This window comes from Coregonus clupeaformis, unplaced genomic scaffold (assembly GCF_020615455.1).
Source record: "Coregonus clupeaformis isolate EN_2021a unplaced genomic scaffold, ASM2061545v1 scaf0080, whole genome shotgun sequence".
Taxonomy (NCBI): Eukaryota; Metazoa; Chordata; class Actinopteri; order Salmoniformes; family Salmonidae; genus Coregonus; species Coregonus clupeaformis.
The window spans coordinates 641,303-872,512 of NW_025533535.1; the positions used below are offsets into that span (position 1 = coordinate 641,303).

General features: G+C 44.0%; 2 protein-coding genes and 1 pseudogene across 6 annotated transcripts; all 3 read right to left on the reverse strand.

Moving 5' to 3' along the window:
• Positions 1-1,273: 1,273 nt before the first annotated feature.
• baiap2b (BAR/IMD domain containing adaptor protein 2b) lies at positions 1,274-157,239 on the reverse strand. Of its 5 annotated transcripts, XM_041889042.1 has the most exons (16): positions 156,895-157,239; positions 100,027-100,102; positions 95,668-95,754; positions 67,003-67,014; positions 66,218-66,279; positions 64,787-64,858; positions 61,540-61,677; positions 45,497-45,649; positions 38,636-38,872; positions 30,503-30,773; positions 23,727-23,931; positions 22,781-22,852; positions 20,540-20,711; positions 16,348-16,385; positions 3,054-3,106; positions 1,845-1,933 (listed from the first exon to the last, which is right to left on the reverse strand). In XM_041889042.1, exons 1-15 carry the CDS (start codon positions 156,967-156,969, stop codon positions 3,070-3,072), a joined length of 1,707 nt encoding a protein of 568 aa, XP_041744976.1. In that variant the 5' UTR covers positions 156,970-157,239; the 3' UTR covers positions 1,845-1,933; positions 3,054-3,069. The 5 variants fall into 5 exon arrangements, with proteins under 5 accessions (XP_041744967.1, XP_045069081.1, XP_045069083.1 ...); XM_041889033.1 differs by lacking the exon at positions 3,054-3,106 and having other exon boundaries at positions 1,274-1,933; XM_045213147.1 differs by lacking the exons at positions 1,845-1,933; positions 3,054-3,106 and adding an exon at positions 14,989-15,206.
• A 7,301-nt stretch (positions 157,240-164,540) lies between these two features.
• Positions 164,541-185,917, reverse strand: chmp6b (charged multivesicular body protein 6b). Its single transcript, XM_041900130.1, has 8 exons — positions 185,602-185,917; positions 181,521-181,630; positions 167,698-167,785; positions 167,383-167,469; positions 166,733-166,798; positions 166,556-166,636; positions 166,202-166,280; positions 164,541-166,011 (listed from the first exon to the last, which is right to left on the reverse strand). The coding sequence occupies exons 1-8, from the start codon at positions 185,662-185,664 to the stop codon at positions 165,962-165,964; spliced, it is 624 nt and encodes a 207-aa protein (XP_041756064.1). The 5' UTR covers positions 185,665-185,917; the 3' UTR covers positions 164,541-165,961.
• A 26,566-nt stretch (positions 185,918-212,483) lies between these two features.
• On the reverse strand, positions 212,484-213,112 carry LOC121568281 (annotated as a pseudogene).
• Positions 213,113-231,210: the final 18,098 nt, after the last annotated feature.

The window sequence follows — 231,210 nt, forward strand, 5'->3', positions numbered from 1 at the left end:
ATCTCAGCTTGTTACCTGTATAAAAGACACCTGTCCATAGAAGCAATCAATCAATCAGATTCCAAACTCTCCACCATGGCCAAGACCAAAGAGCTCTCCAAAGATCTCAGGGACAAGATTGTAGACCTACACAAGGCTGGAATGGGCTACAAGACTATCGCCAAGCAGCTTGGTGAGAAGGTGACAACAGTTGGTGCGATTATTCGCAAATGGAAGAAACACAAAAGAACTGTCAATCTCCCTCGGCCTGGGGCTCCATGCAAGATCTCACCTCGTGGAGTTGCAATGATCATGAGAATGGTGAGGAATCAGCCCAGAACTACACGGGAGGATCTTGTCAATGATCTCAAGGCAGCTGGGACCATAATCACCAAGAAAACAATTGGTAACACACTACGCCGTGAAGGACTGAAATCCTGCAGCGCCCGCAAGGTCCCCCTGCTCAAGAAAGCACATATACATGCCCGTCTGAAGTTTGCCAATGAACATCTGAATGATTCAGAGGAGAGAGTTGTGGTCAGATGAGACTTTGGCATCAACTCAATTCGCCCTGTTTGGAGGAGGAGGATTGCTGCCTATGACCCCAAGAACACCATCCCCACCGTCAAACATGGAGGTGGAAACATTATACTTTGGGTGTTTTTCTGCTAAGGGGACAGGACAACTTCACCGCATCAAAGGGACGATGGACGGGGCCATGTACCGTCAAATCTTGGGTGAGAACCTCCTTCCCTCAGCCAGGGCATTGAAAATGGGTCGTGGATGGGTATTCCAGCATGACAATGACCCAAAACACACGGCCAAGGCAACAAAGGAGTGGCTCAAGAAGAAGCACATTAAGGTCCTGGAGTGGCCTAGCCAGTCTCCAGACCTTAATCCCATAGTAAATCTGTGGAGGGAGCTGAAGGTTCGAGTTGCCAAACGTCAGGCTCGAAACCTTAATGACTTGGAGAAGATCTGCAAAGACGAGTGGGACAAAATCCCTCCTGAGATGTGTGCAAACCTGGTGGCCAACTACAAGAAACGTCTGACCTCTGTGATTGCCAACAAGGGTTTTGCCACCAAGTACTAAGTCATGTTTTGCAGAGGGGTCAAATACTTATTTCCCTCATTAAAATGCAAATCAATTTATAACATTTTTGACATGCATTTTTCTGGATTTTTTTGTTGTTATTCTGTCTCTCACTGTTCAAATAAACCTACCATTAAAATTATAGACTGATAATTTCTTTGTCAGTGGGCAAACATACAAAATCAGCAGGGGATCAAATACTTTTTTCCCTCACTGTATAGGCCCTTTAACATATACTATATTACATAGTTTACTTTGTGACAAATGTATTGCTCACACAAACAAATTCAAAGATATTCCCCCAAATCTTACAAATCCCAAATAGCAAGAAGTAAAATACGACTAGATCATAGAACTAGACACCCACATTAAGATAGATCAAACAATTACATTTTCTTAAACATATGCATACATCATTAACAAATAACAGATTCAGTTATAATTTACTGCATACAGTTTATTACTGTTTTCAAATGCTTTAATTGTATTGAAGATACAGTCCAAGGCTAGGTGTGCTTGAATGCTAAGGATAGTACAGTCTGAGCCAGATTATGTTCAGTCATTGTATTGCAGTCCTCATAAATCCTGCTAAAATTTAAAGTGCAGCGCATGGTCTACAGTACTTGTGAAAGATCAGTCCTGTGTGTGCTTGGATTTGTCCAACATAATCAGGGTTCTTCTCTTCCAATTGTCTGGCTAAATGTATCCGTGCTTCACAGCAACCAATCAGAGGCAAGGATAACAGGAAGTAGAACATGGCGCTAATAGAGGATTGGAGGAGGAGACTGGTCATCGACAGAGATGAGAGGCCTGGGTTGGTCCTCAGTGGCCTGGGCTGGTTCCTCCTGAGGCGGGGGGAGACTGTAGGGCCAAGTGGGAGGGAGGACGGATAGGTGGAAGGAAGGGAGGAAAACAGGAGGAAGGGATAGGGACAGAAGGGATGAAGAACAGGAAGAGAGGTGGAGGGAGCCAACTGATTCATCAGTCATTAACACCAAGGATTATGGAGTACAGAGTAGAGAATCTGCACTTTTACTGCAGCAAGAGAGTGAGTTTGGAGCTGCCTCTGAATGAAGATTGAATAAGGGTGAAATAAGCCTTTGACATGTGCGCAAGGCAAGCATCATGCAACAAAACCATCAACAGAGAATGAAGATTTAGGGCTCTATTACATAGCAATGTAAAGGTCATTTTCGATTGAGCTGACATATGCAGTGTTTACCATGAATGCAGTCTCCGCTAACGTAGGAACATTGCCTGAACTTCCGCGATACATATTGAATAGAGCCCTAAATTAATCTGTTCAGAATGTTCAGAAGCAAAAAAAGATCTCTGGTTGGAATGCACAACCAATGCCCATCCCCTGTTTTTTTAATTTATTTATTTATTTTACCTTTATTTAACTAGGCAAGTCAGTTAAGAACAAATTCTTATTTACAATGACGGCCTACACCGGCCAAACCCGGACGACGCTGGGCCAATTGTGCGCCGCCCTATGGGACTCCCAATCACGGCCGGTTGTGATACAGCCTGGAATCGAACCAGGGGGTCTGTAGTGACGCCCCAAGCACTGAGATGCAGTGCCTTAGACCACCCGCCACTCGCCACTTGGCGAGACACAGAATGAAAGCACATCAAAGATGACGAATATCCACTGTTTACCGCCAAGTGACGTCACTCCTATGTGAGTTGCGCTGTCTGACGTAAGACAATAAATGAATGTCAACTGTTCAAGCGATAGTGGAGACTTCCAAAATGACACCCCATTCTCTAAATAGTGTGCTGGCTCTGCCAAACAATTATACACTATATAGGGAATAGGGTGCAATTTCAGACAAAGCCATAAAATGGGAGAATGGGCTAGGACCCTCCTCATGAAACAAGACAGCCGATGACAGTGAAGTGCACTTAGATAGTGGAAGTGAAAGGAAGCTGGTGAATGGGTGATATTTTGGCTGAATAGTAACATATTGTAACTTACGAGAGGTCCGTTTGACTCAAAAGCGGGCAAACCGTTCACTCAAAAGCCTCATACTGAAAAGGTAAACAGTCCTATGGTGTGAACATTCATACTCATTTCAAATAATGGGTAAAAAATCATATTACTTATTTTCACTGTCTTGTCTAACTTAGTAAACTAACCATAGCCACAGTGTTCAAATAATAATGACAGATTTATAACAGATTTACGTTTGATTGAACTTATACTTTACATAACCAATTAATCAGTTAAAGACAGTAAAACATTTTCAAAACACTGTTTTCCCATAAGTACACAAAAAAAATTGTAACTTACTGGCAGCCAGTTACCTGTAAGTTACTGTAAAAAAAAAGGTACAATATGTTATCGTAAACTCCAAATGAACTTTGGTTTAACAGTACATTACTGTAAAGAGATGCAGCTACTGTAAAGAACTGTTAAACCAAAGTTTATTTGGAATTTATGTTAACATACTGTACCTTTTCTTTACAGTAACTTACAGGTAACTGGCTGCCAGCAAGTTGCTGTAAAAACAACAGGACTTTTTTACGGTGTATGTTTAGTTTGACAGATTTGGACAAAACCGCAACCAATGTTAATAACACTAAAGTTAATCATCTTAGGCCATTATGTCATTCCCCAAAGCGTGTCACTCCCCCAAATGCAATTTGTTCAGTACAACAAAGCAAAAGAACCAACATAAAAAAGTCACACGCAAAAAGAGAGGAGAGAGGCAAGCAAGCAGGCACAAACAGGCATATGACACGTACACAAACATTACACCCGTCAAACTTACACAGATAGAGTACTGTAAAGACAGACAACAGTTAAATGGCACGATACTCAGTGCAGGTCAGGAGGACTCACAGGTCTGGTTTACATGCAGTAGGGAAGAGTACCTGTTTATTTGTGAGCAGCAAGAGGAGCTGGCCGGCTGGGGTATGGCTGGGGTATGGTGGTGGATCGGAGGGGAGGGGGGGGGATAGTCCCGGTAACACTTTGTTTGGATAGTCCCCATACAGATTTTCATAGATGTTCAAACTGTTCAACAAACTATCCACTAACCCTAGTTCCACCCAGAACCCTGGCTGCATCCACAACCCTAACCCTAACAAGATGCTATAAAACAACAGAGATGCAATTGACAGTTTGTTGACAGTTTGAGCATCTATAGACCATCTATAGGGGACTATCTAAATAAAACGGGACCTACTGTACTGTACTAGAAAGGGCAGTGGCCAGACCACTATCCAGACAGTAACATCGAGATGGAAGGAAGATGACACCAAATGTGTAAAGTAAAGTGGGGTGAAGCACTGCATGCATGAGGTAGTGGGAGAGGAAGCTAAGGTGACAACTACTTCTACTAGATTTGAACACAAACTAATTTGCAAAATAGTAATATTATTGTGGTAACACTTTACTTGACACACAGCGTCATAACACGACATAACCATGTCATAATTAGGTGATAATGCCTGAGAAGCCGGTGTTTGGAGGATATATTGGCACGGGTGTTGTTAGGCCGAGATGAAGTCGCTTATTTTGTATATAGATAATTTCAGGGATCTATTATTTTAGCTCATTAAATTTATTCATACTACTTCATCCTTCCACAAGATATAGTCCCGACACAAATCTAGGGTTGCTACCCAAGCCGGCTGGTCATTTGTTCTATCGGTTCGGTTGCTAGAGACGCGACCCAGTCATTCAGTATTTCTGTTCTGTATCTATGGAATCTACCCAGTCGTTCGTTCTAAATGTTCCATTGCCATACTGGCTGGCAACGTTCTTATCCCTTGCTTGCTAGCTAGCCAACTACGGCTAACTTATGTGGTGTCTAAGGAATGTATGACTTTGCTAACGTTTGCAAATGGTATTTTAGAGGATGTTGATTCAGCTTAGGGAAGCATCTGGGGAACAGTTCTATAGGGGCACTCTAAAACAGAGGAAGTCTGTTGTGTGGAGTCATGGGATTGGTCTGTAGGGGAAACCACCCATATCATGGTAAAGATTATAAATACTTGGTGGAGACAAAGGAGGACAGAACAACATATTATTTTGAGTCCGTTGTTCTGGGTGGAACTAGGGTGTGGTCCTCTGTAGCTCAGCTGGTAGAGCACGGCGCTTGTAACGCCAAGGTAGTGGGTTCGATCCCCGGGACCACCCATACACAAAAATGTATGCACGCATGACTGTAAGTCGCTTTGGATAAAAGCGTCTGCTAAATGGCATATTATTTATTATTATTTCTCCAGATGCCTGCAGATGTCTGTAAACTTACGCTGAAATCCTTTGAAATAATAAACCTTTATAATCAAAGTACAGTGTAAGCGGACTCCTTGTTCTCACAGCATAATTAGCATCATTATTTAGATACCACACTTACAGTCACGTCAAAAAGTGCAGTCAGAATAACAGCAAAGTAGCCACATTTGCATTTGTTTAAGCTGTTCTCTAGTGACATTTATTTGGATACATCCATAACAATGAGCTAAGGAGGCGCGATTTCACCTGGCATAGAAAATGTGCTCACTCGTCAGGACACTGTTGTTCAGAGGGTTGTTCAGAGGAGCTGCCAACAACACAGCTAACACAATCACTTCAAACTGAAGCTGGAAAGATTCGTTTCATTTTACCTTTTTTCAATTGACATTTCTTTGTATATATCAATAAAAATGATGCCAGCTGATTCATGATTTCGACTGGCTGAGAAACGCTGCCTGCATGTCTGTCTCGTCTAGACTCCCGACACGTTCATTACTACGGGACAGCAGGAGATCGAATTTCAATATTGAAAGACAGACAGCAAGGTTTATACAAATCTCTGATGTTGAAAACGAAATGTTAGTCTAAAAGAAATGTGAGATAATGGCTAGATGCTTTTTATAGTGGAGATCAAGTTTAGAAAGTGCCTGGCTGGGCTGATGAGACAGTTGATTTCTCGAAGGTGAACCTTCGCCCCAGTCTGAGGTCCTGAGCGTGTAGATTGTATTGTGTGTAGATTGATGAGAAGAAAAAAAATGTAATCAATTTTAGAATAAGGCTGTAACATAACAAAATGTGGAAAAAGTCAAGGGGTCTGAATACTTTCCGAATGCACTGTATATTTAGACCGGTTGTGACATATATTGCGTTATTTTATGGCTGGTTATGACACCTACATAAGAGTGTCAAGACCAACAAAACCTACCACACAAGGCAAGACATTCCATTACACCATAGCCTACTTGTCAACAGTATGTTTATGTTATTTTAACATTTTCTGAAATTGACCATATTAAATGATCATTGTAATTGCGCACACATTGATGTCAGACATGCACCTACCCCAAAGCTATGTTTCTGATGACTGGGATGAATGCAGGAGCAGATTTCAGGAGCAGGACAAGACACCCTCTTTGTGACTGATGACAGATATAAGGGCATGTATATGATAGGCCTATCTGGCTTATATGATTATGATGGTCATAATGCTTCTTGACAGTGTCATAATGTGCATTTTCGTCTCCAAGTAAAGTGACACAGGATGGTCATAATGCATTATGACAGTGATGAAAAAAAAACATGACTAAAGATTTCATTACAACAACAACAAACTTTTAAATGAAAGGAAACTTCTTGGCAGGGAAACCGGTGTTTGGAGGATATATTGGCACGGGTGTTGTAAGGCCCGAGACGAAGTCCTATACAAATCTCCACTGTTGCAAATTAAATGTTAGTCTAAAAGAAATGTGGGATAATGTCTAGATGCTTTTAATAGTGGAGATCAAGTTTATAAATTGCTTGGCTGGGCTGATGTGGTCGAATACAAACAGTGTAGTTATTCCCTCCGTAAGGCAATCAAACAGGCAAAATGTCAGTACAGAGACAAAGTGGAGTCGCAATTCAACGGCTCAGATACGAGACATATGTGGCAGGGTCTACAGACAATCACCGATTACAAAGGGAAAACCAGCCACGTCGCGGACTCCGACGTTTTGCTCCCAGACAAGCTAAACACCTTCTTCGTTCACTTTGAGGATAACACAGTGCCACCGACGTGGCTCGCTCCCAAGGACTGTGGGCTCGCGTGTTAACCCTCGCAAGGCTGCCGGCCCAGACGACATCCCTAGCCGCGTCCTCAGAGCATGCGCAGACCAGCTGGCTGGAGTGTTTACGGACATATTCAATCTCTCCCTATCCCAGTCTCCTGTCCCCACTTGCTTCAAAATGTCCACCATTGTTCCTGTACCCAAGAAAGCAAAGGTAACTGAACTAAATTACTATCGCCCAGTAGCCCTCACTTCTGTCATCATGAAGTGCTTTGAGAGGCTTGTTAAGGATCATATCACCACTACCTTACAGTGAGGGAAAAAAGTATTTGATCCCTTGCTGATTTTGTACGTTTGCCCACTGACAAAGAAATGATCAGTCTATAATTTTAATGGTATGTTTATTTGAACAGTGAGAGACAGAATAACAACAAAAAAATCCAGAAAAACGCATTTCAAAAATGTTATAAATTGATTTTCATTTTAATGAGGGAAATAAGTATTTGACCCCCTCTCAATCAGAAAGATTTCTGGCTCCCAGGTGTCTTTTATACAGGTAACGAGCTGAGATTAGGAGCACACTCTTAAAGGGAGTGTTCCTAATCTCAGCTTGTTACCTGTATAAAAGACACCTGTCCACAGAAGCAATCAATCAATCAGATTCCAAACTCTCCACCATGGCCAAGACCAAATAGCTCTCTAAGGATGTCAGGGACAAGATTGTAGACCTACACAAGGCTGGAATGGGCTACAAGACCATCGCCAAGCAGCTTGGTGAGAAGGTGACAACAGTTGGTGCAATTATTCGCAAATGGAAGAAACACAAAATAACTGTCAATCTCCCTCGGCCTGAAGCTCCATGCAAGATCTCACCTCGTGGAGTTGAAATGATCATGAGAACGGTGAGGAATCAGCCCAGAACTACACGGTAGGATCTTGTCAATGACCGCAAGGCAGCTGGGACCATAGTCACCAAGAAAACAATTGGTAACACACTACGCCGTGAAGGACTGAAATCCTGCAGCGCCCGCAAGGTCCCCCTGCTCAAGAAAGCACATATACAGGGCCGTCTGAAGTTTGCCAATGAACATCTGAATGATTCAGAGGAGAACTGGGTGAAAGTGTTGTGGTCAGATGAGACCAAAATCGAGCTCTTTGGCATCAACTCAACTCGCCGTGTTTGGAGGAGGAGGAATGCTGCCTATGACCCCAAGAACACCATCAAACATGGAGGTGGAAACATTGGGGGTGTTTTTCTGCTAAGGGGACAGGACAACTTCACAGCATCAAAGGGACGATAGACAGGGCCATGTACCGTTAAATCTTGGGTGAGAACCTCCTTCCCTCAGCCAGTGCATTGAAAATGGGTCGTGGATGGGTATTCCAGCATGACAATGACCCAAAACACACATCCAAGGCAACAAAGGAGTGGCTCGAGAAGAAGCACATTAAGGTCCTAGAGTGGCCTAGCCAGTCTCCAGACCTTATTCCCATAGAAAATCTGTGGAGGGAGCTGAAGTTTCGAGTTGCCAAACGTCAGCCTCGAAACCTTAATGACTTGGAGAAGATATGCAAAGAGGAGTGGAACAAAATCCCTCCTGAGATGTGTGCAAACCTGGTGGCCAACTACAAGAAACGTCTGGCCTCTGTGATTGCCAACAAGGGTTTTGCCACTAAGTACTAAGTCATGTTTTGCAGAGGGGTCAAATACTTATTTCCGTCATTGAAATGCAAATCAATTTATAACATTTTTGACATGCGTTTTTCTGGATTTTTTTGTTGTTATTCTGTCTCTCACTGTTCAAATAAACCTACCATTAAAATTATAGACTGATCATGTCTTTGTCAGTGGGCAAACGTACAAAATCAGCAAGGGATCAAATACTTTTTTCCCTCACTGTACCTGACACCCTAGACCTACTTCAATTTGCTTACCGCCCCAATAGATCCACAGATGATGCAATCACCATCGCACTGCACACTGTCCTATCCCATCTGGACAAGAGGAATACCTACGTCAGAATACTGTTCATTGACTATAACTCAGCCTTCAACACCATAGTACCCTCCAAGCTCATCATTAAGCTTGGGCCGTGGGTCTGAACCCCGCCTTGTGCAACTGGGTCCTGGACTTCCTGACAGGCCGCCCCCAGGTGGTGAAGGTAGGAAACAACACCTCCACTTTGCTGATCCTCAACACTGGGGCCCCACAAGGGTGCGTGCTCAGCCCCCTCCTGTACTCCCTGTTCACCCTGTTGGTGGAGTGGTGCCCGGAAAATAACCTCTCCCTCAACGTCAACAAAACGAAGGAGCTGATCGTGGACTTTAGGAAACAGCAGAGGGAGCACCCCCCTATCCACATCGACGGGACCGCAGTGGAGAAGGTGGAAAGCTTCAAGTTTCTCGGCGTACACATCACTGACAATCTGAAATGGTCCACCCACACAGACAGTGGGGTGAAGAAGGCGCAACAGCGCCTCTTCAACCTCAGGAGGCTGAAGAAATTTGGCTTGGCCCCTAAGACCCTCAGAAACTTTTACAGACGCACAATTGAGAGTATTCTGTTGGGCTGTATCACCGCCTGTTACGGCAACTGCACTGCCTGCAACCGCAGGGCTCTCCAGAGGGTGGTGCGATCTTCCCAATGCATCACCGGGGGCACACTGCCTGCCCTCCAGGACACCTACAGCACCCGATTTCACAGGAAGGCCAAAAAGATCATCAAGTACATCAACCACCTGAGCCATGGCATGTTCACCCCGCTATCATCCAGAAGGCGAGGTCAGTACAGGTGCATCAAAGCTGGGACCGAGAAACTGAAAAACAACTTCTATCTCAAGGCCATCAGACTGTTAAATAACCATCACTAGCCGGCTACCACCCAGTTACTCAACCCTGCACCTAAGAGGCTGCTGCCCTATATACATAGACATGGAATCACTGGCCACTTTAATAATGGAACACTAGTCACTTTAATAATGTTTACACACTGCTTTACTCATCTCATATGTATATACTGTATTCTATTCTACTGTATTTTAGTCAATGCCACTCCGACATTGCTCGTCCTAATATTCATATCTTTCTTAATTCCATTATTTTACTTTTAGATTTGTGTATTGTTATATATCACTGCACTGTTGGAACTAGGAACACAAGCATTTCGCTACACCCGCAATAACATCTGCTAAAAATGTGTATGTGACCAATAACATTTGATTTGATGAGACAGTGGATTGCGCAGTCAGATGGAACAGATTAAATCGACATTTTAAAGTCATAGATTTAGCCGGTGGCAACTTGTGGAATAGACACCGGCTGGAATGCGGTTTTACACTCACTTACAGTTAGTGAGTGCATACATTTTCATACTGGCCCCCCGTGGGAAACGAACCCACAACCCTGGCGTTGCAAGCGCCATGCTCTACCAACTGAGCTACAGGGGACTAATAATGTGTTATGATGCTTGGTGTGAAGTAAAATGTTACCATTATTGTTATGTATTTGGATTAATAATGAATTATTCCCCAATTAAAATTTGTATTCCCCAAGCATTTTAAATACTTGTTCTACTGCAACAGATTACAGTTGTTATAGATTATTCAACCAATGAGAAGCAACTATTGTTGGCCTTTAGCTGTATATCATGTTAGACAAATAAACAAACTTCCTAATTAAGCATAATGGTCTTTAAAATAGAGAAACCTTTATGTTAAAAGTCCCTCCAGATTCCAAAGGCCTTGGATATAGATGTGCATAAATAAGGGTACAGAAATACAACAGAGCGCTCAACTGAAGTAATATTTATTAAGCATATTTGAATAATAGAAAATCCCCATACATTTGGGGTAATTTTTCAACATGACACTATTTTGGAGTCCCCCAAAGCATGCAATAATAGCAATAATACTCTGTACATTATTCAGATTCATTTTTACAACAAAAAATGCATTGTTCAAAAAACTAAATCACAAATAATAGAAGAATACTATATTTTATTATTATTTTTGCCACTGAGAGTGGGTGTGCCATCTCTTCAGATGTGGCAGTCTGATCACTCATACCTTGGCCTTATTCTAGTGGAGAAAGAAGAAACATTGGCAGCTTCCGGTTGTAGTAACTCGTTTGAGAGCGCTTTTGTCTCTACATTTATCAAAACACAGATAGACAGAGAAGGGGGTTGGCAAAGCTAGGGGAAGACAGGAGTTAGGTCAGACACAAACAGAGAGGGGGACTGGGAGCAAGAGAGACACAGCAAGGCACATGTAAAGAAGGAGACATTTTGTTTGCAGCGGGGAAGGAGTTAGTACAGTTTGGCCGTAAATGTCACTTTTTCTCCCTTTAGCCAATTGTAATAATTGGGTCAATCTAATAGAATTTCAAGGGGAATTCAAAGATTCAAAGATAGTGTTGTGATAGGAAATAGCCTAATACTTAGCGGCAATCATTTCTGATTTGGACAGGACAGGGGTTAGTATCGACAGGTACATACAGACAAGCAGACAGACTAGCGTCGTTCTTTATTCAGCACATAGAAATAACAACAGACAGACATATTTTATCCTGCCTCAGATACAGCATCATGCTTTTTCATTTCCTTTCTTTATACAAGTCTTTTATTACAAAGACTAAAGTACAAGAAGGCTGAACGAAGTAACAATAATGAATCAACCCCCTGTCCCTTTTAAAGGTTGCTCATTTCATGTGTAGTGCAAATATGTGTCAAAATAGCAAGAGACACAGTACATGCAAGCTTATTTATTACGAAGCTCTAAATGGCTATTGATCCAATTCAATTATTGCCATAATTTGCGGTTGTGCGGTTGGCAAATGATGACTCTTTTAAAGGCATCTGACCCATTCATTGTCTCCAAGGACTGTGCAGACCAGAATTACCTGTTTGTTCTGTGACATATGGTAATTGCACAGTGGGACACGATTAGATTGAAAGGTTTACAGCTAGTAAACATTTAATGATGTTGCTCCCAAATCATCATCCTTTTGTATGCACAGCAGGAGACACTGTCTAGTCAATTATTAGAGTTATTTGTAAACAGTTGGCAGCCAGGCAGCACTGATTGGAGGGGATGAGAGAGAATGAGAAGAGAGGGTGTTGCTTTGGCAACATGGTTTACCCACCATGGGCCCTATTCAGACTTGAGATAAGTTGACTTAACATGGACCTAAGTCAAACAATGTTGAATTAACTCCATGTTTTCTTGACTTAAGTCCTACTTGGCAAAGGTCTGAATCGGGCCCCATGAAATGTAGCACCTTTGTCGTGGGATGGCAGAGGTGTAGAACAGGTATCAGTTGTCTTTTCTTTCATGCATGAACGCCTGAACGATAACCAGAGCCTTGCATCTCTTTCTTTCAGAGATGAGTTTTTTTTTTTTTTTTACCCATTCAGCCTTGATAAAGTACAGTATGTTGATATTCAGACAAAATAACAATACTCAGAGGTGTAGCATCTGGATATCAGCGCAAGGTGTCTTTCACACGGCCTGCTAGTTAAGACCTCAGACATCATAAAACATATTACTTTGTGGCTAATAATAGTAATAATAGCATTATTATACAAATAATTGGGTCTTTAAGGTGCGTTTTGATCAACTGATATAATCAATAGGCATAATAATCATCCATTTTATTTAATGGTACATTTATGTACAGTACATATTCATTGCCATCTATTTCATTGGTCGCCTGCTCTCATTATATGTTCAAATTAAAAATGAAAATTTGCATTTGAGTTATTTCACTAAATGTGATACATAACCTCTCATTTAAAGAGGGATATTAGAAGATACCTGAAGGACCTCACAGTCTGTAAAGTAAAGTCACTGTCTGAAGCATAAGAAGACACAGTATACTGTAGATTAACTTTAACTTTTTGATCATTGTACGTTGTATCTTTACATTATTAAAACAATCTCCTTTGGATTACCATTTAGATTTACACTGATAGTATAAATCCTTCATCTTTCAACCTTCATTCTGCTGGAGAACATGAATATTCTATTTAAAAACATTTGTATAATTCTATTGTATATTTGCAGAGGAAGAAATCCCTATTCAATATAAAAGACATGTACATGCATGAAAGACAAGCAAAAGATTTGACTCATTTTCCTCCTCAGACAAAGTCCATCATTCCAATGATTTTAACAAGGATGGATCAGGATGGTGTCCTTTAGCGAGGGGTTAGTTGGTTCTGCTTTGTGGTTCTGGTTCCACCAGTGCTTGGCCTGGGAACTGCAGCGTAGCGTGGAAGTGCAGGGTGTGAGGAGGGAGAGGATAGGGGGAGAGACAAGTCTTTCCCTTGGTGGGATGGAAGGGGGAGGATGGTGGAGGGGAGGGGAGGGGGGGGTGGAATAGGGAAATGGACTGGTAAGCTCAGGTGGAGAGGGGAGTGCTGTGGTGGGTTAGAGAGAGGACGAGAGAAGAGGGGTGAGGGTTAGAGAGAGGGCAAGAGATGAAGGGTGTGGGTTAGAGAGAGGGCAAGAGAGGAGGGGTGAGGGTTAGAGAGAGGGCGAGAGAGGAGGGGTGAGGGTTAGAGAGGGAGGAGGGGTGAGGGTTAGAGAGAGGGCGAGAGAGGAGGGGTGAGGTTAGAGAGAGGGCAAGAGATGAAGGGTGTGGGTTAGAGAGAGGGCAAGAAAGGAGGGGTGAGGGTTAGAGAGAGGGTGAGGGTTAGAGAGAGGGGAGGGGAGGAGGGGTGAGGGTTAGAGAGAGGGCGAGAGAGGAGGGGTGAGGTTAGAGAGAGGGCAAGAGAGGAGGAGTGAGTTAGAGAGAGGGTGGGAGAGGAGGGGTGAGGGTTAGAGAAAGGGCAGGAGAGGAGGGGTGAGGGTTAGAGAGAGGGCGGGAGAGGAGGGGTGAGGGTTAGAGAGAGGGGGGGGAATAGGGAAATGGACTGGTAAGCTCAGGTGGAGAGGGGAGTGCTGTGGTGGGTTAGAGAGAGGACGAGAGAAGAGGGGTGAGGGTTAGAGAGAGGGCAAGAGATGAAGGGTGTGGGTTAGAGAGAGGGCAAGAGAGGAGGGGTGAGGGTTAGAGAGAGGGCGAGAGAGGAGGGGTGAGGGTTAGAGAGAGGGGAGGGGAGGAGGGGTGAGGGTTAGAGAGAGGGCGAGAGAGGGGTGAGGTTAGAGAGAGGGCAAGAGAGGAGGGGTGAGGGTTAGAGAGAGGGAAAGAGAGGAGGGGTGAGGTTAGAGAGAGGGCAAGAGAGGAGGGGTGAGGTTAGAGAGAGGGCAAGAGAGGAGGGGTGAGGGTTAGAGAGAGGGCAAGAGAGGAGGGGTGAGGTTAGAGAGGGGGAATAGGGAAATGGACTGGTAAGCTCAGGTGGAGAGGGGAGTGCTGTGGTGGGTTAGAGAGAGGACGAGAGAAGAGGGGTGAGGGTTAGAGAGAGGGCAAGAGATGAAGGGTGTGGGTTAGAGAGAGGGCAAGAGAGGAGGGGTGAGGGTTAGAGAGAGGGCGAGAGAGGAGGGGTGAGGGTTAGAGAGAGGGAGGGGAGGAGGGGTGAGGGTTAGAGAGAGGGCGAGAGAGGAGGGGTGAGGTTAGAGAGAGGGCAAGAGAGGAGGGGTGAGGGTTAGAGAGAGGGAAAGAGAGGAGGGGGTGAGGTTAGAGAGAGGGCAAGAGAGGAGGGGTGAGGGTTAGAGAGAGGGCAAGAGAGGAGGGGTGAGGTTAGAGAGTGGGCAAGAGAGGAGGGGTGAGGGTTAGAGTGAGGGCAAGAGAGGAGGAGTGAGTTAGAGAGAGGGTGGGAGAGGAGGGGTGAGGGTTAGAGAAAGGGCAGGAGAGGAGGAGTGAGGGTTAGAGAGAGGGCGGGAGAGGAGGAGTGAGGGTTAGAGAAATGGCAGGAGAGGAGGAGTGAGGGTTAGAGAGAGGGCGGGAGTGGAGGGGTGAGGGTTAGAGAAAGGGCAGGAGAGGAGGGGTGAGGGTTAGAGAGAGGGCGGGAGAGAAAGGGTGAGAGTGACTGGCAAGGAGGGCTGATGATGAGGGATTGCAGAGGTGCCTGGCAGGCAGTCAGTCCTATTGCAGCAGCAGCAAGCTGAGTCTGTGTCTGTCTGTCTGTCTGTCTGTCCCTTCTCACACTGTTGAAATCAATTTCGGAACTGTTCCCCCTTCGGAACTGTGGAACAAAGAGAAGGAGAAGCTTCCAGGTAGGTGTGGTATATAGGCACTCAAAGAAACAACAGTGGAGCAACACAACCAAATACAGTTGGCCAATCTACAGGCATATACTGTAGTTTGGCCAACTTTGGAGCTGGGTGCCATGTTGCTGCTCTGTCTGAACATTCCCTTCATCCATTCACGATGATTATTTGAATATCAGAGTATTTCATACAGTAAACATAACATTTCCCCCAGAGGTATAGGGAGGAGACAGTAAAACGTCTTCAATCTCATTTCTCTGACATGAACTGACAGCCTTTCACAGTCAATGTTTACTGCAGACCTGAGTTCAAACAGTATAGAAAACACATACTACATGGACCCAGGTCTAGTATACTGTAGTTTACACATGGACACGGAGCACAGCGTGGGGAGCAGAGGGGATAGTAGTAATACTATGGAAGCGCTAGCTAGCTGCATGACGCGTGGAAGGTCAAAATGGGAGCATGTAAGCTTGAGGCTTTTCCCTGACTTCAAATTTAAAAACATAAAAACGAAATGTAAAAAGAACCAAAATGAAACTTAACGATAAAAGCTAAAGCAAAACATATGTTTCAAAGTAAAAGGAAAAAACATTGAGGGAAAATACTTATTTGACCCATTAGGATAAATGGGATAAGGATAAGTGATTCCCATTGGTCCAACATGGGTTGAGGTGGAACACCATTGGGATTTTGGGTTCCAGGTCTAGAATCTCACCTGTTACTGTGATTGGCTGGCCCAACTGTCGGTAGCAAACCAACCTAAACCAACCTTTCTATCCCACATGATATTATCACAAAACCATGATAATATTGTAGCTAAGTCTCACTCAAATTAGTCGGGGAAAAAACAGAAACACAAATAGGAAACCATTCAAATTATGTGGAAAATAACACAACAAAAACCTGATGTGTCCTTCTTTGTAGTTTGACAGTTGATGTTGTAAAGTTGGAGTTCCTATCAGTGGAATGACCTGCCTACTTGTTCTGGCTACTCTTTGATACTGTATATGTAATGCATTCCCAGTCTTTCTAGTGCAATCCTGTCCAAACCTTATCAATTCAGTATCACAATCAAAGGTATTTTTTATCTATATAGAGAAAAGTGAGCTTTACCTTGTTGAAAAACGTTGCTCATAGTCTTCAAGTCCTTGCTGTTGAGAAAAAGACAAACCACTTTTCAGCCATCAAGTCATTGGCACTTTTGTGTCACACTGGAAAATTGAAAAAATTATAACAGTATTGCTTTATTGGCAATCCAAAACAGTAGCAATTGATTTGCTGGCTATATTGTACCGCCATGTTAGACAAGGTAGACAGACAGGTAGGCTACTGCAGTAGTTTATGGTCCAATGTATCTCAGTCGGTAGCATGTGGTGCTTACAATGCCAAGAATCGTGGGTTTGATTCCTGCTAGGGCCACTATTTAGAAACATTTATGCACACAGGACTGTAAGTTGCTTTGGATAAAAGCATCTGCTAAATGGCTTATATAAATGGCCCCGTGTAGCTCAGTTGGTAGAGCATGGCGCTTGCAACGCCAGGGTTGTGGGTTCGATTCCCACGGGGGACCAGTATGAAAAAAAAAAAAAGTATGTTATCGCTAACTGTAAGTCGCTCTGGATAAGAGCGTCTGCTAAATATGTAAAATGTAAATATTATCAGTAATTGAAGTGTTGACAGTTGCCATACTAATATGAGCCAGTAGGGGGCACCAGCAGAACACCACTGCCTGTAGTCAGAGTGATACGGCAATAGAACTGTAGAACTAACAGAACTGTCTGTTGTAACTATCTCTATTCTCTCAGAACACCACTAGAGACATATCCCTGAAATGATCTGAGGCGGCAGGTGGTTAAGAGCGTTGTGCAAGTAATCGAAAGGTTGCTGGTTCTAATCCCCGAGCCGACTAGGTGAAAAATCTGTCGATGTGCCCTTGAGCAAGGCACTTAACCCTAATTGCTCCTGTAAGTTGCTCTGGATAAGAGCGTCTGCTAAATGACCAAAAAAAAAAAAGAAAAATAAGTTGTTACGTGACTATCTGAGCAATTAGAGACTATTATCATGCCCACGTACAGCCCCTCTCCGCCTCCTCCTACCCAAAAGCCCTGTAAAGGGTTGAGTTTTGGTGTTAGATAATGTGACACAGCCCCCGCTCACTCTAGCCTCAACGACAGTGTGTGTGTCTCCCGTCAGCTGCGCTAGTCCCTCTTCATGTTATCAGCGGGCTCCTATCACAACTACTTTCGGCAGTACCAGAGGCAACCGAACGGCAAGCAGCCTTCTCCAATCTGGGCTCTGTCATCTCTGTGAGGCCAGTCACACACACGCACACACAAAGACACTCAGATTCAGAAAAACATGCTCGCACACACACCCTCAGACAAACACACACACACACAAACACATTGTGTGAGGCAGAGGGGAACTGATCCACTGTTTATGTAAGTTAATGGGCCAGAACGTTGTGGGAAAGCTGTGTTGAGTGAGACTGGGGACCTGGTGTACTGGTAGAACACACAGCCTGTCATATTGATGGTTGACTCCTCCTATAAATACTGAACAAAAATATAAACGCAACATGTCAAGTGCTCGTCTTATGTTTCATGAGCTGAAATAAAAGATCCCAGGAATGTTCCAAAAGCACAAAAAGCTTATTTTATTAGTTTACATCCCTGTTAGTGAGCATTTCTCCTTTGCCAAGATAATCCATCCACCTGACAGGTGTGGTATATCAAGAAGCTGATTAAACAGCATGATCATTACACAGGTGCACCTTGTGCTGGGGACAATAAAAGGCCACTCTAAAATGTGCAGTTTTGTCACACAACACAATGCCACAGATGTCTCAAGTTTTGATGGAGTGTGCAATTGGCATGCTGACTGCAGGAATTGTCACCAGAGCTGTTGCCAGTGAATTGAATGTTCATTTCTCTACCATAAGCCGCCTCCAACGTTGTTTTAGAGAATTTGGCAGTATGTCCAACTGGCCTCACAACCGCAGACCACGTGTAACCACACCAGCCTAGGACCTCCACATCCGGCTTCTTCACCTGCGGGATCATCTGAGACCAGCCACCCGGACAGGTGACAAAACTGAGGAGTATTTCTGTCTTTAATAAAGCCCTTTTGTGGCTTTATTAAACTTATTCTGATTGGCTGGACCTGGCTCCCCAGTGTTGGGCCTATGCCCTCACAAGGCCCACCCATGGCTGTGACCCTGCCCAGTCATGTGAAATCCATAGATTAGGGCCTAATAAATGTATTTCAATTGACTGATTTTCTCATATGAACTGTAACTAAATAAAATTGTTGAAATTGTTGCATGTTGCGTTTATATTTTTGTTCAGTATATTTGGGCTAACTAAGTGAGCTGGAGTGGTATATGTACAGTCGTGGTCAAAAGTTTTGAGAATGACACAAATACACATTTTCACAAGGTCTGCTGCCTCAGTTTTGATGATGGCAATTTGCATATAATCCAGAATGTCATGAAGAGTGATCAGATTAATTGCAATTCATTGCAAAGTCCCTCTTTGCCATGAAAATGAACTTAATCCCCCCAAAAACATTTCCACTGAATTTCAGCCCTGCCACAAAAGGACCAGCTGCCATCATGTCAGTGATTCTCTCATTAACACAGGTGAGAGTGTTGACGAGGACAAGGCTGGAGATCACTCTGTCATGCTGATTGAGTTAGAATAACAGACTGGAAGTTTTAAAAGGAGGGTGGTGCTTGAAATCTTTGTTCTTCCTCTGTTAACCATGGTTCCTGCAAGGAAACACATGCCATCATCATTGCTTTGCACAAAAAGGGCTTCACAGGCAAGGGTATTGCTGCTAGTAAGATTGCACCTAAATCAACCATTTATCGGATCATCAAGAACTTCAAGGAGAGAGGTTCAATTGTTGTGAAGAAGGCATCAGGGCGCCCAAGAAAGTCCAGCAAGCGCCAGGACCGTCTCCTAAAGTTGATTCAGCTGTGGGATCGGGGCACCACCAGTGCAGAGCTTGCTCAGGAATGGCAGCAGGCAGGTGCGAGTGCATCTGCACGCACAGTAAGGCGAAGACTTTTGGAGGATGGCCTGGTGTCAAGGAGGGCAGCAAAGAAGCCAGGAAAAACATCAGGACAGACTGATATTCTGCAAAAGGTACAGGGATTGGACTGCTGAGGACTGGGGTAAAGTCATTTTCTCTGATGAATCCCCTTTCTGATTGTTTGGGGCATCCGGAAAACACCTTGTCCACCTTGAAGACAAGGTGAGCGCTACCATCAGTTCTGTGTCATGCCAACAGTAAAGCATCCTGAGACCATTCATGTGTGGGGTTGCTTCTCAGCCAAGGGAGTGGGCTCACTCAGAATTTTGCCTAAGAACACAGCCATGAATAAAGAATGGTACCAACACATCCTCCGCGAGCAACTTCTCCCAACCATCCAAGAAAGTTTGATGACGACCAATAATGGAGCACCTTGCCATAAGGCAAAAGTGATAACTAAGTGGCTCGGGGAACAAAACATCAACATTTTGGGTCCATGGCCAGGGAACTCCCCAGACCTTAATCCCATTGAGAACTTGTGGTCGATCCTCAAGAGGCGGGTGGACAAACAAAACCCCACAAATTCTGACAAACTCCAAGCATTGATTATGCAAGAATGGGCTGCCATCAGTCAGAATGTGGCCCATAAGTTAATTGACAGCATGCCAGGGTGGATTGCAGAGGTCTTGAAAAAGAAGGGTCAACACTGCAAATATTGACTCTTTGCATAAACTTAATGTAATTGTCAATAAAAGCCTTTGACACTTATGGAATGCTTGTAATTATACTTCAGTATACCATAGTAACATCTGACAAAAATATCTCATAACACTGAAGCAGCGAACTTTGTGAAGACCAATACTTGTGTCATTTTCAAAACTTTTGACCACGACTGTACAGTATTGAATGTACTGTATATATAATACTAATATATAATAATATATGCCATTTGGAAGACGCTTTCCTTCAAAGCGACTTACAGTCATGCATGCATTCAGAAGACCACCCGTATGTACATGCAGCATGGGCACGGGATATTTATGTCATCATTTTATGTGCATTTCACAGCATGGGGACAGGGTATTTATGTCATCATTTTATGTGCAGTTAGTCAAGTAATTAAAATAAGAAATACCTGCACATTTGAGATGCTTTCACAGTTTCAATGTTTGTGCATATAAACCTTCTGTGTGTATGTGTGTGTGTGTCTGTGTGCGTGTCTGTGTGCGTCTGTGTGTGTGTGTGTGTGTGTGTTGTTCTTGTTGTTTACCTGTGAGAAGCCTGGCCCTGCCACGCTGTATGGGCGTTGTTGTCTGCTGTGTGCCATGGCAGCGCTCTGTGCCAGCAGGCGAGATGACATACCGTAGTCAGGGGTAGGGACACCGGCCATGTCCTCTCTCTCCAACAGGTTGCCCGTGCTACTGCTCTTACCATGGTGGAGACTGGAAACAGACATAGAAGTAGAGTCATTCTATCATTATATTTCTATGATCAAACATAGCCTGTGCTGCTGCTCTTACCATGGTGGAGACTGGAAACAGACAAAGAAGTAGAGTCATTCTATCATTATATTTCTATGATCAAACATAGCCTGTGTTGCTGCTCTTACCATTGGGGAGACTGGAAACAGATACAGTGGGGAAATAAAGTATTTAGTCAGCCACCAATTGTGCAAGTTCTCCCACTTAAAAAGATGAGAGAGGCCTGTAATATTCATCATAGGTACACATCAACTATGACAGACAAAATGAGAAGAAAAAAATCCAGAAAATCACATTGTAGGATTTTTAATGAATTTATTTGCAAATTATGGTGGAAAATAAGTATTTGGTCAATAACAAAAGTTTCTCAATACTTTGTTATATACCCTTTGTTGGCAATGACACAGGTCAAACGTTTTCTGTAAGTCTTCACAAGGTTTTCACACACTGTTGCTGGTATTTTGGCCCATTCCTCCATGCAGATCTCCTCTAGAGCAGTGATGTTTTGGGGCTGTCGCTGGGCAACACGGACTTTCAACTCCCTCCAAAGATTTTCTATGGGGTTGAGATCTGGAGACTGGCTAGGCCACTCCAGGACCTTGAAATGCTTCTTACGAAGCCACTCCTTCGTTGCCCGGGCGGTGTGTTTGGGATCATTGTCATGCTGAAAGAACCAGCCACGTTTCATCTTCAATGCCCTTGCTGATGGAAGGAGGTTTTCACTCAAAATCTCACGATACATGGCCCCATTCATTCTTTCCTTTACACGGATCAGTCGTCCTGGTCCCTTTGCAGAAAAACAGCCCCAAAGCATGATGTTTCCACCCCCATGCTTCACAGTAGGTATGGTGTTCTTTGGATGCAACTCAGCATTCTTTGTCCTCCAAACACGACGAGTTGAGTTTTTACCAAAAAGTTCTATTTTGGTTTCATCTGACCATATGACATTCTCCCCAATCCTCTTCTGGATCATCCAAATGCACTCTAGCAAACTTCAGACGGGCCTGGACATGTACTGGCTTAAGCAGGGGGACACATATGGCACTGTAGGATTTGAGTCCCTGGCGGCGTAGTGTGTTACTGATGGTAGGCTTTGTTACTTTGGTCCCAGCTCTCTGCAGGTCATTCACTAGGTCCCCCCGTGTGGTTCTGGGATTTTTGCTCACCGTTCTTGTAATCATTTTGACCCCACGGGGGTAAGATCTTGCGTGGAGCCCCAGATCGAGGGAGATTATCAGTGGTCTTGTATGTCTTCCATTTCCAAATAATTGCTCCCACAGTTGATTTCTTCAAACCAAGCTGCTTACCTATTGCAGATTCAGTCTTCCCAGCCTGGTGCAGGTCTACAATTTTGTTTCTGGTGTCCTTTGACAGCTCTTTGGTCTTGGCCATAGTGGAGTTTGGAGTGTGACTGTTTGAGGTTGTGGACAGGTGTCTTTTATACTGATAACAAGTTCAAACAGGTGCCATTAATACAGGTAACGAGTGGAGGACAGAGGAGCCTCTTAAAGAAGAAGTTACAGGTCTGTGAGAGCCAGAAATCTTGCTTGTTTGTAGGTGACCAAATACTTATTTTCCACCATAATTTGCAAATAAATTCATTAAAAATCCTACAATGTGATTTTCTGGAAAAAATATGCTCAATTTGTCTGTCATAGTTGACGTGTACCTATGATGAAAATTACAGGCCTCTCTCATCTTTTTAAGTGGGAGAACTTGCACAATTGGTGGCTGACTAAATACTTTTTTCCCCACTGTATACAGTCAGTTAGTTACACACAGACTGAAATGAGAGAGAGAGAGATCAATAGAACTGATAATAGCTGATTACTGGAACCAGACGTAGTTAGTGCTTTAAAAAAGGCATAGCCAGAACTGAAAATAACTGATCTCACACTTTGAAAAACGAACAGATCAGTTTCAGAGAGGAGTGATTCTATTTTCTATTGATTAACACATAAAGATGACCATTAAAGGTCTGTTTCCTTGCAAATACCCCACACAATACTGCAAAAAAACAGAAAACGTACTTGTTGACTCGTAGTTTGTCGCTTTCAGTCTCGGGGATGACACGTGTGTAGGAGAATGGGAACCAGCCCCGCCTGATGAGGAGACAAGGATTCTCAGATGAATCAGCAACAGTAATTCAATATTGAAAGCAGCATTTGACAACAATACCAAGAGTTTTGAAACTTACTGTATGAGTTCATAGCTCATGTAAAGATTCACCCTACTAACTATAATAAATACCATTTAGCAGACGCTTTATCCAAACCAACTTACAGTCATACGTGCATACATTTTACACATATGGGTGGTCCCAGGAATTGAACCCCACTATTCTGGCGTTGCCAGTGCCATGCTCTACCGACTAAGCTACAGAGGACCACCAACTAAATGTTACTCAGGGTGCCATAGACACAACGTTCCAAGAACGTTCAGGGGACCTATAGGAACAGACAATGTTTAAGAGATACATTTTGGTACAGATATCAGGACCAACTAAAGGCTCTAGAATGAGGATGACATATTGCACAATGACCACAATAACAATACCTCTCCTGTTTTATAAATTAATCAAAGCTATTATGTTTGTACCACATATCCAAATGCATCCCTGGCACTGGGCTGAAGGACAGAGGCAGACATTCATTCTCCTATGATTTCTCCTACGATTCTACTGATGTCGGAAGCCCCAACTCTGTGCCCCAGGAGAAGGTATAGAACACACACGTACACGCACACACACACACACGCACACACACACCTCTGAACCTGCAGCCACTCTCAATCCAAGTGGTACCCTGTTGGTTACAACTTCATCAGCTAGACTCTCAGTAGTGTGTGTTCTCTTCTCTACATGGAGGAGAGGCTGTACATCTCTCTATCTTCAGCTTCAGACTGAGCTACATAGGACCACCAACTAAATGTTACTCATGGTGCCGAAAGTGAATCAGATGGAGTTAGGATACTTACATCTTGTTCCTCTCATTCTCTCCGTAGTGCCATCCGTCGCGAGCCTCAGGCACCAGCAGGGTGATGACGTCTCCCTCAGAGAAGCTGAGCAGGGTGCTGTTGTCCCCCGCCGCATGGGAGAAAATGGCCTGGACACGGGTACGACCATTCCTCTCCAGCCCTGCAGCCATAGAGCTAGACCGGGGCAGGGTTCGGGTCTCTGGACCTGGGGGAGGGAGGGAGAGAGGAACAGAGACTTTCACACCAAATCTAGGGTTGTGTTCATTGGGAACCAAAACGGAAGAAAACAGACTGAAACAGGGAGTTACTAGCTGGACTTCTTAAAACGTTTCGCTACAGTGTACTGTACCCTATTACTGGACATGACCTTGAACTTTAATGGGAGCAAAGACTGACAATCCCATGACTAGATGTACAGGTGTAGGATCTTAATTTGACCAAAGGATTTGAACATTTAGTCCATAATATTGCTTGATTGATGGTTTGGCTATCTGGCCAAAATTAGGCTACATGAAATGTGCAATACTGTTAATATAACCATGTGTTAGTATGGGTTTTCAGGGAATTTATATAAATCATGAATCTGCGGTGCAGGAAAATTCTCAGCAACAAAAGAGTGATCAAATTAAGATCCTACATCTGGAAAGGACTAAGGACCAAATCTAAGGGCTCAATTGAATCCGTATCGCGGAAGTTCTGCGCTATAGCACGATTGAAATTGAAAGGTTATTTCCGATTGAGCCAACATACATTTCAATCGCTCTATAGTGCAGAACTTCTGCGATACGGGTTGAATCAAGCCATAGGTCTTTAAGCAATAAACGTAGCCAAAACAGGCCACACAGGGCCTACTGTATAATATACACCTACAGTATATTACATTATTATATTATAGTACCTGCACTGAGTATAACATGCAGGATTAATGTGATATTATAACCCAACTCTCCTAAGTGACTTTAAATGCTTTGATTATTCTTAAAGCCTCTACCTTGCCTCTGCCCTTCACCTAATTTTTATATTTGACCTAATTCACATGTGATTTGTGCCATGTTGCCTGAAAAAATAATTGGGCAATGTTTATATGGTCCCCTTTCAAACAGCCAAATGTTTACCAAATTGTTGTTGGCATTTGAGCAAGAGATGTTAAACTTTGACCCTGTTGTTGTAATCGTTGTCATGGTAACCTGAGTGACAGAAAGCTAGTGTCAACAAATTCCTCTGACCAAAATACAGATTTCATTTCTTCACATTCACAACAGTAAGTTTTTTTTTTTTTTTTTGAGGGGGGATGGGATCAGCTTAATATTGCAGATAGATTGTATCTTCTATCAATGTAATTGTCTGCATCACTTCCAATCCCCCATGTTTTTTATATATATACTCCCCTTTATTACTTTTCAACCCCGCCATCCTTTCCCTACTTGGAGTAAATTAGTGAACAACAATGCCCAGGCCTCTACTTCCGGTCTATACTTACTATCTACACCTTATGGACAGAGTTAATTTTACAATAATTCTATTGCCATGTATATATATATATATATATATATATATATATATATATATATATATATATATACACAGTGGGGAGAACAAGTATTTGATACATTTGAGGTTTTCCTACTTACAAAGCATGGGGTCTGAATTTTATCATAGGCACTTCAACTGTGAGAGACGGAATCTAAAACAAAAATCCAGAAAATCACATTGTATGATTTTTAAGTAATTAATTTGCATTTTATTGCATGACATAAGTATTTGATCACCTACCAACCAGTAAGAATTCCGGCTCTCACAGACCTGTTAGTTTTTCTTTAAGAAGCCCTCCTGTTCTCCACTCATTACCTGTATTAACTGCACCTGTTTGAACTCGTTACCTGTATAAAAGATACCTGTCCACACACTCAATCAAACAGACTCCAACCTCTCCACAATGGCCAAGACCAGAGAGCTGTGTAGGGACATCAGGGATAAAATTATAGACCTGCACAAGGCTGGGATCGGCTACAGGACAATAGGCAAGCAGCTTGGTGAGAAGGCAACAACTGTTGGCGCAATTATTAGAAAATGGAAGAAGTTCAAGATGACGGTCAATCACCCTCGGTCTGGGGCTCCATGCAAGATCTCACCTCGTGGGGCATCAATGTTCATGAGGAAGGTGAGGGATCAGCCCAGAGCTACACGGCAGGACCTGGTCAATGACCTGAAGAGAGCTGGGACCACAGTCTCAAAGAAAACCATTAGTAACACACTACGCCGTCATGGATTAAAATCCTGCAGCGCACGCAAGGTCCCCCCTGCTCAAGCCAGCGCATGTCCAGGCCCGTCTGAAGTTTGCCAATGACCATCTGGATGATCCAGAGGAGGAATGGGAGAAGGTCATGTGGTCTGATGAGACAGAAATAGAGCTTTTGGTCTAAACTCCACTCGCCGTGTTTGGAGGAAGAAGAAGGATGAGTACAACCCCAAGAACACCATCCCAACCGTGAAGCATGGAGGTGGAAACATCATTCTTTGGGATGCTTTTCTGCAAAGGGGACAGGACGACTGCACCGTATTGAGGGGAGGATGGATGGGGCCATGTATCACGAGATCTTGGCCAACAACCTCCTTCCCTCAGTAAGAGCATTGAAGATGGGTCGTGGCTGGGTCTTCCAGCATGACAATGACCCGAAACACACAGCCAGGGCAACTAAGGAGTGGCTCCGTAAGAAGCATCTCAAGGTCCTGGAGTGGCCTAGCCAGTCTCCAGACCTGAACCCAATAGAAAATCTTTGGAGGGAGCTGAAAGTCCGTATTGCCCAGCGACAGCCCCGAAACCTGAAGGGTCTGTATGGAGGAGTGGGTCAAAATCCCTGCTGCAGTGTGTGCAAACCTGGTCAAGACCTACAGGAAACGTATGATCTCTGTAATTGCAAACAAAGGTTTCTGTACCAAATATTAAGTTCTGCTTTTCTGATGTATCAAATACTTATGTCGTGCAATAAAATGCAAATGAATTACTTAAAATCATACAATGTGATTTTCTGGATTTTTGTTTTAGATTCCGTCTCTCACAGTTGAAGTGTACCTATGATAAAAATTACAGACCTCTACATGTTTTGTAAGTAGGAAAACCTGCAAAATCGGCAGTGTATCAAATACTTGTTCTCCCCACTGTATATATATATATAATAATTTTTTTGCTCCTGAACTTCTTCTACTCTCAACCTCTCCGATCATTTTCATGATGTCCATCCAGTTTGCTTCTATATGCCATATCTTTCTAACTGTGCTCTTTCCCAAAAGCTCCCAACATACAACCTATATACTTATTATGGACACAGTATGCTTACATTATTAGCTATCTTTGTTATTATTTTTTGTTATTTGTTATTAGTCCCATCCTTCAACTCTATTCAATACCTCCCATCTATCTCTTAACACCATCCATATAGGATTTCTATTTGCCATATATATTTCAACCGTACTGTGATGTTTTACAAAAGTTCTGAACCTTTCTATTCTCATTGCTTCTACAGATTGTGAATTAAAAATAAACATTTTTGCTAAAAGTATTATCATATTATTGATTGATTGACTATGACTTTTCAGATCACCCAGTAATGCTATCTACAAGGTTAGCTCCAGGTAAATATTGCAATCCTTTAGCCATTCCTGGACCTGTGTCCAAAAACAAGCTACAAATGGACAGAACCAAAACAAATGATCTAATGATTCTGTCTCTTCACAGCAAAATCTGCAGAGCTGGGAAGATTGTATCCCCCATATAAATAACATTCTATTGGTAGCAAGAATTTTATATAATAATTTAAATTGAAAGATTCTAATTTTTGAATCTGGTGTCGTTTTGCGTGTCAGTTCATAAACACTATGCCATGGGATCGGTACGTCAAATATCTCTTCCCAACTATTTTGCAATCTATATGGGACGGCTGTCAATCCTTTGGTCCTTAAGTGAAACTGATATACTTTTTTATTTATCACAGTTTTCCTTAACCAATTATGTTCTTTAATGCAAGGCCGACAGACAAGTTCCTTACTTTCTCCCCCTTCCACTTTCCTCTTCCACTTTTGCGGTAAGGCTGCAATTATTTGGTTGTAATTTTGGGTAGAGCAGACATTTCCATATGTTTTTGTTAGCTGCATGTGCGACATAACTCAACCAGTCCTACCGATGATATCATTTACGAAGATTATACCTTTTTTAAACATTCTGTCAAAAAATAAAGTTTTTTTGTCAATTAGTATATTTGAATTTAACCACAATATTTGTTGCATTATTTGTTCTGTCGTTTCTGGAGGATTAAATTGAAATTGCAACCAACTTTCTATGGCCTGTTTTAGAAATAGTGACATTTGGGAGATTATTTCCTTTTCAAATAACTGCAAATGAGTTGTTGTAATCTGAATAAAGGGAAAAAGGCCTTTCTTGAACATTGGGTGAGACAATCTTACTAATTTGCTTGAGAACCAGTTCGGATTTAAGTATAACTTTTGTATGACTGAAGCTTTTAGTGATAGGTCTAATGCTTTAATATTTAATAATTTCTGTCCTCCGAATTCATATTCATTATATAAATATGCCCTTTTAATTTTGTCTGGCTTGCCGTTCCAAATAAAATTGAATATTTTTTTCTCATATAATTTAAAAAACTGTTCGCTAGGCGTAGGCAAGACCATAAGCAAATAGGTAAACTGGGATAATACTAAAGAGTTAATCAGGGTGATTCTTCCACAAATTGACAGGTATTTTCCTTTCCATGGTAGTAAGATCTTATCTATTTTTGCTAACTTTCTATTCAAATTTATTGAAGTGAGATCATTTATTTCCTTTGGGATATGTACAGTGGGGAAAAAAGTATTTAGTCAGCCACCAATTGTGCATGTTCTCCCACTTAAAAAGATGAGAGAGGCCTGTAATTTTCATCATAGGTACACGTCAACTATGACAGACAAATTGAGATGTTTTTTTCCAGAAAATCACATTGTAGGATTTTTAATGAATTTATTTGCAAATTATGGTGGAAAATAAGTATTTGGTCACCTACAAACAAGCAAGATTTCTGGCTCTCACAGACCTGTAACTTCTTCTTTAAGAGGCTCCTCTGTCCTCCACTCGTTACCTGTATTAATGGCACCTGTTTGAACTTGTTATCAGTATAAAAGACACCTGTCCACAACCTCAAACAGTCACACTCCAAACTCCACAATGGCCAAGACCAAAGAGCTGTCAAAGGACACCAGAAACAAAATTGTAGACCTGCACCAGGCTGGGAAGACTGAATCTGCAATAGGTAAGCAGCTTGTTTTGAAGAAATCAACTGTGGGAGCAATTATTTGGAAATGGAAGACATACAAGACCACTGATAATCTCCCTCGATCTGGGGCTCCACGCAAGATCTCACCCTGTGGGGTCAAAATGATCACAAGAACGGTGAGCAAAAATCCCAGAACCACACAGGGGGACCTAGTGAATGACCTGCAGAGAGCTGGGACCAAAGTAACAAAGCCTACCATCAGTAACACACTACGCCGCCAGGGACTCAAATCCTGCAGTGCCAGACGTGTCCCCCTGCTTAAGCCAGTACATGTCCAGGCCCGTCTGAAGTTTGCTAGAGTGCATTTGGATGATCCAGAAGAGGATTGGTAGAATGTCATATGGTCAGATGAAACCAAAATATAACTTTTTGGTAAAAACTCAACTCGTCGTGTTTGGAGGACAAAGAATGCTGAGTTGCATCCAAAGAACACCATACCTACTGTGAAGCATGGGGGTGGAAACATCATGCTTTGGGGCTGTTTTTCTGCAAAGGGACCAGGACGACTGATCCGTGTAAAGGAAAGAATGAATGGGGCCATGTATCGTGAGATTTTGAGTGAAAACCTCCTTCCATCAGCAAGGGCATTGAAGATGAAACGTGGCTGGGTCTTTCAGCATGACAATGATCGCAAACACACCGCCCGGGCAACGAAGGAGTGGCTTCGTAAGAAGCATTTCAAGGTCCTGGAGTGGCCTAGCCAGTCTCCAGATCTCAACCCCATAGAAAATCTTTGGAGGGAGTTGGAAGTCCGTGTTGCCCAGCGACAGCCCCAAAACATCACTGCTCTAGAGGAGATCTGCATGGAGGAATGGGCCAAAATACCAGCAACAGTGTGTGAAAACCTTGTGAAGACTTACAGAAAACGTTTGACCTGTGTCATTGCCAACAAAGGGTATATAACAAAGTATTGAGAAACTTTTGTTATTGACCAAATACTTATTTTCCACCATAATTTGCAAATAAATTCATTAAAAATCCTACAATGTGATTTTCTGGAATTTTTTTCCTCATTTTGTCTGTCATAGTTGACGTGTACCTATGATGAAAATTACAGGCCTCTCTCATCTTTTTAAGTGGGAGAACTTGCACAATTGGTGGCTGACTAAATACTTTTTTCCCCCACTGTATCTCATTCTTGAAGGTCACAAACAAGCAGTTCTCTCTCCAAGGTCTCTATGACTGAGGTTAAATTCATAAAGGACACTAGTGATGTATTCTGTAATATTCTAATATGACTGCCTATATGGCGGAATGCCATTAAGCCCCCACAATGAATTGGTCTTTATAGTACTATACTGTAATATTGAATTGCAGTAGCTAACTGTAAGATTTTAGCAAGAAAAAAAATATCAATTTGTTATAGTGTAGCTACTGTATATGTGATTCTGGTGCCCAACTTTGAGGGCCTCTCAAGATGTTTATGGCCCCCACTATCCTGGTCCTCCTTACCTATGGTGGTGTTGCTCTTGGCGGGGGCGTTCTTGCGTACGGGTAGGGTGTTGGAGTAGACCTCGCTGCCCTGTCTGTGGGGCTGGGAGTGGTGCTGGGGCTGGGTGGAGGCCTTAGCCGCCTGTAGGGCCTGGGCTTGAGCTTGGGCCATCTTCCCCTCCATCCAGTGTTGGTAGTCCTCCCCTCCTCCCCCTCCTGCTCCTCCGTGCGCCCCTGCCGTTCCGTTCATAATGGGCATCCCTCCGTCCACTCCTCCTGGTCCCATTAGACGCTGAAGGGAAGGAGGGAGGGAGGGAGGAAGGAAGGAAAGCGTGTGTTGATGTGTTAAGCAAAGATGGTGGATAAATTAAGATCAACTACTTAAGCTATTTACCATATCATATTTTTTCAAGTTCCTGTCTGTGTAAGTGGCCGTTCGCTCTTTCGCTTGAGCATGCTTTCCCGTGTGAGCTCAAGGTTCCTCCATAATCTCTGGTATGCTCACGGTTCCTCCATAATCTCTGGCATGCTCACGTAAGAGAGGGAACAGCTGGTTTTGGTCTACTTATTGTCCCCTCCCCGCTCGCCCCACCTCCCCCGACCAGAACATTTTTGCCTTTTAATGTGACTCTACTATAGTTCACATACTCATTATGCACCATTCTTACATCCCAGAAAAGTATAAGTCTGCGTTCGTAACCAAGTGGGAGGTGGGAATTTACCAATTGTGAAGTCGTAAATACCAGTTGGATGCATTCATGTGCTTTGAACCAGTTGAGAAACACCGATTGGCTAATGGGCAATAAGTTTGCAAAGAAATTATAGTGTTCACAAACCATATTAATAGATTGCTTTTTTATAAATAATGTTTTGTTGTTGTATTTAACTGCCGAAAATGCTGTTATTGAGGTAATTTCCTTAGTAGGTGACTGACGTCAGAGTTCAGCATGTGGGAGAAGTCAGAGCTCAGGATGATAGACTAGTAATTACCAGTTGGAAGGCCGTTCAAGTGGATTTTTCCCAGTCCTTATAGTTTATAGAGACATACCCCAAGAGACTTGCAGCTGTAATTGCTGCAAAAGGTGGCTCTACAAAGTATTGACTTTGGGGGGGTGAATAGTTATGCACGCTCAAATTTTCTGTTTTTTTTGTCTTATTTCTTGTTTGTTTCACCCCAAAAAATATTTTGCATCTTCAAAGTGTTAGGCATGTTGTGTAAATCAAATTATCCATTTTAATTCCAGGTTGTAAGGCAACAAAATAGGAAAAATGTCAAGAGGGGTGAATACTTTCACAAGCCACTGTATGTTTTCTAAAATTCTGAGCATATTTATCAGGAAAAATATTATGGGTGATGTTTTGGTCGGTCAAAAGGCTATTGTACATGGGAATCAGCATGACTGTGCGGGACCTTTAAAGCGTGAGGCTCAACTTCGGCTGTTTTGTTCCTGTGGCTACCACGTTGTAAAGGCGTGAAGCAAACCAGTGCAGATACTGTGTGTGACCGTGTGAGAGTGAAGTCGTGCATCTCGCTCATCACAATATCTGCAGTGCTGCTCGTGGCAACGTAATTTCACTGACTCTACCTTTAACTTAGAGATCAATCCACTTTAATGGAACAAAGTAAGTAGCTCCACTACACAGCCACAAATAATCCCAACCGCCAGTCTTTCTTTTAATGTGACTGGACCCAAAGTTGTTTGTTGTTGAAAGATACATGTTAATACACATCATCACAAAACAGAATGATAAAAGACAGTCAGAGAGATGCAGAGATGCTGGGTAATCTCTGTGTGAATATACTATCCAGTGTTTCTTCTTTGAGAAATGTTAGACAGTAAGAATCATCTGCTCTTTCTCCCTCTAGATTCTAGGGCCCCTAATGAGACCATCATAGGCCATGCTGCTAACTCTTTCATGTGAATCCTAGAGGCTTACTCCTACACACACTATATATACAAAAGTATGTGGACACCCCTTACAAATGAGTGGATTCGGCTATTTCAGCCGCACCCGTTGCTGACTGGTGTATAACATCGAACACACAACCATGCAATCTTCATAGACAAACATTGGCAGTAGAATGGCCTTACTGAAGAGCTCAGTGACCTTCAACGTAGCACCGTCATAGGATGCCACCTTTCCAACAAGTCAGTTTGTCAAATATCTGCCCTGCTAGAGCTGCCCCGTTCAACTGTAAGCTGTTATTGTGAAGTGGAAACATCTAGGAGCAACAACGGCTCAGCCGTGAAGTGTTAGGCCACACAAGCTCACAGAACGGGACATCCGAGTGCTGAAGCGCATAAAAATTGTCTGTCCTCGGTTGCAACACTTACTACCGAGTTCCAAACTGCCTCTGGAAGCAACGTCAGCACAATAACTATTCGTCGGGAGTTTCATGGAATGGGTTTCCATGGCCGAGCAGCCACACACAAGCCTAAGATCACCATGCGCAATGCCAAGCGATGGCTGGAGTGGTGTAAAGCTCGCCGCCATTGGACTCTGGAGCAGTGGAAACGCGTTCTCTGGAGTGATGAATCATGCTTCACCATCTGGCAATCAGACTGACGAATCTGGGTTTGGCGGATGCCAGGAGAACGCTACCCACGCCAATGCATAGTGGCAACTGTAAAGTTTGGTGGATGAGTAATAGTCTGGGGCTGTTTTTCATGGTTCATGGTTTTCCTTAGTTCCAGTGAAGGGAAATCTTAACGCTAGAGCATACAATGACATTCTAGATGATTCTGTGCTTCCAACTTTGTGGCAACAGTTTGGGGAAGGCCCTTCAGCATGACAATGCCCCGTGCATATAGCGAGGTCCATAATTAAATGGTTTGTCGAGATTGGTGTGGAAGAACTTGACTGGCCTGCACAGAGCCCTGACCTCAACACCATCGAACACCTTTGGGATGAATTGGAACGCCGACTGCGAGCCAGGCCTAATCGCCCAACATCAGTGCCCGACCTCAATAATGCTCTTGTGGCTGAATGGAAGCAAGTCCCCGCAGCAATGTTCCAACATCTAGTGGAAAGCCTTCCCAGAAGAGTGGAGGCTGTTATAGCAGCAAAGGGGGGGACCAACTCCATATTAATGCCCATGATTTTGGAATGAGATGTTCGACGAGCAGGTGTCCACATACTTTTGGTCATGCAGTGTATTACTGTACTACACACACACCAATAATAATAATAATAATAATAATAATAACAACACAGAAGAGTGTAGAGGAGGCAGGGTGTGAAAGAACCAATGCCCAACAGCCCCAAGGAACCTGTTTCTGTTCCTTCCTACTGGCGACATTTTAATTAGCATGCGGCACTAACGACTTTATTTGCATCAGCAAATGTTTGTGTGTGTGTGTGTCTGAGGGGTTCTGTGTTCTGAAGGAGAGGCTCTGAGAGATTCCGTAATGGAATCCCAACATCCTGGGGCATTGCTAGGCAATGTGGTCCTCTGTAGCTCAGCTGGTAGAGCACAGCGCTTGTAACGCCAAGGTAGTGGGTTCGATCCCCGGGACCACCCATACACAAAAATGTATGCACGCATGACTGTAAGTGGCTTTGGATAAAAGCGTCTGCTAAATGGCATATTATATTATATTATTAACAGACTCAACAAGCTCTCACTGTCTCACTGCAGAATTAGACGTTCATCCACGTTCTCCAAACGTCACATTTAGAAGTGTTTTTGTTGTTCCTGCTGTTCTGTATCTTTCCATTTCTCCAAACATCAAATTTTTAAGTTAAGGGCTAAGTTTAGTCACTCATTCCAAAGGGTTGAGGTAAGGGTTAAGGTTTGGGATAGGGTTAAAACATTACGTTTAGGCACTAATTTCAAAGGGTTGAGGTAAGGGTTAAGGTTTGGGATAGGGTTAAAACATTACATTTAGGCACTCATTCCAAAGGGTTGAGGTAAGGGTTAAGGTTTGGGATAGGGTTAAAACATTACGTTTAGGCACTCATTCCAAAGGGTTGAGGTAAGGGTTAAGGTTTGGGATAGGGTTAAAATAAAAAATTAAAAACCAGTGTCCACGACTGGGATCAAACAAGCAACATTCTGATCCAAAGTCATTGGACTACGTCCATCCACAACACCCTAGCCTATTTGATGGTAATAGCGCTCACTGTTGCCCCTAGTCAAATCAAATCAAATTGTATTTGTCACATGCGCCGAATACAACAGGTGTAGACCTTACAGTGAAATGCTTACATACAAGCCCTTAACCAACAATGCAGTTTTAAGAAAGAATACCAAAAAAAATCACAAAAATATATAATATAAAATAATTCAAAATAAAAGTACAAAATAATTAAAGAGCACCAGTAAAAATAACAATAGCGAGGCTATATACAGGGGGTACCGGTACCGAGTCAATGTGCGGGTGCACCGGTTAGTCGAGGTGATTGGGGTAATATGTAGGTAGAGTTATTAAAGTGACTATGCATAGATAATAAAAAAAAGAGTAGCAGCAGCGTAAAAGAGGGGTGGGGGGGCAATGTAAATAGTCGGGGTAGCCATTTGATTAGATGTTCAGGAGTCTTATGGCTTGGGGGTAGAAGCTGTTTAGAAGCCTCTTGGACCTAGACTTGGCGCTCCGGTACCGCTTGCCGTGCGGTAGCAGAGAGAACAGTCTATGACTAGGGTGGCTGGAGTCTTTGACAATTTATAGGGCCCTCCTCTGACACCGCCTGGTATAGAGGACCTGGATGGCAGGAAGCTTGGCCCCAGTGATGTACTGGGCCGTACGCACTACCCTCTGTAGTGCCTTGTGGTCGGAGGCCGAGCAGTTGCCATACCAGGCAGTGATGCAACCAGTCAGGATGCTCTCAATGGTGTAGCTGTAGAACCTTTTGAGGATCTGAGGACCCATGCCAAATCTTTTCAGTCTCCTTAGGGGGAATAGGTTTTGTCGTGCCCTCTTCACGACTGTCTTGGTGTGCTTGGACCATGTTACTTTGTTGGTGATGTGGACACCAAGGTACTTGAAGCTCTCAACCTGCTCCACTACAGCCCTGTCGATGAGAATGGGGGCGTGCTCGGTCCTCTTCTTTTTACTGTAGTCTACAATCATCTCCTTTGTCTTGATCACGTTGAAGGAGAGGTTGTTGTCCTGGCACCACATGGCCAGGTCTCTGACCTCCTCCCTATAGGCTGTCTTGTCGTTGTCGGTGATCAGGCCTACCACTGTTGTGTCATCGGCAAACTTAATGATGGTGTTGGAGTCGTGCCTGGCCATGCAGTCATGAGTGAATAGGGAGTACAGGAGGGGACTGAGCACGCACCCCTGAGGGGCATCCGTGTTGAGGATCAGCGTGGCGGATGTGTTGTTACCTACCCTTACCACCTGGGGGCGGCCCGTCAGGAAGTCCAGGATCCAGTTGCAGAGGGAGGTGTTTAGTCCCAGGGTCCTTAGCTTAGTGATGAGCTTTGAGGGCACTATGGTGTTGAACGCTGAGCTGTAGTCAATGAATAACATTCTCACATAGGTGTTCCTTTTGTCCAGGTGTGAAAGGGCAATGTGGAGCGCAATAGAGATTGCATCATCTGTGGATCTGTTGGGGCGAAATGCAAATTGGAGTGGGTCTAGGGTTTCTGGGATAATGGTGTTGATGTGAGCCATGACCAGCCTTTCAAAGCACTTCATGGCTACAGACGTGAGTGCTACGGGTCGGTAGTCATTTAGGCAGGGTACCTTAGTGTTCTTGGGCACAGGGACTATGGTGGTCTGCTTGAAATATGTTGGTATTACAGACTCAGACAGGGAGAGGTTGAAAATGTCAGTGAAGACACTTGCCAGTTGGTCAGCACATGCTCGGAGTACACGTCCTGGTTTTCCGTCTGGCCCTGCAGCCTTGTGAATGTTGACCTGATTAAAGGTCTTACTCACATCGGCTATGGAGAGCGTGATCACACAGTCATCCGGAACAGTTGATGCTCTCATGCATGTTTCAGTGTTACTTGCCTCGAAGCGAGCATAGAAGTAATTTAGCTCGTCTGGTAGGCTCGTGTCACTGGCCAGCTCGCGGCTGTGCTTTCCTTTGTAGTCTGTAATAGTTTGCAAGCCCTGCCACATCCAACGAGCGTCGGAGCCGGTGTAGTACGATTCGATCTTAGTCCTGTATTGACGCTTTGCCTTTTTGATGGTTCGTCAGAGGTTATAGCAGGATTTATTTTAAGCTTCCGAGTTAGAGTCCCGCTCCTTGAAAGCGGCAGCTCTACCCTTTAGCTCAGTGCGGATGTTGCCTGTAATCCATGGCTTCTGGTTGGGGTATGTATGTACAGTCACTGTGGGGACGACGTCATTGATGCACTTATTGGTGAAGCCAGAGACTAATGTGGTGTACTCCTCAATGCCATCGGAAGAATCTCGGAACATATTCCAATCTGTGCTAGCAAAACAGTCCTGTAGCTTAGCATCTGCTTCATCTGACCAATTTTTTATTGACCGAGTCACTGGTGCTTCCTGCTTTAGTTTTTGCTTGTAAGCAGGTATCAGGAGGATAGAATTATGGTCAGATTTTCCAAATGGAGGGCGAGGGAGAGCTTTGTACACATCTCTGTGTGTGGAGTAAAGGTGGTCTAGAGTTTTTTTCCCTCTGGCTGCACATTTAACATGCTGGTAGAAATTAGGTCAAACGGATTTAAGTTTCCCTGTATTAAAGTCCCCGGCCACTAGGAGCGCCGCCTCTGGATGAGCATTTTCCTGTTTGCTTATGGCCGTATACTGTTCATTGAGTGCGGTCTTAGTGCCAGCATCGGTTTGTGGTGGTAAATAGACAGCTATGAAGAATATAGATGAAAACTCTCTTGGTAGATAGTGTGGTCTACAGCTTATCATGAGATACTCTACCTCAGGTGAGCAAAAACTCTTCCTTAGATATCGTGCACCAGCTGTTGTTTACAAATATACATAGACCGCCACCCCTTGTCTTACCAGAGGCTGCTGTTCTATCCTGCCGATACAGTGTATAACCCGCCAGCTGTATGTTATTCATGTCATCGTTCAGCCACGACTCGGTGAAACATAAGATATTACAGTTTTTAATGTCCTGTTAGTAGGATATTCGTGCCTGTAGTTTGTCCATATTATTATCAAGTGATTGTAAATTGGCCAATAGTATCGATGGCAAAGGCAGATTAGCCACTCGTCGCCGGCTCCTTACCAAGCACCCCGATCTCCTTACGCAATATCTCCTTTTCTTTCTACTGCGAATGACGGGGATGAGGGCCCTGTCGGGTGTCTGGAACAAATCCCTCTCGTCCGACTCATAAAATAAAACTTATTCGTCCAGTTCAAGGTGAGTAATCGCTGTTCTGATGTCCAGAAGCTCTTTTCGGTCATAAGAGACGGTAGCAGCAACATTATGTACAAAATAACTTACAAACAATGCGAAAAAACACACAAAATAGCACGGTTGGTTAGGAGTCCATAAAACGGCAGCCATCCCCTCCGGCGCCATCAGTTTTGAAGGCATCCTCAGGACATGGATAGAAGTCCAATTTCGACGTCAATCTTGAACAACCTGGCTGACGACAAGCTGGTGGTGTTAATTTAATTAAGGTTAGTTGATTGGAGCCGCAGCCCACAAACCTGCTGTGTGCTTCAAGACTCAAGAATACCCACTCAAACACTGATGCAACACACTGATACAGAGGTTTGTACACAAGCACTCAAGCACGCAGGCACTCACACACAGCTCTTCAAAGCTTCATAATCAAAAACACAATTAGTGATGATAAGCAACAATAGATTCACTGAATGTTTCTCCACACCAATAGGGCTGAAAAACCATAGCAGCTCTATAGATGTAGGATCTTAATTTCAGCCAGTTTGCTACAGCAGGAAAATGATCCTGCAGCAACAGGAAATGTGAATTATTATGTGAAGTATAATTCATGTACATTTTTTTGTAGGGGTTGCTACAATTTCTATGAGTGCAAATCAAATCAAATTACAAACTTTAGAAGCCTTTTTAAACCTTGAATACACTACAAGTTAGCATTTCCTGCTGTGCAGGAAAATTCTCAGCAACAAAAGAGTGATCAAATTAAGATCCTACATCTGTAGCTCACCATTGGGTCATACTCTAGTAATAGATGTGTAATACCATAGCACATAATAGCACAGTAACATCATAGTAACAGTGACCCACCTGTTGGGCCATGAGTGCAGCCAGCTCTGGGGGTACAGGCAGAGGCTTGGCCCCGGGGATAGGGTCAGAGATGAGCAGGTTGCCCTTGGAGCTGTGGTGGGTGTGGGAGCTGGACCCCAGGGTACCCCCTGCAGAGGTCATCTGCTGGGCCAGGAGCAAGGCACGGTCAGGCAGCTTGGTAGGGTCAGCACACGCCTGCTGCCATGCTGGGATCTTCTGGGCTAGAAGGTCCTTACCCTGGAGAAGAGAGGTAAATAAAGAAAGGTGAGACATTGTGTAGGGGTGAGATAGGTGAATATCGAGATGTTCTGGTGAGAGAAGAGGATTGATTAACAAGGTGTTCCTTTGAACCCGCTCAAAAGGTAAGTGATGTGAGGTATGTGTATATCTAAGGAGATTTTTCAGAAGACTATAGGGTTATAAAGTTCAGGAGAAACTGTTTAACAAATATTTTTTTCACTGCTTGAGAACATAACTACATTATCACATCCCAGAGAGAGGGAGGGAGAGAGAGAGAGAGAGAGAGAGAGAGAGAGAGAGAGAGAGAGAGAGAGCGAGAGAGAGAGAGAGTGCTTCACCTCACACCCTTTTTTTAACACCCTCTGTCATATCTGCCATATCACCAAACCAAGACTTCCTTCTCTCTCAGCTCTGACAGCTCTTCTACAGTATCTGTTGACCGGGGAGCTGAAGCAGCCTCATTACCAGTCTAGCAGCCGTTTCATCGCAAAGCTGTCCACCAGCAGCCTCCCAGGATTATAACACTCAAGGCAGGGGGGCGGCCGCCTGCGACACCATCTGTAGCCTCCAGGCCTTTCCTCCAGCTCTCTCCCCAGCTCTGGGTTTCCTGCTTTAGCTTACTGCTGATCAGTTTTACCCCCACCTCCATTCATTAAAGCTTTCTGAGTGTAACACAGGCTATAATATTCAGCAGGGTTGCCAGGTTTCTCCATAAACTTCACTCTTAGAAAAAATGGTTAATAAAAAGGGTTCTCCTATGAGGACAGCAGAAGAACACATTTAGGTTCTAAATAGCACCTTGAGTGTGCCCATTCATACCAAATACCAATGAAGTTTGTTTGACTGTCAGACAGTATTTATCGAAGTGACATATCCCTCAATCTTTGTTACTATTTGTCTCTGTCCATAGCATACATACAGTTGATGTCGGAAGTTCACATACACCTTACCCAAATACATTTAAACTCAGTTTTTCACAATTCCTGACATTTAATCCTAGTAAAAATTCCCTGTCTTAGGTCTGTTAGGATCACCACTTTATTTTAAGAATGTGAAATGTCAGAATAATAGTAGAGAGAATGATTTATTTCAGCTTTTATTTCTTTCATCACATTCCCAGTGGGTCAGAAGTTTACATACACTCAATTAGTATTTGGTAGCATTGCCTTTAAATTATTTAACTTGGGTCAAACGTTTTGGGTAGCCTTCCACAAGCTTCCCACAATAAGTTGTGTGAATTTTGGCCCATTCCTCCTGACAGAGCTGATGTAACTGAGTCAGGTTTTTTAATTTTTAATTTTTAATTTTACCTTTATTTAACTAGGCAAGTCAGTTAAGAACAAATTCTTATTTCCAATTACGGCCTACACTGGCCAAACCCGGACGATGCTGGACCAATTGTGCGCCTCCTATGGGGCCTCCTTGCTTGCACACGCTTTTTCAGTTCTGCCCACACATTTTCTATAGGATTGAGGTCAGGGCTTTGTGATGGCCACTCCAATACCTTGACTTTGTTGTCCTTAAGCCATTTTGCCACAACTTTGGAAGTATGCTTGGGGTCATTGTCCATTTGGAAGACCCATTTGCGACCAATCTTTAACTTCCTGACTGATGTCTTGAGATGTTGCTTCAATATATCCACATAATTTTCCTTCCTTATAATGCCATCTATTTTGTGAAGTGCACCAGTCCATCCTGCAGCAAAGCACCCCCAAAGCATGATGCTGCCACCCCCATGCTTCACGGTTGGGATGGTGTTCTTCGGCTTGCAAGCGTTCCCCCCTTTCCTCCAAACATAATGATGGTCATTATGGCCAAACAGTTCTATTTTTGTTTCATCAGACAGAGGACATTTCTCCAAAAAGTATGATCTTTGTCCCCATGTGCAGTTGCTAACCGTAGTCTGGCTTTTTTATGGCGGTTTTGGAGCAGTGGCTTCTTCCTTGCTGAGCGGCCTTTCAGGTTATGTCGATATAGGACTCGTTTTACTGTGGATGTAGATGCTTTTGTACCTGTTTCCTCCAGCATCCTCACAAGGTCCTTTGCTGTTGTTTTGGGATTGATTTGCACTTTTCGCACCAAAGTACGTTCATCTTGTGATGTCACGAGAGGCTGTGTCCTGGAGGGACGTTACATCCCCCTGAGATGGCTGCAAACCCAGACAGCTATGGCTCCATCTGCTGGTATGGTCGGGAACTCCAACCCTCTGTGGCCAATCTTCCCACGCAGCTGAAACCAATCAGGGGCTGATGGGCTGGAGTTGTTTTGGAAGGGAAGAGACACGGTCTGGAGGGTGGGTTGGAGGAAGAAGAGAATTGTGTTATAATTTCGTTAGTTGCCGAAGACCTTTAATAAAATCCTTGTTTGGTTGAACCTGGACTCCTTGCACTACTTGGGCAATCCCCGCTGGAAGCGGTAGCCTCTCGTGGCATCACAGATGGTGGAGAATACGGGCACGCTCAGCGTTAATAGTGCATGTCAGAGGAGGATACCGAAGGTTTGATCACCCAGTTTTCCAAGTTGGCCGTAGGCTCCCCGCCCGACTGAAATGGAGGACATATTGAAAGCCCTTGTTGCTGGCCAGCAAGCCCAGATGCAAGCAAACGTGGCTCTCTTGGAGGAGCAAAAGAAAGCCAACCTTCTGAAGGCAGAGGAATTGCAGTTGCAGAGACAGAGGGTGGTCCAAAATACCCGCCCAATAAAGGCAAGTGACTTTATATCTAAGATGGGAGCTACCGATGACATTGAGGCATACCTGCATGCATTTGAGGCCACGGCCACTAGGGAAGCCTGGCCCAAGCAACAGTGGGTTGGTCTGTTAGCCCCCTTTCTAACCGGGGAATCGCTGAATGCTGTCCGGGACCTGGGCCCTGACCAGGTTACTGACTATGATGCCCTGAAGTCTGAGATCCTCAGCAGATATGGACTCACAAAGTTTGGTATGGCCCAGCGCTTTCACAGCTGGACCTTCCAACCAGACCAACCTCCTCGGGCGCAGATGCATGAACTTGTCCGAATCGCAAGGAAATGGCTGGATCCGCAGAGGAATACAGCAGCGGCGGTGGTGGAGGCCGTTGTGGTGGATCGTTACCTACGCGCCCTGCCTTATGAGGCAAAAACGGTTCATCAGTCAACAGGCCTTGACCACGGCTGATCTGACCGTGGAAGCTGTGGAAAAGTACCAGGCCACAGCGGAGATGCTGAATGCTTCCCGAAAAGACCCCAGGAGGGCGGCCCCACCACAAATGGGAAGAACCCGTCCAAAGGACCCCCAAGGTCTCGAACCCAGCCACGTCAGGACTTATCCCGGCTCCAGGGGGAGCCAGAAACCAGGCGGGTCCAAGAAGAGTACACCAGGAGGGGGAAACTCGACAGTGTTACCGGTGTGGGGAGATGGGACATATCTCCTGGCAGTGTGGGAAACCAGCCGATGAACCTATGCCCACTGCGGAGTCCTCCAGCTCAGCACCCACACACCGTTTTGCCTCGCTCTTGGGAGTCGTAGATGGCGGCCCAGATCGACCCCCCCACCTGCCCGGTAACTGTGAATCACCATGATGTGGAGGCCTTACTGGATTCTGGTAGCCGGGCCACCCTGGTGCGTAAGGATTTGGTGGGCCCAACGTGTCTGACCCCGGGGAAAGTCCTCCCAGTTTCCTGTGTCCATGGGGACACCAGAGAATACCCCATTACTGAACTTACAATGACCAGCACACGGGGAACCATACACACGACGGCGCGGGGTGGTTGATTCCCTCCCCGTCCCTGTCCTAATTGGACGAGACTGCCCAGCCTTTTACCCACTCTGGAGAGAGTCTCAGGAGAGGATAACCCGAGTACCTCGGAAACGGAGAGGCAAGACTCATCCTGGGAAGGCTCCGGTGCAATCCTCCGAATTACTCACTCCCGCCCGGGCTCTGATAGGGATGGCAGGTGCCCAGACCGACACAGAGACGGAGCTACAGAATCTGGACAAAGAACTGTCTGGTCTGAAGGGGACCGCTGAGAGGTATCGTTTGTTAAAGCAACAGTTAGACATGAAGACAGAAGAGTTAGATATCCTCCAGGCTAAACTCCAACAGAGCTCCTTCCATAAGCAACAGGAGGAGCTGGAGAGGCTGCGCAGGACCATCGAGGAGTGTGAGGAGACCCTGCGCAGTAGTAAGGAGGTCCAGAAAAGGCAGAGGAGAAGTACAAGGTGTTGGAGAACAAGATGAAGAATGCGGAGGCAGAGAGAGAGAAGGAACTGAAAGCTGCTCAACAGAAGCTAAACTCTGCTAAAACCAAGGCTGATGCGTTCAGTAAGAAACTCAAGGAGAGACAACAGGAGGCTGAGTCCCTGGTCCTAGAGTTGGAGGAGTTGAAGAGAGAGCAGTCTGGCAAGCACCACGGCAATGCGGACGCCCTCTCCCGGCGTGATGCCTTCTTCGCTGCCTTTACCCCGACGAGGACGTCGGTCCCGAGGAGGGGGATGTGTGATGTCACGAGAGGCTGTGTCCTGGAGGGACGTTACATCCCCCTGAGATGGCTGCAAACCCAGACAGCTATGGCTCCATCTGCTGGTATGGTCGGGAACTCCAACCCTCTGTGGCCAATCTTCCCACGCAGCTGAAACCAATCAGGGGCTGATGGGCTGGAGTTGTTTTGGAAGGGAAGAGACACGGTCTGGAGGGTGGGTTGGAGGAAGAAGAGAATTGTGTTATAATTTCGTTAGTTGCCGAAGACCTTTAATAAAATCCTTGTTTTGGTTGAACCTGGACTCCTTGCACTACTTGGGCAATCCCGCTGGAAGCGGTAGCCTCTCGTGGCATCACAATCTCTAGGAGACAGAACGCGTCTCCTTCCTGAGCGGTATGACGGCTACGTGGTCCCATGGTGTTTATACTTGCGTACTATTGTTTGTACAGATGAATGTGGTACCTTCAGGTGTTTGGAAATTGCTCCCAAGGATGAACCAGACTTGTGGAGGTCTACCATTTTTTTTTCCTGAGGTCTTGGCTGATTTCTTTTGATTTTCCCATGATGTCAAGCAATGAGGCACTGAGTTTGAAGGTAGGCCTTGAAATACATCCACAGGTACACCTCCAATTGACTCAAATGATGTCAATTAGCCTATCAGAAGCTTCTAAAGCCATGACATCATTTTCTGAAATGTTCCAAGCTGTTTAAAGGGACAGTCAACTTAATGTATGCAAACTTCTGACCCACTGGAATTGTAATACAGTGTGTTATAAGTGAAATAATCTGTCTGTAAAGTATTGTTGGAAAAATTACTTGTATCATGCACAAAGTAGATGTCCTAACCGACTTGCCAAAACTATAGTTTGTTAACAAGACATTTGTGGAGTGGTTGAAAAACTAGTTTTAATGACTCCAACCTAAGTGTATGTAAACTTCCGACTTCAACTGTAAATGTGTCTATCCATGTTTTCTTCCATATTGTTTTCTGTGTACCAGTCAGAGTGATCCTCCTTGGTCTCTCTCTGTTGGTGGACCGGGTAGCAGTGCCAGTAGGTGACTAAGCTCCCAGTTGGCAGTATCGGCTAGGTAATGTACCGCGTGTCGTGTGCGTGGGAGTGTGGCCTGTGGGGAGATGATATAGACTCCACTGGCAGATGGCCTGCCTCTTCATCTTTCATCTCAATACACTTCTTCAACCTGTTCGGTTCGGTTCCCCTGCTCCTGCTCTGTCACCTTCATTATGGCTGTCTTATACAAGGAGGGCACGACCATACCGTATTAAGTTGGAGTGTTCTACAGTGTGGACTAGAGAGAGAGAGAGAGAGAGAGAGAGAGAGAGAGAGAGAGAGAGAGAGAGAGAGAGAGAGAGAGAGAGAGCAAGAGAGAGAGACAGAGAGAGGGAGAGGGAGGGAGAACCTGTCTGAAGAGTGGGTCCTCTCTCGCCCACTCCTCCTAAGTGACTCACACAATACGCCCTCAATCGTTCTGTCTTTGCCTCCCTACAAACTCTTTTCATATACAATCTCTCGTTCTCCATATTTCCCTTTTCACTGCGTCTTTCGAAATTGCTTCCAACCTATTTTTCTCTCCCCCTCCTTTCTCTCCCTCTCCGCTCTCTTCCCCCTTCCCTTGATCTCAATCTCTCTCTCTTCCTCTCGCTCTCTTTCCTCTCCATTCCTCTCTCTCTTCCTCTCTCTCTCTTTCTTCTCTTTCTCTGTCAGCACATCAGTATTGTCTATAGACAGTCAGCCCCCACACACTCTCTCCCTGGTGATTCACGTCTGGACTAAGTGTACTTGTGGAAGTGGGACACTGCGCAACCTCTTCCCTTCCTACCCTCTCCACCTCTCTCTTTCCATTGCTCAGTCTCCCCCCATCTTCTCCTCCTCACCCCCTCCTCTCCTTTTTTCTCCTCCTCCACCTCTCCACCTATCTCATCCCACTGCTCAGTCTCTAGATAGCACCTTCTAGATAGTGTAGGGTTGAAAAATGTCATTAACTTTCCCCAAATTCCAAGTTTTTCCTGAAATTCTGATTGGAGGACTTCCTCCCTGCCTAATCCCTTCTGATTGTAACCAGGGGAGTTTCCAGGATTTTGCAACCCTAGGTACAGAAACTGTTGACCTGTAGATGAAAAGGGAAAAGTCAGACTTTGCTCACTTTGCTGTGGTAGGAGCTGTTGTTCTTGGCCACGGCACACTGTCTGTCCACCAGGAAACAGTACCTCCTCCTCTCCTCTGACAGTGCATTCTTGTAGCCCTCTGCTGTGTACTGGTCCAGGTCGCTCTGCTTGCTGCTGATGGTCTCAACATACTGAGGAGAGAAAAAAGAGAGAGGAGGAGCAGGGGGACGGAATGAGCAGAAACCATAAGGATAGCGTATCATGAAGTTGCCCCTAGGTCTAGACTCTTGACACTGATCTAAGGTCAGTTTTGTGTGTGTGTGTATGTGTGTGTGTATGTGTGTGTGTGTGTGTGTTTATGTCTTAATGGTTAAGGTTAGTATTGTCTTATATCCTAGACACAGTATGTACATAGGAGCAACATTTGTGTCTGCTTGAATCTTCCCACCTAAACTGACTCAAGCAGTTGATAGATTGAATTTAGCTAACTAAATGTACAGTACGCGTCACCTTGTGTGGCACTAGAATAAGGTGTCAGCAGCTAAACCAGTGGGGAAAATATTAAAATAGAATAGCATGTAAACATTCTATACATTCTGATTCACTGCTAAACAGTGAGTGGTACACAATGGAGCACTAACTCCCTAGTGGTACACAATGGAGTACTAATTCCCTGCCTGATTAGAACAAAATGGCCAATACAAGCAGAGTCATTTAAGCAATAAGGCCCGAGGGGGTGTGGTATATGGCCTATATCCCACGACTAAGGGCTGTTCTTACGCATGACGCAACGCGGAGTGCCTGGATACAGCCCTTAGCCGTGGTATATTGGCCGTATACCACAAACCCCAGAGGTGCCTTATTGCTATTATAAACTGGTTACCAATGTAATTACAATAGTAATTATACCACAGCTTTCAGCCAATCAGCATTCAGGGCTCAAACCACGCAGTTTATAATGTAGCATTAGTTGCTAATGATGTTGATGACACAGAGCTCAGCCTAAGACAAGAACAAATTGAGTTCATCCTTTGTCACCATAGAGGTACAACGAGACTCGTCCTGAAAACTCTCTCATCCAAACAGTAGTCGTCAACAACCAGACAAAGGCCTACAAACAAATCCTTGTTGAATCCTTGACTAAAATCCACAAAAACACTTGTGAGGCTTGATCCTCTAAGCTCACATCAGGGAGATACACATATGCACACGCACACACACAAATGCATGCATGCACACACACAAATGCGCACACACACACACACACACACAGGGGTCGCAGATGGAAATTTCAGCCTCATTACAGAACTCATTTAGGCAATGCGAGCAGGTGTTTACTGAAAATTCACAGCTTCCAATTTACCACTCCCCACACTGCTACCCTGGAGCTTTCCATTTCCCCTTCATCTCTCTGTCCCTCCCTCTCTCCCTCCGCCCCTCAGAATGATAAAGTTCAGAACGATAAAGCACAGTCAGAGATGCTATATGATACCTGTATGAAGATACTATCCACTTCAAAGTGTTTCTTCTCTGAGACTGTTACACAATAGGATCCCTCCCTCCCTCTTTACCATTGTGACTGTGGCCTCTGCTTTCTGTAACGAGCCTAATGACTCAGAGATAATTAAGAAGAGGAGACTAACACACAGATGCCCAGCCGTTCTCTCTTCTCTCTCACCTGTGTATATGTAGACTGATTACAAAGAACAGAGAAAGGAAAAACCCTTCAGGAGCTTAATTAACTTTCAGTTCAGGTTGATGGAACGACAAGGAGGATAATGTTATTTTCAAATAACTGGGGTTCTTTCCATCGGCGTCGTTAGGGAAGGGCTTCCGGAGCTGCAGCCCCGAATGACTTTGACCCAGCCCCGAACCTTTTGATGGTCGAAGAATTGTGAAATTGCAATCTGTAAAAAAAAAAAGAAACTGGCGCCGGTGTGCTTTATGACCATGCAGACGCCTCGGAACGGGTGGGCAGGTTGTTTGACTCTGCACCCAGCGGTTTATAAAGCCAGTGTGGCATGTTGAATTTGTTTTTCTTCCTATGAATTTGGCTCTAGCATGTGAACGGTTTGGGCTATTATTTATGACCCCCAAATGGAAGCTAAGACTCTCAGGAACATATATGTGCCTTCTTTTCCCCTCTACAACGTTCACAAGTTGCACATGACTCATTAGAAGGGACTTTGACAAAACAGCACAGAATGACTGGGGAAAAGGAATTGAATGTAATTGTGATATATTTGCTATGAATTTGGCTCCAGCCTTGGAACAGTTTGGGCTATTAGCAATTATGACCCCATTCCTGAAAGCTAAGACTCTCAGGAACATATCTTCTGTTCTAAGAAAGATTAAATACACACTCATTTCCTGATGATCTTCCTTCCTGAATTTTACCTGTAAGATACATTTCAATCACTTGAAAGCATACTTAATTCAGACTTAAATTTGGCATTACCTGATTTGACATATATTTCTGTTATGTATAAGGCCAGATTCAAAAGCTTCATCAAATAATTTTTACAGATTTGTTTCAGATACGCCCATGTGTTAATAGGGAAGTACATTCTGTCCAGAAAAAGCATGTATTCATTGGAATGCACTGTACTTCGGCACAGGGCCGGTGTTATGGGCGGCCCTTAGGGGGCCTGGCCCGCCCTACCGTACCTCCTTGCCTGTCCAAATAAAATACTGAAATATTGATCATTTATTTGACCGAGACGCGCGCCGACAGAAAGACACATCAATCTTAGATAAAGCATCCGAGTGAGCGAAACAGCGCCCCTCTGTCTTACTATATGTAGCCCATGTATCTGATTCTGTCTGGACAGAAATAGTATGACATGCCATGCTCTTTTGGTCAAGACAGCATCAGATTCATGGCCTACACATACTGGCCATGTATCTGATGCTGTCTTGACCAAAAGAGCATGGCATGTCATACTATTTCTGTCCAGACAGAATCAGATACATGGGCTACATATAGTAAGACAGAGGGGCGCTGTTTCGCTCACTCCGGTGAGAGAGTTTCAGCAGAGAGGAAGAGGCAAAGTGAGAGGGCTCACTCTCGCCAAAATCTGTCCAGAATAAGTCCAATGCGTTTCTATGGGCATAATATGCAGACCTAAGTTTGTCAACTGCCTACCCACCATTGGGACAATGACACCCATTGTTAGGGCAGAGATGTGAGCAGATTATATACAGATCTCTGGTTTCAGCCTATCGCGAATTGGAAAGGAAAGTCGGAGGGTGCACAGTGCTCTGTTAGAATGCTGGCTTCCCCTAAAGTAAATAGATGTTTTGCCCAAATTATATAATTACTCCTGTCTAAATAAAAACATTCAAAATACTTTACCAGAGAGCACGACTTAGCCACAGAGGATCATTAGCCTCTTAAAAAAACATAGTAGCTGTGGATTGTTTCAAATCACAAGTGTGTAGGCCTATGCCTATTTGGGAAGCCAGCAATTTGGGTAGTGCTCGTGGCAATAGGTCTAGCTGGTTGAGTTGCGGCTGTCAGTGAAAAGCATCTAAAATATGTGTGAAGATAATGTGTCTTGGGTATAATTTCAAATGTTGCAACAAGAACATGGGGAGGGGTGTGTGGCGAAGATATGGCCTGTCTCTCTCCAGAATGCACTCAGCTCTCCAGAATGCACTCAGCTGTTTCCCGCCAATTATTGCGCATTCATTGTTTCATTCTGTAAAGTGTTTGCCCTTTTATTGTTTATTTTTTTGATCAATTCCCCATTACATATGTCACCAGTAGGTATAGTAAATGTACTGTTAATCCATGTCATTTGGTCACATTAATTTCTGTTAATGCATGTATTAATTGCAGTCATTTAGCTGGCCTGCTGCGTGCAAATGTAGGAAAGTGCCGATTTGGCTGATTGTCTTAACTCACCACGCCCACCACTAATAAGCTGAGCTTCTCAGTCATTTTTCCTTCACCTCACACATTGTAAACAAAGTCTGTATTTTTAACATCCATGATAATTCCTCAGTATTTGGAAAATCTGTTCAACACTCCTGGCCTCCATAATCACCAAGCCTCAGTGTGAAAGGACAAAATATCATGATCTGATGATCCCATATATCCAGTGGAAACATCATAAAAAACAGCTGTCTGTCCAGAGCTCACTTGTCTAGGCTAGGCTAGTTGATACTATGTTTCAAGTTCGCTAGCGACAGCTTCTGGCCAAACCCAGTTGATGATTTGATACAATGTTGCACTTCACTAGCAATAGCTCAGGTCAAAGGGAGGCAGGGAGGTGGAGTAGAGAGATGAATGTGATTGAAAGAACCAGACTTTTCATCTGGATATTTTTTACTGTCTTTATGCCTATGTATTTTACTTAGTTGACGATGGAAGTTATAGGCCTCCCGCTACCTCTGAGTTCTATGTGCTCATTTCTTTAGCTATAGACACAGTGTATCAATGTTTCCATATGGCAGAGGCTGGTGCTCTCGCCTCAGTTGAATTTGAATTTTTAGATTTTTATCATTTTACTTTAGATTTTCATGATTAACCACGTGACAATGATTTTGAGAAAAAATATAATAATCATAACTGTCACGCAGATTGGTAGAAATGGTAGGATAAATTGCAAGCTTCCCAAAAATTCTAACTCACGAGCTGCCTATGGTCTTTACTATAACACGCATTTAAAAAAATCGTGAACGTGCAAGCGTGTGCACACATAGGAGGTGTCCCGTGAAAAAATGTGCCCGCCTCAGAGGCCCGTCCAACTGATTCGTTCTGGCGCCGGTCCTGCTTCGGCATTGTAAAGGTCTGCCACATCTCTCCTTTGAAAAATAACTAACTGAGTCATTGGATTATGATGAGAGGATGTCAGTGCAGTCAGCGCTCTCCTGTTGCAACAAGCATCTCTCTCTCTCTCTCTCTCTCTCATCTGTCACACGTTTCTGATGTGTGATGTACAGTATGTACGCTGTGTCGTCGACGAAAACACCAAGGAGCGACTGTGTCAATTACACCACAGATATCACATAACACACACACACCTATCAAAGAGAAGGACTACCTGTACCTGGTACCCACACATGCTGGGAAAAAGAACAGAAAGTCCACAGAGAAGGATCAGGAAATAAAAGCAGTGGGGGAAGCCCAGTTGGTGCTGCTGGGTAATGAGGCCTACAAATATGGCTACCCTGCTGTGACTGAGAGAGAGGGGAATGATAGCATGATAGCATGCTAAAGCACCCATCTCATGGACAGATGGGGGACACAGAGAGCTACATAGAGAGATAGAGGTAAAGTGAGAGAGACTGGGGACACAGAGAGCTACATAGAGAGATAGAGGTAAAGTGAGAGAGATGGGGGACGCAGAGAGCTACATAGAGAGATAGAGGTAAAGTGAGAGAGATGGTGGACGCAGAGAGCTATATAGAGAGATAGAGGTAAAGTGTGAGAGATTGGGGACACAGAGAGCTATATAGAGAGACAGAGGTAAAGTGAGAGAGATGGTGGACACAGAGAGCTACATAGAGAGATAGAGGTAAAGTGAGAGAGATGGTGGACACAGCTATATAGAGAGATAGAGAGATAGAAATAGAGGTTGAGAATCGATAGAGATAACAGTGTGTTGGATGTAAACTACTGAGAAAGTAGGGGATGGGGAGAGGATGTAGGGGAGGTAGAAAAAAAGAGGTATACAGTGCATTCGGAAAGTATTTAGACCCCTTGACTTTTTCCACATTTTCTTACGTTACAGCCTTATTCTAAAAATTGATTAAATGGATTATTTCCCTCATCAATCTACACACAATACCACAGAATGACAAAGCAAAAACAGGTTTTTAAAAATGTTTGCAAATTTAACTGAAATATACATTTACATAAGTATTCAGACCCTTTACTCAGTACTTTGCCGAAGCACCTTTGGCAGCGATTACAGCCTCAAGTTTTCTTGGTTATGACGCTACAAGCTTGGCACACCTTTGGGGAGTTTCTACCATTCTTCTCTGCAGATCCTCTCAAGCTCTGTCAGGTTGGATGGGGAGAGTCGCTGCACAGCTATTTTCAGGTCTCCAGAGATGTCCGATCGGGTTCAAGTCCGGGCTCTGGCTGGGCCACTCAAGTACATTCAGAGACTTGTCCCGAAGCCCCTCCTGCGTTGTCTTGGCTGTGTGCTTAGGGTCGTTGTCCTGTTGGAAGGTGAACCTTCACCCCTAGTATGAGGTCCTGAGTGCTCTGGAGCAGGTTTTCATCAAGGATGTCTCTGTACTTTGCTCTGTTCATCTTTCCCCCGATCCTGACTAGTCTCCCAATCCCTGCCACTGAAAAACGTGCCAGGATGGTGCCAGGTTTCCTCCAGACTTGACACTTGGCATTCAGGCCAAAAAGTTCAATTTCGAGTCACATAGCAAAGGGTCTGAATACTTATGTAAATAAGGTATTTTTAAAATGATTATTTTTCTTCTAAAAACCTGTTTTTGCTTTGTCATAAATGGGGTATTTTGTGTAGATTGATGAGGGGGGGATTCATTTTAGAATAAGGCTGTAACGTAACAAAATGTGGAAAAAGTCAAGGGGTCTGAATACTTTCCGAATGCACTGTATATAGAAAGAGACATACAAAGAAAGCAGTGGTGGTCGATGCCGTTTAAGATGAGGGAGGATGATAGAAAAATGTATGGGCATGGCCTTACTTCTATTACAGCATATTGGATGACTGTCATTCATATTCCATTCACCCAGCTCAATATAACATCGATAGGTTTAGGCTACTACATGATACTCACATTTTCTCTACGGCATGTGCGACGTCATCTATACTGAACAAAAATATAAACGCAACATGTAAAGTGTTGGTCCCATGTTTCATGAGCTGAAATAAAATATCCCAGAAATGTTCCATACGCACAAAAAGCTTATTTCTCTCATATCACAAATGTATTTACATCCCTGTTAGTGAGCATTTCTCTTTTGCCAAGATAATCCATCATCCTGACTAGTGGTGGTCGGTACTGTTTTAAAGATGAGGATGATTAAATATATTATGAGCATGGCCTTATTTCTATTACAGCATATTGGATGACTGTCATTCATATTCCATTCACCCAGCTCAATGTAACATCGATAGGTTTAGGCTACTAAATTATACTCATATTTTCCCTGTACCCATCATAAGGTTGCTACAACCTAGCCTTGTTCATCCCCATTTCGTTCGGTTTGCTTCCGTTTAAGAAAAGTTTTTCAACAGAATCGGCGGAATGAATACACCCCTGATCACATACAAACAGTTCACTTTCATAGCAGCCACATAAAAACAGCATGATCACTTTGCTCGTTGTATATTTAATTCCTTCTCGCAACTATCTATGTGCTCTCCTCCTCTCATCTTTTCCCTTCACTTGTGGACTTCAGTGCACAACATTTCAGCTGTCTGTGAACAGGCGAAAAAACCTTTCCAAGTCAAACCTTCATATCATGACCGCTAACCACTACACACAGCCTACTACACACAGCTTGCATCGTTTTCATGTCATAGTCAACTAGAACTACTAGAACTAAACCCGCTACAATCAAGCAATACAGTCAGAAAGCAGTTTAGCAGTTACATCGGCGGGCCCCGGTGGCAATAAATTAATAAAAGCAAAAGCTTACCTTGACTTGGAAGAGTCCAGTGTAGGATAGCCATAGCCAGCTAGCTAACATAGCATCCCTCTCTGTTTGAGCCGGGTGTTTGAGTAGGCTAAACTTCTGGGGTAGTAGTAGTAGTATAGGATAGCCATGTTTTGTTTACCTGTCATGTACTACAGTGTGTGTTTATGGGCGGAACCAAACAAGGGTAATTCCTGGTAATTATAGATCCTTCCAGACACACCCTTACTTTGAACTTGTACACCATGTAAACAAAAGGTCAATCAGTCAGTCCGTCAGTCAGGCGTTTACAGCATAACTAGAAAGCAGTAGTAGGGTATCAGTATGGAGCTGCCAAACCAGTCTTCTTTCCACTATAGGCCTGGTGTCTGTCTCACTCCACAACATTCACACAATGGACACAAGAGCATGGGCGCTAATGGCAGCCTGATATACGACAATATATATATATACAGTATTTACTACTTTATTTATGCTATACTGTATTATACTATATTAGTATTTATAAACTCGTTGGTTCGAGCCCTGAATGCTGATTGGCTGAAAGCTGTGGTATATCAGACAAAATATTAATTTTTACGGCTCTAATTACGTTGGTAACCAGTTTATAATAGCAATAAGTCTCCTTGGGGTTTGTGATATATGGCCAATATACCACGGCTAAAGACTGTATCCAGGCACTCCGTGTTGCGTCGTGCTTATTTTTGACAAGCTCTACAACATCCAACCTACAGACATGACATGTTGCTTCTCACACAATATTGTTGTCTGCCGTGAACATTCTGTACGAATACCTGTAGCATCAAGAGGCTACAGCCTACTGCATGTTGAGCACCTGCACATTATTATGTCACCAACTACATATCCCCAGTACAGTTTATATAAGAACAAATAAATAAAGGAAAAAAAAGATGCTGAACAGTACAGGCCGTACATTAGATGCTTGATATAGGCCGACAGTACATTAAAGTACATGTTCTCTACTCACTGTTCCATTTGTGATAGCAGCATTTCAGCTTTTATCTGCCAAGTACGGCTTAAATGTAATGTAATGTCATTTTATTTGAAAAATTACAGTACTGTTAATGCATCTAGCATTTGGTAGGGGTCTCCATATTGTGATCTCTCTCAGTACAGTAAAATCTAATGGTCCTCTCATGCACTTTCTCAGCTGCCAATCACACAGGCCACGCCCCCCACACACAGCCTGGGGGTGACTCTCAATGGTATTTCCTTAATACCTCGAGTCCTGCCTCTTGTCCTTCACAAAACAAGGAGGGGGAAAACATTCAAGGTTCCTATAAGTTCTGGCCTTCTCCCTGAATCTTACTGTAGTCGACCCAGAAGCCTTAGCGGTGGTGGTGGGGGAGCAGGGGACCCCTGGTTTGTGTTGACAGGAAGCAGATTCAACAGGAAGAGAAAGGGGGCTTAACTCGAGGAGTTTCAGGGGGCTAAGAACAAAGGATAAGGAAGGAATATAACACAACTTGATCACGATCACAGAGTCACATGTGTGGGGAATGGAGGATTCGGAATAGAGAGTATAACCCAAGATATTTTATATTATGCCCCTTGATACAGGCTTTAGTCTAAAAATGGAGAGAGAGAAGAGAGATCTGAAAAGGAAATGTCAAACCTCAGCTAAATGCATTACGAGATACAAATGTAAGTATGTCAACGGAAATGTCACATTCCATGAACGTAAACTTTTAAAACTAGATCATCAACCAGTCAGTTCCTTGATACCTTCAGTATAAAGAGATTAGTTTAATATTGACTCAAATGGAACTTGATTCCAAGGATCATCAATTAATTATATCAAGCCGAGGTCTAAGCTTGATCTTTTGTCAGATTCTGTCAGAGCACAGCTTCCTCTGATGTTGTGGAGTTCCTCCCTACAAAACACTTTAAACAATTTACATCCAACTGACTATTAACATGACCAGAAGAAATAGGTCATTTAGAAAAGAGATCACACAGTGGAATAGGGAGGGAATGAGTGGGAGAAAGAGGGAAAGAGACAGAGGGACGAAGACAGGGTGAGAGCAAGAGAGAGAAATGAGGTGGAAACTGAGCTGCACTTCCTAACCTCCTGCCAAATGTATGACCATATTAGAGAAACATATTTCCCTCAGATTACACAGACCCACAAAGAATTAGAAAACAAACCCAATTTTGATAAACTCCCATATCTATTAGGTGGAATACCACAGCGTGTCATCACAGCAGCAGGATTTGTGACCTGTTGCCACAAGGAAAGGGCAACCAGTGAAGAACAAACACCATTGTAAATACAACCCATATTTATGTTTATTTATCTTCCCTTTTGTACCTTAACTATTTGTACATTGTTACAACACTGTATATAGACATAATATCACATTTGAAATGTCTGTATTATTTTGGAACTTTTGTGAGTGTAATGTTTACTGTTAATTTTTATTGTTTATTTCATTTTTGTTTATTATCTACTTCACTTGATATGACAATGTTAACATATGTTTCCCATGCCAATAAAGCCCTTAAATTGAAATTGAATTGAGAAAGAGAGAGTTGGGGGGGAAAGAGGAAGGGAGAGACGGTTGAATAATTGAAGAACGGAACTGCAGTAGAACAGAACAAACACAGATCCCCCCCCCCCCCCTCTCCCTCTTTCCCCCTTTCCCTCCCTCTCTCGATCTCTCTCTCTCTCTCTGACATTCTGCTCTGTCTGTCTCTACAGAGACTGCGTCAGCAGTGGCACCATAGCATCTCTTTCATTCTCCCCACATCAGCATAAGGGGCTGGGGCCCTCAGTAGTCAACACACACACCGCCTCTCTGCATTTCTCTCTGATGCACTACCATCACATCAGCTCTGACGCCATCAAGCTAATGTTTCAAATGCAGAGGGAACTGAGCTGAGTGAGTGGTGTATGTGTTGTGGGGGGGTGGGGGGGTCTCTGTGTGTGTGTGTGTGTGTGTGTACTTGTGGCATGCACACATGTTATGTGTCAATTGGATCTCTCTTGTTTTCACATGGCAGTACCATGTACCTTTTCACTCTCACAGAGTTGTCATTATAACTTGCTAATGAGTTGTTTGATTGGCTTTACCACTCTGCTCACACTGTAAATGCCCCAAAGGCTGTAGGGATGAAACATGGGCTGATGTGGTTTGTTTCAACTGTTTAGAAACTGAGACTTCTGTGACCGTTCTCCTCAGAGTAACCAGAGCCTAGGGCAGCAAGAGAGAGCAAAATAAGAGCGAGACAGACAAACAAACCAAAACAAAGGCAAAGTCTTCTCATGCTTTGTTGATTTAAAAAAAGCTTTTGACTCAATTTGGCATGAGGGTCTGCTATATAAATTGATGTAAAGTGGTGTTGGGGGAAAAACATACGACATTATAAAATCCATGTACACAAACACCAAGTGTGCAGTTAAAATTGGCAAAAAACACACACATTTCTTTCCACGGGGCCGTGGGGTGAGACAGGGATGTAGTTTAAGCCCCACCCTCTTCAACATATACAGTGAGGGAAAACAGTATTTGATCCCCTGCTGATTTTGTACATTTTCCCACTGACAAAGACATGATCAGTCTATAATTTTAATGGTAGGTTTATTTGAACAGTGAGAGACAGAATAACAACAACAAAATCCAGAAAAACGCATGTCAAAAATGTTATAAATTGATTTGCATTTTAATGAGGGAAATAAGTATTTGACCCCTCTGCAAAACATGACTTCGTACTTGGTGGCAAAACCCTTGTTGGCAATCACAGAGGTCAGACGTTTCTTGTAGTTGGCCACCAGGTTTGCACACATCTCAGGAGGGATTTTGTCCCACTCCTCTTTGCAGATCTTCTCCAAGTCATTAAGGTTTCGAGGCTGACGTTTGGCAACTCGAACCTTCAGCTCCCTCCACAGATTTTCTATGGGATTAAGGTCTGGAGACTGGCTAGGCCACTCCAGGACCTTAATGTGCTTCTTCTTGAGCCACTCCTTTGTTGCCTTGGCCGTGTGTTTTGGGTCATTGTCATGCTGGAATACCCATCCACGACCCATTTTCAATGCCCTGGCTGAGGGAATCTCACCCAAGATTTGACGGTACATGGCCCCATCCATCGTCCCTTTGATGCGGTGAAGTTGTCCTGTCCCCTTAGCAGAAAAACACCCCCAAAGCATAATGTTTCCACCACCATGTTTGACGGTGGGGATGGTGTTCTTGGGGTCATAGGCAGCATTCCTCCTCCTCCAAACACGGCGAGTTGAATTGATGCCAAAGAGCTCAATTTTGGTCTCATCTGAGCACAACACTTTCACCCAGTTCTCCTCTGAATCATTCAGATGTTCATTGGCAAACTTCAGACGGGCCTGTATATGTGCTTTCTTGAGCAGGGGGACCTTGCGGGCGCTGCAGGATTTCAGTCCTTCACGGCATAGTGTGTTACCAATTGTTTTCTTGGTGACTATGGTCCCAGCTGCCTTGAGATCATTGACAAGATCCTCCCGTGTAGTTCTGGGCTGATTCCTCACCATTCTCATGATCATTGCAACTCCACGAGGTGAGATCTTACATGGAGCCCCAGGCCGAGGGAGATTGACAGTTATTTTGTGTTTCTTCCATTTGTGAACAATCGCACCAACTGTTGTCACTTTCTCACCAAGCTGCTTGGCGATGGTCTTGTAGCCCATTCCAGCCTTGTGTAGGTCTACAATCTTGTCCCTGACATCCTTGGAGAGCTCTTTGGTCTTGGCCATGGTGGAGAGTTTGGAATCTGATTGACTGATTGCTTCTGTGGACAGGTGTCTTTTATACAGGTAACAAACTGAGATTAAGAGTGTGCTCCTAATCTCAGCTCGTTACCTGTATAAAAGACACCTGGGAGCCAGAAATCTTTCTGATTGAGAGGGGGTCAAATACTTATTTCCCTCATTAAAATGCAAATCAATTTATAACATTTTTGACATGCGTTTTTCTGGAATCTTTTGTTGTTATTCTGTCTCTCACTGTTCAAATAAACCTACCATTAAAATTATAGACTGATAATTTCTTTGTCAGTGGGCAAATGTACAAAATCAGCAGGGGATCAAATACTTTTTCCCCTCACTGTATATCAACGAATCGGTGAGGGCACTAGAACAGTGTGCAGCACCCGGGCTCACCCTAATAGAATCTGAAGTCAAATGTCTACTGTTTGCTGATGATCTGGTGCAATTGTCACCAACCAAGGAGGGCCTACAGCAGCACCTAGATCTTCTGCACAAATTATGTCAGACTTGGGCCCTGACAGTAAATCTTAGTAAGACAAAAATATGTTCCAAAAAAGGTCCAGGTGCCAGGACCACAAATACAAATTCCATCTAGACACCGTTGCCCTAGAGCACAGAAAAAAATGACACATACCTCGGCCTAAACATCAGCGCCACAGGTAACTTTCACACAAAGCTGTGAACGATCTGAGAGACAAGGCAAGAAGGGCCTTCTATGCCATCAAAAGGAACATAAAATTCAACATACCAATTAGGATCTGGCTAAAAATACTTGAATCAGTTATAGAACTCATTGCCCTTTATGGTTGTGAGGTCTGGGGTCCGATCACCAACCAAGAATTCACAAAATGGGACAAACACCAAATTCTGCAAAAATATCCTCTGTGTACAACGAAAACACCAAATAATGCATGCAGGGCAGAATTAGGCCGATACCCGCTAATGATCAAAATCCAGAAAAGAGATGTTTCATTTTTTAACCACTTAAAAGGAAGCGATTCCCAAACCTTCCATAACAAAGCCATCACCTACAGAGAGATGAACTGGAGAAGAGTCCCCTAAGCAAGCTGGTCCTGGGGCGCTGTTCACAAACACAAACAGAGCCCCAGGACAACAACACAATTAGACCCAACCAAATCATGAGAAAACAAAAAGAGAATTACATGACACATTGGAAAGAATTTACAAAAAAACTGAGCAAACTAGAATGCTATTTGGCCCTAAACAGAGAGTACACAGTGGCAGAATACCTGACCACTGTGACTGACCCACACTTAAGGAAAGCTTTGACTATGTGTGAGCATAGCCTTGCTATTGAGAAAGGCCGCCGTAGGCAGACCTGGCTCTCAAGAGAAGACTATGTGCCACTGCCCACAAAGTGAGCTGGAAACTGAGCTGCACTTCCTAACCTCCTGCCAAATGTATGACAATATTAGAGACACATATTTCCCTCAGATTACAGAGATCCACAAAGAATTCGAAAACAAACCCAATTTTGATCAACTCCCTTATCTACTGGGTGAAATACAGTGTGCCATAACAGAAGCAAGATTTGTGACCTGTTGCCACAAGAAAAGGGCAACCAGTGAAGAACAAACACCATTGTAAACACAACCCATATTTATGTTCATTTATTTTCCCATTTGTACTTTAACTATTTGCACATTGTTACAACACAAATAGACATAATATCACATTTGACATGTCTTTATTCTTTTGAAACTTCTGAGTGTAATGTTTACTGTTAATATTTATTGTTTATTTCACTTTTGTTTACTATCTACTTCACTTGCTTTGGCAATGTTAACACGCGTTTCCCATGCCAATAAAGCCTTTAAATTGAAATTGAAATTGAATTGAAATTGAATTGAATTGAATTGAATTGAGAGAGAGAGAGAGAGAGAGAGAGACAGACAGACAGACAGACAGACAGACAGACAGACAGACAGACAGACAGACAGACAGACAGACAGACAGACAGACAGACAGACAGACAGACAGACAGACAGACAGACAGACAGACAGACAGACAGACAGACAGACAGACAGACAGACAGACAGACAGACAGAATGATAAGGATATCACTCATCTCCAGTGTCTGTCTCAACAAAGGGAAACCTACTGCCCTTAGCTACAGAATACATTTACAATAAATGTACCTCCCACTCATCTCTCTGATGTCAAACCAATGGATTCTCAAGCAATCATGCAACTTCAATTTTAATAAGTTGGCAGTTGCATTTTTGAACTGACAACTGAATAAATAAATTGGAATCAGAGAAGACTGTGTAATATAAATCCTGTACAAATCTAATGCAGGCACACACCAAATGCAATACGATAAATAAAAATATATCGGTAAAAAAATGGGAATGAGAGAAAACCGTGGTGTTAAACCAGGATGAATACTGATGTACCACTGCTCATCTAACACCCAATTGATATGTTATGTAACACAGAAGCTATTAGCTATTTCCTATTTCCCATTTCCTGGGTTGGCAGCAGACCAGTGACATTCCCATTACATTCAAATCAGTCTGCCTCTCCCCCTGCAGCCCCCTCTCCCTTGCTTTCTCTCTCGCCTTCTCTCCCGCTTTCTCTCCCTCTCTCACTCTTTCTCTCTCTCTCTGTCTCTCTTTCTGTCTCTCTCTCTCCCCCCCCCCACTCTCTCTTCTCCGTGAGCTTGGCTCTAGGCGGTCTGAGGCAAGGTCAAGACGAGTCCCACAGTCCCCGGGCCCAATAGAGGGAACCTCCCTTACGCCTCGATTAGATCAACAGCGTCATTGCATCAATGATGCGTAATAGATTCTGCAGTCAAAATTTTTCATTATGTAATCCAACGTTTTTACTGGATATGTGTTCAACAAATGTTCAACATTTACCTTTTGCTACCATTTATGTCAAGTCTACACATACAATTTGATGCATATGTTGGTTATATCCACAGAACAAAGAACACACTGCAACAGCCTCTGCAACGCAATGCTGCAAGGCAAACGCAGTGTTCCATGAAAATGAATGTACTTCTGGTATACCAAAATGCAATGACGCTGTCGATGTGATCCAGGCGTTACCCCTCCAGTCAGTAGCAGAACAGCACATCAGCACAAGTCACAGTCACAGAGCTACAGATGTAGGATCTTAATTTGAGCCAAATAATCCTGCAGCAACAGGAAATGTGAATTATTATGTGGATTATAATAAATGGACACCTTTGTAATAGTTTATAAATTTTTCGTAAGGGAAAATCAAGTCTGAAATTTAAAAGTGGAAATTACAAACTTCAGAAGCCTTTTAAACCTCAAATACACTACAAGTTTTACATTTTAGTCATGGACAAAGTGTTCTGCTTCAGTGAAAGGGACCATAAGAGACTTGCTCAGCCTAAATCCCCTCTTGGATTTGATCGGCTACCTATCTCCGACACCTGCTTGGCTGTGGCCAATAGTATGATATTTCTCTGGCTCAGAGTCAGTAGCAGTGTCCTCACCACCTTCCCCTACGGTGATCTTTTGACCCACCAGCTGGCACTGCATCATCTCTAGGCTGACTAGGGACCCAGTCTGTCTGTTCAGTCACAGTAGCAATACAAACCTGAGGTCCTTTGGGTTACACACACACACACACACCTTCTCCCCCCCTCACACCCCCCTGCCTCCCCCACAGTCTCCTCCCTCCTCCCCCAGTCACTCACCTGCATCTCCTTGTCTCCGTACTTAGAGGTGTTCTTGCTGCCCTGGCTCTTCCTGCGTAGCTTCTTCAGTTCATCCTGACACTTCTCCAGACTCTCTCCTTTACTCTTGTGCTCCATCTGGTACTTCTTCAGAGCCGCCTGTAGGGGGAGTAAAGATTCAGTTTTAACAGCTCTACACAGGAAAAAAAGGTTATTGAGGGGTTCTTCGTCAGGACTGAGGGTGATATGGGTAACCATTTTCCTTTGCGTATCAGGAAGGGTTATTTACTGCTGTGATAGTTGTGAAGAACCATCCTGTTCTTCCCCTCTCCGAAATGTTTTTATTTTATTCCATGAAATGCTAAACTGTTAAAAAGTTCCTGTAACTTTATGGTACACTACCGGCTACTGGTTGCAGTAAAAGTACTTTAAACAACAACAAGATACTGCATTTTTACAGCTGAATTAAGGTGTTATTGCTGTAAAAGGACAGTATGCTACTGAATGCTGATTAATTGGGAATATACTTGATTTAATGACCTGAATTTCCTGCTACCCCCACCAGGTCTTTGGGCATGATAAAGATTGGCTGCAGATTAATTGGCCCCCCCAAAAATTCTGCGCTTTGCTAAAAGTTGCAATAAAAATAAAGTAAATATTCAAAAACTTGTAGTTGTTATTGCTGTAAAATGACAGTATGCTGCTGTATTCTGATTATAGTACACTCTATTTAAATTATGACATTTACTGTATTGTTACTGCAACTCAGTAGCCGTAAGTTACTGTAATTTTACAGGATAAGTAATATAGTAAAATCTTGTAAAAGGATTTACTGTGAGCACACTTGGGATCAAACCTCACCTGGGATTTGAACTCACAACCGCTTGGTTGCAGCAACCAGACATTTTCCTGCTATGCCACAAAAGCTGTGGCCATGAAAGATTTAATGGCAAGAATACATTTCTGCATTTTGCTAAAAGTTGCCCAGAATCAAGTCCAATCTGACAACATGAACATAATAATATTTACACGATTTTACTGTAATACTTACCATGTAAAATTACAATAACTTATTTTTACTGCAACTCAGTAGCTGGTAACATAATGCCAAATTACAGGTCATTTTTAACAGTGTGTGCCATAAGTGCATCTGAAGTATCCTCTAAGTATAACAGTAGAACCTGTATTTGGTTCTACCTGGAACCAGAGGGTTCTTCATGAGAGGGTTCTAAATGGAACTCAAACGGGTTCCCCCACAGCGACAAATTAAAGGGTTCTACGGGGCACCCAAAAGGGTTCCCCCATATGGACAAATAACAGAACCCTGGAACCAGTGGATTCTTCATGAGATGGTTCTACATAGAACCCAAAAGGGTTCCCCTACAGGGACAAAACAAAGAACCAACCAGGGTTCCTTGTGAGAGGGTTAAAAAAAAATCAAAGGGTTCTACGTAGCACCCAAAAGGGATCCCTCATAGGGACAAATGAAATAATTTCTACTGGTTCTAATCTTTATTAATCTCTATCATACCCACACACCCAGTGGTGTAGCAGGAAATTCAGGTTGCTAGCAAACAAGAGGTTGTGAGTTCAAATCCCAAGTGAGGGTAACTCCTAAGTAATCTGAATAAAGAAGCGTACTGTCCCTTACCAGTAGCTGGGAAATATTTAACAGTGTAATGAAGAACCCTCTGGTTCCTGGTATAACCGTCCACAATTATACAAATTGTTATATAAAGGGTTATCCAAAGAACCGATATCAAAAGGTTCTCCACAGCCCAAAGAGTGTTCCCCTACAGGGACAAAATGAAACAAAAAATGTTTGGGTACTAACTAGCATTTTTTATTGTGTATACAGTCATTGGCTACCCTAGACTAGTGTTCTACCATTTTAATTATTTATTTGGTCGCATTTCAAACCACCTGACCACCTTTTATTTACTGATTGATGCAATATAACATAATGCAAGGGAATGGCTTGGTCTGGCATCATAGGGACTTGGCTGATTATGCTATCTCTCTCTCCTCCTATCCCTCTATCCCTCTGTCCTTCTATCCTCCCATCCCTCTCTCTTCCCATTAATCCAACCCTGTCTGATGGAAAAACCTAGCTGAGCGTGGCTAATTACTTTTGTCAATGCTGAATTAACGGTGCAGAGCAGAGAGAGAGAGAGAGAGAGAGAGAGAGAGAGAGAGAGAGAGAGAGAGAGAGAGAGAGAGAGAGAGAGAGAGAGAGAGAGAGAGAGAGAGAGAGAGAGAGAGAGAGAGAGAGAGAGAGAGAGAGAGAGAGAGAGAGAGAGAGAGAGAGAGAGAGAGAGAGAGAGAGAGAGAGAGAGAGAGAGAGAGAGAGAGAGAGAGCGCGAGAGAGCGAGAGAGAACAGGGCACCATATGCCAGCCTGCCAAACACGGCCTCAAATGAACTGATGAGGTCAATATGAATTTCAAATAGAGGCTACAGTATTATTATATTAGTGACTCTGGTACAGATTTTATTTTGTGAGCATCCAGCAATTACACTTTCATTTAAAGAGATGCTTCATTGGGATGACATTCATAGTAGGCCTTTATTTAAGATTCCCAATTCCACAGAAGTTGTCTGGGAAAGCTTTGAAAGAGCGAGAACATCAAGAAACAAATCCAACACTCTTCAATTATCTCTAGAAATGTGTTTATCGCTTAATTAAAACTCCAACTTCTACGTCTTCTTATTTTCCTAAAATGGGTAATACCCAGGAATTCATGGAGTGGAAAGTATGAGAGGAAAGTAATTCATGTAACTTTATTGCAGAGTGGTTATGATTAAAACCTGGGGGAAATTAAAAGAAGTGCTCAGAAAGCTGTGGAGTTTGTCTTTAACTGATGATTTGATGAGAATGTGGATCCTATCCTGGTTTCTGCTGATCCATAAGGAGGCCTAGCTAGCTGACGTGAAATACAGTTAAAAGCACTAGTCTGCTTCAACTCTTTGTTAATGAGGCCTTCCCTTCAGAATACACACAACACTGACACAGAACTATATAGAGGCATCGTGTAAAACTGAACTAAAATGAAATGAATGCTGTCGTGAGAACACAACTAGTAACTACGGGTAATTATAGGTCAAAATAAGCGATATTTGTAAGGGCCGTCAACCTATAACCCTTACCACAGAGTGAAGGTGAGAACACACCTAAAGGTGCATTTAGAAGGTGCTAAACAACAAGGAGAGTTACTGAAGTGAATGAATGGGAGACAACAATGAATGGCCGTTCCTAGGAGGACACTCACATTCAGGTAACGTGCATCCAGCTCCACCTTCTTCTCCAGCTCTGTCAAAAGCTCATTGTGGAACGACTTCAGCTGGAGGACAGAAAGGACCCCGAAGTGTTAATGATAACATAAGATACACCCACACATCTCATCATAAACACAGATAGGAATAGAACCTGCCTCAGGTTGTTACTTTCTCAACTTCCAAACCAGACTTGTTTGTTTTTAAAAACATCCAACTAGTCTGGCTGGCTGTCAGCACGTGTTGTGGTGTCAACATGACTTCTAGAGACAAGTTTGTCTTGACATCGGAACTGACAAACTCAAAGGATTAAGGATTGTATAGTACCGGTATGTGAATTATGTCTAAATTCATGCCAATATTGAGGTTATTTATATGTGTGTGAACACACGCATGTGCACTGTTAGAAAAAAAGGTGCTATCTAGAACCTAAAAGGGTTCTTTGGTTGTCCCCATATGAGAACCCTTTGAAGAACCCTTTTTGGTTCCAGGTAGAACCCTTTTGGTTCCAGGTAGAACCCTTTTGAGTTCCATGTAGAACCCTTTACACAGAGGATTATAATTTTACATGGAATCCAAAAGTGTTCTACATGGAACCAAAAAGTGTTCTACCTGGAACCAAACAGGGTTCTCTTATGGGGACAGCTGAAGAACCCTTTAGGAACCCTTTCTTCTAAGAGTATGTATGTTCACAATTTACTTTTGCGTCGATCGAGACAAATAGCAGAGTTATCTCCAGCCCCAGACCAGGCGGTACTGAAAACAAACTACAAACAACTAAATCAATGGTGCCTCTAAATAATGAAACGTCCCAGATGAACACATGCTGAGGTGATGTCTTCAGATGACTGAGGGAATCCTCACACACTGGCTCTAATTAATAAAAACAAGAAAGGCCCCTTCGGTCTGCCTTGGAGTACTGCTCTTTCTAAAGGGCCCTTAAAGTCACTGTGTCCCAAATGGCACCCTATTACTTATAAAGTGCACTATTTTTTTAACAAAGCTTATGAGCCCTGGTCAAAAGTAGTGCACTGCACAGGCTGTATCAAAGCCATTTGGTCTCTTTTCTTCTCTTTTTGTCTTAGTAGTCTGAAGCAATAATATTTTCTTAACATCTATTAGTTGGCTGTGTGCTGAAAGAGCAGGAACAGGCGAGATGTAAGTGTGTATAAAAACAATAGTTAAGCAGGCAGTAGTCCATTGGTCGTGTGTGCGTAGTAGAGCTCTGTTCCTTTGATACAAGCATTTCACAGTATCTTCATATTTTCAGGCATTGGCTTTAAAACAAGGATTAGCTAAACACTTAGTTAGCTCCTGGTATAGATCGTGATTGGATGATCCTAGAGTTGAGATGCCAGAGCAATTGTAAGAGACAAAAAGCTTTCTTCATCATCATCATCCTGATCATTGTCCTGTGTTCTTCTCACCATATCTTCAAGCTGCATCTGGATCTGTCTGTGGACCTCAGCCATCTGAAAGAGTACGTCCCCTAAAGAGAGAACAGACGGGAAAGAAAATGGGGAAGAAAAGAGAGAAAGAAAGAGAGACAGAATGATATTAAATATTATGTGTATCGTTGAAAGCTACATAAACGTGCAAAAACCAGACCATGCAGCCACACAAAACACATGGAAGACAGGAGGAGCAAGGGAGGGAGAGGAGGGAGGAGAGGAGGGGAGGGAGGAGAGGAGAGGAGGGGAGGGAGGAGAGGAGAGGAGAAGAGGGAGGAGAGGAGGGAGGAGAGGAGGGAGGAGAGGAGGGGAATGAGCAGGATGGAACATCAGTCAAGTCACGGAACTGAAAACTTAAAAGACTAGAACAAGAACACAAATACAAAAACAGAAACAGAGAATGTAAGAAAATCTCGAGTTAATCAAGATATCTAGAGACACACAACTCTGTCTGTAAAAATAAATCAAAGTATTCATGGTAATATTAGCTCATATTACTAGTACTGAGAACATACAGTACAAATACTCCATATACTCAGTACAAATTTCTCATATGAGAAAAAAAGAAAATGAAACTTCCACAAATTAATGACTACTTCTTTATACTAAGATATAGAGTGCTTTGCATTTAATAAAACAACACAGAAATACTTCAAACAAAGAGCAGAACCAAGAGAAAAGTTAAAAAGTAAAGAAACAGAAAGTAAAGGGTGATTCATGCAGCCAGGGAGATAAAATGCGTGTCATTTTAAGATACCTACATGCTGCCTCTTCTGAATATGCAATGCATTGTAAAAAAGGAACAAAAAGAGTTTGAGCAAAGAACGAATAGAAGGGTAAAGAACTGGAGAGACAGTGACAGATCAAACTACCCCAGCGATACGAGACAAGACAGGTTTCCAAATAGGTTCCCTCCCCAGGTAAGTCGCTCTGGATAAGAGCGTCTGCTAAATGACTAAAATGTAAATGTGAAATAAAAGAATGAGACACATGAAAGGGTTCCACACACAAATGCTGATTGTGTTCACTCAAATATTGACTTTGCAGACATTCAATGGAATGTATTCATTATCCATATATCAGTCAAAGAACTCTAATTTCCAACCTCACTACACCCTCTCTATTTCTATGTAACACGCTGCCCTACCCTGACATCAACTGCTGTATAATATGTGGTCAGTGGCTTTCCGAGTTCAGTAACTTGGGTTATTAAACAAGTTAGAAAGGAGAATTAGGGTAGAGAGTAAAACCAAGGGAACATGATGATCCTTCCCATGTGGAACTAAAGAACTAAGGAGAACATTGTAGAGAACATTCTAGAGGGGGCTTTCCTTAGAATTAGGAATTAGAATACTAATTAATTTAATCGGATCTCTATGGGGCTTTCTTTTATGACATCACAGCATAGAGAGGCTTATCAGGAAGTGCTGAGGTCATCATGCTACGACTCTAACTGAGAAGGGGACTTAGGAGTAGGGAAGGTTTGGAAAGCAGTAAGGTCCCTTCTAACAAGGTTTGGACCGGATTCGACATTTTCATATCCACAAAAACAGCATGTTATGAAAACCTCTTTTTTTTTTTTTTTTTTTTTTTGTGTAGATCAGCTTTAATATTTCAGATAGATTGTAACTTCCATCAATGTAATTGTCTGCATCACTTCCAATCCCCCATATGTATTTTTTCTCGCAAATATATATATACACATACATACATACATACATACATACATACATACACATACACATATACAAATACATACACACACACACACACACACACACACACACACACACACACACACACACATATATATATACATACATTCATACATACATACATATATATATACATACATCCATACACAGACACACATATCCTTTTTTAAATTATATTTCCCTTCATTACTTTCCAACCCCACTACCCCTTCCCCAATTGGAGTAAACTAGTGAACATCAAACGCTTAGGCCTCTACTTCCAGCCCATACATACTACAGTGGGGAGAACAAGTATTTGAGACACTGCCGATTTTGCAGGTTTTCCTACTTACAAAGCATGTAGAGGTCTGTAATTTTTATCATAGGTACATTTCAACTGTGAGAGACGGAATCTAAAACAAAAATCCAGAAAATCACATTGTATGATTTTTAAGTAATTCATTTGCATTTTATTGCATGACATAAGTATTTGATACATCAGAAAAGCAGAACTTAATATTTGGTACAGAAACCTTTGTTTGCAATTACAGAGATCATACGTTTCCTGAATGTCTTGACCAGGTTTGCACACACTGCAGCAGGGATTTTGGCCCACTCCTCCATACAGACCTTCTCCAGATCCTTCAGGTTTCGGGGGCTGTCGCTGGGCAATACAGACTTTCAGCTCCCTCCAAAGATTTTCTATTGGGTTCAGGTCTGGAGACTGGCTAGGCCACTCCAGGACCTTGAGATGCTTCTTACGGAGCCACTCCTTAGTTGCCCTGGCTGTGTGTTTCGGTCGTTGTCATGCTGGAAGACCCAGCCACGACCCCATCTTCAATGCTCTTACTGAGGGAAGGAGGTTGTTGGCCAAGATCTCGCGATACATGGCCCCATCCATCCTCCCTTCAATACGGTGCAGTCGTCCTGTCCCCTTTGCAGAAAAGCATCCCAAAGAATGATGTTTCCACCTCCATGCTTCACGGTTGGGATGGTGTTCTTGGGGTTGTACTCATCCTTCTTCTTCCTCCAAACACGGCGAGTGGAGTTTAGACCAAAAGCTCTATTTTTGTCTCATCAGACCACATGACCTTCTCCCATTCCTCCTCTGGATCATCCAGATGGTCATTGGCAAACTTCAGACGGGCCTGGACATGCGCTGGCTTGAGCAGGGGGACCTTGCGTGCGCTGCAGGATTTTAATCCATGACGGCGTAGTGTGTTACTAATGGTTTTCTTTGAGACTGTGGACCCAGCTCTCTTCAGGTCATTGACCAGGTCCTGCCATGTAGTTCTGGGCTGATCCCTCACCTTCCTCATGATCATTGATGCCCCACGAGGTGAGATCTTGCATGGAGCCCCAGACCGAGGGTGATTGACCGTCATCTTGAACTTCTTCCATTTTCTAATAATTGCGCCAACAGTTGTTGCCTTCTCACCAAGCTGCTTGCCTATTGTCCTGTAGCCCATCCCAGCCTTGTGCAGGTCTACAATTTTATCCCTGATGTCCTTACACAGCTCTCTGGTCTTGGCCATTGTGGAGAGGTTGGAGTCTGTTTGATTGAGTGTGTGGACAGGTGTCTTTTATACAGGTAACGAGTTCAAACAGGTGCAGTTAATACAGGTAATGAGTGGAGAACAGGAGGGCTTCTTAAAGAAAAACTAACAGGTCTGTGAGAGCCGGAATTCTTACTGGTTGGTAGGTGATCAAATACTTACGTCATGCAATAAAATGCAAATTAATTACTTAAAAATCATACAATGTGATTTTCTGGATTTTTGTTTTAGATTCAGTCTCTCACAGTTGAAGTGTACCTATGATACAAATTACAGACCTCTACATGCTTTGTAAGTAGGAAAACCTGCAAAATCAGCAGTGTATCAAATACTTGTTCTCCCCACTGTATATACATTTTATGGACAGTCAAATTCTAAAATAATTATATTTTGTTTGTTTTTACTCCTGAACTTCCTCTGATCATTTTCATGATGTCCATCTGGTTTGCTACTATATGCCATATTTTTCTAACTGTGCTCTTTCACAAAAGCTCTCAACCTATAACCTATATACTTATTATGGACACAGTATGCTTTACATTAGTTATCTTGTTGTTATTAGTTGTTGTTATTAGTCCCATCCTTCAGCTCCATTCAACACCTCCCATCTATCTGTCATGAATGTCTGTGGAATGCGGTAGGCCAGAGTCAAGCGCAGGACACAGAATGAAATGAAAATCTACTTTACTGAATAGTAAAGAAACAAGCAAAACCTCCAAACACAGGGAGGAGCAAACCCGCTCACAAATTACACTCGTAACAAGCAACAAACACGCACAACACACAGTGGGGGCGAACAGGTTAAATAGGGATGGACATAATATTATAATGGGAAACAGGTGTGCAACACTAGACAACAACCAGGTGAACATAGAAACATAAAACATAGATCGGCAGCAGCTAGTATTCCGGTGACGACGAACACCGCAGCCTGCCCGAACCAGAAGGAAGGGCAGTCTCGGCAGAATCCGTGACACTATCTCGTAACACCATCCATATTGGATTTCTATTTGCCATATATTTTTCAACTGTACTGTGATGTTTTACAAAAGTTCTGAACCTTTCTATTCTCATTGTTTCTACAGATCGTAAATTCAATATAAACATTTTTGCTAAAAGTATTATTATATTATTGATCGATTGACTATGACTTTTCAGATCACCCAGTAGTGCTATCTGCAGGGTTAGCTCCAGGTAAATATTGCAATCCTTTAGCCATTCCTGGACCTGTGTCCAAAAACAAGCTACAAAATGGACAGTACCAAAACAAATGATCTAATGATTCTGTCTCTTCGCAGCAAAATCTGCAGAGCTGGGAAGATTGTATCCCCCATATCAATAACATTCTATTGGTAGCAAGAATTTTATATAATAATTTAAATTGAAAAATTCTAAGTTTTGAATCCGGCGTCGTTTTGCATATCAATTCATAAACACTATGCCATGGAATCGGTACGTCAAAAATCTCTTCCCAACTATTTTGCAATCTATATGGGACGGCTGTCAATCCTTTGGTCCTTAAATGAAACTGGTATACTTTTTTATTTATCACAATTTTCATTAACCAATTATATTCTTTAAAGCAAGGCCGACAGACAAGTTCCTTACTTTTTCCCCCTTCCACTTTCCTTTTCCATTTTTGCGGTAATGCTGCAATTATTTGGTTGTAATTTTGGGTAGAGCAGACATTTCCATATGTTTTTGTTAGCTGCATGTGCGATTTAACTCCACCAGTCCTACCAATAATATCATTTACGAAGATTATACCTTTTTTAAACATTTTGTCAAAAAAAGGTTTTTTATCAATTAGTATATTTGAGTTTAACCACAATATTTGTTGCATTATTTGTTCTGTCGTTTCTGGAGGATTAAATTGAATTGTTATGCAAAACTGTTACAGTACATACAACATGGGAGATTATTTGGGTAGAGATTATATTGTTAGCTGCACAGTGCACACACTTAAAATTGTAAACTCTGACACCCTCTGGTGGCATTTTCTAAACAACGCTAAACAATAGTTTCAAAACTATAAGTCCTAGAAAGGTAAGAACTGTGGATTCTGATAAAGGTGTCAGAAACGATGTGACTACTACAGAGCCCGAGAAACAGCAGGGCAAAGAACCCTGAAATGTTTTTTTTTTTTTTTTTCCGAATAAGACATTTGAAAGTCTAGGTTTGAAATAAAATGTCACCAATTACTGTTCAAAAAATATTTTACAAAAGAAAGGAAAAAAAGTGTGATCTTTTACCTGATGGTGGGGCACTAAACATGCGCAAATTCCCATAGGAACACAGCCATTTTAAAAGCACAGGGCTTGTGCACCATCAGGTGTTTACACTTTTGGTGACTTGACCTACATTGCATACCAGTGGCGGTCAGTGCCGTTTTTCTGTTACAGCATATTGGATGAATGTCATTCATATTCCATTCACTCAGTTCAATGTTACAGCGATAGGTTTAGGCTATTACATGATACTTGAATGTTCCCTATACCAATCATGAGGTTGCTACAACCTAGCCTATAAATTAAAGTTTACAATGTAGGGACACACAGGTCGAGAGAAAGATTTGAGGTGACAGTGACACATTCATTACCGCCTTGCACACTCTTGCCTGCATCTAGCTGATCTAGGGTGTAATCATTAGTCCAACAGTTGGAAATAAGAGTTTCTATTGGACAAATTTTGGTATGGTTATCCCCGTTTTGTTCCATTTGCTTCCGTTTAAGAAACGTTTTTCAACAGAATCAGCGGAATGAATACACCCCTGATCACGCGTAATCACAGTTCACTTTCATAGCAGCCACATTGTATTCCTTCTCGCATCTATGCCCTCGCCTCTTCTCACCTTTTCCCTTCGCTTGTGGACTTCAATGCACAATACATCAGTTGTATGTTTCCAGGCGGAAAAACCTTTCCTAGCCAAACCAAATCATAACCGCTACACACAGCCTATGTCGTTGTCACCATATTAGCTAAAGTAACGTCATAGTCAACATAGATAATAGAACTAACGCGTTAGTAAACCCACTACAATCATGCAGTACCGTTACAGTGTGCAGTCAGTTAGCAGTTTAATGCTTACACCAGCAGGCCCTGGTGGCAATAAATTTGTCAAACCAAAAGCTTACCTTGACTTGGAAGAGTTCCAGTGTTGTGTTGGATAGTCATAGCCAGCTAGCTAACATAGCATCCCTCTGTTTGAGCAGGGTGTTTGAGTAGGCTATACTAGCTAGCTGCATTTGCTAGCTAAATAAGTGAAACTGAAAGTGAAAAAAAAAAGACAAAATCTCTCTCTCTATCTCTATCTTGCTTCTCCTTGTTCAAAACTGTTAAAACTATTGTCTTTCTCTCTCTTTGAGTCAACTACTCACCACATTTTAGACATTGCAGTACTAGCTAGCTGTAGCTTATGCTTTCAGTACTAGATTTATTCTCTGATCCTTTGACTGGGTGGACAACATGTCAGTTCATGCTGCAAGAGCTGTGATAGTTTGGATGACGTCCTCCGGAGGTAAGTCTATGGAAGGGGGTGAGAGCCATGAGCTTCCTAGGTTTTGTATTGAAGTCAATGTACCCAGAGGAGGACAGAAGCTAGCTGTCCTCCGGCTACACCATGGTGCTACCCTACAGAGTGCTGTTGAGGCTACTGTAGACCTTCATTGCAAAATAGTGTGTTTTAATCAATGATTTGGTCACGTGTGATTATATTTAGTATAGTTTTATCTAAAAAGGATAACTTTTTAAATGTTTGACAAGGTTCTTTTATTTAACAATTTTAATCCTCTGAGGAGCCTCCACTGTTGCATACATTCTGAATATGAACATAGTGCTTGATTTATGGCCTTTATAGGGGGGGCATGAATTCTTATGACATTGTCAGCAGTAAGATTTGAGTTCAATTTCCAAAAAGACAAGAACTGTCGCTTTCAAATGACTCTGGTACACAGCAGGTGGGATAGGTAGCTAGTTAGCTAACAATAGCTAGGACACCGGTAGACAGTGTCCTTCGCCCCTGCCTGTCGGGCACTGATTTCCCGCAGTTCTGTTTACGACGGCGAGGGCAGGTGTTCAGCAGGTGGGAGAGAAGGACACTGTGTGCTAGCTAGTTAGCAGTAGTACACACCCCACAGTCCCTGTACATTGCCACTCAACTATGCTCATTTAAGAGTCACCTGATAATTTAAAATAAGCACACACCATGCATGTGTGGGCCATTGTGTGTGTGTGTGTGTCGGGACTGGGAGGGGGTTGTCAAAATTATACAACAAAGAGAATGGTCGAAATGTCTCCTCCGAGAGTCGAATCCAGGACCTTCAGATTGGTCGTCACTAGTTACCACAACCACAAAGTCATAAATCCCGACTATTTCTACCATTTCTCTTCTTAAAATCAGATTTTAAACCTAACCTCAACCCTAACCTTAACCACACTGCTAAGCTTATGCCTAACCCTAACCTTAAATTAAGTGGAAACCCTTCAGATTTCATGGCGGGGACGTTAACGCTTACGCTACGAACCCTGTCATGAACGCATTATCTTGACACTCTATTTAAATGGCCAGTCTGGTGATGACAGGAAACTTTTGTTGTTGTTCATTCACACAGTACTGATTGGATGTTTATTTCTCTTTAAAAATGTGTTGAAAACGGTCACATAGCTAACCAAGTTAGCAAGCATGGCATTTTCTTTTGACTGCGCAAAGGTCGCGCAAGCAATGATTTTGGCGTTGTTTAACCTGGGTGCACCCGCACCCCCCTGGCTACTTTTTACTTTGATGGCGACTTCAGGTTTTCGGGAATACATTGAAAAGTAACTTGACACTGTGTTAATCAGTCAGCGCACATTTTAATTACATTGACAAGAAGAAAATTGCATTGACAGAGGAGGGAGCCTACTGAATCAATGCTTAAGGTAAGGGCTGTAACGTTAGCTAGCTACATTGCTAAGCAAGCCAGATTGACTAATGTATGGAGTAACGTTAGCTAACGTTAACGTTAGATGAGCAATGTGCATTGCATGTATTATACATTAGCAGCATGGCAATTTCCCAAAGTTTGGTGTTGACTATGAACTTTACTTAGCTACCTAGCTAGATGGCTAGCTGTGCTTTGTTTGTGGAAGGATGTGGGATAGCTATATTGTCAACATTGAGTTGTGCCGGTGCATGATACGTCCATAAAGCTAACGTTAACTTTAAAGCCTTGTTGGCTTGTAGCTAGCTAATGTTACTAGCTAACGTTAGTTGGCTAGCTAACTAGCAATAGCAGCTTAGGACATTAGCTATCTTATTTGTGCTTATTACATGCAAGTGTCAAGGCGCAAAACTTTCCATAGCAAAATATAGCTAGCTTCCTTTGTTTGGAGCTTGCCTCTCATCTGACTGGTGTTAACTAGCTACTAGCACTGTTGCTGTGCAACCCAAGTGGCTTAGATATGATGGTAGGGAGATTTGAATTTAACATTGAGCTTCAACCAATGCATATAAATCAAATCAAATCAAGTCACATTTTATTGGTCACATACACATATTTAGCAGATGTTATTGCAGGTGTAGCGAAATGCTTGTGTTCCTAGCTCCAACAGTGCAGTAGTATCTAACAATTCACAACAATACACACAAATCTAAAGGTAAAATAATGGCATTAAATAGATAAAAATAGCATACAATGAGTTTTACTATGACTTCAGCAGTGCATTGCCGAACGAACCAAGACTCGGGCCCTGGGAATGAACATTTTAAAGGCCTGCCTCTTGGCATCGGAGAGAATGTTGTTGTTGTTGCAGCTTTAAAGCTAATATCCTGCAATACTACACATTTTGCCTTGAGGCAGAGAGAAAACTTTGCAGTTTTAAATAAAATAAACATTGGGGGGAAGACAAGAAGTATTGAGTTGAAAAATGTATAATTGGTGGAGTACTGTGGATACCAATATCCCTGTATGCCTCCCTGGCCCATGTTGCACAGGGTTAAGAAATTGTATATTCATAATATTAGGGTCGTTCCACCAATTCGGTGCCTTTTGAGAAGTGGAACTTGGTCCCAAAAAACATTTGATTTCACCTCATTCTTTTTTTTTTTTTTTTTTTGGGGGGGTTTAGATCAGCTTAATATTGCAGATAGATTGTAACTTCCATCAATGTAATTGTCTGCATCACTTCCAATCCCCCATGTTTATATATATATATATATAAAATAATGATTGCACCTCATTCTTACATTCTGTCATAAAGAATACATGTTCAACTTCATAAAAAACATGTTTCCCTATCTCAATAGATGAAATAAAATAAAATAAACTATTTAGTAAGTGCCTATTAAGTGCCAAATAAAGTAACAGGGTTGATTGTAACAGGGTTGACGATTCTTCTTAAATCAGCCATAAATCCCCATGTGACAGGGGGAATGGAAACTTGTTGTGTGCAACAGGGAGTGGCAATTGAAGCTTCACAAAAAAATTACAAATAATGTTAAAATATTTTTAGCCTGTCTATCTATGGGTAACAGTGTTGACTTGTTATGCTCGACATGCTCAGTTTTCCTCCACAAAACACCAGAAAATGGCCCAAAATAGTAAAACCAGCTCACCTGCTTTTACTCTATGATTTGACTATTAGATGTTCAATGTTTCTACATATTTTTTAAAAAGGGGTTTGACCTTAAAATGAGGGACAGGTAGAGAGCCTTGGAAAAGTATTCATCCCCATTGGCGTTTTTCCTATTTTGTTGCATTACAACCTGTAATTGAAAATGATTTTTATTTGGATTTCATGTAATGGACATACACAAAATAGTCAAAATTAGTGAAGTGAAATGAAAAAAATAACTTGTTTCCAAAAATTCTAAAAAATAAATAACGGAGAAGTGGTGCGTGCATATGTATTCACCCCCTTTGCTATGAAGCCACTAAATAAGATCTGGTGCAACCAATTACCTTCAGAAGTCACATAATTAGTTAAATAAAGTCCACCTGTGTGCAATCTAAGTGTCACATGATCTCAGTATATATACACCTGTACTGAAAGGCCCCAGAGTCTGCAACACCACTAAACAAGGGGCACCACCAAGCAAGCGGCACCATGAAGACCAAGGAGCTCTCCAAACAGGTCTGGGACAAAGTTGTGGAGAAGTACAGATCAGAGTTGGGTTATAAAAAAATATCAGAAACTTTGAACATCCCACGGAGCACCATTAAATCCATTATTCAAAACTGGAAAGAATATGGCACCACAACAAACCTGCCAAGAGAGGGCCGCCCACCAAAACTCACGGACCAGGCAAGGAGGGCATTAATCAGAGCGGCAACAAAGAGACCAAAGATAAGCCTGAAGGAGCTGCAAAGCTCCACTGCGGAGATTGGAGTATCTGTCCTTAGGACCACTTTAAGCCGTACACTCCACAGAGCTGGGCTTTATGGAAGAGTGGCCAGAAAAAAACCATTGCTTACAGACAAAAATAAGCAAACATTTGGTGTTTGCCAAAAGGCATGTGGGAGACTCCCCAAACATATGGAAGAAGGTACTCTGGTCAGATGAGACTAAAATTGAGGTTTTTGGCCATCAAAGAAAACGCTATGTCTGGCGCAAACCCAACACCTCTCATCACCCCGAGAACACCATCCCCACAGTGAAGCATGGTGGTGGAAGCATCATGCTGTGGTGATGTTTTTCATCGGCAGGGACTGGAAAATTTGTCAGAATTTAAGGAATGATGGATGGCACTAAATACAGGGAAATTCTTAAGGGAAACCTGTTTCCGTCTTCCAGAGATTTGAGACTGGGACGGAGGTTCACCTTCCAGCAGGACAATGACCCTAAGCATACTGCTAACGCAACACTTGAGTGGTTTATGGGGAAACATTTAAATGTCTTGGAATGGCCTAGTCAAAGCCCAGACCTCAATCCAATTGAGAATCTGTGGTATGACTTATAGATTGCTGTACATCAGCGGAACCCATCCAACTTGAAGGAGCTGGAGCAGTTTTGCCTTGAAGAATGGACAAAAATCCCAGTGGCTAGATGTGCCAAGCTTATAGAGACATACCCCAAGAGACTTGCAGCTGTAATTGCTGCAAAAGGTGGCTCTACAAACTATTGACTTTGGGGGGGTGAATAGTTATGCACACTCAAGTTTTCTGTTTTTTCGTCTTATTTCTTGTTTGTTTCACGATAAAAAATATTTTGCATCTTCAAAGTGGTAGGCATGTTGTGTAAATGAAATGATACAAACCCCCCAAAAAATCAATTTTAATTCCAGGTTGTAAGGCAACAAAATAGGAAAAATGCCAAGGGGGTGAATACTTTCACAAGGCACTGTAAATTAATCACTAACACTAAATAAATAAAAATCTTCAGAAATGACTTTGTCAAAGCAACAAAATAACTAGGGCTTTACAATTACGGTGAAACAACAATCTGTTGTTAGAAATATTCATTTAAAAAATGAAATATACAATTGTATTTATTTGTAAGCACCATTTATAGGTCTGTCTCCATGCCAAGGTGGACTGTGCAGTCCCAGTGCTGATCCATCACACTGAAAGACCTCTAAGTCTCATCAGAGGATAACAATGGTGGTGAGGAAGTGAAACAGCATCCTTCCTCTACCCACCACCCTCCTCCTTTCTTCCTTCCTTCCTTCCCTCCTCGATCTTCTACCACCCTCCTTCCTCCACCCTACAACTTGCTCTATCCATCAACCACCTTCCTTCTTTTCTTCCTCCATCCACCCTCCACTCCACTGTGCCAATACCACAGTCCATCCATCCAGATGGTGATGAAATACAGCAATCAGATTAACTACACTTGTGGGCAGTAAGAAAATAAAAGGGAGGGAGGATATAGTAGCTCCATGCTTTGAGTAGCATGACAACAGCATCTGAAGATTACTGAGCCTTATGGAGACTCCTGCTGATGTAGACCAAACAGACCACAGATGTGTGTGTGTGTGTGTGTGTGTGTGCGTGCGTGTGGACGTGTTTAACTATACTTGTGGGGACCAGAAGTCCCCACAAGAATAGTAAACGAACAAAATGTGACCAACTGGGGACATTTTGTTAGTCCCCACAAGGTCAAATGCTATTTCTAGGGGGTTTAGGGTTAAGGTTCAAATTAGTGTTAAGGTTCGAATTGGGGTTAGGGTTAGGAGCTATGGTTAGGTTTAGTGTTAAGGTTAGGTTTTTGGGGTTAGGGTTAAGATTAGGGTTAGGGTAAGGGTTAGGGTTAGGTTTAGGGTTTAGGATTAGGGGATAGGGGACAGGGAAAATAGGATTTCGAATGGGACTAAATTGTGTGTCCCCACAAGGTTAGTCATACAAGACTGTGTGTGTCTCCTCTCTCTGATCTAATACCCCTCCATCCTGCCAGCTGAAATATCAGCCTCTTTCTCTCTCCTGTCCCTGCAGGCCTATCTAAGCCTCTTACAGATAATCAGCACAGATCACAACATCTGAAGCTTAGAGAGACTATTGTTGTCTGGTCGTAGTGTAGCCCTATCAATGAAAGAATACACAATGAATGCCCCTCAGCTACTTTGTCTTGTTCACACAGGGTCCACTGGTCTTGTGGTCGATTCTTAGGCCACAAGATGCAGGGATAACCTAAGAATCGAATCGACCGCAGGGGACCCTCAGTGGAAAAGACAGACTGTCCCAAATGGCACCCAATTCTCTATATAGTGTACTACTTTTGACCATGGTTGCTCTGGTACAATAGTGCACTGTATAGGGATTAGGGTGCCATTTGGGACAGTCTGTCCTGTCCACTGAGGGTGCCCTGCGGTCGATTCGATTCTTAAGTGTCCCCTCAAGAGCCTGGTTGTCACACAATCATTGTTTATTTCTATTTTCCCATTGAAATATAAAATATATTTTGATTTGTTTAACACTTTTTTGGTTACTACATGATTCCATATGTGTTATTTCATCGTTTTATTATCAACAAGATGTAATTGGCTTATGGGGGTCGAGGATTGGTCTGTCATTCATTGTGTTACCTGCTCTCAGAGTCTGGTGATGTGTAAAAAGGACATTATTTGTCGCTATTTAATTGGATGAAGTAATGTGTTTTTGTATTTTAATACACCTAGATAACTATCTATAATCCTTGAATGACCATCTCTGGAGAAAAGGACAGACAGTTCTCGGCTCAGGAGTCAGTGTCTTGAAAAACTAGACAGGTAAGATAAAACATATTTTTTGTTTGTTAACGCTGTATGAACTTTGAACCCTGCATCAAACAGGATAAACCAGTTTTTGAGCGGAAGAGAAAGACCATAGCACCAGCTTCAATGGCCCTGAATGGTCGATTAACTAAAACCACTGTCTGTCTGGCACAGTAGCTTCAGTTACAGTCTCACTGTGTTCCTCTCTTCAGCAGGATTTGTGTGATGCTGTGTGCGTCGGTTTGTGTGTGTGCGTGTATGGGTGTGGGTGTGGGTGTGTGTGTGTGTGTGTGTGTGTGTGTGTGTGTGTGTGTGTGATGTGCTACTGACCCGAGTGTTCTAGCCCAGGGAGGGAGGGAGAGAAGCTGCCCTATTATCCAATGTGACTACCCTGAGGGCAACACTCTACAGCCATCCAGGCTTTCTTTATTACCCCAGCAGCATATCTATTTCTCTCTGGCTGCCGGGAGGAAACACCATTTTCCAAGGCACTTTATGAGACACAACACCCACTAATGGACTACTGAGGGAAAGGTGTAGTGACTGTGAGCGTTTCTACTGGGGCGGTATTATGTGATCAAACACAAACAGAGCCAGCTAATCCACAGCAAGCTGCAGTTGGAAGATAGGGAACAGTATACAGTTTAGTATGATGCTTCTGGGAAATGTTCTTTTCTCAAAGAAAGGTTGATTAGCTGCCTGTGTTTTGTGTTCATCTGCTGTGGTTCTTCATCTAACTGTACTTCACTTGTCCTGAATACATCAGTGACTTTAGCACACACACACACACACACACACACACACACACACACACACACACACACACACACACACACACACACACACACACCATTATTGGATAAACAAAAAGTTCTGACCCTGTTTACAGAACCAGAGTGTATAGAACCAGATACCATCTCCATCCCTCACTAGACCTCTGCACTACGTTTAAGTCATTTTCCAGGACACTGACAGAAATATATCTTAAATGGGCCAGGACTCCATACCATTGATGTGTCCTTGATCACACGGCCTTAAAAACATGAATCATTTCAGCAAAATATTCAGCTGGACACATTGAGGTTGTGGTGATATATGCATCGTCCTTGCTGTGGACGTCGATGGGAATCTAACCAAGTCAAGGCAGAGCTTTGGCTTATCCCAGTCCACACCAGCAAGTGTAGTTACACATGTCACGTGGTGTGACTAGACACACTTGACGTCTTTAGTATACAACACCAACCCAGACAGTATCGAAAAGAAAAATGAACCCCTTAAACATGATTTACGTACACGTAGATCAATAAAAACGAACAAGCTATTCATGATCATTACTGATAGATGGGGCACAAAATGGAGATTGATTATTCCAGACTACAGGCGTGAGGGAGGAGGGAGGCAGGCAGGCAGGCAGGGAGGGAGGGAGTGACAGAGACTGATGACTTTGGCCTACTGCTGGTCAGATTCAGCAATACACGGTCAGATAGAGCAACTAGCCAATATCTATTATCTACCCTCTGATCTATGACCTCTATAGTGTCCCAGAGAGACTAATCTCCGAATCTACAGCATGTTTTAGGTTGTTGGTTGCTTAGTCGCCTCTTCTTTCATAGCTACACCCTATCTATAACTTTTTTCCCTAGACAGGACGCATAGCCTAAAACTAGAGCCTAGCGTTTTCCCTAGACAGGACGCATAGCCTAAAACTAGAGCCTAGCGTTTTCCCTAGACAGGACGCATAGCCTAAAAGCTAGAGCCTAGCGTTTTCCCTAGACAGGACGCATAGCCTAAAACTAGAGCCTAGCGTTTTCCCTAGACAGGACGCATAGCCTAAAAGCTAGAGCCTAGCGTTTTCCCTAGACAGGACGCATAGCCTAAAACTAGAGCCTAGCGTTTTCCCTAGCAGTAGTGACTGAACACACAGTAGGCCTAGCATATCCTCAAGGCTGATTGTACCAGGCTCAGGTGTGAATAGATAAACACACAGTTAGTTTATGTATCATTCATAATAGAGGTCACACACACACACACACACACACACACACACACACACACACACACACACACACACACACACACAGCTGTGTTCCAGTTGCTGTTTCTGGTCCCACAGTGAGAAACCCAGAGGCATTAGTTAATTCTCAATAGGGGGAACTGAGAACCAGTGTATGAGATGAGACTGAGATGGGGAAAAGAAGTCTGAAATGCCTGGAGCTTTGTGATATTGAGGTGACTGTTAGCGTGCATGTGTGTGTGTGTGTGTGAGTGAGTGCCAGGGGTATAGTACCGCAGAGCTCTGTGTGCTTTGTTCCTGTGTTCTACTCTATTATCAGGCCCATTAAGTCACTATTTGGCAGACTGACAGACTCCTCGTACCAAGGATGGGAGGCACACCAGCTCAAGGACATATTTGATAGAGTCGAGCTGTTCATATTAAGATCCAATCACTTACTGGAGCAGTGGAAAAATCACTGAACAATCGGCGATGCTTGTGGATTTCACACATACTAGCGCTGAAGCACGGAGGAGCTGCGAATCAGCCCTTTATCTTTCTCATGTCTATCTCATTCTCTTTCTTTCTCTCCCTGCTTCCTTCCCTCCCTCTCCCTCTCTTATTATAATAATAATAAATAATAATATGCCATTTAGCAGACGCTTTTATCCAAAGCGACTTACAGTCATTCGTGCATACATTTTTGTGTATGGGTGGTCCCGGGGATCGAACCCACTACCTTGGCGTTACAAGCGCCGTGCTCTACCAGCTGAGCTCTCTCTCTTCTTTTGCTCTTGCTCAGTCTTACAAAACAAAAACAGAGACTCAAAGTATTGTTCAGCTGATAGACAACATGAAGAGAAGGATGAGAGACAAGCTTTGTTTCACAGACTGAACTTAGATAAGAGAGAGTTTTGAGAACAATAGTGTTGTTAGTGAGTCAAATTAGATCAAAAGAGAAGGAAAATATAATTATATCTCTCTCTCCCTCCCTCCCTCCCTCCCTCCCTCCCTCCCTCCCTCCCTCCCTCCCTCCCTCCCTCTCCAGGGTGATTTGAGGACAAGGACACACCATCGAACAGACAGACAGAGATGGGATACTAATTGGCCCAGTGGCAGGATGGCTTTATCCCTCATAGGATGTGTCCCAAATGGCACCCTATTCCTTACATAGTGTAATACAGAGCCCTATGGGCCCTTGTCAACAGTAGTGCACTATAAAGGGAAAAGGATGCCATTTGGTACGCAGCCTTAATGCGACAGAGCCATGGACATAGCCCAATGAATTTCAGCTCTATCAGAAACACAAGAAAACAAATTCTCAGGCAGAATCTTTTGTTATCTACTGATCAGAATTTATTCCTAAATTAGAGAAGAACTCCTTTGAAACTTCCATCTTAGAGAGGAAACATCTCCTGCAGGCGAAATGCGTGGGAGTACACTGCACAGTGTGGGGGGAGTTGGGATAACTTTTATAGAAGACGAGGGGTTTGTGATGGTGGTGGGAAGAGGAAGGAAAAAATGATAAGATTCCCTTTGAAAGAGTGCTCTCGCAGGTGCTGCAGTTTCCTCATACACACTGCAGTGTGAGCGGCGGAAAATAATAAAAAATAATAATAATGAAGTAAGCTTTATGCAACATCTTTTTGAGTGCGAACCCATTACGCCTCATTGTGAATTTTGCAGAATTCAGACAGACTAGAGCTTAGGGGAGAAACTCATCCAGCACCCAGAGACCGGGTCACCAAGGGGTCAGCCGCTTCTCCATTACTTCTCAAAGACAGCAAGTCAAATTAGATAAAAAGATAATTAAAATACCACTATCTGAAGCTAGTAATAGTGAGTCGCAAGCCCCAAAGACCTGTGGTTGTGTATGTGTGTGTCTTTGTGTGTGTGTGTGACAGGCCAACCTATTGTCTCCCAACATGCTTTTCACAGCTCTCTAATAAAGCCCAGACTATGGCTGCTTTTACAAATGGCACGCTACTCTCTATGTAGTGCCCTACTTTTGACCAGAACCCTATCGGTCCTTGTCAAAGGTAGAGCACCAAATAGGGAATAGAGTGCCGTTTGGGACGCACCCCCTCTGTGCTGCTGTTATTATTTCCATGGAGGAGCAGACAGAGGCTAATAAAAAGAGCTCTTTCACCGTCCTCATCATAACAAGGTACACACCACTTCTAAGTGATAGCATCAAATGCAGTATGCCCACTCCTTCACTGCAAGGCATCTATATCATCTGCACCTACTGTGGATGTCTAGACACTGGACCATCCCTTCCATGAAGAGAAAGAGAAAAGGGAAGCCTCCTTGTCTTGGTTAACTGACAACACTTTCTCTGCTGATTTCTCTGTTGCTAGTTACAGTGTGCTTTATTCTCTCTCTCTCTCCATCTGAGTTTCTTCATCATCCTCTTCATGCTCTTTTCTTTTTCCTCCACTGGAAATGACTGAGATTGTCCGCCAGCTGTGTGTGTGGGCGTGTGAGTGTGTGTGTGTATGTGTCCGATAGCTGTGTGTGTGAGTGTGTGTGTGTGCGTGTGTGTGTGTCCGATAGCTGTGTGTGTGTGAGTGTGTGTGTGTGTGTGTCCGATAGCTGTGTGTGTGGGTGTGTGAGTGTGTGTGTGTCCGATAGCTGTGTGTGTGGGTGTGTGAGTGTGTGTGTCTGATAGCTGTGTGTGTGGGCGTGTGAGTGTGTATGTCCGCCAGCTGTGTGTGTGGACGTGTGTGTGTGTCCGATAGCTGTGTGTGTGGGCGTGTGAGTGTGTGTGTGTGTGTCCGATAGCTGTGTGTGTGGGCGTGTGTGTGCGTGTGTGTCTGATAGCTGTGTGTGTAGGTGTGTGAGTGTGATGAGTAGCAGCAGCAGCATTTTGATTTCTCTCCACTTATCTCCTGCGGCAGCAATTTTGACAGAGAAGTGAAGGGGAAATTATGTATGCAAAATCCACTGATACATATAAAACCTCACAAAAAGAGACTCCCTCCTGACCTTGCCCCTCTGACCCGATTATAATTAGATTATCTCTAGTATCATCCTTTTCAATCTATTTCTGTCTATCCTATCTATTTCCCCCTATGATTTTCTTACGGTCTACATCAAGTGTCACTAAAAAATCTACCTTTCCTATCTCTGTATCTAACAAAGAATCTTATTCCCATTTTCCTCTATGTGGTAGCTGCACAACAAGATCTCACAGTTTTACCAATTTGCCTTCAGATTCTGATGTTTATTCACATTTCTCCAAACGTAAAATTTCGAAGTTGCTCCAAACGCCAAATTTTGAAGTGTTTTTGACACCCTGGGTTACTCCTCCTGCGCTAAATCATTCAAAATGGTAAGGGTTAAAGCTTTTGGATAGGGTTAAAACATTAAGTTTACACATTCATTTCAAATGGTTAAGTTAAGGGTTAAGATTTGGGACACTGTAGGGTAAAAAAAAACAACAACATGCGATTGAATATGCGACCTTCTGATCCGGAGTCATCGGATTACGCCCCTTAGATGGGCAGTATTTCTGTTACATGTATTTGAAATATGTATTTCAATTACTTCTGAGTATTTTGCAATTTGTATTACCCTGGCCTGAACTACACTCCAATGTATTTTGTAAGAAGATACTTTCGAGACCTGTCATTTGTATTTTCAAAACACAAAATACTTTTCTATACCATTTTTTATAGTGGTTCACCATTTTGTCTGTAACCATTACTGAGAATGTTGTTGCTGTTAGGGCCGGCTACTTGCAAATGTATTGTATTTCTGTATTTTAAAATACAAAATACATGTATTTAAATTAAATTAATTTGTAGTTTGTAGTTTATTTTGATACATTGATCTTTATGGTATTTTATTACCCTGATTACGCCCATCCACCACCCCCGTCCACAACACCATAGCAAAACCCAAGCCTACTTGACTGTTGCCCCTAGTGGCCGGTTTGGAAGGCATTTCCCGACATCCTCAAGACATCCTATTTCGAAGTCAATCTTGAGTGATATGGCTGCGCTGCTAGGTGGTTTTTCTACAGCCAGAGGAATGTGGACACACGCACACACACACACAGACAGCCCACAATCTCTCAAACAACATTGTCACAATACATTATCTAAGCTAATTATTTCCTGGACCTCTGATTCAGCCATTTAACTTAATCTTTATAGTGCTTGATGAGGACGGCCATCGCTCCAGAAATGTGTATATGTGTGTGTTATAGACCTCACACTGCGTGCTTAGCAAGTACCGCTTCCTCCTGATTCAGCTTACACCGAGGCTCGAACCCATGCAGCACCTCTGCCTTGCTAGCACACGTGACCACCCTCCTTGACAACGTACCAACCGTTTGAGCTACCGTTTCAGATCTCATTTGATAGCTCCATCTGCAACATTTCAAGCTAGCTATGGATTGATGCGTTCTTAACTCCGTTACACGTGTGGAGGAATTCATTAATTAAAGCAGAAATTGATAATTTAATTCAAGGGACTTTGTACTGTTTATGTTCTGTTCTATTCCCTCACATACTCTACCCACGCTCTATACTAGATTAACCAATTCTGGCCTATGATAAACCATACTATAGTATAATGCCAAATACATCAGAAATGTAATTCGTATCAGAATGACAAGTATGATGACTGATGCCTTGTTATGGGCATAGACGCTAACCGGTAGTGGCAGTACATATTTAGACTGCGGAAGCCAGACGATGCAGTTTTCAGCAGCGTGACATGACCGACAAGCCATTTTTGGGCTGCCTGCGTGTCGGTCTAGCCTATTCAGTCTCTCCTCTCCTCCCCTCTCCCTTTTTCGGAATCTCTCACATAAAGGAACCCATTTGATCTATTTTTAGTTTTCTGTGTGCGGCGGCAGCGTTCTCCTAAGGCTCCCTGCTTGCCTGTCTGCCTGCCTGCGTACGCTTCCAAATCATTGTGTGGGTGCCCAGATTAAGAGAGAGAGGGATGGAGAGAGGGAGGGATGGAGGGGGGCAGACTTACTCTTACCTCTGCTGGAGTGTAACAATCACTGAGCATCCATCCTTTCCTCCTTCTCAAAGAGAGACAGATGAAAAGTTGTTGAATCTTTAAATGCCTCCACTTGTGCTTGAATAACTTGTGAATGAAAACTCTATGACTAAAATTACTATTTCACTTCTATTTGTAGCTCTCAAGGCCATACTTAGAGGCGGACAATGGCGCACAGAATAAAAGGTGTCTTCACACGTGTGAATGGATCTACTATGAGTCAGTGAGGGTGTATTGTGGAGGGGAATAGGTGAAATTAATTGTGAATGTGAGAGACACTTTTTTGGGGTTGGGGCTAAGTTAAGCCCAAGTGTGTGTGTGTGTGTGTGAGTGTGTGAGTGTGTGCGTGCATGCGTGCATGTGTGTACTATAGTGTGTGCATGCATGCGTGCCTGAGTGTGTGTGAGTGTGTGTGTGTGTGTGTGTGTGTGTGTGTGTGTGAGTGTGAGTGTGTGTGTGTAGGCCACCACCAGTCTGGTTTCCAGTGTGTGGGAGGAGAGGAGGACTAGCTTGACTGTTCCATTACCTGAACCGTGTCTCTGGAAGCACACAGCATCATCAACAGCCAACTGTGCCAAGGAAAACAGCTGCAACACAACACCATGTACTATGCTCCAGATGAGAGTCACTTACGTTTAAATATCACATACTTATGATACTTATTATATTTTCTCTTTATTGTCCTTTTTCTTTCAGTACAGGAACACTCTTATGACAAATTTCCCCTCAATATTCCCCACAGCCTATATTACAGCAGGAAGAACCGGACTCCATATTCAAGCCAAAGGCACATGCTACAAGTATGTTCACTATGTTCAACATAGATCCAAATCAAACATGTCATGTTCTATGAGGAAGTGTTCCTTATTAGTGTGCACTGGGGTTCTGTCTTTGTAGGTAATCACACTAATTTATGATATGAGGAAGGACACACACACACACACACACACCAAAGGGAGGTAGAATTGATGTAACACTGCAGTACTGTAGCTACTGCATACACCCCTTAGGGGTAACGTTAGTTGATTATTCAGTCCTGTGTGTGCAGTGCAGTTCCATTCCCCTGACTCTTACGCACATTAGAGACGTCTACATTATTTATCCCCACGTTACAAAAGTCCTTTAGCGGAGCACGTCACCTTAAAAATACCCTCTCTTTATATAACCTAGAACCAGGAGAACGGTAGGGGAACAGGGAATCAGGGCACCCCATTTCCTATATACTGCACCACTTTTGACCAGGGCCCATAGGGAATAGGGTGACATTTGGGACACATCCTGGGAGTTCAGTTTGTGAGCAAAGCCACATAACTTAGACAATGGGATGGGAGAGTGTGATGAGAGAACTTGTTGGATTGTTTTCATTGGCTGTGATTTCCCCTGGTTAGCTTTGGTTGATATATTATTGATTTGTTGGATTATGACTTTTAGTTTGGTTTATGTAATGTCTCACAGGAAAAGGTAGGAAGGAAGGAAGGAAGGAAAACACCTGGACTGGTCAATTTAGGTACAGTGGCTTGCGAAAGTATTCACCCTCCTTGGCATTTTTCCTATTTTGTTGCCTTACAACTCCCCCCCAAGTCAATACTTTGTAGAGCCACCTTTTGCAGCAATTACAGCTGCAGGTATCTTGGGGTATGTCTATATAAGCTTGGGACATCTAGCCACTGGGATTTCTGCCCATTCTTCAAGGAAAAAAACTGCTCCAGCTCCTTCAAGTTGGATGGGTTCCGCTGGTGTACAGCAACCTTTAAGTCATACCACAGATTCTCAATTGGATTGAGGTCTGGCCTTTGACTAGGCCATTCCAAGAAATGTAAATGTTTCCCCTTAAACCACTCGAGTGTTGCTTTAGCAGTGTGCTTAGGGTCATTGTCCTGCTGGAAGGTGAACCTCCGTCCCAGTCTCAAATCTCTGGAAGACTGAAACAGGTTTCCCTCAAGAATTTCCCTGTATTTAGTGCCATCCATCATTCCTTCAATTCTGACCAGTTTCCCAGTCCCTGCCGATGAAACACATCCCCACAGCATGATGCTGCCACCACCATGCTTCACTGTGGGGATGGTGTTCTCGGGGTGATGAGAGGTGTTGGGTTTGCGCCAGACATAGCATTTTCCTTGATGGCCAAAAAGCTCAATTTTAGTCTCATCTGACCAGAGTACCTTCTTCCATATGTTTGGGGAGTCTCCCACATGCCTTTTGGCAAACACCAAACGTGTTTGCTTATTTTTTTCTTTAAGCAATGGCTTTTTTCTGGCTACTCTTCCGTAAAGCCCAGCTCTGTGGAGTGTATGGCTTAAAGTGGTCCTATGGATAGATACTCCAATCTCCACAGTGGAGCTTTGCAGCTCCTTCAGGGTTATCTTTGGTCTCTTTGTTGCCTCTCTGATTAATGCCCTCCTTGCCTGGTCCGTGAGTTTTGGTGGGCGGCCCTCTCTTGGCAGGTTTGTTGTGGTGCCATATTCTTTCAATTTTTTAATGGTGCTCCGTGGGATGTTCAAAGTTTCAGATATTTTTTTATAACCCAACCTTGATCTGTACTTCTCCACAACTTTGTTCCTGACCTGTTTGGAGAGCTCCTTGGTCTTCAGGGTGCCGCTTGTTTGGTGGTGCCCTTTGCTTAGTGGTTTTGCAGACACTGGGACCTTTCAGAACAGGTGTATATATACTGAGATCATGTGACACTTAGATTGCACACAGGTGGACTTTATTTAACTAATGATGTGACTTGTGAAGGTCATTGGTTGCACCAGATCTTATTTAGGGGTTTCATAGCAAAGGGGGTGAATATAAATGCACGCACCACTTATTTTTTTCATTTCACTTCACCAATTTGGACTATTTTGTATATGTCCATTACAAGAAATCAAAATAAAAATCCATTTAAATTACAGGTTGTAATGCAACAAAATAGGAAAAATGCCAAGGGGATGAATACTTTTGCAAGGCACTGTATGAGTCTGTCGAGAAAAGCTGCATAAATTGCTTTTTGCTCTCTTAATTACTCCCCGTTTAATGATCACTTATTGCAATGATCAATTATGTATATGTCTAACCCAGAGGTACTATCTGCTTAATTCATCATCAGTGTACAACCTTAGCAACTACAGCTCTGTTCAGTACTCTTAGCTACCCATTCTCACTAACTACCCCCTCCTGTCCTTTCCCTCACCACCCCTCCTCTCTCCTCCTCCCTTCTCCATCCTATTCCCCCTCTTTTTGCCCTGTCATCTATGGGTCAAGACCCTTTCTATAATCCTAATACCATTAACTACTGTTTATTTATTCTGCTTGGATTAATCAGATATTCTACAGTCATTACGTTGTAGAGGCGACCGTGGGACATGTGCTGCATCACATATTGCACCCTATTTCCTATTTAATGCACTATAGGGAATAGAGTGTCATTTGGGACGCACACGTAGTCTCTCTCCACTAAATGAAGGCGCATCTCTACTACTCTGTCGACTGCCTGCCACATCCTGTTATTTCTCCCCTCAAGAAACGCAATAATTACTTGCCCCCCATTTTACAAATCCCTCCCTTGTCTCTCTATCCGCATCAGTTATAAACTGGGGGTAAGTATGGCCGTATGCAAGAGATTGTTTAAAGCCATGTGACGTGGCACCACCCATCCATCACCCGTTATCCCTCCTGCCGCTCCTTATCTGTCTGTCAGCCTGGGCACTCTGGCCACAGCTAGATACAGACTGGTGGAGACGTGGCAGAGGAGTGTATGTGTGTGTCCACACTCTCTCTCTCTGCCAGGCAGCTGAGAGAGAGAGAGAGAATCATTGGGCCTGCGGAAAGTGAGCAGGCTGGAAAAGCGTTTCTACTTCATGCCACAGCAGAGCGCGCACGGCACGGCTGACAAAGAGGTCCACGCGCCCCCACCCAGTCGGCCCGGGTGAACCCTAATGACCCCTATAGCTCACTGACGGCCTGGCGTTGGCCCTGGGGCTGACTAGACTGTACTGGGTAAACAAACAATGTAATGGGCTGACGTGTGTGAATAATGGCTGTCTTTCTGGTTGTTTTATTGTTTGCTTTTATAAGGGTTCTAGACTATTCAATGCCGATGTTCATCCATCAGGCTATAGTATTGCATTTCTGCCTCCCTTCCTCCCTCTGCGTGATACAAACAGTCAGCTGTCAAATACAAACAAGCCTTCGGCCATGTAGTTAACCAGAATCTATACAGCAACTGTTTCCTTTTATCACTGTGTGGAGATAGAATGGCTGATCATGCAATCACACTGTCACTGCAGGTTAGCCTGACTGGAGAGCCATTGAACTACAAGGAACTAACACGTAAAGCATCTCGTGTTGTTTCTCACATCATACTTGCAAGTACTGTGACAAATAAATGCATGCTCAGATGTAGTGCACCACCCACCCACTCACACACACACACACACACACACACACAGGCTGCTTTAGGCAACACTGATGTCCAGAGAAGGAATCAGTCTCCTCTGTTCAGCCCTGCCTGTCACTAGACTGCAGAGAGGGAGGGGGGGATTTACTGCGCTGCTGAGTCATGGCTTGGGGCTAGGGCTGAGTCATGGCTAGGGGCTAGAGCTGAGTCATGGCTAGGGCTGAGTCATGGCTAGGGGCTAGGGCTGCAAAAACAACCAAAGGACCCCATACAACACAAAACACACATACACACTTTCACTTTAGGACAGGCAGTAGATAAGGGACAATAGAGAGAAAATAACCAATATAGAGTAATATGGAGATATATCAACACCTGTTTAATATGGAGATATATCAACACCTGTTTAATATGGAGATATATCAACACCTGTTTAATATGGAGATATATCAACACCTGTTTAATATGGAGATATATCAACACCTGTTTAATATGGAGATATATCAACACCTGTTTAATATGGAGATATATCAACACCTGTTTAATATGGAGATATATCAACACTTGTTTAATATGGAGATATATGGTGATATATGGAGATACAGTGGGGGGAAAAAAGTATTTAGTCAGCCACCAATTGTGCAAGTTCTCCCACTTAAAAAGATGAGAGAGGCCTGTAATTTTCATCATAGGTACACGTCAACTATGACAGACAAAATGAGAAAAGAAAATCCAGAAAATCACATTGTAGGATTTTTTATGAATTTATTTGCAAATTATGGTGGAAAATAAGTATTTGGTCACCTACAAACAAGCAAGATTTCTGGCTCTCACAGACCTTTAACTTCTTCTTTAAGAGGCTCCTCTGTCCTCCACTTGTTACCTGTATTAATGGCACCTGTTTGAACTTGTTATCAGTATAAAAGACACCTGTCCACAACCTCAAACAGTCACACTCCAAACTCCACAATGGCCAAGACCAAAGAGCTGTCAAAGGACACCAGAAACAAAATTGTAGACCTGCACCAGGCTGGGAAGACTGAATCTGCAATAGGTAAGCAGCTTGGTTTGAAGAAATCAACTGTGGGAGCAATTATTAGGAAATGGAAGACATACAAGACCACTGATAATCTCCCTCGATCTGGGGCTCCACGCAAGATCTCACCCCGTGGGGTCAAAATGATCACAAGAACGGTGAGCAAAATCCCAGAACCACACGGGGGGACCTAGTGAATGACCTGCAGAGAGCTGGGACCAAAGTAACAAAGCCTACCATCAGTAACACACTACACCGCCAGGGACTCAAATCCTACAGTGCCAGACGTGTCCCCCTGCTTAAGCCAGTACATGTCCAGGCCCGTCTGAAGTTTGCTAGAGTGCATTTGGATGATCCAGAAGAGGATTGGGAGAATGTCATATGGTCAGATGAAACCAAAATAGAACTTTTTGGTAAAAACTCAACTCGTCGTGTTTGGAGGACAAAGAATGTTGAGTTGCATCCAAAGAACACCATACCTACTGTGAAGCATGGGGGTGGAAACATCATGCTTTGGGGCTGTTTTTCTGCAAAGGGACCAGGACGACTGATCCGTGTAAAGGAAATAATGAATGGGGCCATGTATCGTGAGATTTTGAGTGAAAACCTCCTTCCATCAGCAAGGGCATTGAAGATGAAACGTGGCTGGGTCTTTCAGCATGACAATGATCCCAAACACACCGCCCGGGCAACGAAGGAGTGGCTTCGTAAGAAGCATTTCAAGGTCCTGGAGTGGCCTAGCCAGTCTCCAGATCTCAACCCCATAGAAAATCTTTGGAGGGAGTTGAAAGTCCGTGTTGCCCAGCGACAGCCCCAAAACATCACTGCTCTAGAGGAGATCTGCATGGAGGAATGGGCCAAAATACCAGCAACAGTGTGTGAAAAACCTTGTGAAGACTTACAGAAAATGTTTGACCTGTGTCATTGCCAACAAAGGGTATATAACAAAGTATTGAGAAACTTTTGTTATTGACCAAATACTTATTTTCCACCATAATTTGCAAATAAATTCATTAAAATTCCTACAATGTGATTTTCTGGATTTTTTTCTTCTCATTTTGTCTGTCATAGTTGACGTGTACCTGTGGAGTTTGGAGTGTGACTGTTTGAGGTTGTGGACAGGTGTCTTTTATACTGATAACAAGTTCAAACAGGTGCCATTAATACAGGTAACAAGTGGAGGACAGAGGAGCCTCTTAAAGAAGAAGTTAAAGGTCTGTGAGAGCCAGAAATCTTGCTTGTTTGTAGGTGACCAAATACTTATTTTCCACCATAATTTGCAAATAAATTCATAAAAAATCCTACAATGTGATTTTCTGGATTTTCTTTTCTCATTTTGTCTGTCATAGTTGACGTGTACCTATGATGAAATTTACAGGCCTCTCTCATCTTTTTAAGTGGGAGAACTTGCACAATTGGTGGCTGACTAAATACTTTTTTTCCCCACTGTATATGGTGGTCCTCTGTAGCTCAATTGGTAGAGCATGGCGGTTGTAACGCCAGGGTAGTGGGTTCGATCCCCGGGACCACCCATATGTAAAAATGTATGCACACATGACTGTAAGTCGCTTTGGATAAAAGCGTCTGCTAAATGGCTTTTTATTATTATATTATATCAACACCTGTTTAATATGGAGATGGATCAACACCTGTTTAATATGGAGATGGACCAACACCTGTTTAATATGGACAGTTTAAGATGAGGGCACTGGGATGTAACAGTAATTGTATCAGCAGCAACAATAGAGCCTCATCTATCCTAGCATACTGTACTCGGTAACAAGAAACCCTCATCTGAACGAATGGCACTCATACTAATACTGAGTGCTGTGTTGAATCAGGTCAGTGCACATATAATGTCATTGAGGCTGAATACAGACTATATAATGTCATTGAGGCTGAATACAGACTATAATGGGATTCGCAGGTAGCCTGGTGGGTAGGAGCAGTGTTGGGCCAGTAAACGAAAGGTTGCTGGATCGAATCCCCGAGCTGACATGGAAAAAATTTGTCATTCTGCCCCTGAGCAAGGCAGTTAACCCACTGTTCCCCGGGCGCCGATGACGTGGATGTTGATTAAGGCAGCCCTCCTGCACCTGAATCAGAGGAGTTGGGTTAAATGCGGAAGACACATTTCATTTGAATGCATTCAGTTGTACAACTGACTAGGTATCTCCCTTTCTACTGTTCAGATTGTAGTGGGCACACCAACTCAGTATTGACAGAGAGAGGCAGAGTGGGGGGATGAAAATATGAAATGTGAAGGCCAAAATAAAATACTCTTCTTCTATGAATAATGAATGAGGCAGCTTTTATTTCTCTCCATCCACGGCCGGCTGCTATCCAAATTCCCCTCAGACTTAGGAGAGGTCAGAGAAGAGAGCGAGAGACTCGACTACACAGTGCTCAGACTCAGGAGGCGGGACTTAAACACAAACCAGCCAAATTTGAGTCATTTCTTCTAGATGTCATTGGGAGAGACCACCTGCTGATGTTTCCCCTTTCACCACCTTGCCTCCAATCTGACCCTTGCCTTCCCACGATCACCACTACGGCCTACACCCCATCGCTCCCCAGTACCATCGCTCCCCAGTACCAGCCACATCCCTTCATTCATCCCTCTTTCTCCACCATGTCTTTGTTAGCCTGACATGAACAGAAACAGACCTGGAAAACCCAAACCGTTCCACACACACACACAAGTTGTGTCTGTTCTGTCTGAGTGTAAAAGGACAAGTGAGGACAGACATAAGTCAACACCCTCAAAACAGTGTCTTTACACTCCTATTAATGAACATAATCAATAATCTCTAGGATGTTATGAAAGAAAAGAAAATCCGCTGCATGATAATATGTGTGTCGGATTAATCAATATTAAATACAAGAGTAAGATACGTTTCAGAATTCATTTGAATATTTATCTTCTCTGGGGTCCAATGCAAAAATAAAACTGCTAAACAGCATAATTCATAGGATGCTGAGTTTGAGGGAAAACAAGCGCTAAACAAAATAAGCTTTTCCGTATCAAATATAAGAGATTAAGTCTAAGGGGATGTGATTGCCTCAGTATGTCAGTGGAAAATGCTGGAGACATCGGAGTACTGTAAGCTCCCCTTTCCCATAGTGCAGTAATAACTGACTGTAAGAAACAACAACAACAAACAGAATATGCTTGTGTGTGTTTATACATGTGTGAGTGTGTGTGTGTGTGTGTGTGTGTATGTGTGTGTGTGTGTTTGTATGTATATGTGTGTGTGTGTTTGTATGTATATGTGTGTGTGTGTATGTGTATGTGTGTGCGTGGGTGGGTGGGTGGGTGGGGTGTGTGTGTGTGTGTGTGTGTGTGTGTGGGTGTGTGCATGTGTGTGTGGGCGTGTGTGTGTGTGTGTGTGTGTAGGTCCAGTTTCAGGCGGTGCATCGGCTGCTTCTGCTCACCATTTGTCCTTTTCCCATTCACACCCCTTGCCATCTATCCCCTGTACAGCATGTCTTCCTGCAACTCCCCTCCAGCCCAATAGGGGTGCTACAACCCCCTCCACCCCACTAGGGGTGCTGCAACCCCCTACAGCCAACACTAGGACTCACCAAGATCCTTAGAGCCTTGACTTTTGCTGGCCATCTCTCCCATCCTCACCAGTGCCTCGAAGTAGCCCTTTGCAGCAAATGTGACACCTGGAAACATGGAAGCATTGGGCATCAGATCAGGGGCGGAGTGGAAATATTGGACATTAAAGTCTTCTTCACCCCATCATCCCTCCCCTATAGCTATAGCCCCAGTCAGTTAGGGAAAGGGCTAAAGGCTACTATAGGCTATAATGGAAAGGGCTAATGCTACTACAGGCTACAATGGAAAGGGCTAGGAACTACTGATGGATAGAGCAGATGCTGGATGGGAAGAGGAACTACAGGAAATACAGACCAGAGAAAGCTAGGAAAGACCAGGGAAGTCAAGATAGACCAGTCTTAACAACTGCAAAACTTTAAAAACATAATATGACAACCATCCTAACTTTCAAGGTGATTCATAGGCTACTGCAATGCAAATTAAGCCAGTGTGCTCCTTTAGACTGTTACTCATGCAGAGCGACAGAGACACTAACTGAAACATCTACTAGTAACTCAGGTCTCAGTCCAGGGACAGGGACAGGGACAGGGACAGGGACAGGGAACACAGAGCAGACACGGTCCACCTGCCTTAGTCCTGCCACAGACAGCTAGCAGCAGTGAATAGTAAGTTATGGTGATTAAGGTCAGGAGTGAGCTACCTAAGGAGTTGCTGTCTTAATGAGGGGACAGGATGTCCAGTAAGGAGATAGATGGATACATATGGATGAGACTAGCTGACTCTACTTTGAGTGTATTAACTTTGACTGATACATATTGATGTGGAGTGTCAGGGCTTTATTGAACCTGGTCATGTATGCGGTCTAAACATGATTGTTACCGCATAGTTTCTTAGTTAATTCAATGTAAATACTAGTTAAGTGCCATCTTAAACCAGGCTGTGAAATAAATTGTTACTCAAATATATCCTGACTCTAAATGGGAAGCAATTCAAATCTGTTCATCTAGTTGAGTTTTCTACAGTAATGCAATCATTTGGGAATAATCCCCAGAAATGCAGACCACAAGCTGATGCTACATTATTACATTCCTTTTCACTCCAAACACGTTCAGATAGAAATGAGCTGTCTCAGTCTCCATTTCTACCTCTCTCCCTGACGACCGTTTCACAAGCCTCCGTCTGCACTCATTTCCTTCCGTAATCTTTCCTTTCCTTTCCTTTATTAATCATTCTTTCCATTCTCTACATTAATCAGAATCCTTATCCCGGGGTCACTCTGAACTGATAACAACCCACACGAACACCCCAGCCTCCAGAGCCTAAAGCTGACTGCCTACTCCACTGTACCATGAGACTGACACGGACCGATTACTACCAGGAAGAGAGTCCGTCTCTCTGCTCTTCCTGAGCCCAGCTTTGGTTAAGGCTGGGTGGGATAGGAGAGTGAGGGTGAGGGGACAGAACTGGGATTGTGCGGTACGGTAACACCTTGTGTGGATGGGCTAATTTAGCGATGTCCAGAGAAATCCCAGCCAGCGAGGAGCGGTGGAGTGTGGCAGGCCAGGTAAGGCTGGATTAACTGGGACGAGATCTGAGAACTTTGCTGGCTGGGGGATTGTGTGTGTGTTTAGTAAAGAAGATTACACTTCTGATATGAAGCAGATAGCTGATAGTATACAGACTGGAGGTGAGACACGCCATCCATTCCTCCCACCTATTCTAGGAGGAGTAAAACCGGTATAAACCAGATCAGCTGCAGCTTGATGTGTTACGTACTCCATCCATCTTCAACTCCCTCTTTTCCAAATCCACCACCCAACCCCCTTCTCTCTCACAATCCTTCCCTCCCTCTACTCCTTTATCAAATCCCTTCAGCCCTCACACTCCACCTCTTTTCTTGTTCTCTCCTCCATCTCTCCAACACAGCTGGTCTCTCCGCCCCACCTTCAACATGATGCCCAGTTTGGTTGTGTGTTGTGTGACGTTGCCCCACCTTCTATCGCTGGTTCCAAAGCTCATTGATAAACAGAATACCTGGCTAAATACCAGTCAAAGCATTGCATCCTATTCAAGCACTACATCCACTGCACACTATCCTATCCTCCAAAACCAAACACTCCTCAAACTGATCAAACAGCAGCTCCTCTGAGAACTAGCAGCAGGGAGCTCTCTCCCTGGACTGAACCATTAAGTCAGTCAAAAAAGCTCCAGGGACCTCCAGTTAAGTCCAGCACCACCTCTCCTTCCTCTATATTGCTTTTATGGGCAGAACTGGCATATTTAAAATTCCAGCTAACTGATGGATGCCCACCAGGCACCCTGTGGTGTGTTGACTGCTGACTGTGCCCTGTGCCTCTGCAACGGCAGCCCGAGCCAGAACCCCAGTACATGTGCCTGCCTGGCTGCCAGGCATTGATGAAGTACAATTCCCCACCTGGGAGCTGTTTGGTTATTTTTAGTCTTATCTATCAGGCTACACTGACTCCTCCTTTATTGGTCCTCAGGGCTTCCACATAGTCTTTCCTGCTTTTCCTGCTCCTCTCTCTCTACCTCTTTTCCTGTTCCTCTCTCTCTCTCTCTACCTCTGTCCCTGCTCCTCTGTCTCTCTCCTTCCCTGTTCCTCTCTCTCTCTCTCTTTCCATGCACCTCTCTCGCTCTATCCCTGTCCCTGCTCCCTTCTCTCTACCTCTTTCTGTGTTCCTCTCGCTCTCTCTCTCTGTCCTTGCTCCTCTCTCTCTCTCTCTGTCCTTGCTCCTCTCTCTCTCTGTCCTTGCTCCTCTCTCTCTCTCTACCTCTTTCTGTGTTCCTCTCGCTCTCTCTCTCTGTCCTTGCTCCTCTCTCTCTCTCTCTACCTCTTTCTTTGTTCCTCTCACTCTCTCTCTCTGTCCTTGCTCCTCTCTCTCTCTCTCTCTCTGTCCTTGCCCCTCTCTCTCTCTCTCTCTCTCTCTCTTTGCCCCCTCTCTCTCTCTGTCCTTGCCCCCTCTCTCTCTATGTCCTCGCCCCTCTCTCTCTCTGTCTCTGTCTCTCTCTGTCTCCTCGATGCAGGGAGGAGTGCCCTCTGAAACACCGCAGACAGCTGGAGGTAGCACTACATTAGAAGTATGGCTGAGGGGATAGTATCTGTGCATTACTTGTTTTCCCTGTCTGTGTCTACAGCCTACTACAGATTCGTAGTGCAACAATGTCCGATCCTCACCATTCTCTTCACCTGAAAATGTATTTGAACATGAAATGATTATTTAAGGGATGTTGATGGACTGCCACATGCCACATAAAGTAGTATACCTATATCTCCACAGTGCTGGACAAGCTCCATATGTAAACAGTATCCAAGGAAATGGTTCGTAAAGCAAAACAGTGAATTTAAAACCGAATTTAAAACCCAAATAAAAATCAGAACGCATGGAATATGTTAATAGAAGCATTCCGGATTCCGTCTGAACCTCATGTAAGACCATGCGACACTGATCAACAGTACAGGCTTATACTGCTTTACCATTGGTATAAGCAGCAAGAGTCTGTATCTCCAATGCATTTTTCCCTCCTCCTCCTCTTCCCTGGCTGACCTGGATACCAGTTCTGTCCTGGATACTAGTTTGATTCTCTCAGCGCCACTTACCCTAGTTCCTATTGGACTATGCTCCACTTACACCCCCTCCCCTTCCTGGAGACATCTCAAAAGTGTTGTGCTCCTGTTCTCACCCGTATATCTACTCCACACTCACACACACACACCCTGGAATACACACCACATCATATCCCCAACTTGTGAACAACCAAACAAATACAATAAAAATGACTTGACTTGAGGATATGCAGGGATGGAGGGATGCTGATGAAGTGGAAAACAGGAGAGGGCAAGATAGGGACATGGAGCATTCTAACGTGACATTACAGGAGGAAGGCAGCCTGAGCCTCCCAATAAAGAACATCAAACAAACATCTCATCAACATTTAGGGGAGACTATAGCTACTGACAGCTAGGTGGGAATTAGCTTGGTGTTGTAATCTATGTTGGGTGGGGACACGTCGTTCTCTGTTAGGGGACTTTGCGTTCTCTTTTTTAGAATATCAAATCAGTCCATGTAGTTGAAAGCCTGTCGGAGCATCCGGCAGTATCTTTCATAGCTAAGTCCAAGAAGATCTCAGGTGGATGAGGACACTGACTATAGGCTACACACAGTCGCCAACGTGATAAATATATCCCCACTATCTGAGATGATCTCTAGTTCAGATAAATCAGGAGTCTAAAAAGCAACAGCAAGACAGTGTCAGGCAATATGGGCCTGTGCCTGTCCTCTGGACAGGAGGAGAGGAGGGGGGATGAGAGGGGGATGAGATAAAGGAGAAGAAGAAGAAGAAGAAGAGGATGTACTTACTGGATAGGGCCTTCTCGTAGCTCTTCCCCATGGCCACGAAGTTCCGCAAGCATGGGTTGAACTGCTCCATGATGGACTGAAAAGAGAAATAAAAGTTTTTTTAGTCGACACGAGCAGCAATAAGCCTAGCAGAAGCAGCGCTCTGCTCTACTCTGTAGTCTGCACGCTCACACACTCTCTCTCACGCACACCACACACACACACGTGCGCTCACACACTGCAAGCAAGCCAACCAGGAGCATAGCCAGCCAGGAGCATAGCCAACCAGGAGCAAGAGTGTAGATGGGAATCATTTACACTCATTCAGAAATCGGAAAGAAGGAGCGAGGGAGCGAGAGAGCGAAAGGGAGAAGGAAAGAGAGGTGGAGGTAGCAGGTGTCTTTGCACCTCACCTCTCCCAAAAATAAAACCCAGCTGTGGGTGTTGATGCCCGGGAAGCCCCGCTCAGCCTGGCTCTCTTTCGCTCTCCCTCTTCCTCTCGCTCTCTCTCTCTTCCTCTCCCACTTCCGCTCCCTCTCTTTCAACTGTGTCACGTAATTTGTGCTAATTACTTTTTTTGTGGAGCAGGAGCATATGAGGGAAGGAGGGATAAGAAAGGAGGGAGGAGAGGAGGAGGGAGGAATAATTGGGTGACCACAAAAAGAGAGAAGGAGGAGGAGAGTAGAGGAGAGAGCGAACTTGAGCATGGTGCTGCTGGCCACAGCAGGGGTTTTGAGTCCCACATGGAACACTGTATAATGAATATGATAAATACAGCTCGATGTGGGTAAATAGTAGTCTGGGTACCAGTCTGTTTAGCTATTATTCCATGGCATATGACACAAAGTGCAAAGAGCGGAATGTTAGCAAAACAGACTGGTACCCAGGCTAGGTACAGTATATTGTGTTTGTTCGAGGAGATCACCACATGAAAAAATACTATAAGTATACTATGATATAAATACTATGGTATTCACTGTAGTGTTTTTGCTAACTTTACTGTAGTATTTACTGTAGTATTTACAGTTAACTATAGTATAAATACTGTAATAAAGAAAAATGTAGTATATACTATAGTGATTAATGTGGTGTTTTTGCAGATTGTAGTATACTGTAGTATTTACTGTAGTGTTTTTGCAGGCTGTACTATACTGTAGTATTTACTATAGTGTTTTTGCAGACTGTCCTATACTGTAGTATTTACTGTAGTGTTTCTGTGGACTGTAATATAATGTAGTATTTACTGTAGTATTTTTCCATGCATTACTGTAGTATTTACTATAGTGCTTTTGTTTTATTATCTTTGACATAGAATTGGAGGCCTTCTCCTTCAGGAAACCTACTGGAGATATTTTCCATAACCGGTAGGTAGGCAGGCAGGTAAGTAGGCAGGCAGGCAGGTAGGCAGGCAGGCAGGCAGGCAGGCAGGTTGATAGGTAGGTACAGTGAGGGAAAAAAGTATTTGATCCCCTGCTGATTTGGTACGTTTGCCCACTGACAAAGACATGATCAGTCTATAATTTTAATGGTAGGTTTATTTGAACAGTGAGAGACAGAATAACAACAAAAAAATCCAGAAAAACGCATGTCTAAAATGTTATAAATTGATTTGCATTTTAATGAGGGAAATAAGTATTTGACCCCTCTACAAAACATGACTTAGTACTTGGTGGCAAAACCCTTGTTGGCAATCACAGAGGTCAGACGTTTCTTGTAGTTGGCCACCAGGTTTGCACACATCTCAGGAGGGATTTTGTCCCACTCCTCTTTGCAGATCTTCTCAAAATCATTAAGGTTTCGAGGCTAACATTTGGCAACTCGAACCTTCAGCTCCTTCCACAGATTTTCTATGGGATTAAGGTCTGGAGACTGGCTAGGCCACTCCAGGACCTTAATGTGCTTCTTCTTGAGACACTCCTTTGTTGCCTTGGCCATGTGTTTTGGGTCATTGTCATGCTGGAATACCCATCCACAACCCATGTTCAATGCCCTGGCTGAGGGAAGGAGGTTCTCACCCAAGATTTGACGGTACATGGCCCTGTCCATCGTCCCTTTGATGCAGTGAAATTGTCCTGTCCCCTTAGCAGAAAAACACCCCCAAAGCATAATGTTTCCACCTCCATGTTTGACGGTGAGGGTGGTGTTCTTGGGGTCATAGGCAGCATTCCTCCTCCTCCAAACACGGCAAGTTGAGTTGATGCCAAAGAGCTCGATTTTGGTCTCATCTGACCACAACACTTTCACCCAGTTCTCCTCTGAATCATTCAGATGTTCATTGGCAAACTTCAGACAGCCCTGTATATGTGCTTTCTTGAGCAGGGGGACCTTGCGGGCGCTGCAGGATTTCAGTGCTTCACGGCGTAGTGTATTACCAATTATTTTCTTGGTGACTATGGTCCCAACTGCCTTGAGATCATTGACAAGATCCTCCCGTGTAGTTCTGGGCTGATTCCTCACCGTTCTCATGATCATTGCAACTCCACGAGGTGAGATCTTGCATGGAGCCCCAGGCCGAGGGAGATTGACAGTTATTTTGTGTTTCTTCCATTTGCGAATAATCGCATCAACTGTTGTCACCTTCTCACCAAGCTGCTTGGCGATGGTCTTGTAGCCCATTCCAGCCTTGTGTAGGTCTACAATCTTGTCCCTGACATCCTTGGAGAGCTCTTTGGTCTTGGCCATGGTGGAGAGTTTGGAATCTGATTGACTGATTGCTTCTGTGGACAGGTGTCTTTTATACAGGTAACAAGCTGAAATTAGGAGCACTCCCTTTAAGAGTGTGCTCCTAATCTCAGCTCGTTACCTGGATAAAAGACACCTGGGAGCCAGAAATCTTTCTGATTGAGAGGGGGTCAAATACTTATTTCCCTCATTAAAATGCAAATCAATTTATAACATTTTTCACATGCATTTTTCTGAATTTTTTTGTTGTTATTTTGTCTCTTACTGTTTAAATAAACCTACCATTAAAATTATAGACTGATCATTTCTTTGTTAGTGGGCAAACGTACAAAATCAGCAGGGGATCAAATACTTTTTTCCCCTCACTGTAGGTAGGTAGGTAAGTAGGTAGGTAGGACTGGGGTCTGCTCTTTTCTATAGCCTGCAGGGAACACAATATGGTCAATACTTGCCATGTAGGTTTCTCACTTATGGGTGGCACAAATTGAGCTATAGAGGAAGGGAATGGGCAGGGTATATGCAAATTAAATACTGTAGTATTTACTATAGTTAAAAATGTGTAGTCTTTTTGCGGACTGTAGTGTTTTTGCGGACATTACTGTAGTATTTACTACAGTATTTTTTTCTACAGTATACTATAACATTCTATAGTAAGTACTACCCATGATCGAGGGATACTACAGTGTGCATTATAGTATTGTACAGTATACTACAGTTTACTATAGAATTATATAGTAAGTACTGTAGTATTCTATAGTAAACTGTAGTATTTTTTAATGTGGGGATTTAGATTACTTGGTTGGGTTGTGTGGGTTCCAGCATGAGCTATAAATTATATTGAAATGGCTAATTGGAAATGACCATATCATTATTATTAGGCCAGAGAGAATAGAAATGAGGGAATATGAAACCAAGGAGACTGAAATGCAGCTACAGCCAGGAAATGATTCTGCGTGTATGATTATGTGTACTGCAGAGTTGCAGAGAGAGGGAGAGAGAGAGATGTGGTAACCAAATGTGGTCTATGTGGTAACCAAATGTGGTCTATGTGGTAACCAAATGTGGTCTATGTGGTAACCATATGTGGTAACCAAATGTGGTCTATGTGGTAACCAAAGCAGGGTTCCCCAGGGGATAAAACAAATATCCAGCCAACATGTTCTCCAGACAACCTTTTAATCCTTGCCTGGATAAAACACACACAAACACACACACACACACGTCAGAGTAAAGATCTCTTCAGTCAGAACACCTTTCTGTGATCTACACTAATTACCTTGTTCTATCAGGGCCGGGGGCCCTCGAGGCTCAACCCAGCCCAAGGTCACCTACCTCTACCTGGAAACACTCCCATCCCCCACCTCCACCCTGGTTCTCCTCCACAACAACAACATAAACAACAACAACAAAGCTGTAATGACTGCCTACCGACGCAATGTATATGTATGCCCACAACATAGCCCACAAGCGGATGCCTCAGCACACAATAAGCAGAGGAATTGAATGAGTGGAGGCAGAGGAGTATAACCTCTCTCTCTCGTTGTGCGGAGGGGCAGTGAGTCACCCTCCTCCACATTCCGAGGCGATCTGTCCTTTATTTTGTTACTTTCTCTTTCTCTCTCACAATACCCACAGTTTGGTCCTGCAGCTTCACGTCCACAGTTAAACACAGCTAGGCTTCTACCCACAGACACACACACACACACACACACACACACACACACACACACACACAGCTTTTCTCCTCTCCACTTTATCCTTCTAACCTTTTCCTGACAGAGCTGTCAGACAGACACTAAAGAAGGGAGGCAGGGACAATGTATTTGTCATTTTTCGGGGTCTCAACTTACTGTTCAGAGTTCGAATAGAAGAATACACAAGGTGCAAGTTCGAAATTTGGTTATGCATCAGCAGTTTTTCACTGACACGTCAGCTAACAATTTTTTGATTGGTAAGTTAGTCTAGGAAGTTATCTAAACTTGGAGTAATCATGGCTGAATACCGACCGGGCACGCAGGGCATGTGCCCAGGGGCCCTGACCTCCAGGGGGCCCCCATTGATTTTGATAAGGGTCAGACACATGAGAAATCTGACTGCCGATAGGTATTTAGCACCTCTGCCCAGAGTGTCGGCAGTTAACTTATTGTTTTTCACATTGAACAGCTTTACCTCCGATTTGCAACGTTGAAATACTCCAGGCAACAAGGTGGCAGTAGCTTATTAAGCTTGTGCCTGCTGTAGCTAATATTATTATTATTATATTATTATTATATAAGCTAACTAGCAAGCTGCGCTAATGTTGTTGCTAGCTAGCTATAATTTGTAGTAAGCCTTTGTTGATACTAACCAGATGGCCACAACTAAATACCTAGCAATATTATAATTAAATCACAATGGATTCTTATTTGAATGAAGTAGCTGCCTGTTAGAGTCGGTGGAGTAGCTAGAAAGTCGGTGGAGTAGCTAGAAAGCTATGTTGCGCTAAACGGCGACGTTAACCGTTTAGCTAACTTTAGCTAGCAAGCGAACTGGAACTGGCAGTATGGGATAATGGAGAGTAAATTACACTATTTCTTCATCATCTTGGTAGATTGCTAGCTTGGTAAACCATTTAGTGTTGTGTACATTGTGCTGCACTCATCACCCTATTTGTTTGAGATTAAGTGTGTGTAAATATCTGACTCAGTTAGCAAGCTAACATTAGCTAGCTAGCTAACTAATAAGCAGGTGCACATTATCAAACTGAACCTAACAAAAAAAATCCTTCTTCAATCACAAAACTCCTTAGCTAGATGTAAAAGATGTAAAGACCTGCTCTAGAAAAAATTAAAATATTATGCAGCTTTATTGTTTTAGTTAGAACAATTCTGAAGAAAAGGGGGGAAAAGTTCCCCCTCTTTTCCTTTTTCTTGTCACTTCTGTCATCTCCCCCACGTGGAGGTTCGTACTCCCTGATTGGCTTAGAGCAGGGACATATTTTGTTCTAGCAAGAAGGAACAACCTCCTACTGTGCTAAGTACCTATCGGCAGACAGATTTCTCAGTGTGTCTGTAGCATTAGTCAGCTGGGGGTTCCTGAGGAGAGAACTGAGAACCAATGACTGAGTTAGTCAACCGTTCTCAAGTGACACAAAGCCATACGTGAGTCTTTCACAAAACACTGTCACTGGCCTTAGTCATATATATTATGTAATGGCATAACACAACTGTGAGTGACAGTGGAATGACGCTCTCAGTCACGGTTGAACAAAAAGAGCTGTGAGCAAATGACGCCCCAAAATATTCTAATGAACTGCCTCCCTTACATTTTAATTATCACTAAAAGAGCAAAGAACACTTTTGTGAACTGCAAAGAACCATTGAAGGGCTCAAAGGGTTATTTGATTCATTATGGTTCCACATAGAACCCTCACCCTTTTTTTTTTGTGTAGCCTAACAATGAGGAAAAAAGTAGTCGGCTTGACGATAAATTCATCCACTATTTATTGTTGAACTCAACAGGTTTTTAATTGGCTAATAGCCTACCCAAATGGTCTGCAATATTAAAGGTAAATTCAATTAATTCAAATGAAATCCAACTTGAGACTCCCCTGGTCTCCTGAAGTCCTCCTTTTTGTGTGTAAATGTTTTCACCATGGCATGTAGGTTCAGGTTGTGTGCCCGACTGTTTTCTAAACGGACTATTTCCAACCCAGACAGTCTTTCCTGAGACATTGTGCATTATATGTTCATTGCACTGCACACAATTTAAACTTAGTCTTGAATGATGCATGCAAAGATATATAGGGGACTATTGATATTGCAACCGCACAACTCAAAACGCCGGTTCATCAGTATGAACAAAATCGCAAATCGCTTTTTTTGTTCAAGACCCAAAGAACGCACTAATATAAATGAGGGTTCCTCAAGGGTTCTTTGGGAAAGAACCCTTTGAGCTCTTCAATGGTTCTTTGCAGTTCACAACAGGGTTCTTTGCTCTTTTAGTAATAATTAACAATATAATTAACCAGAATACAAAACCCTGTATGGTTCTTCAAAAGGATCTACAAAGAACCTTTCAGATTGACAAAAGTTATTTTTAGAACCATTCTCCATAAAGATTCTATAAAGAACCATAAAAAAAGTGTTCTATATAGCGCAAAAGGGTTGTAACCATAGGGGAACCCTTTTTGGTGCTATATAGAGACCTTTTTTAATGGTTCTTTATAGAACCGTAGGAAAGGGTTCTTTATAGCACCATCCAGGTTCCATTTAGAACCTTATGGGCATGGTTCTTTATTGAACCTTCAAAAAAGGGTTCTATATAACGCCAAAAAGGGTTCCACTTTGGTTACAAGCCGCATAACCCCTATCTGGTACTATTTAGAACAGGGATGGGCAACTTTGGTGGGGGCCACAAAAAACTCATAATGACGAGTCGCAGTGGCTCGTGGGTCTACGTGGGTCTGTGTCACATTCATCCACTGAGATGCTGCTGCTGCAGCCGGAACCGTCAGGTTTCTGATGTAGTAGGATACATACACATACACAGTGACACACCACACACCATACACAGTGACACACCATACACGAGTGACACACCACACACAGTGACACACCATACACGAGTGACACACCACACACAGTGACACACCATACACGAGTGACACACCACATACGAGTGACACACCACACACGAGTGACACACCACACACACAGTGACACACCCCACACAGTGACACACCCCACACAGTGACACACCCCACACAGTGACACACCCCACACAGTGACACACCACATACGAGTGACACACCACACACGAGTGACCCACCACACACAGTGACACGACACACCACACACAGTGACACGACACACCACACGAGTGACACACCACACATGAGTGACACACAACACACGAGTAACACACCACACACAGTGACACACCACACACAGTGACCCACCACACACAGTGACACGACACACCACACAGTGACACGACACACACACACGAGTGACACACCACACACAGTGACACACCACACACGAGTGACACACAACACACGAGTAACACACCACACACAGTGACACACCACACACAGTGACCCACCACACACAGTGACACGACACACCACACACAGTGACACGACACACACACACAGTGACACACCCCACACAGTGACACACCACATACGAGTGACACACAACACACAGTGACCCACCACACACAGTGACACACCACACACAGTGACACGACACACCACATGAGTGACACACACCACATGAGTGACACACCACACATGAGCGACACACCACACACAGTGACACGACACACCACACATGAGTGACACACCATACACGAGTGACACACCACACACGAGTGACACACCATACACAGTGACACACCACACACGAGTGACACACCACACACAGTGACACACCACACACGAGTGACACACCACACACAGTGACACACCACACACGAGTGACACACAACACACAAATTACACACCACACACAAATGACACACCACACACGAGTGACACACCATCCACATCCCCTACATATAGTATGCACACCGAAACTGACAACCAAATTCCCTCAATTGGATGGACACGCAAACATGGACAAACACTCCGTACACACGTACACACACACATATCCACAATCAACCAGCACCAACGTTTGCCTGGTTAAATGGTTTGTTCATTAATTGATGTAATCAAAGCTTGTGTACACCCACTGAAGCAGAACTGGAACTAGACTTTCATTAACTACTCTCTACCCTCCTCTCTACTGTATGTCCTAGAGTCTTAACACACACACACACACGCACACACAGCCTTAAAAGCCACAACACTCCCACCACACAGTCTCAACACACACACTCACATTCTTAATAAATATAACCACTGACAAATTCATAGACACACTGTAAAACAGTTCCTCAAAATGTACAGTAACGTACTGGCAGCAATTGGCAAGTAAGTTACTGTAATTTCTTTTTCAGTACAGCTACTCTAATCTATTTTATGGTTCCAAAATTGTTACTTTAATCTAATTTACAGTACCAATTACAATTACAGTATATTACCCAATGACATATTACCCAGTGTTCTTTGCAAGTTTCCCTTGTTTTGAACAGTATTTTACTTTTCAAAATAAGCAAGTATGTTGGCTGCTAGGCATTTGTATATTACAGCATATTAATGAATGCTATGTGTTTTATATCACTTGAACTTCTAGGCCTAAACAAATGCTTCCAAACTGGCTGTGATTACTGGGCAAAAAAGATCAAATGGACATGGTTAAATATTCTACCATGTTTAAGACCCGCTGCCACTCGGATCTGTCCCCTATATACATTTAATTGTTAGAGAACTACTACCACAGATCAGGTAAAGTTCCCAGTAGCCTTTTACTTTGGGGTGGGGGGGTACTTTTTACCCCTTTTTCTCCCCAATTGGTAGTTACAGTCTTGTCCCATCACTGCAACTCCCGTACGGACTCGAGAGCCATGCATCCATTTGACTGAATTGACGACCCTGCCAAGCCGCGCTGCTTCTTGACACATGCTCGCTTAACCCGGAAGCCAGCTGCAACAATGTGTTGGAGGAAACACCGTACAGCTGGCGACTGAAGTCAGCGTACATGCGCTCAGCCGCCACAGCGTGATGGGACAAGGACATCCCAGCTGGCCAAACCCTCCCCTAACCTGGACGATGCTGGGCCAATTGTGCGCCGCCTCACGGGTCTCCCTGTCGCGGCCGGCTGCAACACAGCCCGGGATCGAACCCAGATCTGTAGTGACGCCTCTAGCACTGCGATGCAGTGCCTTAGACCGCTGCGCCACTCGGGAGGCCCCCAAGGTCTTGGTAGCCTTTTGAGTAACTAAAATATTACCCATAATATTTTATGTGGATAGAAATGCTATCCAGGAAGTTTGAAAAGACAGGATTAATGGGCGGGGAGCTTATATTCATGAGCTTTCCTTGACTGACTGACATTTTTGGTGATACACAAATCAACTCGCACAACATAATAATTGCATCATTTATGTCAAACTGTTGGGGTCACGCTGTACGGGCCTACTACTCACAGAGATCCTCTCAGGCTCCCTCACCCTTTGCCCACCATCCTCTACTTTCCTCACTGCCTCAGCATGTGACACTGTCTGCACTGCTCTCACCCTGGAAACTTCAACCTGTCTCACTTGCACAGGACATTTCTGATCCCCAGCAACATGGCCACCCCCACAATTGAAACGCACAACTTTTCCCCACCGAAACAACACACTCCTTTGTCCCATGCCCTCCTGTACACTTCCCACACCTCGGAATATCCCTCCTACATACTGCTGCAACATGACCATACTTTGGCACCTAAAACACTGTAGTGGGTTCGGAACAAAAGCTCTCATGGGATAACTTATATACCCTAGCATGACTTTTCCGGCAAACACATTGCATCAAAACTCATAAGGACAGACAGGGTCTCCTCAGTCTTGCGCTTGCCACTGGGTCTGCGTCGCACGAAAAGGCGTGCGTCACAGACACTGGGGATCCTCAACTTCAGTCAATCCACGCCACCCAGTTATTAATCCTTTCAGTGGCACTCTACTCTGGAGAGTAAACAGGGAAGAGCTCTCGTCCCGAGTCGCGAAATGCGTAGTGCCCTCTCCTTCTGGGCAGCAGACACACAAAAAATCCACAAAAGTCCACTTCGGGATACTTTGACTGAATTGACTGAACCCAACTCCTTCTTCACACAGTCTGAAACCACAAACAGGTTGGCCAAAAGGGATGGATCCACTTTCTCTACGAATCATACTCCCACTGGGCCAGAGTCATCCCGGGCATTTTCCTGATCATTGGGTGAGAATTGGAAGTCTTCAGCTCACCTGTCGGCGCAGGTTCTTCCTCTTCATTTTTGTCAGGTTAAATTTCGGAGAGTTCACTATCCGTCAACTGCTCAGGGTATTCAGGGGAGGAGCATGTAGTTAACTCTCCTGTACTTAACTCAAAGGTGAAAGTAGACAGCTTGTATTTCGCAGATGTGGGTTTGTCCCTCGCCCCTTATTTCTGCCGTTTGCCATCCATTGTCTTCTCTAGTCAGGTCACCACTACCACATATCAGTTAAATTGGTACAGGACTCTCACTAACAGGTGCAACAAATATAGTAGCTTACAAGGCACGCCTTAAAATATGTTAATGAGCTAGAGGATTTCCCCGCCCAAAACATTTTCCAACAATGCAACATAATTCATTCTAGAAAACACATTTAAGGTATTTTATTGTAGATTCTACAGTGTTTTATTGTTGAAATTACAGAAAAGTCGTAAAGTGATCAAGACAAAGGAGTTGATTGTGGACTACAAGAAAAGGAGGACTGAGCACGCCACCATTCTCATCGACAGGGCTGTAGTGGAGCAGGTTGAGAGCTTCAAGTTCCTTGGTGTCCACATCACCAACAAACTATCATGGTCCAAACACACCAAGACAGTCGTGAAGAGGGCACGACAAAGCCTATTCCCCCTCAGGAGACTGAAAAGATTTGGCATGGATCCTCAAAAAGTTCTACAGCTGCACCGGAGCGCCAAGTCTAGGTCCAAAAGGCTTCTTAACAGCTTCTAGGCCCAAGCCATAAGACTCCTGAACTAATCAAATGGCTACCTGGACTATTTGCATTGTCCACACCTCCACATTGACTCTGTACCGGTACCCCCTGTATATAGCCTCGCTACTGTAATTTTACTGCTGCTCTTTAATTATTTTTTATTTTTCTTATTTTTTACTTATCTATTTTTTACTTAACACTTATTTTTCTTAAAACTGCATTGTTGGTTAAGGGGCTTGTAAGTAAGCATTTCACTGTAAGGTCTACACCTGTTGAATTCGGTCGCATGTGACAAATACAATTTGATTTGAAGTGTGCTGTAAAACACATTTACAGTATTTCATGTGGCTGTCCTGTGTTTTACTGTTGAAATGACAGGAATGTCTTACAGTGTGCTGTAAAACACATTTACCATATTTTACTGTGCATTCTACTGTTTTACTGTTACAGAAACATCTTACAAAGCAGAGCTATGGATTCAAGGACTGACCATCTATTAGATCAGAAGTATAGTTTTGAAGCTATACATTGTTTCTTTACATTGACTTTGTTTACACACATTGGAGCAAAACAAGCTTATATTTTCGGTTCTGATGGTGTACAACAGTTGAACTAACCTCATGAAGCATTTATAAGTTATGTTCTTCAAGAATCAATGGCTATATATAATTCATTTAACAGTCCAAAAATTGATGTAGCAACTGCAGATTGCCCCTTTAAAGCCAGCTAATCATTGTCCCAGAGAGCCAGCTCCGCTGGGAAAGCCTCTCCTGATTAGTTCCAGTCTCACACAAATCAATCGCATGCCTCCGCCTTGGCAACCGCCAGTTATCATCATAGTGCTCTTGCATATGCTTATAAGGGACCTAGCTAATGCAGAAAGGAGTTTCCCCTCACTGTGACACATACACATGCACGCACACACAACTGGGTTAATTAATGTTAACATGGCTGATTCCAGCTTAATGGGTTAATTCATGTTAATATGGCTGATTCCAGCTTAATGGGTTAATTCATGTTAACATGGCTAATTCCAGCTTAATCCATTCTCAATCAGCAACACAGATCTTTCATTTAGCAGGACTAAAACAGATTAAACTATAAAAACACCCTCACACAAACATGCACACTCTCGCTCACTCCCTTTAAGAAAGCCAATATTTGATATGTGAATTGGAAAAAGGAAAATACTTTTGTACAGTCACACAAAGCTTTTTAAGGAGAGGCTTAAGCTGTCACGCCCTGGCTCTGGGGACAATGTTATGTTGAGCCAGGGTGTGTATTCTATGTTTGATTTTCTATGTTGGGCTGAGTGACTCCCAATCAGAGGCAACGAGTGACAGCTGGTTGTCTCTGATTGGGAGCCATATTTAACTATCGGTCTTTTCACTTTGTGTTGTGGTTTCTTGTTCCGTGTTGGTTTGTTTTTGTAACCAAGGACGTCACGTTTCGTTGTTTTGATCGTGTGATCTTGATAAAATAAATATGTTTGCTTTCAACGCTGCGCCTTGGTCCTCTCCCTCCTTAGACGATCGTGACATAAGCCTTATGTGTGCGGTTGTCTTATTCGGCTCATGAGCTTTAACCATGTATTTAAATTTGGCCTTGTGTTGAACCACATTGCTAATTGGTCAAGCTAATTAAATATAGATCAAATATAGGGTTTCCATGGCCGCACAAGCTTAAGATCACCATGCGCAATGCCAAGCGTTTGCTGGAGTGGTGTAAAGCTCGATGGCATTGGACTCTGGAGCAGTGGAAACGCGCTCTCTGCAGTGATGAATCACGCTTCACCATCTGGCATTCCGACGGATGAATCTGGGTTTGGCGGATGCCAGGAGAACGCTACCTGCCCGAATGCATAGTGCCAACTGTAAAGTTTGGTGGAGGAGGAATAATGATCTGGGGCTGTTTTTCATGGTTCTGGCTAGGCCCCTTAGTTCCAGTGTAGGGAAATCTTAACCCTACAGCATACAATGACATTCTAGACGATTCTGTGCTTCCAACTTCGTGACAATGCCCCGAGCACAAAGCAAGGTCCATACAGAAATGGTTTGTCGAGATCGGTGTGGAAGAACTTGACTGGCCTGCAGAGAGCCCTGACCTCAACCCCATCGAACACCTTTGGGATGAATTGGTACGCGACTGCGAGCCAGGCCTAATGGCCCAACATCAGTGCCCGACCTCACTAATGCTCGTGGCTAAATGGAAGCAAGTCCCCGCAGCAATGTTCCAACATCTAGTGGAAAGCCTTCCCAAAAGAGTGGAGGCTGTTATAGCAGCAAAGGGGGGACCAACTCCATATTAATGCCGATGATTTTGGAATGAGATGTTTGACGAGCAGATGTCCACATACTTTTGGTCATGTAGTACATTTTGTTTCAACCATTTTTTTCAATTGACAAAACCTAACTAATTTACTTGTAACCAGTTGAAGTACTTTTTTTAGGTTGATCCAAATAGTCATAGTTTACAGTGTGTCTCCATCTTGTACACTTAATTGTTCAGTAGGTAATGTACCCTTTTTAATCAATGAAAGGAATGGAAAAGATAATAGATTATTTTCCAACTTGTTCAAGAGATTGCGAGAGGGGTTAAGAGGTAAGGAGATATCCAGAGACTTCACAGTAGAACAGAGATAAAATACCCCCATACAGTATGTCTGAGGGTGTTTATGTGCATACATGCATATGTGTGTGTGAGTGTGAGTTTGTGTGTGTGTGTGTGTGTTCATGCATGCGTGTGCGCGTGCCTGCAGGTTGCTGCTGTTGCTTGGCCACATGTGCAGGTGGTACAGTACTGAATCGATACGCGATACTGAAGCAAAAGCAACTGAATTCAGAAGAAGAGTGTCTCATTAAGCTACAGTCTCTCCAGAAGCGAGATTTCAACTCTGACTATGTCCCAAATGGCTGGATGAGGAAAAAGGAGATATTTGTATTAAAGATGCGTTTCAGAGGTTTTTAGCTAGTAGTTCTGTGCACAATTGTGTGTATTACGTCATCCAATTGTGTACAATGTCATCCTGCAAAAACAATATTAAACAAAATATATACACTATTGATTTATTTATTTTTATACTGTACCAGTCACACGTTTGGACACACCTACTCAATCAAGGGTTTGTCTTAATTTTTACTATTTTCTACATTGTAGAATAATAGTGAAGATATCAAAACTATGAAATAACACATATGGAATCATGTAGTAACCAAAAAAGTGTTAAACAAATCAAAATATACTTTAGATTTTAGATTCTTCAAAGTAGCCTTGATGACAGCTTTGCACACTCATGGCATTTACTCAACCAGCTTCATGAGGAATGCTTTTCCAAGAGTCTTGAAGGAGTTCCCATATATGCTGGGCACTTGTTGGCTGCTTTTCCTTCACTCTGCGGTCCAACTCATCCCAAACCATCTCAATTGGGTTGAGGTCGGGTGATTGTGGAGGCTAGGTCATCTGATGCAGCACTCCATCACTCTCCTTCTTGGTCAAATTGCCCTTACACAGCCTGGAAGTGTATTTTGGGTCATTGTCCTGAAAAACAAATGATAGTCCCACAAAGCGCAAACCAGATGGGATGGCATATCACTGTAAAATGCTGTGGTAGCCATGCTGGTTAAGTGTGCCTTGAATTCTAAATAAATCACGACAGTGTCACCAGCAAAGCACCCCCACACCATCACACCTCCTCCTCCATGCTTCACGGTGGGAACCACACATGCGGAGATCATCCGTTCACCCACTCTGTGTCTCACAAAGACACGGCGGTTGGAACCAAAAATCTCAAATTTGGACTCATCAGACCAAAGGACAGATTTCCATCAGTCTAATGTCCATTGCTTGTGTTTCTTGGCCCAAGCAAGTCTCTTCTTCTTATTGGTGTCCTTTAGTAGTTTTTTCTTTGCAGCAATTTGACCATGAAGGCCTGATTCACGCAGTCTCCTCTGAACAGTTGATGTTGAGATGTGTCTGTTACTTGAACTCTGTGAAGCATTTATTTGGGCTGCAATCTGAGGTGCAGTTAACTCTAATGAACTTATCCTCTGCAGCAGAGGTAACTCTGGGTCTTCCATTCCTGTGGCGGTCCTCATAAGAGCCAGTTTCATCATAGTGCTTGATGGTTTTTGCGACTGCACTTGAAGAAACTTTCAAAGATCTTGAAATGTTCCGGATAGACTGACCTTCATGTCTTAAAGTAATGATGGACTGTTGTTTCTCTTTGCTTATTTGTGCTGTTTTTGCAATAATATGGACTTGGTCTTTTACCAAATTGGGCTATCTTCTGTATACCACTCCTACATTTACATTTGAGTCATTTAGCAGACGCTCTTATCCAGAGCGGCTTACAGTTAGTGAGTGCATGCATACATTATTTTTTCATACTGGCCCCCCGTGGGAATCGAACCCACAACCCTGACGTTGCAAATGCCATGCTCTACCAACTGAGCTACATCCCTGCCGGCCATTCCCTCCCCTACCCTGGACAACGCTGGGCCAATTGTGCACCGCCCCATGGGTCTCCCGTTCGCGGCCGGCTACGACAGAGCCTGGATTGGAACCAGGATCTCTAGTGGCACAGCTAGCACTGCGATACTCCTACCTTGTCACAACACAACTGATTGGCTCAAACGCATTAAGAAGGAAAGAAATTCCACAAATTAACTTTTAACAAGGCACACCTGTTAATTGAAATGCCTTCCAGGTGACTACCTCTTGAAGCTGGTTTAGAGAATTCCAAGAGTGTGCAAAGGACTGGTACTGTATATGCAATTCGTATGATATGTTACGAATTCCAATTCATACAATATTGTTATGAATTTGTAAGTGAATTCGTATAATAGCCTATGTTACGTATTTGTAAGCACTTAAGATCCCATTCTGTCTTTTTAATCACAGCAGTGCATGGATGGATGCACAGCAGATTCATGGTTTGCTGTTTACAATATTCTCTCCTATGTCTTGATTTACAGCAGAAAGAGCAGCAGAAGTGTTGATTGGGTTAGTATGTTTCATCTGTGACTGGTAGAGAGATGCAGATACATTTACATACAGTGAGGGAAAAAAGTATTTAATCCCCTGCTAATTTTGTACGTTTGCCCACTGACAAAGACATGATCAGTCTATAATATTAATGGTAGGTTTATTTGAACAGTGAGAGACAGAATAACAACAAAGACATCCAGAAAAACGCATGTCAAAAATGTTATGAATTGATTTGCATTTTAATGAGGGAAATAAGTATTTGACCCTCTGCAAAACATGACTTAGTACTTGGTGGCAAAACCCTTGTTGGCATTCACAGAGGTCAGACGTTTCTTGTAGTTGGCCACCAGGTTTGCACACATCTCAGGAGGGATTTTGTTCCACTCCTCTTTGCAGATCTTCTCCAAGTCATTAAGGTTTCGAGGCTGACGTTTGGCAACTCGAACCTTCAGCTCCCTCCACAGATTTTCTATGGGATTAAGGTCTGGAGACTGGCTAGGCCACTCCAGGACCTTAATGTGCTTCTTCTTGAGCCACTCTTTTACATTTACATTTACATTTACATTTTAGTCATTTAGCAGACGCTCTTATCCAGAGCGACTTACAGTTAGTGAATACATGTTTTATTTTTATTTTTTTACTGCCCCCCCGTGGGAATCGAACCCACAACCCTGGCGTTGCAAACACCATGCTCTATCAACTGAGCTACATCCCTGCCGGCCATTCCCTCCCCTACCCTGGACGACGCTGGGCCAATTGTGCGCCGCCCATGAGTCTCCCGGTCGCGGCCGGCTGCGACAGAGCCTGGATTCGAACCAGGATCTCTAGTGGCACAGTTAGCACTGCGATGCAGTGCCTTAGACCACTGCGCCACTCATGAGAGACTTTTGTTGCCTTGGCTGTGTGTTTTGGGTCATTGTCATGCTGGAATACCCATCCACGACCCATTTTCAATGCCCTGGCGGAGGGAAGGAGGTTCTCACCCAAGATTTGACGATACATGGCCCCGTCCATCGTCCCTTTGATGCGGTGAAATTGTCCTGTTCCCTTAGAAGAAAAACACCCCCAAAGCATAATGTTTCCACCTCCATGTTTGACGGTGGGGATGGTGTTCTTGGGGTCACAGCCAGCATTCCTCCTCCTTCAAACACGGCGAGTTGAGTTGATGCCAAAGAGCTTGATTTTGGTCTCATCTGACCACAACACTTTCACCCAGTTCTCCTCTGAATCATTCAGATGTTCATTGGCAAACTTCAGACGGCCCTGTATATGTGCTTTCTTGAGCAGGGGGACCTTGCGGGCGCTGCAGGATTTCAGTCCTTCACGGCGTACTGTGTTTCTTGGTGACTATGGTCCCAGCTGCCTTGAGATCATTGACAAGATCCTCCCGTGTAGTTCTGGGCTGATTCCTCACTGTTCTCATGATCATTGCAACTCCACGAGGTGAGATCTTGCATGGAGCCCCAGGCCGAGGGAGATTGACAGTTCTTTTGTGTTTCTTCCATTTACGAATAATCGCACAAACTGTTGTCACCTTCTCACCAAGCTGCTTGGCGATGGTCTTGTAGCCCATTCGAGCCTTGTGTACGTCTACAATCTTGTCCCTGATATCCTTGGAGAGCTCTTTGGTCTTGGCCATGGTGGAGAGTTTGGAATCTGATTTATTGATTGCTTCTGTGGACAGGTGTCTTTTATACAGGTAACAAGCTGAGATTAGGAGCACTCCCTTTAAGAGTGTGCTCCTAATCACAGCTCGTTACCTGTATGAAAGACACCTGGGAGCCAGAAATCTTTCTGATTGAGAGGGGGTCAAATACTTATTTCCCTCATTAAAATGCAAATCAATTCATAACATTTTTGACATGCGTTTTTCTGGATTTGTTTGTTGTTATTATGTCTCTCACTGTTCAAATAAACCTACCATTAAAATTATAGACTGATCATTTCTTTGTCAGTGGGCAAACGTACAAAATCAGCAGGGGATCAAATACTTTTTTCCTTCACTGTACTTCCAGTACTTATAGGTAAATGCCATAAATGTTTTCTGAGCTGAATTCCCAGTGATGGGTTTACTACGGAAGAGTATTAGGGCCAAGTGAAGAGAAAAAATTAATAAACGGTGATGGGTGGTGGTACTTGGATTGTACTTCAAAAACTCAAAATACTTTGAGAAAAACATATATATTTTGAGAATAAAGTGGAAATTAATTTTCAAGAATAAAGTCTAAATTTAAATGAAACCATGACAGGGACTACTTATTATAATATGGTTATTATCTGTTGAAAGAAAGTATTTCCTTGTTACTAAAGCCAATGCTAATGTATAGTTTCAACAGTCATCCAAGTACCCCCTACTTTAATCTTGAAATATACTGTAACTGCAACTTTCTTTTCAGAATGTTTACTTTATTCTCTAAATAAAATGTTTAGTTAATTCTCAAAATATATTGACTTTATTCTTGAACTTTAATTTCAACTATATTCTCAAAATAATGCAACTTTTTTATTTGGACTTTATTCTCAATTTTTTGTGTGACTTTATTCTCGAAATGTCGACTTTATTCTCAAAGTATTTTGAGTTTTTTAAGTAATATCTGTTTTTTCTCTTCACTTGGCCCTAATACTCTTCCATAGTTTACAGTGGTAAATGATCCCAGAATGATTTTTCCTCAAATCCTGCCCCTCCTCTTCACATCATGCTCTGGTCAAGAGAAAACAAATAACATTATCTTTTCTGAGAACATTCTGACATGGATCACTTTTAAAGACATGAGGGATGAGGTGGTGTAGGACCAGAACCAGACGGACAGTGCGTGCGTGTGTGTGGTGACTCACCGTCGGTCGTGCCTACATAAAAAACACCAGGGTCATCTCATGGAGGGGCACAAATTAAAGCCAACGTGGCCATGTGGCCCGTTTAGCCCTGCTGTGCCATGCTCTGCCACCCTCCAAACACATTAACTAGCTAGCTAGAGACTGGCAGCATGACCATAGAGTGCACACGCACACACACACACACAGGTTGTTGTGTAGTGATGGATTGCTGGCTCAATATCAGCCTAAGGTCAATGTTTCATTAGGAAGCTGACTAACTCATCATGTGCACTTAAGATAGTTAGGGAGAATAGAAAATATGTGGAGGGAGCTGAAGGTTTGAGATCTGCAAAGAGGAGTGGGACAAAATCCCTCCTGAGATGTGTGCAAACCTGGTGGCCAACTACAAGAAACGTCTGACCTCTGTGATTGCCAACAAGGGTTTTGCCACCAAGTACTAAGTCATGTTTTGCAGAGGGGTCAAATAATTATTTCCCTCATTAAAATGCAAATCAATTTATAAAAATCTTTACATGCGTTTTTCTGGATTTTTTTGTTGTTATCCTGTCTCTCACTGTTCAAATAAACCTACCATTAAAATTATAGACTGATCATTTCTTTGTCAGTGGGCAAACGTACAAAATCAGCAGGGGATCAAATACTTTTTTCCCCTCACTGTATATTTATTATATTTCTACTATTGACCATTTTATTTTATTTATTTGTATTATTATTTACTACCGTTTTATATTATTATTCTTGATTATTTCATTACAATGTGTATTGTATACACATTGTTGTTTTGGCAATATTGATTTTGTTTTGGCAATTAAGCAGCTTGAATTTGAGAGAGAGAAAGCGAGAGAGAAAGAGAGCGAGAGAGAGATATTGACCCTGTTCAGCTATGGGTGAGAGATCACACATGAGCTCAGAGACCTTGAGACATTCATAGGTTGACTTCCTCTAGGAGTCCCTCTCCACCAGAGGATTAATTATTGGGTCAACAGCACTGCTATCTGTACTCAAGGATACTTGTTTTAATTTACTGAGGATAACACAGGCCTAACAATGCTTTACTGTAACTGTACTAAAGTCAACATTTAAAGGCCCAGGGCAGTCAATAACATGTTTTGCCTGTGTTTTATATATATTTCCACACTATGAGGTTGGAATAATACAGTGAAATTGTGAAAATTATGATAATGCACTTTTAGTGTAAGAGTTGTTTGAAAATACAATTTAAATCCCCTTTTCTCAACGTCCTCGTTTTGTTTCATACCTAATATCATTAATACGTTCTATATGTCTCCCCCAACACTGTCCTTACATACAGTAGGCAATACACCAGAGAAATATGTCAGCTATACTACAAACACATTACTCACACATACAAAAGTAATTCACATGTTGTTTTCCATCATACTGTACTGCATTGATGCGCACGTGAACACACACACACACCACAAGTCTCACACACACTCATATGAATCACCTCGCCACAATGCCAGCTCTGAAGAATTTGAATGAGCACTGATGTTGAACGTCATTGCCAAAAGCAAAATAGAAACCGCATTAGAAATCCACCCATGCAGCACAGAAATCCAGCTATTCTTCCATTCCTACAGTCACTGCCTATCACTATGGTCCCATGGTGTTATCCCCCCTGCCACCAACTCCATTACATGCCTCTGCCCAGCCTCTGTGTGTCAATCATTGGGCTCAAACTGTCAAGACGGAGTGTCCTCAAGGGCATTTCAGCACTGCCAATGTGTGTGTGTGTGTGTGTGTGCAGCCCATTTCCCTTTCAGATGAGCTGTTATCTGTGCGCAGGCAAGCCAGCAGAGAGAGAGGCAGAGGCAGAGGAATAACCCCCTCGTAACACACACATGGTGAAACCCGCTCCAGTCAGGGAGAGGAGAGAAACGGAGAAGGGAGGGGAGGAGGCACTTCCGCAGCCATATTTCGAAATGTCGGAATTCCCCCCACAAAAGGGCACCTAATTTCGATTCCACACACGTTTAGCTCGTACCACTGGAAACCTGAAGCAACGGGAGGGGGGAGAGGAGGGAGTATCCTCTGCCGTGTGTGAATAGAAGTGATAATCATTACTTCCGATTGCTACGCGCACACGCATGCGCACACACAAGTGCGCACATGCACACACACAGACTATTGGAGGTGGTACCCACCCCTCCTCCTCACATCCATCACCTCCATCCATCTATTCATTCACACACACACACACACTCACAGGTTGTTGTTTAGTGATGGATTGCTGGCTCAATATCAGCCTAAGGTCAATGTTTCATTCAACTCATCATGTGCACTTAAGAGAGTTAGGGAGAGAAAGGGAGAGAGATAGGGAGAGATAGAGAGGGTTAGGGAGAAATTAGAGAAAGGAAGATAGGGAGATAGAGAGATGGGGAGGAGAGGAGGGAGAGAGAGAGAGAGAGAGAGAGAGAGAGAGAGAGAGAGAGAGAGAGAGAGAGAGAGAGAGAGAGAGAGAGAGAGAGAGAGAGAGAGAGAGAGAGAGAGAGAGAGAGAGAGAGAGAGAGAGAGAGAGAGAGAGAGAGAGAGAGAGCTCAAAGACATTGCTCCAGCATGTTTTTTTTACAAAAAATATAGATTTAGAGTTAGATAAACTTGGATTTTTTGGCAGTGACATATACAGGATGCTACCCTCCACAACATAACTTTCATTCCAAACCAAAACTCCAAACCTACAACCTGATTTTGGGTGGAATTACCTGGAATTACCTGGAAGGCTTTCTACTACCAAGGATTACTATTCCCAAGCTATACAGCAAATGCTCTGGCAAACAAACAGAAACCTGAAACACCATGTAACCTAGAACTGAGTGAGTAATGTTTAGTGTGAAGCTATTTTTTACTTTCAAAAACCAAGAAAAATACATTACAATGATATATTTTACTTTAGAAGGACTGAATGCCAAGGCTACCAAGCTTGCTAGTACAAATGTATGCACTCACTAATTGTAAGCCGCTCTGGATAAGAGCATCTGTTAAATGACTAAAATGTCAATTGGATCACTAAAAATGTCAAAACTTCAATAAGCACTGACGTGAGAGGTGTCAAAGCCCTTGAGCCCAACAATGGCAGGAGAGTCGCACAGTCTACCCCAACCAAATGGAGAGGCCTTAGAAGCACCCTCCCGCTGTTCAGAGGTCATTAAAATACAGTACACTGAATGTAAAGAATGATAAGACACGAAATGAGTACAAAATGAAGCTCCTTATGGGAAATCAGGAGACACTTTTTGCTGACTATTATAAAAATGGGAACATAAGCAACCTTATCTTCCACACAGACCATCCCCTGGCATGGCACAGTGCTATACTAGCACACTACCCATCTGTTAAGAGGGGGGGTGTTAGCGATGGGTGGAAACTCAGGATACTAGACAATGAGGACTCTGAGTCGTCTAATATAAATCTCTAGAAATATGGAACAGTTTTGGTACAGGGCAACACCAAACAGTTCCAGCTGGACTTTCACCTAATCAAAGAAATAGCTCAGCAGGAGATGCTCTCCCTTGAGAAAGATACCCCCACCCCGAGTGGGTCAGACCAGACCTGTTCATTAAATAACCCCACAGAGCAACCCCAAGAGGAAAGTCAACTTCCCAGCACAGAGTACTACTCCCTCTTTGAAATGAGGGATAAATTCACCCAGCTGGAACAGCAGGTGAACACACTCCAGTCAGCCCAGACCCAGACAACAGTCCAGCACAACAACACCCCCTTAACTAGACCTGGAGAGCTGGAGGTAGAGAGAGACATGTCTGCACTCTGGACTGTGGAGAAACAACATCAACAGGAGAAAGAGCAGGAGCAGGAGAAGAACAGAGCACTAGAGGAGAGGATCAGAGTGCTGGAGGAGAAGGTGAGAACGATGACGGGTGACATAGAACAACCCATTAGAGAGCTGGCCACCCCCGCAGAGAAGCCAGCAGAACAGCCCACCTCAGATCCTGGCCAAAGTCTCGACACCGCAGCAGAACAGTACACCCTAGACCCTGACCATAGCCTCGACATCACAGCCAGACAAACAAATGAAGAACCCCAAGCCCTGGGGACCTCAACCCCTCTGTGCAACCCCCCTGTCAGACACCCTGATAGCCCTCATGACGACCCCCCCACACCCACTGAGGACATACACAAGCCACAGATTGTACTCCTTATGGACTCAAACAGGAAATAAATAAAATAAAATAAACTTTTTCCAAAACACACAGTGTCTAAACTCGTGTCCAAACACCCAGCGCGCCCTAGACCTTCTGTCTGAGGACCGACTAGGATCACCCAGCCAAATAATAATACACACAGGCACAAACGACCTGAGAACACAGCAGGAAAGGGTGGCCACAGCACTCAAGGGAGTGATAGAAAAAAGCTTCTTCTACTTTCCCCAATGCACAAGTGGTTATCTCAACCCTGTTACCACGAAAATACTTCCACCCTGCTACCATACAGTGGGTAAACGCAAGTATTTCCCGTGACTGTGCATCAAAACCAAATGTCTATCTGGCCCACCACTCCACCCTGGACGTGAACAGCCTTTATGACCAGGTCCACCTATACAAGGCAGCAGTGCCCACCTTCGCCCGGACCCTAAAGGATATCGCCCTCAACCGCAGACCCAACACCTCACACAGGAGCAACAGATCAACAGACACCCCGCCCAGACCAGCGAGACACTCTCCCAGACCTGCGGGACCCCCCCCAGGACCTACACATAGAGGACCCCCGCAGAGAGGACCTACATCCAGACCACAGCACCATCAGCACCCCACCCCCACCAATTAACTCCCTCCCAAGTCAACCATGCCCACACCCCATTTAGGCCCCCTCAGATCAGACCTATGCCCCTCCTACCCACCCCATGCCCCCCACTCCCGAAAAGAGGGCCTCAACATGAAAGTCACACATACGCCCAGGCCGTGAGCAGGCAAACAGGCCCAACACCCACTCTTACACTAGCCCAAGCCAATGGCATGTACCAGATGCTCAGCAAGCTCTGCTCATATTACTGGCCTGAGGCCAAACCACACGACCAACAACATTAGACACTTTATGGAACACAAAGCTTTCACTATTTCATCCTGGAATATCCAAGGCCTGAGGTCATCTGCCTTTGGCCTAAAGAGCAGGAACCTGGACTTCACCAAAGAAATACAGACATTGTCATCCTACAAGAATAGAGGAGACGGAGCCACTGGTTGCCCTCTAGGTTACAGAGAGCTGGTAGTCCCATCCACCAAACTACCAGGTGTGAAACAGGGAAGGGACTCAGGGGGTATGCTAATTTGGTATAGAGCAGACCTAACTCACTCAATTAAATTAATCAAAACAGGAGCATTTTACATTTGGCTAGAAATTCAAAAGGAAATTATCTCAACAGAGAAAAATGTCCTCCTGTGTGCTACCTATATCACCCCACTAGAATCCCCATACTTTAATGAAGACAGCTTCTCCATCCTGGAGGGGCAAATCAATCATTTCCAGACCCAGGGACATGTACTAGTCTGTGGCGACCTAAATGCCAAAACTGGACAAGAACCTGACACCCTCAGCACACAGGGGGAAAAACACCTAGCTGGAGGTGACAGCATTCCCTCCCCCATATGCCCCCCTAGACACAACTACGACAACATAACCAACAAAAACAGGTCACAATTCCTACAGCTCTGTCGCACACTGGGTATGTACATAGTCAATGGTAGGCTTCGAGGGGACTCCTATGGTAGGTACACCTATAGCGAATCTCTTGGCAGTAGTACTGTAGACTCCTTTATCACTGACCTCAACCCAGAGTCTCTCAGAGCGTTCACTGTCAGCCCACTGACACCCCTATCAGACCACATCAAAATCACAGTCTACTTGAACAGAGCAATACTCAATCATGAGGCATCAAAGCCAAAGGAACTGAATAATATTAAGAAATGCTATAGATGGAAGGAAAGTAGTGTTGAAACCTACCAAAAAACGATTTGGCAACAACAAATTCAATCTCGTTTAGACAACTTCCTGGACAAAACGTTCCACCGAAATAGTGAAGGTGAAACTTGGCAGTAGAAAACCTAAACAGTATATTTGACCTCTCAGCTTTTCTATCAAATCTAAAAATCTCTAACAGAAAACCGAAGAAAAGTAACAACAGTGACAAATGGTTTGATGAAGAATGCAAAAACCTAAGAAAGAAATTGAGAAACCTATCCAACCAAAAACATAGAGACCCAGAAAACCTGAGTCTACGCCTTCACTATGGTGAATCACTAAAACAATACAGAAATACACTACGGAAAAAGAAGGAACAGCATGTCAGAAATCAGCTCAATGTAATTGAAGAATTCATAGACTCTAACCACTTCTGGGAAAATTGGAAAACACTAAACAAACAATAATACGAAGAGCTATCTATCCAAAACTGAGATGTATGGGTAAACCACTTCTCCAAACTTTTTGGCCCTATAACAAAGAACAAACAGCAAAAAAATATACATGATCAAATGGAAATCTTAGAATCAACTATTAAAGACTACCAGAACCCACTGGATTCTCCAATTACATTGAATGAACTACAGGACAAAATACAAACCCTCCAACCCAAAAAGGCCTGTGGTGTTGATGGTATCCTCAATGAAATGATCAAATATACAGACCACAAATTCCAATTGGCTATACTTAAACTCTTTAACATCATCCTTAGCCCTGGCATCTTCACCAATATTTGGAACCAAGGACTGATCACCCCAATCCACAAAAGTGGAGACAAATTTGACCCCAATAACTATCGTGGGATATGCGTCAACAGCAACCTTGGGAAAATCCTCTGCATTATCATTAACATCAGACTAGTTCATTTCCTCAGTGAAAACAATGTACTGAGCAAATGTCAAATAGGCTTTTTACCAAATTACCGTACGACAGACCACATATTTCACCCTGCACACCCTAATTGACAAACAAACAAACAAAACAAAACAAAGGCAAAGTCTTCTCGTGCTTTGTTGATTTCAAAAAAGCTTTTGACTCAATTTGGCATGAGGGTCTACTATACAAATTGATGGAAAGGGGGTTGGGGGAAAAACATACGACATTATAAAATCCATGTACACAAACAACAAGTGTGTGGTTAGAATTGGCAAAGAACACACACACTCCTTTCCACAGGGCTGTGGTGTGAGACAGGGATGCAGTTTAAGCCCCACCCTCTTCAACATATATATCAACGAATTGGCGAGGGTACTAGAACAGTCTGCAGCACCCAGCCTCACCCTACTAGAATCTGAAGTCAAATGTCTACTGTTTGCTGATGATCTGGTGCTTCTGTCACCAACCAAGGAGGGCCTACAGCAGCACCTAGATCTTCTGCACAGATTCTGTCAGACCTGGGCCTTGACAGTAAATCTCAGTAAGACAAAAATAATGGTGTTCAAAAAAAGGTCCAGTTGCCAGGACCACAAATACAAATTCCATCTAGACACTTGCCCTAGAGCACACAAACAACTGAACATCAGCACCACAGGTAACTTCCACAAAGCTGTGAACGATCTGAGAGACAAGGCAAGAAGGGCCTTCTATGCCATCAAAAGGAACATAAAATTACTAAAAATACTTGAATCAGTTATAGAACCCATTGCCCTTTACGGTTGTGAGGTCTGGGGTCTGCTCACCAACCAAGAATTCACAAAATGGGACAAACACCAAATTGAGACTCTGCATGCAGAATTCTGCAAAAATATCCTCCGTGTACAATGAAAAACACCAAATAATGCATGCAGAGCAGAATTAGGCCGATACCCGCTGATGATCAAAATCCAGAAAAGAGCCGTTAAATTCTATAAAGACTTAAAAGGAAGCGATTCCCAAACCTTCCATAACAAAGCCATCACCTACAGAGAGATGAACTTGGAGAAGTGTCCCCTAAGTACGCTGGTCTTGGGGGTCTGTTCACAAACACAAACAGACCCCACAGAGCCCCAGGACAACAACAGCAACACAATTAGACCCAACCAAATCATGAGAAAACTAAAAGAGAATTACTTGACACATCGGAAAGAATTAACAACAAAAAAGAGCAAACTAGAATGCTATTTGGCTCTAAACAGAGAGTACACAGTGGCAGAATACCTGACCACTGTGACTGACCCAAACTTAAGGAAAGCTTTGACTATGTACAGACTCAGTGAGCATAGCCTTGCTATTGAGAAAGACCGCCGTAGGCAGACCTGGCTCTCAAGAGAAGACAGGCTATGTGCACACTGCCCACAAAATGAGGTGGAAACTGAGCTGCACTTCCTAACCTCCTGCCAAAGGTATGACCATATTAGAGACACATATTTCCCTCAGATTATAGAGATCCACAAAGAATTAGAAAACAAACCCAATTTTGATAAACTCCCTTATCTACTGGGTGAAAAACCACAGTGTGCCATCACAGCAGCAAGATTTGTGACCTGTTGCCACAAGAAAAGGGCAACCAGTGAAGAACAAACACCATTGTAAATACAACCCATATTTATGTTTATTTATTTTCCCATTTGTACTTTAACTATTTGCACATTGTTACAACACTGTGTATATATATACATAATGACATTTGAAATGTCTTTATTCTTTTGGAACTTCTGAGTGTAATGTTTCCTGTTAATATTTATTGTTTATTTCACTTTTGTTTACTATCTACTTCACTTGCTTTGGCAATGTTAACATACGTTTCCCATGCCAATAAAGCCCTTAAATTGAAATTGAATTGAGAGAGAGGGTGGAGGTACCCTAACAGATTGCGAGAAAAAGTTACGTTACAAGGATCAGATAACAGTCTGTTCCTGCACGTAGAAACAACCCCCTCCTCTCCCCCTCTCTCGCCCCTCTCTCGCCCCTCTCTCGCCCCTCCCTCTCTCCCCTCACAGATCTGAGATTAAATGTCACTCTAAAAGCTACCTGCAAGAAGGAGGCAGTTCTCCAGGCAATTATATACACACACAATGTTCAATCCTTTCTTCCCCAGTCATGTTTCTCTCCCTCTAATCAGAACCAGAACCCACACAGTAATTTCAAATAAGATGGAGGGATCTCGCTCTCGCTCTCGCTCTCGCTCTCTCCTCTCATCCCCTGCCAACCCCCTTTCCCCGAAAACCACCACCTCTCCTCTCCAATCCCACTCAACTCTGGTTAGATAATAACTGACAAAACAACAGCTAACAGTACTGCAGAACCAGATTCACAGCAGATACATAGAGTGCTGCCTCGAGTTGCTACCACTCCCCTCTTTCACTACCAATCCCCTCTTTCCCTAACAATCCCCTCTTTCCCTACCACTCCCCTCTTTCCCTGGTTGTTTCTGATCTTTCAATCTTCTGACAGATATACAACAGTACATGTGCATGAACATGTGTGAACATACAAGCACACACACAGTGAGTACGATGATGATGACAAGTATCACCAAACATGGCTGCCAAAGAATCTCTGTGTAGCTAGCTAACGTTACTACCGTAGTTGAGACAAAGACAAAATAAGTGAAGCGCTGTGACTAATCTAAGAAGAAAATCACTGGTTTATAACAACACTACTGCATGGAAATAATCCTCTAGTCTTAATAGAGCTGGAGCACTCTGCTGGGCGGTCTGTTAAGTACTGTAGCATTAACATGGGATCAGAGAGCAGAATTCACCCAGAATGACCTTAGATCAGGGTTGCCCAACCCTGTTCCTGGAGAGCTACCCTCCTGTAGGTTCTCACTCCAACCACAGGTGCTACTAACCTGATTCATCTTATCAACCTGCTAATTATTAGAATCAGGTGTGCTAGAATAGGGTTGGAGCAAAAACCTACAGGACGGTAGATCTCCAGGAACAGGGTTGGGCAGTCCTGCCTTAGATTAATTAATATGGCCGCCGTGCCGCCTCTGCTGCTGAGTCACCGTCTGTGTCCCAAATGGCAGCCTATTCCCTATATACTGTAGTACACTACTTTAGAACAGAGCCCTAATGGCCCTGGTCAAAAGGGCACTATGTAGAGAATAGGGTGCCGTTTGGGACGGAGACACAGGCTAATGCAATGGTTGCTGCTGTTGTAGGAAATATGATGTCATCCTAGCAAACGGACTCCGGAGAGTTTGTGTTTAAGTAATTCTGTCTGGGTTAAATCTGATAGAACTTTGTGTTACTTTGAGAGGACAGAACATTAATCTGGCTATGAGGAGGATACGAAGAGCGAGAGAGCTGGCGTTCTCTCCTCTTTTCATCTCTCTATCTGCTGCATCCCTCTATCCCCTCTCTAACAGCTGTCCTGTATCTCACCTGGAGAGGACTGATACTCGGTCAACAGCTGTTTCAGTCTGGGCTTAAACACTGAAACACACACACACACACAATCCATCATTTAGAGTACAGGTTGTTACTGACATTGTCTCTGCAGTGTACCATATAGGTGATAACTCACGCCTGCCTATAATGTCTAGACACCACAATGGATCTCCACACTTTTGAACACCCTGGAACAACAACAAAGGTTTCACAGTGAATACTCCAAAGGATATGGAACAATATCTCACAATGGAAGCTACCACCTTTTTGAAAAAATATTTCACAATGGAAGCTACCACCTTATTGAACAAATATTTCACAATGGAAGCTACCACCTTATTGAACAAATATTTCACAATGGAAGTTACCACCTTATTGAACAAATATTTCACAATGGAAGCTACCACCTTATTGAAAAGCCATGTCCACCACCAGAATTATAGTTTTTTGAGAAGGATACTGTCAGACATCAGTGGGGGGTAGTGAGTAATGTCAACAGGAAATAGGTATTTAAACCACTCTGTTCTGTTGACGTGTGAACATCTCAGTAAACCGTACATTAGTCCCTACCCCCCACTGATTTCTGACAGTATCTTTCTCAGAAAACAAATCCCTTTGTCTATAGACCAGTGCTGTTGTTAACAACAACTATTTTTTTGGCGTAGTTTTAGTGTCCACCAGTGAAGCCTTGTGTGTAAAATATGTCCATGCTTACCCTGAGCAATATTTACAGTGGTATGTATGTTCAAAAAAGAGTGAGAAGAGCTCTCTGAAGATAAAGAGGGGTGAGGGTGATAAAGAGGGGTGAGGGTGGTAAAGAGGGGTGAGGGAGATAGAGGGGTCAGGGGGATAAAAAGGGGTCAGGGGGATAAAGAGGGGTGAGGGTGGTAAAGAGGGGTGAGGGTGGTAAAGAGGGGTGAGGGTGGTAAAGAGGGGTGAGGGTGATAAAGAGGGGTGAGGGTGGTAAAGAGGGGTGAGGGTGATAAAGAGGGGTGAGGGTAATAAAGAGGGGTGAGGGTGGTAAGGAGGGGTGAGGGAGATAGAGGGGTCAGGGGGATAAAGAGGGGTGAGGGTGGTAAAGAGGGGTGAGGGTGGTAAAGAGGGGTGAGGGTGGTAAAGAGGGGTGAGGGTGATAAAGAGGGGTGAGGGTGATAAAGAGGGGTGAGGGTGGTAAAGAGGGGTGAGGGTGATAAAGAGGGGTGAGTGTTACATCTCCGCCACGCATGCACACTTGTACTCTGACAGACACACATGCCAGCACGCACGCACGCCCACACACACACACACACAGAGCCTTGAGCTGAGGAGAAGATTTATAAGAGAGACACTTTATAACAGTGGTGTGGCTCTTTAATGGACCCCATCTGTCAATAAGAGGTTTGAGAATATTGCCGCATTTGATTTAGACAGCCGCTTTCATCAACTGAGTGCCCTTCAGAGACATAGGCCACACACAAAACAAGCGTACACACACACACTAGAAACTAATGCATGATACTAAGATACAATTTGTTTGTTTCTTAAACTTAAGATAAAAAGCCCTTCAATAAATCAAGATAAAGTGTTGAGTCAGATCATTTATTATTGAAATCAATCTTCCAGTCTCTACGATCAATAGATCTTGTTTGATGTATTGCGTTGATCATCATAACACTATTGATTAGCAGACTTTCAACATTGATGATAACACTATTGATTAGCAGACTTTCAACATTGATAGTGCCTTTGATGATAACACTATTGATTAGCAGACTTTCAACATTGATGATAACACTATTGATTAGCAGACTTTCAACATTGATAGTGCCTTTGATGATAATACTATTGATTAGCAGACTTTCAACATTGATAATGCCTTTGATTCATTAGCATATCAAACCTTTCCAGACAGATCAGTAGAGATAAGATGGAAGTGAGACTCTGCAGGCTCCGCCATTCATTTAAAGCTCCATGTAATGCTATCATTGTCTGTCACTGCCCACCTAAAACCAGCCCCACCTTGATACCTAACATTCCTCCCCTAATCCTACTCGCATGGTGGGGTGCAATAAAAAATACATACAGACCTGAACCACACACACACACACACACGTTGAGAGAATGCCAAGAGTGTGCAAAGCTGTCATCAAGGCAAAGGGTGACATTTTGAAGAACCTCAAATATTAAATATATTTGGATTTGTTTAACACTTTTTTGGTTACTACATGATTCCATATGTGTTATTTCATAGTTTTGATGTCTTCACTATTGTTCTACAATGTAGAAAATAGTAAAAATAAAGAACAACCCTTGAATGAGTCGGTGTTCTACAACCTTTGACCGGTAGTGTATATTATGACAACATTTTGTGTTTTCGTTCGTTTTGGTGTTCCGCAGTTTGTTTTCTCGTTTGTTCAGGCACACACATTTTTTTGTTGAGGCAAGTCTAAGTTCGGTAGCCGAAGTCTATGCCTTCGTCGGTGATTGGTCAACAGTACTACTCCTAGTAGGAGTGGAAACTATGGACAGGATTCTTCAATGAAGTGTTTGTTGTCATACAACAAGAGATGACTAGTTTTCATTCAAATGTTTCACTTGAGAAATACTGCACCAAAAATCTTAGTCAGGGTTGGGGTCAATTACAATTAAATTTCCTCTCCCTATAAATTCCATCAATTAAATTCAAAATTGCATAGCAGTTCTTCAATTCAGAGCCAATTCAACGTACAGTTGAAGTCAGAGGTTTACATACACCTTAGCCAAATACATTTAAACTCAGTTTTTCACAATTCCTGACATTTCATCCTAGTAAAAATTCCCTGTCTTAGGTCAGTTAGGATCACCACTTTATTTTAAGAATGTGAAATGTCAGAATAATAGTAGAGAAAATTATTTCTTTCAGCTTTTATTTCTTTCATCACATTCCCAGTGGGCCAGAAGTTTACATACACTCAATTAGTATTTGGTAGCATTGCCTTTAAATTGTTTAACTTGGGTCAAACATTTTGGGTAGCCCTCCACAAGCTTCCCACAATAAGTTGGGTGAATTTTGGCCCATTCCTCTTGACAGAGCTGGTGTAACTGAGTCAGGTTTGTAGGCCTCCTTGCTCGCACACGCTTTTTCTGTTCTGCCCACACATTTTCTATAGGATTGAGGTCAGGGCTTTGTGATGGCCACTCCAATACCTTGACTTTGTTGTCCTTAAGCCATTTTGCCACAATTTTGGAAGTATGCTTGGGGTCATTGTCCATTTGGAAGACCCATTTGCGACCAAGCTTTAACTTCCTGACTGATTTCTTGAGATGTTGTTTCAATATATCCACATAATTTTCCTTCCTCATGATGCCATCTATTTTGTGAAGTGCACCAGTCTCTCCTGCAGCAAAGCACCCCCACAGCATGATGCTGCCACCCCCGTGCTTCACGGTTGGGATGGTGTTCTTCGGCTTGCAAGACTTCCCCTTTTTCCTCCAAACATAACGATGGTCATTATGGCCAAACAGTTCTATTTTTGTTTCATCAGACCAGAGGACATTTCTCCAAAAAGTACGATCTTTGTCCCCATGTGCAGTTGCAAACAGTACTCTGGCTTTTTTATGGCGGTTTTGGAGCAGTGGCTTCTTCCTTGCTGAGCGGCCTTTCAGGTTATGTCGATATAGGACTCGTTCTACTGTGGATATAGATACTTTTGTACCTGCTTCCTCCAGCATCTTCACAAGGTCCTTTGCTGTTGTTCTGGGATTGATTTGCACTTTTCACACCAAAGTAGGAGACAGAACGCATCTCCTTCCTGAGTGATATGGCGGCTGCGTGGTCCCATGGTGTTTATACTTGCATACTATTGTTTGTACAGATGAACGTGGTACCGTCAGGCGTTTGGAAATTGCCCCCAAGGATGAACCAGACTTGTGGAGGTCTACAATTTTTTTCTGAGGTGTTGGCTGATTTCTTTGGATTTTCCCATGATGTCAAGCAAAAAGGCACTGGTACACCTCCAATTGACTCAAATGATGTCAATTAGCCTATCAGAAACTTCTAAAGCCATGACATCATTTCCTGGAATTTTCCAAGCTGTTTAAAGGCACAGTCAACTTAGTGTATGTAAACTTCTTACCCACTGGAATTGTGATACAGTGAATTATAAGTGAAATAATCTGTCTGTAAACAATTGTTGGAAAACCTACTTGTGTTATGCACAAAGTAGAAGTCCTAACCGACTTGCCAAAACTATAGTTTGTTAACAAGAAATGTGTGGAGTGGTTGAAAAACGAGTTTAAATGACTCCAACCTAAGTGTATGTAAACTTCCGACTTCAACTGTATCTCAAATTCCAATTTTAAGTCAATTCAAAACTACAATTCTTAATTTAACATTCTGCCACAACAATTCACATAATTTAATTCCTTCTCTAGACTTCTTTCAACTCAAGCCAAACTCAACCCAACTACCTTAACTCATGGCAAGTTCCAAAGACCAATTTAACCTCTCAATGAAAATAAAAGGGACACTTCCTGGTAAACCTCGAAATTTCCCCTGAACTCTGAAACTTTCAAGAATTTTGGAAATTAGCTTAACATGCAAAATATATTAAATAATACAATAAGATGCTTTTCAAATTAAAACATACAATCATAAAGATGTAACAAACATTCTTAAATATAACCCATCCAATTAGTGAATATCAGTGATAAGTTAAAGCTGTATGAGCAGCATGAAATAACGCCAAAAATGCGAAGTACTCTATTAAACTGGGTAGTGATTAGTCTATTATTGTGTTAAACAGTTTTCTCCAAGTAGTTTTGCTCTAAAAACAATTATAATATATATTTTTATGATATTGGGAAACACCTTCAACAGATTTGCTATACATTTTTTATATTCAAACAAAACCCTTTATGTAACATTTACACATCATGTTGTCAAGCGCTTAAATGCATAGTTCGAAACAAGATGCATTATAGACATGAGAGGATTATGCAGCGCCGTGGTCATGTGGGCAACACTCCCAGCAACAAATTAATATGTGCTTCCCCACTGGAGACCAGGGGTTCAATTCCTGTCTCCACCTTTCATTCTATGTGTCTGTCTAAATAAAGCAAAAATACAAAAAGGTATAGTGGAATTCCACTCTCCATAAAATGAAATAGAGGTTGATTAATGCAGGAGTTATGCTAACACTCACTAGCTAGGTTTCCATCCAATTTGCAACAGATTTTCATGCAAATATTCTCAAATCTGCATAAAACAATATGCAAAGAATTCCCATGGACCGAAAGAAAAATACAAGTTAAATGGGTTTCCATCGCATTTTCAACTCACAAAAACTGTTACGTTTAATAGCAAATGTGCCCACTCTGGTCTTTGCATGTGCGCTCTAGCCAACAGCTCACAGATACAGTCTAGGTAGGCTACCTACATTATGATATTTGTCAAATGGCCGCCAAGCATCGATCATCATGTCACCAGAATAAGACCCTCAATATTTATTGGAAAGGAGCATCAAGCTCATCACCTTGCACTTTCACCTCCCTGTGAAGTTCATAACTTATTTAATCTGTAGCCTATTAAACTGCATACTTTCCAGAGTCGTAGTGGGAGGACCAAATAACATATCATCGCTTGACTCCAAGTTTACTTCCCTATGATGGTTATTATATCTATATTTGCGCATAAAGGCATTTCCACCGACATTTCTCACATAGTTAATTTTACAGACACATGTCAGGTTGATTTTTAAAATTGCTTGTTTCAATGACTGTGTTTTTGCATGCACATTGATTGATTGATTTATCTTATACGAAGATAAATAACATACATTTTTAAAAACTAATCCAATCCGTTAGTAGTTGGCCTTATTGCACCCATTACGGAGATGGTTGTTCCAGTTTAAATAATGTAGGTAGTCTCCTTTGTCCAATTTATCCCTGCCTTGGCAGTCATTCTAAATACAGGTTGCGGGTGATTAAAATGTCAAATTGTTGATATCCTGACTCTGGTTGGATTCCAACAGGAATGACATCACTGCAAGCCACCATAATGTGACTTGCTGTCACTCTAAACCAGGAGTTTCAGGGTAAAACTAGGCTGTTGAAGTATAGCCTTATGATATACATTTTAATGTTAACATATTCACTTAAAATTCTCATAAGAATATAATGCAACAACCATGTCTCTGTCACTAGCAAACAGTCATACAAACGTTTACCAAAGGCACTCTGTGATATATGCAAATATTTCCCAGTGTGCCTTTAGAGTGATCGTTGGAATTACCACCCATGACTGTGTTTGTTTGTGACAGAGATTTAGTCATTGTATTCACTTGCATGTCCTCTACCAAGGGCGACATTAAATATGTAATTATAAGTGTGTTCAAATACCAAAAGGTTTATCTTTGATTGCCTCTTTACTTCATAGCACAGCAATGTTTTCTTTGACTGGCACACCTCAAGCAATTTAATCAAATTCAAATCAAATCAAATCAAATCACATTTTATTGGTCACATGCGCCGAATACAACAGGTGCAGACATTACAGTGAAATGCTTACTTACAGCCCTTAACCAACAGTGCATTTATTTTAAACAAAAAAAGTAAGAATAAAACAACAACAAAAAAGTGTTGAGAAAAAAAGAGCAGAAGTAAAATAAAGTGACAGTAGGGAGGCTATATATACAGTAAAATAAAGTGACAGTAGGGAGTCTATATATACAGGGGGGTACCGTTGCATAGTCAATGTGCGGGGGCACCGGCTAGTTGAGGTAGTTGAGGTAATATGTACATGTGGGTAGAGTTAAAGTGACTATGCATAAATCCTTAACAGAGTAGCAGCAGCGTAAAAGGATGGGGTGGGGGGCAGTGCAAATATTCCGGGTAGCCATGATTAGCTGTTCAGGAGTCTTATGGCTTGGGGGTAGAAGCTGTTGAGAAGTCTTTTGGACCTAGACTTGGCACTCCGGTACCGCTTGCCGTGCAGTAGCAGAGAGAACAGTCTATGACTAGGGTGGCTGGAGTCTTTGACAATTTTGAGGGCCTTCCTCTGACACCGCCTGGTATAGAGGTCCTGGATGGCAGGGAGCTTTGCCCCAGTGATGTACTGGACCGTACGCACTACCCTCTGTAGTGCCTTGCGGTCAGAGGCCAAGCAGTTGCCATACCAGGCGGTGATGCAACCAGTCAGGATGCTCTCGATGGTGCAGCTGTAGAATTTTTTGAGGATCTGAGGACCCATGACAAATCTTTTTTGTCTCCTGAGGGGGAATAGGCTTTGTCGTGCCCTCTTCACGACTGTCTTGGTGTGTTTGGACCATGATAGTTTGTTGGTGATGTGGACACCAAGGAACTTGAAGCTCTCAACCTGTTCCACTACAGCCCCGTCGATGAGAATGGGGGCGTGCTCAGTCCTCTTTTTTTTCCTGTAGTCCACAATCATCTCCTTTGTCTTGGTCACGTTGAGGGAGAGGTTGTTGTCCTGGCACCACACGGCCAGATCTCTGACCTCCTCCCTATAGGCTGTCTCATCGTTGTCGGTGATCAGGCCTACCACTGTTGTGTCGTCGGCAAACATAATGATGGTGTTGGAGTCGTGCCTGGCCATGCAGTCATGGGTGAACAGAGAGTACAGGAGGGGGACTGAGCACGCACCCCTGAGGGGCCCCCGTGTTGAGGATCAGTGTGGCAGATGTGTTGTTACCTACCCTTACCACCTGGGGGCGGCCCGTCAGGAAGTCCAGGATCCAGTTGCAGAGGGAGGTGTTTAGTCCCAGGATCCTTAGCTTAGTGATGAGCTTAGAGGGCACTATGGTGTTGAATGCTGAGCTGTAGTCAATGAATAGCATTCTCACGTAGGTGTTCCTCTTGTCCAGGTGGGAAAGGGCAGTGTGGAGTGCGATAGAGATTGCATCATCTGTGGATCTGTTGGGGCGGTATGCAAATTGGAGTGGGTCTAGGGTTTCTGGGATTATGCTGTTGATGTGAGCCATGACCAGTCTTTCAAAGCACTTCATGGCTACAGACGTCAGTGCTACGGGTCGGTAGTCATTTAGGCAGGTTATCTTAGAGTTCTTGGGCACGGGGACTATGGTGGTCTGCTTGAAACATGTTGGTATTACAGACTCAGTCAGGGACATGTTGAAAATGTCAGTGAAGACACTTGCCAGTTGGTCAGCACATGCTCGGAGTACACGTCCTGGTAATCCGTCTGGCCCTGCGGCCTTGTGAATGTTGACCTGCTTAAAAGTCTTACTCACATCGGCTACGGAGAGCGTGATCACATAGTCGTCCGGAGCAGCTGGTGCTCTCATGCATGCTTCAGTGTTGCTTGCCTCGAGCGAGCATAGAAGTGGTTTAGCTCGTCTGGTAGGCTTGTGTCACTGGGCAGCTCGCGGCTGTGCTTCCCTTTGTAGTCTGTAATAGTTTTCAAGCCCTGCCACATCCGACGAGCGTCAGAGCCAGTGTAGTATGATTCAATCTTAGACCTGTATTGACTCTTTGCCTGTTTGATGGTTCGTCGGAGGTCATAGCGGGATTTCTTATAAGCGTCCGGGTTAGAGTCCCGTTCCTTGAAAGCGGCAGCTCTACCCTTTAGCTCAGTGCGGATGTTTCCTGTAATCCATGGCTTCTGGTTGGGGTATGTACGTACGGTCACTGTGGGGACGACATCATCGATGCACTTATTGATGAAGCCAGTGACTGATGTGGTGTACTCCTCAAATTATGATGACCTTCAGGGTGGGTTCTAATTCCCTCTAAAATCCATGCAAATGGTGGATTTGAAACATCTTGCAATGTTCAACACCCACTTTGAATTCAAACTGATTGCTAGGTAGGGAGCATAAAGTTGACAAGACAACCTAAAGCATATGAGCTGGGTTCAATCAATCCAACCACTAACAGTTTAGAGTAGATTTTTGTTCTAATTTTTGTAGGTATCTTTGTGCGGCATAATAAAAAGAACAATCAATAGACAACCAAAAACATAGAAACAAAGAATTCGAAAAATTGACCTGCATAACAGCATACTGGCAAATATGTTAATCAGCCCCCTGACACCATTTAAAATGTATTTTTCCAAGGCTAAAACTAAGCAATACAACATGACGTAGTCCTCTGTAGCTCAGTTGGCAGAGCATGGCTCTAATGCCAGGTTCGTGTGTTCAATTCCTGGGATCTTCATAAAAGTGGAAAAACATATATACTAGAAAGTTCTATCTGCATAAACCCATTTGAACGTGGCACGATAGGGTTCTATCTACAAATCTGAACAAATACAGATGGACCAATCAGAATGTCTTTGCCATCTCCCTATAAGTAGAGTCTAGCCAGAAATAATGGCACGCAAGCAAAAAAAACAACACTGTCAGAAATCTTAAAGTAAATTATATTGTCACACAGTTGTTCAGTGATGATGGTAATTTGTCTGATGATCATAATACATTTCTTAATGTTTACAGAAGAAAAATATTAACGCAACATGCAACAATCTCAAAGGTTTTACTGAGTTACAGTTCATATAAAGGAAATCAGTCAATCAAAATAAATTAATAAGGCCCTAATCTATGGATTTCACATGACTGGGTATACAGACCAATCAGTATCTGGTGTGACCAGCATTTGCATCATGCAGCGCGACACATCTCCTTCACATAGAGTTTGATCAGGCTGTTGATTGTGGCCTGTGGAATGTTGTCCCACGCCTCTTCAATGGCTGTGAGAAGTTGCTTGATATTGGCGGAAACTGGAACTTGGTGCCGAAACCGCCACATTGGCCACACCAATTCGTACACATTAATCCAGAGCATTCCAAACATGCTCAATGGGTGACATGTCTGGTGAGTATGCAGGGACATTTTCAGCTTCTAGGAATTGTGTACAGATCCTTGCAAAATGTGGCTGTGCATTATCATGCTGAAACATGAGGTGATGGCGGCGGATGAATGGCACAACAATGGGCCTCAGGATCTCGTCACGTTATCTCTGTGCATTCAAATTGCCATCGATAAAATGCAATTGTGTTCGTTGTCCGTAGCTTATGCCTGCCCATACCATAACCCAACATGGGGCACTCTGTTCACAACGTTGACATAAGCAAACTGCTCGTTCACATGACGCCATACACGTGGTTTGCGGTTGTGAGGCCGGTTGGACCTACTGCAAATTCTCTAAAACGACGTTAAAAGGTGCCTTATGGTAGAGAATTTAACCTTAAATTCTCTGGCAACAGTTCTGGTGGACATTGCTTGTCAAATCAAATCAAATCAAATTTTATTGGTCACATGCGCCGAATACAACAAGTGCAGACATTACAGTGAAATGCTTACTTACAGCCCTTAACCAACAGTGCGTTTATTTTAAACAAAAAAAGTAAGAATAAAACAACAACAAAAAAAAAAAAAGTGTTGAGAAAAACAAAGAGCAGAAGTAAAATAAAGTGACAGTAGGGAGGCTATATATACAGGGGGGTAACGGTGCAGAGTCAATGTGCGGGGGCACCGGCTAGTTGAGGTAGTTGAGGTAATATGTACATGTGGGTAGAGTTAAAGTGACTATGCATAAATACTTAACAGAGTAGCAGCAGCGTAAAAAGGATGGGGTGGGGGGGCAGTGCAAATAGTCCGGGTAGCCATGATTAGCTGTTCAGGAGTCTTATGGCTTGTGGGTAGAAGCTGTTGAGAAGTCTTTTGGACCTAGACAACTGCATGCTCCCTCAACACTTGAGACATCTGTGGCATTGTGTTGTGTGACAAAACTTCACATTTTAGACTGGCCATTTATTGTCCCCAGCACAAGGTGCACCTGTGTAATGATCATGCTGTTTAATCAGCTTCTTGATATGCCACAGCTGTCATGTGGATGGATTATCTTGGCAAAGGAGAAATGCTCACTAACATGGGTAACAGATCATCTTGTTTCTCATGGTCTGAGAGTCCTTTAGGTGCCTTTTCGCAAACTCCAAGAGGGCTGTCATGTGCCTTTTACTGAAGAGTGGCTTCCATCTGGTCACTCTACCATAAAGGCCTGATTGGTGAAGTGCTGCAGAGATGGTTGTCCTTCTGGAAGGTTCTTCCATCTCCACAGAGGAACTCTGGAGCTCTGTCAGAGTGACCATCGGGTTCTTGGTCACCTCCCTGACCAAGGCCCTTCTCCCCTGATTGCTCAGTTTGGCCGGGCGGCCAGCGCTAGAAAGAGTCTTGGTGGTTCCAAACTTCTTCCATTTAAGAATGATGGAGGCCACTGTGTTCTTGGGGACCTTCAACGCTGCGGAAATGTTTTGGTACCCTTCCCCAGATCTGTGCCTCAACACAATCCTGTCTCGGAGCTCTACGGACAATTCCTTCGACCTCATGGCTTGGTTTCTGCTCTGACATGCGCTGTCAATTGTGGGACCTTATATAGACAGGTGTGTGCCTTTCGAAATCATGTCCAATCAATTGAATTTACCACAGGTGGACTCCAATCAAGTTGTAGAAACCTCTCAAGGATGATCAATGGAAACAGGATGCACCTGAGCTCTATTTCGAGTCTCATAGCAGAGGGTCTGAATACTTAAGTAAATATTATATTTCTGTTTTTTATTTTTAATAAATTTGCTAAGATTTCTAAAAACCTGTTTTTGCTTTGTCATTATGGGGTGTTGTGAGTAGAGTGATGAGGGATACAAATAAAAAAAGGGGAAAAAAGGGAAGGGGTCTGAATACTTTCTGAATGCACTGTATACTCTGCACTGTATAGTGCACTACTTTTGATGACAGCCCAAGGATCTTTGGTCAAAAGTAGTTTCCTGATGACTTATCCTGAATTACATTTTGCTGCTCTATCGATCACTACATACATACTGTCTAAATCTGCCATCCTAAAGTTTGTTTGTGTGACTTCAAAATTAGGGTTGTTGTACAACACAAATTAATCAGTGATTGGATTATTTCTAACAAATCTAACCAATCATATTATAAAAGTTGATAACGTCATCATGTAGGCCGGCTCTGGCCCAACACATCGGTTTCTCCGACCAATCAGAACGGTCAGAATGTGTTCGCATTCTAGAAGTCGTTGGGGAGGAAGGCAAATCCAGACTCATTGTGGAGAAGAAACGTAAGTGGGCGTGGCGTTTGCTAGAGCGATGTGGAGGGGTAACCAGGCAACAAAAGCAATGCACTATGTAAGGAATAGGGCGCCATTTGGGACACAACCTAAGACTGCATTTTTCTATCTGTCTTTTACTCTAATAGAATGACCAATGATATATATATGATATGTATAATATGTATGATATGTATAATATTGATATGTGTAATATGCATGATATGTATAATATGTATAATATGTATAATATGTATGATATGTATTGTAGCGGTTTCAGGGGTTGTGGGGTGGATGGACAGTATGTGCCTGCGAGGTTTCTTAGTTTTCTGGCCGCCAGGACCACGGACAGCAATGTGAAGTATTCCCCAGAGGCAGGGCCATGGACAGCTCAGGGTAAACCTTCTAGACTGCAGCAGAACAGCCATACCTGTCTCCATTTGTAATCAGAGCCAAACTGCAGACAGGTGAAATCAATCAGTGCCTCTACTTAACCGCGCCCTGAGATTTCTTTCTTTGTCTTTTCTTTGACCCCGGCAGGTGAATGAGTAGGAGGTTATTGGGGAGACAGAACGTACGGTAGAGAAGGAGGATTAACGGAAGAAAGGAAAGTATGATTTCAACACGGATTGAACCCCCAAAGACCAAGATTGGAGGACCGTCCACTGGTGACGAAGTGTTTACTCTGTCTGTTTTTAATTTGGTATATCAGGAACGCTGCCGAAACCTGATAGTAATATACCGGTTGAACCCTTCACTTGGACTGGTGGTGTGTGTTTGTATGTGTAAACTCTGCCTTACAAAGAGCTTGGCGCCGAAACCGCCACATTGGTGGAGAATGCGGGCAAGGCAGTGAGGATACACATAGCCACACCAATTTTTTGGGGGGGGTTGTTTAAGGACAGACCACCATGGAAGATCTGTTGAATCAATTAGTCACTTCCAATAACATGCAACAAGAAGCCAATCAGCATCAAGCGGAAACCAATCACTTGTTATTGGAGGAACAAAGGAAGTGTCAACTGCAGATGAATATGGACATGCAAAAGTTAACTGCTGAAATCATTGAGGTGAAAATGGCTCAACAGACCGCTGGTCTACCGATCATGGCCACTCGGTATCTGCAGAAAATGACGCCCGATGATGACATTGAGGCTTTCCTCAAGACATTTGAGTGCACGGCAGAACGAGAGGCATGGCCACAGATAAAATGGGCAGGAATACTGGCTCCATTTCTTTGTGGGGACGCACAACAGGTGTGGTCTGGAAGCAACGGAAGCCAATGACTATGACACACTTAAGAAGGAAGGGGAAAGACGTTGATGCTCTTCTAGACTCCGGGAGCATGGTCTCCCTCATCATGCCTTCACTATTAACCCAGCTGCAGAGGACTACCGCTGCAACCATGGACATCACCTGTGTACACGGGGACACCAAAATGTACCCAACCGCAGATGTAGAGATTAACACAACCAGAGGGGGGTTCAGAGTTAACCTAGGGTTGATTGAGAACCTACCATATCCCATGCTACTGGGTCGCGACTGTCCATATTTTCAAGAATTGTGGAAAGGACTACAGGAGAAAGGAGTTGGCTGGGCCAGTAATAGGGCATGCCAAGTAACATTTACATTTTCCAGTGAAAAGATAATGAAACCGCTACCAAAGAACTCCCTAACCTATGCAAGGAAAATTAACAAGTTGGTATTTACCTGCCCACACTCGAGTTCTCCTGGGAGAAGAAGGGGAAGGAAACAACGAAGAGGCATGAAACTCAGTGGGGATAAATGGGCCAGAAATGGTGGAAGAGGAGGAACAGGAAGCGCAGGGTGAGGGGCCTGGAAGCTTTTTTGCCAATGAGATTTTTTCTCCTGAGTTAACGCAGTATAGGGGAAGGTTTGGTACAGCTCAGCTGGAAGACCCCACACTACAGAATGCCAGACAGAATGTCATGGTAATAGATGGTGCACCTGTAAATCATGCTCATGACTCACCTTTCCCCATTTTTCCATGAGAAACAATCTCTTATACCAGGTCACGAAGTCCAATGATGTCACAATGGAGCAGCTGTTGGTTCCAACCCCGTCTTGGGGTTTGCCTGAACCTGGCCCATAGCCACTTGTTGGGAGGACATTTACGGAGAGAAAAAACACAAGAACAGGTGTTACAACGCTTCTTCTGGCCGGGGGTATATGCGGATGTGGTAAGGTATTGTCAGGGGTGTCCTGACTGTCAGAGAACCTCACCCCTCCCTGATTTACAAAATCCCTTAATCCCGTTGCCAGTGATACACGCCATTCGATAGAATTGCTATGGATTTAATTGGACCCTTACCACGGTCAGCAAAAGGTTTTCAACATATACTGGTCGTAGTGGATTATGCCACCAGGTATCCCGAGGATATTCCCCTGCGTAGTGCCAACACCAAGAGCATCGCCAAAGAGCTGCTACAGATGTTTTCCAGGGTAGGTTTACCCCGAGAGACCCTGATGGACCAAGGTACGGTGTTCATGTCCAAGGTGATGAAAGATTTATGTAAATTGCTTCAAATCAAACAACTGCGCACGTCTGCATATCACCCCCAGACAGACGGCCTAGTCGAGAGATTCAATAGAACCCTGAAATCCATGCTCAGACGGACCATGGAGCGGGATGGGCGAAACTGGGACCAGCTGCTGCCATTTTTTATGTTTGTCATAAGAGAGGTACCCCAGGCATCCACAGTTTTTCCCCATTTGAGCTATTGTTTTCCCACAGGCCCAGGGGATTTTTAGATGTGACGAAGGAGAAGTGGAAACAACAGCCCAGCCCCCACAACACTGTCATAGAACACACTGAAGAAAGGAGAGAACGCAGAAACAGTGTAATGCCCATTGTGAAGGAACATTTACAGCAGGCCCAAGAAGCCCAGAGTCGAGTGTAAAACCGTCCCGCTCAACCCCGAGAGTTCGCCCCAAGGGATCGGGTTATGGTGTTAGTACCCATGACGGAATGTAAATTCCTGGCCACATGGCGGGTCCCTACAAAGTGCTGCAGAAAATGGGGCCGGTGAACTACCTCATCCGTCAGCCAGGGAGAAGGAAGCCAGAACAGGTGTATTATATTAACCTGTTAAAAAAGTGGGTAAGTCAAGAAGCACTCTGGGGGGGACAAAGATACAGTCTTCAGTACTTTCGGCCACTTCCTCTTCTTCCGAGAACCTGCTGGAAGAGATTACCCTTGGAGACGTATCGCCGTCCCAGACCCAAGAGTTTTGTGAGTTGGTCATGGAAAATAAAGATGTGTTTTCTTCCTTACCAGGACACACCCATCATGACATAATCACGCCTCCGGGGATAAGGCTCCATCAAAAACCTTACCGGGTGCCAGAGACGAAGAGAGCGGCAATAAAACAAGAAGTGGGGAAGATGTTGGAGCTGGATGTCATTGAAGAGTCACACACTTCATGGAGCCCCCGCCACGTTTCAAAGGCTGATGGACCACATTCTGCACCCACATCAATCCTATGCTGCAGCCTACCTGGACGATGTGATAATCCACAACCACACGTGGGAGGAGCACCTAATCCGATAAACAGCGGTCCTCGACGCCCTTCGGCAAGCAGGACTCACGGCCAACCCAAAGAAATTCACACAAATTCAGACAGCTGATGTTCTGAAAGAGCTGCAAAATCTGGACCCCTACAAATCAGCTGGGCTAGACAATCTGGACCCTTTCTTTCTAAAACTAGCAACCCCTTTTACTAGTCTGTTCAACCTCTCTTTCATAACGCCTGAGATCCCCAGAGATTGGAAAGCTGCCGCGGTCATCCCCCTCTTCAAAGGGGGTGACACTCTAGATCCAAACTGCTACAGACCTATATCCATCCTGCCCTGCCTTTCGAAAGTATTTGAAAGACAAGTTAACAAACAGATCACCGACCATTTCGAATACCACCGTACCTTCTCCGCTATGCAATCCGGTTTCCGAGCTGGTCATGGGTGCACTTCAGCCACGCTCAAGGTCCTAAACGATATTATAACCGCGATTGATAATAGACAGTACTGTGCAGCCGTCTTCATCGACCTGGCCAAGGCTTTCGACTCTGTCAACCACCGCATTCTTATTGGCAGACTAAATAGCCTTGGTTTCTCAAATGACTGCCTCGCCTGGTTCACCAACTACTTCTCAGATAGAGTTCAGTGTGTCAAATCGGAGGGCCTGTTGTCTGGACCTATGGCAGTCTCTATGGGGGGTGCCACAGGGTTCAATTCTTGGGCCGACACTTTTCTCCGTGTATATCAATGATGTCGCTCTTGCTGCTGGTGACTCTCAGATCCACCTCTACGCAGACGACACCATTTTGTATACATCTGGCCCTTCATTGGACACTGTGTTAACAAACCTCCAAACGAGCTTCAATGCCATACAACACTCCTTCAGTAGCCTCCAACTGCTCTTAAACACTAGTAAAACTAAATGCATGCTTTTCAATCGAACGCTGCTGGCACCCGCCCACCCGACTAGAATCACCACTCTCGACGGGTCTGACCTAGAGTATGTGGACAACTACAAATACCTAGGTGTCTGGTTAGACTGTAAACTCTCCTTCCAGACTCACATAAAGAATCTCCAATCCAAAGTTAAATCTAGAATTGGCTTCCTATTTCGCAACAAAGCCTCCTTCACTCATGCTGCCAAACATGCCCTCGTAAAACTGACTATCCTACCGATCCTTGACTTCGGCGATGTCATTTACAAAATAGCCTCCAACACTCTACTCAGCAAATTGGATGTAGTCTATCACAGTGCCATCCGTTTTGTCTCCAAAGCCCCATACACTACCCACCACTGTGACCTGTACGCTCTTGTTGGCTGGTCCTCACTACATGTTCGTCAGTCAAACCCACTGGCTCCAGGCCATCTATAAATCACTGCTAGGCAAATCCCCGCCTTATCTTAGCTCATTGGTCACCATAGCAGCACCCACCCGTAGTCTGCGCTCCAGCAGGTATATCTCACTGGTCATTCCCAAAGCCAACACCTCCTTTGGCCGCCATTCCTTCCAGTTCTCTGCTGCCAATGACTGGAACGAATTGCAAAAATCTCTGAAGCTGGAGACTCTTATCTCCCTCACTAACTTTAAGCATCAGTTGTCAGAGCACCTTACCGATCACTGCACCTGTACACAGCCCATCTGAAATTAGCCCACCCAACTACCTCATCCCTATATTGTTATTTATTTTGCTCTTTTGCACCCCAGTATCTCTATTTGCACATAATCTCTTGCACATCTAGCATTCCAGTGTTAATACTATAGTAATTATTTTGCACTATAGCCTATTTATTGCCTTACCTCCATAACTTGCTACATTTGCACACACTGTATATATATTTTCTGTTGTATTTTTGACTTTATGTTTTTTTACCCCATATGTAACTCTGTGTTGTTTTTAATCGCACTGCTTTGCTTTATCTTGGCCAGGTCGCAGTTGTAAATGAGAACTTGTTCTCAACTGGCTTACCTGGTTAAATAAAAGGTGAAATAAAAAATATAAATAAAAAGTGAAGCAAAGTATCTGGACCATTCCATAGGGCGAGGGTTGATCAAACCACAAGAGAAGAACATCGATGCGATCCAGGATTGGCTCCGACCAGTGAATAAGAAACAGGTACGGGCTTTTCTGGGAATAACTGGTTATTACAGACGTTTCATCCATTATGCAATCATTTCAGGACCCCTGTGTGACCTGACACGCAAGGCCAAACCTGCCATGGTACAGTAGAACCCTGCGGCCGAAGACGCAATTCAGAAACTGAAAACGGCCCCTGTGTTGTATTCACCGGATTTCGCGAAACCTCTGATTGTACAGACAGATGCCTCGGACACTGGAATTCGAGCTGTGCTCTCACAGGAAGTTGATGGAGAAGAACATACTGTGCTGTACATTAGCCATAAGTTGATTTTCCCGTGAAACCAAATATGCAACAGTGGAAAAGGAGTGTTTGGCAATCAAATGGGCTCTGAAGTCATTGAAATATGTTCTGGGCCGCAAGTTTGTGTTGATGACAGATTACGCTCCCCCTACCTGGATGAAGCAGAATAAGGACACCTGGATCACCCGGTGGTTCCTCAGCCTCCAGCCTTTCCACTATCGGATCGTCCACCATTCGGGTTCTAAACATGGTAATGCTGATGCCATGTCCCGTATGCATGCCATGTTTTCGTCGACTGCTCTGACCACAGGGTCAATGCTGAGGGGGAAAGTATGTAGCGGTTTGAGGGGTTATGTGGTGGATGGATGGTATTTGCCTGCGAGGTTTCTTTGTTTTCTGGCTGCCAGGACCCCGGACAGCAATGTGAAGTATTCCCCAGAGGCAGGACCATGGACAGCTCAGGTGAAACCTTCTAGACTGCAGCAGAACAGCCACACCTGTCTCCAGTTGTAATCAGAGCCAAACTGCAGACAGGTGAAACCAATCAGTGCCTCTACTTAACCGCGCCCTGGGATCTCTTTCTTTGTCTATTCTTTGACCCCGGCAGGTGAAGGAGTAGGAGGTTATTGGGGAGACAGAATGTACGGTGGAGGAGGATTAATGGATGAAAGGAACGTATGATTTCAACACGGATTGAACCCCCAAAGACCAAGATTGGAGGACAGTCCACTGGTGACGAAGTGTTTACTCTGTCTGTTTTGAGTTTTGGTATATCAGGAACGCTGTCGAAACCTGATAGTAATAAACCGGTTGAACCCTTCACTTGGACTGGTGGTGTGTGTTTGTATGTGTAAACCTTGCCTTACAAAGATCTTGGTGTCGAAACCGCCACAGTATAATATGTATAATATGTACTCTTATGATTATCTTCCATATTCAGACATGTTTGCTTTCATCATATTCAGTGATGTATTTCACAATAATAACTCACTGAGATATCACGATTGAAATGATAGCATTTATCTCAACACGAGGCAAAAAAGCATTTCACAGATCATCTGCGGCAAATGTTAAAATTTAATTTCATAGAGAAATAGTCTCTTGGCCTATCAATTGAGCAAGTGCGCCAGGATGATTAAGCTCTGACACACCCACACAATGTTGAAAAGTGTGTGTGTGTGTGTGTGTGTGTGTGTGTGTGTGTGTCTGCAGAGGTTGTAATAGGTGTAAACAGCAGATTGTTTGGAGGTGGGGGTGTCCTCCTTTCAGGGCCAAGCCAAGTATGTAGGCAGAGGCATACATACACATATAGTCGTGAGACACTGCCCACACGTACGCGCACACACACATCTGCGTATGAGTCACGCAGCCCAGTGTTGCAGACGGCATCTTGTCGTCTTGTCGTCTGAGCGAGCTTGTAGATTACTCAGCAATCAGCTGCCAGGCCATAGCAAGGGACTGCACTGCCACACTGCACCCCGTCACAGACAGGCTGCCAATATACCCCCTTGGGATGGTACACACACACAATTTACTGTTATGTCTAAGTCATTTCCCCCCTCTGCTCACAAACAGAGTGATGTTCACACCTTGCCTTGATGAAATAAATCCCTTTGTTAATAATATACCATCTGCTAGCATCAGTGGCGGTCGGTGCAGTTTAAGATGAGGGAGGACGATACTTTTTTTAATGAGCATGGTCTTATTTCTATTACAGCATATTGGATGTCATTCATATTCCATTCACCCAGCTCAATGTAACATCGATAGGTTTAGGCAACTACATGATACTACAATTTCCCCTGTACCCATCATGAGGTTGCTACAACCTAGCCTGTGAATTAAAGTTTACAAAGTAGGTGCACAGGTCAAGAGAATAATTTGAGTAATCAAGGTGACAGTGACACATTAAATAGTACCTGGCACCGACGAAGATGGCGGCCTCGCGACTAGCTCTTAGGAAACATTGCAGTATTTTGTTTTTATATGTATTATTTTTTACATTATTAGCTCAGAAAGTGTTTTGTATCATTACATACAGCCGGGGAAAACTATTGGATATCAGAGCGGCGGTAACTCACCAGCATTACGACCAGGAATACAATTTTCCCGAAGCAGATCCTTTGATTGCTCTCCCCAGGGCAACTGAACTGATTCCAGCGGCTGACCCAAAACATTGCCGGCGGAGGAGAGGCACTCGGAGCGGCCTGCTGGTTCGACTTAGGAGGCGCGCACACCACCCACCGCTTCCAAGTATACTACTCACTAATGTTCAGTCTCTGGTTAACAAGTTCGACGAACTCCGGGCAAGGATTTCTTTCCAGAGAGACATCAAGGCCTGTAACATACTTTGTTTCACGGAAACATGGCTCTCTTGGGATATTCTGTCGAAATCGGTCCAGCCAGATGGGTTCTCAGTTCATCGCGCAGACAGGAATAAATATCTCCCCCCGGGAAGCAGAAGGGTGGAGGTGTGTGTTTCATGATTAACGACTCATGGTGTAATTGTAGTAACATACAGGAACTCGAGTCCTTTTGTTCACCTGACCTACAATATCTCACAATCAAATACAGACCGTATTATCTCCCAAGATTTTCTTTGGTTATTGTCATGGCCGTGTATATCCCCCCTCAAGCCGATACCACGACGGCCCTCAAAGAACTTCACTGGACTTTATGCAAACTGGAAACCACATATCCTATGGCTGCATTTATTGTAGCCGGGGATTTTAACAAGCAAATTTGAGGACTAGGCTACCAAAGTTCTATCAACATATCGACTGTTGTACTCGCTCTGCCAAAATCCTCGACCCTTGCTATTCGAACTTCCGGGATGGTTATAAGGCCCTCCCCCGCCCTCCTTTCGGCAAATCTGACCACGACTCCATTTTGCTCCTCCCTTCCTATAGGCAGAAACTCAAACAGGAAATACCCGTGCTAAGGACTATTCAACGCTGGTCTGACCAATCGCTTCAAACGCTTCAAGATTGTTTTGATCCCGCGAACTGGGATATGTTCCAGGTAGCTTTCGAAAATAATTTTGACGAATACACTGAAACGGTGACTGAGTTTATCAGGAAGTGTATAGGTGATGTTGTGCCCACTGTGACTATTAAAACCTACCCTAACCAGAAACTGTGGATAGATGGCAGCATTCACGCAAATCTGAAAGCGCGAACCATCGCATTCAACCATGGCAAAGTGACTGGGAATATGGCAGAATACAAACAGTGTAGCTACTCACTCCGCAAGGCAATTCAACTGGCAAAACATCAGTATAGAGACAAAGTGGAGTCGCAATTCAACGGCTCAGACACGAGATGTATGTGGCAGGGTCTACATGCTTCAAGATGGCCACCATTGTTCCTGTACCCAAGAAAGCAAAGGTAACTGAACTAAATGACTTTCGCCCTGTAGCACTCACCTCTGTCATCATGAAGTGCTTTGAGAGACTAGTCAAGGATCATATCACCTCTACCTTACCTGTCACCCTAGACCCACTTCAATTTGCTTACCGCCCCAATAGATCCACAGACGATGCAATCGCTATCACACTGCACACTGCCCTATCCCATCTGGACAAGAGGAATACCTATGTAAGAATGCTGTTCATTGACTATAGCTCAGCATTCAACACCATAGTACCCTCCAAGCTCATCATTAAGCTCGAGGCCCTGGGTCTGAACCCCGCCCTGTGCAACAGGGTCCTGGACTTCCTGATGGGCCACCCCCAGGTGGTGAAGGTAGGAAACAACATCTCCACTTCGCTGATCCTCAACACTGGGGCCCCACAAGGGTGCGTGCTCAGCCCCCTCCTGTACTCCCTGTTCACCCATGACTGCGTGGCCAAGCACGCCTCCAACTCAATCATCAAGTTTGCAGACGACACAACAGTAGTAGGCTTGATTACCAACAATGACGGGACCGCCTACAGGAGGGAGGTGAGGGCTCTGGAAGTGTGGTGCCAGGAAAATAACCTCTCACTCAACGTCAACAAAACAAAGGAGATGATCGTGGACTTCAGGAAACAGCAGAGGGAGCACCCCCCTATCCACATCGACGGGACCGCAGTGGAGAAGGTGGAAAGCTTCAAGTTCCTTGGCGTACACATCACCGACAAACTGAAATGGTCCACCCACGCAGACAGTGTGGTGAAGAAGGCGCAACAGAGCCTCTTCAACCTCAGGAGGCTGAAGAAATTCGGCTTGACACCTAAAACCCTCACAAACTTTTACAGATGCACAATTGAGAGCATCCTGTCGGGCTGTATCACCGTCTGGTACGGCAACTGCACCGCCCGCAACCGCAGGGCTCTCCAGAGGGTGGTGCGGTCTGCCGAACGCATTACCGGGGGCAAACTACCGCCCTCCAAGACACATACAGCACCCGATGTCACAGGAAGGCCAAAAAGATCATCAAGGACATCAACCACCCAAACCACTGCCTGTTCACCCCGGTATCATCCAGAAGGCGAGGTCAGTACAGGTGCATCAAAGCTGGGACCGAGAAAATGAAAAACAGCTTCTATCTCAAGGCATTCAGACTGTTAAATAGCCATCACTAGCATATTAGAGGCTGCTGCTGCCTATTGAAATCACTGGCTACTTTAAGAAATGGAACACTAGTCACTTTAATAATGTTTACATATCTTGCACTACTCATCTCATATGTATATACTGCATTTTATTCTATAATATTCTACTGTATCTTAGTCCATGCCACTGTCATTGCTTGTCCATTTATGTATATATTCTTAAATTCCATTCCTTACTAGCTTTGTGTGTATTGGGTATATGTTGTGAAATTGATATTACTTGTTAGATATTACTGCACTGTCGGAGCTAGAAGCACAAGCATTTCGCTACACCCGCTATAACATCTGCTAAACGCGTGTATGTGACAAAAAAAATGTTGATTTGAATACCGCCTTGCACGCTCTTGCCTGCATCTAGCTGATCTAGGGTGTAATCCTTAGTCCAACAGTTGCAAACGAGAGTTTCTATTGGACAAATTCAGGTATGTTTATTCCCGTGTCGTTCCGTTTAAGAAACATTTTAAAACAGAATTGGCGGACTGAATACACCCCTGATCATACGCAAATACAGTTCATTTTCATAGTAGCCACATAAAAAGCATGATCACTTAGCTAGCTCTCGCTCTCACTCTCCCTTCATTTTTGAGGAAATGTACTTGTTAAAAACTGTTCAACTATTCTCTTTCTCTCTCTTTGAGTCAACTACTCACCACATTTTATACACTGCAGTGCTAGCTAGCTGTAGTTTATGCTTTCAGTACTAGATTCATTATCTAATCCTTTGATTGGGTGGACAACATGTCAGTTAATGCTGCAAGAGCTCTGATAGGTTGGAGGACGTCCTCCGGAAGTTGTCATAATTACTGTGCAAGTGAAGGTCTACAGTAGGAACTCGAGTTTTGTATTGAAGTCAATGAACCCAGAGTAGGATGGAAACTAGCTGTCCCCAGGCTACACCATGGTGCTACCCTACAGAGTGCTTTTGATGCTACTGTAGACCTTCATTGCAAAACAATGTGTTTTAATCAATTATTCAGTGACGTGAATATATTTAGTATAGTTTTATCTAAAAAGGATGACTTTAATGTTTCACTATTTTTATTTTTATGAAATTCACTGAGGGGGATGGTCCTCCCCTTCCTCCTCTGAGGAGCCTCCACTGCTAGCATCCAGCTCTTCTTCTCCTCCTCCCTGTGACAAGACCGGCCATCACCTTCTGCATTTAAAGGCTTAAAAAGTACACTGAGGATAAAACTTTATAAAAATAATGTATTGTGCAAAATGAGCAAGATAAAACAATTGGGAGTATCAGGTGCTAAAATAACAGCTCAACTTTCAGACATGGACTCTCTAGAACAGGGGTATTCAACTCTTACCCTATGGAGGTCCGGCGCCTGCTGGTTTTATACCTGATAATTAATTGCACACACCTGGTGCGCCAGGTCTATATCAGTCCCAGATTAGAAGAGAACAATGAAAACAAGCAGTGGCACTAGCTTCGAGGTCCAGAGTTGAGTTTGAGGACTCTAGAACATTCTCAGCATACCTGTTATGCTGTGGCTTGAGCAATTAGTTAATTATATACACCTGTAAAGTGACCTGCCATGCAAAACTGAGCCAATACCAATCAAGACACAATTGAAACGCAATTGACCAAACAATTAACTGCATGAGGTGATACTGATTGAAAGCGCTTGAATATGGAGGGATCTGAATGGGGAATGAAAGAAACTCAACAAACACATCTTGCTCTTGAATAAATACTTGCATAAACATTTAAAAGAGTCCAATGCCTAGTGAAGAAGCATCTCCTTCACACTCACCCTCAGTAGCAGGCCTGGTTGTATGGTATCTAGAAGCTGTCACTCATCTGGTCAGGTCTTTAATGAACAAATCAAGACCTCTAAGTGTTTCTTCTTTGAAACACACACCATTCTACCAGCCTAAGAGCTGCATGCATGCATGCACATACACACTTACAGCCCTCGCCAGGCAGCATCCGTCTCCCCAAATTAGGCCCCCAGCCGTGGGTCAATTTACCAGGGCAGCTACTACTCTCCTCTCCTCTGCGTTGCTCCACCACTCCATCTCTCCCTCTCCTGCTGGGCTCTTTAATGAAACAGCCTGCTGATCAGGAAAATATCCCCCCACTGACTGACTGACTGACTGTCTGACTAACTGACTGAATGTCTGACTGTCTGTCTGTCTGTCTGTCTGACTGACTGTCTGTCCCTCACATTCCACATCACATGATCACCTCATGACCTCACTACCTTCTCCATCATCAAGGCTATTCTCTCATTAGACTACCACCTGGTCCTCTCCTCATCTTCCTCTCTCTGGCCCTCCATTAACGACCCCAACACATCTCCCACTGGTCTCAGCATCAGGCTGCTGCTCAACCACCACTGTTCATTAAAGTCTACCTAGAGGGGTGTGTGGAGGGTCGGGTCTAGGTGTTAGAAATGAAGCTCAGAAGGAGAGTACGTATACGAGTGTACAGCTCAGTGCTCTCTGTGTTGCGTGGTAGTGGCTGGCCATGACAGGTCAACCAGAGACTACTTAGATCATAGCAGCCACTAGGCTCTGGTTACCATCTGACAATGTTATAAGAGTGAGTACTGAGAACAGTGACGAGTTTTCACAGGTTGTGCAACCTCTTGTCCCTTTGCACTTCTCCCTCTCACATGGACGACACAACATGTGGGTCCAAAATGGCATCTTATTCCCTATGGGTCCTTGTCCAAAGGGAATAGGGTGCCATTTGGGATGCAGCCAACATCTTACAGTGCAGTGAATCTGCAAAGTAGCAACTCGGCCCTTGGCTCTGCTAAAGGAGGGCTTTGTTGTGGAAATGGCAGGAGGGTTGCAACCTGCCGAAATGTTGTAATGTTTTAGACTACAGGGGAGTTTCAACAAGTGTGGGACGGTACTTTATTCCCTCTATAAACTCCTCTAGCTTGGTGAAAAGGGTGATGAAAATATGTTGAGAAAAAATCTGTCCAATACTGCCATAGTTCAGAATCTCTAACAAGCAGTGCTTGACTTTAATTAAAATAGGTGCCGATACTAATTTGGAGTGTCGCTACTGTTTATATTTAGGTGCAGTAACTCAAACAGTAGAAAATATGAGGTGCTGGTACTCAGTTCAGATTAGCTCCTGCCCAAGTCAAGCACTGCTAACAAGCCACCTTGCTAAGATAACAGAGGGAAAGAACATGAGTAACATGACACTGCTATTCTGAAATGTATTATATTTGCTCACATGTTTATTTAGCCAAGTTCTTCTCCTCTGAGACAAACAACAACACCCTCACAAGGTAATTACAGAAAGAGTGCCACCCACCCATCCCTCCTCACACACTCATCCCTCCTCAACACAGGAGACTCCTATAACTCCCCTAACAGATGTCTCCCAACAGCTAGGCTTTATTGTGTGAACCCCACCTACTGTGAGAGCTGTTCGTTTTTTCTTTTAATATAAACTTGATCTGATTTTTAAATACATATAGCAGACACACCTATCCAGAAACAATTAGGGTTAAGTGCCTTGCTCAAGGGCACATCGACAGATTTTTCACCTAGTCAGCTCGGGGATTCGAAACAGCAACCTTTCGGTTATTGGCCCAATGCTCTTAACCGCTAGGCTACCTGCCTAGACCATAGGCTGCAACATATGAATAGAATATGAATAGTTATTGATATAAAGAGGACTAAATGGTCGAAACTCAGATGGGGTAACAGACGACGGGCAGGTGTACTTCTTTCTTTAACACGATTTAGTTTCAGCCCGAAACCCCTTCCTGCGGGCTGACAGAACTGCTGGCCCGCAATATGCCATGCCATGCAATTTGAGCTATAGCCATCTGCCCAGCCTGGTCTCATACACTAGACGTAACATAGTAAACGTAAATCCGGAAACTGAAATTGGAATGATATGTTACGTTTTGTATGGTTACATAAGACAGATGGTTACTTAAGGCAAAAACAAAAGTAGGGTGGTTGGTCGGGCGTATAACGCGAATGTCTATTAACCCAAAGGTTGCGAGTTTGAATCTCATCACGGACAACTTTAGCATTTATGCTATTTAGCAACTTTTCAACTACTTACTACTTTTTAGCTACTTCGCAACTACTAAGTATGTTAGCTAACCCTTCCCCTTTAACCTAACTCCTAAACATAATCCTAACCTTAACCCTAACACCATAGCAAAGCTAACGTTAGCCAGCCAGCTCGCTGGAATTTGTAACATATCCTATGTTTTGCAAATTCGTTTCATATTGTATGTTTTGCAAATTAGTTTTTTAAAAAATAATTGCAAATTCGTACAATATAATACGAATTGTAATTCGTAACATATCACACAAAATGAGTGATGGACATCCACAAATTAATACATACCATACAAAACGTTCCATATTCTACTAAAAATAGTGTTTCGGTTTTACGTATAGAATAATACAAAATGCTCTGATACCATGTTGGTCTGCCTCAAGGCAAACTGTCACTTTATTACACATCGGTAAGTAAAAGGATGTATTAAAATTAAACTTGGACTGGGGAACTTGTTTTTTGTCCCCTGTTAGCCTATGGCTGTTGGCGTCACTGTGAGCAATGTGTCACTCACTGCAGAGAAAAATAGCATGATTTTGGAGCAGTGATAAGACCCACTATGGACGATGGGGTGAGATTGGACATTTCCCCGGTACACCATAGAAGCCGAAGTCCTTATCATTGTTAATGGTTTCGACTTTTGTAAAAAAAAATGTATATATAGGAAGTTTGATTGGTTATATTCGAATATAGAGAGTAGCCTAAAATGATCTTGACCTGTGCCTAAAACAAAGTTCAAAACGTATCCAACAGCAACCACAATCTTCAGCTGACGAGACTCTCACCAAGCCACTTTAGGAAAACATTAATCGAGGGATGAATTATTGAAACGGGAATGAATGGACAGTTGCATGTGTGTTCTTACCTTATAGACATTCTCCGTAATACGGTGCACCTCGTCAGTCCGAGACATCGTGGAATCTTCTTCAGCCAAAACCATAGACCAGATTTCCTTTAGTGACCGGAGCTTTCCGAAGAAATACTACTGAGGAAAAACACAGAGTAGGTGGAAGGAATCGTGGTAACAAACAACAACAGAGGAAGGCGGACGCGCGTAAAATGAGACTCCGGAATCACGGGTTTTATACGAAACTCCTCTACTGCACCCACACTAGCCCACGCAGTCTGGAGGCTATACCAAACGTGTAGCGCAGAGGGAGGCTTGTCATAGGGATACCGCTGCTTGCCATTTTAAAGGGCTCTGCCTCCTCTCTCTCGAACACTGCCCACACCACTGCCTCCGCTTTGCCTACTCTGCATAAAATGAATTCATAACACCTGCATGCCTTAATGACTACAGTACACACTACAAGCGCATACACACATCTCTATACCCAACAATAATGATTTTAACAGATTGTGCTCTTGCGGTCAAGGTAAATGAACAAATTCTGGAGCGCACACATTTTATGCAAAACATACTGTAGCCTAACGCATGGTATAAAGAATGGCGTAGAACCAAGTGTATTTATCGAACATTGTACAAAACACTACAACTGAATAGCTATCTGTTAAAGTTGTGCCTATAGCTATTCGTGTATGAATAGGCTTAGTGAGTGGGATGTATAATGTGTGTGTGTGTAGGACAGAGTCACTTTTCTCGTATTGGCTACAGTATGTAATGTAGGCAGGGGAATACTCCACACCTCATTCAGAAAGTCACGATCTGCACTACAAGAACCTGTTGGAAAATGTCTCTAAATGTCAAGGCCTATTCTACAAGCTGGCCTTGGATAGAATACCATACCTATTTTCAGTCACCCTTCATTGAGTAGGCTAGTAATGGGGCAATTTACATTCTGGTGGAGGTGGACAATAACGTTTTTTCTATTCTATTATTTTGTAATGGAGGGAAAACAGTGCTGCTGCCGTTTGTCTCCAATATTCCAGAAACATATTAGCGTTATAAAAAGGCAGAAGGGGGAAAGGTACAGTACCTTATACAGTGTTGAGAGATACAGGGCACTCAACCCCTTGCCTGTCCACTCCACCAAGAGTTCACTGGGTTTAGCTATCTCTTTTGACAACACTGCTAAGAGGGGCTCATAATTCAACTTCATAACCCATCTGAAAGCTTGAATTAAGTTTTGTTGAAAGACATTTTTCAATTTTGCCATTGCTTGTGTGATGAACAATCTATACTGAACTAAAATATAAAGGCAACATGTAAAGTGTTGGTCCCATGTTTCATGAGCTGAAATAAAAGATAACAGAAATGTTACATATGCACAAAAAGTTTACTTCTCACAAATTGTTTGCACACATTTGTTTACATCCATGTTAGTGAGCATTTCTCCTCTGCCAAGATAATCCATCCACCTGACAGGTGTTGCACATCAATAATCTGATTAAACAGCATGATATTTACACAGGTGCACCTTATGCTGGGGACAATAAAAGGCAACTCTAAAATGTGCAGTTTTTTCACACAACACAATGCCTCTAATATCTCAAGTTTTGAGAGAGTGTGTAATTGGCATGCTGACTGCAGGAATGTACACCAGTGCGGTGACCAGAGAATTGAATGTTCATTTCTCTACCATAAGCCACCTCGAACACCGCTTTAGAGAATTTGGCAGTAAGTCCAACCGGCCTCACAACTACAGATCACGTGTAACCATGCCAGCCCAGGACCTCCACATCTGGCTTCTTCACCTGCGGGATCGTCTGAGATCAGCCACCAGACAGCTGATGAAACTGTGGGTTCGCACAACCAAATAATTTCTGCACAAACTGTCAGAAACCGTCTCAGGGAAGCTCATCTGTATGCTCATCGTCCTCACCAGGATCTTGACCTGACTGCAGTTCAGCGTCGTAACCGAATTCAGTGGGCAAATGCTCATCTTCTATGGCCACTGGCAAGCTGGAGAAGTGTGCTCTTCACAGATGAATCCCAGTTTCAACTGTACCGGGCAGATGGCAGACAGCTTGTATGGCGTCGTGTCGGCGAGTGGTTTGCTGATGTCAACGTTGTGAACAGAGTGCCCCATGATGTCGGTGGGGTTATGGTATGGGCAAGCATAAGGTATGGACAACGAACACAATTCAATTTTATCGATCACAATTTGAATGCACAGAAATACCGTGACGAGATCCTGAGGCCCATTGTCGTGCCATTCATCCACCGCCATCTCCTCATGTTTCAGCATGATAATGCACGGCCCCACATTGCAAGGATCTGTACACAATTCCTGGAAGCTGAAAATGTCCCTGTTCTTCCATGGCCTGCATACTCACCAGACATGCCACCTATTGAGCATATTTGGGATGCTCTGGAACGACGTGTACGACAGCGTGTTCCAGTTCCCACCAATATCCAGCAAATTCGCGCAGCCATTGAAGAGGAGTGGGAGAACATTCCACAGGCCACAATCAACAGCCTGATCAACTCTATGCAAAGGAGATGTGTTGCACTGCAAGAGGCAAATGGTGGTCACACCAGACACTGACTGGTTTTCTGATCCAATGCCCTACCTTTTTTTAAGGTATCTGTATTCTCAGTCATGTGAAATTCATAGATTAGGGTCTAGTACATTTATTTCAATTGACAGATTTCTTTATATGAACTGTAACTCAGTAAAATCTTAGAAATTCTTGCATGTTTCATTAATATTTTTGTTCAGTGTAGTTGGCCGAAGTGGTTTCCATAATTAAAAAAAATTAAATGTTATTTGTCAGATGCTTTGTAAACAACAGGTGTAGACTAACAATGCAGAGTTAAAGATAAAACATTAAATAAAAAAATAGAAATAGTGACATGAGGAATAAATACAGTGAATAACAATAACGAGTAAAAATAACATGGCTATATACATGAAGTAGAAAATAACATGGCTATATACAGGAAGTAGAAAATAACATGGCTATATACAGGAAGTAGAAAATAACATGGCTATATACAGGGAGTAGAAAATAACATGGGTATATACTGGGAGTAGAAAATAACATGGCTATATACAGGAAGTAGGCAATAACATGGCTATATACAGGGAGTAGAAAATAACATGGCTATATACAGGGAGTAGAAAATAACATGGCTATATACAGGGAGTAGAAAATAACATGGCTATATACAGGGAGTAGAAAATAACATGGTTATATACAGGAAGTAGAAAATAACATGGCTATATCCAGGGTGTAGAAAATAACATGGCTATATCCAGGGTGTAGAAAATAACATGGCTATATCCAGGGAGTAGAAAATAACATGGCTATATACAGGGAGTAGAAAATAACATGGCTATATATAGGGAGTAGAAAATAACATGGCTATATACAGGGAGTAGAAACTAACATGGCTATATACAGGACGTAGAAAATAACATGGCTATATCCAGGGTGTAGAAAATAACATGGCTATATATAGGGAGTAGAAAATAACATGGCTATATACAGGAAGTAGAAAATAACATGGCTATATATAGGGAGTTGAAAATAACATGGCTATACTGTGAGGGAAAAAAGTATTTGATCCCCTGCTGATTTTGTATGTTTGCCCACTGACAAAGACATGATCAGTCTATAATTTTAATGGTAGGTTTATTTGAACAGTGAGAGACAGAATAACAACAAAAAAATCCAGAAAAACGCATGTCAAAACTGTTATAAATTGATTTTCATTTTAATGAGGGAAATAATATTTGACCCCTCTGCAAAACATGACTTAGTACTTGGTGGCAAAACCCTTGTTGGCAATCACAGAGGTCAGACGTTTCTTGTAGTTGGCCACCAGGTTTTCACACATCTCAGGAGGGATTTTGTCCCACTCCTCTCTGCAGATCTTCTCCAAGTCATTAAGGTTTCGAGGCTGACGTTTGGCAACTCGAACCTTCAGCTCCCTCCACAGATTTTGTATGGGATTAAGGTCTGGAGACTGGCTAGGCCACTCCAGGACCTTAATGTGCTTCTTCTTGAGCCACTCCTTTGTTGCCTTGGCCGTGTGTATTGGGTCATTTTCATGCTGGAATACCCATCCACGACCCATTTTCAATGCCCTGGCTGAGGGAAGGAGGTTCTCACCCAAGATTTGACGGTACATGGCCCCGTCCATCGTCCCTTTGATGCGGTGAAGTTGTCCTGTCCCCTTAGCAGAAAAACACCCCCAAAGCATAATGTTTCCACCTCCATGTTTGACGGTGGGGATGGTGTTCTTGGGGTCATAGGCAGCATTCCTCCTCCTCCAAACACGGCGAGATGAGTTGATGCCAAAGAGCTCGATTTTGGTCTCATCTGACCACAACACTTTCACCCAGTTCTCCTCTGAATCATTCAGATGTTCATTGGCAAACTTCAGACGGCCCTGTATATGTGCTTTCTTGAGCAGGGGGACCTTGCGGGCGCTGCAGGATTTCAGTCCTTCACGGTGTACTGTGTTACCAATTGTTTTCTTGGTGACTATGGTCCCAGCTGCCTTGAGATCATTGACAAGATCCTCCCGTGTAGTTCTGGGCTGATTCCTCACCGTTCTCATGGTCATTGCAACTCCACAAGGTGAGATCTTGCATGGAGCCCCAGGCCGAGGGAGATTGACAGTTATTTTGTGTTTCTTCCATTTGCGAATAATCGCACTAACTGGTGTCACCTTCTCACCAAGCTGCTTGGCGATGCTCTTGTAGCCCATTCCAGCCTTGTGTAGGTCTACAATCTTGTCCCTGACATCCTTGGAGAGCTCTTTGCTCTTGGCCATGGTGGAGAGTTTGGAATCTGATTGATTGATTGCTTCTGTGGACAGGTGTCTTGTATACAGGTAACAAGCTGAGAATAGGAGCACTCCCTTTAAGAGTGTGCTCCTAATCTCAGCTCGTTACCTGTATAAAAGACACCTGGGAGCCAGAAATCTTTCTGATTGAGAGGGGGTCAAATACTTATTTCCCTCATTAAAATGCAAATCAATTTATAACATTTTTTACATGCGTTTTTCTGGATTTTGTTGTTGTTATTCTGTCTCTCACTGTTCAAATAAACCTACCATTAAAATTATAGACTGATCATTTCTTTGTCAGTGGGCAAACGTACAAAATCAGCGGGGGATCAAATACTTTTTTCCCTCACTGTATATAAGGAGTAGAGAATAACATGGCTATATATAGGGAGTTGAAAACAACATGGGTACAGGAAGTAGAAAATAACATGACTATATATAGGGAGTTGAAAATAACATGGCTATATAAAGGGAGTACCAGTACAGAGTCGATGTGCAGGGGTACGAGGTAATTTAGGTAGCTATGAACAGTACATAGGTAGGGATAAAGTTACTGGGCAACAGAATAGATAATAGACAGTAGCGTATGTGGTGAGTGTGAAAGTGTGTGTGTGTATGTGTGTGGCGTCAGTATGGATGTGTGTGCATGTTATATGTGTGTGGGCATATGTTGTGTGTGTGTGTGTGTATGTATGTGTTGGGGTGTCAGTGTACTGTAAGTATGTGTGAGTGTTTGGGTAGTCCAGTGTGTGTGCATAGTCAGTGCAAGAGAGTTAGTGCAAAAAAAGGTAAATGCAGGTAGTCCAGGTAGCCATTGATTAGCTGTTTGGCACTCTTATGCCTTGGGGCTAGAAGCTGTTCAGGGTCCTGTTGGTTCTAGACTTGGTCCACTGGTGCTGCTTGCCATGCTGCAGCAGAGAGAACAGTCTATGTCTTGGGTCACTGGAGTCTTAATTGTTTGGAGGCCTTCTCTGATACTGCCTCGTATAGAGTTCCTGGATGGCAGGGAGCTCGGCCCCAGTGATGTACTTGGCCGTACTCACCCTCTGTAGCACATTGCGGTCGGGTGCCTTGCAGTTGCCGTTCCAAGCGGTGATGCAGCCAGTCAAGATGCTCTCAATTGTGCAGCTATAGCACTTTTTGAGGATCTGAGGGCCCATGTCAAATCTTTTCAGCCTCCTGAGAGAGAAGAGGCGTTGTCGTGCCCTCTTCACAACTGTGTGGGTGTGTGGACCATGTTCATTCCTTAGTGATGTGGACACTGAGGAACATGAAGCTCTCAACCCGCTCCACTACAGCGCTGTCGATGTGGGTGGGGGCGTGCTCGCCCCTCCGTTTCCTGTAGTCCACAATCAGCTCCTTTGTCTTACTGACATTGAGGGAGAGGTTGTTGTCCTGGCACCAGACTGCCAGATCTCTGACATCCTCCCTATATGCTGCCTCATCGTCGCCGGTGATCAGTCCTACCACAGTTGTTGGCAGCAAACTTGATGATGGTGTTGGAGTTGTGCGAGGCCACGCAGTCGTGGGTGAACAGAGAGTACAGGAGGGGACTAAGTACACACCCCTGAGGGTCCCCTGTGTTGATGGTCAGCGTGGCGGATGTGTTGTTGCCTACCCTCACCACCTGGGGGCGGCCCTTCAGGAAATCCAGGATCCAGTTACAGAGGGAGGTGTTCAGTCCCAGGGTCCTGAGCTTGGTGATGAGCTTGAATGGGACTATGGTGTTGAATGCTGAGCTGTAGTCAATGAACAGCATTCTTACCAGTGGAGGCTGCTGAGGGGAGAACGGCTCATAATAATGGGTGGAACGGAGCGAATGGAATGGCAAAAAACCATGTGTTTGATACCATTCCACTGATTCCGCTCCAGCCATTACCACGAGCCCGTCCTCCCCAATTAAGGTGCGGGGGTGGGGCTAGTCAGTCACTGTATGATAATAAAGGGGGGACAGTGTGTGGCATTCTGCTACCTTTGCCAGATAGATTGGCAGCAAGGGGACAGACACACACAATCCCTGCCTCCCATATCCCCCAGATCATCATTACGGCGCCTTCCTCTGCAGACCAGGCTCTTTCTCAGGAGCACTTGAAACAGCCTCCTCTCCTCCTACACATCCCACTCACTCCATTTTCCCTGCCTGTAACAGTCTCTCAGGTTTAAATCTCCCTTTTGTGAATCATAGAGCACAGTTACTTGCTCTGTCATTAATGTTCCCTTACTGCCTTTGCCTTTTCCCACCCACTTCCAGTCTCCCACACTGTCATTGGCTTGACGGGAACTATCAGCGACATAATGCAGCAAATTCATTCAACGGAACATCAGCGTTCACTTATGAAAAGGTGAAGTACTTTTCCCATAAAGATACTAATCGTTTCACGGATTTCCCCCAAAGATGTGGGCCATACAGGAGATAAGACCTACCACTTACTCCTTACTTGGCATCTTTAGTCATAGGTTGCTGTATTACAATTCTCTGTGTCCCACTATGGAATGATTTAAGAGGACCTCAGTATAATCCAAGGATGCTGTATACAGTTACATTTCATTCATCACATGAAGTCGAGTATAATGTACAGCAAAAGGCTGATCTTATATGATTCTCCCCATAGCTAAGTAGTTACTGTCCCATATACATGCACAGCACACAGAATAAAAACATGAGACAGCACCCCAATCCACACAATACATTCACTAACCAATGTATGCTGAGGTGCAGTTCATGAACAGGAAAAACATACGCTGCTATTTGCTGCCCTCTAGTGGTTGTTTATATCAACATACCGAGTAAAACCAGACTGGCCAAGGACTACTTTTAAAAATGCTTGTATTGTTACAGAATAAGAAGAGATTTCGTATAGACACGCCACAGGTTTGTCAATAGGATATAACTGGGAAATGGTCTCCACAGTTATTGTCAAGAGCATCTCAGAGAGACTTACAGATTAGAGAACAGTAATACTTTTTATACCATACATATCTGGTCTGATAAGCCACTTACATATATCAAATATGGGTAGTGCTTCTCTTTTATATGTAGGCCCTCCATTTCAGATAAAGAAATAATTAGCCAATGCTCTAAGAGAATCATGATATGATATGCCAGTAAAATATTACAGACCCAGGCAGCTAACAATCCAATATCACACTTCATAGTAAGACAGACCTAATTTCATAATACTCACTGGAAAGATAGCTAGGGCATCAGGCTCTGTGAGGGCGTCTTGGACTGAAATCATAGTCAAATCTAGGCATCCGATGAGAACACCAGTGTTGTCTGGTGTTGTCTGTGAGGTACAGAGGTAAGTAAGCCCACTGACAATATACGGGACCACCCATACACAAAAAAATGTATGCACGCATGACTAAGTCACTTTGGATAAAAGCGTCTGCTAAATGGCATATTATTATTATTATACGATTAGCTCTTCCTTTCTCCAATGACACTGAACTAATCCCCAAGCCAAAATGAACTGGAGCATTAGATTGGCTAAACAGCTCGACAGCGAGGAAGAAAATGAATATACATGAAATGGCTGCTTTAGCAAATAGGTCAGTACTGTTATAAGGATTCTGTCCCCAAATCAACAAGTTGAAACCAAAGCTAAAAGTCAAATCGATTCTTGACAGTTTGGCAGGAATAAAGGCATTTTGAACTAAGATTTGGCATCTAAACAGGTCAAGATTCTGAAAATAGTCCAAATAGTCATGATTTTGAAAGACATAAATGTAGACTATTCCTACCAAATATAATGTGCTCTGTGGTCAGATAACAGGCATAAGTCACAAAAGGTTGAAGAGAAATAAAGAAATAAAAGTGACACTCATTCATTTGTCTGTTAATCACATAATTTGTTCACAGAAGATTTAAAAAACACACACCTGTCAAGGGACTTAGGCAATAGGCACAATATAAATAGGCCCTAAACATAAAAAGGATAGGAGAGAACCTGCAGGCAATGACCTGAAAAATAAGGTCCATGTCCATGGTTGGAGTGATGGGGTTGTTGAGTCCAGAGGAGGCCTATAGAGCCCTAGTTGGGCTCACAAGGCCAAGGCTTAGCAGGGCACCAGGAGCATCAGTCTTGGCGGTGAGGGACTGGAAGAGATGCTTCAGCTTCCAGTGAGTGAAGATAATCTTTCTGTGGTTGTGTGTGGTGGTTGGGGCATGAGACCCCCACGAGGGGGATATAGTGGCCGGCGTACCAAGTCCATTGGCAAACAAGCGTTTCTAGACAGCCAACATCTCTCGTTCCTGCTTCTTCCTCTGTCTCCCCCTCTCTGAAATAAAGACAACCAGACAGACTCAGAATGACTCTTAGTTAGCATGTAATGTCTATTAAAGCTGATGGAGGCTTCAACCTAAATCTGAATCCAAATCTGCTGAACACATTCTCTCAACATGAAATTAACCCTCAATGTAATTCAGCATGATGACATATGACATGATGCCATATCTGAGGAGTCTTACCTTGACCTGGTTCTCCCTCAGCTGCCTCTGGGACCTCAGGCTGGGACTCATCAGGTACCTCTGGTAGGTCAAGGTCTCCCTACACATACAAAAACAAATCCAAGGTTATAGAGAAAGGAATAGTAAGAAAGAGCGAGACCGGGAGAAATGGAGGAGGGACTTGAGCAGAGAGCATAGAAATGTACGTTCTATTCTACGAAATAGAACATTCTATTTGTATGAAAAAGAACATTCTATTTGTATGAAATATAACATTATATTGATATTGGATAGATACTGTCCAGGTGGACAGTCTCATGATGAGATGGTTTCTGCCTTTCCAGCCAGTGTTGTTGTTGAGTCATTCAGACTGACCTGAGTGATGGCCTCCAGTTCAGCCAGTACAGCATCTTCATCCTCCTGTGTCAGGGAACCTGCCAGCATCTCGTCTATTTCCTGAAGAGAGATAAAAAGGTACAAATAAATAAACAAAACACAGTAATTTCAATAAGATATCAACGCCTCTGTAAAAAGAAACAGTGGGGACCTTACCCTCTGGTATTCAATGGCTTCTTGGGTCTCATCCATAATTCTCTCCACATCCTCGATAGACATCGCCTGATACGAAAAAACAAAAAACAGTAAGTACAGGGAAGCCAATGTTTTATTCATGGCTTATTCATGCAGAATGCAATTTGGTTTGCAGATGCACTGAAGGTAACTAAAGGCGCTTTCACATATCCCCTGTATGATCCAGATCCTGGAGCATTTAGTACCCTGATCCGCGCTATATAGCAAACAAACCCTGGCTGAAACTAATCCTGGACCAGCATGAGCAGCGGGTCCAAGATCCAGGACAAGAGTACCAGGTATTAGACTCGGCAGCGCAATTCAAGTGAAACCTTTTGCCTGTTGTAAACAAGCTAGCTCGCTAATGTCATGTAGAAGGTGCGTCTCGCAAATCGTATCCTGAAACGGTTATTTTCAGGTGTTGTGAAAGCGAAACGTATTCTGTAGAATTCTCACAAACGCTCAGAGAAACCGAACCAGGGTACCGAACTCCATATGTGAAAACGCCCTAAGCAACCTATTTATCTTACTGATGGCTTATGGAAAAGAGAAACACATACAGTATGCTACTTTCCTGTGTCATAGGGAAATTGCATAGAGAACAAACATAGATCTCTGATACCCTCACATACCTCATGCAATGACTTCAGGCAGTCGTTTCCAACTTTAAGTCCTTCAATGACCTTCATTTCAATCTGGGCAAACTCAATGTCTTGACACTGTAAAGAAAACAAGATCAGAAAGCATTAGTTGAGTACAGGGGTGTATTCACTAGGAACCAAAAAGAACCAAATGAAAGAAAACAGAATGAAATGGAGAGGGACCTAAATTTGTCCAATAAAAACAATTGTTTTCATTGCAAAGCGTTTTCCGTTTAGAGTAAACGTTTTCTGTTGCAAAACGTTTTGCTATGGTGCAAAATGTTGACAAATGTGTTAACTATTTACCATGTGCTCCAGGTTGCTAATCTGGTTTTCCGTCTTGTCCAGGAGCTGGTCCTGGTATCTTTTCTTTTTGAGCAAGAGGAGGGCCTTCCTGTTTGAAAACAAAATACAGAAAGGTAAGAAAATGCAAATATCCTACGTTTGTAATTAACAGAGTATATACAGTTGAAGTCGGAAGTTTACATACACCTTAGCCAAATACATTTAAACTCATATATTTGGAGACCCTTTCTCTCTGTTGGGACAGACGCGAACTGGCTGAATCGATTCAGTGGCTAGCTTTGCACTTAACTGGCTAACAGTAGCTACTAAGGGTAAGTTCTATATCGTGGAGCTCCGCCCCATAGGGGAGCTCTGCTCCTAGTGGTTTACCCTCTGCCCTAAGGCAGCAGCAGCCTGAGACAAAATTATGCACACACCTACAGCCAATAGGAGTACAGGTGTCCCTATAAGAGGGGATGCCTCCCCTCAATCAGCCTCCCTTTTTCTTCAGCGACTGGACTAGACTGAAGAAGCCAAGAAGAGACGAAGAGAAGACTCAGGACGAAGAAAACGCCGTCGATTTTCCAGATCATCGACGTCGTCCTACAATGAGCACACCAAGCTTATCCATAGGGTAAGTATTTAACAAAAGCTATTTTCAGAGCTCAATGTCGCTGTTCCCCTTGGCGGCTGTCGACCCCCCCGACATATGTTTCGTGGGTTGAGGGACACAGCACGCAGGGGACAGCTTCATTAATCCCCCACTATGCGCCAGCTGCGCCCTCCTTTTTTGAAGGAGTGGAAGCAGCGTTGGGCATTTTTAGGGAGGATATTCCTCTTGAGGATGTGCTATCAGTGTTAGTCTCAGCTTCTGAGGCATCATCTGAAGGCGCTGACTCAGGAGATGACAGGGCTATTGGGGAAGAAATGAATATTCTATTGGAACAATTCATTACACTGACCCAGATGTTTAACACCCCTTTTCCTTCGGGAAATTGTGAGGTCATTACATCCCTGGATGATGACGCCACAGCCTCTCTGTGCCTGAATTCTCAGGTCTCATTGAGTGGGCTGCTAAACAGCGGGAGATTAAGCTGCCCCCCATTCCCTCCAACCCGGAAGTGGATATGAGGAAGGGCGGCCGTTACTCTCGCTACAGCTTGGCGTCAGACGGCGGCCTCCAGCAGCAAGGAAGCGGGCCTCGCCCCCCCCCTGCAGCGCCAGAGGTGCCGGCGAGAGAGGTCATTAAAGCGTCATCCTGGCATCACCCGAAGGGCGGCCAGAAGAGACGCCGTTTATGACAGGCGAGGGGGAGAGAACGGAAGACGGCACAGCGCCTGCTGTGACCGAGCCCACTGCCCCCCCCCACTATACCGTTGAGTGTATGGAGGAGAATGTTTTTTGTTGATGTGTGTAATAAAGAGTTGGCTCTACTTGACACTGTCAAAAAAGAGCCCCTTTTCCATAATACATCCGAGAGCGTTCGACCTTCCTCACTCTCGCTCTCTCTCTTACCACTATGAGTGCAGCTCAGCCCACCATGGTGCGTTGCTGAATGCACACATAAAGCAGGTATATAAAAGGTATTAAGTGTACCTTATAAAGACCTCACTTTACAGACTCCTAGGAGTGCTGTAGTGAGTGTCTCACATAGCAGGCTGCAGTCTCAGCCAGATAATGGCATGATGACGCGACCGCTATTCGGGACGGCGCTCTGTCTCAGGCTAACGCCTCAGTCAGTGCAGTTCAGACCCGTGCAGCGTTCACGGAGGGCCTGATTACTACGGTTACGGGCGTAACCAACGTATCGGCGCCCCCGTTTCTCTCAGAATGCGCTGATAATAACCACATTGGGGATGGCGCACTATCACAGACTAAGGTCTCTGTTAGTACGACCCAGACCCATGCTGCGTTCAAGAAGGGCCCGATTACCACGGTCACGAAGGTGCACAGTGTATCGGCGCCCCCACCTTTTTCTGAACGCGCCCAGGCTCACCACACTGAGTGTAGTTCAGCCCACCAGAGGTGCAGAGCTGAACGCACACAGGAGGTGAAAGGAGGAATAATACCTAGACGCCGTCTTGGTTTATCTCAAAGAGACCTCACATTACAGACTCCAAGGAGTACTGTAGTGAGTGCCTCTCATAGCAGGCTGCAGTCTCAGTCAGGAGACATGATGACGCAGCCGCTAGTTGGGGATGTCGCACTATCGCAGACTAAGGTCTCGGTTAGTGCGATTCAGACCCATGCTGCGTTCACGGAGGGCCCGATTACCACGGTGACGAAGGTTCCCAGTGTATCGGCGCCCCCACTTCTTTCTGAACGCGCTAATACTCACCACACTGAGCGTAGTTCAGCCCACCAGAGGTGCAGAGCTGAACGCACACAGGAGGTGAAGGGAGGAAAGATACCAAGACACCGTCTTGGCTTATCTCAAAGAGACCTCACATTACAGACCCCAAGGAGTACTGTAGTGAGTGTCTCTCATAGCAGGCTGCAGTCTCAGTCAGGAGACATGATGACGCAGCCGCTATTTGGGGATGTCGCACTATCGCAGACTAAGGTCTCGGTTAGTGCGATTCAGACCCATGCTGCGTTCACGGAGGGCCCGATTACCACGGTCACGAAGGTGCCCAGTGTATCGGCGCCCCCACTCCCCTTTGAACGCGCTAATACTCACCACACTGAGCGTGACTCAACCCACCAGGGGTGCAGAGTTGAACACACACAGAAGGTGAAAGTTAAGAAGGTATCAAGGCGCCGCCTTGTTTTACCTCATAGAGACCTCATACTACAGACTTCTAGGAGTACTGTAGTGAAGGGCTCTGATAGCGAATTGCAGTCACCTAAGATGACGCAATCGCTTGCTGGGGATGGTGCCCTGCCGCAGGCTGTGGCCTCGGTCAGCGCAATTCAGACCCGCGATGCGTTCAAGGAGGGCAGGAATACGACGGTTATGGGTTTAACCGATGTCCCTACTCCTCTTTCTTTCTCAGAACGCATTTCCTCTCCCTTTCACGGGAGGCCCACCTTGGGCTGTTCCACCACTTCAATGTTGGGGAACAGTGGCGGTAAGGGCCATAGAGGAATACAGGTCCTTCCTACTGGATGCACCACAGCTTCGCGCCCAGCCACTTTCTCTGCATTGCTGGCAGTGGCGAAGAAGCTGCACCCTCTCACGCTGGCTAGAACAGACGTTGCAGAAGGGTTATGCTCTCCAATTCCACCGGACCCCACCCCGTTCAGGGGAGTGGTGGAGACGGTGATGAAAACGCCAGACAAAGTGGCCGCTCTGATGACAGAGATTACGGAAGTTTTGGCGAAGGAGGCGGTGACAGTAGTTCCCCAGGAGCAAAGGGCTATATTCGCCTTATTTCCTAGTGCCCAAAAAGACGGGGGGAGTGAGGCCGATTTTGGATTTACGCATTCTCAACGAGAGCATAACCAAACGGCCCTTCCGAATGCTAACGACAAAACGTCTGCTGGAATGTGTCCAGAGAGGGGACTTTTGTACGAGCATAGACCTAAAGGACGCGTACTTTCATGTGCCGGTTCAGCCGCGTCACAGGAAGTTTCTGCGGTTCGCCTTTCAAGGGGTGGCGTACGAATACACGAGGATGCCATTTGGGTACGCCCTGGCACCTCGCACATTTTCCAAGTGTGTGGAGGCGGCATTGGAACCGTTGCATCGTCAGGGAATACGGCTACTAGCCTACCTGGACGACCTACTGGTTCTCGCCCGTCAGCAGAGCTGGCGATCACTCACACAACACAGACAGTGATGCATCTCACAAGTCTGGGGTTTGCTGTGAATTGGAAAAAGAGCGCGCCCTGGCCCACTCATCAGATTGTCTACCTGGGGATACAGCTAGACACTGTGAGGATGAGGGCTCGACTTTCGGACCCCGAAGGGTAGCCTTGTTGCTAGCCCTAAGGAAGTGTCGTCCGAATCACACGGTGACGGGCGCTGTCGATCATGTCACTTTTGGGTCTCATGTCGTCAGCCCACTCTGTGGTTCCGCTGGGACTCCTGCACATGCGCAGGACGCAGCGATGGTTCGCCCAACTAAGACTAGACCCATTGCGTCAACGTCATCGGTTGGTGGTGGTTCCCCTCTCGCTCAGTGCAGACCTAAACTATTGGAGAAACTCGCGCGTTCTCACGCACGGAGTCCCGATAGGAAAGGTGTCCTCTCACATCCCAGTATTCACGGATGCGTCCCTGACGGGATGGGGAGGGACATGTCAGACACAAGCGATAGGAGGTGTGTGGCCTCAATCAGGTCGTCACATCAACCTCCTGGAGTTGGAAACGGTTCGACTGGTTCTGACCCACTTCGCGTCTACCCTTCGGGGTCGCGATGTGCTGGTCTGGTCAGACAACCGGACCACAGTAGCCCACATAAATCGCCAGGGAGGAGTCAGGTCTCCTGCTCTCCATCGGGCGGCAGAGGAATTGTGGCTGTGGGCTCACGAGCAGCTTCGCTCATTGAGAGCAGCACACATTCCGGGCTACTTGAACGTAGGAGCAGACCTCATGTCAAGAGGGGGTCCTCGAGACGACGAGTGGTGTCTGCATCCAGACATTGTTCTCCAGATTTGTGAACAATTCGGGAGAGCCGAGGTGGACCTATTCGCGTCACGCGTGAACGCGCAATGTCCTCTGTGGTTCTCTCTGAGGGAACAGGACGAACCGCCACTGGGAAGGGACGCCTTTGCGCACCAACCGTGGCCGAGAGTTCTCCTGTATGCATTCCCTCCGCTGTCCTGCATTCTCCCACTGCTAGCCAGGGTGAGGTCAGGGGGGCTGTCAGTGATACTGATAGCGCCCGATCGCCCGAGGGCTCCGTGGTTTGCGGAGATGAGTCAGATGTTGATTGCGCCACCTTGGCCAATTCCACATCGACGGGACGCGTTGTCTAAGGCAGCTGGCACGATAGGGAAATTGCCCATAATCGGCCAACCACTGAAGGCCTGGCTGCTGAGAGGGACAGGCTAGAGCGCCGTGGGTTATCTGATGCAGTGATCAGGACCATACAGGGTTCACGTGCCAGTTCCACTTCTAAGATGTATGCCAGTAGATGGAACGTGTTTTCACGATGGTGTGTCACACAAGGTGTGGACCCCATGAGCTGTCAGGTGGAGAGTATTCTCTCTTTTCTACAGCTCATGTTTGATAAGAAAAAATCGCCTGCCACGATTAGAGTGTTTGCAGCAGCGATTTCAGCTTGTCATGAGGGTTTTGGCAGAGACAATGTCTTTAGCCACCCTCTAGTGAAACGCTTCCTATTAGGAACGCGGCGACTTAGGCCAACACCTAGAGTCACGCTTCCTCAGTGGGATTTGGCTTTGGTACTCGAAGCGCTATGTAAGTCGCCGTTCGAGCCATTGAATAAAATACCCCTCAAGATGCTGTCTATAAAGACAGCACTGTTGCTCGCTTTGACTACAGCTAAGCGGGTCAGTGATTTGTGTGCTCTTTCGACGAGACCTGACTGCTTGGCCATCAATGGTGACCTGAGCAGAGCAGTGTTACGTCCTAACCCGGCATTTGTGCCGAAGGTTATTAAGAGTTCATATAGGTCACAGACCGTGGAGCTGTGGGATTTTTCTCCTCCTCCTCATAGAGAGAGGAGTGAGGAAAAGCTCCATCGCCTGTGCCCGGTACGCGCTTTGGCGTGTTACGTCGAGCGCACAGCAGCGATTAGGTCATCGCCTCAGTTGTTTGTGTGTCACGGTGCGGCTGCACTAGGTAGACCACTTTCAAAACAGAGTCTCACTGGCTTTGTGAAGGCATTGAGACAGCTTATGAGGTAGCAGGGCGGCAATTGCCTCAGGGTATCAGAGCTCACTCCACTCGTGGAGTAGCGGCTTCTACTGCCCTTTTCAGAGGAACAGGAGTAGAGGATATCTGTAGAGCAGCATCCTGGTCGACGCCGTCTCCATTTATCAGTTTCTATCTCTTAGATATGTCTTCTAATTCTCTGGCTCGATCTGTACTCAGCGTGGCTGAAGGGCGATTTTGAGCAAGAAAGAGAGGAGAAGCAGGACTGTGGACACAGGTTTCCATCAGGTCCGCTTTGGTTAGGAAGACGTGTTTTTGACAGATGTGTTTTCTAACTCTTTGGCTCGGTCTGTACTCAGCATAGCTGAAGGGAGATCTTGAGCTAGGAAGAGAGGGAAAAGCAGGGCTATGGACAGGGTTTCCATCAGGTCCGCTTTGGATAAGAAAACATATTTTGTGGCATGAATCCTGACTGACAGGGTCAGTACAGTAGAGGCATGCGTTGATTAACAGAATGTGAGGTCATCTATCTGCTTGTTCAGTTAGTATGACTCATGTTTTTGTTCCTGCCCACTAATCTCTGGGATTCCATTGAGTGAGTGAGGCGGTCTACCGCGTTCACAATGTAGAGTGACACTTGATGTCATTCCATTAGTGGTCGGTAGTGTTTTCACAGGATATTGAGGCACATCTATCTGCTAGTACAGATTAGTATGGCTTCTATTCTGGTGATCTGCCCACTAGTCATTGGCATTGCCATTGGACGAGGTGGGGCGGGTCTTTTAACCGATGACGCGGTATATTGTGACGCCCGTAGGGGTTTTTAGTTGCAGTACTGCGGGACTTGGTTGCAGCCATTGCTGGGCCTGACTTTCTCGTTTCGATGGGAAGTGTTAGGCTCGGCAGGGAGTACATTTTGGAGCGCTACGCTCCGCCTTAAACCACTAGGAGCAGAGCTCCCCTATGGGGCTGAGCTCCACGATATAGAACTATTAGTTACCGGAGTGTAACTCCAGTTCTATGAGTGGAGCGGAGCCCCATAGGACTTAAGGCCCTGCCGACCCTCTCTAGTCTCGCTGAAGAAAAATATCTCGGGAGGCTGATTGAGGGGAGGCATCCCCTCTTATAGGGACACTTGTACTCCTATTGGCTGTAGGTGTGTGCATAATTTTGTCTCAGGCTGCTGCTGCCTTAGGGCAGAGGGTAAACCACTAGGAGCAGAGCTCCCCTATGGGGCTCCGCTCCACTCATAGAACTGGAGTTACACTCCGGTAACTAATCGTTATAACCTACATTTATTTTTGTTTTGTTTTTACATACTGGTAGCCAGAGTCGTTCAAGGGAATTCGGGACATGGGTGACTAGTTAACGTTAGCTTGGCTCTCTCTGTGTGTTTCGTGCCGTTGGAGGAGGGGTGGTTCGTTGGCAGAGAGCAATGGCTAGCTAGTATGCTAACTATTCTAGCTAACTAACTGGCTGAATAAGTTGATGACGTACTCACTCAAACTGTCAAAACTAACCCAAAACTTTACACAACGTTAGACACGGACACAAATGATCTGTTTGGCGTGTTAACACACTGGTTTGTTGTAACCGAGTATTGGTGCTAAACCGTGTTATTGGAGGCTGGCATGCTAGTTGGCTATGGCGTCATAGGATTCGGTGCCCTGGACGGTTTTCACGGAAGAATACTGTACCAAGTTAGCTAGCTGAATAAACTAAGTTAGAGTCTATTCCTAGAAAACATTGAACCGCTGTAGTTTACAACAATTATAATTTCTAACGTGGAAGTTGGGAGAGTTATATTTGAGTGTTTCAGTGAAACGTAAGTGAGGGAGGCCCCGCTCTCTTGCTTTCCCAGATGTTTAGTTCATTTCATTTCGATCTCCTTTGCATTATTGTAGCCTTTTTCTGTAGCCTGTCAACTATGTGTCTGTCTATCCCTGTTCTCTCCTCTCTGCACAGGCCATACAAACGCTTCACACCGCGTGGCTGCTCCCACTCTAATCTGGTGGTCCCTGTTAGCACGACCCACGTGGAGTTCCAGGTCTCCGGCAGCCTCTGGAACTGACGTTCTGCGGCCAACAAGGCAGAGTTCATCTCAGCCTATGCTACCCTCCAGTCCCTTGAGTTCTTGGAGCTGACGGAAACATGGATTACCACAGAAAACACTGCTACTCCTACTGCTCTTTCCTCGTCTGACCATGTGTTCTCCCATACCCCGAGAGCATCTGGTCAACATGGCGGTGGCACAGGAATCTCTCCCAAGTGGACATTCTCTCTTTTTCCCCTCACCTATCTGTCTATCTCCTCATTTGAATTCCATGCTGTCACAGTCACTAGCCCATTCAAGCTTAACATCCTTGTCATTTATCGCCATCCCAGGTTCCCTTGGAGAGTTCATCAATGAGCTTGACGCCTTGATAAGTTCCTTTCCTGAGGATGGCTCACCCCTCACAGTTCTGGGTGACTTTAACCTCCCTACGTCTGCCTTTGACTCATTTCTCTCTGCCTCCTCCTTTCCACTCCTTTCCTCTTTTGACCTCACCCTCTCACCGTTCCCCCCTACTCACAAGGCAGGCAATACGCTTGACCTCATCTTTACTAGATGCTGTTCTTCTACTAATCTCACTGCAACTCCCCTCCAAGTCTCCAACCACTACTTTGTATCCTTTTCTCTCTCGCTGTCCTCCAACACTACTCACTCTGCCCCTACTCCGATGGTAATGTGCCGTCGCAACCTCCGCTCTCTCTCTCCCACTACTCTCTCCTCTTCCATCCTATCATCTCTTCCCTCTGCTAAATCCTTCTCCCTCTGATCTCCTGATTCTACCTCCTCAAACCTCCTCTCCTCCCTTTATGCATCTTTTGACTCTCTACGTCCCCTATCCTCCCGGCAGGCTCGGTCCTCCCCTCCTGCTCCGTGGCTTGACGACTCATTGCGAGCTCACAGAAGAGGGCTCTGGGCAGCCGAGCGGAAATGGAGGAAAACTAGACTCCCTGCAGACCTGTCATCTTTTCACTCCCTCCTCTCTACATTCTCTTCCTCTGTTTCCGCTGCTAAAGCCACTTTCTACCACTCTAAATGTCAAGCCTCTGCCTCTAACCCTAGGAAGCTCTTTGCCACCTTCTCCTCCCTGCTGAATCCCCCTCCTCCTCCCCCATCCCTCTCTGTGGATGACTTCGTCAACCATTTTGAAAAGAAGGTTGACGACATCCGATCCTCATTTATCAAGTCAAATGACACCACTGGTCCTGCTCACACTGCCCTACCCTAAGCTTTGACTTCTTTCTCCCCTCTCTCTCCAGATGAAATCTTGCGACTTGTGACGGCCGGCCACCCAACAACCTGCCCGCTTGACCCTATCCCCTCCTCTCTTCTCCAGACCATTTCCGGAGACCATCTCCCTTACCTCAACTCGCTCATCAACTCATCCTTGACCGCTGGCCGAGCTCCTGAGTGGCGCAGTGGTCTAAGGCTGTGCCACTAGAGATCCTGGTTCGAATCCAGGCTCTGTCGCAGCCGGCCGCGACTGGGAGACTCATGGGCGGCGCACAATTGGCCCAGCGTCGTCCAGGGTAGGGGAGGGAATGGCCGGCAGGGATGTAGCTCAGTTGATAGAGCATGGCGTTTGCAACGCCAGGGTTGTGGGTTTGATTCCCATGGGGGGCCAGTATAAAATATATATATATATGTATTCACTAACTGTAAGTCGCTCTGGATAAGAGCGTCTGCTAAATTACGTAAATGTAAATGTAAATGTCCCTTCCATCTTCAAGAGAGCGAGAGTTGCACCCCTCCTCAAAAAACATACTTGATCCCTCCGATGTCAACAACTACAGACCAGTATCCCTTCTTTCTTTTCTCTCCAAAACTCTTGAGCGTGCCGTCTCTAGCCAACTCTCCTGTTATCTCTCTTAGAATTACCTTCTTGATCCAAACCAGTCAGGTTTCAAGACTGGTCATTCAACTGAGACTGCTCTTCTCTGTGACACGGAGGCTCTCCGCACTGCTAAAGCTAACTCTCTCTCCTCTGCTCTTATCCTTCTAGACCTATCCGCTGCCTTTGATACTGTGAACCATCAGATCCTCCTCTCCACCCTCTCCGAGTTGGGCATCTCCGGCGCTGCTCACTCTTGGATTGCGTCCTACCTGACAGGTCGCTCCTACCAGGTGGCGTGGCGAGAATCTGTCTCCGCACCACATGCTCTCACCACAGGTGTCCCCCAGGGCTCAGTTCTAGGCCCTCTCCTATTCTCTCTATACACCAAGTCACTTGGCTCTGTCATATCCTCACATGGTCTCTCCTATCATTGCTACGCAGATGACACACAATTAATTTTCTAATTTCCCCCTTCTGATAACCAGGTGGCGAATCGCATCTCTGCATGTCTGGCAGACATATCAGTATGGATGTCGGATCACCACCTCAAGCTGAACCTCGGCAAGACGGAGCTGCTCTTCCTCCCGGGGATGGACTGCCTGCTCCATGATTACATTTACATCATTTAGCAGACGGTTGATCTCGCCATCACGGTTGACAACTCCATTGTGTCCTCCTCCCAGAGTGCAAAGAACCTTGGCGTGACCCTGGACAATACCTTGTCATTCTCCGCTAACATCAAAGAGGTGACCCGATCCTCCAGGTTCATGCTCTACAACATTCGCAGAGTACGACCTTACCTTACACAGAAAGCGGCACAGGTCCTAATCCAGGCACTTGTCATCTCCTGTCTGGATTACTGCAACTCGCTGTTGGCTGGGCTCCCTGCCTGTGCCATCAAACCCCTTCAACTTATCCAGAACGCTGCAGTCCGTCTGGTGTTCAACCTTCCCAAGTTCTCTCATGTCACCCCGCTCCTCCGCACAATCCACTGGCTTCCAGTTGAGACTCGCATCTACTACAAGACCATGGTGCTTGCCTACGGAGCTGTGAGGGGAACGGCACCTCCTTACCTTCAGGCTCTGATCAGACCCTACACCCAAACGAGGGCACTACATTCATCCACCTCTGGCCTGCTAGCTCCCCTACCTCTACGGAAGCACAGTTCCCGCTCAGCCCAGTCAAAGCTATTCGCTGCTCTGGCACCCCAATGGCGGAACAAGCTCCCCCACGACGCCAGGACAGCGGAGTCACTGACCACCTTCCGGAGACACTTGAAACCCTACCTCTTTAAGGAATACCTGGAATAGTATAAAGTAATCCTTCTTCCCCCACCCCCCATAAAATAAAATAAAAAAAGTGGTTGTCCCACTGGCTATCATAAGTTGAATGCACCAATTTGTAAGTCGCTCTGGAGAAGAGCATCTGCTAAATGATGTAAATGTAAATAATTTTCCTTCCTCATGATGCCATCTATTTTGTGAAGTGCACCAGTCCCTCCTGCAGCAAAGCAACCCCACAGCATGATGCTGCCACCCCCGTGCTTCACGGTTGGGATGGTGTTCTTCGGCTTGCAAGCCACCCCCCTTTTCCTTCAAAAATAACAATGGTCATTATGGCCAAACAGTTCTATTTTTGTTTAATCAGACCAGAGGACATTTCTCCAAAAAGTACGATCTTTGTCCCCATGTGCAGTTGCAAACCGTAGTCTGGCTTTTTTATGGCGGTTTTGGAGCAGTGGCTTCTTCCTTGCTGAGCGGCCTTTCAGGTTATGTCGATATATGACTTATTTTTACTGTGGATATAGATACTTTTGTACCTGTTTCCTCCAGCATCTTCGGAAGGTCCTTTGCTGTTGTTCTGGGATTGATTTGCACTTTTCGCACCAAAGTACCTTCATCTCTAGGAGAAGGAACGCGTCTCCTTCCTGAGCGGTATGACGGCTGCGTGGTCCCATGGTGTTTATACTTGCGTACTATTGTTTGTACAGACTTGTGGAGGTCTACAATTTGTTTTCTGAGGTCTTGGCTGATTTCTTTTGATTTTCCCATGATGTAAAGCAAAGAGGGACTGAGTTTGAAGGTAGGCCTTGAAATACATCCACAGGTACACCTCCAATTGACTCAAATTATGTCAATTAGTCTATCAGAAGCTTCTAAAGCTGTGACATCATTTTCTGGAATTTTCCAAGCTGTTAAAAGGCACAGTCAACTTAGTGTATGTAAACTTCTGACCCACTGGAATTGTGATACAGTGAATTATAAGTGAAATAATCTGTCTGTAAACAATTGTTGGAAAAATTACTTGTGTCATGCACAAAGTAGATGTCCTAACCGACTTGTCAAAACTATAGTTTGTTAACAATACATTTGTGGAGTGGTTGAAAAACGAGTTTTAATGACTCCAACCTAAGTGTATGTAAACTTCCGACTTCAACTGTGTATATACAGTATATATATATATATATATATATATATATACAGTGGGGGAAAAAAGTATTTAGTCAGCCACCAATTGTGCAAGTTCTCCCACTTAAAAAGATGAGAGAGGCCTGTAATTTTCATCATAGGTACACGTCAACTATGACAGACAAAATGAGGAAAAAAAATCCAGAAAATCACATTGTAGGATTTTTAATGAATTTATTTGCAAATTATGGTGGAAAATAAGTATTTGGTCAATAACAAAAGTTTCTCAATACTTTGTTATATACCCTTTGTTGGCAATGACACAGGTCAAACGTTTTCTGTAAGTCTTCACAAGGTTTTCACACACTGTTGCTGGTATTTTGGCCCATTCCTCCATGCAGATCTCCTCTAGAGCAGTGATGTTTTGGGGCTGTCGCTGGGCAACACAGACTTTCAACTCCCCTCCAAAGATTTTCTATGGGGGTTGAGATCTGGAGACTGGCTAGGCCACTCCAGGACCTTGAAATGCTTCTTACGAAGCCACTCCTTCGTTGCCCGGGCGGTGTGTTCGGGATCATTGTCATGCTGAAAGACCCAGCCACGTTTCATCTTCAATGCCCTTGCTGATGGAAGGAGGTTTTCACTCAAAATCTCACGATACATGGCCCCATTCATTCTTTCCTTTACACGGATCAGTCGTGATGGTCCCTTTGCAGAAAAACAGCCCCAAACCATGATGTTTCCACCCCCATGCTTCACAGTAGGTATGGTGTTCTTTGGATGCAACTCAGCATTCTTTGTCCTCCAAACACGACAAATTGAGTTTTTACCAAAAAGTTCTATTTTGGTTTCATATGACATTCTCCCAATCCTCTTCTGGATCATCCAAATGCACTCTAGCAAACTTCAGACGGGCCTGGACATGTACTGGCTTAAGCAGGGGGACACGTCTGGCACTGCAGGATTTGAGTCCCTGGCGGCGTAGTGTGTTACTGATGGTAGGCTTTGTTACTTTGGTCCCAGCTCTCTGCAGGTCATTCACTAGGTCCCCCCGTGTGGTTCTGGGATTTTTGCTCACCGTTCTTGTGATCATTTTGACCCCACGGGTTGAGATATTGCGTGGAGCCCCAGATCGAGGGAGATTATCAGTGGTCTTGTAAGTTCTTCCATTTCCTAATAATTGCTCCCACAGTTGATTTCTTCAAAACAAGCTGCTTACCTATTGCAGATTCAGTCTTCCCAGCCTGGTGCAGGTCTACAATTTTGTTTCTGGTGTCCTTTGACAGCTCTTTGGTCTTGGCCATAGTGGAGTTTGGAGTGTGACTGTTTGAGGTTGTGGACAGGTGTCTTTTATACTGATAACAAGTTCAAACAGGTGCCATTAATACAGGTAACGAGTGGAGGACAGAGGAGCCTCTTAAAGAAGAAGTTACAGGTCTGTGAGAGCCAGAAATCTTGCTTGTTTGTAGGTGACCAAATACTTATTTTCCACCATAATTTGCAAATAAATTCATTAAAAATCCTACAATGTGATTTTCTGGATTTTTTTCCTCAATTTGTCTGTCATAGTTGACGTGTACCTATGATGAAACTTACAGGCCTCTCTCATCTTTTTAAGTGGGAGAACTTGCACAATTGGTGGCTGACTAAATACTTTTTTCCCCCACTGTATATCTCATGACAGCTTTCAATCTCAAATTATTTAAAGTGACAACCTTCACTTTAGGCAGATAGGTCTTATTTATGATGAGAGAAACAAGTCCTTACTCTTTCTTGCCATCTTTCAGAAGCTGCTTGGCCAGATTCCTCTCTTTTTCCAGCTGCAGAGTGATTCTCTTCTGGTACTGCTTCAACTTATCTCTCTGCTGTTTCAGTTGCTGGAATTGAGCAGACAGACATTTTAATGTGACTGTTGGAATACCACTCGTTTCAACACTAAATCGCTTCAGTTTGCTGTCTAGCTTGCCAGTACAGTAGTCAATTGAATTTGGTGTGTTAGCCCTGGCTAGTATGGGTTGTCAGACTGCCCCTATCCCACCTGTGTGTCATAAACAACAGTGTGAGGAACAATAGTGGAATCAGTGGTTCATCTTCAAAATAAAAGCAACTCATTAAATATGATGCAAATACAAATAGTGAAATCATGCCATATTTGGACTAGATAATGCTAAATAAGGTTGGAATGTTGTTATATAAACTTAACAAGACAACAATTTGTTAATTTTACAAAATAAATGTTATAATCAGTTGAAATCACACTGTGGATGTATTAGACTTCATAATTGCATTGGGGGCATACTTATATTTCACTGTACAACCTTACCTATGGATTGTGGATCAATGAAATGGGGTATCAGTCTACTCAGTGACACCCACAGAACATAACTGTAAAGAGTATACACAAATATTAGTGTTGTAGCTCTTATTGCAGGACTTTGACTGTGGGAAATCACCTCACTATCCAGCCTATTGTGCGTATTGACATGTGGGTGTCACTTGAGTAGCCTGATACCCCATTTCATTGAATATTAAGTATGCCCAATATGTAATTCTGCAGTCTAATACATCCACAGTGCGATTTCAACAGATTTTAATTTTTTTGTCAAATTAACTCATTGCATTTTGCTGAATTTATTTAACCTCATTCCAACCTTGTTTAGCATTATCTTACAGAAGAGTTTTAGAGCCAAGTAAAGAGAAAAATAAATAAACAGCGATGGGTGGTAGTACTTTTTTTTTATATTTAGAGAATAAACTCTAAATTTAGAGTTTTTTTTATTTTTTTATGACAAATAAAGTTGGAGTTATATTTCAAGATTAATGTAGGGGATTGGTTAACTGCATGTCTCCCTGGCTCCCTTTTGCTGTGCGCACCACCATTGAAATGCCTGCAGTTAGATGACCTGGTGAAACAATACTTTAGAATTGGCTTTAGTAACAAGGAAATCCTTTCTATTTTAGCACATAACAATATTATTATATACTGAACAAAAATACAAATGCAACATGTCAAATGTTGGTCCCATGTTTCATGAGCTAAAATAAAAGATCCCCGAAATGTTCCATACGCACAAAAAGCTGAATAATAAAAAAAAAGTGGACAAATTTGTTTACATCCCTGTCAGTGAGCATTTCTCCTTTGCCAAGATAATCCATCCACCTGACAGGTGTGGCATATCAAGAAGCTGATTAAACAGCACGATCATTACACAGGTGCACCTTGTGCTGGGGACAATAAAAAGCCACTCTAAAATGTGCAGTTTTGTCCCACAACACAATGCCACAGATGTCTCAAGATTTGAGGGAGTGCGCAACTGGCATGCTGACTGCAGGAATGTCCACCAGAGCTGCTGCTAGAGAATTTAATGTTAATTTCTTTACGTCGTTTTAGAGAATTTGGCAGCACGTCCAACCGGCCTCACAACCGCAGACTACGTGTAACCGCGCCAGCCCAGGACCTCCACATCGGGCTTCTTCACCTGCGGGATCGTCTGAGACCAGCCACCTGGGCAGCTGATGAAACTGATGAGTATTTCTGTAATAAAGCCCTTTTGTGAGGAAAATCTCATTTTGATTGGCAGGGCCTGGCTCCCAGTGGGCGGGCCTCCCATTATAAGTATTACGATCTGGAAAAGGATGTGCCAGAGATTATTTTCAGAAGGAGCAACCGTGGTTACATACATAGGTAGAGACGGGCGGATTGTGTGTGTATGCAGGTGTGTGTGGGCGGTAAAAAGTAGGGGCAAAACAAACAAATGGCCATCAATCTAATGATCTAATACACTCGTTCAAATAGGCGTCACTGCTCATTCACACTTATCAATCTAATGTTCTAATAACTTGCACGCACGCACACACACACCAAGTTTCCCCCTGGCAATGTTAGACTATAGGCATACACTCTTCTAACGGCCATGGTGCGTTTTGAAGACAAACAAAAAACGTTCAAGTCCTTTCCGTCTGCTCTACGAATTCGCTACAACGTTCTGCTGTGTAGCCTAGGCAACTACTTGAGCACACCCAATAAAACTAATTATCTTGGGATCCTGGAGACCGGGGGCTATGCGTGTGTATTTGTCCCATGTCAAAACCACTATTATGCAGCCCATTATAAACCTAAAGCGGCCAACTAGATTGAGTATCCTAACCTTTAGGCTAATTGTACGTTACAGTAGGCAAGTGAAAGTAAATTATAGGCCTATCCAACGACTGCGGGAGGAATTAACAATGAAGCAGGGGTTTTATGCAAGTGTCTGGGAGGAGAGGCAACTCAACGACCACTCCTGCATGTGCATACCAGCTAATCTGAGGCACTGTTTGAATATATTCATGGTAGATAATCCCTTTCTTTAAATAATAATTGATCGAAATATAGGCCTATTAGATCAATGATGATAGGCTATATAGGCTATAAAGAACTAATCACTGATCTGACATTACTTGGTAGCCTAGCGTAACATCTCCTTTCACTATCCATCTATCAGTGATGTCTTACAGGATGGGAGGAATGAAGGAGGTTATCCCAAAACTGGGGCATCGTCTCCGTTACAGGCTATTTGTCTCAGCTATACCGCTAACTTAGGCTACCACTGGTCCACCTTGTAGAGGCTAGTGGCTAGACCGGTTAGCTGTTAGGTTATAATAATGGAACGTAACATTACTGTCTCAGATGGGGCTTTACCCAAACGCCTGCCCCGTGGCTATGCAAGGTCCATGACAGAGGTTTGGGGTTAGCCCTTGAGCCCGACAGGGACCCGCAATCCTACTCCACGCAATCTGTGACCTACATTCAAAAGATAATAAGCACAGGCCTATGACGCTACTTAATTGGAAGTGTAGCCTACATAAAACACCATGCCACTACGCACAAATTTGTAAGTTAACCTTTCGACATATAGGCTGCTGATCTAGCTGTTACTCTATAATATACTATGCACGGTGTTGACATACGCAGGGGATTGAGGATTACATTGTAGCGAATTGGAAGGGCACCATGACAGGGACTGATGCACGCAGACTCTTCACAGTCTAACAATACATGGCCGTTAGAATGGTATTGCTTTGGGGACACTGTGTGTGTGTGACGCCTGTTTGGAGAAGTGTATTAGACCCACTCACCCTCCCCACATACACACACACCTGCAAACACACAACCCACATGTCTCTACATATGTACAGTACAAGTCAAAAGTTTGGACACACCTTCTCATTCAAGGGTTTTTCTTAATTTTTACTATTTTCTACATTGTAGAAAAATAATGAAGACATCAAAACTATGAAATAACACATCTGGAATCATGTAGTAACCCAAAAAGTGTTAAACAAAATATATTTTATATTTGAGATTCTTCAAAGTAGCCACCCTTTGCCTTGACAGCTTTGAACACTCTTGGCATTCTCTCAACCAGCGAATACTTTTTTACTATCGTTTTTTTTCTTCTTCTCTTCCCTTGACCCTAATACTCTTCCGTATTATCTAGTCCAAATATGCCATGATTTTACCATTTGTACCCATTTGCATCGCTTTCAATTAGGGAATGTTAATGTTCCAACATCTAGTGGAAAGCCTTCCCAGAAGAGTGGAGGCTGTTATAGCAGCAAAGGGCGGACCAACTCCATATTAATGCCCATGATTTTGGAGTGAGATGTTCGAGGAGCAGGTGTCCACATACTTTTGGTCATGTAGTGTACTTTGCTGATCTAACATTAGGTCTATACATGAAATGATTCCCTATCTAACTGGGTACAGTGTGGGTAGAGTGTCAACTGGAACATGTTGGTAGCTAGCTAGCTATGTTAGCAGACTGACTTGCTAGATAGTTGGCTAAGGTAACATTAGACAACTCACCAAAACTGCTCTGTCCTGCTCTGTGACTCGCGTGCGTCTCTTTCTGCCGAAAATGTTTCCCATTTTGATTCCGCATACCCACCACTCTGTGCAACTAAAGAGTCGACTTGTAAACAAGTCTATTTCTCAGAAGAACATTGCGTAAGCCTACACTTAGTTTGTGGATCGGTCGTCTGGCTAGGTATCGTATTACTTTGCTATTTTACTTCAGTGAAGCTAATGCTAAAAATCACACCCTTAACATCAGGAAGTACGGCATTCAGGTATTGGACAATACAAATAGTAGGGTTTTCTCAATTGGGCAAAAGTCTGTCCTGCGCCTCCTTCTTTTGGGATTGGGTTGGCGGATCGCATCCAACGTTTAAGGTACATACACCGCCACCTACTGTACTGGAGTGTGAGGCCTACCTACATTAAATTCTCTTTTCATTTCATTTCATTTTACAGACGCTCTTATCCAGAGCAATTAGGGTTAAGTGCCTTACTCAAGGGCACATCAACAGATTTTTCACCTAGTCGGCTCAGGGATTAGAACCAGCGACCTTTCGGTTACTGTTACAATGCTCTTAACCACTAAGCTACCTGCCGCCCCGGTAAGGGAACCAGGTTTTCCTCTAGGATTTGCCTTTGATAGCTCTATTCCAAATATAGTGCATTTGGAAAGTATTCTCTCGACCCAATTTTCATATCATGTGGGTCGTGACCCCTAATTTGGGAACCGCTGGCCTATGTTGTCTGATTGTTTCCTAATCTTCTACCCAACCTGCTGAGCGCAGCCAGGTCACCCGTGATACAAGTGGCTATTCGACGTCCATCCATGTCTGAGGACGTTGGGCGATGACGTGTAAACCGGTCACTAGGGGCAACAGTGAGCGCTATTACCTTCAAGTAGGTTTGGGTTTTGCTAGGGTTAGGGTTAGCGTAAGCATCTGTCTGTGGTGCCAAAGGTTGCATGTTAGAATCCAGCGATAGAAAGTTGTTTGAACGTCTAATTCTGACGTGAGACTGTAAGAGCTTGTTGGCTGAGCTACCTTTCATGGGGTATGCATTATTATTTATATTTTTTTGTCATTTAGCAGACGCTCTTATCCAGAGCGACTTACAGTTAGTGAGTGCATACATTATTATTTTTTATTTTTTCATACTGGCCCCCCGTGGGAATCGAACCCACAACCCTGGCGTTGCAAACGCCATGCTCTACCAACTGAGCTACATCCCTGCCGGCCATTCCCTCCCCTACCCTGGACGACGCTGGGCCAATTGTGCGCCGCCCCATGGGTCTCCCGGTCGCGGCCGGTTACGACAGAGCCTGGATTCAAACCAGGATCTCTAGTGGCACAGCTAGCACTGCGATGCAGTGCCTTAGACCACTGCGCCACAAGTAAATTGGTAAATAAGGTGTCTAGTAGAGGTCAGTGTTTGAATGCGACTTGGCGTCGAAGAAAGCACCGGCACCAGTGGGATCTCGCATTTGCAACACACGGATCAAAAAGGCATGTGATCAAACAAAGCTCCGTCATTGATAATGCAACTTTGAAATGAGCAACTGCATCTTTATGCGAGAAACCTACTTTTTACATCAAGTTTACACATTTACAAAAGACGGTGGCTCCATTGCATGATTTAGATGTAAAACAGGAAATGCTTATCAAAATTAATCATTTAAAAGTTTGAAATACAATGTAGCCAGTGTTTCAAGAAATCTATTTTCTAAAAAAATATAATCTGTCTATACAGGAACTCCACAGGATGAGAATCTCACTGACCGCAGCTCTGTCAAGTGAGATTGTGAGAAGAATATCTAGAATAAGTTTGTTAATTGTGACTAGCAGAGGTTGATGTTTTGAAAGCCACAACGGGATCAAACAGAAGCTTCGTAAGTCATTTATCACATGGTAACTGCCTGTCAACTTTGCTTGGAACTTGAATTAAACTTTTTCAACTCACTTTGACATATTAACAAAAAACTTTGGATCCACAATTTGATAATGACCAATAACAACTAGCTATAGAGCTGTTTCATAAACAATCTCTGCTTGAGGGAGAGAAACAAACGAAATAGGCTCTCTCAAGATTCAATAGCGCTGTCCTGTGATTTCAATATACACTACATGACCAAAAGTATGTGGACACCTGCTTGTCCAAAATCATGGGCATTAATATGGAGTTGGTCCCCCCTTTGCTGCTATAACAGCCTCAACTCTTCTGGGAAGGCTTTCCACTAGATGCTGGAACATTGCTGCGGGGACTTGCTTCCAATCAGCCACAAGAGCATTAGTGAGGTTGGTCACTGATGTTGGGTGATTAGGCCTGGCTCGCAGTCAGTGTTCCAATTCATCCCAAAGGTGTTCAATGGGGTTGAAGTCAGGGCTCTGTGCAGGCCAGTCAAGTTCTTTCACACCGATCTTGCTCAGCTGGTAGAGCACGGCGCTTGTAACGCCAAGGTAGTGGGTTCGATCCCCGGGACCACCCATACACAAAAAATGTATGCACCCATGACTGTAAGTCGCTTTGGATAAAAGCGTCTGCTAAATGGCATATTATTATTTATTATTAAACCATTTCTGTATGGACCTCGCTTTGTGCACGGGGACATTGTCATGCTGAAACAGGAAAGGGCCTTCCCCAAACTGTTGCCACAAAGTTGTAAGCACAAAATCATCTAGAATGTCATTGTATGCTGTAGAGTTAAGATTTCCCTTCACTGGAACTAAGGGGCCTAGTCCGAAACATGAATAACATCCCCAGACCATTATTCCTCCTCCACCAAACATTACAGTTGGCACTATGCATTTGGGTAGGTAGTGTTCTCCTGGCATCTGCCAAACCCAGATTTGTCCGTCAGACTGCCAGATGGTGATGCGTGATTCATCACTTCAGAGATCGCGTTTCTACTGCTCCACAGTCCAATTGCGTCGAGCTTTACACCCTCCAGCCGACTCTTGGCATTGAGCATGGTTTGTGTGCGGCTGCTTGGCCATGGAAACCCATTTCATGAAGCTCCTGAGGAACAGTTCTTGTGCTGATGTTGCTTCCAGAGGCAGTTTGGACCCCGGTAGTGAGTGTTGCAACTGAGGACAGAATAGTTTTACTCGCTACACGCTTCAGCACTCGGCGGTCCCGTTCTGTGAGCTTTTGTGGCCTACCACTTCGCTGCTGAGCCGTTGTTGCTCCTGGATGTTTCCATTTCACAATCACAGCGCTTACAGTTAACCAGGGCAGCTCTAGCAGGGCAGACATTTGACTAACTGACTTGTTGGAAAGGTGGCATCCTATGATGGTGCCACGTTGAAAGTCACTGAGATCTTCAGTATGGCCATTCTACTGCCAATGTTTGTCTATGGAGATTGCATGGCTGTGTGCTCGATTTTATACAACTGTCAGCAACGAGTGTGGCTGAAATAGCCGAATCCACTAATTTGAAGGGGTGTCCACATACTTTTGTATATATAGTGTATCTTCTTTTGCTGTGTGATTCTTTACCTTGTGCTATCTCTTCACTCAGCAATAAGGTGAAATGTGTAGATAAAAAGAAAAAGATTCCAGCAGAGGTCGGTGCTCTCTGTTGGCACTTTGACAAGACACATATCACAGAGAGCCAAGCCTATGGGTTCGTAGCTTCAACCCCGCAGCACACACACACACACACACACCAATTGATTAATGGACTGCTGAATGTATATTTTGTTCTCTTGCTTTGTTTGCTCTTTCCAGTATTATGTCTATCTCTGATAAGCTACCCAGGAAAGGGCTGAAAATAGCCCATATTAATATATGTAGCCTTCGAAATAAGGTTCATGAAATCAATAACTTGCTAACATCAGATAAAATTCATATATTAGCCATTTCTGCGACTCACTTAGATAATTCATTTGATGATACAGCTGTAGCAATACAAGAATATAACATCTATAGAAGAGACAGAAATGCTTATGGGGGAGGTGTTGCTGTATATATTCAGAGCCATATCCCTGTAATGCTTAGAGATGTCAAGTGTTATTGAAGTGTTGTGGTTGCAGGTTCACTTGCCACATCTAAAGCCCTTTCAAGTGCGAACATTCAGTATTTAAATATGTGTGAAATGCTTGATAGTGTATGTGATATAAACAGAGAGGTCTACTTTCTTGGGGACCTGAATATTGACTGGTTTTCACCAAGCTGTCCGCTCAAGAGGAAGCTTCTTATTGTAACCAGTGCCTGTAATCTGGTTCAGGTTATTAATCAACCTACCAGGGTGTTTACAAACACTACAGGAACAAGATCATCCACATGTATCGATCACATTTTTACTAATACTGTAGAACTTTGTTCTAAAGCTGTATCCGTACCCATTGGATGCAGTGATCACAATATAGTGGCTATATCCAGGAAAGCCTAAAATAGTGTATACGAGATCATACAAAATATTTTGCTGTGACTCGTATGTGGATGATGTAAAAAATATTTGTTGGTCTGATGTGATTAATAAGGAGCATCCAGATGATGCACTTGATGAATTTATTAAATTGGTTCTTCCCATTATTGATAAACATGCACCTGTTAGGAACTGTTAAGGCTCCATGGACTGATGAGGAATTGAAAAAGTGTATGGTTGAAAGAGATGGGGCAAGTCTGGCTGCACATCTGACTGGTTGACTTACTGCAAATTGAGAAATTATGTGACTAAACTCAACAAAAAGAAGAAGAAACTGTATTATGAAGCCAAGATCAATGATATAAAGAATGATGGGAAAAAAACTTTGGAGTACTTTAAATGAAATTATGGGTAGAAAGACAAATTCAACTCCATCTTTAATTGAATCAGATGGCTTATTCATCACAAAACCATTTGATGTTGCCAATTATTTTAAGGATTACTTCATTGGCAAAGTGGGCAAACTTAAGCTGATCTACCCCCCCCAAAAAAAAGCCATCGTATTCATGCATAAAAAAGCAAACAATGAAAGAAAAGCATTGCAAGTTTGAAATTTGTAAAGTTAGTGTGGGAGAGGTGGAAAAAGTATTGTTATCGATCAATAATGACAAACTTGCTGGCATTGACAATTTAGATGGAGAGGATGGTAGCTGACTCTATAGCCACTCCTATCTGTCATATCTTTAATCTGAGCCTAGAGGAAAGTCTTTGTCCTCAGGCCTGGAGGGAAGCCAACGTAATTCCGCTACCCAAGAATGGTAAAGCAGCCTTTACTGGTTCTAACAGCAGACCTATAAGCTTGCTGCCATCTCTTAGCAAACTGTTGGAAAAAATGGTGTTTGACCAAATACATATAGGGAAGCGCATGTACACAACATGTACTGCACTGACACAAATTACGATTACGATGATTGATTGAAAGAAATTGATAATAAGAAGATTGTGGGAGCTGTACCGTTAGATTTCAGTGCAGGCTTTGATATTATTGACCATAACCTGTTGTTGAAAAAACATGTGTTATGGCTTTTCAACCTCTGCCATATCGTGGATTCAGAGCTATCTATCTAATAGAACTCAGAGTTTTCTTTAATGGAAGCTTCTCTAATGGCAAACATGTAAAGTGTGGTGTACCACAGGGCAGCTCTCTAGGCCCTCTACTCTTTTCTATTTTTACCAATGACCTGCCACTGGCATTAAACAAAGCATGTGTGTCCATGTATGCTGATGATTCAACCATATACGCATCAGCAACCACAGCTAATGAAGTCACCGAAACCCTTAACAAAGAGTTGCAGTCTGTTTTGGAATGGGTGGCCACTAGGGGTGTAACGATTCGTTTTAACAACGATTCGATTTGTATCACGATTCGTGGTTGTCGATACGATTCAAGGACGATATTGGTTCATTTAGAACGATACGATCCGAAACGATTCAGTGACTTGAAATCGATTCAGTAACCTTTTAGCCAAAAATTCAACCAGTGTGACTGAAATAAATACCTGGTAACCAGTTGCATTTTAATGGCTGGCAATAGTCTTTATATTTTTAACAGTGTTTCATGCCTCCATGCAGACCATCTGGTATTATGAAACTTACCCAGTTCCACAAAGGAGATCCCATTTTCTTCACATAGCTTTATTCAGTGCAGCAGTTTTTTTTTGCTCTAGCATCGCTCACACCATCAGCGGGGAGTTACGAGCCAAGTTGCAGTCTGCTGAATTTTGGGGGCTGCTTTTTGATGGATCTGATGTTTAGCTTTATGGAAAGATAAAAATATTAAACAGAGCTTGCCGCTGTTCTTCATTCAGCTTGTCTCGCCATCTGGCAAGTGGGCGACTGGACATTTATTCTCGGCTAGCTTTTAGCAATGGCTTGCGCCACATTCGTGTGCTCCTTGCTCTTTTCATGTTTGTCAAATAAAGGATGGTTGAAATTCTTTGAGCCTTTATCAAATGCACCTGTTTTGTCTGCTAGATGTGGATTTGAGTGGCAAATCTTGCACCACATTTCAGTGCGCTCATCGTTAGCTTCAAGTCACTGCACATCTTGGAGCCACTTTTCTGAAAAAAGTATTTTCTTCGGCTCTGGCTCCAGTTGGCGTTTCTTTGTAGGTGGCGAAACGCCAAAGAAGCTGCTTAATGTCTGTTGCTTTTTGGACATCCCTGACAGTAGTTGACAAGCAACATGTCATGTGTAAGGTTAGATGAGAAGATCGGTCAAGTACGCAAAGGCGCGTAGTAACACAGGTGGCATTACGCATTCCTGATTTTTGTCGCGCTTGCGTATCTGCGTACCAGTTATGTGCACCCCTGCATATAAAGTCTGACGTGCTTAAATCCAATGGGTTATTTCCTAGTATCGATACAATCGATTCATTACATTTTAAAACGATGTTAGATCGATATATGTTGTCCAAAAGGCCAACTCGCCGAGCACAGATCGATGTAGTTGGATCATATGAATATAAATCGATACATCGATGTAGTAGATGGATCGTTACACCCCTAGTGGCCACTAATAAACTGATCCTGCTGAATCTGGTAATGAATGGTGTGGCTATTGATCATGTTGAGGAGACTAAATTACTTGGTGTTACCTTAGATTATAAACTATCATATAGATTCAATGGTTGTAAAGATGGGGAGAGGTCTGTCCGTAATAAAGAGATGCTCTGCTTTTTTGACACCACACTCCAAAAAGCAAGTTCTGCAGGCTCTAGTTTTGTCTAATCTTGATTATTGTCCAGTCGTGTGGTCCAGTGCTACAAGGAAAGCCTTAGTTAAGCTGCAGCTGGCCCAAAACAGCACGGCACGTCTTGCTCTTCATTGTAATCAGAGGGCTGATATAAATACTATGCATGCCAGTCTCCCTTGGCTAAGAGTTGAGGAGAGACTGACTGCATCACTTCTTCTTTCCACTAGATGTTGGAACACAGCTCTGACACACACACACTTACCCCACCAGACATGCCACCATGGGTCTTTTCACAGTCCCCAAATCCATAACAAATTCAAGAAACCGTACAGTATTATATAGAGCCATTATTGCATGGAACTCCGTTCCAACTCATATTGCTCAAATAAACAGCAAACCTGGTTTCAAAAAACAGATGAAGCAACACCTCACGGCACACCGCCTCTCCCCTATTTGACCTACTGTAGATAGTTTGTGTGTATGTATTGATATGTAGGCTACGTGTGCCTTTACAAAAATGTATGTAGTTCTGTCCTTGAGCTGTCTATTAATATTCTGTATTATGTCATGTTTCATGTTTTGTGTGGACCCCAGGAAGAGTAGCTGCAGCTTTTGCAACAGCTAATGGGGATCCTAATAAAATACCAAATACCAATACATGATCAAATGAACCTCCGGATGTCATATTGACATACACAAGTTTGATAGAAACGGCCTACTATTTATAATGGATAATGAGGTCAAGACTATAGTTCTTTTAGCCTAGGCCGTAGACTGGCCTAGTTTAATATGTTAATGTCAAATATTAATTTATGCAAAACTAGGCCTATAGGTGATTAAGTGAAGTTAAACTAAAGGTGATCAAGTTAAAAAATATATTTTTAGTGGGTTGGTGTGGATCAGTAGCAGCGTGTGGGTAAAGTCACCGGGAAGCCAAGCCAGAAAAAAAAGCCATATTACAACCCACTGAATGTGTTGTGATAATTGCTCTACAACCTGTTAGTTCATATGCCTTGACACATTGATATATAGGCCTAAGGCTGAGACAATAAGAAGACACAGTGGCAGAATAAATTCAACTACACATTTGTTTAATTACAAAACCGGACAGCAACATCTGTCCGGTGAAGTCCACAAAACATATTGCATGTAACAAACAGTTACATAACCTACAGCATGGTGAAGCAAGGTAATGTTTCCCACATTTTCGGACTACTAAACAACTATGGATTTAGAACCATGGAGAGTTACCGCAAGTCACAAAGAAAACAGGAGCTGCCTCCACTATTCCAGCACCATTTCAACTTCAACATTTCAACATCATCTAATCACCTACAGTGGGGGAAAAAAGTATTTAGTCAGTCACCAATTGTGCAAGTTCTCCCACTTAAAAAGATGAGAGAGGCCTGTAATTTTCATCATAGGTACACGTCAACTATGACAGACAAATTGAGAATTTTATTTCCAGAAAATCACATTGTAGGATTTTTAATGAATTTATTTGCAAATTATGGTGGAAAATAAGTATTTGGTCATCTACAAACAAGCAAGATTTCTGGCTCTCACAGACCTGTAACTTCTTCTTTAAGAGGCTCCTCTGTCCTCCACTCGTTACCTGTATTAATGGCACCTGTTTGAACTTGTTATCAGTATAAAAGACACCTGTCCACAACCTCAAACAGTCACACTCCAAACTCCACTATGGCCAAGACCAAAGAGCTGTCAAAGGACACCAGAAACAAAATTGTAGACCTGCACCAGGCTGGGAAGACTGAATCTGCAATAGGTAAGCAGCTTGGTTTGAAGAAATCAACTGTGGGAGCAATTATTAGGAAATGGAAGACATACAAGACCACTGATAATCTCCCTCGATCTGGGGCTCCACGCTCGATCTCACCCCGTGGGGTCAAAATGATCACAAGAACGGTGAGCAAAAATCCCAGAACCACACGGGGGGACCTAGTGAATGACCTGCAGAGCGCTGGGACCAAAGTAACAAAGCCTACCATCAGTAACACACTACGCCGCCAGGGACTCAAATCCTGCAGTGCCAGACGTGTCCCCCTGCTTAAGCCAGTACATGTCCAGGGCCGTCTGAAGTTTGCTAGAGTGCATTTGGATGATCCAGAAGAGGATTGGTAGAATGTCATATGGTCAGATGAAACCAAAATTTAACTTTTTGGTAAAAACTCAACTCGTCGTGTTTGGAGGACAAAGAATGCTGAGTTGCATCCAAAGAACACCATACCTACTGTGAAGCATGGGGGTGGAAACATCATGCTTTGGGGCTGTTTTTCTGCAAAGGGACCAGGACGACTGATCAGTGTAAAGGAAAGAATGAATGGGGCCATGTATCGTGAGATTTTGAGTGAAAACCTCCTTCCATCAGCAAGGGCATTGAAGATGAAACGTGGCTGGGTCTTTTCAGCATGACAATGATCCCAAACACACCGCCCGGGCAACGAAGGAGTGGCTTCGTAAGAAGCATTTCAAGGTCCTGGAGTGGCCTAGCCAGTCTCCAGATCTCAACCCCATAGAAAATCTTTGGAGGGAGTTGAAAGTCTGTGTTGCCCAGCGACAGCCCCAAAACATCACTGCTCTAGAGGAGATCTGCATGGAGGAATATGCCAAAATACCAGCAACAGTGTGTGAAAACCTTGTGAAGACTTACAGAAAACGTTTGACCTGTGTCATTGCCAACAAAGGGTATATAACAAAGTATTGAGAAACTTTTGTTATTGACCAAATACTTATTTTCCACCATAATTTGCAAATAAATTCATTAAAAATCCTACAATGTGATTTTCATTTTGTGTGTCATAGTTGACGTGAACCTATGATGAAAATTACAGGCCTCTCTCATCTTTTTAAGTGGGAGAACTTGCACAATTGGTGGCTGACTAAATACTTTTTTTCCCCACTGTATGCTTAGTCTAATAAGCGACAATTATTACAGTGACAACTAAAACATTTAGTCCAATCAACGTAAGCTAAATATGATGTGGCTGTCCATGATACTGATTTATGTGTGTGTGTGTGGTGTGTGTGTGTGTGTGTGTGTGTGTGTGCATGCAGGTAGAAAAAAATGTTGACTCACCCTATTTGTAGAGAAACGCCAACGCCATCCTCCTCTTTCATGTTGCCTAAACGGTCTCTGTCATACATTACACGCTTTTAGTTTATGTTGTCCTAGGCTACCTGGCTAAAATACTTGCTCGCTAGCCTAACTTCCTTTCATGGGCAACGATGTGCCAGGCCACCTAGTTAACATTAGCATACTACTGTCACACCCTGGCTCTGGGACTCATTATGTTGAGCCAGGGTGTGTTCATTCTATGTGTTCTGTTTCTATGTTTGACTGAGTGACTCCCAATCAGAGGCAACGAGTGTCAGCTGTTTGCTGGTTGTCTCTGATTGGGAGCCATATTTAACTGTCTGTGTTTCACTTTGGGTTTGTGGGTTTTTGTTCCGTGTTCGGTCAGTGTCACCGTGGACTTCACGAGTCGTGTTTTGTTTTGTTTAGAAACTTTAACTAATTAAAGTCATGTTTGTTTCTCACGCTGCGCCTTGGTCTACTCATTACTACGACGATCGTGACAGAAAAACCCACCATACCAAGACCAAGCAGCGTGTCCAGGAGCAGGCAGCCTGGACGTGGGAGCAGATCTTGGACGGGCAGGGGTCCTGGACCTGGGAGGAAATCCTGGCCGGCCATGGAGTGAGACGGTGGAGGCGCGCCGTAGAGACGAGCTACGGCGTGATCAGGGTCGTCGTCGGACGGTCGTGAGGCAACCCCAGAACATTTTTAGGGGGGGGCACACGGCATGGACGACGGGGCTGACGGAGGAGAAAAGGGGGCGGATCCAGAAGGCCACCAGGCCAGGGGTACACCGCCCTGTACGTCCTGTGCGGATGCCTCACACAGAGTGTGTGAGGGTAGGCATTCAGCCAGGACGGGTGGTGGCCGCTATTCACTCCAGGCCTCCTATCCGTCTCCACAGCCCGGTTCGGCCTGTCCCTGCTCCACGCACCAAGCCTACGGTGTGCGTCGACAGCCCATCCCGGCCTGTCCCTGCTCCACGCACCAAGCCTACGGTGTGCGTCGACAGCCCAGCCCGGCCTGTCCCTGCTCCACGCACCAAGCCTACGGTGTGTGTCGCCAGCCCGGTCCGGCCTGTCCCTGTTCCACGCACCAAGCCTACGGTGTGCGTCGACAGCCCAGCCCGGCCTGTTCCTGCCACCCGCACCAAGCCTACGGTGTGCGTCGACAGCCCAGCCCGGCCTGTCCCTGCTCCACGCACCAAGCCTACGATGTGCGTCGACAGCCCAGCCCGGCCTGTTCCTGCCACCCGCACCAAGCCTACGGTGTGCGTCGACAGCCCAGCCCGGCCTGTCCCTGCTCCACGCACCAAGCCTACGGTATGCGTCGACAGCCCAGCCCGGCCTGTCCCTGCTCCACGCACTAAACCTACGGTGCGCGTCGCCAGCCCGGTCTGGCCTGTTCCTGCCACCCGCACCAAGTCTACGGTGCGCGTCGCCAGCCCGACCCGGCCTGTTCCTGCCACCCGCACCAAGTCTACGGTGCGCGTCGCCAGCCCGACCCGGCCTGTTCCTGCCACTCGCACCAAACCTACGGTGCGCGTCGCCAGCCCGGTCCGGCCTGTTCCTGCCACTCGCACTAAGCCAGGGGTGCGAGAAGTCAGCCTGGTAAGGCCCGTTCCTCCTCCACGCACCAAGCCAGGGGTGCGAGTCGACAGACTGGACCAGGGGCACTATGGGGGGTGTATTGGAGGGTGGTGGTCAAGGCCGGAGCCAGAACCGCCGCCGAGGAGGTATGCCCGCCCAGCCCTCCCCTGTTTTGTTTAGTTGAGGCGCGGTCGCAGTCCGCGCCTTTAGGGGGGGGTACTGTCACACCCTGGCTCTGGGACTCATTATGTTGAGCCAGGGTGTGTTCATTCTATGTGTTCTGTTTCTATGTTTGACTGAGTGACTCCCAATCAGAGGCAACGAGTGTCAGCTGTTTGCTGGTTGTCTCTGATTGGGAGCCATATTTAACTGTCTGTGTTTCACTTTGGGTTTGTGGGTTTTTGTTCCGTGTTCGGTCAGTGTCACCGTGGACTTCACGAGTCGTGTTTTGTTTTGTTTAGAAACTTTAACTAATTAAAGTCATGTTTGTTTCTCACGCTGCGCCTTGGTCTACTCATTACTACGACGATCGTGACAACTACATCTAGCTACATGTGGAACTTCCATCCTCTCAGGCCATGGGCACAATGTATTAATTTATGGTTGGATCTGAATCGTCAATATAATCATGGGCCAGTACGGAGAATTAAGTAAGACCACATGTCCAAATCCCTATCTCCATCCATGGCTAATTTAGGAAAGGGACGATTTTAGCTAGCTAGCCACCGGAGGACAATGACACAAGATGCAACAATTAAAGTTTTTTTTTTTCTCAATGACGTTTGGCTTCTGATGTGATGTGATTGGTCTGAAGCCAAATCCAAGCTGGCTTCCCTTGACACTTTTTTTTGGGTGCGCCAGGACCATTCACAGCTGAGCTCACTCAGTTCAGCTCAACGCTGATTGGCTATTATTATTAATTTTTTTATCAAGGGAGGCCAAACGCTTGCTGGCTTCCCTTGCATTCAATGCTAGGGGCGGCAACAATATCATACTTTTTTTGACCAGACAGCATCAGATAGAAACGTTACACATACTGAGACAGAGGTGCACTGTTTCGTTCAATCGGATGCGTTTTCTGGTGAGATACATTTAGCCTCTTGTGAATTGAAGGAAATGTATGAAACACAGAGAGATTAAAGATAAATTATTCAATATGTTTTTGTATTTTTTCCTTGGTACATTTTAGGGGGAAGCCTAGCTTCCCTTGGCATCCATGAATACACACCACTGGTGGGGAGTTTTAAATTAGGATGTTAGGGAATGTGCTTGTGATAGAAACTTAGGCATCAAAGGCCTCAACATTTTTATTGAGGGAAAAAATATATTCCAATGTGTTGGGGTTTAGACGGTTTCTCTTTTTGGAGATGATTTCTCCTGCCTTGGTGAAGACTCTCTCACATGGCACAGACAATGCTGGTGCACACAGATAATATTTGGCCAGGTCATGTAGGTGCAGATAAATCCATGGTAGAATCCACATTACAGTATAAGTTTTGTGAGAGGTATTGACACGTTGAATGCACCGAGCTGTCTGTTGAATGCCCCAAGCTGTCTGTTTGAACTACTGGCACACAGCTCAGTCACCTATGCATACCCCACAAGACATGCCACCAGAGGTCTCTTCACAGTCCCCAAGTCCAGAACAGACTATGGGAGGAGCACAGTACTACATAGAGCCATGACTACATGGAACTCTATTCAAATCAAATCAAATTGTATTTGTCACATGCGCCGAATACAACTTTACCGTGAAATGCTTACTTACAAGCCCTTCACCAACAATGCAGTTCAAGAAAATATTTTGTAAATAAACTAAAGTCAAAAATTAAATAAAAAGTAACACAATAAAATAACAATAACGAGGCTATGTACAGGGGGTACCGGTACCGAGTCAATGTGCGGGGGTACAGGTTAGTCGAGGTAATTTGTACACGTATTTAGGGGTAAAGTGACTATGCATAGATAGTCCACATCAAGTAACTGATGCAAGCAGTAAAATTAGATTTAAAAAACTGAAAAAATACACCTTATGGAAAAACAGGGACTGTGAAGCAACACAAACATAGGCACAGACACATGCATACACACACGATAACATATGCTCTATACACACACATACACATGGATTTTGTGTTGTAGATATGTGGTAGTGGAGTAGGGGCCTGAGGGCACACACTTAGTGTGTTGTGAAATCTGTTGTGAATGTACTGTAATGTTTCGAAAGTTGTATAACTGCCTTAATTTAGCTGGACCCCAGGAAGAGTAGCTGCTGCTTTGGCAGCAGCTGATGAGGATCCACAATAAATACAAAGAAGTGCCCAGAAAACATATTATTTTCTTACTTACAATAAAAGTGACTCCAAAATGACACAATACATTATTTACCATTCATTTCTATTGGGCATTTCTATTAGAGTCACAAGCTTGATGTAGTCATTGCATCCTAGGAATATGGGACCAAATACTAAACTTTTGACTACTTTAAATACTTTAAATCACATATATTTTTCGTAGCTGTCTATTTACCACCACAAACCGATGCTGGCACTAAGACCGCACTCAATGAGATGTATAAGGCCATAAGCAAACAGGAAAACGCTCATCCACAGGCGGCGCTCCTAGTGGCAGTGGACTTTAATGCAGGGAAACTTAAATCCATTTGAACCTAATTTCTACCAGCATGTTAAATGTGCTACAAGAGGAAAAAAACACAGCCACGAGCTGCCCAGTGACACGAGCCTACCAGACAAGCTAAATTACTTAGCTTCAAGGCAAGCAACACTGAAGCATGCATGAGAGCATCAGCTGTTCCGGACGACAGTGTGATCATGCTCTCCGCAGCCGATGTGAGTAAGATCTTTAAACAGGTCAACCTTCACAAGGCCGCAGGGCCAGACGGATTTCCAGGACATGTACTGATCCTCAACACGGGGGCCCCTCAGGGGTGCGTGCTCAGTCCCCTCCTGTACTCCCTGTTCACCCATGACTGCATGGCCAGGCACGACTCCAACACCATCATTAAGTTTGCTGACGACACAACAGTGGTAGGCCTGATCACCGACAACGATGAGACAGCCTATAGGGAGGTCAGAGACCTGGCCGTTTGGTGCCAGGATAACAACCACTCTTATTTTTTACTTATCTATTTTTTACTTAACACTTATTTTTCTTAAAACTGCATTGTTGGTTAAGGGCTTGTAAGTAAGCATTTCACTGTTCTATCCAGCGCATGTGACAAATAAAAATTGATTCAATTTGATTTGATATAAGTGAAATTTGTCTGAATTATTTTGGTTTCCTAAAATAGGGGGACTATCTACAGAAAGTGCTGTAATTTCTAAATGGTTCACCCGATATGGATAGCAATACCTTCAAATTAAAGCTGCAGTCTGCACTTTAACCTCATAATCATTTCAAATCCAAAGTGCTGGAGTACAGAGCCAAAACAACAAAATATCTGTCACTGTCCAAATACTTTTGGACCTCGGAAAGTGCCTTCGGAAAGTACTCAGACCCCTTGACTTTTTCCACAGCCTTATTCTAAAATGGATTAAAAAATAATAATCCTTAGCAATCTACCCCATAATGACAAAGCGAAAACAGTTTTTTTCGATTTCTTTGCAAATGTATTAAAAATAAAAAAACATAAATACCTTATTTACATAAGTATTCAGACCCTTTGCTATGAGACTCGAAATTTAGCTCAGGTGCATCCTGTTTCCATTGATCATCCTTGAGATGTTTCTACAACTTGATTGGAGTCCACCTGTGGTAAATTCAATTGATTGGAAAGGCACACATCTGTCTATATAAGGTCCTACAGTTGACAGTGCCATGTCAGAGCAAAAACCAAGCCATGAGGTCGAAGGATTTGTCCGTAGAGCGCTGAGACATGATTGTGTCGAGGCACAGATCTGGGGAAAGGTACCAAAACATTTCTGCAGCATTGAAGGTCCCCAAGAACACAGTGGCCTCCATCATTCTTAAATTGAAGAAGTTTGGAACCACCAAGACTCTTCCTAGAACTTTCCGCCCGGCCAAACTGAGCAATTGGGGGAGAAGGGCCTTGTTCAATGATGTAATCAAGAACACGATGGTCACTCTGACAGAGCTCTAGAGTTCCTCTGTGGAGATGGGAGAACCTTCCAGATGGACACCCATCTCTGCAGCACTCCACCAATCAGGACGGAAACCATTCCTCAGTAAAAGGCACATGACAGCCAGCTTGGAGTTTGCCAAAAGGCACCTTAAGATTGTCAGACCATGAGAAAAAAGATTCTCTGGTCTGATGAAACCAAGATTGAACTATTTGGCCTGAATGCCAAGCGTCACCTCTGGAGGAAACCTGGCACCATCCCTACGGTGAAGCATGTTGGTGGCAGCATCATGCTGTGGGGATGTTTATCAGCGGCAGGGACTGGGAGACTAGTCAGGATCGAGGGAAAGATGAACAGAGCAAAGTACAGAGAGATCCTTGATGAAAACCTGCTCCAGAGTGCTCAGGACCTCAGACTGGGGGCGAAGGTTCACCTTCCAACAGGACAATGACCCTAAGCACACAGCCAAGACAATGCAGGAGTGGCTTCGGGACAAGTCTCTGAATGTCCTTGAGTGGCCCAGCCAGAGCCCGGACTTGAACCCGATCGAACATCTCTGGAGAGACCTGAAAAGTGAGGCATTTTCTCAAAGAAATATTAGCAGCCAAATCTAAACTAGAAATGAATGAACAGAATTATAGAACACTACGCAATTATGCAATTAAATTAAATCTTAAGAATAAAATGTTATTTTATAAAAATACTTTTATTGATTGTAAAAATGATTCAAAACAGGTATGGAATACAGTTAAGTGCTTCCTTGGTACATCTATCTCATCATGCCCATCTAGTGTGGAGGTTGATGGGAGAACAACAACAAAACCAGCTGATATTGCCAATCATTTTGCTGATTTTTTTACAAAGTAAATGAGTTTATTTAGCGATAATGTAAACACCCATTCTTCCAAACAAGATATTGTCCAATTGATTGATGATCATATTATGAGCAAAAAAACCTGCTCTTTTAGTCTACAAATGGTGTCAGTAGAGGACGTGTTAAACCTATTGAAGTCATTACCCAATGGTAATGATCTTATGGACCATTTTTTACTTTGCTATGCTGCTCCCCAGATTGCAGCTCCACTGAAATACATATTGAATTGGTCACTGGAAAAGGGCAATTTCTAAATGTATGGAAGCATGCTAAACTGTGTCCAATCCCGAAAGACAGCAAAAAACCCATTACTCCTGCCAATAGTAGACCAATCAGTCTACTCCCTTCACTCAGTAAGATATGGGAGGGTATTGTGAGTAGACAAATATGGGAGTACATGGAAAAGAATGATCTGATCACAGCCAATCAGCATGCTTATCACAAAAAACATTCCACTACTACTGCATTGGTTGACATGACTGACCAGTGGCTCAATGCTATGGATAATGGCAGGTTTGTGGGTGTACTATTTTTGAAAACACTGCTACTCCTACTGCTCTCTCCTCGTCTGACCATGTGTTCTCGCATACCCCGAGAGCATCTGGTCAGCGGGGTGGTGGCACAGGAATCCTCATCTCTCCAAAGTGGACATTCTCTCTTTTTCCCCTGACCCATCTGTCTATCTCCTCATTTGAATTCCATGCTGTCACAGTCACTAGCCCATTCAAGCTTAACATCCTTGTCATTTATCGCCCTCCAGGTTCCCTTGGAGAGTTCATCAATGAGCTTGACGCCTTGATAAGTTCCTTTCCTGAGGATGGCTCACCCCTCACAGTTCTGGGTGACTTCAACCTCCCTACGTCTACCTTTGACTCTCTGCCTCCTTCTTTCCACTCCTCTCCTCTTTTGACCTCACCCTCTCACCGTCCCCCCCTACTCACAAGGCAGGCAATACGCTTGACCTCAGCTTTACTAGATGCTGTTCTTCTACTAATCTCACTGCAACTCCCCTCCATGTCTCCGACCACTACTTTGTATCCTTTTCTCTCTCGCTCTCCTCCAACACTACTCACTCTGCCCCTACTCAGATGGTAATGCGCCGTCGCAACCTTCGCTCTCTCTCTCCCGCTACTCTCTCCTCTTCCATCCTATCATCTCTTCTCTCTGCTCAATCCTTCTCCCTCCAATCTCCTGATTCTGCCTCCTCAACCCTCCTCTCCTCCCTTTCTGCATCCTTTGACTCTCTATGTCCCCTATCCTCCCGGCCGGCTCGGTCTTCCCCTCCTGCTCTGTGGCTTGACGACTCATTGTGAGCTCACAGAAGAGGGCTCCGGGCAGCCGAGCGGAAATGGGGGAAAACTAGACTCCCTGCGGACCTGGCATCTTTTCACTCCCTCCTCTCTACATTTTCTTCATCTGTTTCTGCTGCTAAAGCCACTTTCTACCACTCTAAATTCCAAGCATCTGCCTCTAACCCTAGGAAGCTCTTTGCCACGTTCTCCTCCCTGCTGAATTTTCCTCCCCCCCCTCCCTCTCTGTGGATGACTTCATCAACCATTTTGAAAAGAAGGTTGACGACATCCGATCCTCGTTTGTTAAGTCAAATGACACTGCTGGTCCTGCTCACACTGCCCTACCCTATGCTTTGACTTCTTTCTCCCCTCTCTCTCCAGATGAAATCTTGCGACTTGTGATGGCCGGCCGCCCAACAACCTGCCCGCTTGACCCTATCCCCTCCTCTCTTCTCCAGACCATCTCCGGTGACCTTCTCCCTTACCTCACCTCGCTCATCAACTCATCCTTGACCGCTGGCTATGTCCCTTCCGTCTTCAAGAGAGCGAGAGTTGCACCCCTTCTCAAAAAACCAACACTCGATCCCTCTGATGTCAACAACTACAGACCAGTATCCCTTCTTTCTTTTCTTTCCAAAACTATTGAGCGTGCCGTCTTTAGCCAACTCTCTTGCTATCTCCCTCAGAATGACCTTCTTGATCCAAACCAGTCAGGTTTCACGACTGGTCATTCAACTGAGACTGCTCTTCTCTGTGTCACGGAGGCTCTCCGCACTGCTAAAGCTAACTCTCTCTCCTCTGCTCTTGTCCTTCTAGACCTGTCTGCTGCCTTTGATACTGTGAACCATCAGATCCTCCTCTCCACCCTCTCCAAGTTGGGCATCTCCGGCGCGGCTCACTCTTGGATTGCGTCCTACCTGACCGGTCGCTCCTACCAAGTGGCGTGGCGAGAATCTGTCTCCGCACCACGTGCTCTCACCACTGGTGTCCCCCAGGGCTCAGTTCTAGGCCCTCTCCTATTCTCGCTATACACCAAGTCACTTGGCTCTGTCATATCCTCACATGGCCTCTCCTTTCATTGCTACGCAGATGACACACAACTAATCTTCTCCTTTCCCCCTTCTGATAACCAGGTGGCAAATCGCATCTCTGCATGTCTGGCAGACATATCAGTGTTGATGACGGATCACCACCTCAAGCTGAACCTCGGCAAGACGGAGCTGCTCTTCCTCCCGGGGAAGGACTGCCCGTTCCATGATCTCGCCATCACAGTTGACAACTCTGTTGTGTCCTCCTCCCAGAGTGCGAAGAGCCTTGGTGTGACCCTGGACAACACCCTGTCGTTCTCCGCTAACATCAAGGCTGTGACCCGATCCTGTAGGTTCATGCTCTACAACATTCGGAGAGTACGACCCTGCCTTACACAGGAAGCGGCACAGGTCCTAATCCAGGCACTTGTCATCTCTCGTCTGGATTACTGCAACTAGCTGTTGGCTGGGCTCCCTGCCTGTGCCATTAAACCCCTACAACTCATCCAGAATGCCGCAGCCCGTCTGGTGTTCAAACTTCCCAAGTTCTCTCACGTCACCCCGCTCCTCCGCACACTCCACTGGCTTCCAGTTGAAGCTTGCATCTGCTACAAGACCATGGTGCTTGCCTACGGAGCTGTGAGGGGAACGGCACCTCCGTACCTTCAGGCTCTGATCAGTCCCTACACGCAAACAAGGGCATTGCGTTCATCCACCTATGGCCTGCCCCAATGGTGGAACAAGCTCCCTCACGACGCCAGGACAGCGGAGTCACTCACCACCTTCCGGAGACACTTGAAACCCCACCTCTTTAAGGAATACCTGGGATAGGATAAAGTAATCCTTCTACCCCCCTTACCCCCCCCCCCAAAAAAAACAAAACAAAAACAAACATATTGTAAAGTGGTTATCCCACTGGCTATAAGGTGAATGCACCAATTTGTAAGTCGCTCTGGATAAGAGCGTCTGCTAAATGACGTAAATGTAAATGTAAATGTAAATGTAGTAAAATAAATAAAAGCTGAAATAAATCATTCTCTACTATTATTCTGACATTTCACATTCTTAAAATAAAGTGGTGATCCTAACCGACCAAAGAAAGGGAATTTTTACTAGGATTAAGTGTCAGGAATTGTGAAAAACTGAGTTTAAATGTATTTGGCTAAGGTGTATGTAAACTTCCGACTTCAACTGTACCAACGACCTTGCTTATGCCTTATCTGAAACTCAAGCTACTATATTTGCAGATGATACTACAATTTATACAGCAAGACAAATTGAGGAAGTGTCAGAAACCAAACTACTAGGGGTGCAGCTAGACAACTACTTATCATGGTCGTCTCAAATAACTAATCTATGTAAAAATTAAAATAAAGTAAACTGCATGCATGATCAGAAGGAGAGCTATATATTTACCCGGAAAGATTCTTAAGCAAACAACCCAAGCATTAATTGGGAGTCAGGTGAACTACTGTTCTGTGGTCTGGGGAAATGCATCAGCAAGTGAAATTAGGAGGCTGCAGATTGCACAGATCAAAGCAGCAAGGATTGTTTTAAGGTGGAGATATGGTTCTTATGTTGTAGTCATGCACAATGCTCTTGGTTGGTCATCAATTAACAAAATAATTGAAAAAAAAACGTATTGCTTATTTGATTTCACAATGTACACCATTTTAAAATGGCCAAACTCCATTCACAACAGTATTCAGTTGGTAAGAGACAGACATTCAGTAAATACTAGGAATAGATTGTTCACCATCTACGCGTTATCCAGACAGAAAAGAGAAATAGGCAAAATAACATTTCGATTTAGAGCAATAAAGAAATGAAATACTGTATCTAAGCAAACCAGAAACCTTTCAATACATACATTCAAACAATACTTTAGAACCATTTCAATATAATAAATTGGAAGATTGTGCAGGACTATGGTAGATGAAGGAATTAATCTATCTTTTCAGACTGTTAGAGTATTTATCTGGTCAATATGTCAGTGTATTATGTTTGTTTGTAACAGTGTGTTATATGTGAAAATGTGATCGTATTATAATGTTTAAGGACTCTTGGAAGATTAGTCCAAATGAGGACTAAAAGAGATCCTAATCAAATAAATAAAAAATAGCTGTGCAGCAACCCTCCCCATCCAACCTGACAGAGCTTGAAAGGATCTGCAGAGAAGAATGGGAAAAACTCCCCAAATACAGGTGTGTCAAGCTTGTAGCGTCATACCCAAGAAGACTCAAGGCTGTAATCGCTGCCAAAGGTGTTTCAACAAAGTACTGAGTAAAGGGTCTGAATACTTACGTAAATGTAATATTTCCATTTTTTATTTTAGATACATTTGCAAAAAAAATCTAAAAAACTGTTTTTGCTTTGTCATAATGGGCTATTGTGTGTAGTTTGATGAGGGGAAAAAATTATTTAATCCATTTTAGAATAAGGCTGTAACGTAACAAAATGTGGAAAAAGTCAAGGGGTCTGAATACTTTCAGAATGCACTATACACTGTATACAGTGCCTTCAGAAAGCATTCACACCCCTTGACTTTTTCCACATTTTGTTGTGTTACAAAGTGGGATTAAAACTGATTGAATTGTCATTTTTTGTCAACAATCTACATAGAATACTCTAATGTCAAAGTGGAAGAATAATTCTAACATATAACACTAATATATCTTGATTAGATAAGTATTCAACCCCCTGAACCAGCACATGTTAGAATCACCTTTGGCAGCGATTACAGATGTGAGTCTTTCTGGGTAAGACTCTAAGAGCTTTCTACACATGGATTGTACAGTGGCTTGCAAAAGCATTCACCCCCCTTGGCATTTTTCCTATTGTGTTGTCTTACAACCTGGAATTAAAATGGATTTTTGGGGGGTTTGTATCATTTGATTTACACAACATGCCTACCACTTTGAAGATGCAAAATCTTTTTTCTTGTGAAACAAACAAGAAATAAGACAAAAAACTGAAAACTTGAGCGTGCATAACTATTCACCCCCCCAAAGTCAATACTTTGTAGAGCCAACTTTTGCAGCAATTACAGCTGCAAGTCTCTTGGGGTATGTCTCTGTAAGCTTGGCACATCTAGCCACTGGGATTTCTGCCCATTCTTCAAGGCAAAACTGCTCCAGCTCCTTCAAGTTGGATGGGTTCCGCTGGTGTACAGCAATCTTTAAGTCATACCACAGATTCTCAATTGGATTGAGGTCTGGCCTTTGACTAGGCCATTCCAAGACATTTCAATGCTTCCCCTTAAACCACTCGAGTGTTGCTTTAGCACTATGCTTAGGGTCATTGTCCTGCTGGAAGGTGAACCTCCGTCCCAGTCTCAAATCTCTGGAAGACTGAAACAGGTTTCCCTCAAGAATTTCCATGTATTTAGCAACATCCATCATTCCTTCAATTCTGACCAGTTTCCCAGTCCCTGCCGATGAAAAACATCCCTACAGCATGATGCTGCCACCACCATGCTTCACTGTGGGGATGGTGTTCTCTGGCTGATGAGAGGTGTTGGGTTTGCGCCAGACATAACGTTTTCCTCAATTTTAGTCTCATCTGACCAGAGTACCTTCTTCCATGTTTGGGGAGTCTCCCACATGGCTTTTGGCGAACATCAAAAGTGTTTGCTTATTTTTTTCTTTAAGCAATGACTTTTTTTCTGTCCGCTCTTCCGTAAAGCCCAGCTGTGGAGTGTACGGCTTAAAGTGGTCCTATGGACAGATACTCCAATCTCAGCTGTGGAGCTTTGCAGCTCCTTCAGGGTTATCTTTGGTCTCTTTGTTGCAGACTCTGGGGCCTTTCAGAACAGGTGTATATATGCGGAGATCATGTGACAGATCATGTGACACTTAGATTGCACACATGTGGACTTTATTTAACTAATTATGTGACTTTTGAAGGTAATTGGTTGCACCAGATCTTATTTAGGGTCTTCATAGCAAAAGGGGTGAATACATATGCACACACCACTTTTCCGTTATGTATTATTTTGAATTTTTTGAAACAAGTTATTTTTTTCATTTCACTTCACCAATTTGGACTATTTTGTGTATGTCCATTACATGAAATACAAATATAAATCCATTTAAATTACAGGTTATAAATGCAACAAAATAGGAAAAACGTTCAAGGTTTGTTCTTGAACAAATGATAGTTCCACTATGTGCAAACCAGATAGGATTGCGTATCTCTGCAGAATGCTGGGGTAGCCATGAAGGTTAAGTGTGCCTGAATTCTAAATAAATAACAGACAATGTCACCAGCAAAGCACCCACACACCATAACACCTCCTCCTCCATGCTTTACAGTGGGAACTACACATGCGGAGATCATCCGTTCACCCACACCGCGTCTCACAAAGAAATGGCGGTTGGAACCAAAAATCTCAAATTTGGACTCCAGACCAAAGGACACATTTCCACCGGTCTAATGTCCATTGCTTGTGTTTCTTGGTCCAAGCAGGTCTCTTCTTATTATTGGTATCCTTTAGTAGTGGTTTCTTTGCAGCAATTCAACAATTAAGGCCTGATTCACACAGTCCCATCTGAACAGTTTATGTTAAGATGTGTCTGTTACTTGAACTCTGTGAAGCATTTACTTGGGCTGCAATTTCTGAGGCTGGTAACTCTAATGAACTTATCCTCTGCAGCAGAGGTAACTCTGGGTCTTCCATTCCTGTGGCAGTCCTCATGAGAGCCAGTTTCATCATTGCGCTTGATGGTTTTTGCGACTGCACTTGAAGAAACGTTCAAAGTTCTTGAAATATTCCGTATTGACTGACCTTCATGTCTTAAAGTAATGATGGACTGTAGTTTCTCTTTGCTTATTTGAGCTGTTCTTGCCATAATATGGACTTGGTATTTTACCAAATAGGGCTATCTTCTGTGTACAGTGGGGAAAAAAAGTATTTAGTCAGGCACCAATTGTGCAAGTTCTCCCACTTAAAAAGATGAGAGAGGCCAGTAATTTTCATCATAGGTACACGTCAACTATGACAGACAAAATGAGGAAAAAAAATCCAGAAAATCACATTGTAGGATTTTTAATGAATTTATTTGCAAATTATGGTGGAAAATAAGTATTTGGTCAATAACAAAAGTTTCTCAATACTTTGTTATATACCCTTTGTTGGCAATGACACAGGTCAAAAGTTTTCTGTAAGTCTTCACAAGGTTTTCACACACTGTTGCTGGTATTTTGGCCCATTCCTCCATGCAGATCTCCTCTAGAGCAGTGATGTTTTGGGGCTGTCACTGGGCAACACGGACTTTCAACTCCCCTCCAAAGATTTTCTATGGGGTTGAGATCTGGAGACTGGCTAGGCCACTCCAGGACCTTGAAATGCTTCTTACGAAGCCACGCCGTTGCCCGGGCGGTGTGTTTGGGATCATTGTCATGCTGAAAGACCCAGCCACGTTTAATCTTCAATGCCCTTGCTGATGGAAGGAGATTTTCACTCAAAATCTCACGATACATGGCCCCATTCATTCTTTCCTTTACACGGATCAGTCGTCCTGGTCCCTTTGCAGAAAAACAGCCCCAAAGCATGATGTTTCCACCCCCATGCTTCACAGTAGGTATGGTGTTCTTTGGATGCAACTCAGCATTCTTTGTCCTCCAAACACGACGAGTTGAGTTTTTACCAAAAAGTTATATTTTGGTTTCATCTGACCATATGACATTCTCCCAATCCTCTTCTGGATCATCCAAATGCACTCTAGCAAACTTCAGACGGGCCTGGACATGTACTGGCTTAAGCAGGGGGGACACGTCTGGCACTGCAGGATTTGAGTCCCTGGCGGCGTAGTGTGTTACTGATGGTAGGCTTTGTTACTTTGGTCCCAGCTCTCTGCAGGTCATTCACTAGGTCCCCCCGTGTGGTTCTGGGATTTTTGCTCACCATTCTTGTGATCATTTTGACCCCACGGGGTGAGATCTTGCGTGGAGCCCCAGATCGAGGGAGATTATCAGTGGTCTTGTATGTCTTCCATTTCCTAATAATTGCTCCCACAGTTGATTTCTTCAAACCAAGCTGCTTACCTATTGCAGATTCAGTCTTCACAGCCTGGTGCAGGTCTACAATTTTGTTTCTGGCGTCCTTTGACAGCTCTTTGGTCTTGGCCATAGTGGAGTTTGGAGTGTGACTGTTTGAGGTTGTGGACAGGTGTCTTTATACTGATAACAAGTTCAAACAGGTGCCATTAATACAGGTAACGAGTGGAGGACAGAGGAGCCTCTTAAAGAAGAAGTTACAGGTCTGTGAGAGCCAGAAATCTTGCTTGTTTGTAGTTGACCAAATACTTATTTTCCACCATAATTTGCAAATAAATTCATTAAAAATCCTACAATGTGATTTTCTGGGAAAAAAAATCTCAATTTGTCTGTCATAGTTGACGTGTACCTATGATGAAAATTACAGGCCTCTCTCATCTTTTTAAGTGGGAGAACTTGCACAATTGGTGGCTGACTAAATACTTTTTTTCCCCACTGTATATCCCCCCTACCTTGTCACAACACAACTGATTGGCTCAAACGCATTAAGAAGGAAATAAATTCCACAGATTAACTTTTAAGATGGCACACCTGTTTATTGAAATGCATTCCAGGTGACTACCTCATGAAGCTGGTTGAGAGAATGCCAAGAGTGTGCAAAGCAGTCATCAAGGCAAACGGTGGCTATTTGAAGAATCTCAAATATAAAATATATTTTGATTTGTTTAACACTTTTTTGGTTACTACATGATTCCATATGTGTTATTTCATCGTTTTGATTTCTTCACTATTATTCTACAATGTAGAAAATAGTAAAAATAAAGAAAAACCCTGGAATTGGGGCGGCAGGTAGCTTAGTGGTTAAGAGCGTTGTACCAGTAACCGAAAGGTCACTGGTTCTAATCCCCGAGCCGACTAGGTGAAAAATCTGTTGATGTGCCCTTAGGAAGGCACTTAACCCTAGTTGCTCTGGATAAGAGCATCTGCTAAATAACTAATTTAATGAGTAGGTGTGTCCAAACTTTTGACTGGTACTGTAAATCTGCACGGGTTCAAGGCTTAGAACTAGCATTGGCCAGATTGTTATCATGGGATAGGCATTTTGGTAGATCTTATTGCTGTCCTGATGTATTCAAAGCACGTTTCTCTATAAAGGCAAAGGTTCAACAACATGAGATAAGGGTCATATAATTCCTTGGGTAAACTTGAGCAATGTGGTGTAAGAAAAAGACAGTTTATGATTCTGTCCTTGGTCAAGCGTAAATTAATTTCCTCAACAATTAAACTTTGTGTTGTTGAACATTGATTATTAAACTGTTAACAGTTGATGACAAATAAAGACTCACTTTCATGTGATCAAAATATATTTCTCTATTATGAAGCCAAAAGTCTAAAAGAGTAATATAATTCCATTGTTAAACCCACGTAATGGGGAAAAGGAAATGTTTATAATTCTGTCCAAGTAGCATTCACGTTTTGAGTATCCTATGTTGTTCTGCACATTGTAAATAAATTATAAACTGCAAACTTTTTGGTAACAGAACTTCAATGCATGCCATCAAGACGGTATGAAGAGAGTTTGTTCTGACCACATGACCTGATGAGGAAAATGTATGCCCGTCTCCTGAGCAGCGTGAATAAAGAATAACAATGTAGTACTGTTAGGACACTGTTTCGGCACACTCACCCCATTGATGACGTATCTATAGTAACCACCAGTATGAAAATGTATGCAATCACTAACCTTAAGTCGCTCTGGATAAGAGCGTCTGCTAAATGACTAAAATGTAAATGTAAAATGTATCCTTGATCAGCGAAGAGAATCAGGGGCAGGAGGCGAGGGTGGTTACTATAGTGAAGCCTACCAGGCATATCCTCCTTCCTATATACGTGCAGGTGAGCGTGGCCCCTTTTCAGGGCCTGGTACACCTTCTCCAGCATTCCCTCTCTGGGAAGAAGCATTCCTGTTGGTCCATAATCCACCAGTTGGAACTTGATATCCCGGAAGTCAAATCCCGGAATCTCGGACAGGATGATCTCGTCGACCAGGCCATTCCGGAGCATCGTGGTAATTCCGTGATCAGCAGTGATGATGATGTTGAGCCGATCGGAGAGGCCGTGATTCCGGTGGTATCACGGATGTATCCCACAGTCCGGTCCACTTGTCGGACCATCTCCCTGCGCTCCGGGGAATCTGGTCCATACTTGTGTCCCGTTGTATCTGGTTCACCGAAGTACAAAGACACAAAGTCCAGGTCCTCCTCGGAGAACCACTGACCAATCACCTTGTCGATGTTGATCCTCCAGTCCGTCTCATTGTTGTGCTCATAGAAAGGAGGTTCCACCTGGCTGACCTTTACTCTCTCACCTTTGGTGGCGGCGGCTGTGCCGGGGAAGTGGAGTGAGCCCGCCTTCAGACCCTCCATCAAATCAAATCAAATTTTATTGGCCACATGCGCCGAATACAACAGCTGCAGACATTACAGTGAAATGCTTACTTACAGCACTTAACCAACAGTGCATTTATTTTTTATAAAAAAGTAAAATAAAACAACAAAAAAGTGTTGAGAAAAAAAGAGCAGAAGTAAAATAAAATAACAGTAGGGAGGCTATATATACAGGGGGGTACCGGTGCAGAGTCAAAGTGCGGGGGCACCGGCTAGTTGAGGTAGTTGAAGTAATATGTACATGTGGGTAGAGTTAAAGTGACTACGCATAAATAATTATGTAGAAGGATTACTTTATCCTATCCCAGGTATTCCTTAAAGAGGTGGGGTTTCAAGAGGTGGGGTTTCAAATGTCTCCGGAAGGTGGTGAGTGACTCCGCTGTCCTGGCGTCGTGAGGGAGCTTGTTCCACCATTGGGGTGCCAGAGCAGCGAACAGTTTTGACTGGGCTGAGCGGGAACTATGCTTCCGCAGAGGTAGGGGAGCCAGCAGGCCAGAGATGGATGAACGCAGTGCCCTCGTTTGGGTGTAGGGACTGATCAGAGCCCGAAGGTACGGAGGTGCCGTTCCCCTCACAGCTCCGTAGGCAAGCACCATGGTCTTGTAGCAGATGCGAGCTTCAACTGGAAGCCAGTGGAGTGTGCGGAGGAGCGGGGTGACGTGAGAGAATTTGGGAAGGTTGAACACCAGACGGGCTGCGGCATTCTGGATGAGTTGTAGGGGTTTAATGGCACAGGCAGGGAGCCCAGCCAACAACGAGTTGCAGTAATCCAGACGGGAGATGACAAGTGCCTGGATAAGGACCTGTGCCGCTTCCTGTGTAAGGCAGGGTCGTACTCTCATGCCTGTTAACTTGCTTTAGCGATATTATACACTGGGTATACCAAATATTAGGAACACCTTCCTAATATTGAGTTGCACACCCCCTTTTGCCCTCAGAACAGCCTTTGTTGGGGAATGGACTCTACAAGGTGTCGAAAGCATTCCACAGGCATGCTTGCCAATGTTCCCTCAAATTTGTTTGGGCACAAAGTAAATTTCAGGTCTGCTGAGTGTAAACTTGAACATTGTGAAAATTCTGTGAACACTGAGGCTACCCACCTTAAATTACAAGTAGGCTACTATGGCTATTTGATCATAATGTAGGCCTACCAGAGGGGCCTACTATCAAAAACAATGGAGAAAAAAGCATCACATAACATGTTAACATGGAAATAGCTGTTCTATCATTCAACCAACAGTAGCAGCCAATGTGTGGTGTTCAATGCTAACATTCCATGAGACTTGAAAACAAAAACATGCAGGGCTTGACATTAACCTGTGTATCCACTTGTCCTTCAGACATGGAGGTGACTGAAAATGTTGTGTTTGATGCAAGTAATCACTGTACAAAATAACATTCATTATTATTCCCATACCATTATTACAGAGAATCAGGCAAATTATGCAACTCTATTGGCTACTTAGCTTATTCAAGACCGTCTTAAAATACAACAAATTCCCCTTGAAGACATAAAAAAGCTCTTTACCTGACTCGCTTTTCAAAGATGGCTTGGAATGCACACATTTTGTGCTCTTGTTGGAAGCAACCACTCCCCCATTATTGACTAGAAATTAGCTATAACTGGGCTAATAAATCACTAACTAGCAAAGAATATGAGGAAATGTGCACACGTGGCTACATGCAGCTCTCACTTTGATCTCAAAACAAGCGCATCTACTCGTGACCACCCATACTGTAGCCTAAACACAGTCCAGTTCAAAGTGAATGGCACAGATCCATATATGGCAATGGCTGTTTGCATATAGGCCTACTGCAGCTCTGATTGGTTATGGCGCACTGGTCTGTGTAGAGTTTTGCTCTGTGTAGTGTACCAGCATGAGTCATGCCTGTCAATGCAATAGAATCCTATTCCAATGCAGGGTACATTTCCATTTTAGTCATTTAGCAGACGCTCTTATCCAGAGCGACTTACAGTTAGTGAGTGCATACATTTTCATACTGGGCCCCGTGGGAAACAAACCCACAACTCTGGCGTTGCAAGTGCCATGCTCTACCAACTGAGCTACAGGGGACTGTAGGGTACCAGCTTGAGTCATGCCTGTCAGTGCAATAGAATCCTACTCCAATGCAGAGTACCAGCCTGAGTCGTGCCTGTCAATGCAATAGAATCCTACTCCAATGCAGAGTACCAGCCTGAGTCATGCCTGTCAATGCAATAGAATCCTATTCCAATGCAGGGTACCAGCCTGAGTCATGTCTGTCAGTGCAATAGAATCCAATGCGCTCTGCCTACAAGAAAATCTCTTGCACAGTTAGTTTTGCATACCAAATCTTGCATAGTTTGTTTTGTTTCGGTATATCCTCATTGAAAGTGGCTAATATTTCATTGATTCGATCAAAATTCCCACAGTAGAGCGAAAGGTTTATAGTGTTAACTAAAGGGGAAAACTGTAGAAAGTTGAGTGAAGTTCAATCTCATGCTTCTCTGCACAGGCTCATATTTCTTCTGAGCAGCAGTCAGAGGGGAGCTGGCACCCGTGCACGCGCACAGCTTAGAGAGGGACCATTGATGCTGGCCCATGTTGACTCCAATGCTTCCCACAGTTGTGTCAAGTTGGCTGGATGTCCTTTGGGTGGTGGACCATTCTTGATACACACAGGAAACTGTTGAGCGTGATAAACCCAGTAGCGTTGCAGTTCTTGACACAAACCGGTGCGCCTGGCACCTACTACCATACCCCGTTATAAGGCACTTTTGTCTTGCCCATTCACCCTCAATGCACACCTACACAATCCAAGTCTCAATTGTTTCAACGCTTCAAAATCCTTATTTAACCTGTCTCCTCCCCTTCAGATACACTGATTGAAGTGGATTTAACAAGTGACATCAATAAGGGATCATAGCTTTCACCTGAATTCACCTGGTCAGTCTATGTCATGGAAAGAGCAGGTGTTCTTAATGTTTTATATACTTAATGATTTGTAGCAAACAATTTGCTTGTGGGTAGATACGGAGGAAAACAGTTCACAGGCACATCATCACAAGGCCTATTTGACCTGAATAAGAAGCCATTCAGCAATTGGTTTTGCCTTAGAAAATAATTGTATGTTTATGTTTAGGTGATTTGGGTAGACTGGCCTAATTAGCTACTGGCCTACTTAGGCTATAGACAATGCTTCACTGTGTGTTTCTTTCAGGGCTATCACCTGTAGTAGAACAATCCACAAGTCAAACAACTGTTAAGACTTTTTACACCAAAACGTTTTCATCAGGGAGTTACTTTTGGACGTCTATGTTGATACATTGTTGCAGACAGTGGTTACAAGCAATTGTAAAGCCCAGTGTTACATGTTGCCACCCTTCCTCCCTGCTTCTCACGCCTGGGGTGTATTCAATCAGTTGATTCTGTTACAAAACTTTTCTTAAACGAAAGCAAACAGAACAAAACATGAATTTGTCCAATAGAAACTCTTGTTTAGCTCTGTTGGCTTCTATTTGGTTCTTAAACGGTAAACGGTTTACGTAATGAATACACCCCAGGCTTGTGAAGAAGTTGCTTGCGGGTCTCAACGGTGCATGCGCATGCTCCATGTAGAAGCGTTGTATTTCGTCCTGTCGGTAAATCTTAAAATTAAACATTGTTTCCAATTTTGATAGTAGACTTTTGATTGTGGCTAAACTGTTACGCCAGCATTGTTCTCCTTATTTGCTCAAATTACAGATTGAATACTTTTTACGAATGAATGGGAAGAACCAGTGATTTGTATAAGGCCCAGTGTGCATTTTTTTTTTTTAGAAGGTACAAATCAATGGTGGACTATAATGTCTGTGTGCGTTGTATTGCGTGTGGCACTGGCAGTAGGCTACACTCTTTAGAAGCAATACGTGTTGTTCTGTGATTAGGGTGAAGTTGGTTATGTAAGTTAGCAGTGTGTGTAACAGTTGTGCATGTGTGTAGCAATAGCTTACCTGTGAGCAGGGTGAAGTGTGTGGGGCTGGTGATGGTGAGGTAGGGGGGTGTGACATAGGCAGCATTGACCCCGCCCCGGCCCATCGTGTCCAGGTGAGGGGTGTCCACGTCCCTGTCATAGTCCCATCGGAACCCATCGAATGAGATGAGCAGCAGCTTGTTGTTTCTGGAGCTCCTGGCGCGGGGCCCACTGTGGGGAAAATCCACTCCAGGAAGGGAGCCTCGGTGTGGGGCAGCCAGAGAGGGAGAGAGGGCCAGTAGGCTGAGGAGATCCAGCCTTAGCAGCATGACTTGTGCTTCACGGTCACCTCATGATCACAGTCAATGGTGATATGTCCCACAATATGTAATATCTCCCACTACTCTCTCCTCTTCCAGCCTATCATCTCTTCTCTCTGCTAAATCCTTCTCCCTCCAATCTCCTGATTCTGCCTCCTCAACCCTCCTCTCCTCCCTCTCTGAATCTTTTGACTCTCTATGTCCCCTATCCTCCCGGCCGGCTCGGTCCTCCCCTCCTGCTCCGTGGCTTGACGATTCATTGCGAGCTCACAGAACAGGGCTCCGGGCAGCCGAGCGGAAATGGAGGAAAACTAGACTCCCTGCGGACCTGTCATCTTTCCACTCCCTCCTCTCTACATTCTCTTCCTCCATTTCTGCTGCTAAAGCCACTTTCTACCACTCTAAATTCCAAGCCTCTTTGCCACCTTCTCCTCCCTGCTGAATCCTCCTCCTCCTCCCCCTCCCTCCTCCCTCTCTGTGGATGACTTTGTCAACCATTTTGAAAAGAAGGTTGACGACATCCGATCCTCATTTATTAAGTCAAATGACACCCCTGGTCCTGCTCACACTGCCCTACCCTATGCTTTGACTTCTTTCTCCCCTCTCTCTCCAGATGAAATCTTGCGACTTGTGACGGCCGGCCGCCCAACAACCTGCCCGCTTGACCCTATCCCCTTCTCTCTTCTCCAGACCATTTCCGGAGACCTTCTCCCTTACCTCACCTCGCTCATCAACTAATTCCTTGTCCGCTGGCTATGTCCCTTCCATCTTCAAGAGAGCGAGAGTTGCACCCCTCCTCAAAAAACCTACACTCGATCCCTCCAATGTCAACAACTACAGACCAGTATCCCTTCTTTCTTTTCTCTCCAAAACTCTTGAGCGTGCTGTCTATAGCCAACTCTCCTGCTATCTCTCTCAGAATGACCTTCTTGATCCAAACCAGTCAGGTTTCAAGACTGGTCTTTCAACTGAGACTGCTCTTCTCTGTGTCACGGAGGCTCTCCGCACTGCTAAAGCTAACTCTCTCTCCTCAGCTCTCATCCTTCTAGACCTATCTGCTGCATTTGATACTGTGAACCATCAGATCCTCCTCTCCACCCTCTCCGAGTTGGGCATCTCCGGCGCGGCTCACTCTTCGATTGCGTCCTACCTGACAGGTCGCTCCTACCAGGTGGCGTGGCGAGAATCTGTCTCCACACCACGTGCTCTCACCGCTGGTGTCCCCCAGGGCTCAGTTCTAGGCCCTCTCCTATTCTCTCTATACACCAAGTCATTTGGCTCTGTCATATCCTCACATGGTCTCTCCTATCATTGCTACGCAGACGACACAAAATTAATCTTCTCCTTTCCCCCCTTCTGATAACCAGGTGGGGAATCGCATCTCTGCATGTCTGGCAGACATATCAGTGTGGATGTCGGATCACCACCTCAAGCTGAACCTCGGCAAGACGGAGCTGCTCTTCCTCCCGGGGAAGGACTGCCCGCTCCATAATCTCGCCATCACGGTTGACAATTCCGTTGTGTCCTCCTCCCAGAGTGCAAAGAACCTTGGCGTGACCCTGGACAACACCCTGACGTTCTCCGCTAACATTAAAGCGGTGATCCGATCCTGTAGGTTCATGCTCTACAACATTTGCAGAGTACGACCCTACCTTACGCAGGAAGCGGCACAGGTCCTAATCCAGGAACTTGTCATGTCCCATCTGGATTACTGCAACTCGCTGTTGGCTGGGCTCCCTGCCTGTGCCATTAAACCCTTACAACAACTCATCCAGAACGCTGCAGCCCATCTGGTGTTCAACCTTCCCAAGTTCTCTCACGTCACCCCGCTCCTCCGCACACTCCACTGGCTTCCAGTTGAAGCTTGCATCTGCTACAAAACCATGGTGCTTGCCTATGGAGCTGTGAGGGGAACGTCACCTCCTTACCTTCAGGCTCTGATCAGTCCCTACACCCAAACGAGGGCATTGCGTTCTTCCACCTCTGGCCTGCTGGTCCCCCTACCTCTGCGGAAGCACAGTTCCCGCTCAGCCCAGTCAAAACTTTTCGCTGCTCTGGCACCCCAATGGTGGAACAAGCTCCCTCATGATGCCAGGACAGCGGAGTCACTGACCACCTTCCGGAGACACTTGAAACCCTACCTCTTTAAGGAATACCTGAAACCCTACCTCTTTAAGGAATACCTGGGATAGTATAAAAGTAATCCTTCTACCCCCCCCTACCCCACCCCCACAAAAAACATAAACAAACAAATATATATATTTTTTAATATATATATATATACAGTGAGGGAAAAAAGTATTTGATCCCCTGCTGATTTTGTATGTTTGCCCACTGACAAAGAAATGATCAGTCTATAATTTTAATGGTAGGTTTATTTGAACAGTGAGAGACAGAATAACAACAAAAAAATCCAGAAAAACGCATGTCAAAAATGTTATAAATTGATTTGCATTTATTATGAGGGAAATAAATATTTGACCCCCTCTCAAGCAGAAAGATTTCTGGCTCCCAGGTGTCTTTTATGCAGGTAACGAGCTGAGATTAGAAGCACACTCTTAAAGGGAGTGCTCCTAATATCAGTTTGTTACCTGTATAAAAGACACCTGTCCACAGAAGCAATCAATCAATCAGATTCCAAACTCTCCACCATGGCCAAGACCAAAGAGCTCTCCAAGGATGTCAGGGACAAGATTTTAGACCTACACAAGGCTGGAATGGGCTACAAGACCATCACCAAGCAGCTTGGTGAGAAGGTGACAACAGTTGGTGCGATTATTCGCAAATGGAAGAAACACAAAAGAACTGCAATCTCCCTCGGCCTGGGGCTCCATGCAAGATCTCACCTTGTGGAGTTGCAATGATTATGAGAACGGTGAGGAATCAGCCCTGAACTACACGGGAGGATCTTGTCAATGATCTCAAGGCAGCTGGGACCATAGTCACCAAGAAAACAATTGGTAACACACTACGCCATGAAGGACTGAAATCCTGCAGCGCCCGCAATGTCCACCTGCTCAGGAAAGCACATATACAGGCCCGTCTGAAGTTTGCCAATGAATATCTGAATGATTCAGAGGAGAACTGGGTGAAAGTGTTGTGGTCAGATGAGACCAGAATCGAGTTCTTTGGCATCAACTCAATTCGCCGTGTTTGGAGGAGGAGGAATGCTGCCTATGACCCCAAGAACACCATCCCCACCGTCAAACATGGAGGTGGAAACATTATGCTTTGGGGGTGTTTTTCTGCTAAGGGGACAGGACAACTTCACCGCATCAAAGGGACGATGGACGGGGCCATGTACCATCAAATCTTGGGTGAGAACCTCCTTCTCTCAGCCAGGGCATTGAAAATGGGTCGTGGATGGGTATTCTAGCATGACAATGACCCAAAACACACAGCCAAGGCAACAAAGGAGTGGCTCAAGAAGAAGCACATTAAGGTCCTGGAGTGGCCTAGCCAGTCTCCAGACCTTAATCCCATAGAAAATCTGTGGAGGGAGCTGAAGGTTCGAGTTGCCAAACGTCAGCCTTGAAACCTTAATGACTTGGAGAAGATCTGCAAAGAAGAGTGGGACAAAATCCTTCCTGAGATGTGTGAAAACCTGGTGGCCAACTACAAGAAACGTCTGACCTCTGTGATTGCCAACAATGGTTTTGCCACCAAGTACTAAGTCATGTTTTGCAGAGGGGTCAAATACTTATTTCCCTCATTAAAATGCAAATAAATTTATAACATTTTTGACATGCATTTTTCTGGATTATTTTGTTGTTATTATGCCTCTCACTGTTCAAATAAACCTACCATTAAAATTATAGACTGATCATTTCTTTGTCAGTGGGCAAACATAGAAAAAAAAATATATATATATATAAAACAAATGAAAATTAAAAATATACTCTAAAAATTAAAAATTAAAACATTTGAAAAATAAAAATAAATACATTTTAAAGTGATTGTCCCACTGGCTATCATAAGGTGAATGCACCAATTTGTAAGTCGCTCTGGATAAGAGCGTCTGCTAAATGACGTAAATGTAAAATGTAAAATGTCCAAAACACTTTGGAGTCGCACCAGAGTCCAAGCAAAACTCCCAACTCTAAGCCGTCTGACTCTAACCTCTAGCTCACTACTCTGAGTACCTGCACTACAGACTGACAGACTGTCCTGTAGCTTCCTACTCTTCAACTGACTATGTGCAATCACACTTCCTACCTACCGTGATAAAGAGCGAACACACACACTGCATGCTGAGAGAGATAAGATGTTATTTTGCCTATCTCTCCTCACCCTATTGCTATCACAGCATAAATCCACCTATTGAGGTTTATTATACAGGCCCTGTTCTACCGCCTCCTGTCTTATCTTCTCATCACCACTATTACAGTTATATGGTTCATCTAAATTGATCTGAGGTCATGTGTGTGTGTGTGTGTGTTGATTTTGTGTATATGAATTATTTTTATGACCAAAAGTTGGACTTTCTTGTTTTTCTAATAACCTCTATTGCCCACCAGGTGGGGACAGTACTTCATTGATGACACATGGGATGCTGTTGAACTCTGCAGTCTGTCAGCTGTAACTGGAACTCACTGTTGGAGTTTCTTATCTGGGGTGCATTTAGTAGTCACAGACCGTAGCAAAACTTTTTGCAACAGAAACCGTTTACTCCAAATGGAAAGCGTTTTGCAACGAAAACAATAGTTTTTTTTTTGACAAATTCAGCTAGGTCTCTCCCTGTTTCTTTCTGTTTGCTTCCTTTTGTTTATGTTTGGTTCTGTTTGGTTGCTAGTGAATACACCCCAGGTATTTCCCACCTCCTCCCAGATATCCTCAACTCCTTACAGCTATTTTTCTCCATCTTTGAACTCATCCCTCTATTCTATATCTCCCCCTCTCTGTTCTTCTCATTCCCTCTCTTTCTGGTCATGCTTGACTTGGCAAATGTATGACATTATCATATATTAATATATAGAAATGTAATGTTTGTATGAAATGTAATGTAATGTATGTACCCCTGCAGAGAGAGAGAATATGTTAAATATGATTTAAATGATAATTTTATCATTTACATCTGTCATAACCGGCTTATAAGTGGAAACCAGCACGAGCTAAAGTTCATTTCAAGATTTAATAGTTGAGTTATTTGGCATTTATGGGTTTGCTGTGTCAACTGTGTACTCAAATGCCTTTTTATGGAGTGTGTATGTGTGTGTGTGTATCATACAGGTTGGAAGGAATTGGCTAAATCCTTTTGCTAAGCTATCTTTATTACCTTGTAAAATGGGAGAAAGTTGATACAAGTTATTTTCCTAAAATAAATGTAGGTTGTTTAATGTGTTTTATTCATCATCAACTAACTGTAACCTGGTTGCTTTAGAGTTATGCTTGAAAACAGATATACCTATTTTGTGTTTCCATATCTGTGAAAGAGAGGGGACAAATGAAGGAGAGGAGACAAGTGAAGTAATGCCTACTTCACCCATGCTCTACCAAGGTTTTCCAGCACACACCTACAACAGTAGCTGTGAAGGGTCTATTACTTCAAACAATATGTATGCAGGTTGTTTAGGATTCAAACCTCAAACAGCCTAATTCATACTCTTAGAGGTGCATCCATAATAATGTGATTTGTACCGCTTACAAGTTAAAGTATTTGATTCTTCACACACCAGTTCTCCAGTACAGAAGGTGGTGGTAATGCACCATAACGTTGGATGCCAACCGCCGATAAACCACACAGAAGAAGAGGCGGAGGCGACAATACCGGTAGCTAGCTAGAGACAACAATTGACAGTGTCCTTTGCCCCCGCCTGTTGGGCACTGGAGTGAAGGACACTGTGTGCTAGCTAGTTAGCTAATTGGCTAGCTAGCTAGGAGGACGCTGGTACACAGCAGGCGGGAGGCGGGGTTGACACCGGTAGCTATCTAGCTAGCTAGTTAGGACACTGGTAGACAGTATACTTCCCCCCTGAAAACTCAGATAATACTTGTATAGCCCTTTTCTTTTGACACACATTTTAATCGCATAGAAAATCAGGGGAAATCCAGAATATGCAGGAACCAATGGGATGCTCGAGGGGGGTGGGGGTGGGGGGCATTCCTGCAGATTAATGCCTACATGCAGGAATGCCCCTAATTGCGGGCCACAATCACACACTATTGGCAAGACGCATGCAGTAGTACACACACCAAAGTCTCTGTCCCATTGCTTCAATTATGCTCTTTTAAGACCCATCTAATAATTGAAAATAAGCGCACTCCGTGCGTGTGCGGGCCAGTGTGTGTGTGTGTTGGGACTGGAAGGGGGTGTCAAAACTATACACAAGAGAATACCTCCTCGAGGCGAACCTAGGACATTCTGATCCAATGGTGGTGACGTTAATGCTTACGCTACGAACCCTGTCATGAACGCATTGTCTTGACACTTTAAATGGACAGTCTGGTGATGACAGGAAGCGTTTGTTTTTGTTAATTCACTCAGTACTGATTGAATGTTTATTTCTCTTAAAATAAATAGTCTAAAACAGTTGATGTGTAGAAAATTGTCACATTGCTTACCAAGCTAGCGAGCATGGCGTTTTCTTTTGATGTTGGTGTTGTTTAGCCTGGGTGCACCCCCCTGGCTACTTTTTACTTGGATGGTGACTTCAGGTTTTCGGGAATATATTGAAAAGTAAATTGACACTGTGTTAATCAGTCAGAACAAATTTGGATTATGATGATAAAAAGAAAATTGCTTTTACCGAAGAGGGAGCGTACTGAATCAATGCATAAGGTAAGGGATGTAACGTTAGCCAGCTACATTACTATGCAAGCCAGGTTGACTATTGTATGAAGTAATGTTAGCGGACGTTAAATGAGCAATGCCCATTGCATGTATTATTCATTAGCAGTGTGGCAGTTTCCCAAAGTTTGGTGTTGATTATGAACTTTACTTAGCTAGCTAGCTGTGCTTTGTGGAATAATGTGGAAGACACTGTCAACATTGAGTGCCGGTGCATCGTGATCTGTCCAAACAGCTAATGTTACAGCCTTGTTGGCTTGTAGCTAGATAGATAACGTTACTGGTTAACATTAGTTGGCTAGCTAATTGGCCAACAAGACATAACATAACTAGCTAACTCTCTTATTTATGCTTATTTGTTTGTGCTCTGATTACACGTAAGGCACACAGTTTACACATATTACTTCAGCCAAGTGACAAACCTTCTATAGCAGAATATACCTAGCTTTGTTTGTGGCTTGTCTATTTCCGACTGGTGTTAACTACAAGCGCTGTTGATGTGCAACCCAAGTGTTTTAGTCTGGTCTTAGAACTGAGATTTGGCTGAAAGAATGTTAGCATTGTCAGAAATGCTACAAAAAGGTAGCACAAAACCCTACACATGTATTCAGTCTGAATGGTCTAATGGTCACATTATGGACACTGTATTCTCGTTCGTATCTAAAGCCTAGATATTGAGCTAGGTCGGGGCAATAAATTATAATTTTTCCCTAATGCTATTGACCCTGTTAAAAATCCGGTATGTGGTTCTCGGTAATGTGTACCTCCAATCAATTTGATTTGCACATTTTAATCGACATTGGTTTCACATTGGTTTAGATATTGATGTTAGAGAGATTTGAATTTAACATTAAGCTTCAACCAATGCATATACTATTGTGGGGCGGTACTAGAAGCCAGGTAAGAAGGTCGAAATGCAGCCATAGTATTTATGATGCCTTAGTTAACTGTCCATCATGGTGTTTGATAGCGGTCTCATTGATTTGTTGTCTGCCCGTCGAGGCCTTGGTCTACCGTACAAGTTCAAGTAGAGGCTCTAAACTAGGAGCAGATAAAATACAGCAGAGTTCACTACTTCTACATATTCATCAGCTGGAGCTGCTAGTCACTCAGTAAACTCAGAGTTATACGGCAGTCTTCTGTTTCAGTTGTATTTATTCACACAGGAGAGAGGGGGATGAGGAGAGAAAGGGAAGGAAGAGAGAGAGGGATGAGGGGCGAGAGGGATGAGGGGCGAGAGGGATGAGGGGCGAGAGGGATGAGGGGCGAGAGGGGATGAGGGGAGAGCGAGGGGATGAGGAGAGGGAGAGGGGATGAGGAGAGGGAGAGGGAGAGGGAGAGGGACGAGGAGAGGGAGAGGGACGAGGAGAGAGAGAGAGGGACGAGGAGAGAGAGAGAGGGACGAGGAGAGAGAGAGAGGGACGAGGAGAGAGAGAGGGGACGAGGAGAGAGAGGGGACGAGGAGAGAGAGAGGGGACGAGGAGAGAGGGATGAGGGGCGAGAGTGGGATGAGGCACGAGAGGGGATGAGGGGCGAGAGTGGGATGAGGCACGAGAGGTTATGAGGAGAGAGCGAGGGGACGAGGAGAGACAGAGGGAAAGGGAAGAGTAGAGAGAGGGGGACGAATAGAGAGAGAGGGGGGGACGAGTAGAGAGAGGGGGGGACAGTAGAGAGAGGGGGGACGAGTAGAGAGAGAGGGGGGACTGAGTAGAGAGAGGGGGGACGAGTAGAGAGAGGGGGGGGACGAGTAGAGAGAGAGGGGGACGAGTAGAGAGAGAGGGGGGATGAGTAGAGAGCGAGAGGGGGACGAGTAGAGAGAGAGGGGAAAACGAGTAGAGAGAGAGAGGGGGACAAGTAGAGAGAGAGAGGGGGACGAGAAGAGAGAGAGGGGGACGAGTAGAGAGGGCGGATGAGGAGAGAGAGAGGGGATGAGGAGAGGGAGACGGGGAGAGAGGGGGATGAGGAGAGAAAAGGGATGAGGAGAGAGGAGATAAGGAGAGAAAGAGAGTGGGATGAGCAGAGAGATGTGATGAGGAGAGGGGGATGTGGAGAGAGGGAGATGAGGAGAGGGGGCTTGAGAGAGAGGAATGAAGAGGGAGACGAGGAGAGAGAGGGGGACGAGGAGAGAGAGGGGGACGAGGAGAGAGAGAGATGAGGAGAGAGAGAGGGGACGAGGAGAGAGGGGGAGATGAGGAGAGAGAGAGGGGATGAGGAGAGAGAGAGGGATGAGGAGAGAGAGAGGGATGAGGAGAGAGAAGGGATGAGGAGAGAGAGAGGGGATGAGGAGAGAGCGAGGGATGAGGAGAGCGAGGGATGAGGAGAGAGAGGGATGAGGAGAGAGAGGGATGAGGAGAGAGAGGGGGACTAGTAGAGAGAGGGGGACTAGTAGAGAGAGGGGGACAAGTAGAGAGAGGGGGACAAGTAGAGAGAGGGGGATGAGTAGAGAGAGAGGGGGACCAGTAGAGAGAGAGGGGACGCAGTAGAGAGAGAGGGGGACGAGAGAGGCGGATGAGGAGAGAGCGAGGATGACTGAGAGAAATGGGATGATGAGAGAGAGGGATGATGATGAGAGAGGGGATGAGGAGAGAGAGAGGGATGAGGAGAGAGAGGAGATGAGGAGAGATAGAGGGATGAGGAGAGATAGAGGGATGAGGAGAGAGGGGGAGATGAGGAGAGAGGGGAGATGAGGAGAGAGGGAGGGATGAGGAGAGAGGAGGGGATGAGGAGAGAGGGAGGGATGAGGAGAGAGGGGGGAAGAGAGGGGAGAGAGGGGAGAGAGGGGAGAGAGGGAGGAGAGGAATGAGGAGAGAGAGGAATGAGGAGAGAGAGGAATGAGGAGAGAGAGGGATGAGGAGAGGAATGAGGAGAGAGAGGAATGAGGAGAGAGGAATGAGGAGAGAGAGGGATGAGGAGAGGAATGAGGAGAGAGAGAGATGAGGAGAGAGAGAGCGAGATGAGGAGAGAGAGATGAGGAGAGAGAGATGAGGAGAGAGAGATGAGGAGAGAGAGAGGGAGATGAGGAGAGAGAGAGGGAGATGAGGGGGGAGAGAGGGGAGAGAGGGGAGGGATGAGGAGAGGAATGAAGAGAGGGGATGAGGAGAGAGCGAGGGAGATGAGGAGAGAGCGAGGGAGATGAGGAGAGAGCGAGGGAGATGAGGAGAGAGCGAGGGAGATGAGGAGAGAGCGAGGGAGATGAGGAGAAGCTAGGAGATGAGGAAGGAGTAGGTATTTGAATTTATATAACGACGAATATATAACGAGCGAGGAGATGAGGACATATTTGAGGAGATGAGTAGAGAGCGAGGATAGCGAGAAGGTGACAGATGAACTGATGAGAATTTGGGAAGATAATATATTATAGATTATTTGAATTAAGTTATTATTAGTATTTAATATTCAATAAATTTTGCATATTATTAAGGCAATTAGAATATCTTCAATATTAAATAATATACAATTAATTTTACAATAATTATCTTACAATATTTAGATAAAAAAAAAATAAGGTATACTATTAATATTAGAAAAATATACAAAAATAATTTATTATTAAAAGAATTCTATGACATTATATATTTTATAATGATATTTGGCTAATATTAATTTTTTTATTTAATTTGTAATAATATCAAAATAAATAAATGAAAGAGAAATTGAAAGGAGATAAGGAGAGAGAGAGCGGAGATGAGGAGAGAGAGAGAGGGAGAAGCAGGAGAGAGAGAGAGGGAGATGAGGAGAGAGAGAGAGAGGGAGATGAGGAGAGAGAGAGCGAGAGAGGAGAGAGAGAGCGGGGGAGATGAGGAGAGAGAGAGAGGGAGATGAGAGAGAGAGAGAGAGGGAGATGAGGAGAGAGAGAGAGGGAGATGAGGAGAGAGAGAGAGGGAGATGAGGAGAGAGAGAGGGAGATGAGGAGAGAGAGAGAGGGAGATGAGGAGAGAGAGAGGGAGATGAGGAGAGAGAGAGAGAGATGAGGAGAGAGAGAGAGGGAGATGAGGAGAGAGAGAGAGAGATGAGGAGAGAGAGGGAGAGAGAGGGAGATGAGGAGAGAGAGAGAGGGAGATGAGGAGAGAGAGAGAGAGATGAGGAGAGAGAGGGAGAGAGAGGGAGATGGAGAGAGAGGGAGATGGAGAGAGAGGGAGATGGAGAGAGGGAGATGGAGAGAGATGAGGAGAGAGAGATGAGGAGAGAGAGGGATGAGGAGAGAGAGGGATGAGGAGAGAGAGGGATGAGGAGAGCGAGGGATGAGGAGAGAGAGGGGGACTAGTAGAGAGAGGGGGACTAGTAGAGAGAGGGGGACAAGTAGAGAGAGGGGACAAGTAGAGAGAGAGGGGGACGAGTAGAAAGAGAGGGGGACGAGAGAGGGCGGATGAGGAGAGAGCGAGGGATGACGAGAGAAATGGGATGATGAGAGAGAGGGGATGATGAGAGAGAGAGGGATGAGGAGAGAGAGGATGGAGAGAGAGGGGGACGAGGAGAGAGAGAGATGAGGAGAGAGAGAGGGGGACGAGGAGAGAGGGGGGAGATGAGGAGAGAGAGAGGGGATGAGGAGAGAGAGAGGGGATGAGGAGAGAGAGAGGGGATGAGGAGAGAGAGAGGGGATGAGGAGAGAGAGAGGGGATGAGGAGAGAGCGAGGGATGAGGAGAGCGAGGGATGAGGAGAGAGAGGGATGAGGAGAGAGAGGGATGAGGAGGAGAGAGGGGACTAGTAGAGAGAGGGGATTAGTAGAGAGAGGGGACAATAGAGAGAGGGGGACAAAGTAGAGAGAGAGGGGGACGAAAGTAGAGAGAGAGGGAGAGTAGAGAGGAGAGGGGGACGAGTAGGAGAGAGAGGGGGCACCGAGAGAGGGTGGATGAGGAGAGAGCGAGGGATGATCGAGAGAAATGGGATGATGAGAGAGAGGGATGATGAGAGAGAGGGGATGAGGAGAGAGAGAGGGGGATGAGGAGAGGAGAGGGAGAGGAGGAGAGATAGAGGGATGAGGAGAGATAGAGGGATGAGGAGAGAGGGGGAGATGAGGAGAGAGGGGGAGATGAGGAGAGAGGGAGGGGATGAGGAGAGAGGGAGGGGATGAGGAGAGAGGGAGGGGATGAGGAGAGAGGGGGGAAGAGAGGGGAGAGAGGGGAGAGAGGGGAGAGAGGGAGGAGAGGAATGAGGAGAGAGAGGAATGAGGAGAGAGAGGAATGAGGAGAGAGAGGGATGAGGAGAGGAATGAGGAGAGAGAGGAATGAGGAGAGAGGAATGAGGAGAGAGAGGGATGAGGAGAGGAATGAGGAGAGAGAGAGATGAGGAGGGAGAGAGCGAGATGAGGAGAGAGAGATGAGGAGAGAGAGATGAGGAGAGAGAGATGAGGAGAGAGAGAGGGAGATGAGGAGAGAGAGAGGGAGATGAGGGGGGAGAGAGGGGAGAGAGGGGAGGGATGAGGAGAGGAATGAAGAGAGGGGATGAGGAGAGAGCGAGGGAGATGAGGAGAGAGCGTGGGAGATGAGGAGAGAGCGAGGGAGATGAGGAGAGAGCGAGGGAGATGAGGAGAGAGCGAGGGAGATGAGGAGAGAGCTAGGGAGATGAGGAGAGAGCGAGGTAGATGAGGAGAGAGCAAGGGAGATGAGGAGAGAGCAAGGGAGATGAGGACAGAGCGAGGGAGATGAGGAGAGAGCGAGAGGGAGATGAGGAGAGAGCGAGGGAGATGAGGAGAGAGCGCATGCATACCATATGGTTTGATGACATTTACATATATTTATTTATACTTCATTTTACATATTTCACATACATTTGATGCATATTGGCTCTGCCTGGCACTATTACATATTTCAAGACACTCAATAAATATTACATACACGAATAATATTTGGACATATCATACATATTTTACACGTACATACATGGTACACTACTTACATATACTGCACTTCATGCATATACATGGTTCTTACACGATACACGCATACCTGCATATGAGTATATATTTCAGATTATATATATATTTATAAAATTATATGATTTTTATATATATATTTAAATGATTTTATAATTTATATATATATTTATGAGAGGAGATACAGTTACGAATTTATATATATATTTGTTATATTTATACATATTTTGTGTTTTATATTTATTTATATATTTGTTTTAATTTATATATATTGTTTTATTCATATATATATTGTTTTAAAAAAAGAAAAAATATATATATATATAATATAATATAAAATATATTATATAATTATATATATATATTATTATATTTATGTATATATATATTAATTTAAGTATATATATTAATTTATAATATATATATATATTTATATATATATATTGTATATTTATATATATATATATTTAGATGAGAGAGAGAGAAGGAGATGAGGAGAGAGAAAGGGAGATGGAGGAGAGAGAGAGAGATGAGGGAAGAGAGAGATGAGGAGAGACGAGGGAGATGAGGAGAGAGAGGGAGATGAGGAGAGAGAGAGAGGGAGATGAGGAGAGAGAGAGAGAGATGAGGAGAGAGAGGGAGAGAGAGGGAGATGAGGAGAGAGAGAGAGGAGATGAGGAGAGAGAGAGAGAGATGAGAGGGAGAGAGAGAGGGAGAGAGAGGGAGATGGAGAGAGAGGGAGATGGAGAGAGAGGAGAATGGAGAGAGGGAGATGGAGAGGAGATGAGGAGAGAGAGAGATGAGGAGAGAGAGGGATGAGAGAGAGAGGGATGAGTAGAGAGAGGGATGAGGAGAGCGAGGGATGAGGGAGAGGACTAGAGAGAGAGGGGGACTAGTAGAGAGAGGGACAAGTAGAGAGAGGGGGACAAGTAGAGAGAGAGGGGGATGAGTAGAGAGAGGGGTAATTATAGAGAGGAGAGGGGACGAGTAGAGAGAGGGGAATGGGTAGAAAGAGAGGGGGACGAGAGAGGGCGGATGAGGAGAGAGCGAGGATGACTTCAGAGAAATGGGATGATGAGAGAGAGGGGGGATGATGAGAGAGAGAGGGGATGAGGAGAGAGAGGCGAGGAGAGAGAGAGGATGAGGAGAGGGAGAGGGGGATGA

Coding starts and splice junctions, on each gene's coding strand:
- baiap2b (XM_041889033.1), bottom strand. CDS start 156,969: ATGGTTTTGGCTGAAGAAGATTCCACGATGTCTCGGACTGACGAGGTG. Junction 61,678..64,786: donor TGGATGCACGTTACCTGAAT/GTGAGTGTCCTC, acceptor CTCCCCCTACAG/GCGGCTCTGAAGAAGTACCA. Junction 20,712..22,780: donor GACAAACTACGAGTCAACAA/GTACGTTTTCTG, acceptor GTCTGTTTCCAG/TCTCCACCATGGTAAGAGCA.
- chmp6b (XM_041900130.1), bottom strand. CDS start 185,664: ATGGGAAACATTTTCGGCAGAAAGAGACGCACGCGAGTCACAGAGCAG. Junction 167,470..167,697: donor TTAGCAACCTGGAGCACATG/GTAAATAGTTAA, acceptor TTTTCTTTACAG/TGTCAAGACATTGAGTTTGC. Junction 166,637..166,732: donor AAGCCATTGAATACCAGAGG/GTAAGGTCCCCA, acceptor ATCTCTCTTCAG/GAAATAGACGAGATGCTGGC.